The sequence below is a fragment of the Corvus hawaiiensis genome, chromosome 3, assembly GCF_020740725.1.
Source record: "Corvus hawaiiensis isolate bCorHaw1 chromosome 3, bCorHaw1.pri.cur, whole genome shotgun sequence".
Lineage (NCBI taxonomy): Eukaryota > Metazoa > Chordata > Aves > Passeriformes > Corvidae > Corvus > Corvus hawaiiensis.
In genome coordinates this window covers 69,223,410-69,436,464 of record NC_063215.1, presented here as the reverse complement: position 1 = coordinate 69,436,464, position 213,055 = coordinate 69,223,410, and the positions used below count along the sequence as shown (strand labels likewise).

Sequence of the window (213,055 nt, the reverse complement as noted above, 5' to 3'; positions counted from 1 at the left end):
AGAAGATCCTTGAGAAAAAGTGGATCTGGCACTGCTGTGCTGAATTCAGTGTATCCATGTGAAACCAAGCCTCTCAGACGACCAGGGATACCTGCCTGGGGAATTCAGGTTGGGGTTACAAGGAAGCAGCTGTGGAGAAGCTCAACTGCACCAGTGGCAGCCATCCTGAGCAGATGTCAGCAGAACTAGAAAACCCTGGTTTTTCACCCGGGCTTCTTCAGGTGTGTTTTGTGGATGGCTCATTAAATTCCACTTCAGCAATGTTTTGCACTTTTCTTTTTGTATGGGGCACTGTACCAAAGGAGCAACATTTTTTAGTCAGTCTAGGAACTGCAGAAGAGAGGTGGGGTAGAATGTGGCAGCATCACCCTGGCTTCTCCTGCCTCCCAGGTCGTATACTGGTGTGCACTCAGCAGGGATTTTACCCACAGTGCAAGGGTCCAGTCCCCAGTGGATACCCTAAATTCAGTTCTTCCAAAGAGCAACTGGATACTTCAGTTCTGATTCACAGCTAATTGGATAACCAAAAGAATAAGCACAAACCTTGCAGGTGGCTTTAAGCCCATCCTTGGGACTTTGACTGGGGTGTGAAAATTTCCAAGAAAATGTAGAAAACAGAAGTTCAGGAAAAATGAGAAGGCATCATGCAGAAAATGACACAAAGTCACATGCCTGAGTGCTAGATTTCATCATCAGGGCTCCAATTTAGATTACAAGTTTGGTGATACTTTAGGTAACCACACAATTCACTATTTCCAAAGTTCTCCTGCCCCCATTCTCAGGAAGAATATGAACAACAGGCAGATAGGATTAAAACAAGTAGTGTGTAATGAAAGCCAACTTATTCTGTTGATATTAGCAAGGACTTCATACGGAAAGATTTTATCTTGTCAGAAGAAGAGTTTTGTGCCCAGGTTACTTCTAAACTGTAGCATACATCTATGTCCCATACAAAATGGCGTGTCTGTAACCAAGGGCCAGAATGAGTATTTAAGAGAGAAAAACATAAACACATCAGTGTGAAAGAAAAGGACTGGGGAATAAGAAAAATAGTTAGCTTTCCATTCCTAGAGGCACAATGAAACTAAGTGCTTTGCATGAGCTACCCTGTCAATAGCTTAAAAAGATTAGGAGCGGGGCATTCTTTTTGTGCACGCGACCTTTTCAGCAGCTTGGCAAATAAAATAAATAAAGAGAATAGGCCAACCCCAGAGGTGGGTTTATATTTAAACACAAAGTTTACATTCAAGTTCCTAGGAGAAGAGTTGGAACAATGTGATGATGTGATGTAAGCTTGGATCTTCTAATTAAGATCAAATTTCATAGTATTTTTAGACTTTAAAACTACATGTTTTGACCCAAAATGCAGTTCAAGTTTTCTCTTGGATCTATTGTGAATTATTAGCACTTGACATTCTATAAACTGGGCCTGGCGTAGACTTCAATGGACATAAACCCAGAGTCAGAGTGGGGCTGCTGGGTAGGGTTTTTTCTCTTTTCAGTAAACACAGATTTATAATGTGCCAAAAATTCTACAGATCTCTTCAGTCCAAAGTCAAGGGGGAGGCTTTCAAAACATTCTAGGCTTTTTTATTTGAGCCACCTCGTAGCTTTTTGTGTAGGCATTCCTTCCCAGCAAATAGCACAAGAGCTAGCATGCTGAACAAATAAATACAGAAAGGTTACTGAGTGTATAACACTTTCCCTCCAAGCAGCCTTCTACCTCACATGCACACACTGCAGGTTTGAATTGTAAGTGTAATTTAATTCCCACAAAACATACCAAACAAGGCCTGCAAGGATTCAGAAAAAAAATATTATTGAGTCATGGCAACTTGTTTCATGCATGAGCTTACTGAAGATATAAAGGCTCCAAAAATAACTTCTGCTTGTTGAAACCTTAGTTTAAACCTCACCTTAACATTCGCAAGGAGCTCCTGTGCATCTTGACCCCTCCACAAGGAAAGATTGAAAGATTACTCATGGAAACAGCAAGTTCATCTTCTTGTGAGATTTTCTGACTTGCAGTAAGTTTCTAATAAATGTACCTAGCCCTAGTGGCATCTTGTTCATTGCTGTGGTTTTACACCTGAGGCAAACATGAGGCAATAAGGCAAATAGTCCTGTGCAGTAAGGTAAGGTTTTTTTCCCTAATCTTAAACATGGAAGGCAGAGTTCATCTCTTTAAAAGTGAAAAAACCAAACAGTTCTAACAAAAAAGTTGCTTTGGACATGCTTTTTGCTAGCATACATCATGTTTCACTTACAGTGTTACAAAGCCACGCCGCTCAATCTCAAAAACCAAGCTCACTTTTTCATAACTTCCCTTCTCTGAAGCAGGTAAACAAATCCAAGGAATTAAAACTACCTGCCACTTAGCCTAAGTGGACTTGGTTCACTGTAGTAGAAAGATGAACCTTTGTGCCATAAAAGTGATATACTTTTGGGCTCCTAAGGACTACACCAGCAGTTTTCAGCTTAAAAAAAGAGAGAAATAGAAGCATCATTACAACAGTGTTTCACAGTACCATATCCATCCACAAGGTTCACAGCCAGTTCAAGTCCAATGAGAAGCGGTGATCTGTAGCACACTATGCATTGTCATGCAGCAAAAGCCACTTCCTCATGTACATGCCCAGAGCCCTGTTCTGGCTTGCACAGGAAGAGAGGTGAATGGGTTAAACCTCTATTTCCACTGCTTCTCAATGAGGTTATATGAAGGCTGAAGGTCTTAATGAAGTTTTTCTAAGGTTTTATGTCAGACCTTGGCTTCTTTTTTTTTTATATGGTTCACAAATGGAATTCAATCTTTGGAAAAAATATTTTTGTAGAGCTTAAAACATAGATGGTTAGAAGAATCTGACCTAGATTTGAAGATTTCATGTGGAATTGATAAAAGCAGACTCTTCTTGCCTTTTCTTCCTGCTGTGAAAGTGGCACTGGGAATTCACTGGATGTGACAAAGATCCTTTATCTATTACCTAAGCACATTCACCATCTCCTCTTTCTCCAAGAGACCATTCTCTCCACATGTCTGCTTGTTTGGATGGTGGACATCATTGACAGGGCAGGCGTGACTGGCAGAGGAAATTCTCTATTGCAGCAGTCACACAATATGATACACCCAGTGACAGCCTTGGAGACAGTGGCTGTATGCACAGGAAATCCTTAATGTTTAGGGTTTGTTGTTACATTTTCCCATGAAACCAGAAATGAAAGAAGACATAGTTACCAAAAACCTTTTTAACTTAGCCTTATGATCTAGAAATTCACTGTTAATCTGGGATTTGAAAAGAATTAGTAATACGTCAGATGATACAGGTATATATAAATCCTACACTTTTAATTACCTCTGTGTTCACTCCTATACTGTGAATTTTCAGAATAAGGACTGGTAGGGACCTATCACAGTGCAGCACAGACATTTAGAAGAAGTGGTATCCTTGGTTAAGGGGTAAGGATGTATCTTAAGGATGTGAGATCTAAACCATTTTTTGCCTGTCAGTAAACGTACATACTGCCACTAGTATCTTGGGACAGATTTCTCACCTCTTTTGCCATGTTAGTGTTGTTCAATGATTTCTTGCACTACTTTCTCTACACTAGTTTTAGGTTTCGTTTATTTTCTCACCTTGTGTATTTCCCAAGGCTCAAGCTGCTATTCTTCCATTAAACAACAAAAATATTAATATTATTTTAATTTTCCATTCTCTCTCCATTTGTCTTCTGTTCTCAACTTCATTTCTTCCCACTGTGTTTTCTACTTCCCATTTCTCTGTCTCAGTTCCTGGCCTCCATCTCATCCCAGTCTGTAATCTTAGCTTCTTTTCCTTCCCTCACCCCTTGCTTTCACAGCCTCTCTTCTTGACTTTAGCTCAGTCCATTGTCACTTCAACAAACCTGCTAAGCTCTCTGAGGATACATAAATATATATGCACACACACTTTGTTGCCTGATAGCCATAGCTTATCTTTGGGTTCCCCCCATTCTCCATTACTATTTCACCTGATCTTTGGGACTCGTAAATGAGCTAAGGAGGCTGGTTCTGAAAGTACCCTTAAAAAACCCCCTCACTCTTCCCCTTCCACAGACTGCAGCTTTTGCCTGTCAGAGTTGTCTTTCAGCCTGTTAGCATGCAGATAACCTGCTCCCTGATCTGCTGTACCGTGGTGGTAGAAGTCTCTCCTCAAGTGGTACCTTACACAATAACCACATTCAAAGGAATGTGTGGGAAACACATACTTTCTCCCGAGATGAGATTTTCTAGGGTTTCTGATCCATGCAAACAAAGCATTAGCTATGAAATAGTCTAGTCCATCGTTCACATCAGTTCTTGTTGTCTCTCTTAAATGATCCAAGTCATCTGCTTGTGTTTGTCCACTCGCTGTGTCCTCAAGCCCTGGACTCCCTGGAAAGGCTCTACTGTGCCTGGCTGCAGTGGGAGCATCCCTACTACCATGACTACAAATGCCCATTGCTCTCTTGCCATGTTCATCTCAGCTATTCAGAAATGAAGGCCACCCCAAGAAGAATTAGTAGCCCCCAAATCGATCCTTTGAGCTCAGTGTAAATACAGCCGGGTGGGAGAGAGAGCTGGATCTAGTCCTTAATCAGGCAGTGAGCACAGTAGTGTAGCTAAGTATAGAAGCCACTTAGTTTACAGTACAGTGACCCAATAATTATACAAGATAATACTGTATGCACTTAGCTCGCCTGTACCATTCAGAGCACTTGCCAATAATACATGAGCATATTGCATTATCTCCTTCCCCAGCTCAGGGCTCTCTATAAACAGTTTGTTTTTCTCCCAAGATTGCTGGAGCTATGGCACAGAGCCCTGTCTAGGTATATTTAACCCCACGGATCATTCCAACATGCTTCTTTAAAAGAAGATCATATTGTTTTTCCTGCTTTCCATTTTTGTAAGCCTAGGCTTTGGCCAGAGGGTACTCTACATATCTGGCTGTAAATAGACTGCTTGGAGCCAAGCAATGTGGTGCCTTGACTAATTTCAGCATTCACTTAAGCTAAATTATTTACGATACTCTCTGCACAGGCTTTTCTCTGTTGTTGTTGTTGTTTTAATGTTGTAATCTCAGCCAGAATAAAGGCATAATTTGCATGCATTTTCAGCTACTGCAGTAGCTAACACATGGCTCTGAAAACTGAAGCCAACTACAATATATTTGAAGTTTGAACTGAGTGGCCAGAAAAGGGAAATCTTGACATGCCACTAAATCATGTCCCTAATGGTGAGAAAACTTAACATTTTTACTTAAGCAGCTGAAACAACATCAGAAACATTTTCCAATGATACAGTTATTCACTTGTATCGAGCTCATCACCTTTGCTGCAAGAACGTAAATCAGGAGGATGTTAAGCTGTGAATGGTCTATTTTCACCTCTATGCTGATATTATGAGTCCAAGTTCATCACCAGCAGAGCGCGTCTCCATAGTCAGGAGAATGTAAAACACCGCACAGGCAGAGGGAAGAAATACAGCTGCGTTTTAAGGAGCCTCTGAGTTTCCAGCAGGCACAAGGCATAACAGATAAGAAAGAGAATAAAAGTTAGAAGGGAGCGCAGAGCAGAGAGGTACCTCCTTCTCCACCAGCTGGTGGCTTGCCAAAGAAAACAACAGAAGTGGGGATTAGAGTTTGCAAGGTTGCGCATTAGAAGAGGGCTACCTATTCCCTGCCTTTTCTCCTCTGAAAAGCTGCCATGTGGGGAGAAACATTCCTTTTATTATTTATGGGGACAGCCACTGTTGTTTATTATGCTCATGTTACTATGCTACATGCCAAGTACAGGCCCTCTTTTTCACAGAGAGGTTTTTCTTTATACAGAGGGGGGAAAAAAAGAAATGTAACATGCACCCCCCCTCCCCCCATTTGTAGGATTGGTGAGGAAATTAAAGTCAGGGTAGTTAAAGGAGGTCTTTCTACAGAGTTGTGATTTTGCTTAGAAAGGTGGCAGAAGCAGAGCATTGCAGTGGCCTGACACCATCGTGCTCTGAGGGATTAGCAGGAGATCTGCTTCAAGAGCATTTCTGTTTGCCCCAGCACTGCTCAAGCAATCACATCCCTTAACAGCCCAAGGAGTGGAGAACTCACAGCAGAAGAAAGATTAAACAACCCATAATCTGAACATCAGTATTTGTACAGCTTGTAGGAGATGGATATTTTTCCCCCCCTCTGGGTTTGGAGCAATGTTGATAGGAAAGAAAGAAAAACAAGTCTATTCCTCACCCCCTTTATATTTTTTTCAAGGCAGCTGAAGGACAGCTGACCTATTTTCTGAGTTCAGCAATAGAGCAGGCTCCTCAGCACCTGATCACTTCTTTGTGCCTGTCCCCTGAAGCATGTTTAATACTGAAAGGCCTGGCCCTGGTCAGTGACTGCAAAGGAGGAAACCCTCGGCTGTGCTTGGACTGCAGCCTTCGTACTGAATGCAGGCAAGGATTTGAAACAATCCCCTGAATGCGAAGTAAGTCCCAAGGCAAAGGGAAGGGAAACCAAGCAACAGTACTTTCTGTGGTAGATGGCAGTTCACAAACTGCCTACAGCTGGGGGAAATTGCTAGTTCAATTCTCCCATGTTTAATGTGATTACTGGTACTGGTTCATAGGCTTAATTTCATTCCTTTGAATTCCTTTTCACTAACAAAAACAAAACAATCAAACAGAAAAAAGGTACTATAAAATCTCTTTCAAAATACAGAATATAAATGTATTTTTCAAACAAGGAAACTTCACTCATTCTGTCTTCAGTGTTTTTCTTATTTTTAACCAAATTATACACAGAAAAATCTTATTCTGAAGAATAGATCTAGCATGTTGCAAAAAAGGAAGAGAACTCTTTCTCCTTTCCCAATGGGGTTTTAAAAGATAACACTGACAGATGCTCCTTGAGTTTAGAATCTAGGAATTAAATATTTGGATATAGGAGACAGCAGCAAGATAATATATTTGCAGTGGCCAGGTAAAAACCTGACTTAGTTGGATGGTGAGAGAGTACAACTCTGTCCTATGAACAAAACTCCAGACTTCAGCATTGCAGCTCCCACACAGAAGCTTGGCTCTTCCAGGAAGGGATAAGAGAGCAAACACATTAAAAGAGCAAAAAGACCCCTATCTCACACATAATTTTTCAGACTTTAGCCTTAAAATACAGGATATAGCCACTTAGTTCTGTTTCAGAAACTGTTTATTGCTTCTCAATTGGCATAGAATAAGATGCTGAGCAAACATTTTCCTGTTTATCAGCAACATAAATACCATGTGACAACAGCAATACTTCAGGTGGAGCCTTTTTCTTTACTGGGCATGGTTTGAGTCACAGGACAATTCCCAAGAGCCAAAAGAAACATACCATAAAGAAATATATTCCAACAAATTGCATTTTTCGTGCTACAAGGCCGCTATATAACCACTGTAAACAAACTATGGGTTTAACAAGCCAATTTACCCTTGTTTGCAGTAAGTTGCTGAGCTTACTTGGATTTCATCCTTAATACAGTATTAATAGTTGTTGCAAACAATGTATTTAATGCCTTCTCAAGGCAGGTTATTGAATCAAAAAGAATGATAACTTTCCATGCCCTTTCAGACTTGCTGTGGCAAATTTTGCAGATATGGTTTCTTTCATGGAAAGAACATGGATGTTCTATTTTTTATTTTTCTCATAAAGAAGCAGAAACAATTGCTTTGTTATAAACAAAACATCTGATATATGGCAATGCAATACTGCTCTCCTAGTGCCTGTACTGCCCTCCAATCCTGTTGCAGAATGCGGTTTTACTTGCTGATTTTATTACCTGTTAAATATATATTTTCTGTCACTGAGACTGTCCATCTGACTTAGTTTACAGCTCACTCTGCAGCTACTTCATTATTTAAACATTTATAATTCTGTTTGCCAATAATTGTCTCCATGTTTCTAATTTGTTAATTAACATTTATAACATATCTGATTATATTTTACTTATTGTTGGCTTAATTTACATTGAATAAACCATAAACTGTTCTTACCAGTTATCAGTTTAGCTCATTACAGGATTCATGTTATGCCATTGTTGACATAAAGCCACAGTTAATGATTCACTTCATTCCCTTCAGCTTCACCACCATGACAGGCATGGAGTTATTCTCCTGCTGTTGGTATCCCTGACTGCACAGCCCTGTCCAAGCCAGACATTATTCAGCAGGTTTAAAGATGAATTATTTTCCAGAGATCTTTTTTGCATCATCATCATATTCTTTCATCCCCTCTCTGTCCTCACCTAATGAGCATCACACCAAGTCCATTAGCTTCCAGGGAATTACTTTTATTTATATCAGGAGACATCTGGGCTTTGTGATCTCTACCCTCCTGCTGCATCCCAACATTCATGTCTCACTCCAGTGCCCCAGCAGCCTTAGTTTCTTTACTCCTTCATTTCCTCCTTCTTCAGGCTTACTTCTGGCTTTCCCCACTTGTTTGACCAGCTGAGCCCTCACAGTCCTGCCCAGCACCACTTTTACTGCAAAACCATTGACCCCTGTGTTATTCAGTCCTGACATTTCTACCTGTATTCCTTCTACTCAACCATTTCATAAGATTTGTAGTTACTGTATTCTAATAGAGGGTGTCTGCAGCCTCTTAAAACCTTCCTTCCCAACCTCTGTGTATTTAAAAAAATCACAGATATAATTTCTGCTGTACTATCCGAGATTATCTTCCCTCCAAGTATTTAGACTGTCTCACACAGAAGAAGTGAGTAGGTAAGGAAATCTCTTCCCAGCCTCAGTGGACCCGATACCTTCCCTCCTTCCATTAAATTTCATCACTTCTCTCTCAATCCCTCCACACTCTCAAAATAGTACAAGACCACACACTTCTCCTCTAAGTCCTCCCAAACTTTATCCACTGGTATAACTGGTTATCTAACTTCTTTTTTGTTTGTTTAAGCTTCAAATCTGCGTAAGTTCTTGCCTTCACAAACCCTTTCCCTTATTAAAGCCCCATGTTGGTGACTCCTACTAAAGCACTCACTAGGACAGAAATGTACCCAGGCTCCCAGAACAGTGGCTGGACCTTGCCCTTCCAGCCTAAGCCCTTCCTGTCCCTGCAGAGGGGGTGACACACTGTGGGGTGGCCATCAAACTCAGCACACCTGCTGATGCCAGGCTCTAAATTTCATGCCCAGTTGGGCTGCTGGGGTACTGTTCACGCTCCCCAAACCCACAGTCCGAAGGTACAGAACACATCTTCTCCAGAATCCGGTCACTGGCCACTTCTGCAGGACGAATAAAAGCCTTTATTTTGTCTGAGAAATACCCCTTTCTACTCCAAGAAGAAGGGATAAAATGGTATCCCCACAGCATGCAGACCTGAGTCTTTGCCAGCAGTTTTTCAAAATCCTCCCTGGTTGTATTTGCTCATAAACGTACCCCAAAGCCTGGATGTGATTTTACTGTATTGCACTTCCTGGCTCCAGGTCGGCTGACTGTGTGCTGGGATTCCTGATGGAAGCAATGGTATCAGCTTGTCTGTTTGTAAATCGTGCTGCAGCATGTCCTTACGATCGTCATGGGGATGATCTGGGCACCACTACAGTACTAATAAATGGTCAGTAATAATAAAAATAAAGGAATAAACTATAAACAAATAGCAGCAGCAGGAGCTGGCAAGAGTCAAGAGACATGAATGTTTTCTTTTCTTTGACTTTTTATTAAACTTAGTAAAAAAATTGTATATGAGGAATCTTTTCCAGCAGAAAATGCCTCTTTTTTTTTTTGCTTTTCCCAGAGTGAAAACTCAGCAAACAGAAACACAAATGCTCCTACACCACCATATTCAAACTTAGTCGATTCACAGGTTTGTTCATTTACTGAAACAAACCATTTTAGGCAAATGCAAGCATTTAATGGGATTTTAAAGGTGATCCTTTAAAAAAGTTTAATAAAAATTATAAAAATTAAGAAACCTCAAAACTTAATAATTTTATATACTGTCACACAGACCCAGTTGCACAGCTTCTGCTAAAAATTGGCAACCTCTTTGGATACAAAAGTGCATGTGCATGTGTACTTATACATGTATAAATATATACAAATACCTACATGTACTTAACTGTTTCATGGCCTTTAAAAAATGTCACGAACCTCTCAGATGCCAAAATTCACTGCACTTGTCCTGAAGCAAAGTCTCTGGAAAGATAGCACCTGTCAAGCACTCACACTCTGACTATCACGGGGTATATAGAGCCCAAATCGGTTGGTATCTGTCAAAAGTTCATCTGTCTTGAAATGGAAATGATAAATGCGTGGCTACACTGAAACAAGAGCTGCTGTTTTTTCACTCCATTTTGCAAAGTGCTTCAGTTTGCAGCTTTTCTTGCAGCAGAACCCTGTGAGGGCCACCCATCAGCCAGGCTCTGCTCTGTGAGAGTGGTGCCTTTTCCCCAGAAGAACAGTAGTAATTTATTCAGTGGGAATTGACCAGTTGAACTAGCCTATTGGGCATGGACTTCACCCCATTTGAAAGCTTTCCCCACAGGCTGTCATCAGCATATCTATCTCAAAGCAGCCTTAAGTGACTACTTCATCTCATATCTGAGCCTTGTTTGGAAGGGCTTCTCCAGAAAAATCCCACACAACCAATTTTCTGTTACCAGGCACACATTGTCAGAGATATTCCATGTTTTCCATGAGCTCTGGACACCAAAGAAAAAGTTACAGAAGTGAAGAATTTTACATTTGCAATGTGAGGATATAGACCACGTCAGTAAACCCAAAACCCCAACCAAAATTAAGAGTAGAATTCAGTTCATCAAACTGCTTCCTAGTTAATCTTCTTTTATTAGAGCACAAACACAGCAGATCTTCATATGTGAGGCATCTCTGGGAACCCCTGTGGCTGAAGGCCTTTACTGCCATAAATTTGTATCTCTGCACTACGTATGTTACTTCCCTGGCTCCTTCACCACATGCCCCTTTAAAAGCTGTGCTTCTTCCCTAATACCACTTTGCAGCACCTATTTTCTGCTCTGAAATGACATATTTCACCCCTCAGCTGTACCTCTTGGCTCACATCTAGTTTTTGGTCCTTGTAGAGGACAAGGCAGCTGTGATGAAAGTATGATCGCAGCAGCCGCTACTTAAGAATCTGGGAGACAAATGAAGATTATCTGAAAAAAATCATTTCAAAACCCACCATCTCTTGGTTACACATTATGAAATTACAAATAAAATATAAAAAAAACTTAATCTCAAACATAGTGGCTATAGATACCTGCAAGCTGAGATGAGCTGGGGCAACCCCCAAAGCTGGAGGCATCTGGGTATCCCATAGGACAAAGTGTCAGTGTCTTGAAGGCTGGGATCCCCAGGTGCTGAGTTTTAGGGAAATCCCTCCTGTAAGTACAGACCAGCTCCTCCTTAGCAGTCCGAATGCAGCAGAAATGGTCTTTTGCTTGGGAAAACCAGGTTGCCACACATTCTAAACATATATTAAAAAGGACTTTTGTAAGGCTATACCCTCATTTTTGAATAGTTAAAGCGTATGTCTAAGGAATAGGATCTAATTCTCATAATTATTATGTGAAGATACATGGCTTAGTTTCTTGTAACCATTTCTTCAAAACGGAGCCACCGAAACTATTTTTGAAAGACCTTTTAAAAGTAAGTTGAGTAATTTAACAGGGGATCTGCTTATTTCAAAGACTTTGAACCCAAAAAGTTACCCTAAAAGAAAAGCTAGTTTTCACAGCCACAATTATGCTACATGGGTCCTAGAGGAAACCAAGGCAAAAGGCAGCAGCCCAGCATCAATGCAGCCACCCCATTCTGGGGCAGACAAACCCATACAGTGTGAATTTGAGCTGGTGTTTACCACTTGGCTCTGGAATAATAATTTCAAGTTAAGGTTATTACACTATTTGTATATAGCAAGAAAATACTTCAGGAAAGACTCTTAAAGCAATTTAAGAACACTGAGCTTCCAGGGAGCCCTGTGAAATTCCTGTTAAGAGTTTTGGAGATAATGAAGCAAGGTGCTGTAAGTTTAAATTACTCATTCATCATCACGTAAGTTATTTAGCAGCAGAAGCCCAAAACCCAGAACCCTTTCTGATACCTGGTAAGCCTGTAATAAATGTTATGAGATGACAGAGGGTTCCTGAGGCAGGGGCCAGGAGCTGATAAGGCAAGAGTTGCATTCCAGCCCCCTATCTCGTGTTTACTTCAATCTGATCACTGGGCAGCATTCTTTCTAACGGAAGGAACAAAGTGCAAATCTCCTTCTTTCCTTCATTCTTAAGGGCCGGGCTCCATTTCTTCATGTTCTGGGCAGAACATAGAGGTTTACCTTATCAGGAGAAATTCCCATGTGGCACAGCCTGACAAAGAGCTCAGCCATGTACAACGTGCAGTCATGTGCTGCAGTGAGAGGAAGAGCTGGTGGAAGGTGCACTACTCTGCAATATCTCAGGGACAGATAATACTGTAATGACAACAAAATCAAGTCTGAATGGTCTGGAAGCTTTATTGAGTTGTAACAGAGCTCTCCAGTTGGGGTAATGTGGTGACAGAGTTTGCATGGTCTTCATAGTTCAGAGCATTCCCCAGTGTCTCAGCCTGTGCCAGGCAAACAATGCATGTTTTAAACTCTCTGGAAAATGCTTTCCATGTCAAAGTCACTGGCCAGGGTTTCCCACTCTGTTTCTTGAATGCAGAAAGGGATGGCCTCTCCTACTGGTAGCAGAAATAATCTTGGCCTTATGAGGAATTGTTTTTCTCAGAGCTGTCAGGAAACCTCAGCAAAAGCATTGGCACCCTGGAAAGGTCTGAGGCAAAGGCCATGCTGCTGTTAATGTGTTCAGACAGTGCCAGCCCCTCGCAGAGCAGGAGGTGCTGAGCGTCTCAGGACATCTGTTGGAGGACATGAAGGCTCTCACCAGCCCCGGGTCCTGACATGCACTCTTACGTGCAGTGGATCCGACTGGTTCGGTTGATCTCACTGTATCCATAGTCTACAAGAGCTTTTCCTCAGCTGGGAAGAAATTCTCCTACTTAAAGTTCTGTTGTGGCTCCTTTTCAGGACCAGCACTGGAAGCCCCTGCCTGCATCACAGCATGATGCAGTCACTTATATCTGCCCATCCTCTATCTAAATAAGTCCCCATATCAGCTACTGTGTCCCAGCCAGAAAGGAATGATGTTTTGGTTTAATTAATGTGGTACATATTTGCTACTCTTTGTGGATTTTTGTCAATTTATCTCTGTGAGAGGAGAGACCTAACTTTTCATCTGTACTTGAGTCTGCAGAGATTGGATTCCATTTCAGCAGGAGTCTGCAGGCTCGTGCAACACTGATAAATAAGTAGGCACGCTGGAAAGTGCAAAGAGCAGCAGTTTTCCTTTCAGATTGTACAGTGGTATCTGCTAGTCTTTTCCAAATGTGGACACAGGTAGAATGCTCTAAAAACAGTGGCAACTGCATATTCCTAACACCCTTTGAAAAAGTCTACAATATCATCTGTTAAAAAGCATCTGGAAAATCCACCTTAAAAAAGCCACACCAATGAAATGGCCTGCCAAGCTGCAGCTTCCCGATCCTTCCATTATAAAGAAATTTGCTTATGGTGCAATTTATGTAGACTCCATATTCCAGCAAAAATACATCAAGTTGTATCAGGTTACTAGAATCAGTCCTAAAGCAACTGTTTCCTAGAAGGGGAGGATAAAAAAATGAAGCAGCAGCTTGCTTCACACTCAGTAAGTTGTTGTGACACTGATCTCTCAGGAAGGCAACAGGAACGTGAGAAATGATGGTGGGTTTTTGGTTGGGGTTTTTTTTGTTTGTTTCCTTATGAAAACCTAATGTGGTGACTAAAAGCAGAGGAAACACCCACTTTCCAAAACTGAACTGTTATCAGTTTTTCACCAAGGACGATGTCTCTGGCCAGCAGTCTATCTGCCACAACAAAACAATGACAGTAGTAATACCCTTCCCTTTTCTTTATGAAATTTATTGGAAAAAAACTTTGTTATATGTTAATCTTCAAACACCCTTGTTTGAGAGCTTTGACGACCAAAATGTTTTGACCCTCTATTTGGGGTCAAAGAAGCTTCCTGAAAGAAGATCTAATACTGCAACATCCCACTCACCATGGATAAACTTGTGTTCTGTCTTCCAGCAGAAACTCACCATTTCAAAGACATGATCTGACATAAAAGTAAAGAAAGGGTTTACATCTTTTGCTGAACTGCTTAGGTATTACTGTAAGGGAAGCAAATATTAGCAGAAGCCAATGCAGCTGCTACAGAGGGTTAGTGGGGTTTTTTTAAAAGAAGCTACATAGATGCATGAAACAAAACTAAACCACATGTTCAGCTAGTGGGAGTTAAAAAGTTTCACTAGAATCCACAATCATATATTCATCAGCTGAAAACACCAATTTTTAATACAGGGAGTTTTTCCTTACTTTCCCCACTTTTCTGGGGCAGAAACAGCAAGCTCAGATGAAAACTTGAGCCCAGACAGTTCTTTATTTCAGAGATTAACCTGAGTACCAGAAGAGTACTGTTACACAAAGTGGAAGTGACCTACTTAATGACTGTGACTCATTTCCCTCTTTCTTTAGGCTGGTAGTTAGCTGCCATGCCCCCATTCCCCTCACTCCCCGAGGAAGGGATCTTGTTTTGCTGAGTGTATGTGTATAGCTTTAAATATGAGGCACTGCAAAATGTTCTCTGGAGACAAGGGTGAACCTGAGGTATCTGGAGCTACATAAAACTTCAGCTTCACAGGAGTCTCATTTCAGCAGACAGTAATTCTGCAGTTATACAGATGTGTATTATATTGTCCTACAGCATAAATCTAGGCAGGCATGTGCTTGTTTAGAACATTTTAAAACATTAGATCTGCAGAAGATACTGGCTCGTCTACTTTCTCAGCTGATGTGATCACCTGCTCCCATTACTTGACTTCTTGAGCAGTAAGAACAAGGTGATCCTGAAGAGTTGACACCCATGAGAGGTATTTCATTTACAAACTGGTAACAGCAGTTGAACTTTTAGAGTTGATGCTGCATTATGAGTTAGGATAAATGTGAGTAGGAGCATGACACTGGTCAGAAAACATGAACGAGGCTGCAGCCTGCTTGTGCTATCCAAAATTGCCCGTGACTTTTATTCCTGTGGCCACTAGATCCTAAACGTGCCTTTTAGTTTCAGGATACCTCACTGTAATCCTCTCATGAATAGTCATTATATATGCAGAGGAAGAGATTACAAAAAACATGGTTGACTCACATCAATCTAAGGCCTGGCACACTGCAAACTCATTAAGGAATAGCTCTCCAAACTTCCCACACAAATACTTGCCATGTGTGACTCTGCCCTTTCTGAGACTCCCAACCTGCCACTGTGACTTGCAGCTGGGTACCCTGTTCTTCCCTCACATCCAGGCCTTCCACTCCCCCATATAAACTCTCAGGAACCCACCATGTCCTTGGCCTGACCCGGTCTCTGTCTCGCCACCACAACGACTAGGGGGGCACCATCTATTCTGCTGAGCTGTACAGCCACAGATCTGTTATTGCTGGCAGACCCAGGGATGGGGCTGGGTTCCCCTTTGCACAGCTGTCTGTGCCTCAGAGTGGAATGGTCAGAATCTCTGCATCATGTCCTATGCACACAGTCCTTTCAAAACCAAAAGGAAAAGAAAGGCATTTGTATACTTCTCTCTCTTGTTCATCTGGACCCATTGCTTTAAATAGGTACTGAGAGAGTCTTTAGTACTTTCCAGACTAAAAATAGGTAAAAGCCAAGACTAGGGGCTAGAACAGCCTTACAACAACCAGTGGCATTACACGGCACTAAACTGAATGAACTAAGAATTTAAAAATCTGTATGTCTCTTGAAGATTTTCACTAAAAGAGTGCCTGTGAACACAGTTACTTTCTTATGTTAGCATATATTTACCAGCTAATTTCCTACATGCAATTTACCTTTTTAGGAGTCTGTGTATGATATAAGATTGAAATGTCTTACAGTATTTACAAAATTGCTACAAAACACCGTATCATATGGTAAAATAATCTCTCCATTTCAGTTTCTCTTTCTGCCAGTGCTTCATGCTTCTTTATCTCATCTCCAGCAACCCTTTCTGAAGAGCTTAATTATTCTATCCTTCTCTGATGACCACAGCAATCTCCTCTATGGATCATTTCTTCCAGTCATACCCTGCGCAACTCTTAAGATATTTAACATTAAAGCTAAATAAAAACAAAACGAAAAGGAAACTAACCCTAAAAACACGGCCAGGGACTTCTCTTTACGTGGTGCTCTTTCACCACATATGTTTAGTGCCAAGCTGGTCTTAAAATAAACTTCCGTTGATGGTTTATATCCTCCACCCCCTGCCAGATAGCTCCCTCTTATCAGCATCTTTCATTCTTCAGCTGAGTTTTTAGATATCATATAATATAAGCATCTAATTAAAAAGCAATCAAGTTAAAATACTTAATCACTGAGTAAAATGTGTAAGAGCCTATGCTGAGAGTGTGAGAATTCAGAGATTGGCAAAGTGCTAAGAAAAGCAGATACACAACCAAGCCTCAGTGATGGGTTTAGTGATATTTTCAAAGTGATAGTTTCAAAGACCTTCTCAGAGGAGATTTTGTTGCAATACAGAAAGTTCCTGAGCTGCTAAACTGAGAGAAAGCCTGAAAAAAGGACCTTTTCTGCCAGCACATAGCAGGCAAGAAGGAATTTTGTTTCCAAATGCTTTTATTTCTGTTTTGTCTCACTCTAAGTTTTATCTGTTTTTCAAACTACGGGATCCAGTTTCTGTTAAAATAAAACTTGAGTTTGTATTTTAAAGCTCTTTTACAGTTTTGAGAACACCCAACTTAAGAAAAAGGTTTACCCAGATCTGCCTCAACATTATAGCCAACTTGGAGTCCTATCACACCACCTTAGGTTGTGAGAAACACACCTATCTTCAGTGGAAAGTAACAAGAAATAAGCTTTTCTAAATGCCACACTTCGTCAAAATGCCTTGCAACTTGTGACAGGCATCTGTGTCTCGCCTTCAAAGAGCTGCAGTGTTTTTGCTTGGGGAAGAGACACTTGCTTCCTCTGGAGAAACAGGACATAGATTCTGTCTCAAAACTTTCAGAATAACCAAGATACAATACTGTACAAAGCACACATCAACCTTTATGTCTGCATTTACTTGCATGACTCTTACTGATCTTTGCTATCACATGAGGTTTGTATCTTGTATTACAGCAGGGAATTGGAATAAGAAGCATAGGAAAAAGGTCATTGGAAGAACGAACAGATGAATCAAATGGCTTATTCAGCCAGTTAAAGACAATGGGTCTGGGTCTTACAATGCCATTTTTGCACAGAAAGACAAAATGATGACCCCGGTTGCCTGATACACTACACAATTCCTCAATTTGTAAACATGGACTCATTTGTACTGGGCTCATCACCATTATATTTGACTTTCAGAGCCTTTTTTTTAAAATTTTTACTTGGCAGCAGCATATCCAGTTCAAAGAATGGCTGGGAGTTTTCCATTTGTTAACTGAAAAGAATATGCCTTTTTAATACATCTGCATTAAGGTGCAACAGAAATATAAAACTAGTTCAGGTAGAAAGGGACCTTTGGACCACCCCACCTCTGCTGCACAAAGCAGGGTAACTTTTAAGGTTTCTTAAAGCTTCATCCAGTTAAGTTTGGAAAACCTCAAAGGATGCATGTCATTTCAGTTAGGAGTTCCCTGTTCCAAAGCCAGGCCCCTGCCAGGACTAGGAATTTCTGAGTATTCCTACTCCAAAGAGATTTTTGAAGATCAAACAAACATGAAGCTCCTTCACAGTGCTCTACGACAGCCTCCCATGGTACCCTGAAGAAGATGAAATCTGCTCTCGTAAAGACCAATAGTATCACCCTGTCATTCTTTCTTTCCTTATAGGCTTAAATTTTATCATCTCATGGTCACAGTAATGTCAAATTGTAATGTAAAGGCAGGTTGCCAGGTAAACAGTAGAACAGCCACAATATCAGCTTATTTCATTGTTTCAAGGCAATCCTGTATAATGCAAATATCAGACACATAAAAGCATTACCATGATGCGATGCCAATGAGAGTGACTAGTATATATCTTCCTATTACTTGTCAGTCCAGTTTTACCTTGCAAGTTTTACCCTGCAATGAAATAGTTAACAACACTAAACTGTATATTGCTTCATGATTTAAGTAATGACATGCCATCAAGATGAATGGCAAAAATTCAGATCTTTGAAGATCTTGCTCCACCTGCCTCTGGACACCTTTGTATTGCTTATCTTTGGCTTGCACTTTCACAGCCATCCTTACAGTCATTTGAGGGCCAGCAGGATGTTTGTGAAACATTAAAGCCAGAGGGTAGAGGACAAAGTAGCATCCTCTGTGGGACAGATTTATCTGGTGCTGCCTGTGAGCCAGCCCAAACTGCCCACACAGTATGTGTCCACAAGATTTGTTCACTTCTCCTGGGTCATATACTCCCTTGCTCCTCCCTCCATCTCCTATAGTTTTTCAGAATTGCTTTTAGAGCCATTTGTACAGATGGAACAGCAGAAAAACTACACTTAGAACAGATACGGCATTATCTCACTTGTGAAAATAAACACATGGGTACATGCTTCTGTATGTATGCACATTCAAGTTTAATTCAGTGATTCTGGTTTTCCTGCCTTCCCACTCCTGCCTTGTTGACATCCATATAGATATTGCCATTAACAATAGTTCAGAAACTAGTGAGTGTGAGTTTATGAATAGAATTTCATTGCTGTGCTATTTTGTCAGTTGTCAGTACTTCATTTTACATGCCATCCATAACATCTCCAAACCAGAATCTGATTGACTGAGTATGTTTTGGTGTCAGCTAATAATAACTATTCCGTTTTAGACACATAAACCATTGATGCTAAGGTGTGGTCCTAACAAGGAGTTTGAGGAAATCAAGGTCTTGATTTGATCAGAGCAGGGAGTTACAGCCAAAACACTTCTAACCTTTTCTTCAGTTTGCCAAACAAGATGTTGCTGTATTTGGACAGCCAGGCAAAAAACCATCTAGAATTTCAAGTTACTTCCAGTGTATATACCACACATAAACCAAAATGCAAACATTATGAAATAGGAAATAAAAGCAGGAGAAATTCCCAATAGCATCCTGAAAAACATTGACAGCTCAGCCTTTCATGCTTCCTCTCAAAGTGGAAGAAAAGCAGTCTGTTAAGAAGTAGCTTAGTAGACTGCCAGCTCCTTTTCTCTCTTTCCACACTGTGGCTGAGATCTTAAAAGTTATTCAGGCACCTGACTCTCATTTGAACAGCTCTGGGGGTCTGGGCTGTGGTTTCTTCTGTCAGGGTCATGTAGATCTCTTTCAAGTTCCTCTTTTTTTATTGACGTTCATAATTTACTGTTTGAATTAATTACTGTTATATTTAACACAGCAGCATTTGGTTTAGCCAGTGCAGAGCTCTACTGATTATACAGACACAGGCTCTCCTCCTTCCCTCATCCCTCAGTGTGACTGAGTGGTGCCCCTGCAGCCTTCCCAAGTCCCATGGTAACCACAGACAGATTGAAATCCCCAACTTTAAAGAGGTGTCAGCTGTCCCCACAACCCACCTCTGTCAATGCAATAATCATGATCTGTTTTGCTCCCAGCAGCCCACAAAATGCTTCATCTACATCTTCAGCTCTCATCCACTGCATCACTCACAACTTTCAAATCTATTATTGTAACATGATCCTTTGAGCAATTGCTATTGCTTTAAAAACCAATTTATTCCATATTCAAGTGCCTCTAAACTCCCATAATATTAAGATTGGTGCCTACACATTAAACTCTCATTGCTAAAAAAGGTCTCAGAAAACTCTCTGGTTACACGTTCAAGCTGGTGCAAAAACAGTGAAAAGAGAAAAGAGAGAGGCACATTCAAACTACACTTAATAGTCTATCTTCCCAAACTGAAAAAATTCCCTCTGTTCTAAGTTAAAGACAAGCAGTTCCCAACACACTTGTGCAGTATAATGGCCATTCAAAAGCTCTTTCTTATCATTACCCAGTGTAAAGTGCTGATCTTTCACAGCAGTTCTGAAAACAGAAAGTAGAAAGTTTTAAGACATTTTTAAATACACTTAATACAGTATTGCAGTTGTTGGATGAATTTAAACTATGAGGGAGGTACAATAACTCCATTCCCTGAGCATTTGAATCTCACTGAATAGTTCAAGAGTTCAGAGGAACAAGGGCTTACACAAAGCCCATCTGTCTGTCAGGCCTCTCCCCAGGTACCCTTGAATCTGGTGGTCAATTTCAATCATGTTTGACAGAGCAGAAGCCTCTTAAAACCAGTTTCACAGCAATCCATGTGGGAAGAGGAAAGGGGGAAAGAGAGGCACCCCAAACCAGTGCACTTCCATTTAGCAAGGAAGAGGCAAGCAGAAGCCAGCCCTTACCCTGTGGCTTTGATGGGCATGCAGCTCTAGACTGCTCCTTGCACACACAGCCTCTTGCTCACCTATCTGGTAAAAGTGGCAAATGGTGAGAATATGAGGAAATATTTGAGTTGAGGAGCAGGATAAAGTGAAATTATCACTGTAAGGGAAGATACTGAGGACATAGGATGAAGCAGAGGTTTAAGAGAACCAGAGAAAGAATCATTCTGGGGACATGGGAAGAGCCTGGGGATATTGTTATGGGGAAGTCTTCAGATGCCAAGAAGAAGACAGGGTCATTTTGGTCAAGACTATAGGAGTCTTGCAGCTATGTGGGAAACCAGAGCTCCAAATTTATGTCTCTTACAGCTCAGTGTGGAGTGTACTAACATGGACGGAGATAACTTAGGACCTCATGAAAAGGATTCAGTCACTCACTCGTGGGATTTCACTGTATTAGAAACAGGACTGATTTCAAAGCTAGACCTAAATATATAACTACATTGATACAGGGGCTTGGCCTTGATACTACTTTTAACCACTCCAAATGGCCTGAGGTACAGTTCCCCACCCCATCACACTTCACTGTCCAACTCAAACTATCCACATGGCCTTCCAGCTACTGTGTGACAAGGACTCTTAGTCAGGCCTCCTCAACCATTTTTATGCTCCTAAATGTATGTCCTGGGGTCATGACACCACACAGGCTGGTTGCTCCCTGAGGCAGGGTGATCCAGGAGGCAATGGGAACCCAGAGCTAGCAGGACCCAGCCTCCCCAAACAAGGCCCATCCACAGCACCCAAAGGAGGCAAGCAAGACAAACCTGGAGACGATAGCTGGAACCAGCCAAGAGCCCAGGTCATAAGGCAGTATCATGGTGATGAAACAGAGCTGAGGTCAAGCTGGAAATTTGGTCCATAGGTCAGGGTTAAGATTAAGGTCCAATGATGGCCCATCTGTCTGAAAGGTCCACAACAACCAGGCTGGACCAAGCCAGGATATCAGGCTGCTGGTTGAAGTCTGGATCAATTAGGCCCATAGTGGAAAAAGGTGTAGCCACAGACATGGATAAGAGAGTAGCACACCTCCCTTACTGCTCAGCCAGAGCCTGATAGCCCTGGGTTGAGTTGAAATGGGGCTTCTTGCCCCCGTGGGTGTGGGTGTGGCTGGAAGCTCCAGCTGAGGTTGATCAAGGCTTATTAGTGCACTCAGGGGCCCAGCATATGCAAACTTGATGAAGAAGATGGGACATGGCTCAAAATGGTGGCACAGGCCATTTGAATCTATTCAGGAATTACAAATAGCCAGTGACAATACCCCACAAACAACAACTACATTATTCTGGCTCAGAGGCTTGTGTGGCCAGGCTGAAAACGTGTATTGAGGATGGCTCGCTGCAGGGGTGGGAGTTGCATTCTTCTGCTCATGCTGTTGTTGTCTTTGCATGTCCCCTGTGAAAACATACTGGGAAAAGCAGGGCTAGTGTCTCGTTAGGTTTAAGAACTTCCTCAGACCTATCTGAGTCTTACTTGAGAGAAAATAAAAAAACCAAGAAGCCCACTTCAAAGACCCAATGTGCTGAAAACACACACATACAACACACACATGCACCCATGGTTTATTGAACTTGGATCTACAAATGTAGATCCTATGTGAGGCAAAGCAGACAAGGGTCTCTTCTTGGGACTGCTTTTCTACTGCAGTTCATTTTGATGTCTACTGAAAGGATGAGAATTATATCCGTACTGTGAGAGTGATTATGCCAGCTAGTTGATGATATGAAAGTGACTAAGTTGTAGCTTTTGCTTTCCCAGTGTGAGCTCCAGAAATGTGAGAAAATTCAGGGTGAGCTGAATTGCTTATTCTGTTATTTAAAGTACCATGTCTCCCTGTCAGCCAAACTCGGGGCTCAGCAGAGTGCTCACTATCCACCCTCTGTGCAATACTCATAAATGTTGCAATCAATATAAAATTTGGGACGTGTGGGCAATACTGGAAGGTAAAAATATTCTTTCTTTGCCAGATATATGTTAATTGGTTGTTTCATTTTGCACATATGGGACAGTAAAATGTATTTGTTTTCTTGCCAATAAAAGAACATTTTCCTAACTCCTTCGTCACAAGGTATCTACGAAAGGAGAAGGCTCTGGTGTTTCCTGTTGGATTTATGGTTTACATTACAATTCATACACAAATGCTTTTTGGCATCTAAATCCTGAGCTAGAAGTATTTTTAAAATTATGTCCTGAAATAGGAACTTCAGAACACTGTGTCGGCATCTGGCAGATATCTCAAGAGTGTCATGAACTATTACTACTTGAGGAACTTGGCAGGCACTCCATGAGCCTTGTGTACCTTACAAGTGTGTAGGAGTCCAGCTTAATCATTGAGCATCTGTATAGCTGGGCTCTGTAATGGGCATATGTCCACCCATCAACCTCAAAAACATGTGGTGGTATGTCTGGATTTCACAGGATACATCTGAGCCCCTGAGCAATGAAGGCTGCTCAAACACTAGTGACAGCAGCCCACTATTTTATAAAAGCAAGCATTTCCTCGGGACAAACCTTGAATCACTAATCAGTCTCACTGCTCAAAGAATTTGGCATGTGTGTTTCCATCCCCATGTGTTTTACAAAGTGCTGATACACATGCTAAGGCTGAAGGCCCTTTATAAAGTGTTTGGGATCTCATGTACAATAGTGTTTCCTGGTAGGAGAGCACAGTAAGCATTTCTGGGGCCCTTGGTGAGGTACTAGGAAAGCAAGTGGGACCCTGGTGGTGACCACCATTCTTGCTCCAGGATGGAAGAGGTTCTCACCCCTGGTAAAAAGTGGCACCATGGCGGGACTTTGCCCCAATCTAATTGACATTGTAGCCATGCTTCATGACCGCTCAAGAGCAGTAGCAGTGTGTTTGTAGAACAAAATTTGCCTGTAAAGCAGGTTTATAAATGTCTGCTTAGTGAGGCCTTCAAAGAGGTCTTTTGGTGGGAGTTTTATAAGTGATGTCCCTCTGGTCTGCAAACATGCTCTTTCTGGACAAACATTTGCTGCTTTAAGAAGACACACATGTACCATACACTTGCCGACAGTTAATGACAAGACAAGACTTTTACCATTTTTGAGGGTCTTCATGGAAAAAGTTGCGTAAGACTACACAAAAATGTTAATATTTTTTCATGGTGTACTCATAATTCCAGCACAGAAACCACATAGCTCCAGCACAGAAAACAATGGCTTTGGCACTGCCTGAGCCAAGGAACTAAGAGCTGCAAACCCAGGAGCCCCACTGGGGCGAGCAGTAGCACCAGAGACCCAGGAAGGGGAGTTGAGGCAGATCACCAGTTTCAGCCTGGGCATGCATGCCATGGCAAAGCATAAGACAGCTTTTCTCAAATGCCTCAGTGACACTTGATTGCTGTGTCTTCTGTTTTTTTAACAGAGCATAGAAATCCCCCAAACTGGGAAGACTCTGAAGTGCAAAGGACGAAGTATAGACTGTCAGTCCCAGAGCCCACCTCCCGCAGAGAGCAGGAGAGCAGTACAAAACCAAAGTATTGGAAAGATAGGGCACACAGTGAGAGGTGAGTGCTCCTCTCAGTCCTTATTTAAGATGTTGCTGAAGCTGAGTGCCTTATCTGACCCATCCTCTCCAGCAGGCGCCAGTCTCTGTCCTGGGGCTGTCCAGTCTTTCCAGTAGTTGAAATGAAACAGAATGCTCCTGGTGTCTGTCTCTGGGCCTGAGCTTCCGGGACCAGGCAGGAGGACTTGTCCCCTGCAAACCCTTGGCTCTGGCATTTATTGCTTCTTGACACAGAGTTTGAACAGTTGTAGAATGTGTCGCAAGACAAAACTTTTAACTCTGGAGTTTATTTAATTTGACACTGGGTGAGGCCTTTATTCTACATCCTTCTTTAGCAGATAGAAATGTGTTTGGTCTGTATTAATTTTTTGTTCTGTACCAATGGTTGGCATTGATTAGTTTCATTTTATTCACTACAAATGTTAAAATAAACAAACCAAGGTCCCAAGTGGTGGTCAGGGATTTTGCCAGACCACGGGAAGTAGTGGGCCCCGAGAGGCTCTGAAAACCACCCAGAGAAAGATCTGCACCAAGCAGGGATAATAATCTGTTCCAGAAGCTAGAAAATATTTTCCAGGAGACTTGGCAATTGTGGCTTAAGATGGAGAAAGAGAGAAAGAGAATGATGGATAGAGAGAAATTGCCCTTTTCCCAGGACAAATGGAGAAGTCTGGGAAAAGAAAAGCTCCGGCTATTGCAGGGTACTTGGCCACAAGGAGAGATTGCCTTTGCATCTCCAGAGATGCAGAGACGGTTCTTTGCCCACCTGTGGAGTCCAGACAGGCAAAAGCTGGAAGAAGTCTTTGTTTACAAGAGAGATGACAAATAAGGCTGGTAGTTAAGAATTGAAAAACTTAAACTAACCTGTACCAGCCTCTTAGATACACAAAATGATGGCTAGAGAAGTCAGTAAATCATCTGGTCTGAATTTCCTGAAGCCAGTTAAGTTTCAGTCCTTGGGATGGGCCATTAGGTTTTGGACAGTCTTTCCCATAAGGAGCCAAATGACTTGTCTAACAGAAACTCATCATTTAGAAATGCCTGGAGATTTGATGTGATGATAGTTTGGTATAAAGAACCAACCACTTTCTTTGGCAATTTGTTTTAATGCCTACTCTCATTGTTAAACATTTCTGATCATTTTCTCATTTGAAGGTGCCAGGCTTCCATCTCCAGCTATTGGCATTTGTTGCACATTTCTCTGCTAGATTAAGAGCTCCTTCATCCATGACATTTCCTGCCAGGAAACATCCTCTGTAATCAAATAATTTCTCACTTTTTATAAGCCTTGATTAACTCAACAGACTGTGTTCTCCAAGTCTTTGCTATGGCCTTTTTCTCTAGGCCCTGCACAATGTTTTGGCTATTTTCCACACCCATGCCAATATTTCAACAGCCTCCTAAAACTGTGGGCATTGAAACAGTATCTCTAATACTGTACACAGAGATAAAAGCACATCCCTGCTCAAACTGGATTGGGGTAGCAAACTCTTCTGTTTCTGTGATTTTTTTCAGTCGCTGTCAGAAGCTGGCTTGGATTCCATTTACTAATGAGGTCCCACTCCCCTAGGTGCTTGGATGGTGTCTCCTGCTCACATGCTTCAAGTCATAATGATCACCTGACTTGGTTTCAAAGGTCAAATCATCAAGGACATTTGTGAAGTTTTTATCTCTTTTTACAGCAGAGATCAGTCGTGTGCCTCTCACCTGAAGAGTTTCTTGCCAACGTTGGGAGATCAATTCTGCCTTGGTCTTGCCTGTGACCTACAGCTGATGATTAAGATGCTGTAGTCAAACCACAACTTAACCGCTTGTTGGTTCAGTCTGGTTATACCTCAGCAGCACTGAGTAACTTGCTGCATACAGATGGCTGCCTGAAGGGAACCAGCAAGCGAGCTCTCTGGAGGGGCTTCAAGCACGACGTTAATCCCTTTGGAACAAACCACACAGACATCGTGTATCATTAGTTTCTTGCAAGAATGCTATCTTGTAAATCAGTGTAGACTTCTAGAGACTATGTTCCCATTTAATTTCATTAACAATTCATTTTTCTGCTGCCTAGGATCCCTTTTCAGGCACACCAAGCTTCAGTGCTGTAAAGTATGCTGATGACCTACTGTGATGTTGGCTGAACACTCTGCATTGTTCTAGTGTCCTTCTGGTGTTTCAGGATTCAGTAAAAATGAATATTTCTAGGCCAGGATCGGCTCCGTCATCTCTGTAGGTCTCTTGACTGCAAGTTTTCTAGATCTGCTGTTTTTCAAAAAAATTAATTCTGAGTCAGTGTGTTTTAATATAGTCCTGCTTCATGAGTGGAAAGAAGGCATTCATGCTCATTAGCTTTCTGGCTTCCACTTACAGTTAAGAACAGAAAAAATCTATCTTTTCTACATGACAATTAATCATTTTATAATTTTTATCTATCAAAGGGCCACTTACTTCTTTTAGTATGCCTTGCATCCTCGCAAAGTAGTCACATTGTTGCTTATGACACAAATATGGCTGCCCCACTCTTACCTGACTTCAGCTGCTTTTTACATCTTCCATGTTGCCTAGCCTCCAAATACCTTTCTCTTTCTCTTATCAATGCATAGTTAATTTCACTTGAGTGTTTCTCCTGATGACTGGAGAAAATTTTCTGAGAGACATTAAAATATTCATACAGTCTGCAGTTTTGGCGTCTGGGTCATGCTCAAAAAACCCCTGTGTTTTTCAGTAAAAAATTCAGGCTCTTTTGTGATGTGCTCTGCTTTTCACTGAATTTTGAAAACCTAAATGAGAGCGAGTGTTGCAACTGTATGGATCACCGTCGATCAGCTTTTGGTGCTAGTTTATTTTCTTTTAATTCAAGATTTCTTACTCTCTTCAGTTTTACATGAACATGTATACATTTGCCTTTAAGTTAGTCATATTTAGTCTTCTGACTATTTTTTTCCTCCCAATTCCTCTCAGTTCCAGGAAATGTTTTTTTATGAAAATATGCCTACGACTCATCAGCAGTGTCTTCCATTTACTCCTACTGAGTATCATGCTGCTACAGGCAGGCTACTATCAAGTTTCATCCAGTGACTAATTACCTTTCTCTAGTATAAAGAAACTGAAAGATTTACCTCTTTGGGCACAATACCCTTTTGTTAGAAATTCTTTTCAGACAAAGATTATCTTGTAAGGAAATCTTACCTCTTCATAACTTTTTAAAAAATAAAGCAGTTAATCATACCTGCTCCTCCTCAGCCCTTCAAAAGTTTCCATCTGCGGCCTTCTGCTGGAAACAAGAGCAAAATGGGAGGAGGAGGGGTAGAGGCAGACAGATGGAGTAAGACTGACTGAGAGACAGACAGTGAATGTCCCATATGGACACTCTTCTCAACCCTAATCTATTACCTCTATTTACCCCAAGCCCTGTTTACTTCACACTCCATGTTATTAAAAACTCAAAGCAGTATTGCTTAGACTATTTTCAGTGTTGAAAGCATCTTCTTCAGTGTACAAATCTCTGACACTGTTGCAATTAAACATCATGAGGGATATAGTATTCTGATTATAACTCCCCTGATTGCCCTGCGCAATGCAGGGTTTTTGGTTTTGTGTTTCCTGTAACAAACTATTCTTATCAGAATGGGGAGTACTTAAAAAAAGCCTGTTGCTGTTTACTTGTGTCTGAGCTTTAAGCCCCCATACTGGAAAGCAGAAGAAATAGAAAATGTAATGTAGTTCATCCAAATTTTTGTGTAAATAGACAGAGCTGTCCCGTGATGCCTCTGGCTAAATACTTTCCTTAGTTGCTGATGAAATTGAACATATAATTGTCTCCTGTACCCTGCATATCAATATTTTTTCTACCATGGTGATGATAGTTAGGGAGTCGTTAAATTCAAAAACAGGAACATAACTGGATAAATAAACCTACAGGATCCCAACCCATAAAGAATTGGTATCCAGGTGTTCTGCCAACTCAAACTGAAAATGTTTGTTTAAGAAAAGGACTTGTATTTCTTGTTCTGTGCCAGGCCCCTCAGTAATTATGTTCCAATACAAAACTCTTCATTCACCAATGCCATGCACATGTCATGTGGAGCTCTTGCAAAACCCTTGAGTAGTCCTGAGCTCAGTAACAAGCATAAGCTTGAGCCGTCCAATGCAGGTTTAACTGGAGCCAGAAGAAGCAGAAGTGAGTAGGTGATACGAAAGAGAAGGGAGACAGGATAAAAGGTATAATTCAGGTACAAGGCAGCTGAAAGTAAAGAACTTGTGGAGAAAACAAAGCAGCAAATAACCTTAGATCCCAGCACAAGGTCACCTCCAAAGGAGAGGACTGCATCCCACACAACTGCTGACTAATGATTCACACTGACATGGCCAGAGAACACTCAAACACTCACATCCGGACAACTGTCTGGTTGACAGGACTCCACAGAGGAGGAATCAAAGCCAGGAATCCCACTGCTAATTGCAGATGTACGATTGCATTCTTCTCCTTCCCTCCTTCCTAAATCCTGAAGGCAGCAGGATGGGCAGGTGACAGCAGGCATGCCATCTGAGATGGTTATTTTATCGCTGAAAAATGGAGGGGTATTTTGAAGCAAAGATTTGGGTGGCCAAAACTGAAGGTACTGAGGAGACTTGTCAGAGCCAATGAACAGTCAGAGCCCTGTAACAATCCCTTACGCCAAGTATTTTGCACTTCCAAAGTAATCACAGAGCTGTATCCATGAATGCACATAGAGTGTCTGCAGGGCCTTGCCACAGGAATAAGGAAGGAAGGGAAAGTCACTTACTGTGGGACCAACAGTGTTTGCTATCTGGCAGATATGGCCTAAAACAAGCCTGGAATTGAGAAATTTATCTATTGTGCCATTTTTGTTTGTTTTAAGAAGGATTTGCCAAAGAAGATGCCACATTGCCAGGAAATGACTGCTTGACATGATACCATATTTTCTGCTGAGTTGTTCTGGACAAGTGACTGGACTGAATGCCTAGGTCCACGAAAACAATCGAGATCAGGCCTCCTGATACAAGGGAGCCATGTTCCATAAACACAGGCTGCTTTTGAAAAATATTTATGAAGGTACAGTAAGCATAAGTGACGCTAGAAAGACTGGTGCCAGGAAGGTTTCTAACCTGTGTTGTTAAGCTTTTCTCAACATAAACCTCTTCATTGCATCCCAGTGCAACACATATGTGGGAACAGCCACTTTCTCTCCTTGTTTCACATGAAGCTACTCTCTGAGCTAGATTCCAGGCACAGGGTGGTCCCTAGAAGATCCCAGGAAGAAGATTTCTCTATGCTGCATTAGGGGCAGAATTCGGCCCATTCAATAGCAGGGTAGAAAGCTGGGCAAGCACACAGGCACACCTTTGCTTGGTGCTTTCATTTGGCTGGTCCCTCGGAAGAATGTAAACAATTGCTGACCAAGATAAGCACGGAGAGAAACCTGCTGATGGACATATGGATATACCTGCGCTGCCTATAAAGGGAGGCAGCACGACTTGTTTACTTCCACCTTGTGTGGGTGAGCTGTCGAGTCCCAGCTGCGCTTGTAGAGACAGTCCCACACCAGTGTGGATGGGACCCACACTGTGCTTCTTGTATGTGCCTCACAGGCTCCACATTAGCTTCCTCCCCTATGTGCTGTAGCTAAATCCCAAAGAGCCTACCAGTGCTCTCTCATGGGCCAAACACAGCCATTCCTATGGGAACCACCTGCAAGCTACTATCCACATCCACAGGGAAAGAAAGACCTTGCACTGTAAAGGAGTAAGAAAGATGTTTGTCTGCCCTTTAAGGATACAATACTTATTAGCAAAGCAGGGGTAAAAAGACTATATTTTGATCAAAGCAAGGCTCACTGCTTTGTAAAACATGAACTGAGTTTCTCTTGCTAACAATTTTCATAGGATCTGTTTGGGGCATATCTATCACATTTTCTGTAAGTTGCTAAAGATGTACCAATCCACCATAGAGGCTGGTTCTGACAGTTTCCTTCTCATAGCTCAGTCATCACATGGAAAAAAACACAAAAAATCTCTTTTCAAGATTAGTGCACTCATGATGTCCAAGGAGATAAAACATTTAACTGGCATATAGTAAGAGTAAGAATGAATATGGTTGTGTATTTTGTATCTTTTTCACATCTTGTTCGGAGTGAAAGAAGAGTTGAGTGCTTTCTTGTGTTTCACAATAACTTCAAGGAGAAGGAGATAGTTAGATTTGACCTGCTTCATCAGGAGTCAGCGATTTCTGAAAATGTTGTTTGGCTAGTTTGCTCCAGTGGCTTATTTGGCTCGCTATGAAAAACGATCATTTACACATAAACTTGGCAAATGTCAATTGCTTCCATTCTTGTCTAGGAAGTTTTATTGCACTCTTGAGAAGCGTGGCAGTTGGGTGAATAAGGCCTTTTAAGTCCCATTGGCAGCACAGAAGGCGCTAAATTTGCCCTCTACCAAAGAGCAGCAATTTTCACGATTCTTAGAAGCTGATCTTTCACTCAGTCTTGAAGGCATGTCCAAGAAGCCCTGCTGGATTGTTATTCCCAGATTCTGAGATAACAGCTTTGAGGCGACAGCAAGTGCCTGCTGGTATGGAGCATCAGGCAGGGGCATGTGGTGGGAGCAGCATAGGTTGGGCAGGTAGAGCAGGCCACATGAGCTGCACATTCCAGAGGACTGGAGGTGCAGGCACTGAAACATGAGTGACAAAAGGGTAAGACACCCATGCTGAGAGGGACAGACACCTCCATCTGCTCAGCAGAGAGATCAGCTGCATAAGACCATGGGCTGGTATCAGTCTGTCTCCTCTGCTACTTGGGTCTTTCTGAGCTAAACGTGGCACTGGCAGGCCAATGGAGTCCCTGGGAAAAATAGAGGGAAAAAGCTTCACTGGATTTAGCAGTTGGCTTTCAACCCTTGTGCACAGTAAGATTTCTTCCTGATACTATTTTAACAACTCAGCAAACATAAACCAAATAAGCAGAGGAAATACAGAGAATTTCCGAGGTTATCTAGAAATGAAATGCAAGCAGTGGTGTCTGTGGGGGAGGAAGCAGCCTTCTGTGGTAGCAGCTCCTGCAATTTGGTTAGCATTTGGAAGGCTCCAGTCCAATCCCTGCTCTGTCACACCAAGGTTTACTGGTATGTCTGAGATGTCAGTGAAGAGCTCACAGGCCAGATCCCAGCCCTGGGACTGCTTCTGACTCCCAGCAGTTTCTTGTTTTTGATGGAAGTAAAGGGAATAGGAGCCAGAGCAGCAATGCGAGCCATTGTGACTCTGAGAATGAGGAAACTGTTACCACAACAATGGTGGAAAAATATTTTTGATGCCAGCATCAACTATAAAAATAAAAGTTTTGTTGGGGCACAAATTTGATGGTCCTCTAGGATGAGTATGCTACAAAAAAATACAGCGATAAGAAATTACTGACTGCGTTGCTTGAGATGGCACATGGAGAAGGGAGAAGGCAAGAGAGGTAATGTTAATAAATCATTGTCCTGTCCAGCGGGCTTCCATTATTCATAGAGAAGGGCAATTACGAAGGCATACCACTGTCCCGCTTCCAAAGTTTAACATTCCTGTTTGATATCTGATCTAGCAAACAGTGTTAGGAGGTATCCAAGCAGCATGCACAGCACTTTAAATGATTAAGGGAGCAAAGTGCTTGGGCACGTTGGCATTCTAGGCCATAGCTCTCTGGCAATTAAAGACATACATACATACATGTCTCCTTAGGTATTTATTGATACAACCCAAACTTGTTTTCACTGAGAAGGGAAAAACCACATTCCAGGCTCAGTGTTGAAGTCGATGTGAAGTCTGAAGCTGATGCATCCCTGAAACAGGTAGGCTTATGCTGCCAAAATCAGAAGCTGCCTCCACTTCTTTCATTTCTAAAGCGATGATGGTGCTCCCACTGGACTCCAGCTCTCCAGATCTAGGGAAAGGTCACTGAAATATTGGCAAGATCGAGTGGGCAGTTCAGACACATTCACCTCCTCACCCTCCACAAATAACAGGCTGGTTGGCTCCAAATCCAGGACTCTAATCCTATGGGACAGATTCCAACCTAGAGATACTTTGTGCCCAACTCATTGAGTGTAATGCCTACTCCTGAAAATAAACCACAAAGCTACAAGATTACTTCAGCACAAAATTTCAAATACTTCAATTTCTGCATTAGCACGTGTGCCCTCCTGTTTCCCATGATCATTGGAGGGCTGACCATGAATTAGAAACAAAAATATTTTATGTGATTGCATGTTTGCCCATCATAACCTCATTGATGCTTTCTGCAATGGTTCCAGTAACCTCTGATAAATTGGAGAACGTTGTGCCATGGGCCGGAGCATTAACACTTACCTGGAATGCTTCACACAGATCTTGGGTATGAGCCTGGCATCCTACCTTGGCTCTGAAGCCCAGCTACAAAATAGGGATATAAAGACTGATCTGACTCACTCAAGTGTGCATTTCTCTGTGTGTGATACAAAACACAGCACCAACACTGGGGTTAACATCTTCTAGTGTTGTACACTGGCAAGTGAGAAGGGAGTTAGATGGACTTATTGAGATAGATTTTTATAAATATGTGCTGGCCACAGAGTTCAACTGACTGGAGAACCCAGTATGAACTGGGAGCTGAAACACCACATTGGCTTTCCTGACTTTTAGACTTACATTTTTATTTATGGTTTGAATCACCTTCTTCTCCCCAGAGTATGGTCAGGGTTTAATCACTGCGAAGAACAGGACACTCAGAGTAGCTCTAGCACTGACTGGGTAAGGATAAAAGCCAGGCAAGCTTTGCAGGGAGAGGTACTTACTCTGTAATTTTCTTCTGCTTTTGAATGTTTCAACTTTCCATGCCACTTCTGGGTCACTTACCAAACCTCTTGTGGGTTCAAAACTAATTTACAGAGCAGAGGGAGAGAGAGCTTCCAGGAACCAGCATCTCTGTATCACAGGTCAAATGCTGCTGCTCCTTTCATCAGTAGCATGGCCCTTCCCTTGTTGCTGTGCTCTGCAAAGGAACCTGGAGTGGAAATACACAGATGGACATACAGGGTTTCAGCCTGCTAACTCTGAACTCGTTAAAGCTGATGAATGCCTTTCACAGTACCTCACATCAGCTTGGGTTGTCAAACTCATAACTAAAGGTTGTCATTGATTCTCTGACCAAGACATCCATTTCATCCAGCTGCTACATCTTTCCTATGTTTTTTGAGGAGGACCCATAGAAAAGCCTCCTTCCTGTGGAAAGACCCACTGATCTACCTGGCCTGTGTTGATTCCCCTTAGTCTGTCTGTTGCAGATATCCTCTTCCTCACTATTTTAGCACAAGAAAGCACAGGGCTGACTCTACTCTGAGGGACAAGGTCTGGTCCATATCAGCAAAAACCAACAGTGGAGATCAGTGGAAGCAGATGCCAATAGAGCCTTCATCTCCTTGGCATTCGCAGCCACTGATGACTTGTCAGGGTGAGCTGGAACTTTTGGCTGAACTATCACAGAGAAACACTGCCATGCAGCACCTGAAGGGAAAGTTGTCGTGATTCTAGAGACGAAGCCATAGGTGCAGCATCTCATATCTGAACAGGATATGCAGTCTAACCCAAAACAACTGCAAAATATGGACTGTCCATGCCAAGCCTTTATGTTCACTGGACACGTTCATGCATGCAGATGTGCATGCATGCATCCAAACACTGCTAATAAAACAGGATTAGTTTTCATACAAAACACTAAATTGAAGAAGAACCCTTTCATTATTCTTAGGCTCAGAAAAAATCTCCCTGAAAGTCTTAATTGTGGCTAACCTACTGTTCAAGATCAGTAACCCTGTCATTGGGTATTTATTTCTCTGTTGTATAGTGGTACCACTGCTTCTACTGTGAGGTGCACAGTGCAATCAATAGATGAAGACCTAGTCTATGCTGCTGTAAATTGTAGATGTTCTGTGCTTGGGAGCTCAGGGCACACTGCTGAGCTTTGTCTGCTGAAACCCCTAACAGACCTGCCTGTGTTTTAACAGAAAGCAAACCATTTTGAGTTATCCTCACTCTTTCATGCCCCAGGAAAAGGTGCTGGTTTATACCTCATTTTCTCCAGTCAAGCAGCTTGTTCTGCAAACTAGCCTCTGAGCACTTCTGTTTTAACCACTGCTGACCTCTGAACCCCCCAGTATTCACTCAGTGGATATTTGGAATGCCTAAGTGAAATGTACCTAGGAGGAATGCAGGTATGAGAACTTTATCCCAGGCTGCAGATTATTAAATGGTTTTACCCAGCTGACAGTGGCAATTTGGTTTTCATCACTCAACATCCTTGCCTCAGAAGAACAAATGCACAAATTGAATTTTGGCAATGTGCACCAGAGCTCCATTCCAGAAGATGTTTATTAGCTGTCTTACCAGCCAAAGAGCAGAAAGAGGCTTTTCAGAGAGTTTGCATCCTGTCCTCTTGAGCAATCCTTGAGTTATTATCTCAAGATCTCACATTTAAAATACTGTAATAAATGAAATTATTCATCAGGAAATGGGCAGTCAGTCCATGGTCACCTTCTGGTATCTCTGACTGTTCTCAGGGGGGGCAGGCTCAGTGAGTCTCTGATTTGAACATGGAAACCTTTTCCTTTTTTTACAGCTGTAATAGACTCATTGTGGCAGTGAAGATCTGTCTGGACTGGCTGTACTTTCTTGGAGGTATAGGCTCAATATTTTCCCCACAGCTGTGAAGAGTATTTGCAAGGTCTTCTCTCTCCACCATCCTGGAGACTGGACTCCCTTAATCCACCTTTACCTTGGATGGGCTTTCCACAGTCTGGTGAAGTGCCACCATCTGACCAGAGTTTCCCAGGCCTAGATAAAAGCTCCACTGCCAGGCACCAATACCCCAGCTTGGCACACATCAAATTGTTTTTGATGTCTTTTGAAAGAACACATGGCAAGATAAGGAAGATCAGGAGGAGCTGACATTCTGGCTCCTGGATTACCTGGAGTGTGCAGCTTGGTGCAAGGAAGGACTTTGTGTCTTCTATCTAATAAGGCAGGAAACAGCCTTTTCTGAAAGGAGGGTTATGGGATCGCTTCAGTGAGGCCAGAATTTTACCCTTCTGCTTCTGGAAGCACCCTGTGAAAGAAGCTGCAACTGGAGATGTGCTCAGGTGAGAGACAAGGCTTCTCCACTACTGCTCCTACACCAGGGATAGCAGTGGGCTGAAGGCACAATGGGAGCTGCCAGCCTGCTGCATCGTTTTCAGCTGAGGAGATCCCTTCCTCAGGTCCTGCTCAGTGAGCTCCATGTTTCCAGACTGGGTGCAGAAGTCATCATATTTTCCTAGAAATAATTTTCATAAGGAAAGGACTTCATGGAAAAACTGCATGCAATTGACTGATGCTACCAACACCTGTCATTCTATTTATGTCTCTTTTAAACATCTCTTTACACAATGCTTATATAGCACAATCTCTATTCTACAATAACCTTCCTAAAAGCTAACCTTTGCCAAGAAATTTCACTCAGCTACATGCAGAAATAACCAGATAAATCTCCAGCAGAAAGGGATGAACTTTTCTTTGTACTTTTTGGTGGCTTGAAAGGTTCTCTCTGACCTTAACATCCAGGTGGATGCCAGCATCTTATGAAGAGAGAGGGAAGTTCTCAACACGCTTTCTGCCCATGGGCACACTCCGATGCATGAAGGACAGCCAAGCCTCTGACCACTGCAGCTCCTCACAGTGAATGACAGCTCTACCTGCTTGGGAATGTGCTGAATTTCTCTGTCCTGATCAATTACATCCCACCTGCTGTGAATGACTGACCCCCTGAGCCATTAGGGGCAGGACAGCACTGTTTTCCTGCAAGGGTCAACATTACTTCTTTTTCCCAAACCAAATTCCAAATCTTGACTCATAGCTTACACTAATTTATAGTAACCTAAACAGCAAGACTCACAAAAGTCTTGCTTTAATTTAAATTAAATGCAAGTGAAACAACTTGTTCTTGAGCTACAGCGATATTAGCATCTTAGTAATTCTATATGAATTAAATCCATGCAATGCAAGCAAGTACTTTGCCTCCTTCCTGATAAAGCAGTTTTAACATGTTCTTCTGTTAGGCTTTTGCTGAAGATGAGACTTTAAAAAACCTCCATAGCTATTCAGATCATCTGCCTCAGTGCAACTGAGCTCTGTGATTCCCCTTTCCTGGTCCTGACAACAGAATCTCTTTTGCTTGTTACTCTCGCTTTGTAGCTGCTGGTATCAACTACAGAAACTATGCCAGCTTCTCCAAAGTAGGTCTTGTTGGTAGCTTGTCTCAGTTCAGTGGTGACATGAAAGCCTGCATTTTGGAGCAAGTTAAAATGCTATGTGATATTTAGGGAGCCTTTGTCCTTTAACTCATATCTGTTTGTCATTGCACTTAGGCAGCTATTTTGGATACAGCACAAAATGGTTGTTTCTGTAGGAGGCCTGAAGTCCTGAATTCTTGCTGCTTGTTTCTGCTGTGCCATGGTGGAAGATGCTGTTGGGCCTTGCCCTGCCCAGGTGAATCCAATACTTGCAGGTAGCTCTAGCTCTGTAGCTGCTGCATGCATCTGTGCCCTTCTTTCCGTAGTTCTTTCCATTCCTTTTCCCCCATGCTTCCGGCTCACATTCAGACTCTGTCTTATATCGCCCATGTCCAGGATCACTTTTTAAGCAGCCTCCAGGTGACCCAGGTCCTCAACTCTCTCTAAGGTCTGTAGAGAGGCTGTTGTGACAGCCCTATACCTCTTGTGACAGTTGTTTCTCAATCCCACTTTCAAAATCCAAACAATCCTCCTTGACTCTCTCTTTTCTGTGGTCCCCTATCTCCATCTCAGGCATACAGTGCTACTTCCATGCTGCTCCTTAGCTCATGGCCTCCAAAGGACTGGCAGAAGAAGGCAGCAGTAAAAGGGCACTGCAGGGCGTGCCCCTCAGCAAACAGGATAGCTGATCCCATGGGGCACCTCTTCCACCAAATGGATTCGATGACAAAAAAGGAAAAAAAATCCCTTTAAGACCTGCACCCTGCAGAGAGAGAACAACCAGCTGCCCAGGTCCTCCCTTCTGTCATCCCTGCAGGCCTGGAGACAGGCTCCAACATAGAGAAGCTGGAGAGAGAGGCTAATGGAAAAGGAGAACCAAAGCCCTCTTCCTCTGTTCTGTTTATCCCAGAAGCCATGAAATATGTGCCTTTCAAAGACAGACATTGCTAACACATTCCTTCACTAATACAAATTAGTGTAGGCCCCACACCAGATCCTTCTGGTAAAATCACTGTATTGTCTTAGCTTCTGCTTCAATAGGACTCTCCAAGGTCTCAGATGCTGGCAAATTGCTTGTAGCACTCAGTGCCTTTGCTGCATGGTGGGTGAGAGGAGTGGCTGCTCCACCCAGATCCATTTCACTACAGCATTTCCATTGTCATGTCAGGAAAACTACAAGCAAAACAAAACACCTTTCAGCACAAATTCTTTTTGTTATCAGGCAATTGTATTTGCCAAAATGTCCAAGCAAGAGACAATCAATGCCACAGCTTGGGTGTTGCCTCTGGAATTTGGAAGGATGAAATCACCACACATCCCACCACCGCAGTGACCACCCTGCTCTCTTTGAGACATTTCTGACTAGGCTCATATGATGTGGCTACCTCCAATTAGAAGGGACTGGGATCAGTGAATCAGGAGGTCACTTCCAGTCCTGCAGCCCTTAAATAGTATGGAAAGAGTTACTCTGAGCTTGCCAGTAGAAAGCAAGGGTAATTGTTAAAAATGGCTCAGGGCCTGGAAGTGTGTGACTAGGGCAGGAGACGGGAGATTCTGGTCCCAGCTGCTGCTTAACTCAAGTCATTAGTTTTGGTGATCTTTAATACCACTGCCCTTTATGATCTGAGTAGGTTTGTCCCCTGGGAGCGATGGCTCTTCCCAGCCTCTGCAAGGCCCTGTGATCTCTGTGTATATTGACTCATGCTGGCTACTGGCAGTCAGTCTGGGTCAGCAGCAACACACAGACTGAGTGACTCAGTGCCACTAGAAGTGGCCAGTAGCTGGAGTTGTATCAGTTGCTCTCCTAGGTCAAGATGGATGTTCTTGTGACATATGTAATTTTTCTCTCTCCTGCACTCTGATTCTGTCCTGGGAACATCTCCTTGTAGGATGCAATAGGCACCATTGCATCTTCTGTCCAACCCTCTGCAGGGCAGTTAGAGACTCAGGAGTATGCTTGTGTATTGCAATTAATTGGGAAGGCTGCTTTAGGAGCCTTTGCTTCTTCAAAACAAACACAAAAGCCAAGCAGTCTAATCGACTATCACAAAATAAAGCCCTTCCCTTCTTTCCCACATGCACAGCCAATATTAAGTAACATCCTCTTGTCCAAACTGAGACAGATCCCTGTTCACCTTGGGCACATGGAGCCTTGAAGTAACTTTCTTACACAGGATATTAGATCAAAAGTACTTATGCAGACAAACTACATGTTTATATGGATGTGTTTATGTTCACACATAACTATGCAGCAGTGAGGCATATTATGGTCTTGTCCTCTCTCTGTCTCCAACAAAGACTGCCTTTAATGTCTCAGTGATGTACCAAGTCAATGTTTACATCCCACTCTATTGTGAAAGCAACTGTGTGATGTCTGACAGCAGTATTTCCTGTCTGTTATAAGCAGCACCAAAAACTGATTTTCATTTCCTTATAGAAGAAGCCCACATTTGTGCTCCCCAAAGGCAAAAAAAATGGTGCAAAATGTGTTTCCCAAGGAGTAATTTCTGGGCATGATATGATGCCAGCCTGGAGCCCTGATGCTGAAAATTGTTCTGTAAGTTATTACAGCAAGTTCCTCCTTTAGCCTGCAGCTGAGAGCACATACTAGTAACTCAGCAGAGTAATACATGTGGTAAGATATTCAGTAATATTCAGCTTTACCCAGGCATTCCTTCTCCTCTGTTTTTGTACAGAGTTCCCCTTCTTCTTACAGTTAAGCCTGGACATATTTTTCTATTTTAAATTTTCCAATGATTTGTACAAGAGAGTATTAAATTGCTAAAGGGCATATTAAGTATTACTGCTCTGTTAAACTTGAATGAAGCAATGCAAGTCTGGAAAGCATTTAATAAATCTGCATCCCGATAAGGAAACTTTCTTCGCCAAATCTGACATTCCTTTGCACTAATCACCTACGTGAAAGAACTGCCTCTAATTCTTTTATTCTTTCAACTTTCTCGCCCCAGAACTAAAACCAGCTGCAGACTTCCCCTTCTTTAGGCACCATATAATTTAAAACCCTTTTCACAGCCTTCAGAGGAAGGTGTGCAGGAGCTGGGCGCTGTAGAGGCTGCAGATCTGTCCACATGGCCTCACTGGAGCACCCCTTGCTTACATTTTTCCAGGTTTTTTGGTTTTTTTTTAGTTGGAAAATGAGCACATAGCACAGTCAGCTCTGAGGAGGGCTCGTGGAATGTGGAAGCTGTACCAAGAAAAGACATACGGCAGTGAATGCAGGGGGAGGAGACCAAACCAAGTCATCCAAAATTGCCTGGGAAAGCTTGGAGATTTAATACTGAATATTGTTTTTTAACCTATTCTTTAAAAATTGGTCTTTTACTTGAAAAGCCCACAGGTCATCTCCAGGGTGATTGACCTCCTTAATTTGATCCACAGGGGTAGTGGCCATTGGATTAGGCTCCATGAGGACAGAATTTGTGAAATGTGAAACCATTACAGTGGCAAGGTAAGGTGACAAATCAGTTTTGATGGATGACAACTCTTCTAGATGGCTTTGCTTTGCATTTCAGTTTCTTCTGGTACTGTATCCCTTCACTGCATCTTCCTTCACACTTGCTGCACCTTCTTGCCTCACAGAGCCGTTCTGGTCTGTCTGCTGCATGCTACATTTATGTTTAGCATATTAAATGAACTAAGTCAGGAAGATTATGAAACCCACTTCAACAGAGATTTCAATCCTTATGAGAAGCCTGCATAAACTTTCAGACCTGCTGATAAAACAGCAAAGAGAAAACCTCCAGGTCTCTATGATGAAAGCTCCAGCTTTCTCATACCATATGATAAATAGCCTTATTATAGTTAGCACTTCTTGCCCATGGTAGCCTCTTGCACAGCCCTCGACTCACTCCTGATCCTCACCTGGAGGGAAAGGGTGACAATGGCAGAGCATGTACACAGCTACACTGTACCTGCTGCCATGCTTCTGGAACTGCTCCTAACAACTGCTCATCCACTTGACAGCCTGCCCAGCCATGTGCCACTGTACCCAGGTACCACCTGGGTACTCAGCCTCATGCCCAGGAGGAGCTGGGGAACAAGAGAGGAGGATTAGCAGGCAGAGGAGATGATGGCATGTCTGCCAGGCAGCAGGAAGATAGGACACCACCTTTTATTCAGGAGGAGAGGAGGACAAATGGTGAAGGCAAAATAGAAGCTACAGGATTGATGGTTGAGTCCTGGAGCCTAGAGAGAGGAAATTGTGTGTCCTTCTCCATTAAAGTGAACGTACAGTAAAGGGTACCCATGCTGTGTGCCAGACTGGCAGGACAGAAAAGGAAAGCCAGTCCGTGTGAAGAGGGCAAGTACTGTATTGACAGCGAGAGCACAAGGCTCCTCATACTTTTCTGATGACACGTTTCAGCCCAGATCAAGCTCTTTAGGAGTGAGCTGTCTCATGTGTCACAACCCTCAAATCCTTGGCCTCTGCACTGAGACTACCAACGAGAATGCCAGCTATGATGGTGGGTTTATTTTCACTGGACTGAATGGACTTCCCTCTCATTCCACAGAGAGCACGAGACAGCTGTAAGTTAGCAACAGCTTTTCCTTGGAGAGGGGCCCGAGGCATAAGATTTAAACCACCTAATCTCTCTCTGTGCCCATGTCCCAGAATCCATGTTCTGTCTGGACGAAAATAGCGAGTTCACCTAATGAAAACTGCACATACCCCTTGAGGTGCTGCTGGAGGAGAGGTAATGGGAAAGGGGGAAAATGTGGGAGAAGGCTCCTGTCTCAATGAAGGAAGAGATCCAAGTTCCCACTCCTGAAGTGAAGACTGGGTATGTCATGTGCTTCTAAATGTGCCCAGCAAAGCTGGGATTATGATAGTGAATGATCTCTCAAGAGAGCGATAAGGTTTGGGCTATTAATCTTTTTTTGGGCTTTGATGTCACCAGAAGAAAGGTACCATCTGTGTCGAAGTTTATTTTTTTCTTCCCGTAGCCAAAAGTCAATGGGAATACGGTTTTGCAGGTTTGATGTTTGTTCATCAAAGGTTGTTACAGCCCCAGCTTGAAAACAACTTTTCGCAGCTTCGGTTTCTTTGGTTAGCTTTTGAAAGCAAGCTGTGTATTATCATTTCAGTACTCAGCAATGCGCTTCCTCCCTCTTCCTCTCTCCTCCAGCGTACCTGGCCTTTGCCCAGATCTCGAGACGCGGCCACTCCCTGGTTTTCATCTTCTAATATCCCACCACATCTCACACCACCTCCCGCCTGGAATCTCTTGCACTCCTCGGTGCCTGAGCGCTCGCTGCCAGCAAGAACCTCTCGTTGGGCTGCCCGGCTCCGTCGCGGCCCTCCCGGGCAGTTCCCTTCCTCTGGCACCCGGCCGCTTCCCCCGCAGGTGCCCTCGGGGCGCAGCCGCGGAGCCAGCGCCGACAGCGAGCCCCGGGCGCTGCTCCGGAGCGGGAGCGCTCCCGGCGCTGCTCCACCTGCCCGTGCCGGGGCCGGGCGGGGATGGCCGCGGCCGCGGCTCCCTCTAGTGCCCGCCCGGCTCCGGGCACGGGCCAAGCCCGCTGGGAGCCGGCATCGCCCCCCGGCAGCTTCGCCCCGCTGGCTGTGCCTCAGCGGGCACCGCGTTTCTGCCCGGAGAGCACGGCTGGGGACACCGGCTCTTTCCTCCAAGGCAGGAATTCCGGGGAAAAAATAGAGTCCACCCCAAAAGCCCTGGGGGAAAGGAAGACCTTCACCTCTTGCATGAAGAATCATTTGTTCAGTTTCCCCTGCTTCTCATTATAAAAGCTATTTTTCCAAAAACAGGATGTTGGGCCAGGGGAGGTAATATAAACAGATGCATTCTTTGAAAGCTTGCGGTGCATTTTTGCGGAGCACAGGCTCTGCAATGGAAATGCAGAGACCCACGAGGTATGGGAACAAGGGACCGCAGCAGCAGGAGGAAAAACCCTTCCTCTGACAAAAGTGAATCAGCCCAGCACCTCCCTTGGCTTTAGTACTTTTTGTTGAGAAGCAGAGGGCACAAGGTTGAGATAGAGAGGTGAAGAAAAACTTTAAACAAAGCTGATATTGGTAGCTTGCTAGAAGAAAGCTTAAATCAGTATTTTTGGCAGCCTTGCTTCCTTTTAAAAATATGCTGCATTAGTTGATTTACACCAGCACTGACCTTTGATGACCAGAAAGAAAAAGTACGAACAGATTCCATCTCTACTCATTTCCCTCAGACTGGCTCCAGCACCTGAAAGCCAGTGACTGCCAGGGTTATTAAGCAGTTTCACCTGGATCCATCACTTCATCTGGGCACAGGTTGAAACTTTTCCCCGTTGCTGTGTGCTCCTTTTATCAGGTGTGGGCTTTTCACAAAGTGTGCCCTCACCATCAGGGGCAGGGAAGGTGGAACCAGAGGCTGTGACTGGTCTTTCTGACAGCTCCCTTATGGATATCCAGCTGCTCAATACCTGCACCAGGAGCAGCTTTCCTCAACCCCTCTTGTACAGGGTTCTGCTCCTTATACCCTGCCATGCATATCACCTCTTTTTTGGTTTCTCTGCTCTGATCTCTAAACTTCTCTTAAACCTTTTAGAAGCAAAACCCTTCTCTCTTTCGTTCTAACCCCCCTGTGGAGTTCTGGAGGGCCATGGTGTTTTGAAGCTATGCACATACACTTGCTTATGTTCCTATACAGGGCACAAACCAAACCCATGCTGACTGTGTCACTGCAGTGCTATGGTGGGAACTTGCCATTGCTGCGTAGCCAGGCTGGTTTTGCTCCCCTTGGTTGTTTCAGATTGTGATCCCGTTTATGGTGGCACCTTCATGCAGGTTCCACTGGCCCTGAACAAAATCACCATTTAGAGAGTCTCCAAGCCTGCAGTCCCGACAGTCAATGCAGTGGTTCCCCAGGAATGAGCTACCAAGTGCTGGTGCAAGGTTCTGGGCTTGTCCACACCGTTTCTCTGCCAGATCTCGCCTTGAGCAATGCAAATGGGAATGATGAGTAAGGGAGTAATACCTTTTGACTCGCTGGACTAAAGCAAACTACTTTTGGAAGGACAGGCTGGAAAAAGCAATGGATACTTGGGTTTGGTTTGGCTTGGTAATTTTTTCTGTTTCATCTAAACTGAAATGAGTGGCATGCACTGGAGAGGAAGGAAGAAGGGAAAGCTGGCTGTTCCCAGGCATTGAGCACTGCAGTCTAGGCCGCCTCAGCAAGAGGCTTCTGCAGTTTAACCTGCACTTATCCCCTTCTTGCACAAGGCATGCAAAGCATCTTTTTTTTCTGAATCTACTGTTTCAATTGAACACTGGGAAGTAAACACAACATTATTATCATTACTATTTGTAATTACTATTACTATTTGACCTTAAATATTGCTGGTAAGAGGAGTCTTCAGCAATATGACGTGTTGGCTTCACAGTACATAAGGGCTGGCCAAAACCTGAAGGGCTATTCTGAAGAAGGTGGGGATTACCTATCCTGTTTCAAATTACTTTTCCCAGCTCACTATCCGGTAGGATCACAATGAAGTTTTTCTCATGGAAAATCTCCCCAGGGAAATTCTCAGGACCTCCTTTTTATTTCCAACAACTAGTGCAAAGTCCCCAAGTGGTTTAGAGAGCTACATTCAGCTGTCTTCCAGTGGTGCCCATGCTCCTTTCTGAGCCTGGGAATGAAAGAGAAGGAGGGAGGTGGAGGGTGAAGTGCTGGAAGCATTGAGCAGTTGCACCTCAGCTGGATTGTGAGGGGTCTGGGGCACTTTCCACAGGGACTGGTGGGAGGCAGAGGAGCACAACTCCTCCCTGAACAGACTGTGTATGAGGCAAACAGTGCAGGCATTTGGGTTTGCATAGTCTGGCTCCACTGCAGCTATTGTGATCTCTGTTATTCAGGAATTCTACAAAACCGTACCAATTCTCATAAAAGTTTTGCAGAGTAGATAAATACTACACTCCAGCATTGGCGGTGAGGGGAAAAGGAAAGCTTTAAGCAATTAGGCTGGGCCACACAGTGATTCGGCAGCAGGCGGGGCCGCCAGCTGCGCAGGGCTCCCAAGGCGTCCTCATCTGCCGCCTGCCACAGCACCGGCACGGCCCCATGGCCCGGCAGCTCTGCAGGGGGGGCCAGGGAGGGGACACTGCAGCACCACATCCCTCTTTTAGGGGAAGGAAGGGTCTGATCTTCCTTATGTTAGCAGGAGCAGCAGCTTTTGGAAAAGATGCTGACCTGCAGCTAGATGTGTTTTCCCTTGATTGCCCCAGTAAGCTTTGCTATCTATTTTGCACTTTTCTATTTTATAGAGAAGTTAGTCTTAACTTTGGTCAGAGCCGTTCTTGGCCAAGGTTTTGCTGATGCCTCTGTTCCCTTTCCTGTGGTGAGAACAGAGAAATGGGTTGGGTCTCATCTCACCTTCCTTGCCAGAGCTGGCTGACATAGTGCTCTACCTACAAGAGACAAAAATGTTTTAGGCTCCTTTGGGTTGACCAGTCCATGTCCACGACAATTTAGAGAAAGTTTGAGAAGAAGCCTTGGCCCCTGGACAAAAAGAGGACATTGTATTTTCTTTTTGAGAAGTAAAAAGCTTTTTTAACTCAGAAGATACTGTTTTGGAAAATCAGAGCTGACTGCATTCTAATTCCATCTCCTTCTCCCCATTTTGGAGTGATAAAGCATGCATGATGCTGCTTGACACTGATATTTATAAGACAAAGTAGAGGTCAAATTTGCTGAATGTTTTCCAAATTCCAGTGAGGTTTATCACAAAGAGCCCCATGCACAGACCCAAGTGGTGTGACTGACAAGGGCTGGATTGTGGAGTCACTAGAAGGCTCAGTTTCCAGACAGTGCTGATGGCTCAAATCATGTTCTTTGGGGCAAAACCTGATGGAAAGCTACAACCGTGCAGAGGGACTCCAGGGAGCTTTCCTGGCTAAGTTTCTGACACGAAACTCCATTGTGAGTAGCTGAGTTTTCATGCTTCAAGGAGCAGCACTGTCCTCTACCAGCACCATCCTGCCTAGGTCTGATAGAAAGAGCTTGGAACCCAGCCCCTGTGGGGCAGGCAGGAGGCTGCTGCTTTCCCTCCCCTGCACCCTGACATCTCCCCTGGATCTCTGTAGCTTCTATGGAAGAGAAGCACTGCTAGGTTTTCTTTGCCAGCTTCCTGTCCAAAAAGTGCAGGAAAAAAGTTTCTTTCCCAAGTGCCGACAAGACTAGCAGAAACTTGTCCAAGGGAGATTGGCAGAAGTGCCCACTAGCACGCCACGATTGAGAAACCGGCTCCGTTTCCCCCACCCCACTCAGACACCAGCCCCAGGGCTGCTGCTGACACCGAGTGCCTCTGCTCACATTGGAGGACTGACACTATGGAGACTTCTTTGCACCCTGATGGGCTTACCTGCCAGTGCATTTCAGCCTCCCGGCCCAAAGCCAGAGGGGACGGATTTGGTATTGCTAAGCCTCAGTTATTTCAACAGAGACAGGCCAGCACCCGCCCTAATACTCAGAAGAGAAACTAGATCTGGAGCAGGAATGAAGCCGACATCTGCAAGGTGGGCTCAAAATCAAAAGCCTTCCCCCAGTACCAAAGTTCAGAGCAAGACTCAGCAGCTTGTGCATCTCCACAGACACTTGGACAGAGCACTGTCCACATCTGTGCAACCTTCCTTAAGATGCTCCCCAGAAGACATAGGCAAAAGTTTTAACAATGTGTGCTGTCCAGGTAAGGGAAGGACAGGGAAGAGATGAGAGGAAAGCACCAGAGCTCTCAGGTGAAGGCATATGCCCCTGCCCAGTCAGTAGAAGCTATCACAAGTTCAGGTTTATGAGTACATCAGACAAAACCGACTACTTGGTGAGCTGTGTGAGAGCTGTCTTTTCACTCCGTTGTAGTTGCTGAACAGCGAGGCATTGCATCTTGTTCTGGGTTTTTAAGCACTGTGGAAAACCAAACAAAAACACAACTTAGACCACATACATGAACAGAGGTCTGATAAATTTTCAGGTAGGCTACAAGCGCCATATATAGCAGGAGAAAATGTGACCATATTCTTGCGAATGGCTAAATTTACAAGATGTGACTTCATCTATCTGCTTATCTGCTTATCTGCTCTTAACTGCTACAGGAACACTGTTCCCAAACATAAAGCCACCTTACACCATACCATTTCTACAGGTGTTTATTACGCAACTGAACAGATAACTTGGAATTAATCTTTGTCCTAAAAGGAAATAAATGGTCTGCTGAAGGGCTAAAACATAATTTGTATTTAGGCAGTTAACTGAAAGGTGTTCCCAGTTTTAAGGAAAAGACTCCAAGTAACTAAAATTTTCCATGGTTGTTTTGCCTTCTGAAATTTAGGGCTGATCTTACAGCAGAAAAGAAAGTTCAAGAATTAAGACACTTGGCTAAATTATCATCAGTTCTTTTTCACAGCCTTACTGCGTGACATTTGGAATATCACTTATCCACTTGCTGTATCCATTCCCAATGTATGAAATGGCGATAACAGCACTTCTTTACCTCCACTGTGGATCAAAAGGATAAGCATTTTAATCATTTTCCAAGATGCTCAGACAATATGGTTAGTGAAGAAATAGGCTACACAGACTGACCTCGGGAAATACAGCAAATACAGCCAAATACAGAATGGAGAAAGTGAAAATGGAAAAGGCTCACAGCTCTTCTGTGAAGCACAGGTGCCTCATTGCTGCTTCTGTTAACACGTTTATCCAGCATGATCTTGAGAATCTTGTCTTCTTTGAGGAGTCAGAGACTAACAACTGCAGCTGACTTCCTCTCCCTGCACTTCCCACCACAAACTAGATAGGAGGTTCCAAGAAGAGAAATCCCTGTGTGCTGTGGGAAGCCATACCCTGGACTGTCACTCTTGTGTCTGGTACGAACTGTAACCACCTCTGTTTCTTTCCTGCACCTAACCTGGACATGATCATCAGTTCAACACTGGGACATGCAATCGGCTTTTGCTACCTGACAATGGTCCCGTGACCCCTGAGGTTATCCAAAGTCTCCTGTAGTAAACTGGAGAACTACAGGAATACTTCCCCTTGTGGCACAGTAACTAAATATTACTCTGCCTGTTAGCAGCAACACTGTGCCAAGGATTTGTTTCACTCTGCTTGTCACTTGCACTTGGAGAGAGGTTTGCTGAAGGATCAAATCCATGTCTCTGATGAGCTCCTGCACATCAGATACAGGAACAGGCTGTGTGCTTATGCTCTGCCAAGTTTCTGAGGTGAAGTGGCAATTTAAAAGCATATGGAGAAAATAAAAAAATCAGTACTGTCCTGCTAACAGTACAAATCACAAATGTGAAGCAGCATTTGATTGTGAAGCACCATCTCAAGTTTTCCAGATAAGTCAAAGCCACAGAGTGAGCAGCTTGTATGCCACTTTTGCTGGTTACTCCGTATCATCCTTGTGTTTAGACCATTAATCTTAACTCTGAACAGCATCACCTCTATGTATTCCTGCTAATCTCTACTTTTCACAGCGCCAATTGCCCTGCAGTATAGCTGAATTCTTTAGTTGTATTTTTTTTTTTTTGCCCATTGCTTCCAAAGAAGGGGACAGAAAGATGACAAAAGTCTGCACAAAGCACACTCCTATGTGCCTGCCTGGCAGCAGTGTTGTTAACTTACCCTTTCAGCCAAAATCAGTTAAATACAAAACCAACTCACATTCTTCCTTTACACACTCAGAAAAGGAAATCCATGTGTTTATACTCAAAATCCACATTAAAATAAACCAACGGTCAAATCTTGCCATCTTACAGTGTCTGAAAAGCCAAATTTGTACTTGCAGAAAGCTTTTTCCTTCCCCCATCCCACTGCCCCAACAACAACCTTCCTGCAGGCTCTTCCAAGATGACAGGGTCAGACATCGGTGCCGAGACACAACCATTACAGTGTGCTGGTGCTCTCATTACACACACCCTGATTTTATAAAGCTTACAACTGAGATTTGACATCCACTGCACGCTGCAGCTTGGCATATAACGCCATTTCCAGACAAACCAAAGAAAACTTATGACTGTTTCTCAGCTGTGAGACATCAGGAATTGATTTATGCTGGTTGCAATTTAACCTGCAACCTTCAAACTTCCCATCCACTTTAAATATTTTGCAGGGAAATTTTTTTACCCTCCAGTGGCCATTTCTTATGGAGTTGCCTTCCAGCACCTTTCCTGCCATACCTGTGGGTACTTGAGCAGAGCCTAACTTTGCAAACCCTCCCTTGGGACAGACCCTGCAAAAGTGGTTCCGATGATTCCAATGCCAGTAGACACGCACTTCCAAGGCTTGGTAACACCCCTGTGTTTCCCACGGAACCTGCATATGGAGGTCTATACGAAGCAACACTTAAGTTATTTACTCTGGTCTTGGCTCATGCAAGCAGAGTGATCAACAGTGTTCTATGTAACTGTTAGCTGAACTCCTTGCAAAAATGGCAGAGTCCTCAAAAATAAAACAGAAGGAATGCTGTGGTACTGTATTATAATATTTTAGCTCTCAAAAATGTTGCTGCATTTTAGGCTAATGTTCTAACATCACAGATGTTCCCTTTCTTAGAATGGAGGGAAAGATCAGAGCACCATTACTCTCAGCTGGGAATTAGAGGTCTTTATTTTTTAAGAGAATGTAGATTTTTATTCTTTGGCAGACAATGTTTTTTCATTTGATAAGAGGACAAAAGTTGGCATGCAGTGTGGTTTCCCTTTTTAGTCAAAAAACGTACCTGTACATTCAATATTATTGTATCAAATATTGAAAGGAGGAAAAATTCCATGGCTTGAACTCACAGACATGTTTTCCAACATTTAAAATTTGTGGCTTTGCTCATGTGTTTATGATAAAATGTACCATTCTATATCATAACATTCAAATGATTCATCAAAGATTCAATGATAAAAGAATTGCAAAGAAACTGGAATGCTTTAAATACACCATCAGGTTCATGTACTTTCAGTTCCGCCGAGCTACTTCTCTACATACAAGCAGGAAACACTTGAGATACTTGGACTTAGCCCTGCATCACCAACAAAATTTATGTGGAAGAGAAGTAAATTGAACAGAAACAAAAAATGGCACAATTCGTCATTGTCACTTGAAACTTAAGACTAAAATTTATTTTTTTCCAGAATGCTGCATTTAAACAACAGTTTAAACAACTCTCTTTAGTGTGAAAGCACTGATACTTCACTTCCATTGTAACACCACGCTGACTACTGGAGCTTTTATGCCTGGCCATCAAATACCATATCCAGTAAAAATGCAGTGTATGGAGACTAAGTTGTTTCTCTCCTGGATAAAACTTCTACTTAGAAGCCACAGAGCACTGGACAATGTACTTCAATGTACTGACCACCCACCTCAGGTGAGTAAAACAATTCTGACTTCACTCTCACAGCTTCAGATAGTTTGGGAGATGCAATAACCCAGGAGCAACCTGGTCCAGTCTCACTGCTCAAGTATGATTTTCAGAGGATGCCTTGTGCTGAATCCAACCCTGTTCTGTTGGGTGCAACTCCAGCATCCTACCCACAGCCACTGTATCCAGGCAGGAAAACTAGTGTAAGCAAGAGGACTATGGCGCCAGGAAGAAATGTGCAAGTTTTATTTTTAAACATCGCTGGACTGAAAAATAAACTCATATGGCTTATTGATATTTCAGGAGATAGTAGTGAATAAGTTAAAGAAGATTCATTCCAAAACATACGTTGCTTCATTTATAACTAAGCTAATGTACATATATATTTTCTTATTTTCTTAAGTGTTGAACAGCCACCTTTTTCCCCCCCACAAAGATCTCCAAGTACATGCATGGCACTTCCTACAAAGCTGTCATGGGCTAGAGGCTTACAAACAGTGATTTTTTTTTTTTTAATAAGAAATATTCATCAGACCCAAATATAATTATTTAAACCAACTTCTTCCTGAGCAACTTAAGAATTTGGAATGTGCTGAAAAGTTTCAATAAATAAGTCAAAGATTAACCAGCTTAAAATGTACCTTTTAAAAGTTAAGCAAAATATATTTCATGACAGAGGAATAGGCCATAGGATCAGGAATATTAGATGCTATGTGCCAGATAAATTTAAGAATTGCCATTTGAGGAGGAGAGGCCAGGTTGATTGTTACGAAAATACAACAATATTAAAACCTAGCGAGTAAATCATTAAGCAGCTTTTGTATTTCGATTATAAGTAGTGATGGCGGAAGACACCATTAAATAAACAGATAGAAACAGACTTTACTGTAAGCAGCAGTGAACTTGCAGGAAGGGTGAATGGTGTTAAGTGACTATACTCTGTTAAAACATTGGCAGAAAAAGGATTCAAACAGAATTTCAGAAACATGAGAATACTAGTTTTCTTTCCAAAATATAACAACTCCACAGTGTGTAAACTAATCATTACTCTTTCAATGTAATTTCATAGAAACCACTTAAAATATACAATGCAGCAGATTCATATTTTAGCTAATATGTTAGTTACTATCTGTGCCATTTTCAGCTTTCTTTAATGTGCTCCCCCACAGTAGTGCACTGCTACCACCAGCCTGGGATGTTAATAATGAATCTTCTTCCTAGTATTTTCTGTAAGTTAGCATCTTGTCTCAACTCTTCTTTATTTTCATTCTCTGTATATAGGTAAAGACTGAGCAGTGAAGAAGACCATAATGTTTATTGGCTCTCAGCAGGCTCATGGAAGGGAAAACCTTTGGAAAGCCCATTTCAGCTGATCCCGAGTTTATATGCTTCATCCATCACAAAATAACTTTTACTTGTTATAGCAAACTGAAGTATGACCTTGCAGATGGCAGCCATGGAATAGGAACCAAAAATTTTCTGGTAGGTGTTTTGAGAAAGGATGCGAGATAGACAGAGGTGGATTGTCCTCATCCTGGCAAGCAACTGCAACATCTTGTACCTGCTTCTTTCCTGTGCTCTAGGGACAGGAATTTATTGCTCTTATTCTCTATTAGTCCAGCTTTTTCTGGCAACATAAGAGGCCAAGGCCTCATCAAGACCCCAAACTCCCCCCTATTCTGCTGTGAAGCAGAAGGACAAAGAGCTGGGCCCAGGGCTGCCTGCAGGTCTGTCACTTCTGCACCACCAGCGCTGGCAGGCTGCCCAAGAGCCAGCATGCCACACGTCACAGGGAACCCCACCCCAGGGACACCCACCCGAATAACAACAGCACCTCACATATTGGTGCTACTTCTCTTTCCCCTCCCAGCTTCCACCGATCCCCTTTCTAGTGTTAGCAGATAATATTTGTAGTGATTAACAAGGGCAACTTTCACAGTGACTCTCTTAACCACCTATCACTGAATCGGCTTTGGTTTCAGAGAGTACATCTTCTTCTATTTGTTTGATGATTCTGAAGTATTTCAACTAGAGAAGCTGTGTATGTTCATATTGTTAATTTTCCTTCTAGGCACGCTAAAAGTAGGAGTCTGGTGTTTGTGCTGGTGGGGATGCTGTGTTCAGCTTCAGATGTGAACAACTAAATTCTGCAGCTGCAGAAATACAGGTTGTACTTAATAGGAGCTCCAGATCATCTGAGTTTTTTAATGAGCAGCTTTTTCTGTATCTCTTTGGATTTGTGACCCAAAAGAATAACAAAAATGTAAAAATACCATTCTTGAACATAAACCCCACATGTTACACCTTTTCCTTTAGAGTCTAATAGAAACATACTCAACTGCTGAAACAAAGCCCTGCCTGGCCCTTTTAATTTGTTGTTGCCATTCACCGACCTGGTAACTCTTCCCACGCTATGAACTAGAAGGGTTTACCAAAAACAATCTGGTTCCTGTAACTTGCCTTACACCCACTAGTATTGATTTGGCAGAATAGCAGCCTCTCTCCTCCAGCACAGGTGATTTGAGAAGCTGTTACCTAGCCCCTTTCTGAGCCTGTTATCCTTGGATTCACAGACACAGCAATGGCTCTGACCATAACACTGGGATACCAGGGTGCTTTGGACAAAAAGAGGCACTCTTCCCAAATGGCTCACTGCCTGTAGTTCCACTTGCTCGTAGTTAATGCCACAGTGTTATGCCACAAAGACTTGTTTCTGAAGAGAGAGAAAAGAATCCGTAAAAGTTACTTTTCAAGAATGCTAATCTACTCTCTTGTATTTTGCAGGTTCCCAAAGGACTCCTGTGTATTCCAAAAGTTATTTTGTGACAGACGGTAGATACTTCTCTCTTGAACTATGCTATAGCAAGGATGCTATAGAGCCAACACTGTATAATGAATCAAACCTGCAAAATCAGGTATCTCCCAAAGGCTCCAGCATGTGGGAATGGTCTGTTTTGTTCCATTTCAAATCCGCTGCACGTTAACCCAGTTCCTTAAGGAATTACTTTTCATAATAATTAAAAAAAATCTTAAGAAAGCTGGAGGGGTCACCAGAAGAGAAAGGACAGCTCTTCCATCCATCACCTTTTATAGATATCCTCTAGCCACTTTTCATCATCTTCTTCCTCATCATCTATTGGTTCCTCAGTTTCCAGGGGAGAAGGGATGAAGAACTCAGGTCTGGGACGTGGTTTTCTGATATGAGACTTCAGTCCAAACTTGCGCTTTAGCAGGTGGAATTGTTCTTTGACATAGTAATAAAACTCATATTCATATCTCATGCGTTGGTAGAGGATCTGTATTGCTTCTGGAGAGGGGACGGTCTTTTTCACTGTCACAGTCAGATTGCCAAGTTTCCTATGTTCTGTAAAGAAAGAACAACAAGCAACATGGTGGGTGCTGATCAGCGAGACCACACGTAAACTTTTAATTTAAAACATTAAGGCATGGCCCTACTACATTACTGATACAAATGAGTTGCTTTAATAATGGATTTACTTTTAACAGGATATGAAAAAATACAGATGTTTGAATTCAGGCTTGTATGTTTAAATATGGCTAGTTCATACAGGTCATTTGGCTTGTCTGCAGTCACTGAAGATCTTAATTGTCACTGGTTATGAGAAAATGCAAACCACATCATATGAATTATGAGCATAAGCATATCAGTAGAGAAACCCACAATCTTGCCTAGCTTTGGAAATTTTGTCAGGCACACCACCGAGCTTAACTAACCAATTATTTCCTGTGTGGCATATGGTGACCTGTGTCATTTGTGCTTTATTATAGTTCAAATATTAACAGGTATTTGTCAACCTGAATCCTTCGGCAGCACCGAAGGATTGTTGGCAACATCACATGACACCTCAGGAGCAACTGTGCCTGTTAACTTTCTTGTCCTGTTATGCCTGTTAATGGAACTAGACTCATCTTCCTGTCATGCCCTGGAAGATTTCACTACTTTTTTGCTCACCTGACAACTTTTGCTTTGGTAAACTGAAATACAAACCTTTTATTGCTGATAAAGAATTAGAGTTACTAACAAAAATACTGAATTGTCTCTTTGCCTTCTCTCTCAGTAGATAGTAGAGCCTACCATTGGAGATGAATGTATTTGAATGAGGTGTAAAGCAAACTCTGAAGGCAATCATTTTGCTCTTTTCTAGATGGCAATAGGCTGCCTGAGCATCCTAAGTATTTTCATCCTGAGTATATAACACGAGAACCTGTATCTTCTTGTAACAGCAGTTCTTCAAGTCAGAAGTATTCAAAAGGGTCAGGCCATGACGGATGGCAAAGAAAAAGCTTACATGGAGGAAGCAGACAACAAAGAACATTTCACGTTTCCAACTGGCAGCAACCACCCTCAATTCCAGAGGGACTCCTTGAATCAGAATGTGATTTTACCATGGGCAGAGTTCTGCTCATGTGAGCAGAACAAATGGAGGTCTTCTGAAGCACCCACCAGCAAAGCTTAACAGATGCTTAACATCTCTAGAGAAACATGTTTTCATAATTGCTTACGCATAAAGCTAAGGGATGCAGCGATGGTTCCTAGCAGGAAAAGTAAGCTGTTCTTGGGATCCCACAAGCAATATGTTTATCCAAGAGAAATAATCAAGAAGAGCTTTTTAGGGAAGAGAGGAATTTTAAACAAAGAAAAACCCTTTTATCCCAAGAGGTAATAAAATATGAGTAAGTCCATCTAGCAAGCAGAACAGCAATGATCTTCAGACAAAAAGCTGGTACAAGATTTTAAATCTTGAAAAGTACAACAGATGGGCAGAGAACAGCAGTGAACATGAACTGCTTTCTTTAAATTTTGAAAGATTAATATTCATAGAGCTGGAGGTATCAACACTTGCAAACAAATTTGATTTTCAGTCTGTGGACACACATTTTCCTCCTTCAGAGTGAAGGCAAACAAGGAACATTTTAATAATACTACATGAGACCAAGGCTCTGGGCTGAACATGCTCTTACTCACTGGACTTCATTGTGTCACACCCACCTGGTGCAGAAGAAAAAAGTTATATCTGAAATAACTATATCTGAAATAGTCAGTTGTGCTTATCAACTCCAGCAGAGTAATTTGAAATGTAGGAAGAATGATCCAAAGAGAAGATATGTTGAGTAGCTTACCCAATGCAACACTGTTCTAAATCACGAAGTATTTAAAGCATTAATTCTATTTTGCATCTATACTTTTAATTCTTTCTCTAAAGGAACAATGGTTTTTATTAATTGGTAACTATTAAAACATACTACTGTGTAATTAAATGAAACTTTTACACCAAAGTTAGTAGTTCTTTACACTGAAATCTGTCTCTACTCATATATCTAAGTAATTAAACAATTGATTACACAGAGTTCTCTGTTCTTTAGTTACAGTGATGTATGGTGAAACATGCTGTATATTTACTGACTGTTTATCAATTTGCTCAGTTTATTTAGATAGTAGTGAAATGACTAAAATATACAAAAACAGAAAGAAAGATGCAATTTTTAACATGCTATTTATCTAAGAAAAAGTGTAGAGGGAGGATCAGGAAATGCTGAATTTCAAACAGACATTAGCATACAAAGCAGGACCTGTAGTTAGTGAATAGTGTGAAATATTTTTGGTGAAAATGTCTGGGTTCCCCAAGAGCTTATTCTGGTCTGCACCACCTTTACTCATAGACCGGAATAGACTAATAAATGTCTTATCTTCTTAAATTTTCAGTCAAGTTGTTCAAGTTACCTTCAAATTGCCATTGATGGCTATGAAATGACTACACTCCAGGAAGGCCACTGTACTCAGTCTGTCCCAGGGTGAGAAGAAAACTTTCTTAGGATTATTGAGCACTTTAAGACATTCCTCTTTCTTGTGCTTAGCTGATAGCTCCTGCCAGCTTTACAGTCTGGTTTTCTTTACAAATTCAGCAGCAAATATACACTACTAAATATTGCATTTATTAGCTTAAGCCTTTATACTGCTTGCCAACTTCGTTTTTATTTTACGTAAGTTATTTCTGTTACAGAAAACTCCATTTAGCTCACTGGAAAAAGCTCTTTACTTATACGGTCCCTCCAGGACTCTAAGTGGGGAAAGCCACTTTCACAGCTCCAGCTCCCTTTGGTGGCTGCTTCTCTCAGCAGAGAGAGGCACTTGTGCTTAGCCCAGGAATGCTGCCAACGATGACAAGGTGAAAAGCATGAGACTGTTTTCTTTGGGGGGCAGTCTGTGGGGGCAGGAGTGGCCAAAGGCAATGTCCTGGTGGTGTGCCAGGCAGGGAGCAGCCCGGTGCTCCATGCCACCCTCGCAGCACAATACACTCCTCCTCTGAATTTGCTGTTGCAATGGCACAGGGGTTTCTGGATGTGTGCAATTCTCTGCTCTGTGCACACACCTATGTCTACAGAAGGACACATACGAACAGACAGAAACACCCACACTCTGGAAGGCTGCAGGGGCAGTGTAAATTTTCTGGCTCCTGTTTGCCTTGCAGCACAATCATCAGAACTGCAGAGCATGAAGAGCTGTGAGGTGTGGGTTGTTGGATGGCGTGAGTTGGGCCTGCGCCTGGCTGCAGGCTCAGCCTTTTGATAAAACAAGTGAACTCTGCTTTTTTTTGTACCTGAACTTTATTTAGACTGTGTTTTAATCTTAAATACTCTTAAAAGGCTCTCTAATACAAATATGGATGAAATCACAAAACTGCCCCTTGAGGTCACCTCAACCACCTCTTCTCATCATAGAAACAAAACGGAAAATTAGATCTGGCTTAAAGCCAAAATACCAATCTGCATATGCTGCATAAACCCAGCTGGCCCACCAAAGGACCCCCATTTTATGACCTTAGAGACAGCTAACCACATGGAGGGCAACAAACTACACCATTTACTTCTCAGGGTTATTTTTTTTTAAATGTGTTTGCTTTGGCATTCTTTTAAATTGCTAGAAGAATGTACTATACAGCAATGCAACCCCCCAGTGCAGCCTGCTCATACCTTGAATTAAAACTAAACTGGTACGTAGATAGGAATGAAGAAAATTAAATTCTTTTGGGTTACCAGTTGATGAGCGTTTACTGTTACTTTCCACGCTCTCACTTTTTTTTTTTTTTTAAAACTAAGAAAAGGACATTACTCACTGGAGCAATCCAAACCATAGGGAAAAGTGAGTTTTCTAACTTGTGGCTCAAAAAACCTTGAATTGCCATATTTAGACAAAATGATCCTAAAGGCATTCTCCACCTCAGAAGAGCTTTTCAGAATGATGTGCTCTCCAGTGTCCTCCTGTTTTGGGGGGTGCCATGCCGAGGCTGCTCCTCAGCGCTGCTCCTGGATGAAGCCACAGGGAGCCCAGCGCCCCTGGGGGGCCCATGTGGAAGAGGTGAGCCAGGCTGGAGGCAGCTCAGGGTGGCTGCAGGCCAGCAGAACTGTGGGCTTGCTGGGCTAACGCCGCGGTGCAAGAACGCCACGCTGAGCTGTGCTGTGCTGCTCTCATGGCTGTGCAAGCACGACGGCTGTCACAGATACAGCAAACTCATTTCCTGCAACCACACACGGAGGCCCCGCGTTTCCATCGTATGCAGCCGAGCTACAGCACATACCTACTTCTCCAGAGTTTTAAATGGAAATAAACGTATGTCACTGTGGTTAGATGTGACGTACAAAGGGGCGAGGGTCTCTGCTTGATCTGCCTCTCGTTGCTGCAGTGCCAACCAGGGCTCTTATGGCTACACTAGAAATGATCTCCCCCAGAATATTAAACTGCAGCTTAGCAAAGAATTTTCCAATACAACTGATTTGCTTTTCAAACTCAAAATTTTTATCCTGGCTCTTGAAGGATATCTGGAAAAGGACAGTGTGGGGAGAACTGATGAGACACTGATGTGCTGGGCTCACATGTCTTTCCAATGGCCACAGGGTTAGTGCTGCTCAGGAGTCTTGGTCCAGGGCAGGTCCCTGGATCCAAGCTGGAGGAGGGATGGTGTGCTGCAGCCACACTCCGCGATGGAGCACCTTGCTTGGGCTCATGTTTGTTAATGGAAAGCAGGGACGTTGGAGAAAACCTAACAGAGACACCCGCCAGACAGAAATATATTAAAAATCAAAACTGATAGAAAAGTTAAGTAGCAATTTGTCCCACAGCATCTACCAACTTTATCTGAAATACTATGAATCCCAGTTACTAACCTCTTCACTGCTAGTTTACTCTCCTCTCGGTTATTCACACCAACAAAATACGGTGTAAGTTGTAACGACATGTAGATAAAGATTAGACCGTCATGTGCATACTGGGGACTTATGCCAGGCTCACAGCAATGCTTGCTTTGTTTTAGCACTTCTGTCCTGTATTACTGTGCTGCTTTGCTGCCATGGAACAACTCCCAACTCCAGGGGATTACGAGAACTCTCACACAGTGGCACACAGCCATTTCCTATCTCCTAAAGGTCAGGTATGAAACTCTCTGAAAGAGCAGCGCTCCAGAGGTCACGGAAACTCCCAAAACTTCAGGGACCTGCACTCCTAGGAAATGGAACGTCCTATTATTTTTCAAACAGGGATCTTGGGAGCAAATACAGCAGACTGTAATTAGCACAGATACTAAAATTATGGCCGTCAGTGACAGAGATGGAACTAGGTGAGACAGCAATGGTCCTTCTTCTTTCTTACCACTACAATGAATAAAGAAACTGGAGGAAAGAATAGTCTCCCTGTTAACCTTATATAATTTCATTATTTATATTAACATAGAAAAAATGCAGGAAGCTCTGACAATGATAAGCTGGCAGAGAAAAATTGAGGGATGCCTAAACAGAGATTAGCTAGGAAGAGCTCAAACAGATAATCTGAATGACGTGCAGTCAAAAAACTACTAATGTTCCAGGATGTAAACACCAAGGAGGCATGACATAAAATCACAGCAAGGAAGAAAAAACGAAGAAAAAAGAAAAAAGAGGTAGCGATAAGTGATAAATGTAAGAAGTACCTTGGTCTGATAAGGCCACAAATAACAAACATCTTCCTACACCATGCAAGTAACATATATTTGGAATATATTGCAGAAGTCAACACTGCACTGGTCTGGCTGTCAACTGGACAATGCAACAGCAATACGCATTCAACAATGCTCTTACATACTACTTGAGCTGTTAAAGGCATTACATCACTATTATGAAACACTTGTCATACAACAAACTCAGCAATACAAATATATAACTTTCCCCAGTTACCACTCTCTGAAGTCTCTTCTCCAACCAGTGTATTTATCATGAAATCTCTAACTCTCCTCCTGGAAACATCACAGTGCTGTGCCTTTGCTCCTATGAGTTCAGAACTGTGGATCCAACAACATGGATTTCCAGCTGCATGGGACACCTCAGCCAACCTTCCTGTACCACACATTGCCTCTGATGCTGCCCTCACCCTGGAAATGTGCTGTATCTCACATAAGATCAGATAACAAATCTCAGCAGGATCTTCTAATAGACGCCCTTCTTTGGTGCATTTTCATATTGTATTCCCAGTTCAGGTAGGTTAACGCAGAAGAAAAAGAAAAGTTGAAAAATAACCCACACTGGTAGAATGAACAGGCAGATTCTTACGAGAATGTGGTCAGGTACTTTTATAGCCATTAAGCAACTTTTAAGTTGAACTAGACAGAGTTGGAGGTGCCAAAACCAAAGTCATCTGCAGAGGAAATGCCAAGATTGTCTAGTTTGAGTTGCCGAAAGAACTGCTATGGTTGCAGCTCATATGCAATTTCTAATGTATTTTTTATAGCTGTTTAAGGGTTACTGAATGAATCCAGTCAAATCTGGATCTGACAAAACCACAATTTAAAAATAGCTTCTTACAGATCGCTTGTGAACAGGGCTGCATAGTAGGTTATGCAGATACTAACATTATTACTTTATTGCAGAGACAAGAGAGAGCTGCAGTGACCGAGACAAATTTCAGCAGCGCTTACGAGCAGGAAAAGCTTCACCACAGCTATGTAATGCAGAAAATCTGCAGAGATATAGCCCAGGACCTGAGAATCTAGAGCAGGCATCTTGCCTTTGTGCTTCGAGTCATGGTAGGCTGCTATCTGTGATTTTTGTCCACAAAAAGGAAATGATGAAGAGGCGTGCTGTGCAAGCTAAGATGTCCAAGAGGGATGGAGAGAGGTGGAGGTATCTTTATTTCCATATATAGTATTGGTAAGTGAAACACTGGCATATAGCATCCAGTTTTGTAACCACATCCTAAATCAGACAGACTATGAAAACAGCCTCAGAATGAACACTGGGGTTGAAAGGGACACTTTGGAGAAAGATGATAAATTTGTTCTGGTCAGCTTACCAAAAAAAGATGATTGAGAGGTGACTTGTTTACAGCATCTGCATATTTTCATGGTGAGAAAACTACGGGTACTGAAGAGTTGGAAGCAGGAACCAGACAAATGGGGACTGGAAGCATGGCACTGCTTTTTTAAAGTGGTGAAGGTAATTGATTGTTAGTACAAAACAAACACAGTTGATTTGCTATCACTTGAAAATTTTGCATCAATGCTGGATAACTTAATGAACTCCAGATACTGGTCTCTGTGCAGAAGAGAGACTCTGTGGCCTGGAGCACATAGGAAGCCAAGCTCAATGATCCAATGATCCATTTAAGTCTTTCACAGATGCAAGTTTCGAACGTCTTGCTTGTGTCAGCTTCCAAATCAGAAGCACCACATGCAAAAGACTTTTTGTCACTGCTTTTCAGATATCTCAGTGTGAATGTCATTTTTGGAAGATGTCTGGACACCCAATTTGCGACCTTTTCCACTTTTTTACTGTTCAAACCTAGTGGTCACCACCCTCTAGTACTAGGCCTTGCAGGAATGGGAAATAATCCTACCTTTAAAAAAAAAAAAGTTGAGATCATGGCCTTAAAAATTGTTAATTCTAAGTGCAGGCTCTTAGCCTCTTAGACTTAAGCCTAAGTCTTCCAAGAGCATACATATGACTGCTTATTTCTTTATATAACTACTGAAATGAAAAATGAAAGCAAAAATACTATGATGCAAGTAATGTCCAGTAATAAAATTTATGCACTGCCAAGGTAAAATCACAACTGGTATGAGAGACAGTACTGGGAAGATGAGTGGTACTGTAAGAAAGCTGCTATTAAAATGGGGGGGAAAAAGGTGCTATTGGTTCTTTTCTCCCTTGTGAGAAAGATGCCAGTTCTAAGAAGATTTTCTCCCAACCATGTCTGCACACAGACAACTGAAAGCCCCAAAATGGTTTTATTTCTTATTATTTCAAGTTACAGGCAGTCAAGAGAAAATTGTCTCTTTTGCCCTTAGGTTCTTTTGTGTATAATGAGTGACTGAAGGCAGCCAGGGGCCGAGACACTGCTGAAGAAGGAAGAATGCTACCAGAGCAGAAACAACACACTGTTCCTTTCAAGTTCACCCCCTCCTGGCCCACAGCCCGACTGCCTTGGCCAGCTGCCAGGAGATCGGGACAAAGACTTCCTCCTCTGGCCAAAATCGAGGAAAAGGGTCTGTTGTTTAACACAGGCAGACTTGTTTCAGCAAGAGAAAAAAATAAAAAGAAGGGGAATTATATTAACTAGAAGCCCTGGGAGAGGAGAGTAATCTCATAGTGTGGCTAATGCAATTCTCACCCTGTTCTTTTCCTGGAGAGGGAACATCCTGATTTTCTACTGTTCAGACTACAAGGCAAAGTATAATGTCCCAACAGGGCTAAGCCCTAAGGCTGCCAGGGTCTTCACGTCCCCTGAGGTCACTATGAACCAGAAACAAGAATGCATCTTTCCTCCTTCCAGGAAGATCCAGGCAACACACTCTGCCCTCCACGCCTCCACGAATAAGCTCAAGTGAAGGGTGAGTGTCCTCACTCACGGCAAGACGGTAATTCCTATGCACCCAGCAGACCTCCAAGAGTCTGACGGATAGATAAGCCAAACCTTTAGGTATCTCGGGACTTCACATTGACCAAAGATACTGCTGGATTTCCACAATGGCATCAAACCCAAGTCAAGGTGAATTCATGCCTTGGCTTTTCACTGCCTCTGTTACAGAGCCTGCAGCTGTGTCGGCAACGAGGAACCTGGGACACCTGGGATTTGCTGCAATTTGAGAGTTTGTGTCTGTCCTGGAAATCTTGGAGGCAGATGCTGTTACAGAAGTTACAGAGATACACTGGCTCTTCATGCCAACCTCAGCACTTTTTTAGCAGTGCAGCTACAGGCAAGGAAAGGGGGCTTGGAAAAGGCAGAAGAAAATCCCTAGGTCTGGGGTGACCTGTTTGATCCTGAGCACCAAAGTGCTCCCTCAGAGGCTGTATCACAGGATGTAGTGTCTCAGTGACCTGTGGCAGTAGACTTCCCCTGGCAATGCTTTATATGCACAAGACCTTTTGGAAGCAGACCTCAACTCAAGGATAAGTATGATTTTAATCTGTTTGGGTTAATATAAATGAATACAGGACATTTTTAGGTGCTTAGAAGCTGTTCAAACACTATCAAGATTTACACATGCATGTACTTGCTCTGTATTCCAGGCAATATATTTTCTTCCGGAAGGAGTGTGGAAATAGCATTTCTGACATACTTATGAGACCAAGATCTTTGAAGATAAAGGCTTTCCTATGCACCCTATGCATCTGTCCCAGCCAGTAGCAAAGACAGCTGCCTCTGCAGTAACACTCACCTGTCTTCAGTCACTGACACAATCAGCTCCAGCACACCTTTTACCATTCTTGCTTGTGTGTCAGCACCCGGAACAATCCATTGAGGAAACAGAGCTTGCTCAATGATCTTTTAAAATTCAACCTCCATTTAACATTAATGTGCAGACAGGGAAGAGATACATGGGCACATCGTTCTGCCATCTATCACCTTGTTTACAGGAAGTAGCCTTAACTCTACTGCTTATTAAAGAACTGAGCTGAGTACTCTGAAAGCACATGTGAATCGGAATGAGAGACATACCGGGTATGAAAAGCCATTGCTCCTGCACTTAATCCTGCAAATTGTCTTATGTCTGCAGTATTTCAACCAGTAGTTTCATGCCAGTGTTAGAGAGACTGGCTAGTATCAAAGTTTCCAGGATAGTCTGCACATTAGTTTAATGACAATACTAGACCTGACATAATGACTACCATGCTTCAAAGTTACACTGCACAAACCTTTCCCTTGTGATTAACAAAACAGGAGATAAAATGACCTGCTGTCTTTTTCCATTTCAGTATTTATGGACACTTATAAATGTTAACACCTCAGAATAAGAATAAAATGAGATAGAAACCAGGAAGGATGTGACAGCAATTAGGAAAAGCTCTACAAGATAAATCAATTTTGGGAGGGAACGAGGTTACTAAAAGGAACACTAAATGTGCAACAACCTAGGCTTTTGTTGAAGAACATTGCAATTTTCTACATTGCAGTCTTCAGGAGAGGTGGAATAAAGGCACTCAACATTACTCGCAAGACATGCAATGTTAAAAGTTTTATCAAGATAAAGAGAGAAATGTGTTGAGGCAGGCTGCTGCCCTAGTAAGCAGTCAAGCACCCATGCGGCCATCTGCTCTCACAGTGGGAGAATGGAGAGACCAGGAAGAACAAAAGCAAGAAAACTCGTGGGTAGAGATAAGAACAGTTTAATCTGAAGGAGGTGGGGAGGGAGGGAGTGATGTAAACGACATCCCTTACCACATTCCCCAGTCAGTGCATAAGCAATGGCCAACCTAGAAGCCAAAGATCCCACTCCTTCCTCCACCTCTACTTTTATTGATTACTGAACATGTTGTTATATGGTATGAAATATCTCTCTGATCAGTCTGGGTCAGTTGTCCTGGCTGTGTCCCCTCCCAACCTCTTGCCCATCCCCAGCCTACTGACCAAAGGGCAGAGTGACAAGAAGAGAAGGCATTGATGCTGTGAATGATGCTGTGAATTACAGATGAGTTCTGGAAGTAAATTTAACTTATCTGATAACATAACACAACACAGAAAATACCATTAAGAACCAAAAGTCAACATTTCAGTGCCCAATTTCAACACCTATTCCTCTTAACAACAAATCTGAGCCTGAATCTACAAAATCCTATTTAATTTGCTAAGCTTATTAGAAGAATTTTTTTTTTAATACAGAGTATTTTAATGAAGTTCTGTGGAAAACATGATGAAAAAGTTATCTGAGAGAACAGTACACTCAGGGTTTCCATAGTAAGAAAAACAATGAAAAAATAATCAAGCCAACTTTAGACAGGCCTGTCCAAAAAAATAAAAAAATCACCTCTGGAAGGCTCAGTGTACATTTATGTAGAAGGGACAGTGACCGTGTTGGATGTGTATGTGCACTTAAACATAACAACAGGGCTCTGAGGCACATGTTTTCACCCAGGCTCAGGGCTCAGTGGGTGACCAATGCACACAATCAGGTTTTGTCTTAGAATCATAGAATCATTAAGGTTGGAAAAGACCTCCAAGTTCACTGAGTTCAACCTTTGACTGAACACACCATGTCAACTAAATCATAGTGCTAAGTACCACATTCAGTCTTTCCTTGAACACTTCCAGGGACAATGACTCCACCACTTCCCTGGGACATTTCTTCCAATGCTCAAATACCCTTTCAGTGAAGAAAATTTTCCTGATGTCCAACCTGAACTGTCCCTGGTGCAACTTAAGGCCATTTCCTCTTGTCCTGTCGCTGGCTCCCTGGGAGAAGAGACCGACCTGGCTACAACCTCCTTCCAGGTAGTTGTAGAGAGTGGTTAAGGTCTCCCCTGAGCCTTCTTTACTCCCGGTTAAACATGCCCAGCTCCCCCAGCTGCTCCTCATATGACTTACCCTCTCTAAACCTTTCACAAGCTCTCTTGCCCTTCTCTGGACATGCTCCAGCACCTCAGTGTCTTTCTTGCAATGAGGGGCCCAGAACTGGACACAGCACTCGAGGTGTGGCCTCACCAGTACTGGTGAGTACAGGGGGACAGTCACTGCCCATGTCCTGCTGGCCATGCTATGTCTAATCCAGGCCAGGATACCATTGGCCTTCCTGCCCACCGGGGCACACACTGGCTCATGTTAAGCCAGCTGTTGAACCACCATGCTCAGGTACTTCTCTGCTGGGCAACTTTCCAGCCAAAAAAATCTATTGGGGAGGTTGTCCTCTGCAACTGAGTGTGCAGCTTTGGAAGGGACACACATGGAGCTATTGAGGGAGGAAGGGGACACCTGGCCTAACCAGTCTAAGCAGTAGAACCAACCCTGGCAATCAGTGGGGTGACAGATGCCTCAGCTAGATTGCCTTCACATCCAGTTTTAGTGCTGAGTATGCAGGTCCCAGTACCCAATTCAATGTCTGGATAGGGCCAAGTTCTCCAGTAAACCCATGCGTGCTAGGAGTATGAAATTGTGACTCTGAGCTCTTTAAAAACACATTCCTCACAGGCTACTCTAGTATGTCCAGTGACTGTGGTCACCAGATTCTAAATAAACAAAGTAACCTGGGCACATCACATTCAGCTGGAACTTCATCCATCGGCTTGCCATAATGGCTGACAGCATTTCTGGCACATTCCCAGAGCATTTAATTTTATTAAGTACATTTACTGAAGAAACAAAACCCCTTAAACTGAGCAAATATAGAGTCCTCATAAATGTAACTAGTTTTTTTTTTCATTTTGTTTGAGTAACAGTGGGAAATGAAAAACTGCAAGGCTAAAGGAAGTGAAGGGACTATTTATATAGCATGGGAAAAATTAAACTGAGATTCAACACTTTAAAGTGGGTGACATCTGTTTATCAAAATACTTCTGTTGTATCTTTTGCTTTTTGTCTTTTCCTGCTAAGAAACAAGGATGCAGTGCTAGATTTGTCCTTTGATTTTAGCAGCAATCTGGGCAAGTTCTGCCACTATTTCAAAATCAAAATATTGGTCTGGCATTGCCAATTGCTAGTAAAATATACTAACGTATCATGTGCCATTTCTTCACTAAATTACTCACACATGTGTATACAGTATGAAAAGATGTGTGGGACTAGGAGGTTTTCCCTTTTTGCACATGAGATACAAAAAGAGGCTATGCACTTAACTTCTTATTACTTTTGAACAAGTGGGATGCACACCAAGATGTGGTCTGAAAGGGTAACTGAAGCAGTCTGTGAACTGAGCAGATGAATTAAGCAGGAACTCAAACCACTGATTTCTACAAGTAGCTTGCAAAAACATGCACCAAGGAAAATAATTTTCAATGATTCAAAGCAGAACCTTTGGCTAAGTGGTAAGTCTGCCCTTAAAATAGGCTAAATAAGGTGTTCTGCAAATGCACAAAGTACTGGGGCCTGCCAGGGACCCAATACCATATTCTACCACCAGCAGAAGGCAGTGCTAAGTAAAATCTGAAATTTAATATACAGACAGATATGCTTTGCAGTTTCACTGCTCTTCTGTTAGTAAAAGTTCAAGATGAACTGGGCTGACATTTTTGGTAAGCTGTTTGGTAATGGGTAAGACAACACTTCTTGCTATCAGCCACTTGCATTGGCGTGTCTGCACCAAACAGGCAAAGTTGTACAAGATGCAGTTTTTTCTTGTTATTTTCAACTAATAAGAGCTAAGAATAGCTGACTACAAAAGGGGTTTATTGTCCTCCAGGAGCTGTTCTTGGTATATCTGGATGAATATGTATGTATATCAGGATGTGTGTATATGTATGCCCACCACAATAATGTATTTCTTTCAAGGGCTTGGACTAAGAGCACTCATCTCACGCTTTTTCACTACTCTGACTGGAAAGAACAATTTGCCACTTGCAAACAAAACAGACAAAAAAATATTAACACAAGAACTCTGTTTCATTGCACTTATGAAGAATACACACCCTCCATGCTAAGCATCTCACCTGGTCATCAGAGAAAATCAGTGAATTGGTTTGGCACACAAAGTCATGAGCTAGACTAAGTACCCAAATTCGGGAAAGAATATGAACTCTTCAAAATGCTATTTGGTGTGGAAACCTAGAATGCAGAGAATATTTCTCTGTTTTGAAAGGTTTTACCCCCCTGGACAGTACTGGTTTTGGCCTTTGTCCATGGGAAAATTTGCCTAGCCTCTGGGAAGAATTTGAATCTGCAGTGGTGTGAATTAGGTGATAGAACACTATGTGAGATTATCACAGGGTGAAAAATTTAGAGTTTTTAGGTCTATTTGCATAGTAAATAGAGAGAAGTAGAAAACCTCAAAATGGAGGATAAGTTGTAGTTAAAAGCTTCTCTCTCCTTCTTCACTAACTCCGTATTTTGCAGCAATAGTGGTTTGGGATGATTGGATACAGAATCCCGCAGTTCCTGTCTACATGATTTAGGAACTTGTTGGACATTGGTAAAAAAGTGAAAATATCTTGTGTTTTAAGTTTTCATTGGGTAATTTACCTTTAAAAAGGCTGTGAGATCTTGATAAGTTGTCTTCTTGCTGCATTCTCTGCTCTGTGCTATGTCTAAGCCATGCCAGTGGCTTGTACTCCTTAGATAAGAATTAATAAACACCTCTCTGGAGACTGAGAAGCATGAAGTCTCATTTGCCTCCTTTTTTCTCCTGGCAAAAATCTACACGTCTCCCCCATCAGGGAAGACAACAATTAATGATGCGGACAGCGTTATTCGGTATCCAGGATTCCCAGCTTATGTCCTGACTCTAATAGCTTTTAATTACCATCACAGACTCAAAATTTACCACTGAGTTTACCACTTACTGAATTAAATTAAGAATGGGAATAGACAGGATAAGAATCTAGACTGGAAAAAACCCCACACCTGAAATATCCACAAATGCTGAAATAATAACCCTAAGGAAGATGTGGAAAGCATGTGATACTTCTGTGGTGAAACTGGACAAACACTAGTCCCTATGAACCAGGTTTCAGTGCAGAAAGACAGACTGAGGACTTCTGGAACACTGAAACATAAGCCGTGCACAGAGAAAGACCGGAGATATATCTCACATGTGCTGATCCAAAAATCTTGGAGAGAATACGGAGGAAGCAACTGGTGAAATTACCTCACTGCCAAATACCTGAGCAGGTTTGTTCAACCATCATCCCTTACCCCAGCTGGTCCTGCCATGCTTCAAGATCCCTTCATAGTTTTACTGTCCAAAATCCTTCCCCAGGTTCCCCATCTTCTGCAGTTCACTCTCTAGCAGTTGCTTTGGTCACCATGCAGGGGTTTCTTGAGAGTTTACTAGAATAGATCTTCCTCTTCATTCACCTCCTTTGCTCTTGGTAATGGAGTCCTGGGCTTCTGCTGTGTTTCTGTGCACCACAGGGAACTAAGGTCATAGACTTTGTTCCTGGAATCACTGCAGGAAAATACAGCGGGGTGCTAAAAAAACCCCAAGTGAAGCCCACAAGAAACCCCCAAACAATTCCACCAAAACTTAAATAGGACTCAATGATGCACAGATCTCTCTATTGGATAGGCAAGGAAAGCATTAAGAAGGATGACATAAACTTTGTTTTCATATGCATACTTCATCCTTGCTCCTACAAACACTACTGCATGTCAACTCCTAGCCAGCATCCTTCTCTACCCTACTGTGTACTGTATACAGCACAAGTGAGGAATATTCCTGCTGATGAACTCCAGACAGCCACTCACGGCACCAAACAACCCCCAGAGAGATGAACAGCCATTTAACTCTCTTCACTGATCATGCAGAGAGTTCAGCTCCCCAGTACATAATTTGAGCAGTGCCATTAAATAATGTCAATATCCAGTGAAGTAAGCCAGGTTTGTCTGAAGACCCTTCAAGGACAGTCAGGCTACTGTGAAATAGGCAGAGCACTTACGGAACAGTAGAGTGGAAGAAAACTTCAAAATAAAAATAAGACTTCAATGTCCAGAAAATATTTAGTGGTTTTTAGGCTAAAACAGAGTTTTCTGTGAATATTTTCATTCAGTGTTTTAAATAAATTTGCTTTGGCTATGCTGTCACTTCTGTCATTTCCAATTTCCACTAGCTTTTGGAAGATGTATATTATGTATCAGTCACCCATTAATTCCACACTCTCATTTTATGTAACAGAAAAAGCATGTTCGTGTCCAAGCAGCAAACGTCCAAACTTGCTAACATCCTGAAAGCCACAGGAGCACAGCTCTGCAAAGCACTGGGGGCTCTGGCCGACTGTGTGCAGCACCCGTGGCTCCCTGCATGCACCAAATATTCTGCTGCAGCAACATCCGTGTGCTCCCTGTCCCTGTCTTCCCACCCCATGGGCCCAACACAACCAGCCACTGGGCTCTCCCAGTAACTTCTGCCATGCTTCTTTCCAGTGAGAAAGAAGCAAAACCTTCTGTCCTCGCTTCTTTTTTAGATCCAACAGTATTCTTTATCAACCTCCTTTTTCCCCCTTCCACTGCACAAAAACCAAGAGATCAAATCATGTAGCTGACGGCTTGGAAATTAATCGAAGCAGTCAAGAAGCAGGAGAAGCAGAGACAAGACAACCAAACAGTTTTTGTTCTAAGCCCTACATTTGCATGCTCTGCAACGCCAAAGATGTGATACCCATAACGACTTACAGGTACACGTGTACCCCAAGAACAGAAATACATCACACAGCAACACAACTTCATAGGCCCTGCAAAATTCAGTTGAAGGGAACAAAATGGAAGAAGACGAACCTCATTCAAAATTTCCATTACACAAAAGGTATTAGATAGAATCATATTGCAAAAGGCACAACAGGATATATTATTTTATCATTAATCTGTCAGAACGCAAGAATTTAGGGTTTTTCTTATGCTGGATGCATAGAGCTGAATAATCCCATATTACAGGGAAGCCAGATCAGAAACAACAGCCATGAGGAAAGCAAACTGATTGTGAAGAGAGTATTTCAGGGCCTGAGAACAGAGCAGGAGTGCTTGCGTGGGCAGACAACAGATGCCGCTCCAGACTTTCAGCAAACAGCAGAGCAGGGAGGGATGGGTAAATGCTGGTATTTACTTGCTGTTTTAACTTAAGCAACTGGAGGAAGATAACAATTTAAGACACTGCCCCCTGGATAGCTTTTGTATTTCTCCTGAGTCTTCAATTATTATATTTTTCTCTCTCTTCAATATCCTCATTTCCCCTGAGTATGCACTGACCAGCAACTTGCATTCCCTAGAAATCCTCCCACTAGCTATCTGGAAAGAAATTTATGCTAGAGGGCATAACACTCTTCTAACATGCAGATGCCTTTAAAACCACAAGTCATCTTCAGAAACCAAATTGAACAGAGGTGCATAAAGAATTCCTCCAAGACCTATTCTGGAGGCAAGTGGATTCAGCCAACTCACAAACATCAGCAGTAATTTCAATTCAGTAAGCATGTTTGGCATTCTCAAACCTTCACCCAAACCACACACCTCTTTGCACGTGCACTTCTTTTAAAAATACTTTTTCTTGGTCTGTTTTTGTGCTCACTTTTTGCCCTCAGCCTGCATGATAAGAATTTTCTGGGTGAACCCTGGAGAACTGAGCAGACCAAACACTAATTCTCATATGGAATTTATTTAGAGGAGGAGAAAAAAAATCCCTTAAGTTGAGTAGTTACGTTATTTTGAACTGGTTTTGTATTTTATGCGTACATAGCGGAGCTGGAATTTCAGGGCTGGCTTTTGTTTGCATTCATCATGAAACATTTGTTATATGAGCTGCTGCTACTGCTACCAAAACAGCTGCTGCTCACTGCTGGAAAACCAGAGGCCAACTCAACAGTTTCTTTCTTTCTCTGGTAAGTCTAGCTGGAAAATGAGGCCTGGTGTGTCTGCAGAAAATTACCTTTCTTTGGCTTCACTGTCATCCTTGCCACCTTTTGCTTGCCCAGAATGTAAACTTGAAAGAGAACAGATAAATCAGAACAAGAGCAGGCATGTTCTGATGCTCCTGAATCACCTACCATTAAACACAAATCAGAAGTACAGCTGCGTGAACTCCCTGCTTTGCAGCTAGGGCAGCACCTCAGATGTGAATGTCTTTCCTTCAGCTGCTCTTGAGATTCAGCCAGGATTTAGCCCTTCTGTCCTGCATTATTATTTTCTGCCATCTGGAAAAATTGAGTCATGACTTGATCTAGCTTTGCATAAAAATTTCTTCAGTAGGAGACTGCTTCCCCGTGCAGAGAAAAATACCCACCCATCTGACAATCTGTGCACTTTCCTACCAAGCTCCACACAGATCAGGACCCAGAGCATCTGTGGACTGCAGCTCTGAGTGCTGAGGACAGACCTTCTCAACTGCACATGAGATGAATTTTAATGCTTTGCTTTATTATGATTCGTAGGCCACTTCAGTGTTGTTTTTGTTGCTTCCTGGTAACATCATATCGACATTGACCTCTCTTACCTCAGTCATACCTTTTTAAGAGAACATTTATCCCAGGCTGCACCATAGTCCCTGTGAGACTTCCTTGTTTTTTTCAAAGTAAGGGGACACTACCAGACAATGCATGCCTACCTCTTCCACCAGCTTTATCCTGCAGGAGAACATTCTTTCTCCTATCCTGACAACTGGTTTTCTTAAAGAGCTTTTAGACAGAGATCTTGCTGAAAAATCACACCTGTACCATCTCATATCCCTGTGCTTGCTACGTCCTTCAAGGAAGTAGTTGATTTTTGAGGTTTTACAAATGCCATACTGACTTTTCCCAACTGTCTATTAATCACATCCTCAATATATTATAGTTCCTCCCAGTACATCAATTTGATTTTTTCATCTGTTATGTCTAGGTGACAATTGCAGCCCTCTAAAAGCTTGGGAGTCATCTTAGCTATTCTTCCAAAATAGCTGCAGATTGAATCAGGGGACATACCACAGAGGTGGCAATTTCAGTTTCAAAGAAATCCTTGATGAATGCTAGCTCTCACAGCAGCATCCCTAACACTGCCAAGGACTCAAGACAGCTGTGGAGTAAAAAATGCCACACCCTAACAGTTACCTGTATTATAGATGGCATTTGCAAGTAACTGAGAAGATATTCAAATGGAGTGCAGATAGCACAACTCAAAAGATAGTATTTATAAAGTGCAGTAACCATTGTGCAAATGTTGGAGATACACAAAGATAGAAAACTGGAAAGAAGATAGTAATAAAAGAACACAATGAGAATGCAGTTTGGAAGAAGAGGAGGAAACTGGGAAGATGAGCCAAGAGAGAAGCAGAGGGGAGAATGCTCTTTCATACTACATTTGAAAATTTGTGATTCTACTCCAAGAACAGAGAAAAAAAAGAAAAATGGAATCTTCATAGCTATATTTAGTAAAAACCTCTTTTCTCACTATAGCTTCTTGGAGAGAAAATTTTCAAGAGGGATGGACCAAAAAGGCTGGGAAATTCCAACAAGGAAAGGAAGTAGGGAACATAACTCCAAGGAAGGAAGAGCAAGGGGTCAGCTCTCCAGCACCATAAACTGCCTTCAGGGCAGGGAAAGCAAAGGGGTTCAGAGGAAAGAGCACAGGCATGGTCTGAAGCTGTGTTCAAGAGAGGAGTGATGGCTGGGAGACATACCAAAGCGACTCCTGTGTAGCACCTGAGAGCTACACTGCTAACATATTTACTTCATTTCAATTCTTAAAATTTTGTCATCAAGAGCTGACCCTTGCACTTTGCTGAAATTCACGTTACTAATTCTCTCCCTTCTTTTCTAATAGTAGCAACAGGGTCCTTAAGATGATTTTAGAGCACAATACACTGTGTCCTCTGGGAGCAAGTGGTCCCTTTACAGATGTACCTGGGGGATGTCCCTTCCCTGTCTCCCTGCCACTTCTCCCAGCTGCCCACTGTCTCTCTGCCTGACTCTTCTCGGCCACCTAGCCCTGATGTGTCTGGGAAAAACCCTTTTGATGTTAGCTTTAATGCCTTTAGCAAGCTGCATGTCAGAAAGTGCCGTGCAATAATTTCCCACCTAACTTGTCAGAACTTATGCTCTCTCATGTTTTCCTAATTTTAATTATTATAACAGTTTAATTACTATAGCAGCTAATTTGCATCACTTTAAAAACTAGATTTTAAATTGCAGCATTTATGTGAAAATCTAAGTAATTCCTAAGGGATGGCTGCTTGTCTCTACTGTAAAAAATTACAGGTAAAAGTGTCTTAACAATTAAATTGCTTTTCTATAGTTACCTTACCTTTAATGCTTTTTAAAACATTTCTGAGCCATCAAAGATGCTGGCTCATGGTACTTGGCTTGTTCTTGCAAGATGCCTTGGAGATAAGAATAATCAATTTAACCTGCGGCCCATTCTACCATTGATACAGTGATTTAGTCTAAGAAAAAAGTACAACAGCTTTATTTGAAGACTGAAAATACGATTGTGCTCCTAAAAGCTAAGTGAATAGTCAGCTCTGTGATCTGCTCCATACTGCTCCTGTGTCTTCAATGCCAAATATGATTAATTTTCAATTAAGAGACGTTTCTCGCTAAACAGTGGCCCTGAAAACATACTGTGGGACACAGTGATAATTGAGCTAAATTCTCAGTTGTTTTGGTCCTATTATTAATAAAAGTTTTTTATATTCCACCCTCAGCCACCTTGTGCAGCTTGCTTGTTTCTGTATAGGTGAAATGAAGACATCTTCAAATATACCAGAGCTGCACCTGGGAACAGAACCACACCAATTAACTGGGATTTAATAGCTCCTTCTGTATGCCTTCTGTTGCCTGGAGAGAGGTCAAAGTTGTCAAAGAAGCAATCTGCATAATCTGTTACTGCTGTAATTTTTGTTTAAATGCTATTTTTAAAGCAGCAGCAGTAACAGAGGTTTAGCTGAAATGCTATTGATTAAAATAGCATTATGATTTTATTTAGGAAGTTACTCAAGAAGGAATGAACTATCATTGCAAGCTTTAACTGCCTGTCATTAAAATCTCTGTGGTATATTGTCATCAGTAACCCTGGATCATTTATGAGATATCACTAATGTTGTATCCGAATGCAGCTATCCCTCTGTGCCAGAGCTTTAACAAAGCTGGCTATCCATAGGTTTTCCATTTTGTGATACTAGGAACAGGAAATATTCAAAAGATGCATCAGGGAATCAACCTCAGATGAGCAGCAGGAGCGCACTTATAAACCGTAACATCTTTAGTGACTGATATGCTCATTAGATAAACACGACAGTTGCTTGGAAGGTATTAGCACCAAGCCTTCAAAATGATCTGACTACACATGAATTCATACACAGGAATTCTTGATGTGTGAGATGTAAGGGCTTGTCTGACTGGTCCCTTGGGATTTAGAACATAAATACGTTTTGTTTTTACCGCAACATGGCATGAAATTACATCTTTGCAGCTTTAATCCAAAACCAGACAGCCCATCAATAGATCTGATGAAAGGAAATGGAATGCAAGTGACATGAATAGGTGGGATGAAATGCAAATTCTGTAGGCTGAAATCATGGAATTGCACTAAAAGACAAAGATGATGCATCAGGCGGTCTCAGTCTTCATAATCCTACAGACGTACAGAAACTTTAGAGGGGGAAACTCTGTTAATGATAGAGAGGCTCTGATGAGCATACAAAAAATAAAATTTGTTTGGCTTCAGGTAAAGACCCTGCCATTTGACAGGAAAGAGAAATACAAAAAAGGTGCAGGAGAGGAATAGGAAAAAGGTAGCAGATTGCAGAGCACAAGCTTGGTATACGCACATGTTATAGCTCAAAGAAAGGGAAGATGAAGTAATTCTACAAAAAATGCTCAGCCTGTCTCTACAATACATTGTAGTTTGTCAGAGCCAGTCTATGAACTCATGTGTCCAGAAACTTTACTAGAGGAGGAATATTAGATCTAGGTTTTTCAAACAATGATTTAAGGGAACATGGACTTCACTTTCCACTACAACTGATTCTGAGCAGAGCCTTTGCAAATACAACTCCCATGAAAATCCAAGCCTAAAATAAGGATTTAAAATCAGTATTGTAATTAGCAAGAAGAGAAACCATATCCTTCTTTGCCATCATCGGTGATGAGATCTGGAAGGCAGCCAACCTCCTTGAATGCCAGAAGCACTGGGAAGGGGAACTACGGATCAACAGTAGCCTCATTCCTCATTTCTCCAGTTCATGAACCATGCCCATGATCCTGGCCTGCCAATATGAAGTATGTAAATTTCTCACCTGATCTAAGTGATTACTGCTGGTGCTGCTGTACTTACCAAGTCAACCACTGCTCTTGACTCCAGGAGAAAGCAGAGCCACAGCAATGTGTTTGGCAAACGGACATATAAATCTCACTTCCCTGCACTGTAGGCTCAGGGAGCAGATCCACCCAGACTGAGCACCGATGTCACGTCAGGCTGTCAGCTGCCTCACTTTTCATCTCAAAATGCCAATTCATTTGGGGCCACAAGATATATTTATAGGCAACTGCTCTGCTGTGTAACCATGCACGTAACAGCTAACTCAATCTGACAAGTACATGCTAGCAAGGAACAGTAAATAGAAAGGACTTGAGCCTGGATGTATACAAGCTCCATGTGGATTGGAAAGCCACACCAAACTCTCTTGCCACACCTTTACTCCTGATTCCATTTTAGCAATGACACTGATACTATCTTGGATAAATCTTTTAGTGGCACAGTTATGGTTTTCATGTCACACACACATTGTCTGGAGTGCCTTCACCTTCCTCAGCAGAACAGGAACCACAGCTGTTATAACACTGTCAATCTTTGCTTCAGAACTCACCACAGAGAAGTTTTGTTTCTGAGACAAATATTTCAAAGACCTACAGGATCTTTTGAAAAACAGAGTCATGAGAAAGCCCAGAAGTGCTCAAAACTTTCCAAGAGCTCCTAGTTTTAAAACAGCTTAGTTTATTCACAATAAGATTTCAAACCTCTGGAAGACAGAAAACAACACATTTTTCTTTTATGGGACTGAAAAAAGAAAGGATACTTTCACTGACTATGCTTATCACTCATGGGTGTATCCACTATCTTCAAGGCATCCTGGATCAGGCAGCAAGGTTTTGTCCCTGCTCTCCAAACCTTGTATTTTCATGGCTGAAGAGCTAGATAATAAATCTACAGCTTTTGATAGTGACTTCAGTTTTATAAAACAAACCAAGGAACACATTAGTTGTGCAGAATGTCCTAGATGCTATCGACCTAATAAAAAAGAAATGTCCTCTGGGATATGCACTGTGACTCTTCCTCTTTCCCTGACTGTCTTGCACACAGAGAACAGGGAATTTCTTTTACAAGAAACAAACATACAATTAAACACTCTTCCTAGGTCTTAAACTGTTACATTTTAGCATACACATTGTTTCATAGTGTTCCTCTATGCAATATTGAAAGTTGAGACTTCAAAGGGAGAAGAGAAGAATGGTCTGTTCACGTTTTCTATTTTCAGAAGAGGATGTTGGGTGATAAGAAAACGCCACCCAGGCAGAATGTAAAACCACATGTGCTGTTAGCACTGGGATCACTGCAAACATGGGTAGATCGCTCCACCTGCTGGACAAAGCTTGTCTGCTCACACACACAGTTTGCCTGACATCAGAGATGGGAACCTGCTACAGAAGTGTTACACACGGAATTACTTCCCAAATCCAACCTCATGTTCTACCTCCACGTGAAATTTAGAATCTTCCTCTTCGGTAGAAAATTTTCAGTCAGTGACTCCTCTTCAAAGTATTACTTAAGGAAAACACAAAGCTCTCCCAGAGTGCAAGGCAAAAGAAAAGACAGCGTATTTGGAGTCTCCAAAGCCTTTAAACATTTGAATGCGTTCAAAGTTTTAGAAGTGATGCAAAAAACCAAAAAATAACCACCCACCCAAAACCAACCCAAACAAGAAAATCCCACCACAAAACCCCCTCAGTATTTAAATTGAAACTAATCCATGTTGATTTTATTCTCACATCAGGAGTGCAGGTGCTTGTAGGAGAGAGAAGGGTTTAGCACACAAGATGAGCCAGTGTGTATTCCCTTTCCACTTAGTAGTCACAACCCTTCCAGAAAGTATAGCTCACAAGAAGCCAGCAGACTAAGAAGCCTCAGATAATTTGTCCTAATTTCTTCTTTCCTTTCATTTTGTGCTGAACAAAGGCAGAATGTAAGATGGTAAGATGATCACTATTTAAAGACACCACACAAAAAGCACTGCCTCCTTCCACAGAGTCTACGATCATTTCTTTCTCAGAGTTTTTGCTCTTGGAGGTGGTGCCTGTAAAGACATTCACTACAATCTCTCTGAGAGAAAAAACCCTTGGTTCCTGAACTTTTACACATGCGTAACATCTGAACCATCTGAAGGCACGTCCCACCTTCAGTACTGGCCTGGCACAGGAGTGATTTCGGCACAGTGCAGAGACTGCTGAGCTTGACTCCATCCTTCTCCTAACTCCATCAAAAATTCCCTGCTTCTTAGGACCTCAGCTCTCCAATAAAGACAAATGGCAGCATCCTCTCCTTACTGAGTTTAAAGAGAAGGGGAAACTTATCAATAGAAAATGTCAAGACTGTAACATTAACATTCATGAACATAACAGATTTTTAAAAAAAAGGTTTATATTACCTGGTATAATATTACTACTACAGTTTAAAACATTCCCTGTAAGTGCAATTCTTAAGAGAATCAAATTTTCATTGAATTAAAAAAATATATACTTTTTACAGTTTGTTTACCTGAACAATATTATTTTCTTTCAGCTGACAATGTGACTTATTTCATTGCACTCAATAAAATTCGCTGTCTGAAAAGCTTAAAGTCAATCTTCTTGTTGTAGAGTAAGGCCTACACATTCTCCATGCAAAATGCAACTTTGAGGAAACAAAGGGGGTTTTTCCTGGTTTTGGGAAGAAATGTTTTTATAGGGCTTCTGGTGCCAAACAAAATTTATGAACTCCCGCAGAGAGGTGTGAGGACATGGGTCATTTCTGAGGTGATAAAAAACCATTTTATTGCCTATTGTTTTACACTAGATGCTGTTAGCTTTTACCCCATGCCATTGAAGTTGACAAGACACAAGAAAAGTCTGTTTTGCTGAGCATAGTATGTACTTTTTGCCTCTTAAAAACACCAAAGATATGAAACCCACATGTGCCCATTTCAAAAGAAACTGTGTAAGTATTCTCTGTGTTCTGGCTACCAGACAGGTTGCAGAAATGAGCTACAGCCAGCAAAAATGAACAGGACTGACCAATGCTTTTTTTCCTTTAGTTGTGCTCCTGGCGAGTGAGGATTTTATATGTCAAGTTTTATTATAACTATTTCAGACCTTTCAAAGAGTTAAGGAATACTTTCAAATTTTGCAATAAATAAAATCTAAGACTCTGCAATTGGATCCTATCTGCTTCAATGCTAGTGAAAAAAGATTTTGAGCAAATTTTACTGTGTTAGCAAATATCTTCTTAAAATTTATTCTACCCATCTATTCATCCATCAATTTCACAATCTGTCTGCTGCCCCCATTCCTGGCCTTTTAGTCTCTTGTCAAAGCCAGTTTTGGCTGCCAAGGCAAGACAAGTTTGTAACTTTAGACAAGACAGGCATCAAAATAGAGCTCTTTTGCAATTTCTTGACTTGGTATTAACATTAAGAAAACACTTCATTTCAAGGAGAGAACGGAAACGCAGAAAAACAGGAAGCCCATGGCTTTAAAGTATTGTACAAGATAAAACCAGATTGGTTCCAATGAAAACTTTAGCACCACAAAGAGCTTTCACATTTTGTTATACATGGTTATAAAACACACAAGTCAATATATTTGGCATATGGAATAGCTGAAGGCAACATTTTGTTAATGCAATGAAGGAAGTTATCCTCCTAGTCTCCCCTGACATTTTCTGTCATGCTGAATTGACAAGTTTTTAAAATATTTTACCTTTCTTCACAGTTTCCTTCTGCCAGCTTATGTCAGACAAATCATTAGCATCAACAAGAAGAGCACTTAATTCGTATTGCTTTAAGCAGTTATCTGCGTCATCAGGTATACAGATACACAATAGCACTCTGCTCTCTGATGAAAATGTCCCACTATCTCTCTGACCGCAGAGCCACAGTTTTAATGATCTGCTTCAGAACAACAGCAGAAAAATATTTTTGAAGCTAAAACAACTACAGGCTTTGTTTTCTCCTAAGAGAACACTGAGCAAGAGTTTCTTGATAAATGTTATTATAGTGTTTCAGATGAGAAATTTTACTACAGACATAAAAGAAACAAAGAACTTTGAATATGGCCTGCACAGTTCAAAGGAACAGAGATGAGAAAAAGTTTTCTAGATTTCCTGATTTCTATAGTATCAACCTACACTGAAGGTTTCCAATACTAAGAAGTTTGCTTAGATGGGAGTTACAGTGATCTGGTGACAAGCCAAAGCACCTGCATGTGAGCAAGGAGAGTCCCAACTTTGGGAAGAAGGGGTTTAACCCATAACTCCTGCAGATGTATCTTAAATGCATATGTGGTTTTATGGGTTTGAAAACACCAGGCATTTTGCTTCCTATAGCAGGAAGGTGCTTTTAATATGGTTTAGATTATGATGGGACAGCAATCACCGATTTCCTACTGTGATTTCTAATCTATGTAATCCTAAAAAGCAATACTGGATTGAAATTGTCTTTCTTCAGCTACTTTTTGCTTCGAGGCAGCTCTACAAGTCCAGTTTTTGAATTGCCCCTAATCCAGAACTGCTTATTGCAGTGGACTCTGGTGCAGATATTCACAGACTTGGAAATGAATCACGTTTCTGTACTCGTCCTTCACTGTGTTTTCCTCATCTTGTTATATTTAGCTGATGAAAGATAAGTTGAAGAAAAACTTTCTTTAAGCAGAAAGAGGAAAGACTGCCATAAGAGACTAAGAGCATCAGGTCAGCAGACAATACTTTAAACTGTATAGATTTAATCTGCAAGTGTTAGTTGCAAGAAAAGGTCAATTTTGGCCCAAGTTATCTGCTGATTTGTGGGACCACCACACAGCTGGCAAAACAACATGTCTTCTTCCAAGCACTGCATGATGCAACAGCAGAGGGTGTTGCAGATCAGGCCTAAGATGCCCTGAGGAGAACAAAATAGGACCTTACACACCACTTGAATACTTTTTATTTTTCTGGCTGATTCTGTTAAGGTTTTTTTTGTAAGCACCAACTCAGAAATAACCAGAAAATAATTATGATAGAAAAAAACCCCTCAAACATATGTATGCATGAAAAGAGGAGGAGAGAGTTAACACAAGGAAACTGTTTTCTTACTAGTATGCCCAGTCAATAAGTGAATGGGAAAGATAAAATAAAGATTTAATCCACCTAGGGAATACTGAAGTAAAGTGGTGAATCTTTAGACATGACACAAGACCCGTCTTACACATGAAATCCCAGAGGAAATCACTGTCCTGAAACAGGTGATCAAATTTCCTTCAGATACTGGAAAATACACAGAGAAGAGAAAGATTAACCAGCACTTAATGATTCTGGCAGATTGCTTATTTCCCACCTGACAATTTCTAGGGCACCCCAATGCAAATCAAAACCCTGTGTGCTGCTTATAAGCTTCCCCCATAGTAAAAGAAATGAAAATATATGGTGCACAGAGCAGCTAAGAAGGCATATAGACTCTCAGAGGAAAGTCTCATGGCAGAGAGAGCATATCATTCTATTGATCCCCCTGCCTTCCTTTTGTCTAACATCCCTACAGGGACACCTCGGAGACCAAAACGTGCAAATGTTTAGGATGACTTCCATATACTACAAACATAGGTATTTTTATTTTTTACGTTATAAAGATAAGGGAAATAACTGATCCCAAACTGGGCGTTGCTCTCATGTCAGTACAATACTCTCTTTATGTCTGTTATTGAGCAAAATCGCTCTAAGGCTGGACATGACACTCCCACCTTCCAAACAGCTGCCTTAACTGCCTTATTGCAAGCAGATAATGACCCTCTGCAATCATATTCAGAGAAGGAATGTCATACTTTCCCTAGTATCTGTATCACTGCTAAATACAGAATTTCCAAAGATGCATCCTGGGAGAAGGGTTTGGTGAACAGTCACGCATAAATCCTGGTTATGGATAGAAACCCATAATTTCTCCAAAGTGATTGACTACTGTAATTTCTGTTCACAGTCAGAAGCCAGCCATCAGCTGCATACATTACAAACGAAATTCAATCTTTGTTCCATGTGCTTTTAATATACAGCTTGGTACAAAACACATATTAATGGCTGTAGGCATTTCACACTGACACAAATGCAACCGAATCACAAAGGAAGAAGGGAAGTTTTACCCCTGCTTGGTTCATACAATGTTGATGAGCCAGTCAAATGTAAGCAAGAAATCAATTCTGCTGGAATGACATGCACAGCCCTCCAGAAGCATCATATTTATTTTTAGGCATAGGACACAAGACTGCCTTTTAAAGAAGTCAGCAATAAATAAGTGTTGGAGGGATGAATTGACAGAGGGAACCCTTTCAGAATGTCCACGGGGTGCAAATTAAGCAGTAGATTGAGTGCCCTCCATTTTCATTTCTCTACTCCAGTCTCCTAAGCCTCTTTCCTCAGTATGCTTTGTACTGGAAGTGCTGTAAATACACATTCTTATTTGTACTTCACCTAAACTCAGCTCAACTGAAGGTTCATTTCATTTCAACTCGTAGTCAAGGCTGAACTTGGTCCTAGAGAATCTCCAAAGTGTCCAGCTCCCCAAACCATTTCTTGAAGGTTTCTTTAAGTACATATTGCTGACACCATTTTGGGAATATTTTGACAGTATTATTTGAGAACTGAGTATGACAATTAAAAGAAGGAAAAGCCACTCCAGTGGAAAATGGGAAGCTTTCTAGCATGTGGAAAGATCACTGAGCAACAAGTGCTTGCAAGGAAAGAAAACCACACAGTAACATTAAAGATAAAAGTGGAATATGTGACCTTCCCCATTAATCAAATCTGCTCCCTAAAAGGGAGATAAACTTCCTCATTGACTGAACAAGAAAGAAACATGTACCCTTCAGCAGCCATTCAGATTTTGCTGAAGTTTCCGTAAGAATAGCTTTTTAATGAAAAAGTTACCTGGATTTTTGTAGATGCTAAGCACATCCTTGAAATAATGAGGTAAGAATCTTTCTAATAAAAGCAGCACATCCTCCAACTCCTCCAGAATGCCCACAAGCAGAAAATTTTCATTAACGTTCAGTTTTGCTCTTTCAAGGGCCCATTCACCAGGCTCCCTGTATGAAATTGATGGGGGAAAGAACAGATGGAGGAGGGAAAAAGAAAAGTTTAATTATGCATTTACTTCTCAAATTCAAGCCAAGAACAAAAGTGAATAAAAAAAATATTCAGTGCTATACTTAGAACAAAAAAAGACCCCCCACCAAACCTGAGCAGCTTACTGAGCTTTTCCCCGCAACATCTAAAATTGGCTTGGCATGTAAAAACAGGATCACATTAAAAGGAGGCTAATCACTGTGTGAAAGTACTCCATTCTGAAGACATCTTTTGCCGAGCTGTTTATCAGCTCAAACTTGTGAACTTTGGTATTTCAACTTGGAAGCAGCACAAATTGTCTGATGGGAGGAATGACTGCCCTGGGTGTTGGAAGGTGCTGAGGGGTGGTGGTATCCCTAAACCACATCAGCAGAACTGTTGGGACCAATGTCCACTGCCTGCTGTTACTTGGTGAATCCTACACAGGACACTATCATTTTCCACCTTGTCCTTCATTTTAACTTCTGCCAAAGTCTCCAGGATCTTCCCTTTCCCTGTTATTACCCCTGATTCCCCTGTAGTTTTGCTACAGGGTTTGCTTTTTTTTTTTTTTTGCTGTGACTGATACTGGTTTTTAAGAACAGTTTAGGGTTCTTCTATCTTTTCTCCCAGTGGGAGAAGCTGGCAGAACCTCGGTACATCTTTACGCTTCCCTTTTCCCAAAAGCATAATGTGGTTAGACAACCTTAAGAATCCCAAATCCCATATACTAATTCATATTAGTTATGTTCTGGGAGCAGCAGTGTCCCGGTTTGAGACAAGTTCGGAGGAACGTCCAAAATGGATGTCCTCTGATAGAAGGCAGGTTACAGCCATCCCTCCCCCACCAGGTTCGGGAAAAATTTTCCTTGGAGGAAAGTGAAAGGGAAGAAAACTATTTATTTAACAGACACAATGCACAATGGGAAAAGAATAATGCTAAATAATAAAACCTCTTGCTGTGGAGAGAACCTGGTAAATTTCAGTCCTTTCTGTGTGTGTAGTCTCTCTCGCTCTTCGGAGCTGGGTCAGCCTGGGCCCCCCTCCAGGCCTCAGTGGAAAGTTCTGAACAGTTCCAGAAGAGGAGAATAAGAAGAAGCCAAAGTCCCAGGGAGAAAAAAAGTTTAATTCTCCATCTCTCTCTGGAGAAAACAGAGCTGAAAGCTGGCTGAAAAGCAGCAAAGGATGCTTCCTCCGCTCTTGCTGCCGCAGAAGCACGCAGAGAGATAGAGAGACCTTGGAGCACAAACTGCTTCAAAAAGTTCGCCTGGCTTTTTTCTTTCTCTCACACCCAGATTTAAAAGACTCGGAAAGGCACAGGACTCATGCCTGGGCACAGAGCAGCAATAGGGGATACACATCATAAAGTCACTCCAAGACATTCCACCTCTTATCCCATATCGTCGGCTCTACACACACACATTAATACATACATATACATATACAGCTGTGTACAAACAGTGACAGTGACACTCAGCAAGCAGTGGTATACAGGCATTCCACATTACAGGTGGTTTTCACCCTTCACATGGTACACAGCATGTTATTCCATCTCTCTGCATTACCCACCATGTGCAATCAGGTCCCTGAGCAAAGACAACCCCATGGATGGGTTTGTCTGTACTCGAGGCAGAATTAATCCAAACAGTCTTTCCTAACCATCCTCTGACATGCACTACAGGGACCTTATCTCCATCTACTGTATGCAGGGATTCAGATTGGGCTAGACCAGCTCTATTGGTGGAACCTCGGGTGTTAACTAGCCAGGTGGCCTTTGCTAGATGCTGCTCCCAGTTTTTGAAAGTTCCCCCGCCTAGTGCCTTCAAGGTGGTTTTCAACAATCCATTGCACCGTTCCACTTTGCCTGCAGCTGGTGCATGGTAAGGGATATGGTACACCCACTCAATGCCATGCTCCCTAGCCCAGGTGCTGATAAGGCTGTTCTCGAAATGAGTCCCATTGTCAGACTCGATTCTCTCAGGGGTGCCATGCCTCCAAAGGACTTGCTTTTCCAGGCCCAGGATGGTGTTCCGGGCAGTAGCGTGAGGCACAGGGTAGGTCTCCAGCCATCCTGTGGTGGCTTCTACCATTGTGAGCGCATAGCGCTTGCCTTGGCGGGCTTGAGGCAGTGTGATGTAATCAATCTGCCAGGCCTCCCCATACTTGTATTTGGACCATCGCCCACCGTACCACAGGGGCTTCACCCGCTTGGCCTGCTTGATCGCAGCGCATGTCTCACAGTCATGGATAAGCTGGGAGATACTGTCCATGGTTAGATCCACCCCCTGGTCTTGTGCCCACCTATAGGTGGCATCTCTGCCCTGATGGCCTGAGGCATCATGGGCCCATCGAGCTAGGAACAACTCTCCCTTGTGTTTCCAGTCCAAGTCTATCTGTGACACTTCTATCTCTGCAGCCTGATCTACCTGCTCGTTGTTTTGGTGCTCTTCATTAGCCCTACTCTTGGGGACATGGGCATCTACGTGGCGGACTTTCACAACCAGCTTTCTTACTCGGGCAGCGATGTCTTTCCACTCTTCAGCAGCCCAGATTGGTTTTCCCCTCTGCTGCCAATTAGCCTTTTCCCACTTTTCCAGCCATCCCCACAGAGCATTGGCTACCATCCACGAATCGGTGTAAAGGTAGAGCTTTGGCCACTTCTCTCTTTTAGCAATGTCCAGGGCCAGCTGAATGGCTTTGAGTTCGGCAAGTTGGCTCGATCCACCTTCTCCTTCAGTAGCTTCTGCAACCTATTGTGTGGGACTCCATATGGCTGCTTTCCATTTTCATTTCACCCCTATGTTGCAACAGGATCCGTCAGTGAAAAGAGCATAGTGTGTGTCTTCTGATGGCAGTTGGTTGTAGGGTGGAGCTTCTTCAGCACACATCACTTGTTCTTGTTCTTCCTCATCACTGAGACCAAAGTTTTCACCTTTGGGCCAATTTGTGATTATTTCCAAGACCCTAGGGCGATTCAGTTTTCCGATACAGGCACGCTGTGTGATGAGAGCAATCCATTTGCTCCATGTGGCACTGGTGGCGTGGTGGGTAGAGGGAACCTTTCCCTTGAACATCCACCCCAGCACTGGTAGTCGGGGTGCCAGGAGGAGTTGTGCCTCAGTGCCGATTACCTCTGAGGCGGGTTGGACTCCTTCACAGGCTTGCAAGATTTCTTTCTCTGTTGGAGTGTAGTTGGCTTCAGACCCTCTGTAGCTTCGACTCCAGAATCCCAGCGGTTGGCCCCGAGTCTCACCAGGCACCTTCTGCCAGAGGCTCCAGGACAGACCATTGTTCCCGGCTGCAGAGTAGAGCACGTTCTTCACTTCGGGTCCTGTCCTGACTGTGCCAAGGACTACGGCGTGAGCAATTTCCTGTTTGATCTGGGCGAAGGCTTGTTGCTGTTCGGGGCCCCAGTGGAAATCATTCTTCTTGCAGGTAACTTGGTAGAGAGGGCTCACGATCTGGCTGTACTTGGGAATGTGCATTCTCCAGAAACCTATGGCACCTAGGAAAGCTTGTGTTTCCTTCTTGTTGGTTGGTGGAGACATTGCAGTGATCTTATTGATGACCTCGGTGGGAATCGGATGCCATCCATTTTGCCACTTCACTCCCAGGAACTGAATCACTTGAGCAGGCTCCTTGACTTTGCTCTTCTTGATGGCAAAACCGGCTTCCAGGAGAATTTGGATGATTTTCTCTCCTTTCTCAAACACTTCTGTTGTGCTGTTCCCCCACACAATGATGTCATCAATGTACTGGAGATGTTCTGGAGCCCCACCCTTTTCCAGTGCAGTCTGGATCAGTCCGTGGCAGATGGTGGGACTGTGCTTGCACCCCCCTGGGGCAATTGATTCCAGGTTTACTGCACACCCTTCCAGGTGAAGGCAAACTGAGGCCTGCACTCTGGTGCCAGAGGAATGGAGAAAAATGCCTTAGCAATGTCAATAGTGGCATACCACTTTGCTGCTTTGGACTCCAGCTCGTACTGGAGCTCCAACGTGTCCGGCACAGCAGCGCTCAGTGGTGGAGTCACTTCATTCAAGGCATAATAGTCCACAGTCAATCTCCATTCTCCTTCAGATTTGCGCACAGGCCAGATGGGACTATTGAAGGGTGAGTGGGTCTTGCTGACCACCCCTTGGCTCTCCAGATCACGGATCATCTTGTGGATGGGAATCACAGCATCTCGAGTTGCCTGGTACTGTTGGCAATGCACTGTCAAGGTGGCAATTGGTACTCTTTGTTCTTCCCCCTTCAGAAGGCCTACTGCAGATGGGTTCTCTGATAGCCCAGGCAAAGTGTTCAATTGCTTAATGCCCTCTGTCTCCACAGCAGCTATCCCAAAAGCCCACCTGAGTCCCTTTGGGTCTCTGAAATACCCACTTCGGAGGAAGTCTATGCCCAAAATGCACGGGGCCTCTGGACCAGTCACAATGAGATGTTTCTTCCACTCTTTTCCGGTCAGGCTCACCTCAGCTTCCACCAGGGTCAAATCTTGTGATCCACCTGTTACACCAGCAATAGAAACAGATTCTGCCCCCACATGTTGCGATGGGATTATTGTGCACTGTGCACCAGTATCAACCAAGGCATCATATTTTTGTGGTTCTGATGTGCCAGGCCAATGAATCCACACAGTCCAAAAAATACGGTTTTCCCTGGTCTCTACCTGGCTAGAGGCAGGGCCCCTCTAGTCCTGGTTATCCTTCCTTCCCTGGCCATCCCTTTTAGAGGTTCCTTCAAGGGGATCAGACATGTCATCTTCTCTTCCCTCATATATGGCAGTTCGGCTATGGGCAACTGGAGCTACTTCCTTTCTGGTGGAACTTTCTTTCTGAGTCTTGCACTCCTTCAATTCATGCACTCGCGCTGCCAGAGCAGAAGTGGGTTGTCTATCCCACCTCTTCATGTTTTCCCCACTATCGCACGGGAAGAACCACAGCTCACCTCATGGGATGAACCTTCTCTCTCTAGCTGGAGGACATCTGCGTCTGGTAACAGAATCTCTGATCTGTACAACTGAGATTTGGAGAAGGCCCTCGTTGATCTCCTTCTTGAGTTCCTGGTGATTCTTCTCTATCTTATTTTCCACTTTCTGCAGATGTGCTTCCACAGCTGCAATTCTTGCATGTGTTGGGCCATGCACGGCATCTGCATATGCTCAGAGCTTTGTCACCATATGCTGCATGGTCTCATTCCCACTGTCAGCCAGTTTCATTACTGCTAAAGCAGAAGCGTATTCTTGTGGCCCAACTTGTATGAGCTTTCACCACATCACTGGATTAACTCTGACCCAGTCTGGACTCCTCAATCCGGGGTCATCTGTGCAGACAATCTCTACCACCGCTAGTTCTCTCAAGTATTGGATCCTTTGTTTGCTGCATATAGAAATCGTCTGCGCACAGGTATCTATCTCTCACGCCACTCAAGACCTGTGTCCAGAGACTGATAGACTCAGCCCTCCTTATTATTGCTTGGTCAATAGCTGGATCATGTGACAGGGATCCCAAATGCCTCGCTTCAGCACTGTCCAGCATTATATCATCTCCTGCCGTGTCCCAAATACAGACCATCCAACTTATTATGCATTCATCAGACCATCGGGTGTAGTCCTTTGTTAGGCTACGAAGGTCCTTTATGGACATGGACTCAGTAATAGTTTCTGTGCCTGAGTCAGTTGGTGGCTTTGAGGTTCCTTCCTCTGCATCATCATCATCTTTCACTGGGCGATCAGTTTTGGTTGTGTGCTTTTTCCTCGTGACAGGAGCCACTGTCAATAGCTTAGAATCTCCATCTAGTTTGGGCTTCCTGTCTGGTGTGGCTGCAGCCTGAGTGACTGGGGTGTCTGCAGGCTTTGCTGATTTATCTTCCTGCCCCTCTACCTTTAGCTGCTGCTCTACAGTACCTAGCAGTGTGCGATAGGCATATGTCAAGGCCCAACATATTGCAATGAGCTTTTTCTCATTAGAATTGTCATTGCATTTCTCTTTCAGGTATTTCCCCACCTCAGCTGGGTTCTGAATTTGCCCAGGGGGGAATTTCCAAGCTACTGGGTCAGAGAATTTCTTCAGGGTTCGGCCCATATCCTCCCATTCCCCACACCACTCAGGATTTTCCATGCCTGGGTTAGGTGTCTCATCAGTCACCCTGGAAATCTCAGCCCTGATTCTAGACAAACTGCAAACCATATAGAGGAAGCCTACCAGATAAAATACCAGGAAGGCGGTCTCTTTAACATTCAGGGGAAACTGAACATTCTCAAAAGATAATGTACTAAATTTAAAAGGGAAGGAGATGAAAGGCTGGGAAACCCCATCTCCTCCTCTAACAAACTGGGCGCAATTACTAATAAACCCCCAAAACAGGCTACTGAAACTAGGACTGGGATTAGGACGGAGAAACCACAAATCATACACATTTTGAACAGCTGCCTGTACCTCTGTTAACTTCTTATAAATCATTATCACTGAGCACAGCAAAATAGAAATCTGGATTCATGACCCTGCTTGGTAAAAGTTACGTACCAGGGACAAAATCTGAGCAATCTGTGGATAGGCAAACAGGCCTAGGGACCAGAAAGACATTAGTACCTCAAACCAGAGAGACAGTATGAACTCAACCAACATGGTGACTACTTTACCCCAATACAAAGCAATTAAAACCAAACCAAAATGTAATTACTACCATTTTTTTCATTTTCCTCTGAGCCACGCGCTGGGCGCTACTAATTATTTGTCCCAGTTTGAGACAAGTTCGGAGGAACGTCCAAAATGGATGTCCTCTGATAGAAGGCAGGTTACAGCCATCCCTCCCCCACCAGGTTCGGGAAAAATTTTCCTTGGAGGAAAGTGAAAGGGAAGAAAACTATTTATTTAACAGACACAATGCACAATGGGAAAAGAATAATGCTAAATAATAAAACCTCTTGGTGTGGAGAGAACCTGGTAAATTTCAGTCCTTTCTGTGTGTGTAGTCTCTCTCGCTGTCTTCTTTGGAGCTGGGTCGGCCTGGGCTCCCTCTAGGCCTCAGTGGAAAGTTCTGAACAGTTCCAGAAGAAAAGAAGAAGCCAAAGTCCCAGGGAGAAAAAAAGTTTAACTCTCCATCTGTCTCTGGAGAAACAGAGCCGAAAGCTGGCTAAAAAGCAGCAAAGGATGCTTCCTCCGCTCTTGCTGCCGCAGAAGCACGCAGAGAGATAGAGTGACCTTGGAGCATAAACTGCTTCGAGAAGTTCACCTGGCTTTTTTTTCTTTCTCTTGCACCCAGTTTTAAAGACACGTAAAGGCACAGGATCCATGTCTGGGCACAAGAGCGGCGATAGGGGATACACTTCATAAAGTCACCCCAAGACAAGCAGTCACCATTCATACTGAGACAAGGTATAATGCCAGTGTCCCAAGCCAAAGGAAATCAGTTGCCCACACTGCCTGGGAGCAGCTGAAAATCACACCTCTTCCCTGACTTCATTAGGTTATTGTGGAGCCTACGAAATAGTGAATTTAACATTTATCTGAATACTACTTTCTACTCCTACTAGAGCAGACTTGTAGGAGGTTTTTCATGCTCTACCATGTTCTGTGTACTGATCTGCTTTCTGGAAGAGCAAAGTGTCCTAACAAACACTATGAGCCTCCTGTTTGTAGCTCCTTGTGGGATTAAGATGTAGGTGAAGGAAGTGCAAGGACATGACAGGAGACAGATCTTCAACAAAGTATAAAACAATACTTCAATATGCTGCTTGGGAACCTCAGAGAGATATGTTGTGAAAGTATTCAGGCATGTGACTGTTAATGGAATTACTCATGCACACAAGTTCAATGTGCAATCATAAGCATTTGCAAAGAAAGCCAAAATATGTTAATAAAAAATGTGTAATGTAAATGAAGTAATAAACCTGTTTTGTTTCTTATATATAACTTCACTTAAGCCAAAAAAATAAGGCAGGATTTTACAACAAAGATATTTAGAAATGAAGACAAAAGAAGTAACACATTTTCACTTGTTTTTGCTGCTACCAGAAGTATGGCTTTTGAAAGAAGTTCTGGAAAATGTGCAGTTGTTTCATTATGGAGAAGCCTGAATAATACAGAAACAGAATACTCTGAAGTTGAACAAGCCTAACAAAGAACATTTGTTACCAACAGTAGAAAAGTATTTAAAACCAAAAAAGTATTTAAAATTATTCACATATTGTTGCATAAAAATTTACTATGGTATCAGTAATACAGCAAAATGAGAATGGCATACACAGAATGTTAAAAATGAGGTAGCTCAATTAAAGCAGTAGAAGGCTGCACTTTACATAGTTTTAAGCATGATTACGGTTTCTTACATGGACACAGAAACTTGTACTCCTCATATGTAGACCTGATACAAGCATCTGAGCAAATCAAAAAGATGTATTACAAAGTTACAGCGCAGATAAAATGAGCAACCCAGAAAAAAATTTCACATAAATACATTTGGATTTGATGAATTATTCATGTTATGAATCAAGAGAATAGTGCTACATTTGCAGTGCCCTCCTTACTTCAAAATAAATGCATGCAGTTACCACATACAGTGCTACATTCCTTGTACTTACATTTCTCTCTTGTACTTCAAATAATGCCATCTCTTTATTACCAGTTTCTGACAAAATGTTGGCAATAGCTATTGCTGAACAAATTGAAATACCTTGCATATATTTACCTGCATCTTGGATGTTGTCCACAGAAATACGGTATGATGTAAAATAACCTGGGATTGGAACATTCAGGATAGTTTTCAAGGATACATACATTAATGTCCTGTGGGGGAGGAAAGAAAAAAAATTACTGTATTTTCCTTTCTCTATTAGACACTGTTTTCTTTATCTCATACTTTCTATAGTCATCTCAGGGTCAAAGAACTGTGCTGAGGCTATAACAAAAATCTTAAAAGTCATTTATTGGTCCATCTATCTACTTCTAAATAGCAGCAGGGGAAACAAAAAGTTATTTTGTCCTAGAATGCAGAAAGCACTTTTCTCTTCCTTGCTGCAAACCCCACAATTATTATACTGAGATTAGTGTATGATTCAAAGTGGGACACATTAATCAACTCTCATACTGAGTAATATTTAAAATATGCAGGAGATTATTTTCAGGCTCTTCTTTGTTCTAAATACACCCTGGAGGAAACCTGAAGTAGCAAGAATAAATGAAATTCAAGCAACAATTATTACCTGTTCTCTCTTTTTTTTTTTTTTTTTTTAAATTCTGCTTCATTCAATGACTGGAATGAAGATATGTAAGCTGTAATTCACACATCTCACTCAACAGTAGAACATACATCACTTTTGGTTACAATTCTGTAAACTTCTCAGATTTTCAGAACTGAGCCTACTGTGCAAAGCCCCACTGAGAAAAGGGGTTATAAGAAAGCATCATTTTCATGAAAAATCATTCATCTAATTAGAAGCTATTTATCATTTTTCAAAGAGTAGGCATAGCTACTGAACCCTGAGGAACTGCATTCTATTTATAGCTTTACTTCAGCACAATAAGAAACACGTGGGATTGAATTCCATTATCCTTATCTAATCTAATAGAGCCTTACTCTGCAAGCAGACACACCCACTCCAGAGACACACAGGGCAAAAAATGTGTAAGACAACAAAAGCAAGAAAGGAAGGATCTCACCTCTGCAGAATCAATCTTCACTGTTATTCAGATGTGTGCTTTCACAATGTAATAGGCGTGATACACATCAACATCAAACCAACAACTAAACAAATCCGTATTTTATGAAGTAAATAAAATGGGATAGAGAACATTCCACAACATAGATGTGCTTGGCAGCATGGAAGACACAGACAGCATCCCCTGCTCTCCAGGGGCAGGGCAGGGCACAGGCCTCCAGCATCTGCATCTGAGGCCTCATCAGAGAAAAGCTCTTCCCAGAACTTCAGTTCTCTCACCTAACTACATTAGAGCCCCATTTGGGTGTGTAAGCCTTTTAAAGTACATTTCTGGTTCCTACTCTGTCTCACACTAACGTGAATCCAATTTTATAAGCACATCAGAAGACCTTGGGGTAGGAAGTAAATCACATGGTGAGGAACCATTAAACAAAACAACATAAGAACTGCCAACAGGGATACAAACAATCAATTTCCCCTCCTCCCCACAGTCTATTCAGGGCTTGCCTTAAACACACACCAGAAGATTTATGGTCAAGACCTGAATTTTGACATTAAAGACTCTGAGCTGAAGCTAACCAGCCCCCCATTCTCAATGCTATGATTACTAAGAAATCTTAGTGTGGATGTACAGATTGCACAGGCAATGTGCCTCTCTCCGATCATCCCAATCGAGTTTTTTTAACATGAATTACAAATTGCACTTCTATAAAGGCTTATTGTGCTTTTTACTATAGACACCACCAGAGATGCTTTCAGGGATATATATTTTTGCCTTTCACAAGAACCTAAAGACCTGCAATGAATTAATAAATTGCTTGGATTTTAAAAAATCTGAAATATTGCCCTGACAATGCTTTAAATTACGTCCAAGCTGGCTTGCACTTGATTGATGGATTAGATGGAAGGTAGAGAGAACACCTACATAAGATTTAAAAATCTGTAGCAACACCCAACTAAGGATATTATCTCTTTTCTCACTCTCATACAAAGGCAAATGGACATTAGCTTCCAACAAAGAAACTTACCATTTCTTTGCAAGAATAATGAATATGGTGGGTCAGAAAATATTCTCCGAGAGGAGTATCAATACAAAAGTGTAACCGGGACCTTCTTGTAATTGTGAAAACAGTATTTGATTCACATGGCCAGAGAAACATCTGTACAATAAAAGCAATGTAAATTCACATGGAAAATCGTGCAGCTTTAGCAAGTGAACAGCTGACAGTTAACTCAAAAAGAGATTTTTAGTGTCCTTTTTAGAGTAAACTGGTGTAGGATCACTGAAACAACCAGGCGGACTCTAATCTAATCTTCCCCGCTCCTTGTTGATGACTCAAGGTTTAATACAAAGGCCAGGTGAGCTTTCCTACGAACTTACAATCTTTTGCCACACAAGGACATGCATTTCACCTTCCTGACATCAGAAGCACCAGGCTTTCTTTGCAGTAGAAGCACCGCCCCTTCCCAGGCTTTGTTTGCCACCACTGCTGTGATCTGTATTCCAGCTGCGGGAGTGTCCTCATGCATTTGTAGCACATGATCACTCCATGAGATGTGAAATCAGTTTTCAACCAAAAAAAAAGGGTGAAAGAAAGATCAGATGGAGGTATGCTAGTCATTTAAAACTTAAACACCCCTAAAGGAAGATGCCTTTTGGTGCTAGTGGCACTCAGGAATTTCTGGGGTTTTCCTGGTGCATGGAAAACCAAGGTGAAACGACGCTACTCTAGGTACTGTTACTCTGCTATCCTAAGCAACATTAATTGAACCACATTTCCCAGTAAGAACATGCTTTCTCAGCAGAACACAGATCTTTCAGGGCAGAAATGTTTGTGTGTGAGATAAAAATTTGCAAGGTGACAGATGACAGCCTTGCTCATTTAAATCACTGGAGGAGCTTTCTAAAAGAATTATTTTAACACAGTCTGGAAAGATACAGAACGAAACACAGAGGGGTACTTTGATCATAACCCTTCACAAGAAAGAGGTATTTTACTTTATTCTTCAGCTCCTGGCTACAATTCATATCACTCACATCCCACTAGGCTTGTGTCTTCAACAGGGCAGTGGGAGGCCTGGGAATCAGCCCTGGGGCTCCAAGTAACAACAGAAACTGTCTTTCTTTTAAACAGTACTATGTTTTTCTACTCATGTAACAATTTTGTCTGAAAAGTTAAGCCGGTAATTTCTGCTGCGTTCTTCTGTAAAATTGTCTTTGAAATAAAAATCACAACATGCCTTAATCCTTTAATCTGTTGATGAGTCAGACTACTGATCTATCAGAAATAGATCAAAGGTGCATTATTAATATGTTTTTCTGAGATTAATAATAAACTATTTTATTTGCCATAGTGAGCTCATACATGCTATAAGAAGAAGTCAGCACCCAACTAAAAATATTTCATAGAATCACTGAATCATCGGGTTTCGAAGAGACCTTCAAGATCATCTAGTTCAACTGTTAACCCAGTACCACCACAATCACCCCTAAATTATATCCCCAAGTGCCACTTGGGGCACATATCCAGATGCCTCTTTAACACTTCGAGGGATGGTTACTCCATCATCTCCCTGGGCAGCTTATTCTGATGTCTAACACCTCTTTCAGTGAATTTTTTTTTTTTTAACTATCTAACCTGAACCTCCCTGATGCAACTTAAGGACATTTCCTCTCATGAAACCTCCTTTCAGGTAGTTGTAGAGAGTGAAGGGCTAAAAAGTTCCTTTGGGACTTCTAATGCCATCACAAAAAGAGAAAACTTTAAGGCGTTCTTTTTTAGAACAATAAGCAATTTACTGAAGTTAATGTCTTTAACTTATGACAAATACTGTACCATATACAAAAAGATGTGCCATAAGATTTGAGAATTTGATTTTTTTTCATCCTAATACAAAATCCTAACAGTACTGACAGAAATAGCAACTTTTTTTTGTCCAGTAGAAGGAACACCCAAATAAAAAAAAAAACCAAAACAAAAAAAAACTTAGGCTTCAAGGTATTCCCTATTTTCTGATTATCAGTGTCTCAACCAAAAATTACAGAAACACCAAATTCTGTCATGGATGCATTACAATTCTTAGTAGCCCTGACAATTTAAAATACGGAATCATAACTCACATACATGCCTTGCAAATAATTTCCATTCCATTCCATCTGTTCATCTACAGAAAACTACATAAATATCCTTTCTCTCACAACCAAAACGAAAAATACACACCCTCTTTCTACGCCCTGCCCCTGTGGGATACCTCAACTTGTGTGAAACCAGGAGACCTTGCTCAAAGCCCAGGAACAGTCCATGCTCCTTCAGACTGGAGGGTGAAGATGTGGAGGTGTGTCAGCAGCAACCTAAATAAACATCTTCCAAGTTTTCATAAAAGGAAATGGAATAAAATGATGTGGAAAACCAGTGACTGAGCCCAGTCTACGGTGACTTCTCCTGCTTACAATGCTGCTCTTCATATACCACTACAGTCAGCAGTGCAGTCTTGTCCTTACTGTTGCCAGCCAAGGAAAATTCTTCCAACTCTCCAGAGAGCCACCGAGAATCCTCTCACAGCTTGTAAAGTGTTCTCTCACATACTTGGTGTTTGTAAAGAGGTCAAACTGACCATTACATCCTGAGGACAATGTTGCATCATATGAACTAAACACAGCCACACTAAAAAAACCCCAACATAATTCCCCATCTTTTCTGGCCCCAGCTAGGGAACTCTGGGGAAGAAAATGTAAACATGATGGCTCAGGAAAGGGCTTGTGAGTACAAATATGAAATGAAAGAAGGAAAAGCAAAACTTCCTCCTTCAGAAGGCTGCAGAAAGACACTGAAAAGTCAAGGTATAGGTAGCATGAAGGTTTCCAAGTATAAATGTAACATGACTTGCTAAGTCTTACTTAGGAGCACAAATTATTTACACATTTAATGAAACATAAGATACAATGCAACACACTTTTATTCCTAATTAGAGAGAGTTTTACTTCACCAGGTGATATTTAATGTTTCTATTCAATCTCAATCAAGTATTTGGATAACTAGAGCCACACAGCAGCAAGATGACTTCTTTCTTTCAAATTCTGGAGGCATTTGGTATCTGTTTGTGCACCTATGCCAACATCACTGGCAGCAGATTGCTGTGGAGCGGGCAGGTGCTGGGCATTGCTTCCCAAATCAGCACTACCAACATAGACAAAGCCAAATGTTTCTCATGCTGTGCTGTTGTGGTGCTGAGCCTCTCCAAGGTGGGCTGCCAGGTGGGGTGGACTGTGCCAAACTGTGTGGGATGATTGTCCTCTGGAGATGACAGTAAGCTGGACAAGTTTATTGGGACACCAGTGGCAGCTGCAGAGTGACCAGTGGGCATCCTGGGGAGAAGCTCCACAAGATGGCAGAGCAGATCCAGCTAACCCTAGAATGCAGGGTTTCTGTCTCCAAATGCCCCCCTGCACCAGCTGTGATTGCCCCTTCACTTCTGTGAGGCTCTGCCAGCTCAAAAAGCAACAGAAACCCTTTTCTGTTCCTCCTCCACTGCCTTCTGGTCTTCTACCAGAAGAGCAAACAACACGGGGCTTGCGCACATAAATACCACAACGCCACCACAGCACTCCAGCTGCACAGGGCGACACAGGACACAGCGGATGACTTCAGTCACTACTTTAATGTCCTTCACAGCCTCCCGTGGGCATCCACCCTCTCTTGCCTGGGGTCCTCCACCGGCTGCAGGTGGACACTTGTCTCACCATGGTCTGCACCACAGGCTGCAGGGGAATCTCAGCTCTGGTGCCTGTAACACCTCCCCTCTCTCCTTCTGCATCGACCTTGGTGTCTGCAGAGCTGCTCCTCTCACATATTGTCACTCTTCTCCAGCTGCAATTGCTCCTGTGCAGTAACTTCTTTCCCTTCTTAAACAGATTACCCCAGAGGTGCTACCACCATCACTGGAGGGCTCAGGCTTGGCCAGCAGCAGGTCCATCATGGAGCTGGCTGGCATTGGCTGCACGGGACATGGGGGAAACTTCTGGCAGCTTCTCACAGAAGCCCCTCTGGCCCCCCAGTACCCTGCCACTGCTACCAAAAGCTTGCCACGCAAACTCAACACATTTTTGTAGAGGATAATTCTGGGGTTTCTTTGAATTGACTTTACAATTTCTTCTGGCAAAATACATGTTTTTACTTCCCCCCCCCCCAAGTAAAGAGGCTGCCAAGTTTAATCCCCACTTTTTTTTTTTTTTTTCAATGGACTCTTTAGCCTGGGCTAATTTGCCTGACTTTTCAGCCAACAATGTATTACACTTTTCTTTCTGGCATCTTAGCAAGTGAAGCAGCAGCTAACAAAACAGCATCTTCTGCTAACCATCTACATTTTCATTAAGTGCAGACATAAGTTATTCATTCATATACAAATTTTTGCTGGCATTGACATAGCAAAAGTGATGAACTATGCCCACAATGCCACTATTCAGATGTGACAAACATTAAACACATTTGTACATCATTATTTTCTAACTTAAGATGATGTACAACATCAAGAAAATACATAGGTGGATATATTTCTCTCTTTTCTGTTATCAGAAATCATGTTAGTAATTTGTCAAAGGTAAGTTTTACTAGTAAGAATGGAACCACATCACAGTTGTAAGCAGACACCTTATCATATCTTTCTTTTCCATTGCTTCTGTATTTTTCACCTCAAACCATCTTAGCATGGGAAATACATAAAAAAAAGTAGAAAAAAATTATGCCAAAAAAAGGGCGAGTGGCTGCCAGCTGGAAGCAGTGTGTAAGCATTAAATAACCATCCTGTTACAGAGGGCACAGATCCAGGGAAGACCAAAAATGAAGACTGTTATACTGTAATCAAGAACGAATCCCACTGGCAACTAACAACAAGGAGACAGTACCTCTGCTAATTCTGTTTACCAACACTTCTTCATAGAAGAACCTGGAAAATTTGTCTGCTTGGATGATGAGCTTTAATGAAATCAATTAGGAATGGCATATATTCAATTCTGCAAATGCTGAGCAGGAAATACCCACCACCTCAAGGACTTTTCAGCCCTCCCTAATGGAGGGCACGAGGACTCCAGAAAATTGATGCCTATAAAAAAGCAGCAAGTCACAGACTGGTTTGGGCTGGAAGGGACTTTAGGATCACCTAGTTCCAATCCCCCTGGCAAGGCAGGGACACCTTTCACTAGATCACGTGCATCAAAGCCCCATTCAGCCTGGTCTCCCCAACACTTCCAGGGATGGGGCATCCACAACTTCTGTGGCAACCTGTTCCAACAACCCTCACAGTAGAGAATTTCTTCCTAATCTCTAAACCCACCATCTTTCAGTTTAAAGCCATTGCCCCTTGTCCTGTCACTACATGCTGTTTTTAAAAAGTCCCTCTCCAGGTTTCTTGTAGGCCCCCTTCAGGTACTGGAAGGCTGCTCTAAGGTCTTCCCTTCCCTTCCCTTCCCTTCCCTTCCCTTCCCTTCCCTTCCCTTCCCTTCCCTTCCCTTCCCTTCCCTTCCCTTCCCTTCCCTTCCCTTCCCTTCCCTTCCCTTCCCTTCCCTTCCCTTCCCTTCCCTTCCCTTCCCTTCCCTTCCCTTCCCCAGGCTGAACAACCTCAACGCTCTCAGCCTGTTTTCATAGGAGAGGTGCTCCAGCCCTCTGATCATCTTCATGGACATCCTCTGGACTTGCTTCAACAGGTCCATGTCCTTCTTATGTTGAGGGCCCCAGAGCTGGACTCAGCAGAGTTGTAAAAGAGAAAGTCATAGAAGGTGGAGTCTCACTTCCTTTGACCTGCTGGCCATGCTGCTTTTGTTGCAGCCTGGGACACATTTTGCATTCTGGGCTGTAGGTGCACATTTCTGGCCCATGTCCAGCCTCTGATCTACCAGCACCACTAAATCCTTCTCCCCAGGGCTGCTCTCCATCTGTTCATCCCCAACCTGTACTGATACAGAGGGATTGCCCCGACTCAGCTGTAAGACCTTGCACTTGGCCTTGTTGAACTTAATGAAGTTCACAAAGGCCCACTTCTCAAGCTCGTCCAGGCACCTCTGGATGGCATCCCTTCCCTCCAGCATGTCAACCACACCACACAGTTTGGTGTCATCAGCAAACTTGCTGAGGGCATGCTTGATCCCGCTGTCACCCACAAAGATGTTAAACAGCGCCAGTCCCACTACTGACCCCAAAGAATGCCACTTGCCACTGGTCTCCACTTGGGCATTGAGCCACTGACTGCAACTCTTTGAGTGCGACTGTCCAGACAATTCCTTAACCACCAACTAATCCATCCATCAAATCCACGTCTCTCTATTTTAGAGACAAGAATGTTGTGTGGGACAGTGCCAAATGCTTTGTACAAGTCAACATATACAGACAGTAATTTATGCTCAAAAAAGATAGTTCTAGAGTACAGATAAAGTTAATTTCTGACAGGTGACAGCCTCAGCCTGGAGCTGACTGTGAGGCTGAAGTCAGTGGGCTGAAAGAGGACAGAGATGCTGCTGCTGGGTGATGGTGCTCCTGGTAGGGTGGTCTCACCATTCCTGGCAATGCAGTTCAGCCTTGGCTGTCCCTGTCCCGGCAAGAAAGGCAGAAGACTCAGGTTGTTGAGAAGTATTTTAGACCAACCTTTGCTAAAGGAGAAGCAAGTTTATCTATACCAGGTTACCATTTATCCAATCTCTTAAAAAAAAAAGTTCATATCCACTGTAATTCATAGCAATGCTTTACTGCTCCTACTGTCAGGAAACCTTTACTAGTATCTGATACAAAACCACCTTAATGTAATTCAGAAAACTGCTTTGTCTTGATCTCAATGAACACAAGGAATAGCTGCAGGACATCGGCTTTATAGCACATCTTTTATTCACCTGAAGATTTCTATTTCCCTACAGCAATTCCTTTTTAAGACCATCTTCTGGACTCTCTTCAATTTCTCAGAAGCCCTAAAACAGAACAACTTTTAACTTAGGCTTTTTCACTAAAACCAGAAAAGACCCTGCCAGTGCCTTACTAAGTTCTCATCTGAACAAGGTAGTGCCTGGGAATTAGGGAATCATTTCATGTCTCTGGCTCCTGGAACCCAACATCTTTTGTTTACCTTGAAATGCTGGATCCCAGAAAATACTTGTGCTAAAACATTTTTAAAAAAACAAATTGGAGGAGATGCAGAGGAAATCATCAAGTAGCGCTGTGGATCATCACCTCTCTAATACATCACTCTTTTAACATTAAAAGCATCTATGTTCAGCCAAGTATACTGCAATACTAAGACTCTGTGACCTGTATTAACAGCAAGTCCTGCTCACAACTGAGCAGTAATATCCGTTACCAGATTGCTCAGAATGAAAAATCATATGAGAAAAACCATGGGACATCACAGAAACAGAATGGTATGGATTGGAAGGGAAATTAAAGAGCATCTAGTTCCAACCATCCTGCCATGAGCAGGGACACCTTCCACTCAACAGGTTGTTTGCATACAGAAAAGGGCTCTCTAGAAAAAGCGTAAGTCAGAGAAAAATAGTCTCGAACTGAAGTGACAAGCAAAGACACTTTTGAAAAAATGGATAAAATAAACAGAAGATTGCCAGAACCTAGCTAGTATTAGACAACATCGTAATGAACAACACAATCAGCAAGGGGAAGAAAGAAAATCAGCAGAAAAAGCTTCTTTATCTTGCAACAGGATCTTTGATCCAGTCACTAAAGATGTGATAAACACAGTCCTTTGATCTCAGGAAAAAAAAAAAAAAGGGGAAAAAAGAGAGGATAGAATGATTAAGGGTAGGAAACTAAAGACAGGAATAAAATAGCTGGTTTTCTTAGTGAAATGAGACACTGAGTAAGGGCGCACAGCATCTGTGCTGAGACAATACTCAAGAATAACCAAGAAGGGTTAACAGTAAAGTAGCAACTTTTTCAGGGAATATTAATGACACCAGATAAGAAATCTGACCTCACGGAGATACAGAAGGACTCTATAATGCTGAAAGACATTCAGGGCTGGTAAAACCATAGATTCTTACAACAGGATACTCTGGATGACAAGGATGTAACTGGATTTGAAAAGAAAAACCCAAATCACCAAAAGAATAACAACAATAATAATAATAAAATAAAAATTATATATTTATAGAAGAGAGATCTGTCAAAGGCTACTAAAAACAGATATGGCAGCAATATCTGTTGGTAAGCTGAAGGACGTCAGAACCTGGGAGGACACTCAAGGGGAAGCACCTTTTAGCCTGTTCCCAGTTTGTACTGGCTTCCCCAGATGGGCTGGATGGTGCTCATGTCTCAAGAAGGGCCTAATGCAGAAAGTTCACACCTCCACATATGACACAGTGTCATTTGCACAGATACCAAGGAATTTAAATGTTTCAAAATGTCACATTTCCTACAACACAGGAAAGCCTATTTTAATAATGAGACATTTCTGTAGTTCACATTTTTCTCCCATTTTCTTTCCCAGGTCAAACGTTCCCATTCCTTTAAAGCCTGACTGGATACACAGAAATTATACTCGGCAGATTTTAGCCCTAACCTCAAAAATGCTTATATTAACAGAAACACATTTAAGTTCTATGAATGCCTCAAAATCTTGAAGCTAGCATTACACATTGTTTTTAGCAGAGGTCCACAAAAATAGTTTAAACAATATAAAAGTTTAAAAGAGGCTTATTAGAACAAATATCAGAGGTCTGCATACTAAATATATCATTGGAGAAAAGAAATCCATGAGCCAAAAGGAAATTAATTTTATTAACAATGAGCGTTAGATATTATTGCTTTCATACACTCCAAAAAGGACAGAGGCAAAACAAACATAAGAGATCATTCCATTTGCCTTTTTTTTTAATAGGATTTCATGTGACAAGAATTGGGGAGGAAAATGCTTACTTTCTACAATATAAATCTTCAAAATAAAAGAGTGAAGAGACGGAGAAGGAAAGACATGGACAAGGAAAGATATGCCCCATGAATCCAAAAAAATTATTGCAAGCATCAGGAAAGAAATAATTTTTTAAAATTAGTAAGCTTTTCCTAATCTGCAGATGTAGCAAAATTTTCACTTAAGAAAATAAGCACTCGCTAGCTAATGCATGTTTTATTTCAACATACTGCTCGGTTACAGCTTAGGCTATGTGCTGTGACAAATTCCAGTGATACAATTCCCTTTTGCTGAAGTTAGAGAGAGGCTGTATCCAACAGCTCCTGGTATGTCCCTGAAATAATCCAGTCACATCAAGTACACTGTCCAGCAAAAGAGGAAAACAAACCTGCTGCTGACCTCTGAATTAAAAAAGAGAATATATATGATTCACCATACAGTACACATTTTAAATTTCTTTGGTACTGACTTTTAAGAGAAAAGTTCCTCATGGCACCAATATCTAATGTCTTTTATGTCCCCTTGACCTACCACATTTGTGGTGGCACTTTAACACAAACCTGTTGAATGGCGAGAAAACAGCTAGAAGTTTGACTTGTGGGCTAATTTTGCTTTCTTATCAGTCTTCTGCCTAGTGTTGACTGACTTGGAATCTCTCCCTTCATCTCTCAGGGCTGAATTGCAAAAGGAGCTGCAGAGCAGAGAAGAAAATCATACTGCTGCTGCATGTGGCTTCCCTGCTGCTGCAACTGGAGATGGTTTCTGCTCTGCTCCTCCCATCTAATTTCCCTAGTTAAAATCTTCCCTGCTGAACAGTTCTAATGTTTTTCTGGAAAATTACTAACACTTTGCATTATTCATAGCACTGCCATTCTGAACAGCAGACACAAAATGGAACATATTGATTCCACTTTTCAGTTTGACAAGACTATCACCGTACTGACAACACCAAGTATTAAAAACCTCCTAAAATTAAAAGGTTCAGAGGCATAAATAATGTTCTTATTTGCATTTTTTCCTTTTTTTCCCCCACTTTTTAAATCTTTAGTCGTCTGCTGAAGTTCTTTTCTACAACTATGAAAAACAAAACCATACTTAGCTCCCTACACAGAAACCCAGAATCTCTCAATGCCTTCGTCTCAGGTGCTATGGCTTCAAAAAGCTCAGCAAGCAAAAAGATCAAGTATAAAATCATGAAGGTTAATAAATCTGCTATGAAGAGAAAAAAAGTGTAAAATAGGCTTTTTTCCATCTCCTTTCTGTTAATCAAAAACATAATCTCTTTGGATTACATTCTGAAGAATTTTTCTACATTTTTTTCCTTCAGTCATTGATGAACACTTTAGTTTTCTTTTTTCCTTTCAAAGAGAACAGAAAATTAATTTTGAAGAAAATAATAATCTCATTTAACAATCCATCTTCACCATGGAAAGTTTCCTATTTGCCACCAGTTAGTGGATTTTTCCCCAAGAAAAAGGAAATTACTTTTGACAAGCTCAGTTATGAATAGTGGCTGGCTTTGCTTGGATCAGAGTTCATAGGAAAAAGCTGTGTTCAAGGTAACCTGACTAGACTGTGTTTCAGTAATTTACTGAGCAGTAGCCAGTTTTGCTGAAACAATGGCAGTCTGTTTTCCAGAGTCTGGAACAACAATCAATCAGCTTAACACCCATTGTTGGGGTTTTTGGATGGTTTGGTTATGATTTTATGTAAAGCAACTATATTTACAAGGGATAGAGGAGCTTTGGAAAGTCTAGCAAACAAGAAAAGAAAGAAAGCAACACTTAGAATAATAGTAAAAAAAAAAATGAACACTGCTTTTACTTCAAAGGAGAATTTCACTACCTTGTAACACAGGGAATGTATTTTCTCAGTGGACACAGCAGGTCTGCTGCTTATCCTGAAAGATGGAGTTGCCTTTTCATTCAAGACATGCACCCACCATCCCTGTGATAATTCACAACCATGTAATATCATCAGCAAACTGGTGAGGGACATGTATTTATCAAAAAGGTAATTCGACTTCAAATAGCCATCTTAAGGCAAAAACCAAAAGCACATTTGAAACAGTTGATGCCTGTTTCTTGGGGCTTTTTTTTTCACATTTATTTCTTTAAATAATGTGGAATTACAAGGAAGACAATAAAAAATTATTTCCTGGCAGCAGTAGTCTTCCTTACTTGACTGTTAAGGAAAAAATGGCGAAACGCCCTGAACCCCAGCTCAGTGACAACAAATACAATTTTACAGTTTATCACACTCTGTTCCCTCACATTTTCTCCTGGCAACGGTAACTCACCAAGTTATGAAAAACTGCTTTTATTTTTTCTTTTGAATTTGATTAAAATCCACCACAAAAAGGCTGAAGGAATCAGCTTTCTGGAGGACTTCCTCTGACCATCAGTATCCTTCAGATGTCTGGGGTTATTTCTATTAGGTTTCCAGTTCATTAAGGTGCCAAGATGCCTTAGAGCATGTGGCTTGAATCCATCCTTGTTTCAGGGAACAGAAGCCATTAGTCCTTCCATTGCACTGAGCAGCAAAACTTGTCAACTCTTTTGATTGCAGTTGCTTATCTATCTGGCAAAGAAGCCAATCGGTCACCTCATTGTCTGAAGTCCCTCGTCCTTTCACATCTCTTCAGGAAAAGAAGAGAAGGGAGGTCACCTAAAATTAGTCTGGAGCCTCTGTACTGAAACTGTTACTCTAATAGAAGCTACTGGTATGCCGAGATGAAGAGAAGAGAGAAGAGAGAGAAGAGAGAGAAGAGAGAGAAGAGAGAGAGAAGAGAAGAGAGGAGAGAGAGGAGAGAGAGGAGAGAGAGGAGAGAGAGGAGAGAGAGGAGAGAGAGGAGAGAGAGGAGAGAAGAGAGAGAGAAGAGAAGAGAGGAGAGAGAGGAGAGAGAAGAGAAGAGAGGAGAGAGAGGAGACGGTGGTAATACCTTCTATGACAAGAGGGAAAATCTGATTTCTGGAATATCTGACACCTGAAGAGCACTCCTGAGGGAAAGCACAGCAGCCACTTGCCAGGCAGGGCCAAGCAACCAGAGAGAACATTACAATCCATCTGCCAAAACAAACCTATGGCATTTGGTTGTTTTTGGAGAAACACAAACACCCATCTCTATGTCATAGGAGCATACTGAAGCAAACAAAGCAAGAATAGACAGACTGCCTGATTTTTAGGCAGACTGTTCCCCAGTTCAGATCTGTTCATTCTGTAATGAGACAAAAACAAAACCTAGATTTGCACCTCTGTCCTTCATCTTCACTGCTGTACTAAGGGTTCTTTCCCTGCTGGGTGGGCTGGCTGGGAAGAACCTCCCACCTCCCCAGTGGGACAAGCATCCCAGTTGTGTCCCACAGGAGATTCTGGCACCCCATATGTCCCCTGGCTCCAGGGACATGAGCCTTGGTGCTGACCAGAAAGGAGCAAGCACATGGTGCTCCAGCAGGTCCTCGGGTCCCTGTGAGCTGGGACCAGGATAAGGCACAGGATTTTACTCTGTAGGTTATAATAAACCTTAAAAACTTCAGAATAACTGGAATAAACTAAGTCTTCAGTATATCTGGGCACTGATATCCCTTTTTTCCACAAAATGCCACCTCTGCTTCCATATGGTTTCAACATAAACTACATCAGTCTTAAAAATACAGAATTCACAAGTGTGACCCAGCCATCCTGCAGTCAACAGAAGAGTCCACACCAGCACCAAAAAATTACATGATAGGAAAATATTTTGTTGTCAACAAACACCTAAGGCCCAGGACAGCCTTGGATGCTTGTATAAAGACATGCCTATCCCTCACCACGTCAGCCGTGCACCACGGGTGAGCAGTTCCCCTAAATCTACTGCCCTGCGCTCTCTTTGCCATCTACCACCTCAAAGCTTCAGCTTTGCTGTAGCTGAAGGAAGTTTTAGAGATCAGGATCTCTGCTTATTTCACTTTGCTGGCAGCTCTGACAGCCAGAAAACTTAGGTATAAACCACAAAAAGGAAAGAGGAAGGAGAATGACAGACAAGGAATAAAACGGGCTAATAAATTCAGTTTTATTTTCATGGATTGTCAGTTCCTGCAGGTTTTGACACCTAGGGAGTGAAGTGAGTATCTGACTGCTTGAAATTACAGTATCATGCCACAGCCTGAACACATTCAATATGCTGGCAGTAAGAGGAGGGCTGTCTCTCTCTGCCCTTCTTCTGTCAGGAGGAGTAAAAGGTTCTGCAGTTTCCTTCCCCATCCGACTGCCAATAAAAGAGCTTTCATTTAAGGTGGTTAAAGCATAACACAACAAGGAAGAGAAAACAGGCTCACTCTTAGCAAGGAATGTATTTAGGAGGTTTTATAGGATGGTTTTCTAGGGACACCTACCATGATTTCATCAGACAAGTCTTCAAAAAAATTGTTAATTAAGCATAATTTCCAAAAGTCTGACTCCTACTACTAAATACACACACACACATGCATTATTACACCATATTTTTAAGACAGACTATTTGCTGGTCAATGCCCCATCTCTGTTATTTATGCAATGTATAAACTGTAACTTTAAAAATATTGATTTAAAATTTTATACTAACAGAAATTGAAGGCATTCTTTTTTTCTGGATGATAAAACATTCCAGTTCTAAAAACCACTGTATTCCAACTTAAGACAAACAAAATATCAATCAATAATTAGCTTTACTTGAGGACTATTAAACACTTCTTTCAGGTTCATAATGCCCAAAATGCTAGACTATGCACTGAAGATAACATCCGTATCACACACAGATCCTCTTGTTTTCGTTCACCTAAAATAGTTATTTGTCAGCTAATTATCATTGTTAAATCATCCCTTACTGGGAATCATGTAAGTGTTATCTCCTTAGATGTGTCCTCCTGTTACTTTCACATTAACAAAGTACATGAGAACTGAAAATGCAAATACTCAAGGCTTACAAAAATTATCAAACACCTGAAACTCACCCATACTGAGATTACTGTAAATAAAAACAAAGAGACTTTGCATTTCTGAAAAGCATGCACTGAAACAAATGTTTAAACCCACTATTTTAAGGATTTTTACATCTTCTCTTCTGGTGTCTTTACTATTACAGTGCGCAGTGTAAAACTGTGGATGCAGTTCATACTTTAAATGCATTTTTATCTTAGCTTTTAAAGATAAATTTGAGAATAGTCATGACAGTGTTAACAATTAATAGCTTCAGCATCAGTTTGGAACTTACAAAAATTCATTTGATTGGCAGAGATGTAAGACAACAAAGTCTTAGCCACTATGGCATATACCCAAGAACACTCAACTACTTCAAAGTCAAGAAACAACACATTCAGCTGGAGATGTCTATAATTTTAACTATCTTATGTAAATCACCTAGTAGTAGAATTCACTTGTAAGCATGTATAAAGTTTGCTTTTGAGTCACCCAGAGAAGAAACCAATTTCAGAAAATCAGTACTGGCTATAAGGAACATTTACTACACACACAGGACCTTTCTCTGGGTGCCCCTGAGGCTCTAGATATGCACTGGTCAGATATTTTCTGATGAAGAGGTGCTGCTTTGATAATTAACAGCCCTTGGGGGCTACATAGTTGCACTTTTAAAAACAGATTAGAGTGGAATATTTCAGTTGACAGGGATCTACAAGGATCCTCTGGTCCAACTGCCTGACCTATTCAGGGCTGACCGAGTGTGTTGTTAAGGGTGTTGTCCAAATTGCTCTTAAACGTCCACATGCCTTGAGCATCGACCACCTCTCTAAGAAGCCTGTTACAGTGCTTGACCACTCCCTCTGTGAAGAAATGTTTCCTAAAATATTTCCTTTTTGGATACATATAAACTTATTCACAACAATGACCAGCAAGGACTTCCACAGCTTAATTACATATTGTCCAAAGTATTGCATCTTTCTATTTTTTACTGGATCTGGCAATTACCCACTCCAGTTGTGACCTTCTATTAGTCTTACACTGAAACAGCCCTCAAGCAATCATCCTTGAGGTCACTTTTTCATGCCTCCTGAAAATCTGCCTTCTTGTATCCTTTCCATTGTTTACTTCTTCCTCTTTTGAAGAGTCTTAATCTTTGTCATTCCTCATCAGGAAATTATTTCATCATCGCTCCTACCCATTTCTGAGGCTTTTCCAGTTCTTTCAATCCCATTTTGGGAATGGGAGGTCACAAATGTCAAATGAAAGTAGTCAAGTGCAGACACACTAGAGATTTATACACAATGAAATTCTCTGTACTGATCTCTATTGCTTTTGGTTTGCCTTTTTTGACTGCTACTGAGGACCAAGCGGATGCTATGATAGAACCAGCCAACACACACAGAAGATCTCGCTCCTAATACAGCAAAAGGCTTGTGAGAGTCCGTCAGTTTCTAGGTGAAATAAAGATTATCCCCCGCAAACTGTTTTCCCACCTTCCCTGAAGGCAAGGCTGGCTTTAATCCCTGGGCTGCCCAAGAATGTTCCTTTCTGTTCTTGTTCAATCATTCAAAAATATATCTCCCGAAAATATAACACAGACATACCCTCTTCTCTTATACAGTTTACATGGCCTTAGAAAGCTGCTATCAATATATTAGAATCTTTGTCTGTGGTTGGGATTTTCCACTCTACAAACAGTATCTTCCTATAGAGAAGCTAGAGAAAACTAGTTCCACAAGCTACCGCAACACATAAAACCCAAAAAAGAACACAAAAGAGAACATCAAGAGCTGTCCTGTATTCACGCTCAGAAAGGCACAAATAAAAAACTTGGCTTAATCACCATAAAAATGAAGATTCATCATTTTAAACTTAATACAGCAAGGTCCTTTAATAAAAGATCGTAAGTTCTTATGTATATAAATGTCCTATAAAGCACTACCGAGACATAGTATATGGTAAGACCCTGGAATAATGTTACATTTAAATAAGATTGTGGGTACTTAGTGCTTGGACCTCTACTGCTACTGGGTTTCTGGTTTCCTGTGCAGTTCCTTAACATTTGCAACAGCCAGAAATTTTCAGGCCACTACAACACTGCAAGAAAAAAACCCTCACCTTTTTACATTCTGAAGCAACATGTTGTTGTTACCCTGTATCCTGTCTCCACAAAAAGGAGAATGGCGATACAGAAAGGTATCATTAAAAAAAAAGCGTGGTATAAATCTTATATTTGCTATTAATGTAAGTATGTATTGTGAATTACATGGAAGTTTTTGGTGTTGCAATCTTATCCAATGCTATATTGAGTATTTACTAGGTGCAATTGACTCAGACTACTGAATGAAAACAGATTAGGAAGGCACATTTTTCTTGCTCTTGTATAAATGCATAATGCTGCAATGTTTGGAATGCAAACTCCACAGGGGAATATTAAAAAAATACTGGTTTGTAAATTAAAGTCACTGAAAAGTAATGTCAGCCATGAAAATATTTCCTTTAATATTATGTTTTATAAGTTGTTTAATCAGTCCCTTCTCCAGCTGAGGTCTAAATTACCATTAACTTTGTGGTTCAATAAATTATTAATACAAAATGGGAGAATCTAAGGGGAAAAATGGTGTTTTAGAGCACACACAATAGATGAAGAGCTGCAAAAATGGGCCAGAAATTTTGCTGTGAAGAGGTAATGCAGTAAAAGGGAACAGCTGGAGACTATTAAAAGCACTCATTAGAGGGAAGAAGCAGTAAACTGTTCTAATTGGGTCAGCTGACAGGTGGCTGTACTTCAGCAGTGCCCTCCCAGCAGCCCTGTCCCAGCCACAGGGATTGGGGCTACTGTGTGATCCCCAAACCAGATCTACAGCTGCAAAGCTGCACTGCAGCACATCAGTGACCAAATCAAACTGCCCCAGCAGCAGTTTGTAACACAGGCACTAAAATGACTACTGTGTGTCTGGGGGTATGTCAGGGAAAACACAGAGTGCATAAAATGTTTAGCCTCGTAACTACAGCTAGGAACGCAGTAAGTGAAAAATGTTCTTTTTAATTTATATATTCCAATCCCTAGTATCTCGTATGCACTGCACAGACAAAGGCAAATAATTTTAACCTCTGCATGCCTCAGATTTCCAGTCTAAACAATGTTAACAAAGTTATCAGAGCCTCCCCAAAATTTCCCACACTCAATCAACAGACACTTGTAGCCCCTCAACAGGAAAATCAGAGTCATGAACCCTCTATGGCCTCACTGCACCAATCTGAGGGCAGGCAACTCTCTCCCTGCTTTTTTTTTTTTTTTACAGAGATATACACGAGAGTGACAGTCAGAAGATGAAGGCATGGGCTCCCTACCATGGTCTCTCCTGGAGGCCACGTCTCTGGCAACTGAAAAGCTTCAAGAAACTTATCTAAAGTCATGCAGGAGAAAGCTCAGCGATGACAACTGATAGCAACTACTGATGATAATTCATAATATAATTACCCACGGTATTATGCAGATAAACACAGGAAATAAGATAGCCAGCTGCTGTCCAAAACCCAGTGCAATTGGTAAAACAGTATTTTTTCTTGTAGATAGAAATTTGAGGATATAAATAATAAAACTGGTTAAATATATTTAGTGAATATTCTTATATTAATGAAAACCATGGAAGTCACAAAAAGAAATTCTCAAGATTCAGGAATAAAAAAAATCGTTCTGTGGAGTTTACCCATTCAGCTTTCTCTATAATTTTGTTTGAAATTTATGAAATAACCTAAACAACATTAGTTTAAATATTTAGCTATAAAAGGTAACGTTGCAAAAGGAACGTTTTTTTTTCCCTATTATAAGAAATTTGGTGTGCAAGTTCCCTGACAGTGCTTGAATTTTACTTCCCTCCTTTGCAGTAATCCTAATACACTTTTAATAATTACTTTAACGTTTCATTTAAAAGACAAAAGGACAGATGCTCCTTTATGGGATCCCTTGCATGAGTAATCTTTAACATAAATGAGGCTGAATATTGTTAGAATATTTTTAATTTTTACTGAAAAAAGCTTATTTATTTTCAGAGATGAAGTTGATAAGACTATGCAGAGCCACACAGAGATGCCGTGCAAACTTAATTGATAATTATAAGGAAAATCTGAAACATTCTATAGGAAGGTGACAAGTTATTATCTTACTGAATGATTTTTTAAATTCAAAGTGTCTGATTTCTGATATATTAGCTCAGAGATCTTTTACTGGAGTGAGCTAGGAGCCATGATATTCATGAGCCTAACAGAGATCAGAATCCCACGTAACCAGATTTCCTGTAATTCAGGCAACAACATGCTGCTTCACACACTCATTCAGCCTTAGTGGTCTTAGATCAAAGTTTTACCAAGTATTAAGAAAAGATGAAAACCCTATACATGCCTTTTTTTATATTTGATGTCTCACGCTGAAGTTGTAATAAATACTAGATAATGACAAACAAGCCTTCTGGAAGGAACAATTTTAATATAAACCTTTAAAATATTAATGGTAGTCCCTCTTCATCAGGGGTGCTTCCTACCTTCTGCACTTCCACAAGCCCTGAACTAAATCGCATCTCATGCGTATTTTTCTTTTGCTTGGTACCTGCAGCACTCACAGCTGCACTGAAAAGGGTTTCCTTGCTTTATTGAAGGGCATTTACTCTAAGAACTCTAGTTCAACCTGAAACACATTCACTACAATGAATGTAATTTAACTTCTGTGAATTTATCTCATCTTACAGGACCATAATGTAGGACTGACAGTCACATCAGTGTGCTTGAGACTCAACTCAAGGTGCTCGCCATTAATTACCTCTCTGCCATACCCCACAATACCACGCTGCCACTATTTATTTTGGAGAAGCTTGGAAGTGATTTCTTCAGGTGACTAACAGTAGCTCGCTCCAGCAGAGAAAATGCCAGGTCAGGGCAAGGAGCTGGTGGATCTGGGTAAAAAGTCTCACACTGCAGCAGGTGCCTCTACCACATCCGACTCGTGAATAAAAGGCTTGTTTTCTATCCCGACTTTCAGTTGAATTTTGGTAAACACAGACATTTACCAAAACGTTTAGAACAATTTATTTGACTCCTGAATGAATGGCTGCATTTCCTGGAACAGAGTCAAAGCCTGAAGCTGTATTCTGAGAAAATTTCAAATGATCAGTGAACGGTGGAAATTTCTGTCTCCATTTCTGACCTTTGCAATGTCAGCAGTTCAGATTTTCAATGTTAAAAAACCAGCATGCAAGGTACTACCAGACTTCAAGATAGTTTGGGCTTTTTCAACTCCCTTTTTTTCTTAAGGATCAGAACTGAGGGGAGGGAAATCCTTCCATCAAGGGCATCACAACCTGGTGTTCATCAGACACAAAACCTGATCTTTAAATGCTTTTCCTCCCTTAAGAGCCTGCTTTCTAGAGCAGCTGAGCTCCCACACCTTCACACTGCAGTTTGAGGGAATATGGATGTTGCCCTCAGCTTTTCAAGGGCAAAGGCTAATACTGGCAGCTGTTGATGAAGATGCCAGGATAGCCTGGAAATGTTCCCAGTTGCTCACACAACCTTCCAAGAGATAGGACGCCAAGAACGTCATGGTTGATAAAAGCACAATCAGTTTCTAAGGCTCAGTTTCCAAAGATACACACCTTTTGCCTGCAAATCCGTCTCTTCTGGTAAAACAGAGAAGTTATATTTACAGTTTCTCCAGTCCATTTTTTGGTAAGCCTATAACTGCTGTCAACACAAGGCTTCTCAAATACTCCAGCAATGAGCCCAGTGTCATGGATCAATCCATGGATCAATCAGCAGTTATGTATTTTCCTAGCTGTTCATCTGAGGCATGATGGAAGAAGAAAAGTAAAAGCTCATATCCTCCCCCTGCCTTCATGTATCTGCTCATGGTCAGGCACACCTCACTCCAAACAACTTATGTTTGATATTGTGATCAATGTTGAAACTATTTAATATGCTAAATCTAAGATTATACTTAAATAGGCCCCCATAAAAAAGAGTAATATTTCATGGTGAGTTTTGCATTTAAAAAAATATTAGGAAGAACTGCAAAAGTTATGAGACCTGCAATTAGGCCAGCCATCAGTCCTGTGCTAAAGTGGCATACTGGCTCAGGCTCAGAGGTAAAATCAGCTGCTTACTTTCCTCACAGCTAGATCAGACAATCCATTTTGCAGATTTCTGAAGCTATGATTCCAAAATCTCTAATACCTGAATTTTGAGAAATATGCAAGCAGATTTTCTTGAACCGCTGAGGAAAAGATTAAAATGCGGGCATGCAATATATGATGTGGTTGGATGGCTCACGCATTACAAATGCTGAACATTCAGAATGCATGGCTTTCATGAAAATTAATTTCACTGGCAAGAGCTCTATATGTTACTGTCACTCTCTCTGAGGAGTGCAAGTGACTGCCAAAGTCTGCCAAGGAGGGATGGAAAACAGGTTCCAGAAACACTTCCAGGATTCTAACACTGACTTACCAACAGAGAAAATCAAAATGAAAATGCAAAAATAGTTTTTATTAAGGATGCTAATGGTGCCTCAGATCATCAAACTGCCTTTTGAACAAAATGATAACTGACCTCAGTCAGACACTTTTTATTTCTTTTTCATTATAGCTTTTGTACTGATCTGTGTAGGCATCGATATCTGCATATGCATATAAATAATTACCTTCTTGAAGAACATACCAATGCCAGTGAAAATGCAAGGTAATTTCTATTAGTTTTTAAACCAACACACCATTAATTCGATCTATTTGTTTCAGTTCTGCTTGAAGTACAATTTCACTGGCTATACATAATCATAAGGTGCACAGTCAGTACTGAAATAGTACCAGGTTTTACAGAGTCAGTCGTAAGAGGTGCCAATCCCTGCATTTCAAATGAGAAGGCGCTCAAAATAAAGTACAGACTCTACCACTCACTTTCAACATTTCCAAAAAAGAAAATGTAGCCGGGTTAAAAAATAAAGTTGTAGTAAAAACCCCCACCCCTCACTAATTTCCTCAACCCTCTTGTCCCATTCAGAGATGATGAAGCAGAAATCCATGCACACACTACATGCAAAGTCTTCTAACTCTGCACACCAGGAGGTCAAGACCCACTCAGCTAACATAGGGACCTCTTTGGGGTCTCTATCCATATAGCAAGTAAGATACCTTTCGCAGTTCATATCTGTATAGCAGATGACATTAAATTTAAGGCTATTAGACAGTTACACTGATACCTCCCCCTTCAATTACTCATAATTTATAAGCTTGTCTGTTCACAGGGCTCTGCATGACAAACAACAGAAGTAAAGACAAAAGAAATCATAACAGTCCTGTAACACGTAAAAAAACCCAGCCCTCCTTGGATTCATCTAACTTCAGCTAGGGCTGAAAGATGTTGTGTGGCAGCTGTTCAGAGCTGTGTTCTCTATGGCTCATCACATATCTTGTACTCTACTGCCTCTTCAAAACATCACAAAAACACCCTCTCTTTCTCCTCCAAAAGCCACAGACATCTCCTGTTTTGACATTGTCTGGCCTGCAACATCTCATAGCAGACCATCAAGCTGTCCTGTCACTGCTGTTTCACTGACCCCTCTGCAGGTTCAAGTATGGCTGAAGGCTGAGTCCAATCAAACTGGATCTCCATCAGAGAGAGGGCAAGAAGCAATTCCCCCATTTTGCTTTTTTTGAGAGGTGTCAGTGTACATGCAAAGAGATCAATATAAAACAAACCAATTACCTCCCTAGTTTCCGTGTTTCTTATTTAGCACTCATTGAACACCCACTGCCACAGGACCTTGGTATGCAACAAAAGCTGGCAGGTGTTCAGTAGTCGTACAAATTTAAAACTTATTATGAATAGCTTATTCAGCATTATTTCCATAATCTTAACCCAAAAAAGACAACAGACGACAAAACCAAAGCAAGAACTGAGATTAGAGCCCTGGTATTAAGAACATTACAAACAACTTAGAGACTTGAGCTCACTGAATTGCTGTGTTTCTCAATTTTCCTCTGAGGCTGCACAGTTACAGACATAGTCTGAACCTAAAAATCTGTGTGAATATTCACAGTGATAAATATAGGCAGAATTATTATATTACTATACAGTGCAAATCCAACTCAGTGGAAGGACCATAATTCAACGGTGGCAATCTGGAACTTGCTGTCAGCTTATTCAAGATCAAACTGAATTCATTGGCAACACTCCACACAGTAAAGCTGAGCAAACTAAGGACCAGGCAAGAATGACAGAGGAAAAACACAAGATGGAAGATGCATCTGTCTCCCACGATTCAAGCATCCAGTTTGAATAACAGCTTTACATAACAATGAGGGGAAATTGGTAATTGAAACCTTTAATTTGAACATACCAGGTATCTTTCCTCCTGCCTCATGCTGGGGGTACGGATCATGTGATTCTGTTCTCCTCTCCAGTCTCCAAAACGTCGAAAAAAATAATTGGATAGGAATCGGTTGACAGGATCTCTAATAATATTGATGTAGACCGGCTGGTCTCCTCCAAACCTGGTGGGAAGAAAAATAGGTGAATCTCATCACAAGGTTCCACACAGACACGTATCTATTATCTCTCATCTGAATGCTTTCAAATTACTTCCTACAGAAATTCAAAGCTTTTACAAGGTAAGGAGTGAAACTGAGAATCTTACAACTAGTTTCTAAACCTTTGTAAATGCATGTAAGATCTCTTTAGGGTGAACAGTAAATATGGAATCACATTAAGCTATATGCGTACTACAAACATTTTGGTCAAAAACCTTTTTTTATACTGTATCAACAGTTTTGCTTCTTGAGTTCTCTCCTTGCTCATTTCAGATGAAGAACCTTCTGCAGATGAATCAAAGAATGATCATTTCTGCTTCTCAACACACTTTCCATCTGGGCAGTCATGTCAGAGCAAGCACCACCCAACAGTAACTGTTGTAAGGCAGCCCTGGATCACCTCTGCCTGCACAGTAAGTGTAGTAATGTGCAAACGATTTTCAGCTTACTTTGAAAGCTTTTTTCCAAAAGCTTCCTCTGGATGAACTGACAGATATGCATGGTATTTCCAACTTTCTATTTGCTGGAACTTATGCAGATTCTTGTCCCCTCACCCCCAGCCTGCACCACTGGCTGGATTTGAGGTTATTTCATGGTTATGCAATACCTTATCCCTGTACTGCACTTCGTGATTTTTTTTTTTTTTTTAAAGTCAATACGAAAACTCTTGCTTCAAGAAAGAAATTAAGTACCAATCTCAAGTACATGCAAGTTCAAGGAAAAGGAAAGGGTAAAACCAGCTGTGACCAGGCTTGCACATAAGCAAAATATGGCATAGGTACCTGCAACTTAAGAGATGAGAAGATAAACCAGAGCAACTTCATCACCTTTACTTTACCCTCTTGTACGTCTCCTCCCGGTGCTTAATGACAGTTCAATAGGTGAGATAACAAAAGATGAAAGGAGGAAAAAAGAAGCTTGGGTAGTTTCTGATTACACTGTATTTTCAGAATGTTAAAATATTGACCGCATATTTTAGATCAACACACAGCATCAGGAGAGCAAGCCTAACTGGAAGAAAAAACAGGAAGCTGCTTACACTGTTCCACGGTCAAAATGAAAAAACTGGCCTTCATGGAACAGACTTATGGACTACAAATTCTGTGAGACAAAGAATAAAATAAAACCTTCCTGGATTGAGAAGTTTGTAGGATAAATTCAACTTGGAATTTTCCTTATCTAAGAACATGGATTATGCTTCTCCCTTCTGTTTCCCCAATTTAGGTGAAAAATTCTCACTTAAGCACTAGCTTATGCTTTATTTTTGGGAGCTTGAGGACATAGCCAAATTAACGTATTTAAATGCTATTCTGATGATTTTCTGAGTCACAATTTATATAATTTCTTCTAAAATGTAAAATACTAGATTAAGAGAGAGAAAACTGAAGACACTCTTTAAATTAAAAAACTCTTCTCGGTTTCTCCTCATTTTTTGAGTCAATGAATAATTGAATTTGTATAATAAAAGACCAGGGCTCCTCCTAAATATTACAGAGGCAGCAAAATTGTTTAAAATTATGGATTCTAGTAAAAGACGAGAAAAATCTCAGAGAGTTTAAACCTGATTTTCATTCTGCATGATTCCCCAGACCCCTAAATACAGTCTGCAAAGGCTTGTCTCATGATTAACTATGCGTATCAGTAATTTCATTGACCTCAGTGTTGCAGGATCACTGCCATAATTTGAAAATGCACAGACAGCATAAAATTTTAAAACAATCGAATTAAAAAGGCAGATGCTCCTTGCTTCCTGATTAGTGCACAACCCAATTCGGACATGGACGTGCAAGTGAAATATCCTGAATTTAGTATCCTGAATTCTTCTCTAAGTTTATCTTCGCTGCTTTTTATCTTTATACAGAAATAAAACCTACATTTAAAAAAAAAGGCATTTCTGCAAATACCACAGGACAGTGTGGGCATAATGCTTTGACAGTATTTACTCAAACAGAAAGCTTTGAGTGGATGCCTTGGCCTGGTAGTTTTGAAGTAAACTTTTCAAGTGAAATTACTGGAAAGAATAGATTGCATCTAAATTACTGAATACATTATCTTCCTGCTGCTTGATGCAGATAGCAATAATCGAAAGACAGAAGGGAGTGGAGGAGAGCAAAGAAAAGGGGAAGCAATAGAGACAGTAAGAAGGGATGACAGCAGCAAGTTGCCTTAAGACAAAGACGAAAAGATCACAAGATTCATAGAAGCAAGAGAGCAGGGACGTCCTGCTCCGGGTTTTGTAGAGGATGTTAAACCTAAATGCTCATCAGAAGAGTGAAAAATCCAAACCAGACAGGTATTAGCTGCCTTGATAGAAAATTTCAATACATATTCTCTTTTCTGAAGTGAAAGGAGGGGTGAGATTGCATAACTGACTCATCAAAGTCCCAGAGCCCATCCTTTTGCTGGTAAGGTCATGTCTCTGAACACGAGAACAGTAAATTCAGGACCAAAAGCCTGGAGAAAGGAGGCTCACATAAGCTCATTCATCCCAAGAGGACAGCTGAGATGGGAGGTCACTCTTTCACAAATGCTACAGAGGAACTTCCCTTTCCGAAACAGAGAACTGTGTGTGCTTCCCACCTCCCCAAACACAGGACAGCTCGAATTTCTGATTTTCTGCACTATGTAACCAGTTGCTATACACCCAGCTGTGGGTTGCTCTACCAGGGAACAAGCAAGGAATTATTAGAAAAATCGAGTCTGTTCTGGTCCTTATTCAAATGTGCCTTTTTTTTTTTAAAACATGGTTTATAATACTTTAGATTTCAACCATTTGTTTCTATGGACTCTACTCAGAGTCTTTTATGGAAGCTAAGCAGCACTCACATAGCATAAAAAATCCTAACAGTTTTAAAAAAAAAATCAATTACCTTAAGCTATTTGGAGAAGAAAAGGGCAAATCAATGCTCCATTTGTTCAAGTATGTTCTGCATATTTTTAGATACCTATCAATCACAACATATTAAATGCTCTCCCGGGTGAAACTTTTCAGATTAACAACACCCACATGAAAGTGCTCTTGCAAAAAAATAGGTATGTGCCCTCATTATACATCACATCACCTTATTTGCACTCAAACACCTATTGTGAAGGATTCAAAATGGGACACGTATTTTCTAGGCTTGAGCACCAGGCTTGCCTTCTCTGAGTGGGATCATGATTGGATCCCACATGATGAAGTTGCACAAATATTCTCATGCCCAGCAGCCCATCAGTGCAACTGGGAAGAGTGGGTCAGGACACCACCACACCAATGGATACACCAATTCCCACAACGCTCTTCCTGTACTTAATGTCTCCTGATTTATTTTATATATACTAGTAAATCCCATTAGTTTTAACTGATCTGTTGTTGAAGGTATATTTTTGGAGTCCTCATAAAAAAAAATTATTTGCAGGCTTCAATCAATGATACTTAGCTTCATTAATAATATATTCCCCGATGTCTTTTTTAATAAAAGCAAAATAAAATAAAGCCTCAGAAGTATGTGAGCTTGCCCCTTCACACTTCTGATTAATTCCAATTTTATTATTTACATGAGCAAAATCTTTATTTAAAACCATTTACAAACCACTTGCAAGTTAGGGGGAAAAAATCAATCAAAGTGATTTGCTGGGCTTTAAAAAATGGAGGCTCTCTTAGCTCCTATTATTTTTCATCTCACTTCAGGAGGCTGCTGCCTTTGCATTTAATACAAAACTCTACAAACAAGGAGAAGCTGGTTTCCTCATCCTTGCAGGCAAAGCAGGAAAAATCAAGGAAAAGATGACTCCCAACCTGTTCTCTGTAAGAGCTTTGTCTGCCTCTTACTCTTTTAACATACACTGTTTCTCCTTAAACAAAAAGGGTGCTTGCTAGAAATTCAGTATGATGGAAGCAAACAAGAACCAACAGCCACCTAACATCAATAGGGACAGGCATATTGTGTCCTTCTTATAAAGGAAGCACAATTTCCTTTTACAGTGCCATACAACTGAGAATCACACACTCAGAGTACAACTGCCCAGCAATCTTTACTCATCAACTATGTCAGAGGTCAATTACCTGCCCTGCGGCATAGCTTCATGGGGAGGTCATGTAAAAGCTCTAACATAGAACTTACACCTTTTTAGGACTTAAATAAGATCAGTTACTTCAACATTTATCTTCTGAAAAAGGTATTTTGAAATGAAGTTTTCATAACATCTTGCATTAGCATGAACTTGTGGCAAAGCAATCCTCTGCACATAAGGCACCGGGGACTTCTGGGATGCTCCAATGATCCTCCTCAAGGATGAGCTGCAAATAGGAGTGGGCTGAGGTACTGCCTGCCTGGGACTACATGGTATTGCCAGCCTCTCTAATCAAGGAGTTTGTTTATCTTCTAACTTTTGTCTGTAGTGCCTCTCTTGTAGCCTTCATCCTTATGTTGTGGTCATGTTTTCAACCTTTTCTTTAGAATCAGGAGTGTTGATATAGGGCATTTCTCTACTGATACACCTATGTCACCTATACTGTTATTTCAGTCATAATAGTACTGGCATAGCTGAATTGGACTATACAGAGCTATATAGCTATACAGGACTATACAGAACAAGGACTATATAGAGCAGACTTCAGTTAAAAACTTTGGCTTCATGAAGCCTTTTTCCTTTCTTGCAGAGTACTAGCTAGACTGCCTCTCCACAGCAAGCTGAACTAAATGTTATGCCAGTCTGCTTTTTTGTTATTGCTCTCTAGTTTATCCCAGACACAAAACAAGCAATACAGCAAGGTGATGTAATTATTATCCCCGGAAGCATTCAAAAACATGTAGATGCATCACTCAGGAACACGGTTTAGTGGTGGACTTGGCAGTGTAGGTTAACAGTTGGACTTGATGACCTTAGAAGTCTTTTCCAACCTTAATGGATCTATATTCTATGAAATAAGTATTTTCATTTCAAAACTGCATCTATGCCTGGCCTGGCCTTCAATAGGAGGTGTGTGCAGGGATACAACATGCCCAGTGGTACAAAGCTAACAGTAAAATAGTGCACACTTGCAACACCCCTCATCAATCACCCTTTCTGGACCTGGTATTTCAATAGTAGAAATTTCAGCTTCTGAAGTGATGTGTCTGGGTCACGTCATTGTAAAATTACAACAGAGTCCTCTAGGAACTGTTTAGTAAGCTGGCTCAGACCAGTGAATGGCTAAAAGGTAACACTGTAAAGCCTTGTATTTCTCTATTTCACTATCCTGTAAATCTACCAGAATATTTTAGGCTGTATTTTGTCAGTCATTCATGCATGCTAAACAATGCAGTCTTTTTTTTTTACCCTATACTTTTCATTCTCCTGAGGATATCAAAGTAGTTTAATATATAAATTCACAATGAACAGCACCAACACGGGTAAGTATCCTGCGTGGGTCCCAAACAAGGGAAATATTAATTATGCTTTCATTTATGTAATGCAAAGTTATAGCTGGAAACAAGTAAGAGAGTAAACACTAACTCTCCACAAAAGACTATCAGCAGCTAAACTCTGCATTAATTAAAATCACCTAATTTCAGATACCCTGTATTTAAGACTTTCTTCCAAAGGTCTGGCCCAGGATCTCTCTGGACCTCTGATTAATGTTGCACTGTAATTCAGAGATGCAAATGTTGCACATTATATAGGAGAACAGAAAAACTAATTAAAAAGTATTACAATAAATTTCCTGCAAATAGTAGAATAGCTGATGCAGCTCTTTGGAAAGTATTAAATCAACAAACACGACAGATAGAAGAGATGTATTTTCAAAATTGAATGGGACCACAGATTTGGCTGAGATTGTTACATTTGCATAAAATCTTGGGACTTGACTTCTTAGGAAAGTTATTATGCAAAGGATGCTGCAATGCACTCAGCACTGCATATTCAGCTTCCTGTACGAATATATTTATCAAGGGCAGTATGGGTGACTCCAGCTGTCCTGTGGAAATGGCTGTTCCAGAGAGCAACTCAGTGTTAGGAGTGTCCATATGGAAACTGACATACAGTAAACTGTGTATAACAAAAGAACAACTCATTGTGACTTGGCGGTATATATCATGTATACAATCTATAGAATTTAAAAATCAACATGGCTACCCTGTCACAGATGTGAAATTGTCCCATCAAAGAGGGATTGTGGACATCACTCTGCTTGAGGCTCTGAATCGACACAGTTTAACATGACAATATGTGATTCAGAAGATAGGAGAAAACGGTTAATATTTTCAGAAAACAAAGCTGCAAAAGGAGAGAATAATGAAGGAAGTGGTTTGCTGGTGAAGAGCCACTTTAGCCATCAGGCAAGAAAGACATCAGATATTTTGCACCGTAGTATGGCAAATGAAACCCAAAGCATCTAGAACCTGAAGCAGAGCATATTCACAGGGAAGGAGTAGTTCTGGCAAGGACATGCATACTTCCACATACTATCAGAAGCGTGGGAGACCTTACAGGCCAGAATAATCCTAGTTTCCCTTTTTCTGAGAAGCAGGACAAGAGAGGAGCAAAGACCTGACATAGCACTCATGTGACCATTCACCGAGTCCGTTTTCAGCAAAACATGAACAAAGTGCAATGCAGCATCACAAGAATGATGAAAAAAATAAAAAGCCTTCAGCTTGAAAAGAGAATGAGAAGGAAAAAATACAGAGAAGGCTGAGAGTTGACTGCACGACAGTGTGCAAGAAATTACACATGAAAGTCTACACAGGAAAAATTTGATGAGTCTTTACATAGCAAACAAATGCACTGTGAGATCCAAGGAAAAGGAGTCAATTGGACTTCTCAGAAAAATTAGGAGGAAAAACAACTCATAATTTACTATCTGAGAGAACAATTCACTATTGAAAGAACTTATCAAGTGCAGTGGATTCTCCACTACTGGTGATTTAGAATCAAGACTTCCATTTCCTTCCTGAAAGATGAAAGTTTTAGGTTTAAACCTATTTATCAAGGGTAAAAAAGACTCAAAATGACTGGGAACTGTCACCATCCATCTTTTTGCCTGAAGGCAGGATCAGCTATTCAAATGCCACTACCAGCTTCAAAATCCTGAAGTATAATCTATTCTGTTGCTTTGCTGTCCTTGTTTAAACCTCTTCCTAAATATCTGATCTAGAACTCGATACAATTCAAGTCCACCGCTTGTGTTATCATTACTGATTAAGAACAGCACAGTTCCTTTATCTCTGCAGAACCTTTTAAATAAAAAAGTCAGAATTGTTATGACAGTCCCCTCTTTCCCTGTCTTCTCTATTTGTTTTTATTTTCCTGTGATTTTAGGTAAATTTTTAAAATCTCTGATCATTCTTCTTGTTTTCTTTTGGACTCCTCTGGACTAATCGTCATCCTTTTTAAATTAAGTTACTCCCAAACTGGTAATCTGCAGTGTGAATGTGAGCATGGAAGCTAAACAACAGTAAAAACAGGATAATTCAGGAGTTATGTCTAATCCCACCTTCAGTAACTAGATTTCAAGCAACAATCTCTATTCTGAGACTATCATGTTACCAGCTGAATGAAAGATAAAAAGTCCATTATGCAAAGAACGCAGGAAAACTAGGGAAATAAATTCTAAATTAAATAATCCTAAAATGTGTGGAAAAACTCACCATAAAGCAATGCTTTAAAAAAAAAAAACCACCAAAAAACAAAACAACAAAATACCCTGCTTAGATCATACAAAGGTCAAACTGCACATTAGATTTGTGCTTAGCCTTCCATCAAGTCACAGTTAAAAATCATCATTACACACTCACATAATTTAAAAAATGTAGTATAAAAAGGAAAAAAAAAGATGTAGGAGGGATTACAGCACCATGTGGCCATTCATGAAATGTGTACTTTACAAGGCAGACCTCACATGATGGTAGAAAGTGTTTCATGATGTGTTAGCAAAAAGTACAGATTATAACGAACACACATAAAGACACAGTGTTAATGCCATGCACATGAGTTTAGATGACAGTTCCCTACTTTTAAGAGCTTACCCAGAGGGTAACTTTTTTTTTCTTTGGTTACTAGACTTTTAATGACATTTTCCTAAGTGTGCATGTTTTGGGTGGTGTTGTTTTTTTTTTTTTTTCTTTTTTTTGTTTTTTTTTTTTTTACGGAGAAAAAAATCCCACAACATAAAACTACTTCAGTAGATAATCTTAGGCTGCAATCATTGTTTCAAGACGTTGATTCAAGGAGGCATTCAAAGAGCCCAACCCCTCCCACAGCTGAGCTGTATAGAGTCAGTGCAAGCTGACTCAACTATTGCTCTTTGTACAAAGTATACCTGAGTTTGCATTCAAAGGGTCATGGACATTCAGCATCTTATTATGCCAGCTCCACACATCTGCTCAGCACACTCTTTTCAAATGCTAGTGAAGCATGGTTGACATATAATAGGCAGGTTCTGTAAAACATGAACATGCTCTGTGGCCTTACTTGCTCCAGAGAAAAGAAGAAACAATAATTCTCAAATTACTAAAAAATCTGAGTGTTGCGACAAAAATCTCATGACTCCGTCTTAAGACAATGAAAATGGTGTCACAGAATCCCTCTGGTTTTACAGACCTCCAGTCAGTCTATAAAAAAAAAGTGAAATTCTATTTCCAAATCAATGGACCAAAGATCTACATACGTAGGTTAAGTCATTGCAAAGCAAGATGTTTATTGGCCAAAAAAAAATTGTAAATGTGTCATCCAAACCTTCCAAATGATCAACAAGCTAACATGCAAACATTCCAAACACAAGCTGCCAGCACAGAGTGTGCTTCAGCTTTCAAGCACGCAGCTTATTCACATAACAAAGTTAATTCACCAAGATTTACCTCCTTTTTGTTTGTTAGCTATAGATACATTTTGCAAGAACAAGAGAATGGTGTAACATCAAAGTGCTGTGTTAAAATGTAATTTTTGGAGCTGCTTCTGCATGAGAAAAAACACAGAACCAATGACTAACAAAAAAATCCCAGCAACATTCAAAAATCAAGTTTAGTTTTGGGCTTATCCAGACTGAATTTCTCCTTGTTCATTGCTGCCTTCATACAACATGTGACTTATTGCTACCCAGTCAGAATTCAGGTCAGAGTTGAAGGAAAATGGCCAAACTGACCAGCACTGCTGCATGTGACACTGTCTGCTGCTACAGCAACTCACTTTATGAATTTTTATTAGTTAGTGTTGGCCATTGTATCTGTGCAAAAAAGTAATAAAAACAAAATTTCAGTAATGCTGATACAGACTGTCTATGAAAAAAGGCTTTTTTCAAGAAAAACAAGAACTTTACACATGAACTCTGCTAATGAAAACCAGAAAACTGGAAATATTTCTTATGTTGATTCTAGGGACTAAAGGCAAGCTCCTTCCCAGGCAGAAGACCCAACAGATCTTTCCTCCCCACAACCTGTCTCCACACACCTCTCACACTGAGCAAGAAGGACACAACAGAGCTGGGGCTGGCATCCAAGCAGGGCACAGGGAGGTGACTGCTGGCTGTGGCCCAGCAGAAAGTCCCCCAGCTCTGTTTTGCATGGCTTTCCTTTCAGCAGATGTACCTGCAGCAGTGTGGTTGTCTCAGTCTTCTACTGACCTTCTCAACGTGGTTTGAAAGTGGCCAACATGCTCAGAAATTATTTAGGAACTGGGGAGGGGATGGAAAGACAGGCAGAACACCTGGAACTGCTGCATGGCTCTCATTTCTTTAGAAACTTACGCCAAAAGTGAAGTGTTGTCCCCTCCCCTCAAGCACATGTATTTATGCCAAATACACACCCTAGATATTAAACTGCAGCTGAAAGGAAGAAGGCAGCAGCCTGACAGTGCAGAAAGGATGACTCCTGACACAGCAGTGCTGAATGATAATTCATCCCGGCTCCGAACAAATAAGATACACTGAACTGAATTATAAGGGCTAATTAAACTGTAAAATTAAATAGTCAGTGCTTTATCTCTGCATCTCCTTAGCACATCATAGGACATTTTAAAGGGGCTAATTCTTCAGTGGCCTATAGCTACTGCAGAAAGTAAAGAATTCACAGCTCCAGTGAGACATGAAAAAGCCTGTTTCACTTTCTGGGTGGTCATTTTAATGCTTCTCCCTCCTCTGACTTCACCCTGACCTGATCAGCCAGCTTTTAAACAAGAAAAGCTCCCCAGTCACTGACAGAGGCATGTCATTAGGTTTTACACACTCGCCTGCAACACTCACTTACCCCAACACAGGGTATGTGTGTTGATATGACCAATGACCAAGCTTCCTGCTCTGCCTTAACTGGGGTCTGTAAGTGCACGCTCGGAAGGTAAGAGTTTGATGTTGGAGAGAGACATGCTGCCTTCCCGTGACCAAAGCAGGAGTTGTGCAATTCGCCACATCCCTGACTCATCCTTACCCAAAACCATGGCCTTGCCACCCACCTCTGCATTCCTGCAAATGTTCTTCCCGCTTCTCTGAAATCCGTGACACTTGGAGCACACACCAAGTGTCTTGAGTCACTGCCCAATGACTGTTACAGTTCATTCAGCAGAAGATTACTGAGAAATCAAGTGGGGCTTTTCCACAAACTTGAAGCTTCTTCCTGCTTCATTTTTTCTCAGACTAAATAGATGACAACAGGCATTTATGATAAAGCACAGTCAACAAATTGCAGCTATTCTGAAATAGCCTTTTATCTCTCTGCAGGTTATTCTGCTTCTTCACCACTGTACTGCCTGGAACTGCCAGCAACATCTGGAGTCTCAGCAAATATATCAACATATAAATCTTTACCTGCTTAGAGACATTATTTAATATTTATTCCTGATTAACACTTTGGATGTTTTTCCCAGCAACCTTAGCATATAAACTTCAAATCAGAAAAAGACAATAAAAACCCCAAAACCACAAAAAAACAGCACCACCTTCTAACAAAAGAAACAGTCTCGAAATGGACTGGATGGAGCAGTCGCCCTCCAGAAGCAAGGGGTCATCTCCTACAGCTAGCCCTAACTGCACTGGATAGACTGGGAACAGAAGCTGCAAAACACTTTGAATAAAAGCTTTTTCTATGACAAGGGTGATGTAGAAATTCACCAACATGAAAGAAGAACAAGAAAGTTTTCTTTATCTTCTGTTTGAAGCTGGAATTAATTTGAGTTGTGTGTGTGAAAATTCACATAAGATTTGCTTTCACGTGTCCTTTTAAGATTTATCTTTTTGTCTGCCTCTTTGCACTACTTCAGATTGAGAAAAAATAGTACTGAATCAAAAAGATGAAGATGCAGGACAGTAATAGAGGATTAATTTATTCAGCTGAACCAACAGGCAATCTTAAAAAACGTTAAAAAATGAGGGGAAAACGGCCTTGGCAAGCATTCAGGTCAGGATGAGATTTTCAAGGTTTTAGAACATTGTTCAGCGAAACTAATGGTGCTTCAGAAACATGCATGTACTCAAACTCACCACTGAGGGCTTAGCTCACTTCCACTGAAGATTTATTCTGGAAAGAAGATATAACCTTTTTTTGTTTTCACTTGGAAACAATCATAAGTAAATGCTGTGATACTTTTCTGAATAATCAGAGAGCTTTAAGTGCTGGCAGGTTTATAAGCAGATACAGGACACAAAGGCAGAAAATTCAACTGATTTGTCATTGCTGCTACTCACATCAATAGCAATGTGATGTGATGTTAAGAAATGTTAACTTTGGACCCCCATTCTTTTAGTCTGAGGAGTTTTGCATGACATTTATGTTGAGCTGGCAGAAAAGCTGGGGCAAACTGGAAGAACAGTATTACATTGACAATCTGAGTCCAGCTAACTACTGGAGATAGGAAGGATTCTATAAATGAGTAGTTTAAAGAAATCAAGCAAAACTGGAACACTTTCACAATACTGTCATATTTATAATGTGTATTTAAATCACATCCTGAAATTTCTGTAAATGCAATACTTGACAATCCATTTCCTAATGAAATCAGTTTTAAAAAAAAATCACCCTAGAATTAAATAACCGAGAAAATATAAAACATGCTACTTCACTGTTAGGTATAACACTGCTAATAAATTTTGAAACTAGGGACTAAAACTTCCAAAACCACTTAATTTATCAGAAAACACTAAGAAATGCTATACCACTAGTAAGCAATGTTGATGCAATTCAATGCTGTCTCATTTAGAAGACTCATCGCCTTTTCACTACTCTACATCTACTAGTTAAATCAAGCATACTCTCAATAAAACAAAAGATGTGTTTTTCAGGTTTGCAAGGAAGAGCCAAAACAGCAGCTACAAATAATTTTATACATCTTATGTAACGGTTTTGTATTTTCACAAATTGGTATTGTAAGAAAAAGGCAAATACATTGTAGATACATCATGTATACACTACAGAAGAAACAGGAAACTTATGTGGCAAGGATGGTATAGAAAATGGGATCTATAGGGAAGAGCAAGAGGTTAAGACTGTTGATCTTTTTCTCGCATACCTGATGTTGAATACTATCTCTGAAAAATCAGTCTAATCAGAAAACATCCCTTTGACCCTCAGCTGTGGATACTTGTTTGATCTTGCAGTTTAGAAGAGAAAAGAGAACGTTTACCAAAGGTGTAAAGTCCTAATGATTTTTATTCTTTAAAGGTAATATGTTAGAAATGAAACTCTGATGGAATCAGAAGAGAAAACACAGAAGATCAAAATTTTCTTTAACTCTTCTTGTTTCCATGTAAAAAAGTCATGCCTATAGTTAAGTTCTATATCAAGTGAATTTCCAGTTGCTCAAAATATTTTATTTTCTGAGAAAACAAAGCTAAGAACGCCCCTCCCCCAATTTTATCATTTCTTACTACACTGTCGACCAACGCCTGAAGCCATGTACTCACGTTACCATGTAAACAAAATGCTGAATATTTAGGCAAGCTCTTGCAAAGATCTGCAGTACATTCGTAATTCTACAGAATTTTTAAAAATCTAAATGCAAGGAATACAATTTGGTGGCACAGATAGCATGGCTCCTGAATATCTTTTCCAGATTAAATTCACAGCCTGGGCAATAACCATCTGCAATCAGCTTTAACCTCTGTATCCTGGCTAAATGCTAACTGGAATCACTCATTCAAGTCCTTCCAAAAATTCCTTAGAAGTTTCATCCAAATTCAATTTTCTTCACATTCTGTGCTATAAAAGTCTCTAGAGTCTTGCTGCATACTTTTAAATATCTGCCAGAAGAAACTGCATTCCCATGATACAGAACATAATCTGTTTGCATGGTTTAAAAATACTTCCATAGCCTGTGGAACAGGGACTATTTTGTCAGAACAAAATTAAATTGCTTGAATTGGTGAAGAGTCATTCCAGGCACAAAATTAATGAACTCAGTTCAGTTTTCAATCTCCTATTAGTATGTGGCTATAGAGAGATGAAACTTTAACAGAAGTGTTCTGCCACTTTTAAAACACAAGTGTACAGTTTACAGGCCTAAGTTAGCATCTCTTTCATGTTGACTGGAAACACTGTAAATCACAAGCATCTAAGGAGGCAAAAGCATATAATAGCATCCTGGCTTTTCACAAACATACTGTACATAATCATGCTATATAAAGATGAGTATGCAGTAAAAACTGCAACAACTTCTGAATGTGAATTCTAGTGCCAGAAGGAAGAAAAAAAACTGCATTGTATGGTTTATGAGTAAAAGAGGGAAAATGTTTTATGTATTACAATTAATAGAAATCAAAGAAAAATATTTTTGACCAAAAAAATGCCTTACCTTGAAAAGTTGAGGAAATGAACATGTCTAGTGAATAAATAGGGCTGCTCAGCAGTGCTTATGTTTTTAATCAATTCCATCTAAAAAGAATTAACAAATCAAATTTTCCACATTACATCAATGCACAATTTGAGACAAACATAAAACTTTCAAACAACATATAATGATATAATTTTCAAGTCTGATAGAATTACTCAGGACCTCCTTCCCCACTATCCCTCCCAAACACTGTCATTCAAGATAGCATGATGAATACTTTATGTCTAGGCAAGAAAGGTTGAGCTGCAGACACCATTCTGCTACCATGGAGCTTATGTACTTCCAAAATACTTCCAGAACTGGGTATCAGTTTAAGCAAAGGCATAAACTAAAGGAAAAATTGAAACTCTTTCTAAATCTGCAAGAGCTTTCCAAATAGCAGCTGCCCTCTGAAGACACTAGGTCTATTCACCCCAATGCCAAAAACATAAAATGCCTGAAACTGTAACAGAAAGTGGGAGCTGAGCCAATGGCCATTTTCATGTAACAATAAATGCTCCCAACACAGCCAAGACACCCTGATTTGCTTGTTTAAATATAAAAATCAGGACTTGCCATTCCTTTTCCTATTACAACAAATAAGGAGTAAAAATTAAATGGGAACTTTTAGAAAGATGATACTAAATTCTAGTTCAGGCCCATTCACATAATGTTAATTTTTTTAAAATTAATAATTTGGATTTTCAGATCATTAAAATGGAATAAGGTAAACAACAAAATGGAAATTATCATCTATTTTGTGTAAGCTGAGCTCTAGCTATGACTTACAAGAAACTGGAAGTGTCTAGTGAAGCATCATGCTAGAGAGTCAATGTTTCAGTTAATTTTGCTTACTTCTTATTAATTTCCTAAGATTTATTTTCCAATTTTCTGTTCTGTTTTCAAATGCAGGCTGTGTTATGGACACTGAACACAAATGCACTTGAAATGACAGGTTTATAGATTTTACAAACAGGGTAGTAGAAAGCAATTCACACACCGGGAAAAATAAGAGGTAAATCTGTGAACCACACGTTCTGGTTTGAATCATATTAATTTATGTACCAAATTTAAACACCATTAAGGAGACATTAATTAAACAAATGTATTTCTTAAAACTTGAATGCTAGAGTTGACAAAGATAAAATAAGCAAAAACATGGAATCCAGCCTGTTGTGTGGTCAAAATAAAGTGACTGGCATGTGTAGAGTTATTAGCAGCAAAAAGAGCATGGTAAAAAATTCTGCCCATGCCATAGCAAATGCCAAACCACATTTAAGAGACAGCAATTGCCAAATCTTCTCCCCTTCTATTGTCCAGTTTCAATATACTGATATTTTGCCATGGTTTTTATAATGTGTGTCACATCTTACTGCTTCTTATCCATCTTTCATTCTCCACTTTTCCCCAGAGCACATACCCTGCATTCTTCTTTCAGCCAACACAAGCAATAGCCGTTGAACTTCTAGGACTGAATAACAAAGTGCACACACTTAACGTATTTTCTTTACTTTCCCTCTGTCTTCAACGGTATTATACACGTACATGTATGATGACCACTGAAGCAAACAGTTCAGCTTGTCCATCTTCTCAGGATGGACTTTTTCCTGTCAAACTAGGTTCAGTACATTGAGGCATATTAGGTACAGACCTTATACATCACGACATATTAGGTCTGAGAAAGTATAGCAAGGTATATTATCTCTGAAAAAGGCTGTAAACCCAAAGAAAAGGAATGTAAGACGAGATCACCAAAAGAAAGACAGTATAAAGGGAAAAGAGAAACAAGAGAATATGGAGAGATGATGTGCAATTAAAAAATAATTTAAAAAAAGAAATTTAAAAAAAAAAGTCAGGAAGGGAATAGCTTTCCATCTTTAGTTAGTCTTATATGGAATCTGAACTGTTTGATTCAAGCACAAAGAGGTCTTTGCACAGCTTCTTCAGTAAAATATAAATGCATTGAGCAAGAAATTTATAAACCTGAAGAGCAAAGCTTGTCCAGATCAGAATCAGAAAGCCCAGGAAGCTTTGCAATACTTAGAACAAATAAATTGAGTACTGTTTGTTCATGCTCTGAAGAGACAAAGGCTGTCCTAGCAAACCCAACATGTAAACACTTCTTTAGAACTGGTAACTCCTTATATTCATTCACCTTGCAGAATCAAACAATAGGAGACCCTGGAGCCTATGTATCAGGTGTCTAAATTGGATTTGCTGTTGTTGTTGTTGTTTTTGTTTGTTTTTCTTTTTTTTTTGCTGAGACAAGTTACAGGAGAAGCAAAATTCTCAGACCAGTATGAAGCTTTGTGTCATATTTTGCATTTTACTGGTGTTGCTCTATCTGCATGAAGTAAGGAAGGAAGATGGCAGAAGGAAGTTACTGATCTGGTACAGAAACTCTATTCATGCCCCCATGGTCATCACTGTAATTCCATCTTGGAGTAAATGAGAAAAACCTTACTAGAGTATAAATATGGAGATATAAAGATACTATACCCATACAAAGTAATCACACTAAATCTAAAACCACAGTAGAATACTGCTAGATAAACTTAGCTGGGGGTATATGTGAGTGTTACAAAGCACCACATGAGCTTCCCTTGGGGCCCAGCTGTCCTCAGGGCTTGCAGCAATTCGCGCTCAGGAGGCAGATTCACATCACAGCACTGCCACGTTTCTCACTCCATTTCACCTGATGTCAGTCTCACATGAACCTGCTGCTGGACAAGCACAGGCACTTCATCCTCAGGAGGAAAGGGGGGATGGAAAGACGCACACAGAGAGCATCTGGCTCCTGGCTTTTTTTTTTTCATCTCTTGCTACCAAACTCAATCTCTTGAGCTATGATAACAGCTTGCCCCAAAGCAGAAACAGAATTTTGTTTTGACTTAGAGTACCTTCATATTTAGACACTTAATGATCAACTGAACTTGTAAGCAGATGTGGATAAAGCTACAATGTGCATAAGAACAACCAAGCAAAATCCATTCTTTTAAAAACCCTGCCAAAAGGGTAAGTAAGGCTCAACTGAAACAACACACAGATGTCAGGAGGGAAAAATAAATAACTGTAATGGCTCATGGCCACATGCAAATTGTGGCCATATTTCCCATGGGCCTCTCACATCATCCTGTCCTGAACTGATTTCAGTCTAACAATCCAAATGTATTGCTCAGAAAGACATCCTTCCTCCTTCTAAGATGACGTTAAAGGAAAAAAAAAACAAAAAAAAGAAAAATCTTCCAGTGTCCCCCAGAAGAGTAAGTTTGGTTGGCTGGTTTTGATTGTTAGATCTTGTTTGTTTGTATGTTTGTTTCTGTAAGATTAAACTAGAAAGAAAGAAAATAAGATGTAGAGGACCCACAGAGAGGAACGGTGAGCAGAGGATGAGGGCTGAAGAAAACAAGTACTTTTGGATGGAATGGGTGATGGAGGAGAATGACATACAAGTACAGATTATCATGTCATCCTAAGTTTGAAAAGAAATAAAGAGGTACAAGCAGCAGAAGATAAACAACCCTGGCAAACTCTGTTAGGGAAGAGATGAATCAGAACACATCCATGGCTGGAGGGAGAAGCTGTAGAAATACCTGGAGAAGTCCGAAAGGAGCATGTACCTGCTAGGATTAGGGCCCATAAAGAGCCATTTCTCTCTCTCACTGCTGCCCAGAGCTCTCCTGCAGGAGCCAGGCAGCTCAGTGAAAAACTGCCAGAAAATACACTAATTTGCTCTTGAAATGAACTAAATTGCACCATGGAGTTAATGCTGCTAAAGAAGGATCCAGAGAGACGGAAATGGCAAAACATGAAGAGTGTGTGTGGAAGCGAACCACAGCAGTGGGTGCGCTGTGCTCCCGAAGGAAAGAGGAGCATCACACTGCATGGCTGGAGTCTGCGGAGATGCTAAGCCACAGCAAGCAGTTGCCAAGACCTCTGTGGTGTGATCAACACATTTGCTCATTCCATTCATCCCCCTCAAATGCCAATTAATTTTAATGTACAGTGTCTTTTCTAGAGTAACATCTTTCTACCACTGTGACTCCTTGCTTTATCTTTTCTTCTAGTTCTTTCTCCTTAATTCATTTTCTGCACTGATTTTTAATGGGGCCCTTTAAAGAAGACCAGATCCACAGAGGCAATCCTGTAAATTACAAGCTATTTTTGAAACAAAAAGCCCACCTGAGAAGGAACACCAAGAGGCAATTCTCCAGGATGAAAGGTTTTCCCTTAATCTACAGTCCTACACTACCACTGTAGGATCTCAGGTGGCCATATGGAAGAAATCAAACAAATTGCTCGACATATATGTATACTTGTAATGGGCTGGTGCTGCATTACAAACAACGCTCCAGCAGATGGCACCGTGAAGTGACTCCAAGAGGGCTGGATGGAGCCCTCCCTGAGAGGCGAGAAACGTGGGGGATGGATTTTCTCTAGCCACGGCATTGTTCCGGCACAAAAACTCAACTCTGGCCTTGGAGAGAGGACACCTTTCCCTTTTCTGGAGATGGCTAGTCCAATCCCCGTGCTCAGAGCGGCCCCGCTTTGTTTGAGATTTGCAACAAGTAAATTCTACTGGGAACAAAAGGAAATAAGCAGATAACAATCTCACCCAGACAACAGCCAAAATGTTACTTTTTTTAAGATGCTGTATTTCACAGTGAGAATTTGAGGTCAAAATGTATCAAAATGGTGAGGCAACTGGGATTTTCCAAGTGTGGTCTGCTGGATCACACTATGATCTCCACTAATATTGACATGAAAAGGACAAAAAAAAAAAAATCTCTCTATCTCTCTTCCTTGTGAGCTCTTTACCTTCTGCCACTGCTTTCAGTCTCTACTGAAGGCATGTAGGGCTCAGGAGGCACAAGCACCTACAAGAATTTTGGTATATCACTTTTATCTCAGCACTCATTTCCATAAACAACTCACAACTCCCAGGAATGAGACTGGATCTTCATTTTCAGCTCTCAAAAGCTTGGAATGGTTTCAAGAATTTATTCACCTCCCCAAACTGGCATGACCAATTTTCTGTCTTTAAAAGCATTTAAGAAAAATTAGTGATGGATTTTTAGTGCATTGAACTGAAATTACATATAAAGTTGGCTGCACAGCCATAATGATGGGCGGTAGAAGTAAACAATTTGAGGATAAACTACCAATTACTATTGTATGTGACTGATATTTGTGTATCTATAAGCATATTCATTCTTACTTTCCTGAATGCAATAAAATGGGAGTGGGGGACATAGGGCATGGGAAGACTTCATTTTGCAGCAGTTCGTGTGGCATTTTAAAGCCACATCAATTAGATTCACTTTAATATTATGTGTTATTTCCTGAATTTAATTTACTTGAAAATATTATAGGAAATGGCAAGGCACATATTAATACATCTGTTTCCAGAAATCACTCCCTTATGCCCACAGATGTTCAAAGGCTGCACTTCTAATTGCTGGCAGACACACATAATTTGGGAAAACTTCTTAGTAGGAAGGAGACTGGAAAAGGCAATGAGAATATGGGTTCCAATTATGTGCAATCCCCACAGTCATTAAGAACACCTACATGCTTAACTTTATTTAACAACAGCAGACTGCAAAAGCTAAATATTTACAGAAAAGTCTTGGCTGGATCAGGGCTTTAACCAAACACAGGACAGACGAATGACAGAAGGAAGAGAGACATATCATCTCAAGTGAGAAGCCCATGCTCATGCTGAAAGCCTACAGCCCTGCCCAGCTCTTTTTTCTTGTTCCAATGCCTGGAGCCTGAAATCATTCATTCCCTTAACTTCCTCTTGTGTAGACCACATTAAAGGTGGAAAAAAAATATTTTTTCATATTCTGCTCTTAAAAACTGAGAAGACAACTAAAAATGCCCTGAACAACAGAATAGTTACTGTCTCCAAGCACATTTTCTGGTGATCAAAGGCACTTTTCAGAAAAAGTACTCATTAAATTATGAGACTATTGTAACTATGGAAATAAACCATAAAAGAAAATAAAGAAACATAAATTATGGTAGGGAAATCTATAGAGTAAATCATCAGCTCTGTAGCAATACTTCCAGCACATTTGTTGTCTAGTAACTTAACTGCTTAGGGAGTGCAAAAGGTAATGCAGATAATTATCTGTCAGTGTAGTGGTTGCATCAAAAATAAGTCTGGGCCTCTCTGCAATCTCTACATGCTGGACTAAAGCACAAGACTGTGAAGAAGTGATCTTGTATCATGTTTTAACAAAGGAAAATCCACCTACCAGAGAAAGACAGAACAGAACCGAAAGGAAGAAGCTGATGATCATGGTGAAAGCTGGCAATTACTAACACCTGACAGACTTTTGGGTTTTATGACATGTCTCCCAATCAACAATGAAAATTGATGAAAGATACAACAAAACCCAAACAGCCCAAAACACAAAAGCAGCCATACCCACTGAAATCCCATATCCCAGCAGAAAAACTAACCAGACAGGCTCTGCAGCACAGGATAGTTTGATCCCTTTCTGATGGGACCATATTGCAACCTTCCCAGGCCGCGTGGTGCTGCTGGTAGGATACACAGAGGGATGCTGCAGCAGGCGCAGAACAGGCCTTCCCTCGGCCACAAGAGGGGCAGTGAGGGGACACTGTCCCCCTCTGCAGCCTGTCACTGCTGCGACACACCCAACCGCGCATAGCAGCCGCCTTTGGGCTGGAGTGGCAGCCCTGGCTGGCTGGTCCCCACCTCTGGCTGAGCTTGACTATCATGGAGTGTTAGGTCAGCCAGCTGAGGTGGGACCCCAATGGACATCTCGAAGGGGAGGAAGGTGAGACCTGTAGGAGCAATATCAGCTCCTAAATTTTCATCTGGAATGAACTTCTGCATCTAAAATAACAAACTTGTGCTCATGAACAGGCTGCAAGTAAACGACCCCCAATCACAGCACAATGTCACTGGCAGGCCCACATCCGTATTTTGATCATTGCACACATCCTTTTGTGGTTTGCAGGCTGCTATTTCTAGAGGTGACACAGGCAGCAATTGCACCCTTTACCTGATCAGCAGCTCAAAATACCAGCAGTTGGCGACCTATGCAACATCCGACTACAGTTGTGCGCTTTGAGTCTGAGGTTTTCCTGCACTACTTGTATCAATCTACTAACAGAAGTGATGCTTACAGTGGGTACATGGTTACCCTGAAGAGAAGAAAATTTAAATAGCTGGATCTTTCATAGAAACAAAGCTGCAAAAATAATCCTTCTACAACTTTAAGGGAACATAAAAAAAGGTGTCTGGGTAAAGAGGTTTTATGTGGTATTTTCACTTCCCTTAGTGAGGGTTGTGCAATAAACATGAAAAAGACAGATAAGCAAGAAGCTGAGATAGGATCAAGGACACGTCATATTATAGTAACATGGGTTAGCATGGCCCTGGGAAACTTTTTGAAGCAACTGATTACTAGAAGTGAATTAAGAAAGTCATCATAAAAGACCCTTTTGACTATTATTTGCTCCTGCTCCTGTTTAAGACCCAAGTTAGGACTGAATACGCTGTCCTGGTTCTATGACAAATGGCTGTGCCCTGCAGATACATTAATGCATGTCCCAGATGCTGTTAGCACTTCACTGTACTAATCTTTCTTGCCTCACTGGTAGTCTAACTGCTAAGCTGACTAAATTCAAGAGCTGTCTCACTGGAAGTTAGTTTTTCTGGTTAGCTTCCACATCATGTTGTTCTTGGCTCTGCCACCCATTTCTCTTATTAACTGAAGACACTTAGAGAATGATGAATTCTGCATGAGTACTCAGGACAAAGTAGCAATACATCTTTTTAATAGGATTTCTGCTAACATATGCCTTTGTTTCTAAGTTTTGTACACATAATAAGAGAACAGGATCTAAGAGGAGCAGGAGTAACTTACCTGTTCGTTTTTGGTCAGTCTTGTTTTGTTATGTATGTCAGATGTAACCAGGTTGAATCCATGTTTCTCTGATAAAATTCTCAAAAGCAAAACCACAGTTCGACTCCCACACTTTCCAACTCTGTTGTAGACCACCTGACTGGGGAAAGGAAGTACCTAAAGAAAGATTGAAAAACATGAAGTCAGTATATCATTATTTTTGTTTCCATGTACCTCTGAATCACACGTTTCGACCTTAAGCCAACAGACACAGAGAATTTCTAGGGCCCTGCCCAGGTCAGAAACATCCACTTCCTCTAGCAAGATAGCTCTTCAGAAGAGAAACAACACAGCTCAGGGAGGTGGCAAGGTGAGATTTCCCCCTTGTGATGCAGTTACATATAACAGATGGGCAACTACTCCAGAAATACTATGTAACTGTTGATAATGACCTTAAGCTTACTGCTTGTAATTTCAATGCAAACACTCATCTTCAGTTGACTATCTCCCGTAAAAAGAACTAAAAGGAGTGAATTTCCACTACAGTTTGGCAACTCAAAGTCAAGCTGACATAATGCAAGAGGAATGCTTGAATTGCATAACTTCAGCTTAAAAAGAAACCGAATAACAACCATTTGCACAAAGCTAAAATTAATCAACTCTTTTAATTACAAATATAAACGTGAATCTTTCAAACAGACTCAGAGAACAAATCATGCCACTGGCCAAGGATCTACATGCAGAATAATCAACACAGGGCCACAGGGGGCCTGAGGCCAACTGGCACAGTCTGATCACCTCTGTACAGGTAATGTTCATTAAATCACAAAATAGAACAGCCACGTCCAACCTGGCCACTGGGAATGGTGCCCAGACCACACTAACTAGAGAGCACCCTGCTCTCCTCCTCAGGAAACCAGAACAAGCGAGAAGTAATTCAGTGTCTCATAGTACGACACACGCAGCCTTATTTTGTTCCTGGATGATGTCCATGGGTGGTTGTTTCAGCAAAAGGCATTCTGAAATCACACTATTGCACAAGACAAGTATTTGCTGTATAGCATAGAGCAGCATGTGATAAGCTATATTTATTTCCCAGAGGAAACTGTTTGCAAGCCTTTAAATTGGCTAACAGAGTCAGAAGCTCACAATTTCACCCACAGTGGTGCATATACAGCACTTAAGATAATTTTTCTATTAAGACAACGGCATAAAATGCTTCCTGACACAGGGCCAGCACCTGGGTTCCAGCAAAAGGAATGGACAAAGTGATGGCGTGTCTCAACATGCAGTTACTTCTACTGTAGATGCCATCATGTTCTCCCAGCAGAAGGATTTCTAACATAAAAGCAGTCAGATGAAGCATATGGCACTTTTCAGTGCAGAGTACTTCTTCACTGCATTTGAACAGCTAATAGATCTTTATCAGGGAAGCAAATGATTCCTCAGGCAACCCTTCAGACTACTTTCAAAGATAACCGCCAATTAGAAAGAAAAAAAGAAGGAAAAAAGTCTGTATTCTCTTATATTTGATGGGAACTTACTGGCACTTTGCTCTCAGTGTTCATGACCAAATGAATATTACTACTGTTGCTGGTTGCAATGTTTAGGATATCCTGCACTGCAACATAAATGTGGAGGCCATTTTTCTCCAAATTACCTTGGGAAGGAGTAGTTATTGGATGATCACAGCCTGAGTTAAGCTTTCCAAGTCACAGGACATCACATCTGCTGATTCAGCAAGCAAAGAAGGACATCTCAAGGCTCATACAAACCCCACACAATGCATCAAGCCTTACTATTTTCTAACTTTTTAATAGGGTTTTCTGTGAGAAACATAGCCCCCATATTTCTTTATCAATCTTTCCTTCAGAAGCCTTGCTTCCTATGAAATGCAAAATCTGAGCCTGAATTATTAGAGAACTCCAAAGGTGATCAATTTAACATCTCTGTGCTACAGCTGTAGCTAACCTTTCCCAAAACTACTGTTAATGATGTCTGGAAGGTTAGTATTTGAACACATTTCATTATGCTGATTATCACACCATAATGAAAAAGAACATGAGCCCTATTCCGGATTGTCCCCTTTTTGGTTCACTTCTCTGCATAACAAACACTAGCACCACTACTTGTCACAGCCCTGCAGCACCATCCACACCTCACTTGTGGAATGGGAATTTCTCCTCTGCTCAGACATACAGTTTTGGAATACTTTGCTGTGTAAGTAAGAGAAAGCCTTCAAAAGAAATGGTAAGTAGATGCTGCCAAGTGCCAGTGAAGGAGCAAGAGCACATACACTATATGTTTGCCTAGCATCCCAGAAATTAGGTGAATAATGAGCACTGGTAGAGTTACGGAAATATTTAAAAATGCTTCATAATTATTGGCTGTTTTGATTTTCCTAGCAGTTTGGACTAGGCAATATAGTGAGCAAAATTTTTTCTTTATTGGTACTTCAGTCAAGTATAATTTTGCTGCATAGATTACACTCAAATTCTAATTAAATCTTTCACTGGATTATCCAGTAACTTTGGGTGAATCTTATAATTCTTTTAAAATTAAATGAAATTAAACCAGGCCTTTGTAAATTCTCCATTCTAAGCGCAAAGAACTTTATCAGCTTGAAAAACTGACAGTAGTTACCAAGTTTGGCCAGTTCTAACATTTGTTTCTGAAACTCACCTTCCTAGGTAGCACAACTCCGTTCTGCACACAAACAATAACCATGGTAACCCCCAAAAAGAAACCACAGCAAATACTGCAGATAAAGGAACCTGAAATAAAGGGTTATTATTTTCAGACACTTGTTCAGGTTAAGGAGACCAGTGTATCAATGCCTTGGTTCAGTACATAGCTGAATGCACTTAGGTCCACTCGTACAAGATTCAAGATAAAACACTACAGCTCAAAGCTCGCTTCAGAAGAACAATCACGAGTGGTAACCAAAACTTCCCCTGCAGCACTCCTGATTGTGGTTGGCTTTAGGAGTGCACTCCTGAACCCCTGCTCATGTTTCGTCCGTTTACGTCACCACTGCACTTATCACACCCAAATGCCCCAAAAGGTGTGCCCAGTGCACAAAGCCATGCAGTACACAGGCTTATGCTGTACAAGCAAATATTTGTTTAATGTGACCAGTTCCCTCAGGATGTTGCAAATCTGCTTTCTGCACTTAGATAATACCAAGGTTATTTCCTAAGAGAAGAATTATACCTCTTCCAGAAACATGAGTTTGTATCAGGCAAAACTAAAAATGCAAGAAACGGAAAACTTCTCCAGAGAGGAACTTTCTTTTCCCCCTCATGATACTCACAAGAGACTCAAGACAATACAAGAGATGGTGGCAGAGAAGGCACTTGAAAAGAAGGCTCCTATTGTATTAGCAGAAACAAGGTGGAAAACAGCAGTTGGACATTTACAAAATGCTAACTGGATGACATTTTATTACAGTAAGAGTATGTATCATGTAGACTAACTGCTGAGGTGATGCTCTGGCAACTTGATATTCATGTAACAATATACACAACTTCAAAATAATTGCAGAGTGACTTTATTGAGCACTGCATCAAAGCCCAGAGGTAATATAAACAACTGAAACATGTAATTCACTTTGGAGTTACATGAATTAGCACTTATAGCCATAAAAAAAGTAAAACCCATGGTATAATTATAACAGCTCTCTCCAAGGGTTTGGAAAGTTATATGACAATTTACTTGTCAGTTCACACAGGCTTTTTTTTTTCCTTTTGTTCCACAGTTAAAGAAGATGTCAAGAATCACTGTGAATGAAATCAAGAAGAAAAAGCAACTTTAACCCCAAATGAACTTGCATTACAGAAAATGATTGTCAAGTACCTCCGCAGAGAGGTCTGCCAGTCTCAGAAAAGGAGCCATTCAACAGATAGCCTCACAAAAGCCCAGGCTTTCAACTTCACTGGGGGCTTTGTCTACAGATAAATCTTTGCACCAAAAAGAAAAAAAAAATTAGGCTGGATAATTACTTGCAGTGTCAATGATGTAGGGATTCACCCACAGGCCTAAATCATTCCAATTTTACTGAGACAAATCGAGTACAATTTGCCCATTTGCCAAAAATTTCCCAGTCTCATGTAAGAGAGACGTGTTCTCAGAAAGCAATCCATTATATTCACAACTTCAGCAAGTAAGTGACCTGTGTCCTTGTACACAAGTAGGGCCAGAAGCAGATGACAGAAATGACTTTTCCTTTCCGAGCAGACACTAACCTGTAGTCAGGCAGTGCTCCATGTTTATCAGGTGAACAAGGCCAACCAACACAGACAGTACCAGTAAGACTGTGAAAACAATTAAATATTTGCTGACATCACACATCTTTATACAGCATCACAGCTTCCCAGTCCAACCTCTTCATTTTCTTTTCCTGTCCAACTAAGACAGAATTTTAAGAATTTAAAAAAGAGCTTAATTGGTCAGAGGAATGGTCCATTTGACTCATGAGAGGAGGATGATACTCATAAGACAACTACAAACCTGAGAGCTGTCAGCAGTCCATTTCTCTCCAGTGTCTCTCCTCCTCCTCCTCCAGTGTTCCCAAAGATTACATATGGCATGTTAGAAGGCACATCCTTTCCGGCCGCCTGAAGAATTTCTTACACAACTTGTTCCAGAATTTTGTTATCCACCATGCATTTAATTTTTAGTTCATCTTCTACTGTTTCCAGATAATATCTATTCTCACATTGTGGATTTCATGAAGACAGATCAGATAATTCAGTCATCACCTTTGAGATCTTCTTAGATACATTGGATACCTCTTTTTAACTAGGGTTTTTCATAAGCCTGCCGTGGTCTTTAAAGACAAACTCAAAGGCCATTAAGAGATAGCCTTCCAAACTTAAGTTCAGGAATTGCTGCTCAAAATCTCATTCCAAACAAGTATCAACTTGCTCACTTTTAAAGCAATCACAATGAGAACTTGCTAACACAGTTATGTCAGCAGAAAACACGACTGAAGAATGAACAAGGGAATAAATAAAATAAATTACTAGCTAGCATCCTCCTTCCCCATCTTAACCACACAGGTCCAGTTCTATCAACATTCACCTGTAGAGTGTAGTGATGCTAGACAGTAATAAGCTTTTTGAATTAACCAACTCTAAAGCAGACCAGACAGCATGGTCTTCTCTGCGGGTCACTGAAAATACACTAGAAACCACAAGAAAAGGTATGATGAAATTTGTTTCTTTTCAAAGTTCCTATGCCATGTAACTGCAGCAGAGCATTGAAAACAAGGCAGAAGAGGAAACAGAATATTCTTCTGCTGCATTTTCATTAAGAAACTAATTTAATTGAAAAAGGATGACTTGCCTTCCCCTCCCCCTCCCCAAACCAATGCATTTCATCTGTTAGACAGATGACATATTTGGAAGACTAGGTTAAAATGCATTCTCTAATGATTCAACATCCCTAAGCACCAAGCTAAATTAAAAACATAAGCATGGAGCACAAGCAGCAAAAGGAAACTTGGTTGTAGGCAGTCCTCAAATTTATTAAGGCTAAAGAAAAGCATTACTATGAAGTGTCTGCCAAAGCCTATCGCCCCTGAAGTGTCCCACAAGACAGATCTGTATAGCCAAAATCAAAATTTGCTGTAATTTTTCTGTGAAGAAGCACTGCACACTTACAAATCTAAAAAGATCTCAGTTCAAAGCACAGCAAAGTATCCCCATTAAGTCTCAGATCAGGTCCTATTACAGGATACTGTGGCTATAGAAACAACAATAATATCAATAGCAACCTGGGAAAATCACAAAGAAAAGGTCAAAGAGCCAGTTTTTAATTTTTAATGTTTCGGATGCATCCTGTCAACACATTTGGGTTTGCTCATCTTATACCTTACCCCTGATTTACTTCTCTACAACAGCAAGTTGCAGCAGAGCAGAACCTCTGCGCCTCCAATGTACTGCACAAGACCCCCCACACCACAGGGAGGGCAGAACCAGCTTTATTTCAGGCACGTGAAGTTACAGCAACATAGCAACATTCCAACTTGGCACATGTATACAAAGTCAAACAGGCTGGTAGAGAGCAGATACTCTGTTCACTCAGCAGTTCCAGATACTCACTGATGTTAGGCAGCCTCTGGAGGTGGGAATGGCACTCCTGGCTTTCATCACTCAGCAACACTCACTTGTACTTAAGTGATGGCAGCTCAGTTCCAGTTCCCTTCAGAGATGAAGCAGGTGAGAGGGAAGCACCCTACCAAAGAGATAATTGCTTGGGGATGGGGTACAACCACCACCTCTAGGTTGATCAAAACTTTTCCTTTCGGCCTTTCTTAACACAGCATACTTTTCAACCTCTTCATTCTTCTTGCCTTCCTCTGCAGTTTCTAACTGCAGCTTGTTCACCTCTTTTGGGACCAAAATCAGCTACAGTGCTGTATCTTGTCCCCCTGGTGCCAAGGAAAACTGAACAGTTATTGTTCACGTCTTGCAGACATCTCTTTTTAATACATCTCAGGATAGAATTTAGAAGAATCAAAGCATATGGTACTATCAATACTATAGAGAGGGGTGCAGAACAAAGCTATTGCTCTTTTTCTTCTTTACCCTACATGAACAAATGCAGGTTACAACAGAAAAAGAACTGTAAGACCCTTATTAGCTTTCTTATAAAAAGAAGTACATTTATCTCTTACTTTTTAAGTTAATCACTTGGTGGAAATTATCTTTCTGGTATGCACCTACCTCATAAGAAGATAAAGGAGATGAATTATCTTAGAACATGGTTCACTGACACTGGTATTTTTTGAGAGAACTAGCATGAGTTCAGGTAGGTTAAGAATTTGAGTGTCAGTTTAATTACCCCATTTTCCACTGGAAGGTTCACCATGTAATCAAAAAACCCTTAAGCTGCAGAATTTGTGCAGGACTGATTTTAACTCCAGAGCAGCATCACATTATATGTATCTTGGAACTGTAAAGTTTAAAACTGCTGTTTTTCCTTCTGAGCCCAGGGTTTTGTACATTCTGTGATGTGCTCAGAACACACTGGCACAGTTACCCTCTGTTTAAGTAGTAAATCCTATCACATTCAACCCACATGTTTATATTGGATACTTGCAAAATGAGAGATATTAAGTAACTAAGCCTGGTTTTAAAACTTTTTATAATACTTCACAGCACTGGCATTCCCTTAAGTAACCTCACTACCTTAAGGTTGCTTCTATCCTTCCAATGCAATATTCACGAATTCACCCTGGGAGCCAATAATACTGGATTTGAATGTGGTGAGTGGTAGACGGAATAATTTATTTCTCTGTATGCACTTGTCTTTCTTCACATTAAGGTTTAACTCTCAAAATTGTGGTTGGCTATTGATGAGGCTGCAGCTAGGGCAGCAACTCATGGTTTCACCATTGTCAAAGATCTGTCATGCTGCATTTCAGTTTGCCCTTTACTTTAGGCTCCCTTTCAGTAACTCCACATTTTATTTTAAAGTCTCTAGCGTGCTTGTCTTTTCCACTTACTTTGCACAGACATTTTATAAGTCACAGTATGAAAGAAAGGCTGTTTATAGCCATAACTGGATATTAATTTTGTAAAACAGGCCAGTTCTGCTGGACTGTAACCCACAGCCTGTTCACCGATGAGCTATCTCTGAGGTGCTCTTGCTCTGCATGCTTGCAGGAACTCAAACGGAGTTCCATCACGGCTCCTGCAGGTAACAGATTCAAATCTAGCTCATGGCATGGTCTCTTTGCCTGGAAGGAACAACATCAAGAAGCACAGCATGCTGCTAGTGAACTCCTCCAGCAGAACCAGAGCTCAGCAGAAATCACTGCGTCATCTAAAATGACTCAAAGGCCCAAAATACTTTCCCTTACAGATTACAGTCCACGTCTTGAGTCACAAATGGATCTTGTGGTGTTGAAGATGACAAGCCAGAGGCAATAACAGAGGAGGCTCAGCATAAAGTGCTCCCATTTCACTCTTCTGCACTTTGAAATCATTAATCTGACTTGCTCAGAGGCAAACCAAACCTCATTCCTGCTGACCAGGGCATGACTCCTTTTCATTTCAATGGAGGGAGCTTCTCCTTGCATCTACTGAAAATCCCCAGTAGTGCCAGCCACAAAAGCCTCCACACTCCCCCAGGACATCAGGATGCTGTGGGTGCTGTCCTGAGAACTACCTTTTCATAAGCACACTTGCCCAAGCTCCTCCTTCACCCGAATCACCATGATACTGCCACTCTCACACAGACTTCTTCAACCCAGTCATGAAAACCTGTCCTCTTTGCCTGATGTTTTGACTCTACTTTTGACCACGTGTAGGCACATTCACAATCTGTTAAGATCATGGCTCTTATCAGAGTATTTCACTGCTATTTACAGTTTCCTGAACTAAGCTTAATCCTTTTTTAAAGCCTGAGTAGAAGGCTGCCAGGACCTACCAGCTCATCTTCAAAATCACAAGGCTTTCAAAATTATTATTTGGTGGTTGTTTTCTTCAGTTTTGTAAGACTCCCCAGCACCACAAGTTCCAGATTTTTTTTCCTTCAAACATCAGAGCTAAGAAAATCCTTTCAAATCAGGAGTTAAGAATACCATTAACAACTATAAGACTTGTGGTAGAAACATGAGTGGTACTCAACTGAGTCTCAAGTCTTAGCAAGATTAACCAAATCAATTTGTCAGTTTCAAAAGATACTCCATCATGTTACTCCCAGGCAGAAGGCCAGATTTTTGTTTTTCCACAGAAGGTTTAGGTCATCCAGACACAGATGCAATTGGATTTTGGTATTATAATACAGTCCTGCCTCAAAAAGATAAAGAAGGTGGTTATGATTGAGTTGCCATGACCTTCTTGTATGATGTGCTAGCTTATGAATAACCTTCCTATCATGGAAGGAAGGAAAAGAAGAGAGGAATGTACTAGACAGCTGGAAATCTAAAACTGTAATCTCTAAGAGATATTCATGTGCCGTATAATAACCTGCACAGATTATCTGCAGGTGAACAAAGATAATCTCAGAATGGACTATGTTCTAAATTTCAGTGAAAGCACAGAGCTTTACTATCTTCAGAAATGGTGACGATTATGCCTTGTGTACTTTTTTAGCTACAGTATGTGACGTAGAACAAAACCTACAGGTTGCAAATTTGGTGATATTACAATTTTTTCATTTTGGGTAACAGTGGGTAGGCTGCTGTGTTAATGCCAGAGGCAAGCAAGATTCACCTTTAACCACACACACAGTGTGGCAATTAAACTACCAACCAAAAGACAAAATATTTTCCAAGCGTCTTTGAAATAAAATGAAAACTACAGACTACTGTAGTAGTCACTAAATCTGCATACCTGCTGTCTCCCTAAGTCTTTCAAAATTTAAAGGCTGCAAATGTCAGGCTTAGTAAAATCCAGCTCACTACTAAATTTTTGCAGGACATCAGCATGCACAGTATCCCTCAAAGATTTATCTTCTTGTGACAGGCAATCTGGCTTTAATTTCCCAAGTCCCTCTGTACTTCCACTTACAATCAGTCAGCCTCCCCATATCAACACCTTTCTGATATACTATAAACTCAAGAAATATTAAAAAGTAAGTAATCATCTCTATTTTGGTAAATCACGGAATCAAGTGATTGTTTTATCCTTAAGACTCTTGAGCAATAAATTAATATGAACAAAACAAAGAAATTCGTGCTTCAGTACAATTCAAATATTTTTATGATCCAATTCACACTTATAAGTACAGATATATATCTCCATACTACTACTGAATATATCTCCATACTACTATTATGCTATATCATTCATCACCTACTTCAGTAGGATTGTAAACAATTATGTATAGCAGACAATCGGAAAATCCTCCATAAAACCCAGATTTTTCTTCTGTTGAGATACTGTCATTTAGAAAGAACGAAAACACAGTTTTAAAAGAACATAAACCAATTATTCTACAAATAGTTTACACTGTGTGCTGGTTTTAGCTAGGGTAGAGTTGATTTTCTTTACAGTGGCTATTACGGGGCTGTTTTGCATTTGTGCTGAACACAGCATAAATATTGAGACATTCTGTTATAATATAGAGATTTTTTGTTATTGCAGGGCTTACACAGAGCCAAGGTCTTTTGTGCTTTTCTTTTGGCAAGTACACTGGGGCTGCCTGAGAAATTGGGAGGAGATACAGCTGGGATAGCTGACCCCAAGTGGGATATCCAAAGGGATACTCCAGACCATACGACATCATGCTCAGTATATTAAGTGGGGAGAAGAAGGAGGAAGTGGGGATGTTTGGAGTGATGGTGTTTGTCTTCCCAAGTAACTACTACACGTGATGCAGCCCTTCTCTCCTGGAGGTGGCTGAACACCTGCCTGCCCATGGGAAGCAGTGAATTAATTCCTTGTTTTGCTTTACTTGTAGGTGTGGCTTTTGATTTCCCTATTAAACTTTCTTTATCTCAGCTCATGAGTTTTCTACCTTTTACCCTTCCCATTTTCTCCCCAATGCCGCTGGTGGGAGAGTGAGTGAGCAGCCATGTGGGGCTCCACTGCTGGCTGGGTTAAACCACAACACACCGCTTCTAGTAAAAAACTGAGGCAAGTGGAGAAATACTTCACAGGTTTTTTTAAATCATAGCATTTTACTGACCATACTAGGCTTAAAAGCTCAGTTTTACTGTAAAACAGTGCTTCAAGCTGTAAAGGGGATCTCCATGGTTAAGGCACCTAATGAATTCTCTCTTAGTATTTGATCAGCCAGGTACCGAGTTTTAGTGTTGCTAAATTCTGACAATTTTTGTTGCTGAAAATTTGTACACTGCACAATAATCTCAACTCCTCAGTTTATAAGGAGAATAGAATATTTTTTAAATCACTGAAATCCTTCCCAACCTGCCCTGAATTGCTTTAAAGATTATTCACCAATTTTTCATTTACAGCTAAACCGAGGGTTTCAACTCTATCAGAAACACATATACTACTATTCATGCTCTTAAAATCCCTAGTGAGCATATACCTAAAAGGAAACAAATCTTGCTTGCTTCTAAGTGTTGTGGGGTTTTGTCTTGGCTTTTTTTTTTTAATTGGGTTTTTTGGTTGGTTGGTTTTAAATCGAACACTTCATCCCTAACAAATCCATCACTTAAGACTGTAGAGGGCTGAAGGGTTAAACCACGTTCTCATAAGGGATGGCTAGAACTAAAACACTAGCTCAAATGAAACAGGAAGTATCCACTAAAAAAATAAATAACCAAAACTAAAAAAAAAAAATATACAGCTCTTGGCTGTTATTTTAACATTGCTATCACAATACTTGGAAAAAATAACACTGACATAAACCTGATGAACATAAAAAGTCACTGTAAAGGGGGCAATGCTGAAATCATCTTTTAGTAAGATTTAAAGTCGAATAAAAAAGAATAAATAATCTAGTTGATAATGGAGAGTGACAAGGACTGGGTTCAGTGTATACATACCAAAGGCCACTCAAGGATTCTGCTACTTTTTCCCATAGGGGTGAACATGGTGTTGGCTAAGTTAAGGATTGGACTTAATGATCTTAGAGGTCTGTTGGGGTCCCTCCCCTGCCGTGTAGCCCTGGGAGAGGGGCCCTGAGGGCACAGACACGGGGCTTCCCTGCCCCTGCTCAGCCTCGTTCCCATTGGTTGGTTTGTGTTCCCTGCGCGGGCAGAAGGACCCTTGGTCCCGTGACTGGAACAGTTCCTCGGCAGAGCTCCGGCCATGCGGCTGGAGAAATAAACATCTCTCTGAAACAGCTATCAAGAATCTGTCTGTCCATATATTTTTCCTTTCCACGGGACTCCTGGTTTGATATATGCGTGTTGCAGTATCCCCACTGCAACAAATGGTGGAGATTTGTGAGCAGAACGATCCCCGATCCCTAAGCGACTGATTTGTGTGAGTAAACCCTGGAAACTTTGGATTCCTCTTCTTGGTTTTGCTTTGCTATTCCATATCTAAACTATGGAGGAACCGTGGGAAGACTCTTGGCTCTCAGAGCCGCATATGGACATTTATCTTAAACTTAAAATGATTCTTGAACAATGATTTGTAAATTTTAGCTTGATTCAAGCTCAAAAAGAACTGAAACACTTCCTGGCATGGTTGTTTAAGAACTTTTTCTATGTTTCTTGGGATTTAATTCTTACCAAGGGCTTTTGGAAAACCGTTTGGACACAGTTAATACTGGAGTCAAAATATATGCCGATGGAAGAATATTTTCGTGAATATTATTTAGTTACTGAGACTGTTGAGCAATGTCAGCTGTGTCCTGGCGAAGGGAATCCTGGCGCAGGGACCGTGCGGCCCAGGCCACGTGCACCGAGCGCTCTGAGAGCAGCAGCGAGGCAGTTCCCGCGCGCGGGCGGAGCCACGCGAGCCGCAGTGTCGGTGGCGGAGCGAGGAGCAGCGGGAGCGGCGGGACCCGGCGGTGCCTGCCCGGTCCTGTGCAGCGCGTGGTGGAGCGAACCCCGTGAACGCCCGACTGAGAGGGGCGGCACGCGGGCGGCGGCTGGCGGCGATGGCGGTGGAACGGAGCCGCGCCCAGCCGAAACGCGCGCTGGAGCAGGGCGCGGGGGAGTCATCGCTCGGGGGCCCGGCCGAGACGTGGGTGCAGCGCCCGGCAGCGGCAGCGAAGCTGTGACCAGAGGAGGCGACGCACGGAGAACTGAGCGGCGTGGCCCGGCCCGGCCCGCGCAGCCCCGAACGCGACCCCGGGAAGAGCGCGCAGGCACCAGCAGCCCCGAGAATTCCAACACGGGAGCGACCGAAGGAGAGAGCAAAGACGCAGCGAGACAGAAAACAGCAGCCACTCGGAAAAAGGAAAAGATCATAGCAACTAAGATCTTAGGGATAGTAAAATGGTATAATGTTAAGCAAAATTATGGTTTTATAACAAGGTGTGACAACCAGCAAGACATATTCGTGCATAGAACTGCTATTAAAAAGAATAACCCTGAAAAATGCATCCCAAGCTTGGGAGATGGAGAGGTGGTGGAATTTAATATTGTACTAGGGAGAAAAGGGTTACAAGCATCGCAGGTCACTGGGCCTGATGGTGTTCCTGTAAAAGGCAGTATATATGCAAAAAATCGTAGTCATGTTAGACAGTATCTCCATTGTAAGCCCCCCCTACAGTTTCCCTTTCCTAATCCCACCTTTCCCTTTTACCCTATGTCCTATTACCCCCAGTGTATTCCCAATCCGTTTTTTCATCCATGGTTTCCCTCACAAAACCATGCTTTTGCCAATTGTTTCCCCAAAAATCCCTTTCCAATGCCGAGTGGGGGATGAAAAGGGGGAGGGAAGAAGTTAAACCCTCTCCTGCCTCAGTTTCCCCACAAAGCATGCTCAGAGTTCTGTCTCCCTTCTGTCAGCCCTAAGATGTTCCACAGAATCTGTTTGGACATTTAAAGACTCAGGAGGGTGGCTTGTTTTGTCTTGAAACTGTTCTTGTTATGTTTATCCAGTTGTTTTCATTCTCCTTTTATTAAAATAAAACGGGTGAGGTGTTGGGGTCCCTCCCCTGCCGTGTAGCCCTGGGAGAGGGGCCCTGAGGGCACAGACACGGGGTTTCCCTGGCCCTGCTCAGCCTCGTTCCCATTGGTTGGTTTGTGTTCCCTGCGCGGGCAGAAGGACCCTTGGTCCCGTGACTGGAACAGTTCCTGGGCAGAGCTCCGGCCATGCGGCTGGAGAAATAAACATCTCTCTGAAACATCTAGCAAGAATCTGTCTGTCCATATATATTTCCTTTCCACGGGACTCCTGGTTTGATATATGCGTGTTGCAGGATCTCCACTGCAACAGAGGTCTTTTCCAAATGATTCAATTATGCTATGGTAGGCTTGCTCCATAAAAAACCATGAACAATTAGCACATAATTACTAGCTAAGAACTGAAAGAATGGTGAAAAGAGTATTTATCCACTTTCCCGCTTTAAATCAATAAAATCAGATCAAATTTATTTTGCGTATGCCTTTATTTCCATTCATTTTGACCTGATCCTGACCCCCATCCATTTTTGTATTCATTTAAAGCTTTTAAACACTGTCACATATGCCAAGCATAGGGTCTTGCTGACACCTAAACAGCTGCCAAAAGACGCTGGGTCCATGACAGGCATCCAAGGGAAAACCATCAAGAAAAGGTGAATAGACTACTTCAATGTAATTTATCTGTAAGCTATGTGCACAGCTCCCTCACAAATATATGTCATCTCTACTGAAAAAGGGACATATCCTGATGCTCTTGCCAAGTTCTCAGGGAAAAGCTTTCAATCAATAACAACAGTAGGTCTGATAAAGTTTGTATCCTTTGTCCTCCAAGGCCAGTTTCACCATATTGGATAGAGCAAAAAAATCTTGGGAAGATTTGATAAGGATTTGATTAAGTATTTGGTCCAAATACTGGAAAAATACATCCGCTTTATTTGCAGAAATGCTCAGACATTAAATATATCAAGTGAACACCATCAGTCATTAATGAACATCCATTTCAAAGGTGTTTTTAAAAACCAAGCTAGCTTCATCTATAGGTATCACATAAACACCAATCTACAGAAAAAGGATAAACAAATGATCCCTTTGCAAATCTTTAACAATTTACATTTTCAGATGCTTATTTAAAAAAAAGCCAGGAGGTAGTGAGATAGAGATTTGAAATAGGAGAGAAGAGCCCACTTTCATTGGCATTGTAGAACCACTGGCAGTGGTTGTTTTGCTCAACTGTATTCCCTTTTTATCTGTCAAATTCTAACACCAGAAACACCAGAGGTGTGCTAGGGCTACTGGAAGTTGCGTCTACCTGCAGAGAAGCACATACAGATCTGTCTTAGAACTCATGAAAAATCTAGGATTAGTCAATCTTGCGAAGTCTTCGGTGCCTAAGGACCAAAGAGGAGTGGCCTATGTTTGTGTATTGGGTTTGCATGACAAAGTTCTGCTATGGGGAAGGGGCCTACAAGAGTGGCTTCTGTGAGAAGCTGCCAGAAGTTTCCCCTATGTCCAACACAGCCAACACCGGCTGGCTCCTAGACAGACCCATTGCTGGCCAAGGCCAAGCTAATCAGGAATGGTAGTAGAGCCTCTGTGATAACATATTTTTTAAGAAGCAAAAAAAGATATTGCACAGAAGTAATTTGTGGCCAGAGAAAAGAGGCATGAGAATATGTGAGAGGAACAGCCCTGCAGACACTCAAGTGAGTGAAGAAAGAGGGAGAAGAGGTGCTCCAAGTGCCCAAGATAAGATTCTCCTGCAGTCCGTTGTGAAGACCATGGTGAAGCAGCTGTGCCCCTACTGATCATGGAGGTCCACAGTGGAGCACAGATCCACCTATAGCCCATGGAGGAGAAGGCTACTGGAAGGACATGTTGACTCATGAAGAGAAGAGCCCACACTAGAGCAGGTTTCCCAGTAGGACGTAGTGACCCCGTGGGGGACCCATGCTGGCTGGATCAGTCTGTTCCTGAAGAATTGCACCCTGTGGAAGGAATCCGCATGCAAGCAGTTCATGAAGAACTGAAGCCTGTGGCAAGGACTCACACTGGAGAAGTTCATGAAGAACTGTCTCCCGTGGCAGGGATCCTGCACTGCAGAGGGGGAAGGCCTCCTCTCCCGGAGGAGGAAGCAGAGGCAGAAACACCATGAGTAATCCCCATTCCCTGTTTCTCTGTGCTGCTGGGGGGGAGGAGGTAGAGAATTGGGAATAAAGTTAAGCTTGGAAGGAGGGAGAAAGGCCTTTTAAGATTTGTTTTACTTCTCATTATTCTACTCTGATTTTGATTGGCAGTAAATTCAATTAATTTCTCCTAGTTGAATCTGTTTTGCCTGTGACTGTAATTGGTGAGTGATCTCTGCTTGTCCTTAACTCATGAGCCTTCTGCTATATTTTCTGTCTCCTGTCTAGCTGAGGATGGGAGAGACAGAGAGGCTTTGGTGGGTGCCTGGCCTCCAGCCAGGGCGAAACCACCACATCCAGACACATTACCTTCGTATCACTGGCAAGGGTAACTACTGCTAATCTTCAGCAGTCAAGTAAACCTTTACTGGGGGAACACCTTAAAAGCTGGCTCACCTGGTCTTCAAGGAAGAACCAGAACCACACCAGCAATACTCAGGTACAGAAGCGAGCCAGGCTTTTAGTTCTTTGCTTGCACTGAGAAAATTGCTGCTGCTACCTTCACTTGAAAAAAGCAGACCAGTACCCTGATCTCCTGAAATGTGATGATGCTAATTCCTTATTCAGATAACAAGTGCTATTTTCAGTTCTTCCACTGGGAAAAAAACCCCACATGGGTATTTGAAAAAATCCAAAGCTCTGGCACCTAGCCATGACAAAAAGCCAAAACTAATACGATTTCCAACAAATACTGGAATGTACTCTGCAAAACAGCTACGGTCCAGTGCGTATCAGCTGCTGGTGGCCTTCCCCTACAGCTAACTACACACTGCCCATATTAGCTACCAGTCATTTCAACCCCAGGCAATGCACTGTTGTGCATTATCACCACTTCTAGTTTTTAAGCATTTTGTAATGAAATAGTTTAAATGTTGGAGTCAGGACTGATTTATTCTGACAGGTTTCTATATGTTGAATTAAAGCATGCATAGACCTTAACCATCTGTTAGTTTAAATGAAGGCAGCTATCAAGTCATGTGAATGGAGGCTACCTGAAAGACAAAAACACAGCAAATTTCACTCACACCCGCAGACTTCACAGTTCAGATATGAAGCTGTAAGAGGGTAAATAACTGCACTTAGCCAAAAATACGATGCATGAAATTTACAAAGCAAGAGCATCTTAGTTCAAAACACGACCCCAAGCAAATACCAGGAATTATCTGGGGATCTACCAATTCCCACCCATGTTTTGATTACAGGAATAAAAAAAAAAACAAAACAAAAAACCCCAAACCTCAGGAATAAGCAGGCTTGTCCAAGGGATGATCAAAATGATCCATATTTTATCAATGTTTTTGAAACATGGGCAAATACTTCAAAAAGCAAAATGCTTTTAACTTACAGAAGGCTGTATAGCCTGTTACTCCGTTGAGCTTTTCACCAAGCTTTCAAGAGTGAGGATGATTACAGGAAACCCACAAACTTTACTGACTGGAAGTAGCTAATCAAAGAGTACCAACCCAACCAATCAATCATGTACATATCTATTCAGCTGGGCTTTCTACAGACAACTGAGCTGCAGCATCCAGCTGCAGCTGGATGAGGCTGTGTGAACATAGCCCAAAATTACATGTTTAGACAGGCAAAAGATATTTCCACAATGTAAAGAGGAAAGTATCTGGGTTGAATAAATCTGTCCAATTGCTACTGCCCATTGGAGTATGGATCCCATCCACAGCACCATTAATTGGTAAAGCAAAATTCCTAAAGAAAAAGTACCAAAATCTGAATAAAGTTTTCAAGGTTAAAAACTCTTATCTAGATGACAACATTTTCCTTACTAGAACAGCTTGGCATTTCTGAATGCTAATCCAAGCATGAGAAATACAGGTTTGGAATAAGCATTGCTTTATTCTTCCAAGCAGAGTGCTCACTCAAGACACGACAAACATAATTCTTTACTTCACGCAGGCTGCTGTACTCCTGGACAAGAGAAGCAGCTGGTACTAGAATTAAAAAAAAAAAAAAAAAGTATTTCAAAAGAACCAGAGAGTACTATACAGATTTTAAGTGTTAAACATTTGCTTAGCCTTAGAATACCCGTGTACCATCTCAGTTTGCAATGATAAACACAACAGGTTGATTTTGCCGCTTCTGTCTACATCCATTTGATTTTGTAATTGAGTACACAAAAAATTGAGTAATTTGTGTTGACAGGAAGAAAATCAAATGTACATCATTTCTCCAAGTGAGCTGTCTGAATTTTAACAGTGTACAAATACCCATACATCAGCTGAAAATAGCAGATGTCATTGCACAGCTAAAAGGTGAAGAAACCCAGATTCCTGTCTGTTTTCATTGATAACTAAGCTAAGCGGAATTGCTTTCCACATTATCGTCCTTCTGCTGACTGAAAGCCAACTGTTTCACTACACTGGTACACACCTGTGGTTGATCATTTCGACTCAAGGCCTGCTGGCTCATGATGTGACTTCATGGTCAGGTGAACAGCTATGAAGGAGGGCTACCCACCAGAGGTGGTGTTCACATCCACCCCATCTCTTACTACTCACACTCACCTGCTGCACTAGCATCTATGGTGGGCCACATCAGTGAAATAATCTGTCCTTTTGCACAGTACATGTCTGTACTGTGCAAAAGGAGCTATAATAGGCTGGAAAGACAGGTAAAATATAGTATCAAATCATGTTTCAGAGAACAAACCAACACAGGGTAGAACAAAGGAGAACAAAACAGGAAAGCCTAAGGGTCTGCTTCCACTTTTTTCCTCTTGAAGAAACTATCACTATGCCCTTCCTAACCTGAAATGTCATCAGGTGCCATGGTGATGTGAGGGAAAAGCTTATGCAGCACAGTCATATATGATAGGAACGGTGAACCTTATTCCTAAAAAAGGGCTCATTACTCAGATTCATTACATTTTTCCTACTGACTTGCTTCAAGTATTGTGTTCATAGCAGCACCCATGTTCCAGGAACTGCTGCCAGCCAAAGGCCACCTTCATCTGCTGGATTAGCTCTAACTGCAGTGTCTTGGTTTTTTACACAAAAGTGCTGACAGACAAAACCACTAAAACCCTGCCTACCCTTGACTCAATAACAAAAATTCCATCAGCTTAATCACAATGAGTTTTAACCCAAGTTACTTACAAACACCTGAAAACACTTGGGGTGGAAAATGTCAGAAAGGCCACGTGCTGTTGATGTAAACTCAGCAGAGTTGCTTGGCATACAAGTAGACATAAAATACGTTAAAAACAAAAGCCAAAAAAGTAAGGATAAAGCAAACACAAAATAACAGCAGCTTACCTTTTGAGGTGGTGGTCCGTGGTCATCCAAATAAGTGGAATTTCCTACAAAAAGAAGAAGGATGGAGATAAACAAAAGCCATCCAATGCAACTTCCAAACTTTCCAATTCATGGAACCAGTACACCTCTATCCCACTGCTTTTGTGGTGCCAAATAATTCAAGGAAAATAAATTCCCTCAGCTTTAATTTTTGATTAAAAAGTAATTTATTTTGACTACATTTGTAATACAAGATTAGATGCACACTGTCATCTTACCAAAAAAATTATATGGCCCAAGGCAGTTTTAATTAATCAATCAATCATTATTCAATCATTTGCATGACAAAAAATTGCCAGGTGCATCCTTGTACATGTTAAGCAAGTAAGCACAGTTAACTGGAAAAAAGTTTTCTTAAATAATCAAGTATCAAAGGCCTTTATCAGATTTTGGTCTGATGGAACTGACAAGCATTCATTTCTCTCTCTTCTAACTGTTTTTCCAACCTCCAAGCTACTTTTTTGTTCTCAAACAGTACTGACTGAATGGGAGTTGTATTCTGATGTAATTGCACCTGCCTTTTCAAGATTCTCTTTTAATTCAGACAAAAAGCTTCAGGGAAAAAAAAAGCTTCTAAACAAGTCCACCCTTCTTAGTAAGCTACAATAGAAAAAGGCAACAATTTCAGACTTTTTACCCATTCCTTAAAAACACACACCAACACATAAAATACACACTCCCTCACACACATAGACCGTCTTCCCTGTAACTGCCCTTCCCGAACCCTTCTCCTGAAGTATTAATCACATGCTTTCCCAACATCTTCCAGCAGATGATGAAACCTTGCAGCACGCCTAAAAGTTCCCCTTGGGCCACACATACCTCTCCTCTCAGTCATCCTCCTACCAAAGACAGCAAAAATACCTCTGCTCTAACCTTACATCAGTATGAAGTAAGAGAGTAATTTTTACAGGTGCTTACTAGACATCCAAAAGTTACACAGAAGAGGACTTTAAAAAGCTTGTCCTGCTCATGAGCATCTCTGCTCCTGGGGTGTTGAATAGGCAAAAAACCACAAGCTAGTGGAATACAGCATCATTTCAGAACCAAAGGACTTTTTGCTTGACAATCTAGCCAAACCCCTTGTTTTTCCAAGTGCCAAAAAATGCCCCCAGAGGTTTCTGGATCCAGGAGGCAGGAAGGAGATGTTTGTGTGTGTGTTATGGCTACAGAACAAGGAAGTGAAACTTTAGTGTGGAATATTCAATAGCACCCACACCAGTGCTGGGAGTTGTTTTCAGCAGGAAAAGCAGGTAGCCGGAAGTGGAAGGGCCCCCATTCCCTTGCCTGACTCTTGGGGGAGGTAGCTGCCACCTGGACCACACCATCTTGGGGGGAGAGAGCCTGCCAACCACCACTGCTGCCACAGCATGATGAATTTCTTTGTACAACAAAAAGTTGAGATTACCTCTCAGAAATATTTTGCTTTCTGTTTTTCCTCTTGTTTTCTGGCATATGTTATAAAGTACTGAAAACTTCAGTCAGAAGGCTTCCAACTCATCTAAAGGGAAGTCTCAATACCCCAAACACACTCTTTTACGTTGATCTTGGAAGAGTCTGAGCAACTACAAAAGCCCAAACAGTAACTTTTTGATGGTCATTTGAAATCACAAATCATCTTCTGAAGCATACCAGAAACTATCTCTCTGTACATTTGACACAAATACCCACCCTTTGAACAATCCAGTTACTTAATTTAATGCCATAGATAATATGGCTGATGCCCTACATTCAGGATAATTTCTTTATTCATTCCTCTGACATGATTCTAATTGCCAGGGAAGAAATTCAGCTCCCAGACTACTGAAAGAGATGGCAGTCTGGTTTTCTGTTAGAGTAGCTACTCCACACACAGTGACATGGACTTGAAAATAAGCATTTCTCCTCTCAGTTAATCTGGGAGGAGAGCAAGGAAAACTTCTCATTCAGGATTTACCTGAATCCTGTAGAGTCAGGCTCTTACTAGTTCATAGCAGCTTCCTCCTCTTTGCAATTAGGCGAGCAGAAAGACACTGTTGTTGATAAAAACATTTCTGATAGTTTTCTCATTGTGTCAGGAAAATTGTTTGATTTTGATACATAACAAAGTGATGCTCGTTGTCTAAATAAGTTAACACACTTGAGAAGTCAAACATTAGATGAAAACTACTAATTTTTTTTTTTAAAATTAGCAAAACTTTAGGTTTTGTAATTGGTATTAAAGTGGTTACAGGAGTAACAATTTTTTCCTTTTCTCCCCAAAATATATGCAATTTATGCTTACCAAAATAAAAGGAATATTAACTACATATGTATTAACTACCTTTGCCAATCACATATCACAGCCAATTTTGCAGTAGAGAAGGACTTGAATTACCAGTCAAGAGCTTACACAGCATCTTATAGAGCAGCATCAAGAGTGTCAGAGTTATATTACAGAAATATTTTTGAGGTATTCCTTAAAGTCAAAGAGCTTATAACTAATTCACCTCTCTGTATCAGTAATCTATGTTCTTAGTATGAAGACTGCATTTTCCTTCCTTGGAAATTTTTTAATGATCAAAATTACATGAAAATATCTCTAGCTTTGAACATACAACCTGTAGATTTGATTTCTGTAATCAAAATGTTGGTTTTTTCACAGCGCAGTCTAGTTACTACTGTATCCACTTAAAAGACAAGAGTACAATTATGAGTCATTTTATAAAGGTTTTTTTCATGGCAGTTGCTTGCTCAAATTCAGAAGCTGTAAACTGATAGAAATGAATTGCCAGGCAAACACAAGTGAGGAAGGAAACAGAGATTTGAAACCTGGTCAGAATAACTCACAATGAGCAGAGGATGCAAAAGCTGCAGACAGTCTCCACACCCTTACACTTCCCCAAACTCCATGTGCAGAGCTAGCTCCTCCTTCTGCTCCTCAAGCACACAAGCCAGAGTCAATCTTGGCGTCCACGGCTCACCACATCAATTTAACAGTCTGAATTCTTTTGGGTTCAAGTTTTAAATGAGAATTTGTTTTCAGTAATAAAAGCAAAACTTTTTGCTGCACATTTCATACACACTAAAATAACTCCACAAATCCAGCTGCAATGGAGTGCAGCAGCAGCCTGTGAGGTACACTAGCCAGCTCCTTAACCCCAAGAAGCCCAGCATGTGCCCTCGCTGACCACTGCATTATAGGTCTTGGCTTGCTTCCATTCTGTCTGCAAAACAGGGGCCACACTACAGGAGCCTTCATGAATGCAGAAATATAATGAAAAATGTGCACCTATGCAAAAGGCCTGAAGGAAAGATGATGACTTTAACACAAGAGGCCACGAAAATCTTACTAAGTATGACTCCCAAGCTGGGTACTTACAAGTTTTACAAACCTAAAACAGGGCACCACTTCTACACATAGGGCCACTTTTCACACAATCCATATCAGATTAGGTTAGTTTAAAAACAATTCAGCATTATAAAAATTGCAACCATGGAAGCATACAAGGTAAAGCCAATCTATGAACCACCAGCTACTAACAGCTGATGTAGTAGGAGAGCTGCACAGTAAAAATCAGAGACTTAGGAACAGATACCAAAAGCACCAAAGGTACATAACCTCAACTGTTTATTGCAATTGCATTAACATGCTTATCTAAGATGGAGAACATTATCATGCAGCTTTTATACGCTATGGCACAGACAACATGTGTTTGATGTTACTAAGTGCCACAAGAAGAGAAGAGGCTTTCTGCAGTGGAAATGATAAAGTCATAAAAGAGAGAGTCATGCTTCCTCATTAGGCATCTTGTCCATTACCCCAAAGCAACCTATGGCATTAAATAATTAGGATGACTTCTCTCAAGTCCTTTAATAAAGCTTATTAAAGACATTATTACTCTTGTCTGCTGACCAACAAGATTATTCTAGATTTTTTTTTCCTGGAGAGGAGTATTTACTCTTCAAAAAGGAAATTTTCTGCCTTCTAGAAGAAGTCTTTCGTAGACTTCTGAAAGTCTAAGGCATTAGAAACAAGTCAGACAAAATAATCAAGTCTCAAAACAAGTGGTATTATGCATTCCATAAACATGCTCCACAGCACACTTGGGCTGGCTGAACACGTCTCCTCCAGACTCTGCCAGAGATTAAAAAAACCCCATCAGCTTTATTATAGAAAATGGTGAATACATGGAGGCCGTCCAAATTTTTCCATAATTTACTATCCTTGAGGTTAAGTGAAGCAGCTGTATGCAAAATCTTTGGGGAAACCTTGTGGTTACGTTCCTTTTTTCTTGGAATCACTGAAGTGTGGGGGTTTTGTTTGAAGCAAGCCAAGTTTAAACAGAGATAGATGGTCAGTCAACCAGGATTAAGGACAAATACTGCTGTGTACAGTTCAGAACTACAGATAACAAAATAACTGCAATTCTGGAAAAAAACCTTTCCAAAAAATGACTGGGGAGTACAGGAATAGGAAGTAAATGGACTTACGTGTGAACTGAAGACTCTTTGATAGTAACTGAAATAGCATAACTCTACTCGAACAATTCTGATATCCCATGGAAAGAATTGTGTAAAGATAGGGAGAGAAAGCCAACACTGAAAATGCGGAGTTTGGACTATTTTTCTGGAGCAGGGTTTTACCTTGCAGGGAGTCACAAGCAGCAGTCTAAGGGAGCTGGGACCCAGCTAATGACAAAACTAATTTGTCTTGTAAAAATCCTTCTTTGTTCTTTTCACTTGGCCACCACCTCACACTTCCAGGCACCAATACAGCCTCTACTGGCAAACAATCCCTTAGACCTTCTGATGTTTAAAGGAAAGGAACAATTTAATAGTTGTCTGAGGAGTCTTCTGGTCTGGAAATCAGACTTTGAAGAAGAATTTCCCCACCAAGCACCTCTAATCATTAAGAGCTGCACCTTCAAAATAAACTGAAGTGCCAGTAAGTTATTAGAAGAGGATAAACTCTGCTCTGCTTCCTTTGTTATTTTTTTCCCTCCCAGTTATGCAGTGGACATGCTTAGAAATTTCATAGATGTTTACACATCTGAAATAATATGATTTTCTTGGTCATCATATCATCACATCTTGGAGCCCTTTGTGGTCCAAAGGCAGGAAAGGGGTTAGGAACTACAACTTGAAAACTAGCAGACTAGCAAAATGATGTTTGCCCACAGCTCAAATCTAACTTAAAAGGAAAATCCCTGCTATTCCTGAGGTCAGCACAGTCACACCAGCTTTCACACAGGAAAGTTTTTCCAGGGGTGTACACGGAACGTTAACACAGCAAAACAGCAAAACCCCACTGACCAATCTGCACTAGAATACAGAGTGACTTACTGCTGTTTCTTACATCATATGTAAAAAGCTGTGTACCTACAATTGGTTTCCTCTGTGCAAGACTAACATCCTATCAAAATTTTCATTTCTGACCACAAAAAAAAGGAAAATAAACTTTATTTTTTAAAAACATTCCTCAACGGATTTTTTTTTCTTCCTTTCTTGCCTTTAAAATAATTTTAGTTACTCTTAGTTTTTAAAATCATAAATGCAATAAAACCCCCACTACCACAAACCAACCTACAGGCAAAAAACGAAACCAAACCAGCACCAAACCCACACATTCAATTCATTCTACATCACTGCACACAATGAAGGAAAAAAGATGGAACTTGACAAAAATACCTATTTTGCTTTATTACCCAGTGAACTGAACCCTAGAAACTTCATCATGATATAATTCAGATTTGTTTACCTACAAGTTTCATAGTTCTAACACAATTAGGAGAGAAAGTGGCACATTCAAGGAGAGTTTTTGAAAACTTACTGGCAATTCTGCATATGCATTATATATGGAAGTACCACTGATACGAATACAGATACGAAGGGTTTGAATAACAGGAGGTTCTAAACCAATGCAGAATATAATATACATCAGATGGCCCTCCTCTTGCAAAGAGAGGAGACTGCAGAAGGCAAACTACTCCAAAATCACAGATCCGCTCTGAATTGTGAGCATTTTAAAATGTATAGAGAGGTGTTTCATTTAATTGTTTTGTTAATAAACTGCTTTACTAATACTGGGGGAAGGGAGAGGGGAAAAAAATTAACATTAAATAAAGAAATAAAACTAGCCCCAAAAGGTACTTTCCCGCACACAAAGGAAAAGCACATATACAGCTCTGTTGAGACACTGTAGAGAAAACCTACCAAAAAAAATAAGGTGCCATTAAGCCAAACTTTAATTCCTTTTGCTATGAAAACAAAGACTGTGATCTATCTTTGTGGTCAGGCAGCTCTTTACTAAATGCACTTTAAAGACCTATTAACCTGCTGTTAACTTCACTCCAGTTTTCAGATGGTTCTTAAATTCAGCATTCTGGTATCACGCAGCAAGTGGACACAGATTAAATATGGTGTCCTTTTCTTTCCTCCTCAAAGATTTTTATCTTACCTTCTGTCAAAAAGCGTGCCAAATATTTTGTAATGACTTCTATTCTTAATTTCCTCAGCAAGACTTACCTTAACAAAATGCAGAGTCAGTTCTATAAATACACACAGCTGTTCCTGAGGAAAAAAAATCTCTCAAGATGTGTGGTCAAGTTATACCTACAGCTAGGCAGCTACCAACAAACCTGTTCAGAATTTAAAGGGGCAAGTTGGGAAAAGCTCACAGTTCAACAGCTGAACTGCCACCCACCGAAGTAACACAGACAAACGCTTGTCTCTGACTTCATTTCTTAACTGGATAACATGAGAATAATGGTGAACACTATCAAATTATCATGGCTGAATATAAAAATGAACAGAATAGCACAGAAACTAGCAAATCAGAGAGTAGTTAGAAACACCTGATAGTTGGAAATGAGCTTGACTCCATGACATCCAGGTAGCATACTTGGGAATCCGCCTGTGGAAGGCTGCAGTAACAACTGCATCTGAGAATTAACAGGGAACGAATGAGTGAAAATACAGCTGAAAGAAAATTCTCTGACAGTAGCTATCAAAACCCAACACTTTTAAACTGGAAACAGAAAAATGTTGCAACAATCAGGGGATGAGGACTGGACAGCACTGGAGATAACCAAGAGGAAATAATCAAGCATATGCCAGGAATATCACACTGCTTGAGAACCAAGAGGCAAATTAAACCAAGTCTTATTCCAGTAATATTTCTTTTTAATGATTACCTCATTTTTTTTTATTTTTAATCAGGCAAATTTCCCTTAGGTACTGTTCTGGATCCCACCACTCAATATTCTCATTCATTACTTGAAAGATGCATTAAAGAGTACCGGTATCAAATTTGATAACAATACCAACTGAAGGGACTTAAAATCTGCTGAAACTCTGAAGAGAACAGGAAGATACTGATCAGTTAAAGAAATTGTCTGAAAGTGCAAGATACAATCCAGTAAAAACAAGCATACAAATTTCAATATGGATAAAGGCAACATCTTCATAAAAGCAGAATGGAAACAAAGTGGAAACTGCAGAAAAGAGCCATGATGGGAGGTGAAAACCAGTTCCCTCCCTTTGCATCTCTTTTAGCACTCTGTGAAAGCTTTTCAGGAGGATCATTCCACTCCAGCTGAATGTACAGAGACAGCTTCATTAGCTTGGCAAGAAGTTTAAACTGGTTGTCATATGAAGAAACTTTTTAACACTTACGATTACTCCATTTTCCCCTTTTCCTCCTAAGTGAGAGAAAACTGCAAGAGCATTTGCAAGCCATTGGACTTCTTCAGAGAAAACTTTTTTTCTCCTCTACCCTGCAGAACGCATAATGCAGAGGAAGAAACTCTACGGGAGTGATGGTGACGGAGCCATGACACTTTCCCTTTCAATGCACACTGCCACACAGGGAACAGCACAGCCAACGCAGGAGACTTCCCTCCCTCCGTGCAGCTGAAGTACAGGACTGCAGCTCCACAGATGAACCTTGTCTTTACAAAGCTCCCCTTACCAAAGTGATGACAGTGAGGCTGAGGGATGGACAACGGACATAATGATGAAGCTTCAATGAAGACCTTGTCAAGTGCAAGGCCTCTTAGTCTCACTTCACTCTGGCATTCAGGCTACAAACTCCAGGGAATCCGTATCTAACCAGACACCTTCTCAGATGATACCAGTCTCAAGTTTCCTGTTACATCAGTGACAGACATCAGCTCTACTCTTTCACATGATGTTTTTCCAGAGACAAGGGTTTTATTATTTAATCTTAACCCAACTTGCAAGCTTTATTCCTGTCTGCTGCATTTATGCAGATATATTTCCCTCTTTTTCCCCTGCACAGGCAATCTTGGCAAACAGCAAGTCAATGAATTCTGGAAAACACCCAGCTGGCAAGTCACCAGTTATTCACGGAAGACTTTTATTACTATTATTAGTATTATTAAGTACTACACTGCAAATACTATCCAGAAGGAGTTGTTTGTTGGGCGTTTGGTTTGAAGTTCCTGTCCCTGGAGGCACATTTCCGAGAAGCTGCCTAGGTCTGTGGTCTGACCCCAGAGGCACCTTCCTAGCAGAGAAAAAATGAACATGCTTCACAGAAAATTGGTCACATACATCTCTAAAGAATTATTCATATTTTTATTGTGCTGAAGCCAAATGAGTTTTCCTTGCATGTGCTTTTCACAACATCTGAGTCATATGGTTGCTATGATTTTGTCTCACTTCTTTACAGAGGCAGCTGCATTTAGGATAATGGACCCCCCATATGAGGTAGTCTGCAAGATCGAGCTGTAAGTCTGTTTTCCACTTTCTCCATAGTTCAGGTTTTCTTAGTATTGGATCTCAAAAAATACAAATGAAAATTTTAAAAAGGAACCTTTTTACAAGTCTGTCTCATTTTCCTCTTTACCAATTTTTTGTGCCCCAGGAGAATCACTGTAAAACTCTTCCCTATACTTCTACGAAAAGCAAGAGCACTCTATGTAAGAAGCAGCTATCTTTGTATTGCTTTCTTTTCTCAATATACAATTGAAAAGGAATTACAAGCTGTTTAACCATTATTAGCTTCCCATCCTCCAAGGTCTTAACAGACACAAAACTGGAAGTAGCATTTCTTGCCAAGTTTGTTAGAAGCCTGTAACTGCAAAACGGACCATGTAAGTAGGTCAGATAAGGAACATACTGTACCTAAATGAGCTATTTCTTCTTTATGACATTAGCTTAAAATTTTATTAATCTCTACTACAAAAAATACTACAGCTTCAGATGGCTTTCAAGACTTCAACATGATTTAATAGAAATATTTTCCATTACTATAAATCCTTTGGCCAAACTGCTCATTTTTCACACTATCCAGCTTCTCTTCGTGAAGATATTTTAACTCCTCTCTACCCCAGTCTCAAAGAGATGGATTTGAGTGACACAAAGACTTCTCAGTGCAGGAGTTTTGTATTTTAAGAACTTCTATATAGAAACTGCATGTTCAAAAACAAGAGCCAAGTTTTAGCAAACACAGAGCATTGCACTAGATTTAAACCTGCCTTTCTATTTCAGCATCCTTTCATCTTCTGCAACTGTAAAAGTACAGGATTAACCCCATTCCTGTCATTCTGAACCCTTGCAATACGTAACTTCTACTTCAGACTTCAGCCTTTACTGAGAAAAGTATAATGGAATAGATAACTTGAAAGTCAGCATTTTTGAAAGTATTTTCTTCCTCTACAAAGCACTGCAAGTGTCTAGCACAAGCCTTATGATTCCTAGAAATATTACTTTTTCTGCCTTTTGCCTCATTTCTCATGATCTTAAATAAGATTTGTACCTATTTTTGTATGGGTGCGTGATTTGTTAGATTGATTCGTAAACATTCAGTAGGATGCCCTACAAAAAAAAAAGAATGCATTGTTATAAAAACTTTGCTCTTCAAAATCTAATGCTGTCCTCATTACTGAAGCCGAGGACCCACAATGCATACACCAGGCCTACCTGTGTGAAAGACACTACACAGCCCTCATGAGCTTCCTCAACTCAAACACATCCAGCAGTAAAAACAAACGTACCAATTTGAAACAGCAAAAATTTGGCTATCAGTTTTTTGATAAGCATTTTGTATGCTTTCAATTTTCAAAAGTTTGAGTGAAAACATTTGGAAGACAAGTTTTCAGATGTATTGATAAATTCTTGCTGCCTTAAGCTCTCCAATGACTAAAACAGTGTCCTGAAAGTGTCAGCAATGGCAAATTCTGCATTAACATCTTTATGTGGAAAAGGTTAACTACACTGTAGCAGTGCCATACAACCACTGAAGCAGACCAAGCGTCAACAGCCTCAGCAGAACTCTTCAAACTGGCATTATTTCTCTCGTGCTCCCTACCTGTCCCAGAAATACTTGCACTTTATGTATCTACTAACCTAACTCAAAAAAAGCAAGGAGCTCAAACTTGACGAAGGTAACTAAGAGGGTCGTAAATACATTTTGACTCACTGGGATAACTGTTTACTTAGGACTGCTCTTGGATGCTTTGACCGCACTCATGAACTCTAAGTTGCAAACATTCACTACTGGTAACAATTACCTAGGCGTGCTCTTTCTTTTTATATCATTTTCCTGTGTTTTATTTAGCTTGGAGAACCACATCAGGATGTCACCACTAAGATGTGGTAGTTTAACAGATCTCTAACTGCCACTCACCAGCCCTCCTGCAGACAATGTTTCTTACAAGGGACATCTTAAAATATATGAAAAACATCTGTGCCATGTAGACTATGACGATACAGCAGCCATTATCTAAATTCAAATTCTCAATGTACATGCGGATTAAGGTAATTTTTTACTACATCTACATATAACTAAATATATATTTATTTATATAAGCAACAACCACTGCTTTGCTTCAGTGGTTGGGAGATTTCTACACAACATTAAATAAGTTGTTTCAAAAGTTATAACAAAGATATTCACCTTGTCACACGCTACAGACCAGTATAAATTAGATGTACTATATTATGTATGATGGTGTAACGTTTTTAGGATGTGCTTGTCAACCTTCTGTTCAAGAGTAAAAACGATTTTCTAATGCCAGAGCTTTACGATAATGCTTTAAACTTTTGCTGAAAGGTAAGAATAGGCTTCTTGTTCTAATCATACAGCAGGCAGAGTGGTGTTATTCTACATTTCACAGGGTGATTTCAGCAGCAGTATTTCATTTCTACAAATTTCCATTGAGTTTGGCTGAGACAGAGAGTAAAGAAATTGCAGCATACTGAAATCAACATTCAGACATACATGAAAAATGCAATTCTTTGTCCTTTATTCTGCATTAGTCTACATTTCTCAGAAAGATGACATTATCAAAAAAGATAGAGAAATCTACCCAGAGAAATCTAATCTAGAGAGTTGTTTATATTGTTTTACATCAAAATAAAGCTGAAGACCCTCTAGAGCTAAGCCAGACTACTGTTCAATGCTATCTGTCAACAGCAACCGTGGTACCAGGAAAAGGTCATAATTAACTATTATTTATATAGTATGTGTTTATAATATTAACCATTAAATGAGTTCTTCTCTTTTATACCCAAGAATGCAAGAAGAACACAAAAAAAAAAATCTTACACAAATGTAACACATAAGAAGTACCCTCTCCCCTATTAAAAAGTTAAAGAGTTGTGATTTTCTGTACATTAGAAGCTTACATACTAATTACATACAGATCAGTTTACTCTTGCAAGTTATGCATTTCCTTAAGTAAAAACGTTCTTACATGGCAAGAACATCCAGATCTCACTCATTAATTTTCTTATGGCTTTGTCTTTCTTCACATGGGATTTCAGTCCCTTTACAAATGAGGTTCTCCAAGTACTTCTGTAATTGGCAACAAGTAATTCTGGAGCTAAATTATTGAGTTCCCTAGGCAACAACAGATTGCAAAACTCACTTCTCTTAAGTGAGCCCTATCTAGGATGCAGTCTTCACACAGGAAATGTATTCACATAAGCACTACAGAAACAAAATCAAATCTCACTCCATTTATTCAAGTGTTCACTGCTCACAGGTTTTGTTTGGTGGGGTTTTTTTTAGTTGTTTACGGGGTTCTTTGTTGGTCTGGGTTTTTTTAATGCTTGTGTCTTAAAGCCAGGTACTTAAAAATTAAGGAACCTAGCATCTTCAGACATAGAAACAATGGTCTACAGTGTAAAAATCATCAGGATAGACAAACAGCTATGGGGATGGTGCCTGCAGTATTGAAATAAGTTATTCATGGAGAATTTAACACTTCTGTAAATTATCCTGACCTCTGATCCAAAGATAGAGGGTACTTTCTGAAGAATACGGAACTCTCCCCTTTGAATGGACTCCCGTGGGAAAGAGATTCTTTTCCAAAAAACCACTCAAAAATCACTTTAATGCCAAGACCAAATTTGCTTCAATCTGATCACAACCTACACACTTGAAAGGAGCACAAGCAGGGGACTGCAGTGCCATGGCAATTTGCTACCCTGAGAAGAACATGAAATAACCTTTCAGCAAAGTTGCAGCAGTTTGCTCTGGGCTTCCGTGTCTTTTGGCCTGACAACGCTCTAGGCTTTGGGACACGTGTCAGGACTTTTGTGGCGTTATTTTCCTCTTCAGACCTCAAAAATTCATCTCAGACTTCCTACCACAAGTCATTTTGTTCCAAGTCTTGACATCCGTATGGATCTGCTATCGGCAGCTCTCATGCTATGGTCAGCCAGTGTCAGCTCCTCAGCTCCCCTAACTCCAAACAAAATACAGCTGTGAAAATACCTCCTCTCTGCTGCCACTGCAGCTTCACACAAGCTGTTTAAGAGGTCTCCACTGTTTTCTTCTCGTTTCCCACAGCAGTTTTCACTGTATTACATTATTTAACAATCAAGAGTCTTCCAGAATTTATTTTTGACAAACTCTAAGAAACGATGCAATTCCACTAGCTGCCTTCTCAAAAATAGTACATTATTTTTTAATCAAATTGAAACAAACACATAAGAAAAAAGAAAACCCAGCCCTAGGCATTTTTCTCACGCTGAAAATATACCAGCCTAAATTATTGAAAATTAGGAAGCTGAAAATGGGACCTTGAGAAGGTAAAACTGAGGTAGAAGACAAAATGCCATGGCACTGGGATTGCCAATACTTATTTCAGAAGACACCAGTATATTTACTCAGGCTGAGATGTGAGTTCACAGCCAAGGCACAAGCAGTAAAGTGCTTCAAATGACTTGACTGGGCCCAGAGTTCCTACTCCCATGCCAGGCAGCTTTCCTCCCTTCTTTGCAATCCTCCCTTAAATAAGACAAAACAGTGTCATCACCTCAAACATCTCTAATAACAATTTTGTCTTCAGAGTCATCCTTAAATACAAATCATTGTTGACATATTTTGCAAGAGTAATAAAAGTGAACCGTTATAAAAGCCCTGTGATGGGTTACTTTAATACAACAGCTCCTGGAAAGCCGTGAGAGGAACTAATATTTTAAAATAAGGTCTACACCAGCAACACTTGCAGGACTGAGCCTTAAGATTAGCACCTCTTTGGAAAGAGGATACAGCCTTCTGACATGCTCATGTAGGGCCCAGCACTCACTAACTTCACTATTAACTAAAACACATCAAGTTTCCAACATCCCTACAAGTTTACTATTCATTTATTTAAGCCCAGGACTTCATAAACTCTTACACTTTTGACTCTTTCGTTGGCATGTAAAGAAGCAATGCATTTAGCTCCTAAGAAGCCCTGCAATATACTGCCATTTTAGATCATGGAAACTTTAAAGAAAGAGGCATAAATAGAGTGCCATCAGCTGGAACATGCATCAAGTGAGCACAAACAGGATTTTGCATAGGCAGCTATATGAGGCATATATAAAACTACACAATTTTACAGCAAGACAGAGAATCCTACATACCACCCACCCCAAGTGGAAACCAGGGTGGTTGTGTTGCTTTTGTGTCCTTTTTAAAACAAATGGCCTGGTACATGAATCACAGCATGAAACCAGTGCACACATACCATCACCCCACCCTCCTCAATAACACCAGAAAGTTTAGAGCTTGACAACTGTCCTGGGCTGATGTTATGAAGCCGCTTTATTCCTTACCCACCCCTCATTGGCCAAGGATGCTGTGCCTTTAGGATGGACCCGGGGGCGGGGCCGGAGCCAGGGCCCGAGGGGGCGGTTGAACGGTTCAGCCCAAGGGCTTCAGGCTCCGGGCAGGGGCTCGGGAGGGAGCGCGCCAGGAGCGCTGTGCTGCTTTTTGGTTTCCTTTGGGTTCCAGCTAGCTGGGAAAAGGTTCTGTTGGGGTTTTTTCTTGTTCTTTTTTCCCTTTCCTTCCCCTTGCCTCACTGCCTCCCTTCCCTCCTTGCCGGTCCAAGGAGCCCGCGGGGTGGCCCCGGCTGGTCTGAGCCTGCGTGTCTCTGGGAATTCCTCTCTGGGAATTTGTTTTATTTTGAGGGTTTTTTATCCTGTTCTACCCTGTTTTGTTTGTGTGTTAATAAACAGTTTGTTTTTTTCCACTTTCACTTGTTGTGACCCACTTGTCTTACTGGTGGAGGAAAAGGGGGAGGCCCTTTTGCCTTCAGAGGAGACACTCATCCTGGAGTGCTTCCTCCTGAAGTTTTGTCTCCAAAACCGAGACTACAGCAGAAATAGGAAGACCAGTTTTGTGCTCATATATCCTTTCTGGTTTCGGTTTGTTCATTGTTTTTCTATCTCACCCACTATTTCAGAAGTGTGTCTTTATTGTAATGGAATCATATTCTACATACAATCTTGACAGGAAGAAAAGCAACTTTGCACTTAATTCATCATGTCATATTAAGCTACTACATTTCTGCTTGGCCTGGGAAGGATGCCAACAGGCTAAGCATACTCCTGCCACCTTCAGTTAAGGAAAAATTTCAGGGTCTTATGCTTTTTTCTGCACTCAACAAACCATAGCTTTGATGATATTCTCCCTTTTTGTAGTGCAGCTGAATGACAGGATCCATTTTCACCATGTATTCTCATGGCACTCGCTGAATGCTTAGCCAAATTTTAAGTACCATGCCTGAAAACTATTAACTAACAGAAGTCATCCCTTATGAATTCCCCAAGAGAAGAAAAAAATAAACAAGCAGAAAGATGGATATCAGCACCTCATCACCAACATTACAAAGTCTCAGTTCTATGCTGCATCGTTCTGGGCTACTGCAGCTACACAGACCCCAGGAAAAGCTCAGACCCCATGCAAAATGCCAGCCTTATTCAAGGGATCAGACCATGCCCTCAAGCTCTTCCACCATCACTGCTGAATCTGGGAGTGCTACCAGCAACAAACAGCAGGACAACTTCCTTTAAGTTAAATGTCTACAGAGTCTGAGACAGTGTTCACAACTGCCAATGTCCACAGCTCCCAGGAGTCACAAGTCTTGGTTTAGACTGCAGAATCAAAGAACAATTTTGGCTGGAAGAGACCTCTAAGATCATTAAGTCTAGCCATTAACTCAATACTGCCAAGTACACCACTGAACCATGCCCCTAAACACCACATCTACATATCTTCTAAATACCTCCAGGGATGGTGACTCAACCAGCCTGTTGTAATGCTACTGGTTCCAGTGGAGAAATTTTTTCTAATATCCAATCTAAAGCTCCCCTAGCACAATTTAAGGCCACTTCCTCTTGTTCTATTGCTTGTTACTTAGAAGAGATGTACCCCCAGCTTGCTACAACCTTCTTTCATGTGGTTTTAGAGTGATATGGTCACTTCTGAGTCTCCTTTTCTACAAGCTAAACACTGCGAGTTTCCTTAGATGCTCCTCAGGACTTTTTCTCCAAACTTTACACCAGGTTTGTTCATTTTCTCTGGATGTGTAATTTGGACACATTTAAATGTCAAGACATTCAAAGTTACTGTGGGAGCCAACAAGAAAAAGGACAGTGCACATCAGTGCCAAGAAATGTGGAGCGAAACATTACAGCATCAGGTAGATCCCTTTCCTCTTTTAGCACAAATGAGCTACAAAACAAATATTAAGATTAACAGTGGCTAAAAAGTTTTTGGACTTCCATAGCTGTTTCTCCAAGTTGTAGATTCAACAGAGCCGACCCTATTCATTGGCCAACACTGGTACCATTGCTGGGGCTAAGGCAGATGATGCACCAGAAGCAAATAGGTTCATCACATTAGATAATGGTGCTCTAGCCACAAACTACAAAAACCCCCAAAAAACAACATCCACAACCCAGAAACAAAAAACTAATGAAAACCACCATTTACCTAGGTATTTATTCCTGATGCTAATTTCTCAGCCATTCTGCAGAACAGATATACTCAAATTGTCACAACCCAAACAAACATTCAGAGTAATTTCTGCTGGAAGCCAGGGCTGAAATCATTGGAAACTTTCAGCTACTTAAGTTTGGTTACACAGAATAGTTTCTCCTCTGAAGGAAAGAGGGATTTCCTGCACAGACCTGAGCTCTTACAAGGTGGAATTTTCTGACACTTTACTTTTCGTGCAATATTCTGACAATGTTAACACAAAAATATTAATACAAAAATAAGGCAGTCAAGGCACCCTTTCCAAAGCAGGTATACATCTGTAAATGTACAACACACAAATAAAAAACAACTCTCAAGTTCCAAGAACTTTAACATGTTTGTAATACTTTATACAATATTGCTAGTCAGCAATTAATTCACCCAGACAGAACAGGACAGCAATGTATGTCAGTAGAAGTTAGGGAAGGCTGGGAAATGTGATTTCATAGCACAACTGAAATCTAGGAGCAATTTAGTCACTCCAAGATCACAAAGGGGAGAGCAGTTTTACTCCTCCCAGCTGCTGAGCAATATCCTGGAGGAACTATGGTTTCTGTTAAAACGATCACAGAGAAACAGGCATTTTACAATTTCAAAAATTGTTTTCAGTACAGAAGTAAGTGAAGGTGGTTAACACTTTTCAGGAAACTCATAAAGGCAGTACAGAAATATCAGAATCCCACTTATGATGTCTTCAGTGATTAGAAGTTTTTTTGCCGTTACAAATGGAAGAGTATCTTCACATCTAGCAACACTGTTTTCACAGAGTTAAAATTAGTCTTTTTTACTTTCTTGCAATCTGGCATGAAATCTAGTTTTCTACTTGACCCCCGTTCTTAGTATGCCATTTAGGACCCAGAACACGATGCAATTTGCATTTTAACTATTTTTCTTCAATTATGACAGTTCCATATTTTTTCCACAACCGACCTATTATTTACTGTCAACCTATTACTGCTACATTATTCTGAAACGTGTCACAGCCCTTACTGGTATCCTAACGCTGTCCGCATCATTAATTGTTGTCTTCCCTGATGGAAGGGAGACGTGTAGATTTTTGCCAGGAGAAAAAAGGAGGCAAATGGGACTTCATGCTTCTCAGTCTCCAGAGAGGTGTTTATTAATTCTTATCTAAGGAGTACAAGCCACTGGCATGGCTTAGACATAGCACAGAGCAGAGAATGCAGCAAGATGACAACTTATCAAGATCTCACAGCCTTTTTAAAGGTAAATTACCCAATGAAAACTTAAAACACAAGATATTTTCACTTTTTTACCAATGTCCAACAAGTTCCTAAATCATGTAGACAGGAACTGCGGGATTCTGTATCCAATCATCCCAAACCACTATTGCTGCAAAATACGGAGTTAGTGAAGAAGGAGAGAGAAGCTTTTAACTACAACTTATCCTCCATTTTGAGGTTTTCTACTTCTCTCTATTTACTGTGCAAATAGACCTAAAAACTCTAAATTTTTCACCCTGTGATAATCTCACATAGTGTTCTATCACCTAATTCACACCGCTGCAGATTCAAATTCTTCCCAGAGGCTAGGCAAATTTTCCCATGGACAAAGGTCAAAACCAGTACTGTCCAGGGGGGTAAAACCTTTCAAAACAGGCAGAGAAATATTCTCTGCATTCTAGGTTTCCACAGTATCCTTACAGTATCTTTACTTCAGAATCATCTGCAAATATAATCAAAATGTTACATCTCCCATTTCTCAGCATTAAAGCAGATATTGCACAAAACCAGAGTACTGATCCTTAATAGACGTCTTCCTTAACACGTACATATGTCATAATAGCTGTGGCATCATAGTATATCAAAAATATTGTACTCATTACAATAAAGAATATCTCCTAATGGAGACTGAGGGTTAAACACAGTAATGGAAACTTACTTCTATATAACACTACCAGGTTTCTGACTGTAATTGCAGTACTTGCACTCTAGCACACCCTGAATGAAACACAACCACATCCAGTAACCAGACCCTATTCCAAACCATCATCGCCCTCAGCACCCCAAGAGACCATCGCAACCAGCGCATGGCCATCCCTCTGCCTTCTCCAAACCTGCCCTGAGCTGTACCTGGCTGCAAACACAGCACCTGTATCCCTGAACTGCCAGTGCCACTCTGCAGCCCAGGTGACACCCTGGCAGCAGCCTCTAGCCACCTCACCTAGTCACAGTGACCAGACCAGAGAGGCACCTCAGCAGTGCCACTTTCCATTCTTAAGCAGCACCGGAAGTGCCACATCTCGTATTGCATGAGCAGCTTTCACCACGACCCCCGAGTGCTGAACAGTTGCATCACGACCATTGTTCCCAGCATGCAGGATTCAGTCTCTGGCTTCTCCACACATTGTGTAAAGCACTTGAACAGTAACATTTTTATGGCTGATAGCAAACTGTGGGACACTAGAAACAATGGTGTTTTCAAACTTGAATTAATGACCGAATCAGCAAATGCAGCTTTGGATAGTCCAAAACTACAATGTGACATACATGAAATCATTCAGAGAATCATACAGTTCCTGACTATATTTTCATTTCTAGCAGCCCTGAATTGAAACAACGCATTTTGAAAGTAGGAATCCTGATAAGCTGCTTACTTCAGAGACCTCTGTTTAAGTCTTGAAGTGTGAAGGAGACACAGGGATTACAAGCTGCTTTCAGATTTTCTTTTTACCCATCTTTGCTTCCACATAAACTGAAACCTGTTTGCTTTCTCTTCCTACTGCTGCTTCTAGAAAAACTCAAATTCACACTATTATTTAAATTCCTGCCTTCACTTTAGCAGAAATTCCTACTCTGCAAAATACTCTAAGAAATAATACTTCTTTACTGATAAGAACATCCTGTGCCATATAGTAGGAGAGCTGTGCTACTGCTACTAATGTGCTTCTTCCCAAAGACCTCTTGATTCAGTCATTCATCTAATCAGCAACAACAGGGGCAAACAACAGGGAGAGGAAACATTCAAAGCCAAAGTTGAATAACCCAAAGTTGAATAACCCACTACCACTCAATGGCATTTGAGATTTTGCCAAATTAAACAGAAGGCCTGCTAAATTGATCTCTCAGTATACTCCATCCTCCAGTTACATTTCCAGTGAATGCTTTAACTGTGACAATTTTGCACCTTCTTCAACTGTTAGGAATGCTGTTTTAATGAAATAACAATAAAGAAAAGCCCCAAACCAGAACTCCAATGATGCAATATCTAAGACTGACAGCCTTCTGTCAAGTGTTACAGACACACCTGACCTGCAATACAAACCAAACCTAAACCACTGAACAGCCTCTTGCTGCACATCACGGCAAGTGTACAATCCGTGGCAAGTAGGTATCAATTCATCCTTACAGTTCCATCAGCACTCCTGCCTCCCTACTTCACAAAGGAAGTGGAGTCCCCAGCTGAGCTGTCACACTCTCCTCCAAAGGGCCTGCATGAGCCAAACCCCATGGAGCCCTGGCTGGGAGTCCCACGGCAGTGTTTTGCAAGCCTGGCCACGAGAGACCCTTGTGCAAGGCCATCATGGAAAACAATGCTCCCCATGCTCACAGATACCCTGCAGGAATCTGTCTCACAGAGAGGCACTATGGTCCTACAGTAACTCTCAGACCTGTTGCCACCGTGAGTTTGCAGCAGCCATGTGAGCAGCCACAGCAGCAATTATTCTGAGGAAGATTCTTCAGGGCAAGCCAAGGTACAGATGCCACTGAATAGCATCAGGATGCGTGCAATCCACACAATGGTTGCTGGGGTTATGGAACAGTCAATAAAACAATCTTCCTACGATACAGGGTAGACAAACATCCTGCCTGAACTGCAGCTTGGCATCATTCATGCACCTAAAGCTTCCAGAAAAGTGACAGAAACTTCTTCCTTTCCAGGTCCAGAAGATTGCACACTGAGTGTTCCTTATCATCTACGAAAATGCTGACAAAACCAAGCTGCCCACCAGAGCACCCACTGCAAAGGCAAGAATGAATGTCAGCCTCCAGTGGGGCACTGGTGCTGCCAGCAGGAGGCTTTCCTCTAGCACCTTCCTACTCTCTGCCTCTTTTGGGACTGCTCTCACACCAGCACCTGATGAAGCTGAGGGCAGCCTGGCTCCCTGCATCACTGATGCAACAGAGTCCCGCACCCATTCTCCAGCTTCTCTCCTGATTTTACTTCCTTGGTCCTTGGCAGTAGTCCTGATGGCATATCAGACTGCCCAGTGACTGCCTGGGTGGTCACAGGATATCTCTGGCTCTCAGTGATCTTCCCAGGCTGACAATAGAACAACTAATTATGAAGACTGCTACTTTTCATGAAAACTGTGAAGGAAACATCACCAATATTTCAACTATTGTGTGTCTGCAGCTTCATATGGCACTATTACAACTAAACGCTCACTTTTACTCACCTCCACCTAAACCATTATTTTCATAATGCCAATACCATTTCTGGCATCAAGTAATTGTAAAACAAGGTCAAAGCAAATTTTTATGTATGACATTATTTTCTGAAATCTAAAGACTGCATGCAACAATTGAACACTTTCCTTCTAAAATCTCATCAGTTAAGAAGACTTGTAAAAACAAAGAACACCTATTTTGAAACTGACTCTGAAGCTAGACATACAAATTAGAGCTGGAAACATAACCTGGTTTTTTGACTGAGCAGAAAAAAAGGAAAGTAAGACAATACAGACAAATGAAATCTTGATACTGTGCTACCCAGACAGTTTTCAGTACACATAAGAAACACAATTATACAAGAAGAAATTAAAACTTAAAAACTCATCTTTTCACTGAACTAAAAATTATCCTATTTTTGTGCTTAATTGAATGTTCTCCAAACAAGACATCTGAATTCAATTAACAGAAGTTTTGGTTTGGAGGTTGCATTTTTTTTTTTTAGTGGCTTTGTTTTGTTATTTTAAATACTGAAAATTTAACTATGTGAACTCATCATTGTTGAATGTCAGAAGAATGTCACAAGATGTTAAAAGCATAATCCAAGTTTTGAGTAAGTCCTTAGGAAAAGTTGTGTGCAAAATAAAAGTGGAATGTGATCACATGGATATACAGCAGTGAGATGTAAGAGTCATGCTGTTACTATTTCATATATTCTGAACTTAGGTAGTTGTTTATCCTCAAAGTCTTGAGCATACAGATGATTTGCTAATTTGTTCCCAACTTAATGACTTTACTTCAGAAGATAGATTAAGGTTCTTTTCATTCTTGGCAATATAAAGGCCACTCAAGTGAATCTATAAGCTTGAAAAATGCATGTAAATTAAGAGTTCTTTTTTGCCTAATATTTACACATATAATTTTGCACGTGACATGAGGATAGTGATACACAGAAAGTTCTTGTGCAAGAGCACAGAAGTAGTCTGTAGTTTCTTTCTGATATCACTCGTGACAATTTGGGTTTCTCTGTAAGCACAGCTCGTGTCCACTTCGCAATTTTTATCTGAAGTATGTCTCAAAGGCAACTTACAAGCTGGAGATGACCTGCAGGAGGCTGCCTTTAAGAGGTGTGGATTTTAGCTGCTGGAGCAGTCAAGTCATTCAATACAGATCACAGAGCCATCAAGGTTGGAAGAGACCTCCATGATCAGCTAGTCCAACTGTGATAAAGTATCCATTTCAGACATTTTCTACACTGATTCCTTCATTAACAGATCATAACGGACTTTTTAGGTGTTTTACCCTGGATGACACTTGCTATGTAATATTCTGCATCATGATATCCTTCCTCTTTGAGAGGCTGTACTTACAGAGATGTCTCAGGCTGTTGTGCCTTGCACAGGAGAGTAGGAGCCATGCCTATTCTTTCTCAGAAAAAAAAAATACCATTCTCCTTTCTAATGTCTGACAAAAATATACCAAAATATTTTTTTACATCAGAGACGTATTCTTTCCCAGAAGTATTTGTTAAAAAACAAGATCTGAGACAGAAGTACAGATCTCATCAAGGAGAGGGTGAAAGCAAGAAGGCTTCCAGCACTGTCCACGTAAATACTTTCCTTTGCACAGCCTGAGCCCATTAGCTTCTTTTGTTGTCTCTACACTGTCCAAAAAGTAACTAAATCCAGCCTCATTTGTGGTATCTCATTATTGAAATGCAGGCATTTATGCCTTTTTTCCTCCAGCTTTTGCCTGCAAATTTTCTTGGGCCAATAAACTGGTAATCCAATTAGATCTCCAACTTTATAGAAATAAAAAGCTGAGTTACAACAAGAGTGGGGATTTGCATCTTTTGATCTGTGACTACTCTGTAAATACATCACAAAGTGCACAACAAAATATGCAGATACAACATCACAATACCTAACAGCCATGGTAAACCCAATCCTAATTTTAAGGGATTATTTTTTCTCCAAAGTAGCAAATGTCAGTTTCAAAAAAACAAATTCAGAATTTGAGAAACTAGTTCATGCTCACTGTAACCAGAGCATACATATTCAAATGAGATGATCAGGCACTACAGAACATCATTAATTTCCATATAAATCTGGGAAGAAACACTGTACCATGTGTTTTGGGGTGTTTTTTGTGAGAAATAACTATCATCTCTAAGGTTGGGAAAGTAACTTCTCTGCCTTGTTACACACAGTTTCAAATGGTAAAACATTTCTTTCCAAACTGTTACCTCTTTCATCTGACTTAACAGTACTTTCACATGAACAAGTATGTTCGTTTTTCTAAAACCACTCCATATATAGAAAATTAGCTTGTTTGGTGACCCCAAGCTAAAGCAATACAGCCTGTCTCCAGGCAGATTACCAGCTAACACTGGTTTACACATTACTCCTGAAGCATGAGACCCTAGAATTAACTGCAGTACTCATGAAGAGAACCTGGGATTATTCAGTTGTGAAAGAAGGCTACTTTCCTACTTCTCCCAGTATCTTAGACTAAGGAATAGAGAAGGAAAGAATCATCACTCAGTAATTTTAGGCCTGTTGTTCAAAACACTAAGAACAGAAGTATAAAATACTCAGCTACCAATATGAGAAAAGAGTGACTGGCATCCATCTGAAGAGAGCTCAAGTATTGTAAGCCCAATTCAGAAATAGCACTAACTCTGACATTGGTATTTGGCACTGGTTTAGATTTGGATGGAAATATGTAGTGCTTTGGGGAGGTATATAATATTTAACTGGACATCTGCTCTTAAACCACAAGAATTCACATGCTTTGCTTTTGGATTTTCAATTCCCCTTTTTCAGGAGGTCAAACTCCCAATTCAATGCGATGCTAACTCTCTTGCTGTTTTCTATGAGAAGCTCAAGACAGAGATCCAAGAACAGCACAAGCAAAGCCTGGCCCTGGCATGTACAAGAATTTCCCAGGAGCAGCTGTGATTGTTTCACTGTTCAGTCGGCTCCACATCTGGGACAGTCCCGCTCCGCTGCTGCTGTCAGCTGCAAGGCCTGGCTGGCTGGCACAACCAAAGGCGACCCTCACTTGCTGGTTGCAAGTGAGCAGCACCTCTGCCAGCCTGCCTGGCTCTTGCTGCCTCCTCCCCAGCCCTCTTCCTCTCTCTGCCCTTATCTGCAAAACCCAACTCGGCTCCATCAGCTTCAGGCTCAGTAAAGCACCATCCCTTGCCCCCATTTCCCCCAAGACACGTTGCGCCTGCAATATTTCTTCCTCCCTTGCAGTCAAAAGGGATGAATCTTGCCAAAGAAAAAACAGATAGGAAACCATTCTCATTAAAAAACCTGCTCAGTGAATACTTGCACGGCTTTTTCAGAGCTCTCTTGAGGAACTCTTCCACGACATCTCTGTAGATCTTGCAGTAACAATGTCTGCCAGAGCCCAGGAGCTCTGCTCTGACTCCAACACAAGCTACTTCTTCAAGGCTGTTTTATGAAAGCTATCATCCACAACTGTTCATAATACCAAGCTCCACAGCACCCTTATTTTTGTAAAGGGATGAGTATCCAGTTCAAGCACACAGAGTGTAAATAACCCCTGGGCAAAATACATAGAGTGAACAAACAAGGCCAAAAATACTGCATAAAGTTCAGATTCTTTCCTGAAATCAGACTTCTCTACTCTCCCAAAGGCCAGAAAAAGTTATTCTCGTATCACAGTCGTGTACAAAAGGTTTGGAAATTTTACCTCAAATTTTACCTGTCCTCCCACCTGTAGAGTATTTCAAAGCATTTACAGAAAATTCCTTCTTTCATGAGAGCTGCCACTTTTGAAGGCAGCAGAAAATCAATTGATCATTCTCAAACAGTTTAAGACTATTTTGACAAAGATTATTAGTCAGATTTATTCCAAAACTTAAGTTCTCCACTGAGGTTGTACTAAAATGACTGATTTTTGAAGTGCCAAGTATTATAACTCTAGCATTTGCCAGAACATTTGCATTTTATTTTTTAGAAAATATGTATCTTTTGAGTCCTTGCCACAAGAAATGTTTTTGTCCTGCATTTTTGATAACCTCCCAGAACATTTTCTCCTCCCTTAATTAAGAAAAGTGGGTTTTTTTCCATAGCTTCTACACAAACAGGATATGAAAACCAAAATGTTTCTTGTAACTTTTTACAAAGAACATGCTACTGATAATGACCTCGTTACAGACAGTTTCTCCACAACAGATTTTTCTCGTCACATATCTCATGATTGTCCCCAGTTCTCCACATAATCACATTATCATTGCTATTTCCAATTCAAATTTATCTGACTGCAGCTTACAGCTATTGCTTCCTGTTATTCCTTTCTCACATACAGTAATTTCTTTGGAATTTTCTCCCTGCAAAGGTACTTGAACACTGTGAGCCAGTTATGTTCCAGTCTTCTTTATGCGAACTCAATACCAAGTTTCACATTGCAAGGTATTTTTCCAGCCTTCAATAATTTTTATGCTTTTTTTTGCCCTCCCACTACTCTTTCCAATTTGTTTTACCCTCCTAAAAATGCGGCTTTCAAAACTGTACTGTGCACAGAGATAAGTGTCATTTCACTGTTGAGAGGTACATCTCACATGTATTAGGAGAAAAGCATTCCTCTATTACCACAGCATCAGTCTGAGGGGCATGGTGATATACAGGAAAAAGACAGTTATATATAACACAAGCTTAAACTTGAATATTGACCTACCCAGCTGCATTATTTTATGTATTTAAGTATTGCATGTATTCTAAATCTGAATGGCACAAACATAGTAGTGAAATAATGACTGCTGCTCAAAATTTTTAAACATGTATTTAAGTATGTAAAATACCAATCTATCTCTGCAGGACTGAGATGATTCTTCAGATTTAAAGAACCAAATCAAGTCGTACTCCTTAAATGGCTATACTTGATACCAGCAACAATATCCAAGTAGTAGCCAAGAAAAGCTTAACAGGGCCATGCTGTTTATTAGAGTCTACAAGTATTACTTGTATAGTTGATTTTCAGGATCAGTCTTTATATATTCTGCCTTTGACTTATGGATTGGGACTAATTTCCATTTGGTTACAGACACAACACTTAATATCAAATATTTTAGTGAAATACATAGCAGGTACTGACTGATTCCAACTAGATACCTCTCTGTAGCAAGTTAATAATAGCTATAATTTAAAACTGCTGTTTTGTCAATAGCCATATTGACACACTAAGCACTGTCATTAAGTATTTTTGAAGTGAAACAGCACATCTACATTTTAAAAAATTAGGTCTATAGTAGTAGAAGTCAAAGCATGACTTTTAATGAAATGTTATCATCTTTGGTCATCATACAGGCATCACCTTTTGTATGAAAAAAACCTGTTTTACAGAAGAACTGCATATGTCTTCCTCACACACAGATATATATATATATTTCCGCAGAACTTATCTTCATGATTTATAAAAGGTCTTCCTTTCTTATAGAGGAAATATTTGACTGGACATAGCCAAAAAGGATACACTGTCTTAAATACCAAATAACTTTATTTGTTGCATTTAATTATTTTACCATTCTGCAGATTTTTATCTCCCCCCCCTTCCTTCCCATATTTACATTTCAGCCACCATCCTCATTAAAAAGAAACTGAAAAGTCCTTGATTTATTCTAAGCACTACTTAGTACAACTAAAACATCAGTGTTACCAACATTATTCTCATACTAAGTCCAAAAGCACAGCACTATACCAACTACTAGGAAGAAAATTAACTCTATCCCAGCCAAAACCAGGACACACGAATAGCAGCAGCCATGAGACAACCACCATCACAGTCCTCAGAATAAGACTGTCAGGGTGAGCAAAATTACTTGTGTGAACAAAGACTGTATGCAGGACACATGGGAAGGGAAAGAAGGTATTACACCTCCTGAGAGGACCTGCCACAATGGCAAGTGTCACATTCTCTGCAGCTTGGTCTCCTAGCATCTCTTCTTGCATCTGTGTGAGCTCTCTCCTGCAACAGCCAATTCAACCTCTTCCCCCCATCTCCAGAATACAAGAGTGCAACGGCGTTTTTATTGAAATAGATATTCCCTAAATAAAGAATTCAACTTTTTCTTCCTGCTGGGAAACATTAACTGAAGTAGTATCTTTCATTATTATACAGTCTCTTTGTTGTAGGCAAATTATTTGAATTTACAGTTAGACTTTTAGGCACATGCATGAAATCCCACAGCCTACAGGTTCCAGCAAGTGGCACAGTTTATTGCCTCTTCGTTGCTATTGTAACTCTCCTACACAAAAATATGAGACACACATGCTGGGTTTTTCATGGTTAGGGGATCAGGTATCTTCAGACACCTCTGACCTACTTCATAAGCAACTGCAACCAGCACACTAATAGCAGAAGAGCTTTCTGCTGGCTTCACACAGTAGTAATTTTCCAGAGAACCAGCAGTAAAGGTAACTGCACTCAAAAGTCCCCCCATTTTCTGCCACGCAAAACTAGAAACACCAATAACAAAGAAATAGTAACTTGCAAAGAGTAAAAATCTTGTTTCAACAGAGGAGGCCTTCAACTGTTTGACAGAAGCATCACCTCTGATCCAGATCCACTGCTATTTAAATCTCTCTCACCACATGCAAATAAACAAGAGAAGCACATAAGTACGCAAAAGCTGAAGTTGCATATGCTCAAACACTTGAAGGATTGTTACAACAAGGACTAAATCTTTACTGTGCCCTCTACCTACTGGAGTACAAAATTCTCAGCATCAGATAGGACATTGCCAGCTGGTCTAATTCTCTGTTCAGAATGAAAGGAAGAGCACCTGATGGGACAAAGCTGCAGCTCAGTGTCAGCAGTACTGAGCAGACTGCTTAAGTCTTTCAAAACATTTTATGCACTTCCCAGCATCTAGACAACTTTTTTACCATTTAACAGTTAGAAACAACTGCTGTAAGAAAGCAAACCCAATACACTTTAGACATTTTAGAAAGTTTTCTAACAGCAGATGTTATTTCCCAAGCAGCCAATTGTCATGTTATCATTGCTCAATTCAACAAGCAGAACAAGAGCTGATGCAGCCATTCCAGGGCTACATCATAATTAGGGTGATTTAGGCCAATCTTGCACAAAACATACTTGCAAGTCTCTTTAGCAGGGCTTTCTTGCCCCAGAATGAAACTCATCCTAGCTCTCCCTCTACCTCCAAATTCAGGGACAAACACTTCCTATTTTTAGCACAAGAAAACATCAGAAAGCTTTTCTTTGCAATAAAACACTCAGGTACTTCAGCAACCTTGGAAAACTCCAAGAGGGAAAACAGACCACCCACATGTTAAAGTTCTACACAAAGCTTCTCTTGCAGATGTGCAGTCCTTCTTTTCCATAACAGATCAGATCTCATGGGTTCTATGAGGTAGAAACATCAATCCTTATCATGCACAGTTCATTTGATTCAGCAGACATACAAAAATAGGAGGAGACAAAGGTCAATGGTTAGAAGTATGTCACATTTTTAAATTATGATAAGAAAGACACTTTGATATCTCACATAAATGACTCCACATGTTTCTCTGAAAGTCTTCTGAAGGCAACCAGTAATATCCAGAGTCAGATGCATTATATCTGGGACATGAAAGGAAAGATGAGCAGTTTACACCTAACACACTAATATTTTACTTGTGGTATTTATTCATAAATGAAATCAACAAATTCAAAGACCTTATAGCAACTGTAGAAATGGCTTCATACCACCAAGAAGACTTTTCAGCACACTAAGGCACAAAACATTTCAATCCTTTCTCTAAATCCAAACAACATACAAAGAACCTGCCACTCAAGAAAAGTATTGCTCACACTTAGGTCAGGTATCTTACTCCTTATCATGATCTTCTAAGACTGATTACAAAACTAATCTTCCTTTAATGAGGTTTAGCAAAAACATCACTTCAATATTTTTAAATTAATTAGAAAAAATATTAAATACCTGTAGCTCAGTGATGTACTAGATTTTTCCAGCTATAAAAAAAAGCAGTGTTGGGAATTAATGAGTATTTCATGTTTGTGCTTGAAAAATAAATAACTAATGGCTTGACAAATCCTTCAAGATCCAGTCAGAGCAATCACCCACGCATGAATGTCATCCTTTTAGCTCGAATTTGGTCTCCTGTGAGCTCTGCCAGGGTTGTGGAAGGAACACACCGGACACAAAAGCTGCCACAGAGCACCTTCAGGTATGGGGCAGAAAACACACATGAAACAGAGGGGAAAAGCAATGACAGCACTTATCCAGTTCAAATTAGCAATCTTAAGAGCATTCCCCGCTGTCATCCATCTCAGATTTACACAATTTCCAATTGTGTGTTCATATATTACAAATAAATTTGCAGTTATAAATAACTGAATTAGCAAGTTCAGAGGGAAGAACTTGTTTGATCTTAGTGTGATACTCAAAGGAATACAAAATTGTTACAGTTTCACATATTTGCTGTAAATCAATATCAAACCAAAACACAACAGAATTTGGCCCTCTGCTATGAACTTAATCACTTCTACCCGAGAAGGAGAGAAAAGAAGTTTGTGATTGTGTAAGAACCAAAAGTTGCAGCACCTTAGTTTGGACATGTTGCGGCCTATAATCAAAATGGCGTAATTTTGGTAATTACTTTGGAACAAAGGTTAGGACAGCTATAATGATGCTCCCTGGTGACACAAAGCTGGAAGGAACTGTCAGCAGAGGTGGATTACCACTTGATCTATGGAGAACTGTGGTAATGCTGAGAATTAGAATAACAGAAATGAGATGCACCTAACAACAAAACCTCACACCAAGAAACGCTCCCTCACAGGACATGAGCTTTCCACCTGGGAAAAACAGATCAATCAACATGTCCATATCTAGATGACAATGAATGTTACAAAAAGCGAACAGGAACATAGTGTGCCTCAGGAAAGTTATGTCCAGTGGAAGAAGGAAGAAGTAATACCACTTAAGTTTTGCATGATGTTTATATATAATGTGCTGCATAACATTATTGTCCATTTTTCCAGAAAGTAATTCACCCTGTAACGCGTGCAAGAAGTGTTACCAGCACCATCAGATGAAAGGAGGAAGTCCTGCCAGAAATCAAGTGTGTTGTTTAGTTTTGGTTTTCTTTTATGAGAAAGGACTACATCCGCTTTTACAGGCTCAGAGAAACAAGAGTTACTTACACTACAAAAGCACTATGGCACAAACCCAAAGATAAATAAGGATGCCAAAGCAAAAAGTTTCAGTTGGATATGAGAGGAATTTTCTAAACATCAGAGCAGTGTTGTTTGGTGACAAGTTTTCAGTAAGAATGCAGAAGTAAACAAATCTACCTAGTTTTAAAATAGTTATTAAATTGATTATAGGAGATAATTGCTTTCAGTAGTACAGGATGGATTGTAGGGTTCTACCCTCCTGTATTCCTAGCTCTGATTTCTGTATTGCATCCCTCCTATCTCTAGCTCTACTCAAGAGAAAGATTAAAACAACATTCTACAATTTTATCCTTGCAGTTTGGCAGCTGGACAATCTACCTCACATTATTAGTTATTTTTTTTCCCCAGTAAGCTGGTCTCCATAAAAGCATCCTTGAGCACAGCATTTAGGAACAAACCTGTAATCTTTATTTCACAGAATATGCTGAGATGGAAGGGACCCATCAGGATCATCGAGTCCAACTCCTGGCCCTTCACAGCACTGTCCCCAAGAGTCACACTGTGCCTGAGAGCATTGTCTGAGCACTTCTTGAACTCTGTCAGGCTTGGTGCTGTGACCACTTCCCTGGGGAGCCTGTTCAGTGCCCAACCATCCTCTGGGTGAAGAACCTTTTCCTGATTCCTCCAACATAAGCCCCCCTGACTCAGGCCATTCCCTCAGAGCACCACAGAGGAGAGATCAGTGTCAGCCCCTTCTTCTTCCCTCACAAGGAAGTTGTAAACTTTGATGAGGTCTCCCCTCAGTCTCCTCCAGGCTGAAGAGACCAAGTGATCTCAGCCACCCCTCATACAGCTTCCCCTCAAGGCGCTTGGCTATCTGCACTGCCCTCCTCTGGGTGCTCTCTAATAGCTTAGTATCTTTCTTAAATTGTCGTGATTTGTTTATGGATTCATGAATATTCTTAGAAGAAAACACAAGGGCAGAGATTTCAGATTCTGGGCTACACCCACCCCATCCAACTCCCTCCATGCTGTTGTTCAGGTAACACCAGGAGTTAAAAGACCTGCCCTAAAAAGTTTCACCACTATTACTGCTGCCACTAGTGCTCATGGCTTACTGCTCCACCTATACCTAAACAGTCAGAGCAGGAACTCAACACAAGACCATCACCCACACAAATCCAGTCCTTCACCTTACAGCTCAATCAACATGCAGGCATCAATTGGTACAAAATGTACCAGAGCCACAGCTGCCTCAGAGCTACAGACATTAATCTTCATTTCAATAAAACCTACTTCAGATACTTCCAAAATATTTATCACCAAGTTTTTCTCTTTAACTTGTGTTCTCTCCTTCATTATTTTCAATCTGCAAATAATGTATGGTGGCCAGCAATAAAAAAAACCAACCAACCAACAACAACAAAAAAACAAACAAAAAAACAAACAAACCACTTGTAACAAGAAAACATTACAAACTTGCAGACTTCTGACAAACAGTGGCTTCCACACTTGATGATGGCCACCATCCCCACAAGCGGGGTGGAATGTCTCTTCAAACACAGCACCTTGTTTATGCCATTGCAAATACCAAACAAATTTGGCATTAGTTCAGCATTAGATTTTTCTTTTACTTATTTCTAGCTTTCTACTCTTGACAACACAAGAACTAACAAACAGGAAAAAAAACCAACCCTCATGTTGCCATCAAACTACTCCACATCATCTTGAAACTTCAGTTGAATTTTAAAATTCAAGTGTAAGAAGACAAAGTCAACAACTTCTGAACAGGCAGGTCTGCTGATATGTGCTATTAAAAGCTGCTTATTTCAGTCCAGTTCAGGCAATGCCAAAAGAGTAGGTTTGATTATGCTCGGAGCCTTTCCAGTAATTACAGATCTAGAACCACCACAGTGTGGCTTACTATTCAAAAACAAACAGCTTAGCCCATATGCTTATCGAAAGGGAAAATAAAGGTAAGTTATTTTAAACAGCATACAAAATATATCCAGTAGTAGAGGTATATATAGAACATGGGTTGTCTCCCCCATCCCAAGCCTCTAATCATGTTTTCCTCCACTGAATTGTTGCCATAAAAATTCCTAAAATGTCAACAGCCCTAACATACAGGAAAAAAATTGAAACAAAGCATCTTAACCACAGTACAGCAAAGGTTTTTGGGATCCAGGCAGATGTACATGACAGAACACTGTTTTCAGTCTTAGCTTTATGCTACAAATGCTTCCATAAAACTACCGTTCGATGCACATATTTTCAGTGCTTCCATATAATGCACTAAAAAACATCTGACATCTGCAAAGTTCAAAAGACAAAGAAAGCACTCCAAGGGGACTTGGCAGCACTCAAATCAAGGAGTTTGCTGCAATCAGGTTTCAACTGAAAAGCATCTCCAAAATTCCAATTCAGTTTACCATCTCCAGCTTTTGTAAATGCCATTCTTGAATTTTGCAAAATGGGCTCGGTCATTCAATGTAACAGATTCCTTGAATTTTAAATTCCCAGTTTTATTATCATCATCACAAAAAACCCCAAAAAATCTCTAGTAAACATTTACTTTTGCATTCATTTGTTAACACAATTTGAAGCAACATGATGAAACCAGCTAGGACACATGGGATCTGGTATCATAATCAAGGCCGATCTCCTGACTTTTGACAGGCAAGAGATTAATTGTTTAGAAAATTCAGCAGTGCAGGCTCCCAACATCTGCCAACTAAATCCAAAGTAAGATAAATGTAAGTAAATACAGTTTACAAATTTTATATTTAGCCAGCACATGGTTTATTCCACATCTCACAAAGTAACCCAGTGAATCTGTTCAGTTGCTTGTTAGTTTGCCACTGGTAATTCCATGACAGGATAGGAAGAAAGAACACATGCCTGGTGTGTTTTAGGACCAATGCAGGTGTCCAGGTGTTGCATGACACAGCATCCTCCTCAGCCTCCACACCCCAAGGACCTTGTCAACAGCTTCTAAACTCACTGCAATATACGACAACTTATTGTCACACATCCCCAAAAAAGCTGATGCAGAGCTATAGGGTACTGGTCCAAACGCAGTCAGTGCCATTGTGAGAGGTACTGGCTAGCCACCCAGCCTCTCAGTCAGAGCCCAGAACAGACCGGGGACCTAGCAGAAGAGGCACGAAGTGTTTTGGAGGGAGACCAGGATTCTGCATGTAGCTTAGGTCTACTGTTGGCAAGACTGAACAAATGTCATCTGGTGAATAACCCACAAAGTCCTCGTATGTTTCCTCCCACAGCCTTCAAGACATTTTCAACGCTTATGGTAGCATTGAACAGTGGAAGAACTACACACAGCCTACAGTGGGATCTCCTGTCACTCTGCAATGGTCAGCAAAAATTATTCAGCATCCATCCAACCAGTATTACTCAGCTAATATAACTCAGTATTTTAGCAGATAATACTGATTACACTATTATTCCTAAGTAAATCACTGGCACCACCAGAAAAATCACAGCTCTGACAGGCAACCTTAGCCCAACACACGCTACTGGTATACTCCAAGGGAAGCTGGCTTTCCTTCGCACCCATCGCATCCACTTCCAGCTCTACAGGCGATGCTCACCAGCCACCATGATCAGGACATGGCCCACAATTACCAGAAGACATGGCATGGCATGTTCAAAAACAATATTCTGCTCTGTTTATTCTGGTTTTAAAACATCTGCATTTTTCTCCAGCTGCTCAGTATTACTAGAAGCTTTACTACAAAAATCTGTATTACATTACTGATATCATTTCACAAAACTAAAGAGCTTTCTAATTTGTCAAAGATGTGCCTAGCCCAGGAGCCATCCAACTTCCAGAATGTCAGAAGAAAACAATGGAGTGCATGCTAAAACCCAAGAACAGACAAAACTCCCAAGTCACTACAGTTCCAGAACACTGAAGTAACAGAAAACAAAGAATCTGAACTAAAATACAAAAAGCTAAAACACTGCAATTTCTGAAAAACCTTCAAAGCTTTATCTTGCTACTGCCAACCTTTTTCTTTTCTTCAACTTTGCTTCAGAATAACTTTTAGCACAACACCTACCATTTTAACATTTTTAAATACTTTTCACAGAAAACTAGGAGTGGACAATAAGACTGAGGTTCTTTTTTCCCCTATGACTAGAATTCAAAGTAAAAAACTTACTCATTTTCTTTCTTCAGAGAAGCACCTTTTGTATCCATATAATAAATATAAATTTCCTGTGATGTATAATACTAAAAACAAATTAGTAGTTTTGAGTCTTTTGTAATTGCTTTTTTCCCTCTCTTTCTAAACTGTCAAATGTTGCAAACCCAATGTTACTGCAACCACAAAAGATGGTGCTAATTAAAAGTAAGTTTACCTTAAGTATTCCTTTTGTCCCAAACTACCATAATTGTGATCTCAGAAGAATCATTTAGGACACTATCAACTGAAATACACTTTCAATTAAGTTTACTAATGCATCATAATGTTCACAGAAGTCATTACTAAACCCGGATGCCATTTTTTACATATCCCTTGAAAGATTTGTTACCAAAGACCAAGTTAACACTACTTGTCCATCTATGGGGGAACTTTAACGTTTTAGGTCACACAAATTGTCCTTAAAACCACACTCAGTGATGAGGTCCACTATTCTGACCAGAGGGTGCCCCAGAGCCAGGTGAGATGAAAGACCCAGTGCCACAAGGCTGGGGACAGCCTTTGTCTGCCACATTCCCAGCGAGGAAAGACTTTCCAAGAGCAGTATGTCAGTGAAGGAGTAGGCAGACAGATTCTGGCTCCATATTAGTGTCAAAAACCCTATCAAAAAACAATGTATAACATTACTTTGTATGCTTGGCAACAGCTGCACCCAAGTTTCTAAAAACAGCAAACAAGTTGCAATTGTCTTGCCCTTGAAAATTACTAGGTTTTATGCAGAAAACAACACACCATATGCTCCCTAGGAAGAGTAAAGCCTACTCCCTCAGTAAACCAGAACTTTGTAACATGAACCCAGAAACAAGTTACCTCTTAGGAAATCAAAACAATACACTTCTTTTTTTCCTGAGTGAAAAATTATATCCATACTACCTAGAAAATACCAGTGTTACACCCTTTCTAAAATACAGTCCATTTGCTAAAACATAACAAACAGGAAATAAAGGCTCTTTTGGCTTGAAGCAAACAAAGCATTAAGGCTTATTTTTATGGAATTCAAAAATAAGATACTCTATCCGGTGTCATCAGGAGCAAAACACACAATAGCAATGGAGAAAAAATGCTTCCTTTGTCAGTGGTAACTGAAGGATATATTACACAAAAACCTAGAGCCCCCTAAAGAGTCATTTGAGTTAGATTTTGTGTCAATATTAAACTTACACTCACTAGAACATAGTTTGTCAAAAGTTTCTAGTATCTAACAAATTTCCTTCTCTCTAACAAGCTCTATGTGAGTTTCAGTAAGATACGGAATGATATCTGGCACACCACAATGCACACCAAAAGCTGCATGAATGCACACCTTCATTCTTCTCTCTTCACTCTTCATACTCACCACTTTAATTTTTTTTCTGTTAGTGTAATTGACCTAATTTTAGCCACCACTTGCCATCTTGTTTTATATCTGCCACATGCAGATTCAGCTCTAGTCCCACCTGAAACACGACACACACTACTTCCTCTCTAATGAGGGGGTCCCACTTCCCATAACATAGAAGCCCACCATGCAGAAATATTTTATTAGGTAACTGCCACCTATTTCTAGGTGGTACTCCTCAAAATCCAGGTGAACCAGGCATAGGACCTTTTTGGCCAACATGCACTCACCAAGTAGGTTCAGAGATGGCTGTCTGCATAATACTGGACCTACAAACCCTATTCAATAAACACTAACTGTTACAGAAATTTGTAAGAAATTTTAAAAGGACAAAGGCAAGAAAAAATGGGATGAAGTTACTCTTAAAATCAACATACTGTTACTTTGTTTTTTCCCTTTTTGAGAAATCCTTAATCCTACAGATCGCCTAGAAAAGCTTACTTACACATATAGAAGTACCCCAAAATGTGTAATTCTAGCCTGAAATCAAATACCAGAGGAGCCGAGGCGGGTGCTGCTGCCTTTGAGCTTTGCTGTTTTTCAGAGCGCAGCTGTTCCCTCTCTCGGTTCTGTTTGTACATTAGCTGGCAGCTACAGTCAGCTGCATTTTTGAGAAAGAGAGAAGGATTTTGATGTGAGTCCAACAGTAAGCAGTAGTTATTTGTTCTCTTTAGATCGTGGGGTTCTCTTAACTGTTAGTAGTCACTGTCAGCTACGTGATGACAATTTCAATGTATTTCAAAATTAATAGACCATATTGATATTTACTTTCAGAAAGCCAGACTCAAATGAAGATCCAAGATTCAAATTATTTCTTTAACAGAACAGCAAAAGTGATATTCAAAAATTCCTACAATTTCAAACATTCCTCCTTGGAGCTTAAACCACTGCTAACTTTTTTGAATACCATTTGATTCGTAGTTGTTTTTCTAGATACTTGTTCATGTGGTGCAGGGAAGAGCACACTGACAGAAATAAGCTTAAAACTTGAGTAATTTCTTTTTCTTCCCTACAGCTATAAAAGGTGACTTCTTCATAAATTCTTGTCTATCTAAAACCAAAGTTTGCATTTCATGAAGTTTACTTTGTATTTAATAATGATGAACATCATCTCTAGACCCTTTCCTCTTTCTGGTCTCAAACATTCTTTTTAGGATATTGGTGCTAGATTTTAGCATTAGTTCTGATAAGCATTGCGTCTATAACATTGCTCTGACTATTTAGATTTTTAACTTCAAGCTTCTCCCTTCAGTTTGTGAGGAAATTACAATCCAACTATGGCACAATTAATTAAAAAAAAAAAGTCTCCTACATGTAACAACAAGAAGTCCCATCAGCATTTTTCAAAATAGTAAAACTAAGTCACAGTGTAAGGTACTGTATGTGCATTACGTACACAGATTTTTAATTTCCAGAATAACTTCAGAAGAAATTCTTCATCCTGTTGCTTATACTCCTGCCTTCCCAAGAAAGGGTAGACTAGAAAAGCAAACAGTGGATAAGGGAATGCTTGTTGCCAGTGTACCATAAAGTTGCCATCTCAAAGTGCTGAGAAACTACTCTTACCCAAAGGTTACTCGAGGAAAATTTCCTATTCCTTGCAAAAGTCTGTACAGTTCCACAGGGAAACAAAGCACAGCCTTGTAAAAATGGCATACAAATCTACAATACAAAGCAGGATTTAATATTCACTTTACAGTATCAGTGTTTATCTGTATTCCCAACTCTCTATTGACACTGTTTATTTTTAGAGCAGAGAATCATCAACTTCAAACGGCTGCTGGGCAGTCGTGCAGTACCACAGTTCCCTCTCCTTCTCAAGAAGACCCTCTTGGCCTGGTTTGTGCTAGCACCCACTAATGTAATTAAGGTTTGCATCAAAGGGAGTGAAAAAAGCAGAAGAACTTCCAATTCCATTCTTAAGTAGGACAATGCACCCCACTAAAGGAAATGTACATTTTGCATGGCCTGCAGCTAAGAGCCAGTGTCCCCACTCCCAGGTGTGACAACATGTTTTAAAGGGAAATTACACAAGCCCCTTATCTGAGAATTGCTACCCTCTTGTTTAAGCTACTCAATTAAAAGACAGACAGCCTTCCACTAAGATCACAAGACATCTTTTAAGTATTCAATCCTTTTTATTTTCCTTTGTTTCCTAGTTTTGGTCTGTTGATTTTTTTCAGAATTCCTTCATCTCTCATCCAATGGTGATTCAGCAGCAGACTCCATGTTAAAGGGTGAGAAGTCACTATCAGCTGGTTTCCTTTTTTCCTGCTACTCAGTTTTTTCAGAGGTTTAGGCAATCAGTAGGCAGCCCAGTGGGGAGAGGTACAGAGAATGTCTTTACCTTTTAAAAGTATTTGGTATCTGTTTACATGGAGACTATCACAAGTAAGACTTCTATAATCTATTTAGATACCTGAGGAAAAGAAAGTGGGCAAAGTTAAGAAAAATCAATTAAATGCACTTACATACCTTAATTCTATATCTTAAATTATTCAAATGAATTCTTTGTCAACTTGCAACATCACTGCATCCATTAAAGTTCTGCAAAGATATTGGAGCCTGCCCTAATACTGTTAGTCTTGACCCTTTAAAGGTTTCCTTTAAAACTTCCTCAGAATCTTTGCCAGTTAACAAGATCTAGTTAACACACACAGTTACAAGGGGGCTGTAGGAAAGGGAATGTACAAGTATTCAAATTGCTCTTTCTTCACTCCAGCAAACAGAAGTGCTGCAAAAACCAAGAAAATTTCATTCAGATAGGAATGCTTAACAGTGCCAAATATAAATGTCATTTGTGCGAAGGAAAATCTCAGAACATTGCTGCTCATCTTAGTAAATAAATTAACACAACAGCTCTCAACTCACATGTACTTTTAAACTCAGTTTATCTTTTTTAAAGTTAAGCTCTAATTGAAAAAATTATTTGTTTTCTTTTGTCTCCTTAAGCTTCAGGACTTCCATCCTTGGCACAGCCATCTGAATTAGATCCAACTTGCCAGAGGTATCAATTTCATTGAAACAAATATGCTTCAACTTTTTTCATTTGAAAGAATTAGACCATGCCTTTGCAAGATAAAATCACATTGCAGTAAGAGGGAGAAAAACCCAGCAAACAAGCAGGCTAGATTCTGTCTAACTTTCACTAGGAGACTGAGGCATCGTATCTTCTGAAGTTAATACATCCTAGAGGCACAATGGATTTACTGTACTACTTCCAAGTAAAGTTTCTAAGAAACTGCTCTCCTACTGACACGGGAGGGAAAACATACCACAAAGGGGAAAAAAGCAATTGTGCTGAAAGTGGTAAATGATAACCAGCATTGCTAAAGAGCATTCCCTTCCCAACACAACCATATACATTCTCTCTTGGATTAGCTATCCATTCTTCTTCTCCCTCATACTCAGACATTATCCAAGACTCTTTTTGGAAAAACTTATTTCTGTAGAATACATACAGACGCTCATAAAACAGTATTTCTAAATGTTTTCAGCTACAGTATGTTATAGGCGTAAATTATCCTGATTCCTAGGCTCAAGTCCAACAGGATGTTTAATTGTGTGTAAAGCAACTCATGGTTTTTTACCAAAGTTACTACTTATTTTTCTCTTTAGCCACTTGCTGTATCCTTCATTGAGAATGACACAATGCAAGATAACAGATAGATTTCACACAGCCACTAAAAGAAACCTATACAAGGAACACTCCAATCTGAACACCCCAAGAAAAGTTTGCAGCAGGATATTCCACCTTCCAGCTTACTACTTAGCAAGTAAGATTTGTAGTGTCTAAAGTTATACAGTTAGTAGTCAGGTAGTCTGTCTTTCCTTTTGCAATACAAAAATTATGTTCTTGCATGTTAAAATTAATCAGTTCTCAGAAAATAATTTTCCAGAGTCCTGGAGAAGATTCAAGTCTTACAAGTGATTCATAAACATGACATGCAGTTTTGACATATTAATCTCCTTTACACTGAGACTGCTACTAGGACCCAACCTCTGTTCCTAGAACTGCCACTAATCAGCAACACATCTATCATGTCCCTTGCATTTTTTCCATGCTTTACGCTAGAGTTGACTTTTCACTCCTACTCCTAACGAAGTTTCTAAAAGGACAGCACATGCCATGAGATCCCAGGCACAGAGGCCCATTGCACAGTGGGGCAGAAAGGCACCTCAGCAGAGCCTCTCACCCACTCCAATCCCCTGCTCAGAGTGGGGCCAGCTGGACCAGGGTGCTCAGGAACTGTTTTGAGTATCCTGGGAAAACCTATGCCAGTGTTCAATCACCCTTACCTGAAAAGGGTTTTCTGATGTTTCAGTGGAATTTCCTGTATTTCAATCTGTGACTATGGTCTCCTGTCCTGTCACTGGGTATTAACGGGAATAATCTGGCCCTGGCAGTGAGTCTTTGCCTGGGATTTCTGAAGGCAAATCTCACCAGTAAAGGCGGAGGTGAAGGTGGCTTTGAGTACCTCAGCCTTGTCTGCCCCTCTTCAGCAGCAGGCCCTCCTTCTCCTTGCTCTTGCTCTTGCTGCTGATATGGTTGTAGGAGCCCCTCTTGTTCTCCTTCGCATCCTTTGCTAGATTCAACTGCAGGTGGGCTTTGGCTGTCCTAACCCTATCCTTGCATGCTCAAACAATGTCTCTGTACTCTTCCCAAGGAGAATTCAATACAGATCTTATCAGAAAGACATCAGTAAGTTCACATGCAGTAACGTATGAAAATATTTAAGCAGTTGGAAGCACAAAGCACATTCATTGCTGCCTGAGCTCCCAAATTCCAAGAGGAGAGCACCCAGAGAAATCAAAGTTACTTTCAACAGCACCTCATACCAATTTCTTCATAGGTACATTCATGGGCAACCTGGCCTTTTCTATGGCTATCTATTACCACAGATGCACGAGACACATTACCAAAACTGTCTCATCTGAACCTCATGCATAAAGGAGATCCAGTGGTAAGAGTTCTAATTCTTTATATCCATTCCTTTTTCATTTTTACTGTAGAGGGAGGACACAAATTCTCATAAGCAAGGTCAAGAAGAAAGCTCAAAAGGTTTAAACAATTTATTACACATGCTTCAGCTTTATGTCATGAATGAAAAGTGTCATCCTTATCATGTTGATAAAACTATGTGTAACCTGGAATATTATTTCTATTTTCATAGGTATATTCACATACATGTATTACAGATCTTGTTTTCTCCAGAAGGAGACTATGTCTTATTTCTCCTACAGAAAAGGTCCTGTAATAACACAGCATCTAAGCTCTGCACTACCTCTACACTAAAACACATGCAGGAAAAATAGTACTATTCATGAAACAAATCTAGCATGCCTTCCTCCTGAAAAAGAAAATATGGCACTACAGACTGATCTCCAAATAAAACAAACGGAAGATAGAGTTGCATAAATAAAATAATATTAAATAATGAAATGCAAATTCTAAGAAATTTCAAGATATGCCAGTATAATAACCCTACTTTGGTCACACACACTGTTATTTCTAGTAAAAGAAAATAAATATCAGGCTCTACTGAACTGTAATTCTTAGCAGGAACCTAACTTTTGTGTCACCGACAGACTGAAGTAGGTAAGACTAACATAAGAACTATCAATGCAAACTCTGACTTTCATGGCCAACTACAGACTTTCCCAATTCTAATCCATTTTCTTTCCAGGGTTTTTAAGGCAGTAAAGCAATTCTTTTTCTTTCTCAAAGAAATTGCAATGCATGAAAGAGAACACAAAAGAACATTTCACAAGTTTATACTTTCTTTAAACTGTTTTTTGTGGTTCAGTAGTAAGCACAGCTTCAGGAGTCTGAACACATTAAGTCTCACAATAGTGCTACCATTGCTTTGTTCTAAGTGTCCATAAACACAGTGAAAGAAGGAAAGTGAAAGAATGCTTACTATTCTCCTCTTCCTTGTTCTTCCCTCCCACCTCCTTTCCCAGCTGAGCAGGAGCATTTGCCAAACCATAGCTATGATTGGCACAGTACCACAAGGCTCTGTGCAATAGGACCAAATGCAACATACAGGTTTGCACTAAGAAACCCCACTGCTCATGTGGCATAAGCAACTAAAAGTTCTCCCTTCTGCAATCCATGAAGCATTCATTGGCCACTAAAGCAAATAAAAGAGATTCAATGAAAATAGGAGATGCCTCGCCAGCAAGCAGACCCAGCGCAGTCAGAAATGAGGCGTTCAAACAGTCTAGAACAGAAGTGAAGAATGGGTTTTTGTAGAAACTATAAACCATACTTATGATGTTATTTATAGAGTATGAGTAAGGAAATATTTTTAACCAGGGCCATATTACATATTATATTTAGCTGAATAGCTAAACCCGTCATTTTTATCTCAGACTTAACTATGTATTTAATCAGTGTGGGTTTCTTATTTTCTTTGATGTAGACCACATTCAAAAAGGATTGCCTAAGACCACATTTATTTCTCCCAACAATTAGATTTCAAGCTTGAATGCGGATCCAGAGTAGCCTGTACGAAAATTTTCTGTTTTCAGGCTTTGCGAGCCAAAACAATCATGTTGCAAGAGCATCAGACATTCAACTGATCTGCCTTGAGTTTCATAATTATTTTGTGCTCATGGCATGGTAATGATTCTGTTAAGAGTGCAAGAACAAGTTCTCTGGTCATTCTTCTCACACAGTGCAACTGTTATTTCTGAATCAAGGAAAAATGTGGATGTAAAATTTCAGTTTAAAATACAGTTTAAAAAAAACCGGTTAAAATTCAGTTAAAAATACCAGAGAGCTTAACAGATGGATAAAATTTGCCTGAGCAAATCAACTCCCTTGCATTATGAGCTCCTTTGTATTAAAAATATTTCTGTCTTGAGACTAAGCAAGTTAAGGAAACATTTCTGAAGCTTTTAAGCTGTGTTGGCTACATAAAGCAGCTGTTTTAACATCTATTCATGCCACAAATACAACTTTTTCCACTCACAGTAGAGGCTTTGGTGAGCAAATTCCACAGAGGTTGTTGAAGACAGCTGCAGAAAGGAACAAGAAATACTTTTCAATAGGAATAGGTTCCTTAACATGCCGCTTATCACTTGTCTGCTCCCCCAGCACTATTCCTGCCTCTCACAAGCTCTTTTTAAGCAGAATACATTAAAAGGTGTCCTTTTTCTAGCTTAAATCAGGAAAGTTTTGCCCAGCAACTTGTGCTTCTCTTACCCCGCTTTTTCTTGTCCCAGCTATCACTCCCTCCCACATGCTTCCCTGTCACTTTGAGAGTCTCAAGCCCAACATACAGTTCTGCAGTAGCAGGCTTCCCTACTGAGGGGAACAGGGTGAGGAAAGACTCTAAAAAGTTGCTGCTCAGAGTCAGGAAAATATGAATTTATGCCTGGGCTGGATGGAGGCTCTGCTGGGCAAAAGCAGCCCACAGTTTGGTAGACCTGTTTTCACAGTTCCCTAAAATTCCTTGTGCTTCAAAAGTCCCATCAGAAAACCAACTTCATTACTTTTCAGGAATGCTGTGCAGATATAAAGCTCACAGACTAAACAAACTCAAACCATCCCAGCCAGGAGAGGCAGGCAAGTGCTGAAGTAAAGGCAAGTAGAAGCATTTCCGTGTTGCTGGGCATTCAGTGTTTTGTTGGACATAGTGCACAGGTTTCTGGGAAAATCCCTGCCCTTCTAAGAGTGAAGAGAATCACAACCCTATTCCTGATACTGCTATCAATTAGGCAAATGACACCAAGGGCACATCACCTCTCTGTGCCCTTTAAATTAAATAAAAAGAATTCATAATTACTTTCCTCTTTGACATGCTAGATGAAAACAGGCATGAGGATAAAAACCAGAGTTGTACTCTCCAGTCAGTAGTGACTGAGTGAAAAGGAAGCAAGAAGGACACTTAGCAGCTTCTTTTACAGAAGATGGAAAGATTTCTTTATGACACTTGAGCAGAAAATTTCAGGCTTGCCTTTTTTTTTTTCTTTTGTAAAGAATAAATTTATTATTGATACAATAGCTCCAAACAAACAAGTCCATCTACTAGGGTAGTACAAAGAAATTCAGCATGCAGGCACAGCTCTTATCCTGGGGACAGCTGGGTCCATGCCTCCCTTCCCAACCCCTTCCCTCCCCCCCCCAAGCTTTGTAACCCTTATTAACATCTTTCTGAATCTCAAGTCCCTCTTGCACTAAGCGTGAGCAGGACACACACCATCACTAGAACCACAGCACATTTAAAAAGAGGGAGAAAAGTGCATCATTTCACTGGGACCCCTAGCAGGTAACAGCCATTGATCCTCCACTGGTGCTACATACTCTCACACTGGCATGACAGGCAGTATCCTTGAGCCAGCGGAGTGAAGAAGGGAGTCCAGTATCACAACCACCTAAATGAACCTACTGCACACAGCTAACTGAACACCTCAGCACAGTATCAGTAAGATTCAGTTACTGCCAGCCTCAGCTGTATTTGAGCTGGGGTCAGAAGGTGAAAAATACCATACGCTATTTAAAAATCTTTCAGCTTCTAAAATTCATAACCAAAGTGTTCCAGAGGAAAAAGAACAGAAGCTGTCAGCTGTTTCCATGTAGCATAGTGCAAAAAACAGACAAGTGCTGAGCTATAAAGAATCACAGAGCTTTGCCAAAATTTGCTTCATTGATTAGATGAGACAAGTATCAGATTCAAAACTAGACAGGGAAAAATGCAACAGGCCTAATGAAGTAAGGCTGTTCATCAGAAGATTAAATAACTCCTGCTGAATTTGACTGACTCCCCAGAAAGATATTATTGAATGGATGATATTAAGTGATAGGTTTTGCTCATTATAATAGTGAGGCAAGGTAGAGAGCATGCAGTTAGAGGATGAAGCATTTTCTATTTCAGCTTTCATTTAATCACACTTCTGAGAATCTCTACTTCACAAAAACAAGACCCCCCCTGCCAAAAAAAGCCCCAAACCAAATCAAACCAAACCCCCTGTCACAAAAAAACCCCCACAAAACCTCAGATAAACAGGTGGTAGGCTTTAGGCTCTGCTATTTTATTATTCACCCTAATTTACTTATTGTGCTATCTCCCAACAGGCAACACAAAAGAGATCTGCACATTTGTATGGGGAGTTCTGCTAGGAAAAAAACAATCAGCTGCACGCATGAAAGGAATTGAGAAGTCAGCAATTTCACAGCCTTTGCCTTACAATATCTGCTGCAACATTTCAGATCATATCAAAGCTGTTGTTGTGCACCATTTTCATGGAACTGCAAGAGCTAGGGAGAAACAAACATGGCACCAAATCCACCCATCAAGCAGGGGTAGATACCCCCTGCAGTGCTATTTTTCCAGTGCCTTATGTAGTCCTTATTTTTATGCATCCTAAGCAGTCAGGTTTCAATGACCTGCTGACATGAAGTGATGACCTCTCTATTTAAAAATCTCTCTACTGTAACGTCCCAGCTCCTCCCTCCCTGCCCTATCTTTCTCCACCTCCTCTTTGGAAGCCTACCACTGGTCATCAACAAGTGTTTCTGAGAGTAAGTACCATGACAACTCAGATTCTTCCCAAACTTCAAGCATTTCTTTGTGCTTAAGTCGGAGGTTTTGTCAGCATAGACACATCAGAAGCCTGAGTTAGTCTTTGGAGATACCACTGTCTCTCCCTGCTGACTTCAGAGGGAACCTCTGAAACAAGGAGTAAAGGTCTTACAGACAAGCCATGCACACTCTAAATCTTGTATAATTTTTACTGATCAAGACACCAAGTTTGTCCCCTCCTCCCCCTATAGTTCTCTCCTATTTAAAGCAACCTCTTCTTGACACTGTATTGCCCAATCTGAATACAATTTCTATCTGTAATCTCATCAAACTTGTACAGTGGAGCTCTACCAACATCACACCTCCAAGATCTTTCTGTGTATTTTTCCTTACCTTTTAAGAATGCAAAAGTATGGGCTGCTTATGGGATGCTTCTTCTAAGATCCCATTTTTTTCTGATTTTCAATGCAGAGGTTCAGGTGGCTCTTCTCTAGATGTAGGCCAGCAAAAGAGGCAAGAGTATTTGCTCTGTGATGCAAGCCACTGAAAAAAGAAAATCTGGTTGAAGGAAATAGGACCACCAGTAATTCATGACTGGGAAATCTCCATCTGCTAAATGCGGTTTGGTGTTACAGAGGAACAGAGTAACAAAAGGACTGGGAAACTACCTGTAAACACAAGGGGAACAGAAGGACAAAGAGGTTCTTGGAAGGTAATAAGAGAACAAAAAAATAAGACTGAACAAAAAGACTGCATCAATATTGGCCGTACTTAATGCTCTCTCCTCCTAATTGCTATGAGATAAACAGAGGCATAAAAACATTAATCAGTTTTGTAAACATTCACAAAATTACTGTGTCACCTGAAATCTAACCCAAAACTTGTATATTGTGAGATAATTCTCAAATTCTTTCTGAAACAACATCATAAGGCTTCCCATGCTCCAATCCCTTCAGGACTCATGGCCATTTCAACACAAGTCACTGCCATGAAGGAAAAGCATAAAACTTCATAACCCGGATAGAATAAGAAGACCCCCCAGTCCCTCACAGAAACAATGCAAGCTCTAATCTGAATTCCCAAAGAGTTCCCAAGGTAAAAAGACATATAACTGGAATTTAGATTTCAAAAGCAAGCTTTGAAATCTGGGCTGAAACACCATGTAAAAATCTTTGAGAAAATCAAAGGTTCCTCCAAAGAAATCTGCCATTCCATTAAAAGGCCAAGCAATGACAGAAGCTTGACAACAGTCTCCAGCAGTAATTAAGTAAAAGCTAAGAAACATTCACTTATTCTAACAACTTTGTTGTATGCATTTCAGAAATATCTATTAACAATAACAGTTGTATGGAGCAAGTCCTCTCCCAGGAATGTCCACGACATTCCACATTAGAAAATTTAAAAAAAAAAAAAAAGTGAAAATAATAAATCAAATCCCCTTGACTAGCAACTGTTCATCCAGGCACCGGCAGCTCATCTCACAGAATTGTCACTTGCCAGCAGTTAGCAACCTTATAAGAGTACAATGTTATGCTGGCATCCTCTCTCTGGGGCAGCTACATTAAACTGAACCAACCATCCACTTGATCAGCAGAGATTTTTAAAATAAACACTCTCAGGGGTGCTGAAACATACTATTTACTTATGGCAGAGATGTACTGCTTCTTCACTCAAACAGGCACAGAGACTACGATCCCCATCCCAGTCTCCTGATGACTTCTACTCTGAATCATTAAGTATGATAAGTAGCAAGCCTTGGCAAGCATCCAAATGTCTATTTCTAAAGCATTAGTACTCAGAAACTGTAACACAAACCTAATCATTCTGCTTCCAGGCTTACAAACAAAGCCAAACATCTATTTTCAACACAACAGGGTCTGCTTCCCTCAGTGCAGCTCTAAAGAGCAGGAGAGCAAAATAAATTTCAGTTAAATAATTGCTCTCCATTTCCTATCCACCCCTCCAGTCTCCAAACATCCTCAAACCCAGATTCTAAAACAAAGAAAAACAAATGCCTTATTACATAAACACAAGTTATGTTTGAAAATCTACTTGCCTGCTCACCAATAACAATGAGGAAACATTCCTAGTTGGAAAAAAAAAAAATCGTGTCATCACTTTCCACAGCTTTCACTTGAAAGCCATAAAAAACCCCCCCCCCCCCCCAAAAAAAAACCCAAAAAAACCCCCCAAAAAACAACTTGAAGAAGCATAAGCTAAAAAAAAGCTTGTGGAACCACTGCTGTACCAGTCAGACTAGGTCTCTTGCAGGCAAGCACCTCTGCTGCCCAGGGAAAGGCAGCAGTGGCTAAAGCAGTGGCAGCCCATCCCAACTTGCTGTTCCCTTCTAAGTTAATGTCAACAGGCTAAATAGACATCTCCAAAAAGGGCTGATCCTGCTTGTATCATGTCTATAATAAACTGTAATGGCCTGGAAATGGCTCTCTCCCCCCACTGATGAGACAGGAAAGGCAGACAAATAGCTGAGAGGACTATGAATCTTATAGCAAGATCCAAAGAAGAACCTAATTCTCGCCAATCTCGAAAGAATTCCTGTCTTTCCTGCCCCCATGGTATGAATGAACAGCACCTACACCCTTGCAAGCCCTAGCTCCAAAACTTACTAGTCCAAAAAAACCCCAACAAAACAGCACAGAAGGGAGACAGGAGGACCTCCCCCTACCCCCAGTTCTTCAGGAGAGACAATCCAAATAGAAGCATCCTCAAGTTACTACAATGCAGTAGCTGATTTTTGTGTGTTCATACACACTCGCATGATCACACAGAGTGGCTATTGACCTCCTTGGCTGTACTTGTAACAGAGGAAACACAGGGCTTTCTTTCACACCACTGCAACTTCAAACAGAGCTCACAGGTGGTCAGCAGCAAGTGCAAAGTCACAACTTCAAAAGAACCCTACAACAGACCTGTTTGTCCAGTCCAAGATGAAAACAAACCCTTACACCTTACCCGAAAACTTGTCTTTGCAGAGAGGGACAGCTATGAAAACAAAACAAACAGCTCTTCTTGAACAAGTTACAGGAGCTGGAAGCTAACAATGTGCAAGTACTTGCACATGAAGCTAAGAAAACAACCCAGAAAGAAGGGTTTCCTTAAGTGCTCAAAATTTACTTCCAAAAAAATGTGGTGACTATCATACAAAATACACTAAAGCAATTTCAGTAATCCCAGATTTTTGCTAGACACAAGAGAGAGCAGACGCACTTTTTATTAATGTATGAATTTAAATAATGGGACAGAAAGAATCAATTACCATCTAGAAACAGGGGGTAGAAAAAGGATACCTGCTCAACCATTTTACAGAGTGTTCCCACCAAAAATAATGTAAAACCCAATTCTCTCAGTTATACCCTCATCATATGTTCTACAAATTTTGATAAAAGAGCCCTGTACTTAAATAACAAATGAAGAACTTCCACTTACTGTCACTGGTGATTTTCACATGTGCTACTGATTTCAAAACAGTTTTTACCAGAAATCACTGCAGTACAGTTAGCACAAACTTTAATTAATCTCAGACCCTTTACCAGAGGTAAGGGGGGGGAAAAAATTAGACAGTCTCTATTTTCCCCACAGAGCATGAAGTGTTGTAGCTTCTGTATGAGTTACTTTTGCTACAGTCTCCCATTCTAGCACCCGTCAATGTTTATCATTCTTAGTAAAACCTCAACCAAAAGCAACCTTCCTTCTCCCTAATTTCGTATGAAAATATGAGAACCACTGCAACAACCAGTTTTTTTCCTCCTAACAGTCACAGTTCCTTTTGGCTCAGTACTCTGACAGAGAATGAAGTGCCTGCCATTCACTTAGGGTGAACAAGGCTTCAAGAAACTGCATTTTCACAAATCAAGTCTAAGCAGCGCCACGGGAAACAAGAAATAAATGATTTGGTTACCTTCTCCTGGACATGAAGTCTTCTAGAGGAGGATACAACTAAAAACTGAAACCCTTTGATGAGACTCTGGAAACCAAATATAATAGTAACTCCTGAAGTGAAACTGCACAGACACTCTGACAGTCAACAGTGGTGACATCCTTGAAAGAAAAGCAGCTGGACCACTGACTTTGCCTCAGTCTACACAGGAGCTCCCTCCTAACACTATCTACTTTATCTCTTTCATACAGCCAGAACCCATCCACAACAAAAGGATTTATCAAAAGCATCTCTTTCCTCTCGGTATTTCTGTGACTGTTACACTACAATATCTCAGATTATCACATCCTGTCACACATTTATCTTCAAAATGTCATGTGGACAAAATGGGGTTAAACACAGAGAGAATTAATACATGACTTGTTCAATGTCACATGAAGTCTGTCAGGGCAGGGAACTGAAGCCTCTCTTATCTCCTCAGGCCCAAGTGGAACATCCCATTTAACAGCAGACTTGCTCCCTCACAGGTGTATATACCACACTGCCATATAACCTGAAAGTAAACCAAAAAAATAAATTTTTGAAAAAGATGTAGTAATATTCCCTTTCATCAAGGACTGAATTAATCCTTTAAATCCCTTGTCAAATGGCAAAGTTGACAATATGAAAAAAGAAATATATACACAGATGCCTATATGCAATTCCTGATTCTTATATGCAATTCCTGATTCCCAGACTGGAGTCTGATATTAAAAGCAGAAAACATATTCCTGAATAAATGCTGCCCAATTTTCCAAATATATTTAGAATATTATCACAACACATTCACACAGTCTTAAGCATTTTTTGCTATGACTTCACTGTACAGAGTGTTTTGGCCAGCCAGCATGATGTAGTCCAGAGTAATCTTCTTGAAAGGAAAAGGCTTGAGTTTTATGACCTTGGTCATAAAATGAGGTGCATTCTGGTTCTCCACAGAGTATTTCTTGACAGCACCATGGGTTAGGCAAAGCTTTGTTAATCTTACCATCAGACAAGCTGTGAGTGATGAGCAGTCTTTTAACAAAAGCTACTTGGAGATGAGGCTCCTCTTTTGTCTTCCAAAAAAGCTCACTTGTAACTTGAGAGTTTAGCAACCTAAATGGAAGTCCAAACATATTTTATCTAAAAGATAATATGTATGGCTCTCACAATAGCAAAATGAGGAAGTCTAAAGAGGACAGAAAAGCTAATTAAGAAAGGTATACATACAGACTTGTGATTTAGGTTCAGACCATCTCTTTTCAAGGCTTTCAGGAAGCAGCTTCTAAACTGACCTTTCAGTTCCCTACAATGTTAATGAATTTTGAAATGTAATTAATTTCAAGTGTATTGCAACTAAATAATCCTCTCAGGCCATAATCAAAATGCTTTAGAGTACAGAAGAGTTCTCTCTTTTGAGAACAATAAGAAATAAAATCTGTCAGTAAGAACATAACCCGGGCCTTTTTAAAGCATAGGCATTTCAGAAATGGTTATTGTGTCACCACACAGTCAATCTCACCTACAGACCTGACTGTCTTTCCTGGAGGGTGTTTCTCCTACTCACACACCTGAAGAGCCTTCAAAACTGTAAAGGATTCCTGATCCATGCATATGCAAAACAAAAGTGGATGAGACAACCCTTTTCGGCCATGTAAAGGCAGCATGCTGTCTACCTGAAAAAATAAAGATTGCTAGGTGCTTCTATTTTTTAGAAAAGCTTGCCCTGAAGAATTCTGTGCTTTACATCATTCTAGATATCAATGCAGTATTACTAGAATTAAAAACTCAACCAATCCCTCTCAAAAAAACCCAAAAATCCTACTGTTGTTCCTCCCTTCTACAGCTTATAAAAAATTTGTATACAAAACACTGACAGTCACTTTTACTGTTTTCTTTGGATAATCATTTTGTTGTGCCTCTCTTAATAGGTTAACATGAAAAAGTCACACAGGGAAAAAAGAAAACAAAACCAACCAACCAAAAAATCCAACTGCAACACCCTACCAAAATAAAGCAAATTCATACTTCCCCGATTTATGTAAGAAGTTTCACTTGCTGTTTAGTTTAAAATATTTTGGAGATTTTTCTAACAGCCTCCCCAAATACTCAGATTTCTTTCTTCTTCTGTTATGGTTATATTCCCCAAATAAACATAACTGTTTGTTGTGACAACTTTCAAGCTACCAAGCCCACCAAGCATAGCAATTGTTTGAGGAACACAAGCGGACACTTAAGACTTTCATCTTGCACAGGCAACCACAGCACAAGCAACTTTCACATGCAATCAAACCAGTGTACTTGCTGGCAGGCTCCCAGCAAGCTCAACAGGTGAAATGTTTTAATTGACACAAACGACAAGTTTGCACAGCAAATACTGAAGATCCAAAGGTTTTATTTTTTTATTGGCCATTAGAGGGTTGCTACAAGCCCTCAGAAATTCTCATTTCTGTAATTTGAAGCATGTATGTATCACAAGCCAATGCAGGGAAGAATAAAGCAATACAAAACCACTGCAGTTGCAGGGGAGTGGAGTCCCTAGTGCATTCTCCAAAAGCCACTGGGCTGTTCAAGATTTACGATTTGTGTCTTACTCATCTGAGGGAAGACTCTTCTCACTTCCTCCCACTGCTGGAGTTGGTTTTCGATTAGTGAGCCAGGATTACCTTGGCAGAATCAACAAGCAAGACCTCATTTGTGCAAATCCCAATACCGCAGTTCATTACTGGAAAACCTGGCAGTTTTTAAACCTTCCTGATTTTTGGAGCTCATAGATGGTCCAAGACTGGTATGCACCCCCATATAGCAAATCTAAGCCTACTGGCAACAGATGTGCTTTTAAGTATCTTCCCCAGATTCTTTAGAAACAACCCACATACGTCTGTGCCCTCTTCAATAATTTAATGCTGAAAAACAGGACTCTAGATCCCTCCTGATGGGATGACTACCGTGTGAAACTTGAGCCGCGTCACTGCAAGCCACATCCAGAACAGACAGCAGGAACCATCAGCTTTCCACAGACCTTTCTGTACTCTGAATTACTGTAAACTTGAAGTCAGAACAGAATAAATGATGAAACACAGCCTCGTATCTACTACTCTACTCTCATTTGCTCTGGATGACTCTGGTATAAAAGAGATGGCGATGTGAAGTGGAAATACTGAATACAGTTATTGTCTACCCTACAAACTGCCATAATGTTTTTCCAAGATTCTCTGCGATCAGTATGGCAACCAAACAAAAAGAGAGGCATATATGGACAAGACACCAGAGAAGCTGGCCTGGGAGAGGAAAAAAAAATTACTAATAGTCTGAATATTCTGAAAACACACTCATCTTCCCCACCTCCAAAGGAAAGTTAATAGAACTAGCAAACTTTCACACTTCATTGCTTTGAAAATCAATGTATACCTCCTCCACAGCATATGATGCAGGCTTAAGAAAAAAATGAAAGTTTTCAAACCAAGTGTTTTCACAGTCTTGATTTTCTTTTATGTACACACCTGCCTGATGCAGGTGTGATTTCTATCCAGACCACTATTGAAGTTTTGTGTTGTTACTCAGGAACTTTCTTTCAAGTTCTGAGGTAAAAGAATCCAAGCATTCACCTCACAGTAACATAACTAAACTTGAGCAATGCACTGAAACTTGCAAATGCAAATAAAAACCCTGAAGTCAGACAAGACAACCCCTCCCCACACTATGGAAGGCACAAAATAGCTAGAGAAATTAATACTCCCTTTAGGCAACTCCTTGATTTTGTAGATTTAAACACAATGAGAGCAACTGCAAAATTCAAGCACTGCAAACACAGTTTACAAACTAACTGCTCATTTTTGTTCGGAGATGTAAATTTTAACACCATATATTGTGGGTTAGAAGGACTACAAGGAAAGAGTTGCTTGTACACTGAATCTGTGGCTTCAGAGGGGAAAAAAGTTTAATTTTTTTTAACGTCATGAAACTTCCAACTGCTGTATAAAACACACATTTACACGTACGGCTTTGGTAGTTAGCAGGACTGGATTTCCAATACCTATTCCTCCAAGCAGTTCTGTTAGCTCCCTGGAAGACAATAAGCCTTCTAGTTACAAAAAAAATTGTTCCTAATTTGAAAGCCTTCCCGGATGGATACCTCAAGGAGCACGCACCACTCTTGTAGAACTTGCACTCACTTAAAAAATTTAAAAAATAAAGCGTTCTGCAATGTCACCCACATGGATCAACTTTGACAACCCAAATGAAACTGTAGACCAAGGAAGTATAAAGTAACTTCATGAAGTTGCATGCAAACAGACACCTTAGCACCCAAAGTAGGTCCCACTTGTCTGCAGAGGCAGCAGCACAGCTTGCTTAGTGGGTACTAGGACTCCAGCCAGCCACGAGGACTCTGCTTCCCTCTCAGCCACCAGCCCGGTGCAGGATGTTAGGCAAGTCTGTATCTCCTTAACATGCCAGGTCACTCAGGCACAGAAAGGAAATTCCTACACTAATTCATAGAACAAGTGCAGAAGTTCATTGACAGAGATTAACAGATCTGTCTACTTTTTCCTGTGAGAATCCTGCACTTCAAAAGAACCCCAAAACATTTTCAGTAAGACTGTGCTCCATCCCCAGAGGCTCATCACATTCAGGCTCACACAAAAAAAGGCTTTTCTGCACTTGCTGAGCACCTCACAAAAATTATCATGACCCATTCTCCAAGACGCAGTGGTTTCCAAGCCTTTCATCTGCAGGTGTCAGAAGATGTTCCAGCAGACATGCAACTACTGGCTAGAGTAGTTAGGGTAGTAGATGTTAGTTTTACTTCCCCCATCCCTCAAAAGCAGTCAAAAGGCCACGAAGTAAGAAGCTGAGTAACCCCGTTTTTCTTGCAGTCTATTCTCAGCCAAGCTAAGTAACATTTATCCTTGAAGAAGATTAAAATTTTAAAAATTGACAAAAACTTTCCTCTGAAAACCAGAGATTGTGTTTAATCCCACTAAAATACCAGTCAACTGCAAACATAGTCTTCTACCAGCTGTGCCTCTTTAGTCTAGAAAAGAGAGGACTGAGAGGGGATCTCAGTAATGCGTATAAGTATCTCAAAGATGGGTGCCAAGATGATGGTGTCAGACTCTTTTCCATGGTGCCCAATGACAGAACAAGGAGCAATGGCCATAAACTGAAACCCAAGAAGCTCCACCTCAACATGAGGAAGAACTTTTTTATGTTAAGAGTGGCAGAGCACTGGAACAGGATGCCCATGGAGGTTGTGGAGCCTCCTTGGCTGGAGACACTCAAAACCCACCTGGATACATTCCTGTGTTGACCTGCTCTAGGTGACCCTGCCTTGGGAGGGGAGGTGGACTAGATGATCTGTAGAGGTACCTTCCAACCCTAGAAATTCTGTGATTCTAGGGTGGAAAATTTTTCAGTTTCCTCTTCAGTGAAGGAATTTCTTCCTAATTGTAATATTAAAGGAAAAAAAATAAAAAGTCGTTAAAACTCAAGCCAAAATTGCTGTTGTGTTTGTGAAGTAATATCCAAAGCTTTCTTCTTCTTCTGTTTTCACTTGAATTTTCACTGGCTTTTTACAGCTGAATCACAGAATATAACATTATCTGGAAGTGAATTCTGTTCTCCGGGTCCTACTTCCCCAACAAAACACGGACAAATCAACTTGGGCAGCTCAGGGGCTTGTTCTGAATATTCTGAATTCTGAATATCTGCAAGGACATCCCAACCTCCCTGGGTAGCCTGTTCCAACATCTCACACACTCACACACATCTCATTCCAACTCCTCTCACACTGAAATTTTTTTCCTGATATCTCACTGGAATTTCCCTTGTTGCAACTTGTGTTTGTTGTCTCTTGTTCTACTGCCTCTTCATGCTCTCTCACTAGTTAACTGAAGACGTGGGATAGTTTTCCCATAAAGAAAAGAAACACACACACACAGGGCTGTATTCTCAAGATGTTCATAAAATATGTACACATAGAAAAGGATTTTATTTTTCTGAAATACACGAACTGTATTTTTGTTTGCAACCTAACATTGTCTCTTACAGCTTGTCCTTCTGCAGCATGTACCACCAAAGCCTTACCTTCACAGACAAGTAAAACAGAGCGGCTAATGTGGTAAAAACTCACACCACAAATTATTTTGTAGTAATCTTCTTATATTGAGAAACACTCCAGTTTTGTTCCCTATTTCATATCACAGAATCACAGAACTGAACTAAATGGTCTTTAAGGTGCCTTCCAATCTAAACCAATCTCCCTGCTATGGGCAGGAAACACCTTCCACTAGACCAGGTTGCTCAAAGCCGCATTCAGCCTGGCCTTGAACAATACCAAGGATGGGGCATCCACAGCTTCTCTTGGCAACCTGTTACAGTGCCTCATCACTCTCATAGTGAAGAATTTTCTCCTAACAGCTAAACTAAATCTGCTCTCTTTCAGTTTAAAGTCATTCCCCCTTGTCCTACCACCACCTGAACTAGTCCTGCCAGTCTAAGGTACTCACTCGACCTCACGATAAACTCTTTTTCACACAACTCTGCTGAGCAGGGAAGCAACATTTAGCAATGCGGACACTGAAATGAAAATGACAATGAAAAACCACGTGAAAACCCGTGGTCAGCATGAGGATGAGAACTACAGGCCACAGCGTGGGGCTTGTACCCGCTCCTCCGGGGCACCTCCTTGGGGGTTGCGCAGGCAACCAGGTTGGCAAAGCACCAGAGTGAGCTCGAGTGTTTGAGCGCTGCTGCACTGACCCTGCTAGCACACCCTTCTCTCCAGACGCAAACCTGCTGCACGAGGATGGATGCTTGGTTCACAAAGTGCAGCTGGGGTTTTGGGTTAGTTGCGGTTTGTTTGTTTGTTTCTTTTTTAGTAACACCGTCTTCTGCTGTGGGCCACCCGTACCCCGCTCCTCCTCTCCGGGGCACAGCACACGGTGGGGAGGCGCTGACAGCTCAGGGCGGCTGCGCCCGAGCTCCCCGCGGGGTGCGACCCGCAGGCAGCGAGCGCTGCCCTCCGCTCCGCTCCTCCTCGGACCGACCTGGCGGCCCGAGCAGCCGGCACACCGCGCTCTGCCACGGCCACCGGGAACACAAAGAGCCGCCCTCGGGCGCAGAACGGTCTCGGGGCTGAGAAAGTATTGAGGGGACTCTGCCTTCGCCACCAGCATGAACTTGTGGCAGGGCGCTCGGCTCTCGGGGCGCCGCCGACCGGTCCCACTCCGGTGTCAGCGTTTACGGCCCCGCGCCCCGCCTGCCCACCCTGCCCGGCAGCCCCGGCCTCTGGCCGCCCCTGCCCCACGGCCGTGTCCCCGGCGCAGGGAGAGGCCCCAGCCCAGCCGCCGCGGGAGGTGAGGGAGAGCCGCAACAAGTCCCCGCCGCCGCCGGCCGCCCTTACCCAGATAGTGCCGCAGGTCCAGCAGAAAGTGCGGGGGGCCCCCGTTGAGCTGGTAGAAGAGGGAGCCCAAACAGAAGAGCAGCAGGGCGGCCATGCAGAAGCCGTAGTCGCGCAGCGAGAGGAAGGGCAGCAGCGAGAGGGGCCGCCGCCTCTTCAAGCCCCCGCCCTGGCCCGGGCCCCCTCCCGCCGCCGCCGCCGCCGCCGCGGGCGACCGGGGCGCCGGGCATTCCCCGCCGCCGTGCTGCTGCTTCTTCTTCATCCTCCCCTTCGCCGCCGCCGGCTCACGCAGCCCGCCGGGCGAAGCGCATCCTCCATCCGCCTGCCCGACTCCGGCTGCCCGCGGCCGGGAAAGTTCCCGGGAGCTCAGGGGATCCGTCCAGTCCCCATCGCAGGCTGCCTCCGGCTCCGCGGCAGACAAGAGTCCCCGGTGCTCCTGCGGCGGCGGCGGCTGCTGCTGCTGCTGCTACGGAGCGCCGCTAAGGGGAGAGGAAGGAGGTGGTCACCATCTCGCTCCCTGGGGCTCCGCTCCTCTCCTCCTCCGCCGCCGCTCTCGCTCCTTCTCTCCGCTCGGCCTCTCGCCCCGGTGTCAAGTTACAGCCAACGCTCCGCCGCCGGCCGCCTGCAACTCGCGGCCGACTTGTGCGCGCTGCCCGGCCCCGCCGCCCCCGGCCCGGCCGGCCCCGGGGCCCGCCCACGCCGGCCCGCCCCGGCCCGCCCCGGCCTCCGGTCCCGCCATGCGCCCGCCGCCTCCGCGCCAGCGACCCCTGCGGGCGCCGCCGCCGCGCGGCCCCGCCGGCACAGCCCACCTGCCCCGGCCCGCCGGGCTTGGGCATCGCGGGGTGTGGAGCAGAGCCTAACGCGGCGTTAAGGTCCGCTGCTTTTATCGTCGTGTAACGTCGTTCATGGGGGACGAAAGCGGCCACTCTTCTCCTTGCAGCTTTGTTAGGGTGATTAAAGCGGAGCTGTTGTCTACTGGGGACAAGGCTTTAGACAAGTACAGAAATTACAAAATTAAGATTGCACACACAACCTTAGTTTGACCCCCTTGTACATATGTCTTATGATACAGCCTCTAATTACTCGATCATGC

The 213,055-nt window shown here is 41.2% G+C and overlaps 1 protein-coding gene and 1 long non-coding RNA gene across 3 annotated transcripts; one reads left to right on the top strand and one right to left on the bottom strand.

Moving 5' to 3' along the window:
- Positions 1–42,164: 42,164 nt before the first annotated feature.
- UST (uronyl 2-sulfotransferase) lies at positions 42,165–212,639 on the bottom strand. Of its 2 annotated transcripts, XM_048297608.1 has the most exons (10): positions 211,966–212,639; positions 155,643–155,686; positions 136,705–136,860; positions 128,780–128,859; positions 114,853–115,006; positions 90,659–90,756; positions 81,794–81,951; positions 52,813–53,092; positions 46,806–46,865; positions 42,165–46,274 (listed from the first exon to the last, which is right to left on the bottom strand). In XM_048297608.1, exons 1-10 carry the CDS (start codon positions 212,222–212,224, stop codon positions 46,268–46,270), a joined length of 1,296 nt encoding a protein of 431 aa, XP_048153565.1. In that variant the 5' UTR covers positions 212,225–212,639; the 3' UTR covers positions 42,165–46,267. The 2 variants fall into 2 exon arrangements, with proteins under 2 accessions (XP_048153565.1, XP_048153566.1); XM_048297609.1 differs by lacking the exons at positions 42,165–46,274; positions 46,806–46,865 and having other exon boundaries at positions 48,961–53,092.
- LOC125323056 lies at positions 130,104–152,531 on the top strand. The gene is made up of 4 exons (XR_007202345.1): positions 130,104–130,116; positions 138,196–138,198; positions 140,255–140,261; positions 152,417–152,531. It is a non-coding gene; the product is annotated as an uncharacterized LOC125323056 (long non-coding RNA).
- Positions 212,640–213,055: the final 416 nt, after the last annotated feature.

Bases quoted from the DNA above. Each gene is read 5' to 3' on its own strand.
- UST (XM_048297608.1), bottom strand. From the start codon at position 212,224: ATGAAGAAGAAGCAGCAGCACGGCGGCGGGGAATGCCCGGCGCCCCGG. The intron at 155,687-211,965 runs GTAAGGGCGGCC...TTCTTTTTGTAG, and splicing joins GGACCTGCGGCACTATCTGG to GAAATTCCACTTATTTGGAT. The intron at 46,866-52,812 runs GTGATGGATGGA...TTTGATCCACAG, and splicing joins CTAGAGGATATCTATAAAAG to TGGAGGTAAAGAAGTGCTGT.